The sequence below is a fragment of the Semicossyphus pulcher genome, unplaced genomic scaffold, assembly GCF_022749685.1.
Source record: "Semicossyphus pulcher isolate SPU_LCO1_2020_fin unplaced genomic scaffold, fSemPul1.0.p SCAF_13, whole genome shotgun sequence".
Taxonomy (NCBI): domain Eukaryota; kingdom Metazoa; phylum Chordata; class Actinopteri; order Labriformes; family Labridae; genus Semicossyphus; species Semicossyphus pulcher.
The window spans coordinates 25,269,551-25,553,858 of NW_027211637.1; the positions used below are offsets into that span (position 1 = coordinate 25,269,551).

Sequence of the window (284,308 nt, forward strand, 5' to 3'; positions counted from 1 at the left end):
TTTTGCTGTTTTGGTGATCTTGCTGTGTACGTGGGTACAAACCAAGTTAGAGTTTTAAATATGTCTCTCTCTCTGTCACTCAATTCAACTTAACTTTATTCATATAGCACCTTTCATACAAATATGAGATTAGTTTCTATCGAAGTATTTTTATCTTTTAAAGTGATATTCTCAAAGATCTCAGTTTCATTCACCTATGGTGATAAACAGTAATTGCGGGAGCACACTTCCACGTCCACGGTTGGCTCCGGTTGTAACTCTTGATTTTCCTCGCTGACGGTCGCTTTCCTTTTTAGACTGTTTGCCTTCATCTGAGCGTCCAATTTGTTTCTTTTTCTTTGGATTTCCACTTATTTTTGAAGTTGTATCTGTAGTCATCCATCTTTTCTTTGTTTGTTCAGCCATAGTAGATTACTGTTTACTCGCAACACTTGTAGAGACCAGAAAAGCAGCCGCTTAGCTCCGCCTACCCTCTCTGGCAGACCAACCACTGCTGGCTGATGGAAAACGCATCACTAACTGGGCGCCGCTTGTGATTTTTTTCCATGAAAGTCGCCGCAGACATCCAGTCTGTAATTTTGCAAATACAAAGGCTTTCATCAGTGGGCCATAGGCTCAATCCCCATTGTGTTACCTCATTCTGCGTAAATCTTCATGATTATATCTTTAAAGTAAATTTATCAAAAAAATTATTTTAGGCGTTTCTCAGTTTCTGTTTTTATTAGTTTTTATTGAATGCTGCGCTTATAAATAACAGAGTTTGTGTGAGGTTTTTGTGTGTGTGGGGGGACGTGAAGCACTTTGGGCGACATTAACTTGTATGATAAGTTCTAAAACTTACATAAAAGTGAGAGGTTGAAAATGTACAGTATTTCCAAAAAATAGTCAACCCTGATTGTTTTTAGTAAAACTCTTGTTATTTTGTAGGTTTTCAGCGTCTTTAATCCTCTGTGCCCCACAGACGTCTCACTTCTCCCTCCCTTAGGTCCTGGGCAGCGGCACTGCAGTTAAAGTGCCAGTGAAACCTTTTTTTTTTTTTTTTAATTGAAAATGATCCAGGAAGTGGTGTTCTGATTATGTCCAGAGTTTCACTGGGAGAACAGGAGAGATTCATTTTAATCACAAATATCTCCCGGGCTTATCACGCACTTAAAAATGAAACGTCTCCATATGCCTGGGCTGCACCCTCCTTCAGCAGGTCATTTTGATTACTGCAGAAAAACCGTTGTTCCACCCCATCTCCGCTCCTCCGCCGCTCTCCCACACACTCATTTGCATTTTCTCTCTTGGCTTTCATCCATATCTTTAAATTCATCCTGTCACACCTGTTATTCACTTGTTTTTCCTCTTTTTCCCCAGTGTTTCCCTTCCCTCCGTCTGTGTGGCAGCACAGAACCTCATCTGAATGCAGAAGCAGTCACCAGCTCTCTACCTGCTCTGGGCTTTTTTTTACTGGTATGAAAAGTGCAATCATCCTTTTTCTTTTACACCATCTCATAACAAGTCAAGGTGCCACCGAATTGCTCACATGCCACAAAATGAATGAACCAATTCCCTGCTTGTCTGCCAGGTGCACAGGCTCCTTGATATTTCATTCACTTTTATGTAGCTTTGCTTGTTATCTTGCGCTGTCCTGCTCAAACAGTATGCATAAGCTTTCCAGTGCTTGCTCTCTTGCCCGCAGACAAGCAGAGAGAGGCAAGGGAGAGGAGAAAGTGAGGAGGAGGGAGAGAGGGGAGCAAATGAGGTGTGGGTTAAAATTATGGGGGACTGAGAGAAGAGAGCAGCAGCCCAGCCCTGGAAAGGAGAGGAAGACGGTGGGGGAGAGAGAGAAGGAGAGAGAAATTATACAGTGTGAAATCCAGCTTTAGTAGTAGTGCAGCGTGCAGATCAGCAGGCTCCTCCACCGCTGGGGAACAACCGCCTTTTGTGTTCCCCCCGCTGCAGTGGGGGAGCGCATTTACCGGCGCGCCCAAGGGGGGAGAAGCCAAGAAGTATCCTCCAATCAGCCGTTAGTGATTCCTCTCGTCCTGTGCGGCTGCTGATGGTGATTTATCACTGACCTGAGCCGGGCGCCGCACTCTGCTCGCACTCACTAACCACCTGGAATACTCGGCATGCTTTTTATTTCTTTTCTCAAGCACAAATACTCTCCTGTGGATATTTCAGAAAACGTATGACCAGAGGACAAAAGGAGGATTAAAAAGGACTTACTGACTGCCGCTCTTGAGCTACCCTGCCTTCCCTGCTGCAGACTCAAGATGGACTAACTTTTACAGGTGCATCTGTACCACATGAGGACGTCTTTTTATACTTTCATAGAAGATTCTTCTGCCATTTTATAGCCTATTTAATTCTGAAAGCATGTTAAGAAGGGGATGATTGTAGGAGAATGTAGGAGTGATCCTCAGGTAGATAGAGGCGCATGGTGATGGGCAGGAGGTGGAGGTGGAAAGAGGGGGAAACAGTGGGAGCTCACCTGCCTGCTGAGCACGTCTGACACCTCGCTGCAGCTCGATTAGCACCAGCTCTCCACAGTTCCACTCTCAGGTGGTCTTTTCCTAAGTTGAGGTAGCTTCCCTGCATGCCTGTGTGTATATAACTCTGTGTGTGTGTGCGGTTTGTGCCGGGAGCCAGGGTTTGGGATTACACCGCCTCTGGAAGGGATACAGGTGTAGTGGAGCTTTGACTGAGGATTAGCAGCTGTAACACCTTGTCGCTGGCAGCACACGGGGCGATGGACCTTTTAGACAAGACTACAAGTGCGCTGGCAGGTCTCACCGGGGGGTTAAAGATAAAGGTTTAAGCAGGATGGTGGGGCGAGGAGAGGGACAGGAAGAGATGCAGACTGAGGCTAGTCTCAGAGTAGGCTGGAGTTTCATATCAATAGACTGAAGCCTTTTGTAGCAGCTGGACATGGTTGACACATGTCAGAATGTGGATGGGAGTCGGTAGAGAGTATAGCCACAGTTTGATTAAAAAACAGCCTGAATAAATGAAACTATTGGATATTTTGGAGGCAGATATCGATGGCACAATCTTGATTTCGCAAACAATCCAATAAGCACAAAATCCAGTTGATCCATGCGTTGGTTTGGTATTGATTCCTGCACAGAGTCCGGACAGAGCCCTGTCTGATCTCTGCTTAAGAGGTCACTAATTTAATTATAATCCGTCATCCGCTCTCAGCCTTGAGCTGTCAGGCTGAGTGCTGAGTCTGCCGAAGCTCAGAGAATCAATAGTCGGATACTTGTTATGATATCTGACAACAAGTCAGATGAATATAATGAACTTCTGCTGTAGTGTACTATCACAAACATACAGTTTACAGCATGTTGTTTGTATGTCATGACTGCTGACACTTGCAGGAAATTTCTCAGCTTGTGTGTGTAGTTAGGGGAAGGGTGTGTTGTCGCCTGTCTTGATGCGTCTGCAGGTGTGCATGTTTTTTTGGGGGGCTTATCTAAGCTGCACAGCGAGGGCTTAAAGTTCCAGGGCAATGGTTTTAATGGGCTCCACCTTGCACCAAATCAGGAAATATCTTTAACAATGCTTTGATTCTGAAGTGCACGACTACAGCGGGAGGGGGGGGGAGAGTGAGTCCCGACAGGGCTCTCAGGAGGACAAGTTATCTCCGCAGACACACTTAGCGGCAATCCTGGAGAGCAGAGTAAGTGGGAGGCTCGGTGTGGGAGTGAGGGAAGCAGGAGGAAAAACAGGACTGAGGCAAGTTCTTTGTAAGCGGCATCTACTTTGTTCAAAGAGCGCTGCTGAAAGAGAGGCGTTTAGAGCTGCGAGTGAAGCAACTCAGGAACAGCGTGGGGGGGAGTTGAGATTGAGTTCTGCTGGGGGAACCTGCTCCATGCTGCAGTTTCAACACTGACAAAAGCAGGGCTACAGCAAGACGGATAAGGATGAATTCATCTGACACAACTTAATAACAAAAGCACAAAGCAGGAAAATCATCATCATTCTCCAAAATCAAGATTACAGTAAATACTGGAGGATCATGAACTCAAACAAGCCACGTTTTTTTCCTGAGATGGAGCCAGAAACAGACACCAAGTCTTCCTGCTCTGAAACTCTCCCAGCATTCAAGTTTTCTCTGGATTTTAACACCTGAGTCGTGAACGAGGAGACGAAAACAGTGACACACCCAATAAACTGTGCGTCGCCCCTTGCAGGGATGCTGCTCTGAGGAGCAGTAGTGTACGATACTACAGCCCCGTGAATGAGGGTGGGGCTCTCCACTCACTGCCACAGACAAAGACCCTGATAGAGAGAGTCCTGGTGTGAGAAGTGGTCATCTCAGGCAGTTTTTTTTCCTGATCTGCACAGTCCAGAACAGTGTCAAAAGTCACGATGGGGTGCAACATGTGTGTGGTTCAAAAGCCTGAGGAACAATACAGAGTCATGTTCCAGGTGAGCACTCTACCTCCTCTCTCTCTCTCTCTCTCTCTCTCCGCCTCATTTTCATTCTTTTATGTCAGTCTTCAAACATACACATTCCCTTTGTGATTTCTCTTTAAAGCTACCTTTGCTATTCTCTCTTAACTTGGCTCTTTCTTACAGCGAGTCTGCCACAGTTGTGATAAACATGTCATGCTTCTCTCTGCAGCTACAGACGTAAACAGAAGCTCTTCATGTAAACACACTCCCATCACAAAGCATTCATATTTTTCACTCCTAGCGACCAGTTTTGATGCTTGCATTAAAGTTGCATATTATGCATTTCCAATTATTTGTGTTGATGGAAATATATCAGGGATAGCATCATTAGGTAACTCATAACTGAGTTCTAAAAAACATCAGCATCCTTATATCGAGAGCCTGACAGATATGGGACTTTTGAGACTGAACCGTATCCCGATTTTAGTGGGGAATAGAAACACTGATTACCAATATGGAAGCTTTTCTCGACTTTTTCTTTGTTTTTAAGATTTTTTTGGGTGCCATTTTGCCATTTTATAGTGCGCAGAGTCGGAAATGTGGCATGTGGCAAAGGGCCGAGCATTGAGGACTGAGCCTTTGTATGTGGGACACATGCTTCAACCTCTGAGCTGAACCAGCGCCCCAAATAGACAGTTAATCTGTTGATTATGCACCAAGAGTTTAGACTAAAGGTACTCATAAGTCTGCTTTCTTAAACAAACAACTTTATTAAAGCGTATTTTATATAATACTTACTTATGATATCGCAATAATGGAAATGAAAAGCTTTCCTGACGGTCTTCTTGAAGAGAGACTTGATGGGTTTTCATGTGCTCATGAGCTAAATAATATATTATGTGAGAAAATATCATTGCGTGCGTAAACTTTTGCTGACTGTGAAGTCAGAAAAGGTCTCATATGACGGAAATTTAAACATGTTGTCTAACATATCTAGTTTGGACCATCTCCTGCTCAGCTGTGATGCTCTGCTGCTGCTGCAGACAGTGCTGAGAGTGAGAAATCTTTGATGGACAAACTACACAATTAAACCGTTTCTAAATCCCCCCAAACATTGTTCACTTCATTATATTCTCTTCAAACGTTCTTTGTTAAAGGAGTATTGTTTTGGCTTTTTGCCTATTCGGACAGCTGACAGGAAATATGGGGAGGAGAGAGTTGGGGATGACATGCACCAAACGATCGGCAGACCGGGAGTTGAACCAGTGCGAAGAGGGCTGTAGCCTCTGTACATGGGACGCCTGCTCTGAACTGAGCTAAACCAGCAGCCCTAAAAAAGTTGTCTCGAAAATATACGTCAATATACTACAATACCAATATAAACTGATACAAATATATATGGGTGATTTGCCCATATCGGCCCTATATATCAGTCTAATTGTTTCAGGTGATTGGACCATGATAATGAGATTACATTGATTAATTAATTAGATGCATTAGATGAATTAAACGAGTGAATGAACACAACGTGACTGATTTAACGGGAGCTCCGGATCGTGAGTCACGTCTCACTTTTTTGCTCGATTTCTCTGCTTTTATGGAGATTTCGTTTAAACGAGTCAAGAAAAGGAAGTGTGATTCACTTTGTGCCTCTTGAGCAAGGGTATTAATTGCTGAATAAAAGAAGCCATTCAGTGAAGATAATACTGATAATTATGATAATGATACTTCTCTGTGATTACAATGATTACGATCAGAGCAGAATTGCGTAAGATAGAGAGATTACACCAGGGCTGAGAAAGTGAAGTGGTGCAGAGCCTCAGAGGCAGCAGGATGGATGGCTTGTTAAAGCTGGGCTAAAGTGTTATGGGAGAGAGAAGGGTTGCCACGGTTACAGCCTCAGCACCACCTGCCAACTGGGAGCACAGACTGAATGTGAGTAAGCTCATCTGGCTGCGCGGCGCCCGAGGACGCTCCTGCTCGCTCGGTGACTTGATGATGCATGCGGTGACCAAAATAAAGTCCCATGCTTGCTAAGCATGAAGAACGCTCTGCACCCATGGGTGTGCACAGCAACACTGTTGGTATCTGTGGCACCAGGAGCCTCGGCGGGGGCCTCTGAGGCATGTTTGAGTCCGATGTTTGAGCCAGTTAACTGGGCTGCGTGCGGTGCCTGAGGCGGTGCCAAAAGAGAGTCCAAACAGAGGAATGTTAACGACTCAAAGCAGGCGACAAATGCTAATGAACAGAGAGGGAGAGAGTCAGACAGTTTTTCTTCCTGTCTGTCTTTTTCTGCCTGTAGACATCAGAAGTAATTGATTCGAGCCCGTCACGGAGCAGAGGTGACTAGAACAGGCTTGAGTGACTCCCAAATCCCCCGGGGTGAAAAGCTTAAAAAAACGAGGAGCGCCGTGATGTGTGCAGTCGGCTGATCATAAAAACCAGAGCATGCCCGCTGCTTTCCACAATCAATGACCTTATCTAACAGGGGTCGGCAGTAATGACACTCAACGTATGCAGGTCAACGCTTATGAAACTCGAATCAAATAAATTCCACTGATCTGGCAACTGTGAGGTCAAAGGTCATGCCCCCAGAAGTCTGTCATCCCAGGAACACTTTCAGCACCTGCACGAGGTCTACAAACGGGTGTGGCGATAAGTAAAGGAGATATGTTGGAAGATTTGGAGCACGCAGAGGAGTCGTCATGTTGCGTGCAAAGCTGCTGTGTGAGCCGTGGTTATGTAGAGACGAGAGCAGATACTTCGGCGTAGCGGAGCAGCAAGTCTGCATATATTGTGGTCTGCTAAGCCGGAAAACGACGCAGCAGAGGAGCATGAGACGGAGAGAAGGAACGCAGATGGAGTCCTGAACCAGAGCCACAGGATTTGGCTTAGAGAGGCCGACTAGCACATTCCAGTGAGGATATTTATCCACTGAAACCTGGAAGTCTCACAGAACAAGCACGAGCTAGTGACTGTGAAACTGCAGAAGACGTAATAATAGTAACTTTATTTGTACAGAATAATTCATTCTTCAATGAAAGAGAAAAAAATTAACCCGAATTAAAACCCAAATTAAAAAGAGATATTAATTTCAAGGGATTTTGCAGTCCTACGATCAAGGTTGGTTTTGGCCCACAGTAGAAGTCAAAAGTAAAAAGCAATCACAGACTGCATGCTGTGTTTTACATGAAATCCACTCTCAGTTATTACATGTAATGATCACAAACACACGTCTCGTGCTGTGCAGATGGCTGATTAATCCAAAGATCATGCCAAGAGAAAGACAGAGCTTCACTGTGTCCAACCATTAAAAAACACATCATAAAAGAGGAAACATAATTACATTTCCGCGCACATGTCATGGCTTTGAGCTCTTTTCTTAAACTAACATGTATAATTAAACCTTCAGATGAGACGCAGTCGACTGAGTAACTGTTCTGAACAATAAATAAAACAGCTTTTATCAGGCTGGAAAAAAACAGGCTGTTAAATGTGACTATATCAAAACACTTGCTTCTCTCGCCAAAGGAATATGATTCATGCATTATACATCGGGGCTGCGCTGCACATACGCTGCACACTGGTGGATGGTACACACCCATTGGCATGTTTCTGATCGATTCTGCCTCCTAAAGCTCAGAGAAGAAGAAAACGTTGTCGTTTGGTTGAAGAAATACAGACTCAGTTGTCCACTTTTGTGCATATAAACGTTTTTAAGAACATTTCCACACATTTTAAAGAGTGCCTGACACACACACACGCACACACACAGTAAACCTCTGCCCCCCCAGAGCCCTTCAGCCACTCCCTTCTTCTCTTTCTCTCCCCGTCACTGTAAAGCAGGAGGCTGTTTCCATGGCAACCGCCGTCATTAAACAAAGTAATGTGCTCGTGCTCACAATGACACACGGAAAAAAAACAAAAAAAACATGCTGACAGTTGCAACAGGCAAACGGATGACAATCAATTCAATGACCAGCTGTTTTAAGTGTGTGAATGACACACACACACGTTCGTACAGACCGGGGGTGGACAAATAAAGGAACAGCAGACTTTAATGTGAGGTTACAGCAGATCCTAATACTAAAACTAGTGTCTGTACTGGCATTATATTCTCATCTATTCTTATCTATAATCCTCACACAAAGACATATTTTATACATCTATAACTGTGATTATTTACAATCACAATCAGCTTTATTGGCTCAGTATGTGTGCAGGTACGAGGAATTTGACCTCAATGTACAAACACTGAAATAGATGTACGATCAAAACGAGGACAAGCTTGACAAAGATAAAATAAAACTGAACACTGAACTAAAAATTAATATCTGTTAATAAACCTGCATGTTAGGTTATTGTGTTATGGCGGCTTAACGAGGAGTAAATTTAATACCTTAACAGGCCTCGTGTCTGTTTACAGCTACATTTAAGTGTGTAATAAACCATTTAAATGTTCAGCAATTTTAAGAAAACTACATTATTAAAAACACATATGATCTTTTTTGCTTTGCCTTTACTCGATGTGACAACAAAAACATGTTAGCTTCTATCTAAGCGTTTATATTTTTATCTTTTAAAGTTATAATCTTGAAGATCTCAGTTTCGTTCTCTCTGGTGACACCTATGGCGATAAACGGTAATAGCTGGAGCACACTTCCCAGATATCCAGACGGTGTCGCATGCGTGACGTCCACGGTTGGCTCCGGTTGTAGCTCTTGATTTTCCTTTTTAGACTGTTTGCCTTCATCCGAGCGTCCAAATTGTTACTTTTTCTTTGGATCTTCTTATTTTTGAAGTTGTATCTGTAGTCATCGATCTTTTCTTTGTTTGTTCAGCCATAGTAGATTACTCTTTACTCGCACTTGCAGAGAGCGGACAAGCAGCCGCTTAGCTCCGCCTACCCTCTCTAGCAGACCAACCACTGCTAGGTGATGGAGAACGTGTCACTAACTGGGCGCCGCTTGTGGTTTGTTCACACCCAGTCTGTAATACTGCAAATAAAAAGGCGTTCATCAGTGGGCCATCGGCTCAATCACCATTGTGTTACCTCATTCGGTGATAGATAGAGACTTAACAGACATTTATTTAAATGAAAATCTTCAAGATTATTACTTTAAAGTAAGAAATGACACATAACAGCTCTGTCTTCTAACTTAATTTAAAATGGTGCAAACAGAAGCAGTGATGCTGCTTAATTAGACGACCTGACAGGCTGCTCGTTTCTTTTTGGACAGTCTGCTGCTTTTTATGTCAAATGTGTCAGGTTTTTTCGGCTGAAGCAGAGGCTGCTGTGTGTTATATGTGTGTTTCTGTGTCTGTCGGGGTCCTGTTCTCTACCTTGCAGACTTCTCGGGCATTGAGACAAGATTTCTCATTTAATAGGACGGGGGTGACGGAAAAAAAGAGGGTGAATGGGGATTTATTGTAAGGTCATACAGTCTGTGACATGTTGTTATTTAGGGACCTACTCGCTGATCTTGGAGCCTATAATTCATCTTTTGTTCTAACTGATGAACGAGTAGAGGAATGATGTACATTCCTACACGCCCTCCGAGGCTTATTAGCTTCATCGTCATCATTTCAAATATGCTCGAGCTGTTTTTAAATCAATATCCTCTCACTGTTTATAACGGGCCTACCTCTCCCCTGCTCGTCTATTTAAATGAGCTCTGTGATATCAAACAACAGGGGTTACAGCCGGAGTAGGTCAACTCCGTCTGCAGATTAATTGATTTTCTGGAGGAGGTGACTGCTGCAGCCTTTCAAAGCACGGGAGATGAGGAAAATCAATTACCGAACAAGTGGAATTCAATATGTTGCGGGGGTCGTGCGGGAGAGTTTGCATAAAAACACACAGAAATACAGGGCGCAACTGGAGGGGATAAAAAAATCCCCACATCGGCTCAGTGCAGATTAAAAATATGATTGTTTGAAGTGTGTTTCTGTAAGTAAGTCATCACCTCCCCACCTTTTTTTCCATCTACAGTCGGCTACACGAGATCATTTGCTCTTTCCGATAAGAACTAATTATGCATGAACCACTTAGCATTTTCCCATGAGCCTCCATTGTGCGTGTTTTTACATACAAGAAGTGAACCCACAGCTACGTCAGTGTTCACTCACTATTTAAATTCACCCCTCAATTCCTTGAAAGCTTGTTTTCTACATCTCTCTCTCGCAACCTCTCCTCACCTCCCTTCCTCTCCTCCTCTGCTTTCTCTCTCTCTCTACACTTTGAACTCTTTGCATCTCTTTCATCTCTACCCACATCCACCCCGTCCCCACCCTCGGCTCCTCGGCTGCAGCTCAAACCACCACCACCGCCACAACCCCCTACTGTGACTATTTTTTTGAATTTCAATTCTGTTTTTTTAACACAAATACACAGAACAAGGGTAGAGTTTCTGCACCCGTTGCTTCATTATTTTTATTGTGTCGCCTATAAAAAGTAGCTGCATGTAATGACCTACTAACCCAGAGATAATAGAGAACAGCACACGGTAAGAGTGTAATAGATTCTCTGTCAAATCAGGCCTGAAAAGCTGTCCAACACACAACAAGCATTACCCTGCATTAAGTCATCTTCAAAGCAATCCCAGCACCTCTCATTGATAATGAATGAGGAAACCCCCACCTCAACCCTCTCTCAGTATTCATACCTGTCACTCATGACCACAGAGCTGCTCCCTAATAGCCTCTCTCTGTGATCCTTGAGAGCTGGGCCGAAAGCGCTGTAGTACTTCCTGTTGTTCACCGAGATATTTAGGTGCATTTTGCCGTCATCTAACATGCAAACACGGGGTTCATTTTCTTCATCACTAATAGGCCGTGTAAGGAGGAAGCATCTTATTTGTCTCCAAGAGAAGAACCTCATTAAGAGAGACATCAAGATTTATGAAGGAACATTAAAGTAAGAAGGGACAAACACACACAAGACTGAATAAGACGGAGTACAGCAGTGTGAGAAGTCATCTCCGGGGAAGGGACAGAGCCGACAGAACTGCTGAGGCAGCGCGGAGAAAGAAAAGCAGAGTAAAACAGGAGAGGGGAAGGAGCAGGAGTGGACATGGGCAGGGAGGGAGAGAGAGAGGAACGAGACCTAGAAACAAAATGGCAAAGGAGGCAAGAAGAGAGAGAACCAAATAAAAAATAAATAAAAAAAGGGAGCAGGGTCTGAATGTGGCGAGAAAGTTTTAGCGCTTGGCTGCACAGGGGAACATTGATTTGACATGCAATTACTGGAAGGGGACACGAGGAGAGAGAGGGTGGGAGTGGGAGAATGAAGCAGGAGGGTAAAGATGTGGAGAGCCGCAGACAGCCAAGGTCAGTGACTGTGTGTAACATGAATGAGACTCTACAAAGGCTGTCTGGTTCAGTAAATGCCTCAGACTCTCACACACACGTGAACAGCATCATGTTACTTACATAATATACATAAAAGTTACATAATATTTAGGTATTATATAATACTAGACCTATATTAGGCTATATATTTAGTAAAAGCAACTATGAGGAACTATTATTTTGCGTTAATTAAAAACATGATGCATCAAAGCGTTAGGAAGGAAGCCAGAAAATCAACGTTAGCTTACATTACTTTTCTTCTTTACTTTACTTTTCTAATGTCATTTATCTATGGTGTTTGCTAAACAACAACTACTACAACTCCCATGATCCAACACAACTTCATAACATCATCAAACTTCATCTTTTCTTACTGTTTTGATTAGGGACCCCTTGCGGCAGATTGAGATACTTGGTATTTAAGTACTACACACTAAGTGTTAGCATGCTAACATTGGCTGATTAGCTTTCAACACGAAGTAGAGGCTGACAGAATGTCATTAATCAACAATATAAGTGAACAAATTAAACTTTGAACAGCAGGTGGTGCTACACTAAAAGCCAAGGGTTAGCGTATCAAGAGCTTTAACCAACACACTTTATTTATGATTGTAAAAAAAATGGTGCCAATCATGACAAAAATCAAATGAAGCTCAATGTTGAGATACTTTGGGTTGTCACTCAGAGAGCCTGTGTTGCACGCTTCATCTGAGTGAAGACTCATTAGTAGCAAGTTGGTGTGGGTCATGTGTCCATGTCCTACTGCTCATGTATGATAAGCGAATGTAGCGCCGTGGAGACCTGGCAGTGTGTGGTCCAGAAACTATAGGAAAAAGTGCCGTGTGGAAATCCCCACTCGTCATCTGTCGACTCTCTGAGCTAACCAGCTAACCCGGGGCTTCTGCTAACTGCTACATGCCGCTAGCCCTCTCTACCTACACCAGCCACTCTACAACAAGTGTAAAATTTGACCTACAAAGACAGCCTAGAATTCACCCAAGGCATTAAGCTTCATCCTCTGGAGACCATGAATGTAGCACAAAATTCCATGGCAAACCACCCAGTGATTAAGATGGCGGTTGACCGAGCGTACATACAGCCCCACCACTCGCACAGCTCCAAACAATTACTTATTGACACAGAATCAGTCATGAATACTGAATGAACCCTTCAGGTCTGTGTGAGGTTCTGCTTGACTTGACCAGAATTATTTTGGTCCAGTCTCCCTGCTGTCAAATCCCTGTGCTGATTCCTTCTCCAGATTTATATTCAATAATCTTAAATTATTAATGGCGCCTTTCTTTCCTTCCAGCAGTGGTGGGAGAGATGCCAAATGATTTGGCTTCAAACTGCACCAGAGAATCAGTCAGGAAACATATTGTGATGCTGTTGTTTATATGAAGACCATTTATTAATACTGTGCATATGGTGATTATATAATTGAAAGGCCCCCCCCCCCCCCCCAAAAAAAAGAAATGTAATGTAATTTATCATCTTTTAGAAATGGAAAAGAAAAAGGGAAATTAAGCCTGATTATCCAGGATGTAAATATGTTTATGCAAAAAAAGGAAGCATTTCTAATTCATACAACAGGGCGCTCTGGAGGACAGGAGTGCATAAAACTAATTTCATCTCTGTGACTTGAATTGTATACTTTCCCTCATGAACTGCCTCTCTCCTTTGTGCACCTTATATAACTGAAGCCCTTTCCATTTTGCAACAGTTCACCGCTGTAATTACTCTCTAACGTTCCCTGCTTTCTTTCCCTCTCTCTCTCCACAGAAGGGTCACATAAGCAACATGTTGTGCTCTTTTGACGCTGACGGTCGATTAAAGGTCTCAGTATACAGCTTTCTGCTCTGCTGCTTGGTGTGATGTGCCGTCCAAACCTTTATAGATTTCAACCTGTTTTTTTTTGTGTCTCTGTGTCCCCCTGTAGAAGCACTATCAGCTGTGTGACAGTTTAAATACACTTTTATGTCTGCTGAAGTGTATTTTTCTTGTTTTCTGTTGACTAACATGACCTCAGTCCTTCTTTGTTTTAGGAATAAGTAGCTGTAGTTTCCCCTCCTGTTGTCGTGTGTTTTTGTGACGCAGAGTGAATTAACCTTGCTCGTTGAATAAGAAGTCCGATGTGGGTCTCCCTTTCCTCTCGTCTTTCTCCTTTAAAGTTAATTTTCCCACTCAGTTTGCAATTCTGCCTGTCTCCTCTACCTTTTGATCTTCATCATCTATTTTTTTCCCAGGTGAATGGAAAGGAGCTCTCCCGCCTATCCGGGGATCCCACCCTGGACATACGGGACCCCGTGCTGTCTAACATACTGCGGCGGGGGGCCCGCAGACGTGCAGGCCTAGCAGGAGCCCCCGGAGCATCAGTGCCAGTGACCATGGGCATGGCCGACTGTGTAGACAGCTGCACCCAAACAGACATCAGCTTCCAGCATATGTTGACTCTGGGAAAGAGCAGCCAGCATCCCTGCGGAGCTCCACCCCCACCCGACCCTCCTCCATCCCCTCCTCTACCGCCGCTGCTGGAGCCGTATTTATTCAATGAACTGTGAGTGGGAGTAGAATAATAGACCAACTGTCAGACCAGAACTAATCCGCCATCTTGTTCCTAGTGCACGCCATTCTGCTCACACATTAGAAGTTTGAAGCTGCCCAAATTACTGAAGTATTATCTCCTGCATGTTGTCATTCTCAGCTTCACGGAGCCTGTTTACTATGACCCCACTGACTACTTCGACATCACTCAGCATGAAGTGGACAGGCAGGATGAGCTGGAGTACGAGGTGAGAGCCTATTAGATGCTAAAGCTCTGCTTCAGACAGCTGCCCCTCTGGTCTTTCTGACATCCTTAAACCTTTCTCCACGTAGGAGGTGGAGCTGTACAAGTCTCGTCAGCAGGATAAACTCGGGCTGACAGTTTGTTACAGAACCGATGATGAGGAGGACCTGGGGATATATGTGGGAGAGGTGAAGATACAGCTATGAAATCAAATTTTAAAAAACTTTGTTGCTGCACTCCTGAACGAATCCGTCTTTTTTTCCAGGTGAATCCAAACAGTATTGCTGCTATGGATGGACGCATCCGCAAGGGAGACAGAATACTACAGGTGCATACTTCCTTTATAGCCGCCTATACTAGAGCTAGAATTCATTATTAAAGCAATGTTATCAATACGAGGTTTGTTAAACAATTCTACTGTTAGTTGCAACCAAGTAATCAGATTGGACAAGAGGCAATCCATGAGTGCTGATATAGAGTACTGGGACCTTTAACTATACGTATCATTCCGCTTCAGGTGTTCTGAATACCCTATATTAACGTTATTGCAAACAGTTTTTGTCTTGATCGTTCAAACTGGTGCTTCTGAATCTAAAAGGCCACCAAAGCAACCTTTACCAGACTCTTGTTTCACTGGTTCCATTATAAATGGAAACATACAAAGTAGCTGGTCTCTAGGAATGTGTACACATACAGTTCCAGTCAAGTTGCGAAGCTAGTTGCGTTGGTGTTAAAGTGATAATCTTGAAGATCTCAGTTTCTTTCTCTTTGGCGGCACCTATGGCGATGAAGTGTAACTGCGGGAGCACACTTCCCAGATATCCAGACAGTGTTGCATGTGTGACGTCCACGGTTGGCTCCGGTTGTAACTCTTGATTTTCCTCGCTGACGGTCGCTTTCCTTTTCAGACTGTTTGCCTTCATCTGAGCGTCAAATTTGTTTCCTTTTCTCTGGATTGTCACTTATTTTTGAAGTTGTATCTGTAGTCATCCATCTTTTCTTTGTTTGTTCAGCCATAGTAGATTACTGTTAACTCGCAAAACTTGCAGAGACCGGAAAAGCAGCCGCTTAGCTCCGCCTACCCTCTCTGGCAGACAAACCACTGCTGGGTGATGGAAAACGCGTCACTTTTCTGCAAATGCAAAGGCTTTCATCAGTGGGCCATAGGCTCAATCACCATTAGGTTACATTTCTCATTCGGCGATTTAAATGAAAATCTTCAAGATTATTACTAACAAATTAATGATTAAATAAACAAAAAATAATCATCTGTTTTTGACTATTACAGTTTATTATTACACATCCTTGTTGAACTGTATAATAAAAGCAATATCACACTTGAGGCTGTGCCTATGCACTGTATATCAGCATGGCTGTGATTATCCTATGACCGCATCATAGCTGTGCTGATATTCAGAATAACAGCACTGCCTCTGATATTGGTTAAAAAGCAACAGTTAAACAAACAAAAGTATTTTTTTATAAACTTTTCATTTCAATGATGTAATGCATGAAACTGAAATCTTAAAAGGCCCCTAGTCCACAATAGAGCTGCAGTCGAGTCACTTTTAATCTAGCCTTCTCCACGTATTAAGGGAAAATTGTTAATAGTGCAGCATTTAATCTGAATTCTTTCATTAGAGGTTGGATGTCATTACTCATGCTATTAAAGCGACCGCGAGACTTTTCCAGGGTTGTTATTCTTAAGAAAACTATTTCCTGGAACGAGTAATTTAATTGAATGGCGCCTCGGTGAAAAGGGTCTTTCGTTATCTGACATTAGCTCAATTTTATTCTCCTCTTTCTCTGTCAGATAAATGGAGTGGACATCCAGGACAGAGAGGAGGCGGTAGCGATTCTCACCCGAGAGGACAGCACTAATGTCTCCCTGCTCCTCGCACGACCCGAGATAGAGGTGAGGAAATTGGATATTCGGTCTTCGGGGAGCTTTGAGTCTGAATACTGACCTAAAAATGCCTTCTTCTCCATTTATCTCCCTCTTTATGTAGCAAGGAATTAGGTAGCGTGCTTGGGTATATGAAAGTGGTGCTCTATGTAATTAGTCGTGAAATTCGGAAGGGTTATGATACAGTCATTAAAAGAGAGGAAATTGGGGACATGACAAGAAAGAGTAAGGTGCTATCCTGCAAGCTGACTTGTTTAAGGAGGCAGAAAAGGAAAGAGGTGCAAAAACATGATGAGTACACAGATAGTGTGTGGAGAGAGGCAGAGACAAATAGTGCCTGTGTTCACTGTGCTAATGTGTCACCGCTTTGTTTCCCTCAAGGTCACTCTTCTCGAAGAAACGAGGGCATTTTTACGCAGACCGGATGCCCCTCAATAACACACCTCTGCCTATTTACGTGTACACATACAACTGGACACATGTCGTCCCATTCACATTGATTTTTACTGCATGCTATTGTTCAAATGAGCTACAGATGGAGACAATATATGTGAGACAACAATAATCTGTATGCTGGCTGCATTTGCATGGCGGGAGCTAAAGGGCAGATTTTAAAGGCGCTCATTAAAATGGTTCGAGTCAAACTCACGCACACACACAAATAACCTCTCCTCTGTTTAAATACGTCCTTGCATTTGGAAAGATGAGCACAAGCACTTCCTGTTAAAGACTGACGAGATTTATATTGCCATAGCACGGTCCAACATTAAGATTCAAGAGGGAGAGGTGAGGACGGAGAATCTTCTGAGGAAAATGCACAAGCAGAGATTAAAGCCTGATCTGTTGTCTTAGGGGAGACGGAGAGAGGGAGCTGGAGGGGATTGTAGAAGAATAAGAATAAGGATGAAGATAATCAATACTTGTACTCGCAGTCTGCACGCAGTTCACATTCAAATCAAACCAATTAGCCAAGATCAACTCAGCCCAGAGGAGTGAATTGTTTACTAATTCAAGCACAAGTATTTGCTTTATATTTGATCAGCTTTTGAGGGGATTCAAATTAAACAGACAAAGTTGGAATGAAATATAAGTATAATCATTCTTGGTGGACATTCACATCTTTTCATACCATCACTCTGCTATGAAAATTCACTATTTATATTTCATTAACATAAATTCCTCAATGAAAACCAAATGCAATTGAAGGCTATTGAAATTATGTTAAAATGTGACGCAGCACTGGCTCCATCTAGTGACAGAACGGAGCACTGCTTTTACATCACTTCAGAAATGTGCTGCACCCAACATTTAAGATGCTGTATTAATTATTTTACACAAACACTGCATCGGATGGCTAGGTTTAATGAGAAGGCGGTCACTCATAGAGATAAACCCACAAGAATGTATCACCAAACTCTGCTGTTCCCCTCAACTCTACACGATATTCCTTAAGTATGTAGTTTTTGTTTTCTGGCCCGCATCTTCATGTTTTGCTTCACTCGCACGGCTTTCATCAGCGTAGTCTTTGGCGAAGACAGTGAGACGCTGTGTTCAGCTATAAAGCCCTAAAAAGGCGCCAAAGGCACCAAGCTGGTACAGGCACAGTTATAGACTACCTGTTGAACATAATGGATCATTTCTCCTCTAAAGAACCAGATATTTCAATCAGGTCTTGGTGGATATCAAAACAGAGCAAAATATAGATTTTATAAAGGACTTGGATTGAGCAGATATTTAGATACACGACTTAAAATGACCTATTATATTGCTCCATATCTGTCCAATATGCAACAAGTTCACTGTATCAACTTAACATGTGATGATAGTATGTCTGTGTTTTGAGCTTGTCTCCACTGCACTTAAAGGTATAATAAGTCGGATTTTTCTTTGCATTTTGTCAACACATTCAAACTGGGCCCCTCCTCCTGGGCTCTTCGTCACCAGAAGCTCACTCTCACGTGCGAGAACACGCCCACCCCGCCAAGCTAACACCGACAGCATGACAGTTACCTTTGCACTAGCATGCTAACCGCTGGTTACCTTTACGCTAGCATGCTAACGGCCGGTTACCTCCACGCTAGCATGCTAACCGCCGGTTAGCTTGTCCTTCCCGCTTCGAGGCACCTACCTGTCCAACAGAAAGAAGGCGAACTCTGCATCGCTCTCTCGCCATGTTCGCCGGTCTGAACGGGGCCCAGTTGCTAATTTGAACCATCCTACACTCACCTGTACGCTGTGATTGGCTCAGGGAACCACAATAGCGCCCCTCCTGAAAACATCCCGTGCAAAGCAAAACAAGAGAATAGATGCAGAGGGAAGGGTCTCACAAGGGTCTGCACACACACACTCACCAACACACATGTATATAGGACCATAAGTGATGATTTATATTATATTTGTAAAAGTCTATATTTTATTTTTCTCGGAAAAACCTACTTATTATACCTTTAAGGCTTACACATCATTTTCCCACAACTGACTTCTAAACTAGCTAAAATATCTTGTCCATTAAAGCCTCAAACACAGTGTGTTGCAGATTTCTAATACTTTTTCTTTGTCTTTTGTCTCTTTAACTTCACTCTGCTGCAATGTCATATACTCAATTCAACAACCTGTGCCTGACACACCTTTACATGCAAGAATGACAACCAACTGGACCAAGATGAGCTGGACCTGGAGCCCCTGGACAATGCTGCTCATCTGCCCAGCAGCCACAGACTGAGAAACAGCCCCTCCATCCTGGGTGCTGGACCAGGCAGTGTTGTTGGTGGCAATCTACTGGGTAGCCATGGTTGCTCATTGAGCAGGGACTCACCTGATTTGCTTCAGACGGTGCTGAGCAACAGCCAGGAGCTGGACAGCGGGGTGGGCCGCACAGATGAAAGCACACGCTATGAGGAGTCTTCAGAACACGACCTCCTGGGAGACGATCACACTAGTGCCTCCAACACAAACGCCACCAATACTCCTGGCAGCATGCGCAAGTTTTTCTCTAGCCGAGGGGAAACTCCGCCGTTGCTGCATTCCCAGGACCTCCAGTTCAGCACTGACTCGCTCTTGGGGCTGGACTGTGTTAATGGAGGAGGACTAGAACAGGTGGAGCGATTGGAGAGGGCCTACATGGCAGATCCCATGAGGATGATCATGCCAGGGCTCACTGAGGAGGAGTGTGAGCGGTACAAAGAGCTCCTGGAAATCAAGTGTTACTACGAGAAGAACAGTAACGATCTGATGCTTCTTGGAGGTCAGGGGCAGGCACAAGACGAAGGAGGTGTCTCGCTGGATGTGAACAGGAATGAAAGTCTGACACAGCACGAGATGGCCCTTCTGGAAGAGGAGCTGCGCCACTTGGAGTTCAAGTGCCGTAACATCTTGAGGGCACAGAAGATGCAGCAGCTGAGGGAGCGCTGTCTAAAGGCTTGGCCTCTCGAGGACAAGAATGGAGCAAGTGCTGGGGTTGGGGTAGGATGTGGACGCTTGGACATCAATGGTCCTTTAGCCAGCGAGGAGTCCTGCCACCACGCTCTGTCCGATATCAACGAGCTTCCAGAGAGGGAGCGCTCAGACAAGGACAGTACGAGTGCCTACAACACTGGAGGGGAGAGCTGCAGGAGCACCCCTCTGGTCAATGAACTGTACCCATCACACTCTACACAGAGCCTGGAGGGAGGAGAGCAACTTCTCTCAGGATGTATGCAGCTTCCAACTTCTACCAGGCAGAGAGAGCGGGAAACCAGGACTGAAATGGCGGACGGGATGCAAGCGAACCTCAACCAATCCTACTCTCCCCACTCTCACAGGAAAGGAGCTGAAGCAAAGTCATCCAGCCCTGGAGTAAAGGTAAGGTCCCTATCCAGGGATGCAGGAACTAGGCGGGGCTCTGATGGAGGGGTGAGACGTAACCCCAAGGCAAATGGGACATCGGAGAGGACTGGCGGATGCAGTGCAGATAACAGCCCTTACCTGTCCCGCCGCAAGACTGAAACAAAGCCGCCTCAGCGCTACCTGAGCTGCATGCAACTGAGGTCTCCCTCCACCTCTGAGCGGCTTGGTGGACTTCGTGAAGGTAGCATGGAGACTGGAGGCGACGCCAGCCCAATGAGCTTGGGCAGCACATGTAAAGATGTTGCCAATGCTCCGGGTGCTGTAACTTTACCCTTGTCCCCTCCACTGCTGCCTGCCTCCCCCCGTATGGAGTGGAAAGTGAAGATCCGCAGCGATGGCTCACGCTACGTGGCCAAACGGCCTGTGAGGGATCGCCTCCTGAAGGCACGAGCCATGAAGATCAGAGAGGAGCGCAGCGGCATGACGACTGACGACGACGCCGTGAGTGAAATGAAGATGGGCCGTTACTGGAGCAAAGAGGAGCGCAAGCAGCAGCTGCAAAAGGCCCGAGAGCAGCGGCGGCGGAGGGAGTTCATGATGCAGAGCCGTCTCGACTGTTTGAGGGACCGCGAGAGGGAGCAGTGCAGCAGCGGTGCCGGACAGCCGGGGACGACCAACCAGCAGGAACCCAACTCAATCCTCGAGCTGTGCCACCGTAGGAGCATGAAGAAGCGCAGTCGCAGAATCCTGGACAACTGGATCACTATACAGGAGCTGCTTGCTCATGGAGCCAGGTCTGCTGATGGAAAGAAAGTCTACAACCCCCTGCTGTCTGTCACCACAGTCTGAGATGAGACGGGAGAGATTTAAAAAAGTGCCAAAATGTTAAGATAGGAACTATAGCATGAACACAAGCTGCTTTGGAACATTTTGGCACAAATATGTTGGCAGGGATGCTGCAGACTTGAAAAAATGTTCCTGATGGCAACATAAAGAAGCAAACATTAAACTCTCAAGCTACATGCTTTTAATTTGGAGAAAAGCTCCCAACTGAGACTACAAGGGTTTGTGTGAAGTATCTTTTATCTTGCACAAACACCTGTTCCAGCCTGTCAGATTTAAAACCTTGACATTGCAGTCAATGCACAAGACACAAAAACTAAGTGTCAGACAAGTAGACAGACTTACAGACGCTAAGTGGTACTAGAGCACACACTAGCATTTGAGAAACTGTTCCATATTCAGAGGAATCAATTTAGAAATACTTCACCACTTGAGAGATGGCGCCACCTACTGTTCAGCTATTAGGGAAGTGGTGCGAAAGTAATCTTTGCAGGCCTCAACGTTTGAACAAAATACAGAATTGAGGAACATTAAAAGTGGGGCTAAGAACCATTCAGCTGTGAAAACATTTTAAAAAAGCCACTTCTGTGCCATAACCGATCACAAAAGGACTTTTGCTAAAGGACATTTTCAAAAGAACATTGTGTGCCAGTTTATGTAGTTACCACATTTTCTCATTCTTGCTGTGTTATTGTACAAAGGCTCCTTTCTTTCGACACAGGAAAAGCAACTGCGTCATTGTCAGATCACGGATGCTTTTCGATAACGAGGAGCTGAGCGGTGCCTTCCTTTCAGGCAGACTTGACTGTATAGCACAATTTTCCAAGCGATACAAAAAAGGCTGAAATAATGTAGCAGAAAGGGTGAAAGCTGAAGCACACAGAGCAGCTGACGAGGCTAACCGTTTTTTTTAAAGAAAGGCACATTGTGTCATACAAAGCACAGGAAACATTTGATACCGATTTTCATTGAAAAAGGCACATTCACCCTGACAGAGGATAAAATATCCTCAAAACCTTTTTAAAAATGTCCTTCTTTTTCCAGACCACGTTAGCTTTAGTCGATATGCAATACCATTTATTTAAATGTGAATACAGCTTTCATTGCAAATTATTCTTTGCTATATGAACTGTTTCTATTCTACAGGTTTTATGTCGTTCCTGTCAAATGCAACACTACCGTACTTCAGAGGTTTTTATTTGTGCTCTCAGACGTCGTCTCTGGAAAGCTGTCCCGCAAAAACACCTGTAATGACAATAATCACCAAGACTGGTGTGACTACTTTGTAAAGAAAACCTGTGAACGAAACATTTGTCATTTGGCTTACGTGCATGTTTGATATTGAGGCAGTTATCATTTTTTCTATGTACTTAAGACTAAAAGCCTTTAACATTCTGTAACTGTGAAAGTGTCTTTCTATGAACTTGCCTACAACTCTAGATTAGACGAAACATGGTGTACTCGTTCAATATTGTGATGTCCTGTGTCTGCCATTTCACGGTGAAAGCTTTTCTAAATAAATGCTGTGATCATGAAAATTATTTTACTGCCATTTAATTGCTGCTTTGCGTCAGGTTTTTAATAATTCATTGTGGGAAAATCAATTATTGATTTAAGGTCGGTGGCGTTTCAAGGTGAGAAATAATGAGGCGACATTTCCTAAACAATTCTAAACCTTTATTTTCTAACAAGAGTGAAAAGAAACAAAGGCAACATTAAAATGAAAAGTTTATACACAAACTCACGACAACTGTGTGTCTGCAATATCAATAATAATAATAATAATAATAATATAATTTGAACCCAGGAAACAAAATAAATCGTGACAAAGTGAGTTACAGTGAAGTTACCTTAATTTTTAAAGAGAGAGAGAACGAGGGAAAAAGAGGTCAGGTTGAAAGGAATAAAATATAGGAGTCAAAAAGGATGGGCGTTTTAAAAAAGAAAAAGGCATCAAGGGGAGGGAGGGGGGGAGAAAGACAAAGCTAAGAGGTACAGATATCCATTTTGGGAAAGTAGCACCAAAAACATGAATGCCTGTTTTTAACACTTCCCAAAATTTTCTCAGTTTATTCAAAATGCATGTCCCCTCAAAACGGCATCAAACACAAGATTCAGTACAACTAAAAAAAATACAAGTGTAACAACGGTGCTGTTGTCTAAGATCAGCTGTCAAAACCTTCTGCTGTACCTCAGCTTCAGGGCTCATTCCCAAACAGAACTAAACCATAGCTTATCCAACTTCAATGAGGGGGGGGCTCACGTGAAAGAAAACTGCAACGGCCTGTTCTCAGGCAGGCTTCGGCTGAACTAGCATTTAATACAGTTGGGATAACATTAGCATACTGACCGACCTCAGAGACGACTCTAGACCAAAGACACTCCTATTGCGGTAAGTCCCACATCGGTCCAACACAGTCTTTATACGTTCACAAGAAAAACGTTCCAGGGAAGGTGGAGAGTAAAGTTTGGGTAAGACGAGGCAGGTGTGAAATCAAATATCAGGATGGGTGAGATATGGCTGAGTTTCGAATGAGACAGTGGAGTGTAGAGGAAGAGTCATCGCTCTGTTAGTGTCTGAATGTGTGAATGAGGAATGAGGAGGGGCGTGGGTCACAGGGAGGGGGATGTCCTGCATCTTTCTATAACTTGACACTGTTTTCTGGCACAGAACGATCTGTCCCTTCAAGTCCTCCGACTGATCCGTTTTCTCCGGCTCCAGCGTCGACTACATCACAAAGTCTGTCTGAAGGAAACAAAAGTTAATCTTAATCATGCTTAAATCAATTAAAACTTTGAAAGTCTGCCTTAAAAATACAGCCAGTAGCAGCCTGATACTTAAAGCATGATTACAGGATCGGTTACCTCTGGATGGGTCTGTACAGGTAAGTGAGGGAAGGGGCTGCGGCTGACAGGACAGGTTTTCTTTGACTCTGAGGCATCCAGTGACCTTCCGCCTGCCCCTTCCCCTCCGCCACCTCTGTGGCCCTTTCTCTTCCTTTTAGAGTCCTTGGGTCGTCCGCGGCCGGTTCGCCTCTGCTCATCAAGCTCAATCTGAGACAGAGAGAGGGAGGGAGAGAGAGAGGGGACAAGGATATTAAAAACAAGGTAGTCGGTAACTGTTAAAGATTCACTGATTTCAGCTTCTTCAATATAACGATTTGCTCATTTTCTGTCTCTGTTATGACAGCAAATGAAGAGTCTTTGAGTTTTACACTGTTGAAGGACAAAAGAAGCTTTTTGAAAACTTCATTTTGGGCTATTGGACATTGTTATTTGCATTTCCACATGTTTTAGACTGTCGATGGGCTAAACTATGAAATGTTTAAATGGCAGCCTTATGAGGCAGTTAAGGTGAAAAGATGCACCACAAAACACCATTTTCATGTTTGATTGTACAAAAAACTGCTTAAAGGTCACATAATTTAGATAAGCTTTACATGAATCATGGTTTGTTTCGTTTTAAAAATTGTATACATATTTTAATCATTATTTTTTAAGCCTCTCCTTCCTCCTGAAACGAACAAGCCGTTTTGCCATTCAAAGGTCAGACCTTAGCCTCGATTGGCTGACAGTATTTGGAGTGACTGCGTAGACCACGTGGGATCGTACATGTGGGGGAGTGGCCACACTGCTCTTTCAGTCCAAAGTTGTAGAAAACATTTCTGCTCTAGGATCGGTGATTCGGTCTTATATGTACGAGCCAGAATCACCAGGAGGTATCGGAAAGGTAAGTTGAAATTTTGACAACAACTTGACTACAAGCTAGAGCGAGAAGGCAGCCTGAGGTGAATGACGATTGGTCGATTTCACCGAAAGCAAGGTTCCACGTAGAAACCTGCAGCTGCTCTGAACGGCCCATTTCAGAGGCGACCTTTTTAAAAATGTCCTTCTGGAAAAACACAGAATTATGCAGTTTTCTCTTTTTCACTGTGAACAATAAACACCCAAAAATGTGAAACCCATGAGCAATGTGATAATATCCACTCACAAGATATGGCCCCTTTAAGGTTCAGTAAGTGAGACTTTTAGAAGTAGTAAAAAAAACATGGATATACAGAGAGCAGGTTTCAACTTTGCAAATGCTTTTTGGAGGAAGTAAATGCATTTGTTTCATTTTATTTGCCTTAAGAATATACAGTGTAATTAGGCTGAGTTTGTTTACTAGAAAACTCCACAGGGAACCTTCAGTATGCACGCTTGGCACTTTAAACTGATCTATAAAAGTAGCACATTTTCTCAACATACTAAAACAATAAAAGATCTGTGTTTGTTGTGCATAGCTATTTTAGTGCAGCTATTTATTTCTTGGGTGAGTTTGCACTCCTGTAGATTTGGGTTTTAAGATTGTCTTGTGTGATTTATTTTCCTGACCTGGATGAGCGTGTGCAATGTTTCTCTGGGGGGAACAGAGACGGCCTGCAGGACTCTGTGGATGAGGAGTGTCTGGTCCAGGGACACCTCCAGCAGATCTCCTTCCAGCTGCAGCTCCTCCAGTTTGACCCTGGTGTCTGGTAGAAGCTCCACTACCTGGCCTTTAAGTGACGGCAGCAGGGGCAGCAGAGACCCCACACCTGACAATTACAGAAAGAAAAGTGTGGTGAGAACTGGTGACAAACTGTGCAAGTTGACTATTGATTACTTGAAAATGCACACACAGTCTTACCTGTAACATTTGACTTCTTGCCGATGCCATTTTTACATCCAGCCTGTGTGCAAAAAAAACATTGTATGTTCATCTGACAGAAGATGGATCAGATAAAATGAAATAATTAGCATCAGAAAAAGGTGTTCACCTGAGTGCCGTTGGTTTCCTTGGTCTTCTTTTTAGGTGAATTGTCCTCTGTCAGATCAATGACTCCTTCCTCTCCTTCCCCTCCCTCGGAGTCCGATAAAACAATCACTGTACTTCCTTCTGTCCCCTTTTCCAAGTCTTCCTCTTTCTCTGTGTCACAATGGAGAGTTTCTTTGAGTTCTTGCAGCCTCTCTAGTGCCCGCTGCAGCTCCGGTGTCTCCAGGGCCTCCTTGGCTCGGCCTTGCCAAGTGATGGCCCTCTCTGTGAGACACTGCAGAGCTTCTCCTTCAGGAAGACGCACCGGCAGCCTCTGCAGGGCCACAAGTAACGCCAGGATAGTCTCCAGGCGTGGACGCCGCGACCGCTGGCACTGCGGGCACAAGAAGCGCGAGTCCCAGTCCCACCAGCAGAGGGGGTTGGCTGGCGGTCCGGAGGAGGGGAGCAGGGAGGGGAAAGGAACGCAGCCGCCATGGAACCAGTCCTTACACAGATGGCAACGCAGCTGAGGGGCACGCGGCTGACCTCCGCACACACACACTGACTGAGGAGGGGTGGTGCAGGTGTGGTTACTGTTACCGTTCTCTTTTACAGAGTTCTCTGAGTGGCTGGATGTGTCCGTCTCCATGGCGTCGTCCCACCTCCCGTTCTCCTTGTCCTCGTTGTAAGTCGCAGTTTTAAGTCCAGATTTACACATGTTGGTTTTCTGTAACCTCAGTAGTGCCTCCTTCTCCTGGTGCTCCCCTTCTTTGAACGCCATCACCTACAGACAAGACACACGAATCAAGTCATAATACAGAAATAGTATTTAGTCATAAAACAGACAAACAAAACGAAGTAAATGTGAGGAAGATTAAAAATAGAACTCACAATAGCTGCGGGGTCCCTCAGGTCCTGAGCTGAGAGGCCCAATGTGTTGGTGTCAGAATCATCTAACGGCTCGTCCAGTGGCTCCGACTCATCTCGCCTCTCTCTCCTTTTTGCACACGGACATAATACCTGCAGGACAACACTGGAGTTAATGCTCATGCTTTTAAAGTGTAATTCTGTACTGACATTAGTACACAGATAAATTATTGTACAGATCAACTGAAATCTTTGTCATTCCCTACCTCTAGCAGGCTGTGTGGACTGCTCTTCTTCAGGAAGGTCTTGGTGGCCTTGTCCCTCCAGGAGTGAGCGCTGGCTACCTGCAGTTCCAGCTGTCTCAGCTCTTGCATAAAGACTGGCAAGTCTCGTCCAATAGCCACCAGGCCCTCAAGGTCATCCAGACATGGGTAATGCTCCCCATTCTACAACAAACAAAAGAAATATAGTAAGAGAACTATATGATATACAGCTTTTTTTGTGCGCAATTTTAAGTATTTCCTTATTACAAATCACTCCATCACAAAGGAAGATGGGGTAAGTTTACCTGGATTTCCTCCAGGTCTGTTACCCAAGCCCGTGCTCGAACGAGACAGTCCTGTAGAGCCAAAATGTTCGGCAGCTTCACTGGAATAAGCTGCGCCTCATTTACTATCGCCTCCAGGGTAGAGAGAGGATGCTTTTGCCTACGAGAAAAAAATATTCTTTGAAACAGGAAGAGCTGCTTGTGAAATGAAGACAACCCCTGCCGCAGGTAGAGTATAAGCAGCGTTTTATGGTTTGACTTGTTTGTCTTACCTTTGTTCGAGGCAGATCTGTGCTTTCTCCTCCCAGCGCTCTGCGATCGTGAGCAGCTCCTGCAGCTCTGCCATGGCCGTCTCCACAGACACGCTTTGCGGCACGTTGCAGCCCGCTTCCATCAGGTTCCTCAGCACCTCCAACGTCACCTCCTGCCTCTCCCCTCCTTCTGTGCCCAGGGTGCGCCTCACCTCTGCCAGCCAATGACCCTGCTTCTTTAGGCCCTGGAGTAAATCGCAGTCCGGCACTATAACAGGCAGCTTGGCGCCCTGCTCCAAAAGAGTCTGCAGCTGCTCAGGAGGTGGAGAGTCCCTCCTCCAGTCCCTGTCATTGACCAGAGCTTGAGCCTGGCTCTGGAAGTCCTCCACAGTCTGCAGAACCGCCTTGAAAACCAGAGAACACAGATGTAAAATATGTGCACTTTTTATACAGCGCATTTGATAAGATTATGAAGATGACTCACCTGCACTTCCTCCAGCTGCTCAATCACACAGGGCAGGTTTTGCATCGTCTCTACCAAGGACTTCAGCTCTGCCAGTGTCATCCTACTATCACTAAAAGAGAGCAATATACAGTCCCTTTGTCAGGCGTATGTAACTAAACAGTTTGTGTAAAAATGTTGAGTTTTGAAGCATCATACCTGGTCTTTGCGTTACTGAGGAGTTCAGAACTCGTCTGCTGGCAGCGTTCTATGTCTTTAAGAACACCGTTGAGTTTACGCAGGAGCTCATTGTCTGGAAATTTCTTGTCTGCAGCTTCCTTCTTCAGCATCTCCAGGTCGTCAATTCCTGCAATACGATGAACATTTTTGGCTTTCAAGATAATTTTCAGTTGCCACCACGTGTAAGGGGTTAATGTTTGTCGATTCCTTACCTATTTTATTTCCTTCTTCCTGCTCAAGCGCCTCTTTTACCCTGTTGGCCCAGGAATCAAAGGACTCCGACCGAACCTTTAATCGGTGTAACATGGCTAACAACTCATCCAGGGTGTATCTGTACCTGCAGAGTGAAGGGAGCACAGAAAAGATTAACACACAGCCGAGGGGGGATCAAGCTAGAAGGAAAATAACATCGTCTTTTACAAGAGTTAAATACCTGAGGTAGAGTTTTTCAGTGGGGCAGTTGCAAAGATCCTGAGTGTGATAGAGACACACGAGACGCTCGGGACAGTTTAAGCAGGCCAGAGCCGAGAGGAAGCACGTGGTCTTACATTTGTCACACTGTCTCTCATCGTCGGGCAGCAGCTCAAACGCCTCACGCTCTGCTTCAGTAATGCCCTGCAGGTAGAACACACAGAATTGTCCACATTATAATAAAAACACTGAACATCAGAATGGTATCAAATTAAACCTTTATCTACATACACGTACATAAACAACAAACAAATATCTGTGTCTTACCCTCTCCATCAGACCCTTCCGCAGCTTCCTCTCCTCCTGAACAATGATGAACATTTCACGGTGTGTCGCTGCAGCCAGGTTGAGGTCCAGTTTCTCGGGGCTGGCAGCCATCTTACAGGTGAGCTCCTCGTGGGAGAATACACAATACCTCCTAAGACGGCGGTAGTGCTCAATACAGGAACGGCCGGCAGGCAGCTGAGCGGGACAGAGGAGAGGAGAGGGATGTTTATTATAAAGTATTGTTAATGATGTGGAAACTTGAGACGTGCAGGGTAAAGACAAACGTACCCAGTCTGCAGTGCAGAAGTTAACAGCTTCAGCAAAGTTATATCCCTGATTGAAGCCACTGTGGTAGGCTCTGGGGAAGGTGATGACAAACTCACCTGCGCACTGGTTGGTGCGCACAACCTGCCAATCAGAAACAAAGAAGGTCATTTAAAGAAATCCTGACAACAAACCATGTTCCAGCTGCGTGAATGTGTACTGACCGGGACACCATGAGACATGAGGATATTGGGGTTCATGATGGTGACCAGCTGGTGCAGGAGGTCAGGCTGACACTCAAACAGCTCTGGCGTCAGCTTCTTCATCACCTCCTCAAGTCGCTCCGCTGCGACGGAGGGAACCCCATACCAAGTCTTGGGTTCACCCCTGGAAGCGGAGAACAAAGGGGAAAGTTTTAGTCTTTGCCATGACATAATCACATTCTCCATGTTAAAAGCTGCCATTGTTTAAGCCTACGACTACAACATAACACCAAACCCACACAAACACACAGAATTAATTCTGTACCAGTGGAGGTAGTTGATGGAGTAGCTCCAGTGATCCTCAATGTGCCAGCAGAAAGCTGAGAACACCATGCCTACGTAAAGCCAGGGCACTTTCATCCCAGAGATGTCTCCATTTATGTGGCAGAGGAGGGACTGCTCGAGAACCGGCATCACGTTCAAGTTCCAGCCACTGCGGGCGTATTCCTGACCAACGGAGAAAACAACATGCAATGAAAAAAACAGCACTATGAAAAGGTTTGGAAACATATCTGATTACATGCACCATCTAAACTGAGTAGCTTTTTTAATACACTCGTGGTATAATTTGGGGTTTTAGTGCACATAAACACTAATTTGTTATAAAATGTCTCAATTTGTTTTATCCCATCTCAACCAACCACCAACTAATCCCCAGAACAACCAGACTATAATTGTGAACTGCTGTTCTCTGATATACTTGTAATGCTGTATTAAAAGCGGTCACGTTAAGTTTCTGACAACACAATCAAGTTAATTTTAACGGCATTAAGACGGGATTAGTTTGAAGTGTCAAAATAGTTACTATAGTGTTTAGTATTTCATGCATTTGATTGTTCTTTATGTGAGTAAATTATTTGTCTGTGTGCCCGTTTGCTTTGAACTTCCCCTTACTCCCACCAATCAAGTACTTAAAAATTAAAAGCTCATCATGTCACATTGGTAGGGCTGCTGCGAGTCGACGTCACGTTTTTAAAACGGCATGACATCGGTCGTTTTTAGCTCGTGTCATTGGTCGGCTGAGCAGCTCCACTCAACACAACGCGGCTTTAGAAAATGGAGGCAGCGGCTGCAGTAGAGTGCGACTCCGTTGCAGCGGGGTCGACTCAGTTCAGAGTGAAAGTTTCCAAAAGGCCCAAGGCTTCAAAAGTATGGGAGTACGTCAAATTATCACAGAACAAAAAGGTGGTTTGTACCCTGTGCAAAGTTTCGCCGGCATAGTGCTATGCACGAGCACCTGGAGAGAAAACACACAGGCGCTATTCTGGATGACGGACCGCCAGAAAAGGCTGTGTTGTCTATTCACTAGTGGGGAGAGCTTTTTGTCTTGATAGTGGTTCAATACACTCATAAAGTCGTCTGACTGCGTCCTTAGAAATTCCATTGAACAAGTGTTTGAGAAAATTACAGTTTGTGAAAATAAAATTAACTCAAATTAAATAATTTTTTGAGGAAAATTAAGCGTTTATGTAAATCGAATAATCGGAAAAACAGTAGATAAATAGATAGAAAAGCAGTCATTAGGGGCAGCCCTACACATTGGCCTTCTGCAGTCATGATACTGTTTTTAAAATGTCCTCATGTTGATCAACTTTCACCTTCTAATCTCAAACAGGATGCTCTGCTCCTTATTCAAACTCACATGACAATTGGAGCAAAGATTTCACAAACACCGCTGAGGTTACAAAAAGACAACCACAGTGTGCGTACCTCGTCTTCCGTTGTAAGCTTCCTCTTGCCATTGTTCATGGGGAAGCCGCTGCCAAACTCTTTGGAGTGTATGTCCGCTCCGTACTCCACAGTCACGTCTTCCTCGATACTACTCACTAACCTCCAGAACTCCCTCTCCACGAGCTCAGTGGGAACCATCTACACAGACACCAACACACAGGCTACAGATTAGTCTCACACATCGTCACCAGTCGGCGCGGAGTCATGCTTCATAATGAATAGGTGATGTCCTGCTGTGTGGCTGCGCTTACGTGGACAGGCATGTTGAAGTAATCCGCTTTGAAGGCATCCGCCATTTCCCCAAAACTCTGCAGGCTGTACTCCCGTGTGGCCTGTTCAAAGCCAAACGCTTCAGAGGGCTTCTTGCACTCCTAACAAAAAAAAAAGATGAATATGTTAGAACACAAAAACTTTATCTTGTGAGTTAGTCCCTGAACACATACCATGCATAATTATAGAGTGCTACAACTGTATTTTAGCTAATTAAGGGATCATTTCTAGGAGTATCTTCAAATGCTTCATAGCCCTAGAATCTGAACAACATGAGCTAAATGGTTATGCAAGACAATAAACCATAATAATAGATGAAAGCATTGAAAAATAAACCTTTTCTTAAAGGTACACAAGTCCTCTCAGCTCAGTGCATTTGTTATTTTTTAAGATATGCTCGTTTTCATGAACAGAGGCGTTTTGATAGTTGGCAGTAAAGAGAGGACAGAGAAGATTTCTGCAATCGAGTGCCTACATGTTGCATTTGCATTTCCATCCAAAGTTTCATATCTCCAACATGGTAGAAGAAGATGCACTATATTAATGCTACACACACAGGGTGGAAATACACACATGCACAAACAGGACTCTATGTACATGCATTAATGGAGAGATATCAGAGCGAGGGGGCTGCATGTGGACATGAGCCCAGAGCAGTTGGGGGATTTGTTGCCGTGCTCAAGTGCCCAGGAAATGACACTGCTTGATCCATACTGGGACTTGAACCGGCCACCCTCCAGACTGAGCTACCGTCTATTCAACTTTAAGTTTTTAGGTTATGCTGTAGCTCTTATGGTTTGTAATTTAAAGTAATATACTCGAAGATTTTCATTTAAATAAATGTCTGTTAAGTCACTACCTATTGCTGAGGTAACACAATGGTGACTGAGCCTATGGCCCACTGATGAAAGCCTTTGCATTAGCAGTATTACAGACTGGCTGTCTGGCGCGACATTCGCAGAAAAAAATCACAAGCAGCATCCAGTTAGTGACGCGTTTTCCATCACCCAGCAGTGGTCGGTCTGCCAGAGACGGTGGGCGGAGCTAAGCGGCTGCTTTTCTGGTCTCTGCAAGCGTTGCGAGTAAACAGTAATCTACTATGGCTGAAGAAAAAGAAAAGATCGATGACTACAGATACAACTTCAAAAATAAGTTAAAATCCAAAGAAAAAGAAAAAAACTCAATGCTCAGATGAAGGCAAACAGTCTAAAGAGGAAAATGAACAACAGCGAAGAAAATCAAGAGTTACAGCTGTTACAAAGGGAGCCAACCATCGACGCCAACACTGTCTGGATATCTGGGAATTGTGCTCCTAAAAATAACCGTTTATCGCCATAGGAGATTATTACTTTTAACATCGATTTAAACAGTACTATGTTAAAAATGATCAATGCCGCCACCAGCGGGAGGTCTGTTTCAAGGGTTAAATCCGTCTTTCTTACCTCTGCCACACACTTAGGGCATCGCCAGTTGCCTTTGGGAGGATCGGTGAGTGGGGGTAGTAGACAGTAGGTGTGGTAGTTATCATCGCAGCCATCACACAACAAGAGCTTCTCGTCGTCATCTCCCCGACCGCACATCCGACACACAAAAGAATCCATCTTTCGAAAAAAAAAAAGCAGAAAACATTTGATGTAAAGGCCTCGAGGCTGACGAAATTAACACACAGGTTAGATTGTATTGTATTTACCTTATCTGAAAAGTCTTTTGGACTTCTCACAGTAGTTTGAGATTTGTCTGTTGTTTTAGACTTTGCATCCCTTGGTCTACTTACACACTGCGGGTTGTTTAGGGTGCGTCGAAGCCTCATGGTCATTTTGGTACAAGGTCCCTCTTTGTCATCTTCTTCCTCATCCTTCTGTTTCCCGTTCTCCTCCTGTGGTTCTTCTTTCTTCACTTCTGTCTTCACTGTGATGCTGAGGGGAGGCGGCTGGAGGCCAGATGCACAACCATCGCTCTGCTTCTCTGGAACCTCTGACGGCTCCGCTTTCACTGAGGTATCAGCAGGAGCGGGAGACACGCTCTCCTTGATGGTCACCGTTTGAGGCAGCTCATCTAAAAAGAAGAGTCAGGAGTTTTTATAGCAATAAGATGTAAATGCTGCTGGGTTCCAAGTTGGCCAGATGGTTCTATCAAAAGCAAGCTCTCCCATGCCCACAATCTATTTGACTGAGCCAATACAAATTAAAAATTAAAGACAACTTGCTGCTTTATTCAGTTGTTGCTTTAGCTTCTCTGGTAACGGCACTAACCTTTCTTCCTGATGCCTTTATCCCTCGCCACCAGTCCGAGCCCCATCATCTTCGGCCCGGCGCCGTAGATCTGCAGCTTCTTCAGCTCTGGGTTCTTCTCTATGTCTTCCTCTGTAGGTTCAGGCTGTGGATGAAAGTAGATTTCCATCAGGAAGGCTGAGACAGAAAATGGCTACTCTCCAAAGCACACAGAGCAAAGCAAGGGTGTCGGCCAAATGCAGAACAAACGTGAGAGCGTAGCAGTGGATCACAAGAAGGATTATGCTTGGTTAGAAAGTAAGGAAGAAGTTACTTCTCAGTGAAAGCTTGAAGGTTAAGACCCACCACCAGAAAACACAAAATCACCAGCAGTTGCAACCATAGAGTTAGGACAGGGCACCATTTAGGTTTTGTTAATCGTTGTTCTGGTTTTTATTAAACCCTTGGTTGATGTTCTTAGTATATTATTTGGAAAGGAAAGACAAGAAAAAGCAAAGAGGGCTTATTGTGGAATTATGTTCAGTAAAACCATGACTAGGATGTACTAGCCAAATCTGGGGAATTATAACCAACGATAAGAGCCTGTACTCGACTCATTTTTCCTTTTATCGTGCCCACTGGCTTTAAGTATCACTTTTCTTTTGTCTCCGTCGCGTCCAGTAACCCTTCATTCTCTGTGCCTGTTGAGCTGCCAGCGTTCCTGGCGGAGTGAAGAGGCTGAACTGCTGCCAGTTCCACATAGAAACACAGTTTGCTTTATTCTGTTATATCATATAATTGCACCTGACATGATGAGGTCATACTTATTCTACAAGTAACAAGAAAGCATCCTAAATTTAGACATTTTGTTCATTTGTGTGTGGACATGTCATACTTCAAAAATAGCTTGTACAAGAATTTGTATCCGACTCTAACATGATTAGATCTTGGTCATGGTTGTGTTCTGTTCCAATCACATGTAAAACTTAATCAAATCCATGCTGAACTGTGTTATTGAAGTTACATCATAGTGAACAGCACAAACAGTCTATCTGCAGTGTTTGTTTGTTTTTTCTTAAACTTTGTCTTCCCTATTTGATCCTAATCTCAAGCAGCTGACTCTGACAACTCATGTTACACTACTGCATTATTATACCATTGTCAGGGATCATCATCTGGCTTAATGTAGGCGCTGTGTTCTCCTTCTGGAAGACATATCATGAGCTGCACGTACACCAAAAGAATACTGTTAACAGTTAACTGCAGTGAAACCTGTCTTCCTGCAGCAGGAAGCATCTTGATGTGTGAGACATGTGACTGAAAATAACAATGATGAAATTAATGCTTTGTCATCTCAGACTTTCAAGCCTGCGTTACATTGTTATTTTTGCAGTGCTTACATGTCACCCATTGTTTTTTTCTTTCCAAATTTGTTGCATTCTGTCGTATGATTGCAAACAGTTCACATAAGTCATGTGAAACAACTGAAGGTGGAAACACAGAAGGTCTTAATGTAACTTTCAAAAGCACATAAAAGCAGGTTTCACCTCATTCTCAGTTCTGACTAGGGTTGACCTCATGACCACAATACCACGGTGATGTGACGCACACCGTAGGGTGGACCAAGTGACCGCCATCACCGCTTTTTTATTTTAAATATGGACCCAGTGATGTTGCTAGGTACGCGTCCTGCGTATCTGCCGCATTAAATCTAAAGGGACGCAGTAAACTCACTTTCCATACGTCCCAGGGACGCACCTCATCTTTCCATACAGAACGATACATTGTGAACAACAAACTTGTTTAAAAAAGTCACAGTAATCAGCAAAAGAAACCTTGCTGTCAGGGCACCGCTGTTTCAACCTCTGCGCATCCAGTCAGCGCAGATGAGCCCGTGTGCAGTCTCGCGACATGCTAGTTTAGCAGCTAAAAACAACTAGCGGATAAGGATATGAACTAGTTGTTCATAAAGTCCCGTTTCCAACACTCATGCCGTGTTTACTCATGTCGATGATGTTTTACCGTCAGGGGGACGCGCTTCAGTGAAGCAGTGGGCTGAGGCGGTTAACTGCCAAACCGCGAGGGGGCGGAAGTGTTTCGTTTTGAAAAATGTAGTACCATCACAGCCCAGACTCTAACTCTGGAATTCTATTAACATCCATTTAAGATGCCTTCACACTGGTGATTTGGGCCTCGTCTGAAAGATTATATTGATTATACAAAAATATTTTCTACTCAGGTGTGCACCAAGAAATCAATGTCTATGTGCTGTCCGAACACAACGTGTATTCCCACAGCAGGAAAACTCATGTATGCATATCATGACGACATCGTTAGTGCCAGTCATAGCAGAGAAAAAATGACAGATTTCAATGTCAAAAATTACGCCATTCAAGATTTTCTAAAAGGAGAAGAAAAGGTGAAGCTCGTTTGTTTCTGACTTTGCTGCTGTATGCGATTGCACTCCCTGAACTCGCAGATGTAATTGCGCTTGCCTTTTGATCTATATCTTCAACACACAGACAAACAGGGACCTTTTCCTGGCACTCGAACTCAGTTGACCAAGATTCAAAGCATTAGATAAAAAACAAATCAACAGGGCTTGATAGAGGGGAAAGCCGTCTAACTAGGTTTTGGCTCAAACAAGCAAACCTAGAGACTTACATTCAAACAACAATTACTCCTTTAGACGCCAATATTTTACATTAAAAATACCAAATTCTCCTGTGTGAGTGCACTCAAACGAAAACGCATGCAGCCACGCTGTTAGCTGCTGAATTGTGCAGACAGCAAGGCAAGCCAGCAAAGGGCAAAAGCACACAGACAGCCAAGCGACAAAGCATTGTAAGCCAAGAACAACCAGAGACAAAGAGCATGGGTGAAAGGGAGAACCCTAGAGAACTTATCAGACCAACAACCTGGCTAAAAGTATGTTAGGTAGTTGGGGATAAAGTTTCTTAAGAGCCAACAGTGACATTTAGGACCCCTTAAAAACACACTAGGATCCAAAAACACCTTTATCCAACAAGACTAAGTGGTTTATTCTTAAAATACCGTACATAGCTAAAGCATGATTGTGAAGAACAGAACTATTATTGTAATGCCACCGTGTTTTTAAGGCAAAATGTCTACAACAGTCACGTGACTATTCCCCCCTACACTGATCAACCAGAGGAATAGGAATGCACGTTGATGAAAATGTCTTAGTGGTTAGTTAGAATAAAAAATGAGCTTCAGAAGGGCCGAGTTGGTCAAGGAGAAAGTAGCGGGAAAGAGAGAGCAGGGGGCAGAAGGTGAGCTAATATGCTCACGAGGCAGTACCGCAGAGATGAGTTGAGAGCCAGTGGTGAGAGGATGGGGGGCCAGATCCTCTGGACCCTGCAAGGGGAGACAATAACAGCAACAATAAACTAGGACGAGAGGAAATAAGGAGATGAGAGAGGAAGGGAGAGAGCGTGGAGAGAACAGAGCCAGCAGCTGAGGGAAGAATATCACAGGGACACATCATGAGACAACTGACGTAGGACCTGTATCAGTCCAAGAGGGAACTTTGTGAATCTAAATACTTCATTTTCTATTTTAATACATTAGTTATTTCTCATAGTTCATTTTTGGCATAATTTATATTTCTACCTCTGCTTGGGATAGGTCTGTCCCAAACTTAAAAACATGGCTTAAAGCAAACCAGTCATGTGATCACTGATTTTTTTCTATGGAACCATCCTCAAGATAGCTTTGCAATGTATGTTGTTTACGTGATGTCAAAACTGTTAATTTGTATTGTTTTTAATTGTCTGTATTGTAATGACTGTTTTTTAGATCTCCCTGCCCAGGGACCACAGATGGACATTAGCTAACTTTGGCCCAACAGTTGTGTTGTGCACGGCCCCTGTCAAATAAACTATACTGTTTGTTTGCAGCCTGATAGACCAGTATGCTAGACTATTGTGGATGAATTTCTGTTTTTTAATAGCTGAGCTATAATAAAAGATAATTTCGCCAAGTATTTAAGATAACTTTATTTCCTTTATCTCAGCCGTGACCTACAAAGATTCTGCCACCGTCTGTCTGACGTCATGTTCTTTATAGTGCATATTTGGCATACCAAAGTATAAAAGCTCCAGATATACGCAACATTTTGTCCTTACTTTTGTATTTAGGGACAGAAAAGATAGCTGGAGTGCTTTAAATGTGCTGAATTGCTGACAAAGAAACATTCACTTCATGATATCATCCTGTGTTGTTAAGAAATAATAAATAAAATCAAAGCAAACAAACTCGCATAGTGGAGTAGTAATCAGTAATTGCTTCAATTATTTTATGCATTTTTTTATCTGCATCATATTTAGTTTCAAACAAGTCAGTAGAAAACAAATGCAAAAAAATAGATGTTTCTCAGCAAAGTGAAAAAACTGAAAATCCACTGGCGAGCATTATGTAATTAAATAATGGGGTTACAATCCGAGCATCATAGCTTGCATGTAACAAGCATGAAAGACTGTAGGCTGGTCCAGAAGCTATGCTGCGTATTAGTAACATCCATGTAAAAAAAAAATTTTGTGACAATATGAGGCTTATGAAGCAAACAGCTGTGTGTCTACCTGCGAGATGGGAGGAAGTGAAAACAAACACAAAGCATAGAGCGAAATGAGGCGTGAAGCGGAAAGCAAAAACGGCAGCGTTAAGCACAGCAGCGCGGCAGGATGGAGAGTTAGCAAGCTGGGATGCGCTCTGAGTGCACTGCCACGTCTTCCAGATACTACACTGTAACCAAAGATCAAGGGCACATGGGTGAGCACAGTTAACATGACAGCATGGTACGAGCTAGAAGATCGCTATCCATCAGGCACTTGAGTGGAGTGTTAGCGTGACCATTTGTTAGCCTGCAGTGATGGAAGCTCGGCCATTATTCATTAAGCTAATTAGCAGGCACTAGACCGTGAACTATTAAATGATACTAAAACTACACAACTACACGGACAACCTTTAAGTGTGCTGTTCAATCCAGATAATCAAACAGCAATGACATATCTATTAATACTGAGATTTGAAGTCCTGAAAAAAAAAATCTGGAGAAGTTTTAATTAGTGGAACCTCTTTGTATGTTAAGATGAAAATTTAATAACAAGTCTGTAATTGCTAGTACGAGAAATACAGATAATATAACAGCACAGATTTGGATGTGTGGTTTAAGAACTGTGTGAATGCCTCACTGATAAAGGGAATATAGGCTAAGACAGCCTGAATACCTGGTATTTGTTTGTTTTTCAGACTCACTGCTTTCATACAGTGCCGCTGCCAAAATAAATTCCTCTTTGACAGATCAACTGTACCAAACCCACACAGTTTCGATGCTCTTTAAAAGCAACCATGGAAACAAAAATGTTATTTTTCTCTGATTTACATTTTTAAAAGCTTGATTTTTGAGGCGTCAAGGAACACACAGAAATGTGATCCAAGAATTTATAATCAAGTGACCAAGTGTTTTCAGTACGGTTACTGGTTATACAGAGTTATGCAAATGTATGCAATGACACTCACATCAGGCTGGCAGCGGTTCGCTCTGCGTCCATAGCTGCTCATTTTGGAAGGCTGCACAGACTGTCGCAGGGGGATGGAGTGGGGCTTGTACTCTTTATCCACATCTTCACCATCATAATGCTTTGGCTTGCAATGCTGGCAATGACACCAAAAGAGAGAGTTTCCATGAAAACAAGTCCAAACATGCTACAGAAGTTCTAACTAAAGCAAAGTGTACAATGCGTCATATATTGACTGAGGGCCTCTTTAGAGACTGACTCATTTGAATGCTATCTAAGGACAGATCATTCCAAAAACAGAGATAATGTGGAGAGTGATACCGGCATGCTGGCACCAGACTGGAACATTTCAAAGGGGTAAACGATCCTCTCGTAGTGCGAGCGCAGCAGAGACCCGATGTTCTTGCCTGGAGGGTAGCCAAGCCTCTGGGCCACTCGAGCCCAGCGCCGTTCCTTACAAACCATCTCGAAACCTCCTTCATCTGTCACAACCTGAAGCAGAAAAGCATTATTTTTTAACATTTTATCAAACTGAAAAAATATACTTTCTGAGTAGGACAAGTTCAACCAACATCTACCTTTGACAGGCTAAACAGATCAAGGATGCGCCGCTCAATGTGTGGGATTTTCAAGGAGGATGCCTGAATCTCCCAAAACCTGGCGATGCGGTCCAAATAATTAAGCTTCACCCTGGTCTCCGCCTTAAATGAAATGCACGAGGAAAACATCATGATTTATAATCAGTTGCATTAATAACTTCAATTTTCGTCAACAATTTGCAACTTCCAAGAAGAAAAAAAACATACCTCCAACTCATTGAGCCTCTGGATGCGGGGTGTGAAGCGGAAGGTATCCAACTCCACTGAGAATGGTGGTTGCCAGTCCTATTTTGGGACAAAAACATGCAATTACACTTGTAAGCCTACAGGCTAAAGCAACTGTTGTTATTGCTGCTTTGATGCCGACCTCCATCATTCACAGAGCTTACAAAAACAATACATGCATGCGTTCATGAGAAATGAATGAGAAAGTGAGCTCAGTTTGAGCTTAACCTTGGTTTGAATCTGGCTTATTAACTATGCTCAGCATTAACCAGGATAACCAAGGTTGCCAACTCAAGAGCAAGTGAAACTCTTTTACAATATAACATATGAGCGGAACACAAAATGTTAATCTTGTTATTGTTGTGTTTGTGTAAAGAAAATTTCTAGTTACAGCAGTTTTATATTCATTGCTAATTTTATTAATATTAATATAAATAAATAATAATTTTGTAAATATTCTACATATTTAATCTTGCTGAATCTTTATTTTCACCTTTCCCTAAACACAGACATCCTCGTGAATCAACCACTTGAGTCTCTCTGAAGTTAAACATGCTGCTCATTTCTTTTGTACTTTTTGTACACATAACCCAATTCATTCAAATGACACATTATTACTCAGAGCAGGACTAGTAAACCCACAGATGAAAAAGGTTCTCGTGAGGCGAACTTTGTCTGACTGGTTATACAGGATTCCCAGGGTTCTGTTTTTGCAGCATGCTACTGCAAAGAAACGCTGACAATGCAAAATAGGGGAAAAAAGATCTGTGTTATTTATGTCAGCAGAAACAATGCAGCCTCTTGGATGGTCGGTGAGATATTTCAGACTATACTTCTACATAAATACTTTAAACCGAGTGCATGCTGCACATGGTACACAAAACACATCACATGCCCTTTCTTCATAACATTTCATGCACAGGCAAACATTTACTTGTGGAGGTCGAATTTTGCAGATTCCAGACTTCTCTGCAATCGGACGTATCTTGGCGATGTAGCCAAGGGGATCCAGAAACTCCTCCCATGATGGCTCAAATACTGGACACTCCGGAGGAGGTACAAACTCTTCCCCTTCCATTGCCCTATCAACAGGAAGATCGACAATGCAAACAAGTTATTAAACTGTAGCAGACCCACTAAAGGGCATGACAGCATCGATACAGCACCCCAGAAAGCAAAATACTATCATTTTAATTTGCAGAGAGAATTTAAAAAAACCCTAAACCACTTACATGCTTTTAAATTTTGAGCCTCAATTTTTGTTTTGCTTCATTAATCTACATTTTCTTAATGACTCTTGGACAGTGAACGTTGGTGTAAGAACAAAAAGTCAGGAAAACCATAATTCCAAAAGTATGTTCACTTGCCAGTATTTTGCCTTCCGACATGACTTTTACACTAATATTCCACATGTCGGTAAACTTAAGCGTATAATTAGTTGATGAATTCAATTTCACAAAGGCAAAGTAGCATGCAAGCTTATTACACTAGTAAAATGGATCGATGGACGAGAGAATAAACAGCATATTATACAGTTGCGACAAAGGTTATTGCATTTGTTTACTCTTGCAAAATCTTTACTTCCTGGCCTAGCACAGCAGTGTAATATTTTCAGGTTCAAATATTTGACTAAGTTCATCTGCTTATTTCAGAGTTAACCATTTCCCCCAATACTTTACATCATAGTCAATAACAGGAGACATGGGGATTCACCGGATGAGGGTTTTTTTCCACTCAAAGTGGTCCTTGTTAACAACCCCTCCCCCAACTTCAGACACAACAAAACAAATGCCATGCTCTAGTGAATCAACAAGGTAAAGAGGGCAAAAGTTTTAAGTCACACTTTATCAGCTGCAGTGCAGAACAACAATAAAATGAAGTAAATACAGAAATGATTGCAAAATTGCTGTAAGCACTTGAGCAATAAGCACTTCTTTATGTAGTTTGTAAGAAAGAGGGTTTTCATTGATGAGTCTTCTGTAATTTTTAAAGAACACTTCTGTGGATTGGAATCAAAATACAACTTGATACAGGGACTTCAGTGACATATATCCCATTTATCTGATTCTTCATGGGCCTTCAGACAAACAATGGCGTGGAGGCCATGAACCCTGAGGTATAGAAGGCCATGAAGGCATCACTACTCACAAGTGGGCTTGGCTAGATTAATCAATACGTTTTAGCAACAAAATAACAACAAATACACATTAAAAATATTTAAGAAATGGAACAGTGACACTTAAATGTCGATGTTGTCTTACATCTTGTTTACACCACTCAATAATGTATACAACTGTTAGCTGGCAACTATTAGCTACTAGCTACTAAACTTGCCAGAACTGGCGTTAAAACTAACCTTACCTTCCAGCGAAAGCAGGACGTGTGAAATAAGGAAAGAAAATGACTCTAATTGAATTATTTTTTGTGGGTTAGCTAGCTAATTGTCATTCATTTCTCTTCTTCGGGTATAATGAAGTCTATTGGTGTCCATTGTTCAGCTATTAGAGGCGATAACGCCGCTTACAGCTAGCGTTAGCTGCGAGGCCTCCAAATCCATCGCCTTCCAGGGTTTTAGACAGCTAGCATTAGTTAGCTTCCTTTAACTGAGTGACGGATAAAAAGTCACCATTCTAACCGCAGACAAGCTAACCTACATAACGTGCTCAGACAGGCGCTAGCAACAAGCTAGTTCACGTATGTCATATAACACTACATGGAGCTATATGCAAAAATAAACAAGTTATTTTTTTATCCTTTACGCTACAATGCCCAGCTGCATTCCCATGACTGACCGAAGACACCTCGATGTCCCGGGGTATGATAGGGGTAGTGGCCGCTCTCCTTCCTCTGTTGTTGTGATGACTGGTGGTTAGCTAACGTTGGCCAGCTGTGTCCGTCCAGTCGGCTAGCTACCGTTGCTAGCAAAGTTGACCCGTTTTTAAGGCTTAAGTCTCCACACACTCCGTAGGTTCAAAACATGGATGGCAATAGTTGGTTTAACAGTAAACGAGAGTCTCAAACTTTATCAACTGTGTCGTTATCAATCATTTTCCGACCAACATCATCACTCTCTTCAGGCCATCCTATCTTTCTTGACGAGACGCCATCTTAGTTTTTTTTCTCACGACCGAAGCACAACCTCGGATCTTCACATCACGTACCTCACGTTTACTCCCTGAAAGTAGTACCCACGTACGCAAGCAGTCATGTAATTACAACGGAACCAGCTGTGGGGGAGGTACGGTATTTTGAGCCTTCAAGTTAGTAAAATGAGCAATACCACAACGTTAACGTATGAGTGGCCCTGCTCTTAATGCAATTATGTTATTGTATTACTGTATTATTTTTGTGTGAGCAGAATTGGTCGATAAGGAGTAAAATTTACCATCTTTAGGTAGGTCATAGTGTTCTGGTAACATTTGGATTAAACTTTAAATTACCATGACACGGAAGACGAGAACCTTCGCAGACTTTTGGTAACAGCATAATTTTTTAGGTAGCCTTGTTATTTGGTTTTATAACTTGCATTTAATGGAAATTAAGCTTGACAGTCTAAAAGGAAAGCAACTGTCAGAGAGGACAATCAAGAGTTACAACCGTAATAAAGTGAGCCAACCTTGGACGTCTGGTTAAATAAAGTGTACTCCCACAATTACCGTTTATCGCCAAAGAGAATGAAAGTGAAATCTTCGAGATTTGATCTTTAAGTCCCAGGGGCTACTGTTGTCTGCATTTCCACAAGGTTGCATTTCCTGCAAGGTTTAAATGATAAATGTTTATTGGTAAAAGTCCCACCCCAAAGTCCCTGTACTTTCAGGAAGTACTACTCCTCTAGCAGAGACCTTAGTGGGAGTAAAATAAAGTAACAGGGGCTTTATTTAGACCCTGGTGCCTGCAATGGAAACGCTTTGAATACATTGTTAAGTTTGTAGTCCCTGAGGAAAGTTCCTGTGGTGAAAATGCTGTTCAAGACTGTAGTGTGAAATATAGTTTTATTCTTTGATTAATATCATCATTTTTATCAAATAAAAAAGGACTGTACATACCCTGAAATGGCCCTAAATCCACGGGTACTTTGATGTTATCATTTTGCCATGAAGCCCCTATAAACCTGGGGTCATCCTCCCTCTCATTGCATCCAAACATTTGAAAAATTATAATCTTAAACTTTCTTTTTCTTTTATTGTGAAGAATTCATTTGCAAAGTAGCCCACTTCTCTTCTTTAGTGCATTATATTCCTAAGGTAAACTTGTGTTATATTTTTGATAGTTGATTGTTTAGAGCTTTTTTATGGTTAAGGTATGATAAGTAAAAACAGAACACAGGAGACACAGGCACTGCAAGGACACTTTAATTTATCAGAAGCAATAAATATTCACATCTCAATTCTCTATTCTTTCAGTACACATAATACATACACAAAGAAAAATTTTGAAATCATTTGTTTTAAATGATATCAATAAGTGCACTGACATAGAAACTTTTTTAGGCTTCAATTTATAGCACAATAACTCATTCTCTCACCTTCAATCTGAAATAATAAGAAAAGAAAAAGAAGTCAATATTCCTTTTGGCCAACACCTCCTATTCCTGTTCCTCTTTGATATGTACATACTTAGTGGCACTCACATGCACGCACCTGAATACAGAATGGGAGTACTTCATCCCATTGTTATGATTAGAAGCCTATGTATAGTTTAATATGTACATTCAGGTTTATACAGTACAATCTATTCAATAAGTGCAGATATATTCATGCAAGAAGAGTCAAAAGACACCATTAAAAAGAAAAGGCTAGCCAACACATACTTGTAAATTTTTCGTTTGACATTCTTGACTTTCTCCAAACCTAGTTACGGTACAATCCTTTTTTTGAGGATTCAGGTCTTTTTGAACTTTGCCATCTCTAAAGCTAGCTAGTCCCACAGACTTTTTACTGTCTTTCACCCCTAAATCAGAAAATATGTCGTTTTCCCTTTGAAATAATTTGCACTGAAGGCATCAGTACTCAACTACAACCTCAAAAAAGCTTTAGCAAAAGGGGCGACACAGAAAAAAAGGGGATAAACAGAATGTACCTGTAACGTTACTTTTTTTTTTTTACATTCTTGAATCTTGTTATGGCCCTCGGTAGGATGGCATGGCAATTGAAAATGTAGAATTTTCAAAAACTGGCTGAAGAGGGAGGATTAAGAAGAAGGCCATTTCTGACTTAAGACATCACGTGTGCAAAACCACAAAACCTCATGTAAAAGCGTGCTTCTTCAAAACATAGAAAAACACAAAATGACTAAATCTCATTTCTGCGAGGAAGTGAGCATAGGTGCTGTAAGATTACACAGGAATTGCATCCTCTAGCGATTTTTATCCCCCAATTTTCAAAACCATGATTAAGCCCTTTTTCCAAAAACCCGGAGCCTCATTAATATAAAAAATAAAAACATTAACTGAGATCCGTTCTCTGAGTTCAAGATTGTTATTTGAAAAAATGTGCCCCTGTTTGCTCACATCAAACAAAACAGAAAAGGAGGAATATTGTTGGTGTTGAAATCAATTGAAACGAAACAAAAACTCATTCATTATTTTTCAACAATCAATAATATTAATTACTCAAAGGATGAAGTCAATGGAAACCATGGTACTATGGAAATAAATCACACTTCACATATCAGAACACCCTCTAGTGGCTATGGCAAACTGAGGGAATTTATATGTGCATATACTCTCTATAACCATGTACAAACATCTGCTGATATAATTAATCACTGATCAAAACAAATATCGGACAATATTCATCATACTCATAGCAGGTATTATAATATCAATAAAACAGCAAGAAGCTTCAGAAACATTCAAAATATATTATTGATTGTATCAGTAATTTCCCATACCCCACAAGGAATGCATTATAAAGCCAGGCGGCTCCTGTTGACATGTAAAAGACCATTAAGCAAAAAGACTGTCAGGAAACCGTGCACTGGTTTTATAAGTTTAAGACAAAGCAACATATCTGAGGTCTTCTTTAGAAAAAAAGATGCCTGTCAGCAAAAGCGGAACCTGCAAGAAGGGACGGAGACATCATGAAGCCAGGGAAATTATTGCAAAGTCAAGGGACATTTTTTGCAACTCTCTGCTGTTTTTAATGCAAAACTCAGTTGGAATGCATTCGGGGATTTAGTCTTTATTTACATTCCCATGTAAGCAGCTGGACATATATGGTCTCCGTTTCTCCAGTGTCACATCATCACATCTTGGTATTGTACATGTAAATAGTCTCATACAGACTCAACTAGACTTCAAACAATTAAAACTGAGGCAATATACTATATAGATTTAGATTTATCTTAAATTATATGGCTATAGACTTTTTTGATATTATGTGCAGAAATGTGAGCAGAGTTTGTTCACATGTGTCTGTTTCTGTGTGCGCAGGTTTCAAAGATGTGTGCACATGCTATTCTAACTCTAGCTGTGCTTTGTATCTCCACCTACATGTGTGGGAAACGGAGGTGAAAGTAACAGAGACGAAGCAAACTGCGTTTCCTCTTGTCACTAGCGCTGCTGCTGTTACTTTCTGTCCTGGCAGACTTGGTCCTGGCCCTGGTTCTGCCAACCTCCTCCATTCTGTAATCTGACCTGTGACCCCTGGGGCCCGACACTCTGCTCACACCACGGTACTTATCCGGTTGATAGGCTTGGATTTGGAGCTGCTGCCCCCTGTACCTGTCGCTCCAGCCCCCGTCACCTGCGGCCCCTGCTGAGGCTGCCCTGGGTGCTGGGGGGGGTGAGGGGAGAGAGGTGTAAGAGGGGTAAGGGGGGACGAAGGGGGGGGTAAAGGGGAGTGTGGTGGGGGAGGGGGGATAGAAGAAAGAGGAGGGTACTGGGGCAGATACGGGGCGGCGGTGGCTGCGTGATGTGCATTGACGGTGGCGGACGGAAGGTTGTGGGGCAGCGTGCCGAATATAAAGTGTGCTTGGTGGGTGGTGTGGCTGGCTGGGTGTGGTGTGTGAACGTGTCCGGGGTGGGTTTGGGAGTGTGCGTGGGGGTGCGGGTGGGAGTGAGACAGGGTTAGTGGCAGTTTGGTACCAGGGACGCCGCCCCCTCTGATAGAGTGTGTGGGCTGCGCGTGGTACAGGGCGAACTGTGGGTTCTGGGAATGTTGGGAGAGAGGAGAAAGGGGGGGGGGACATCCCACCACCATGTTGGCGTAACGACCCGGAAGGCCATGCTGGGAGAGTTGGGAGAGATGGGCCAGCTGCGGGTGCGGAACATGTGGGGGGCCAATTGGTGGCCGACAGGGTAGTGGGCCTCGCTGTATAGTATGAGGAGCCATACCTGGCAAAGGTGGAGGGACAGTTTGGACGTGGTAGCGATGGTGATGGTAGTAAGGTGGTGGGGGCTGCACGGTGCCCACGTGACAGTATTGTGCGTGCAATGCCTGGATCTTGGAGGGTCCCCCGTCCATCTGACACAGAGATGAAGGGGAGTGAGGTGGGGGCCCTCCCGTAGTCGGTGGGGGGACAGGCGCGGGGAAGGGTGGCCCCGGTGGAATAAGAGGGCCTGGTGGTTTGGCGCGTTTGCTGCCGAATAGGGATCCCAGGAAGGAGCCGCTGTTGTTGTTGCTGCTCCCCCCAGGGCCGCTCCCCGCTCCTGGTCTCTCTACACTGCTGGAGACTCCCCCAACTCCTGTCCCAGCAGTGGTATGTTGCTGCCCCGGCCCACCCCCCACCCCCGTTCCGGGGCTCAGGATGGGGCGGTGAGGCCGGAAGTCTTCTGTTCCGTAGCAGCCAGGTATCACACCTGGCATTGGGTAGCGCTGATGAGGCTGTGGGCTGCTAATGATGGAGCCCTGGGAGGAAAGATCATCATCATGCTTTAGAAAAATTCCTGGAAGATGCACTATGGCCCCAGATCCCACTTACATCATCACACACGTGACATATTCGTATCTGGAGGTTACGTACATGCTCGGACAAATATGAACACGCAACCATGCAACGGGTGCAGGACATATGGACACATATGGACACACACACATGCATGTACACGCGCACACCATCTCTTTGTACACTGTACACACACTGAGTATGCTTCGAATGATGAAGAACCAGTGAGGGGAAAAGCAGGCAGGTCTATTAATTAACAAGTCCACATCTAGTCTTTGAGACTTACTTCCATGGTACTGTCCAGAGAACCAACACTGTTCCTGCGACCACGTTTCCCTGCACCCCACCAGGAAGAGTCAAGTTAGCAAAGAGTGGAAGATTTAAACGTTTGCTCACATGATAAAAGATAGAAACTTCATGAGCTGTGTTTAAATGGCGGCAAGAAAGAGGAATAGGATTTAGCAACAGATGAATCCCTGTAGAAGCTGCGCTACCCAATTCAACCCAGGTGACAGGAAGGAGATAGGATTGCCCCCCATCTCTGAGGTGCTGTTGTCTTACCTGTATCCGATAGGTCCCTGAGAGATGAGCTGAGCGCTGTGCGTTTGAGACCCTCGCAGTTGTCATCAAAACTTGTCCTTCCCATGGTGCCATTCACCACATCGCTCTTCACACCTACGCCTCCTCCAACCACACCTCCAGAGAGCAAACTGGGCCGCATCACACCTTTCTGTTTCTCCAACTCCGCTGGAAATAAACACAAAGGGCACAGGGGAATTGAAAATGAGAGAGAGACAGGGTGCAGAGAAAAACAAGCCAGAAATTGGTACCATCAGCACCCAGTGTCTTGATAAACAACAAAAAACAACGTATGATTGCCAAAACCTACACAGATATTATGCCCACTATAGTTCAAGTTCACAATAATGGCCAGTAGATGGAGTACTTACATTCAACTCTATATTTCTCCATCTCCTGCACTTCAGCAACACTCTCCCTGAGGTCGCTTACAAAGCGGGTGCGGTCTTGCTGACTGGGTGCCATAAAGACGATAAGAACCTTCCTCTCGCCACCCAGGACTGCTGTGGTCAGGCGGATACCATGAGGGTAGTCTAAGAGATGCAAACAAAGAGTAATAAAGTAGTCAGTCATTGCAGAGGCTTATAAAGAAATTGTTTAAATGTTCGAAAAGAAAAAAGGTCTCTTACAGGAGTTCTGGAACATGTGCACTTGCATCTCAACCAAAGGAAAAGATTGTCTGAAACTGTAAGTCACTGAGGTTTTCTTCTTCTGGAAAATTTTGGTCACCTGATAATCAACATAGATGGGATATTAATTTATTTACATGGCCTTTCAAATGTTTTAATTAATTTCCCTGCCTGTCGAAGTGATGAATGTAAGACGTACCACCAGAAGGTCATTGAAGAGGAAGACCTCTCGTTGGTGCACCCCTGTCCTCTGAGGTCTGTTGGGGTCAGGGACCTCGTAGAGCTGGCAGCAACACACCAGCCTACGGTGTGGGAGGGACAGCACCTGTATCGACAAATAAAGTACAAATTAATACGCTTTTAACTAGTGGCAAAGCCTTGTTTGTTGCCTTGTCCAGTTAGAAAACTCACAGGCTTCTTTCCCACGATGACTCTCTCCACTGCCTGCACTTGGGACACATGGTCATCATTGGTCCGTAGCTCCCATTTCTGTATCCGCTGGTAGATCCCAACCAGCAGGTCCCTGGGTATGTCCTGACCATTGTCAACGCCTTGGGTGGAGACAGGGAAAGAAAGGGTTTTAGGAAATTCTATTTATGAAACTACACTGTAAGAATCATAAATTATACAGTCCTTTGATGCAAGAGTTTTTTTCCAGTTTTCACTCACTAAAGGGAAAAGCGTATTAGAAAGCTAGCTGTGCAATCCTTCCAATGATTGTTTAAGTCTCTTGTTTAACAGGTACAGGTTATGCCAGATTACTACTAAGAGCAAGAATTTATTGGCTGCATTGTCATCGTAATCATAATACTATGCGGTTACGGTACTCAATATTCCAACCTATCAATTAAATGCAAAATTAGGGGCGTCACCAATATGTTTTCTCTTAAGGAGAACACATGACAGATGAGCAGATCCCTTATGTGGATGTAAGAAAAAAAATTGCATTGTAATTTCTGTTGAATTCTCCCCCTTACTTATCTAATGCATTCTAATAACATAGTTGTACTTACAGACAATATTAGGGATAGACCTATTATCGGCCGGGCTGATTATCGGCGCCGATATTCGGCATTTCGACGCATATCGGCATCCGTCTTTTTTTTTTTTTATCCGACAGCCGATAAGGGATCAAATTAATACTGGGTTATTTTGGCTCTGATGCATATGCTTAAAGGCATTTAAATAAAGTTAAGTGTTGGAGTTTGTGTTATTCAAAATTTTGACACCAATATTTTCACTTTTACTGCAAATGAATATCGGCTTCAAATATCGGTTATCGGCCTCCTTGACTACTAATAATCGGTATCGGTATCGGCCCTGAAAAAACCATATCGGTCTATCTCTAGACAATATACTAGATAGGTATCATAAATACTGCCCAAAATGTTTTTCAGTATATATTGCATCGAGCATCTCGTAGCACCTCTCAAATTCTTGATGAAATCCTCAAGTTTCATTTTCCTCTCAGCTTTGACGTTGGGACTGTACATGTCTGTGTTCAGAAGGATTATGGCAAAGGCCAAGATGAAGATGGTGTCTGGGTTCTGGAACTGTCGAACCAGGGTCGGATTGCACACACAGTACCTCTGACTGCGTAAGACACAAAAACAAAATATTGAAAGGTTAAAATGTCTGTTAAAATTGAGTGAATCTTAAAGTTTTATATCATACATACGAACCTAAAAGCCTCTATGAGCCTCTCCACTTTTTGGGCTTCTCCTTGAACTTTGATCTGAGCCTGGAACTTCCTGAGAGCATCGTCAAGGTCCATGCCTGAGAAGTCCATCTCATCCACCACACAGCTAAAATAAAAACAGCAGAGATCACAGACTAGTCTCATTACTGCACAACCTGGAAACTTAGTAACAATCACATGTCTACGCAGATCACAAGTGACGTCACATATGTTGGTTTGTGTTCGGCCTAACTGAAATTTTGTTTACCCTGAAGATACAGACAGATATTTTCATCTGGATCTTTTGGACAGGTACGTCTCATCATTTTCTGATCCAGCACAAGTCTCCCTCTTAAAAAATTCCTTCTCTTCTGTGCTGTCTATTCTCATACTCACTCTAAGACATCTTTGTTGAATTGTTTCTGTCGGTTTCCCAGGAACTCTCCAATCATCTGCCTGCTGAGGCCCTTTCTCTCCAGGATGAAGCGAGCAATCCCAACTGGAGTGTCGGATACAAAACCTCTCTCTATCAGGTACTGGATCCCTTTCTCTGGCTTCCTATAGTCAAGGAAAAAGAACTTTCTCACTACAACTAGACCAGATTAATGTATCATATCCATCAAATGGTCTATCAAAGGAACTTCAATTCGTAAGTAAAACAAGCATCCTACTTGTTGAAGAGGTTGAGACCTATGCGGTACTGGCGTCTCTGAACCACGTCGCTGTTGAAAGGCGGGGAGTCCCAGCTGTGGCGGCTTTCTCTCTGGTAGGTCTGCTTTCCCAGAGGCGGCAGAGGCTCCCGCAGGCTGTCCTGAGATGAGGAGCCAGAACTGCAGTTGACTGTCTCGTTGGAGTTGGTAGTAGAGTTTAGTGAGTCGTTGTCTCCGTCTGAGCAGCACGGCTGCTCCAGGCCACCAGGGGGCAGAGCTGTAGAGGAGGAGGAGGACAGAGGGGTGGTGGGGGGTTGCTGGGGGGAGGACGAGGACGAAGGCGTGTCAGGGTACTGATGGTGGTGAATAGGATGGTGGTGATGGTGGTGGTGTGCCGCCACCTGATGAGGGATGTGTGTGGGTATGGGTCTGCCAGGGGCCCTGGTCTGACCCTGAGCAGCTGCTGTTGATGTAGGGCGGGTGCCTGTGTTGGGGGAGTGTTTAAGGGTTCCCTGAGGGGAGCCAGCCCCTACCCCAGGCTCCTGCTCATAGACCAACTGTCTGCTCAGAGATCCACGATCTGATCGGTCACTCATGTCCACTGAGCTGTCACTTGGTGGCTCAATAGTAAGGAGAGGCAGATGTGCGCCCCTTAGACGATAATCCCTGCACTCGGTACAAGGAGTGCTGCGCCGACTGTTACTGCTGCCCCCTCCCTCAGTGTCCCTGCTGTCCTCACGCCCTCCGACACCACCGCCGGGGCCCCAGTACTCTGTGTCTGTGCTGCTGGGTGCCCGATCCAGGGAAAGCGGGGATGACGGCATGCCATCATCCATGTAAAGGGTAACATCACTGTACGAGGTGGCCGTGCTGTCGCCGTGCATACTGAGTCCTCCTCCAGCACCCCTGGCTCGCTCTCCCAAACCTCTTTGGGAGGAGGGGTTGCTGCTGCTGCTCCACACGCACTCCCCAAAGTCTTCACTAATTCCTCCACCCTCCCTGCTGCCCTCCTGGGAGTCATCGCGTCCTGCGCGGCAGGTAAGGGCATCGTCTATGGAGTCAGCTAAAGACTTGACCTAAGGGGAGCACAAATTCAGGTAGGATTCAGTCCTAATGTCCAGAAGTAAAGCTTGTTATTTGTACATTTGCTAGAATATCTGCAATAGAAATTAAAATGTAATGCTCATGAGAGTCTAGTGCTGCCATGTAAGCCTGACTAGCGGATTAGATACGTCTTTTGGTTTACTTTGTCAGCTTGTTTGATTAGTTCTGTTCTCCTTTTTTTTTCTTTGCTTCTTTCCGTCACTGTAAAGACCTTTGAGGAAGATTTAAATTACAATGTTACCTGTTTGGAGAAGGAGTCCTCTAGGTGGGTGTAGTCTCCTGGGCGGTCTGGGTCAGGGGAATGAGGAGGTCCTATGGCCACACTGTGGGTGAAGTTTGTTTGTGTTTGGGCCTGCTGTTGAGGCTGTCGCTCGTCAAAGGAATATTGTAGTCTCATGTTGGAAAGGATGATGCGACGGGTCATGCGACTCTCTGAAGCGGAACTTCTGAGGCGCTCAAAGTTCTTGTTCATGCGATACTGTCTGAAGGCTGTCTGAATGGTCCTCGCTGCTCTGCGGCTTACAAAGGAGCCTCCATATTTTCTTTCCAGCATCTCCACCTGGCAAAAGGTGTGTGGGGGGGAAGCAAAGAGGAACACAGATTACATAATGAGCATCTAGATGTCTTGCACCAAAGAACCTTGACTGAAAGGAATCCTTTATCTGCGTTAAGTCTGCTAGAGCCTCCAAAGAACACAAACATTTGCAACACAAATCCTTTAAGCAACAGCATCCTCGGCATTGATACCTTCTTATCCTGGAGATCTGTCGAGAGTTCGTAGCTGTCCGAAAGGGCCTTGCATCTCTTGTTCTCCTCTTCCTCCTGCTTGCGGAGGGCCAGACTCGCAGGTTGGTGTCGTGTTCGCAGTGCCCAAGCCAAGCTGGCTGAACTGGAGGCAGACACGCATGAAGGGTCCCTGGATCCGGACGGTACGCTGCTGGTGCCGCTGTCAGTGTAGCGCTCAGAGCCACGGAGGTAAGGTGACTGGCCGAATGAGCTGTCTTTGTGGGTGCCCGTCTCTGGACACTGGGAGTCCCCTTCCACACTACAAGAGAAAATCAGCAGAAGCTTTTGGAATGAGCCACTTCTGAGTAATAGGTGTCACGACAAAATATAACACCAAACACTTTGAAGTGTAAAAAGCTCAAACGAGACACTGAATAATGATTGAGTAAGTTCAGTGTCAGCAAATTCTGCAGAAAAGGACTTACATGTAAACTTTAGAGCGACGGGCAGTTAACCATCTCTTAGTGGAGCTCATGATGTCACTTCTAATCAGTGCCAAAGCCTGAGTTCTGACCACATTCCTTGACCTATATTATACGTTGATCCAACAGATATAAAGGTCTCTGAGTTAATAAACGACTACATTCAGCCAAGCTTACTACTTTTAATGCACTGCCCTTCCCTTTCCTCACGTTCTTCTTTGTCCCGGTGTATTCCTGTCTGACAAACGCAGCACTGATATCACATTCTGAGGAGTCATCAACACACTCCTCCACATACCAGCAGCACCATACTGACAGGAAAGACCAGGTTAGCCGCAGGTATTACACAGGCACATTACATCCCTGAGAAATATCGTGACACACAACACATGCAGTTCCTCCTCCACGATTAAGTCTCAGTCTACTGGACAGGCAGCAAGGTGCTAAGATTTTGCACCAAAATCAAATCACCAGTAGCCAAATGGAGTCGTGCAGGACGCATACCAAAAACCATAAAACAGCCCTAAAGTTAGTCCAGAAATCCTCCAGCGTCCTCTTACGTACTTCTACCCAGACAAGTCAATTAGTCAGTCTGTTTCTGAGAACAACTGCAGTCACATGCTCCTGCCAACATTTCCTCCTTGCGTTAGCCGCACCCCCTCCTGTCAGCTGTGTCCTGTCCCATAACAAGACAGAACGGCAGGCAGAGCTCTACATTAGCCACACGATACAGGCAAATGTTTGTGGTGTCGTTTTGTTTGTGTGGTTTCTACGTTTTGCATAGTTTCTGTTTCTCTGCATCACACATTCATTAAGTGGAAAAAGAATAGCGCCATGTTGACTTTGACCATCTTTGCTTTGTGTGAGTAAGCTAATGTGCTCTTTCCTCCCTCCTTGAGTTATCGCTGTTCCATTTGATGACAGACTTCCTGTGTTAGTGTGTAGTTGTAACAACAACACAGGGTGGAAAAGGCTTTTCGACAAAAAAGGAAATATTTTGTACGTGTTCTCATTTGTTGCACTTCTCATTATGAAAGTGATTCAGCTAGATAAACACCACATGCCAGTTCGTACATCAGGACTCGTACATCTTTGAAACAGAACAGAGGAAACTGTGTACATTAAAGGGTCTTTCAGGAGGACATCCTGTGCCTTCAGGCGGCACATGACCCGGCTAAATCATTGTTGAGTCTAACAACAACACTGAGGACAACTTTATTATGTTGCACAACACAGGGGCCCAGAGTTTCAAAGACACAATTCTGACATCTACAGGAGTGCACATTTAAGCACAGCTAATCCGAATCATATATTACATGAAATCCATAGATTCATATTTATACTAATTGCAGAGAATTACTCACATCATTAACAAGCTGTGCTTTGTTTACACCTAAAGCTAACTAATTAAGAGCAACAAGTTGTTACACAAAACTCCTTCTCCTCTTAGAAATCTTGTATTTTTCTTTGTGCAGCATCATTTACCATTCGTCCTCCTCCTCTTCAGCTCCTTAAATAGAGAAGCTGAGGAGAGGGAGGGGGTTGCTTGGTGACGGTTGCTGTGGGACCTTTGTGGGCGGTAAGGCAGTTGTTATGATGAGAAGCGTAGTTGCCATGACAATGTGTTGACTGTTATCACCACTGAGGTGGGTGTTCAAGATGCTCCACAGGTTGTGAATGACAAGTCTACATAATACTTAAGAAAACAAATTAAAATGCAGAATGGAGTTTGCAAAAAGAGCATCGTCTGAACTTGTTAGTTTGGGAAGAATCGTAGTCTAAATTTATCACCTTACTTTAGTTTCTATTTATACACCATCTTGGGTAATCTGTTTGAATAGAAAATGCTGCCTTCTTCAGAGTTGCTCCTTTTAAGGAATGGAAACTACTAAGAGTGACTCTGCTCGGTGCCAACAGGTCGACACAAGCAGCGAACCGGCCTCGCTGTCATGCACATCAGCAGGAGCAGATGGTATTTGCTCATTCAACTGAGTCACAGAAACCTAAAATACATGCGGCGCAAAAAATTCAGGAGCCACAAGCCTAGTTTCATTAATGTGTTTGAATATTCATGCGTGTTCCTCTGGATTGACTTGACCTCAAAATCCTGACAAACTTCGGCTGTCATGTCGCTTCTGGTGAAGATGGAGAAGGAAAATACTTCAGGTGAGAGGGATATTTTCTGTAGTGGCTTTTCTACCACTGAATCAATTATCAACTGTATGGATTATGTGACATTACCACATAGACTTTCATCTCCAGAGTGTGCATGCAGCAAGTTTTAAATGTCCTCCTTTTAGAGTTAGAAGAGATACCCATTAAAAGTCTCAAAGTTTGGTGGAATATTTGAAATAAATTAGACTCTGTTCCAACATTGATTTCTTCTCCCTATGCGAGGCCTTTCAATCCACCTCCAGGCATGCATGCATTAAACAAGACTTTCATTTGGTTTTGCCTGCAGCAACAGCCGGGCGGTAATATTTCGGCGAGGCACAAGGTGAGAATGATATACGAGTAAAAAGTTTGTTGTATAAAACATGAGTGCGGCCATATCGCAGCTGGCATCTGCACCACCTCATTACTTATGTAAGACACCCTGTATTCTTGTTACAGTGCCAGAGAAGAGGTGCTCTCTGGAGGCTCCCTCATAAAGACCGGCCCGGAGTTTCACTACCCACAACCGTTTAATTGGAGCTGAAGCAGATGGTTGGAATCTAATAAACAGAGGAGCGATCGCTGATAGTGTTGAAGGAATAAAAAAAAAAGGCATTGACAAGAGACTCAATGAGAGAAAACTGAATAAGCAGTAAAGTACAATGTCAACTCCACGCAGTCCCGTGCTCATATAATATTGATGTGCTGACAGTGTGTGTGTGTGTGTGTGTGTGTGTGTGAGGAGCAGCAGCAGCAGCAGGTCTGACTGTGCTATCGAACCCGCAGCAGGACATGCAGACTGGGGGATTAACCTCCCTGCTGTCTGCCATGGAGATGCCAATAATTGCATTGATCTGTCTGTTGACTCATTTTCACCTGAGCATTGACTCAGAGTAGTTAACTACTTGTGGGTCTCTTTTGTTGTTTGTTTCAGAGCTTATCAGATCGCCTCTGCGACCAAAATATGGACGATGAAGGATTAAAGGAACAGGAGGTCCTGCAGCAAGATCCCTGCTATTATTTTGCTGATGTGATATTTACCATCAACGTCAGGGCTTAAAGAGATTTAAAAAAACAGTGTCATTAATGTTTTCCAACATGAAACAATATGCACTTTCTTTGTCACATGTGATCCCATTCCTTCAAACTGAAAGGAAACAATCAAATCATTCATGGGTCAGATCCGAGAATTCCTCCACCGCCAACTCTCTTCTGCCACTTCTCGAGCTGTGAGCTTCCCATCACACACACACACACACACACACACACACACTGTTCACTTGTGACCCAGACCCTCCAGTTCAGAGCTCAAACTCGCTCTGTGGTTTTGTTAGCAGAGGATGACAGTTAATCCACTAAAATGAAGACATAAAAGGCCAGAGGCTACAGAATGACGGAGCTGGAAAGTGCCTGCGTTTTGTAAGCATAAACTTGTGAGATAATCTCTGAAGCACTGAAGCAAGAAAGAATGAAGCGATAAGTCTTGTTTATGTGGAGGGAAATTACCTCCTCCTTTCTTGTTAGCAAATGGTAGTTTATCTGTATTTGACATCCTCTATTTGTGAGACTGTTCCCAATGACACTGCATAATTTTCATGCCTTTTGACTGATTCACTTTCAGATTTGGCGTCTACAGATCTCGTGCTCACATATCACCAAAGCGCTGACTGCAGGCTTTCATTGTAGTTGACAAATCCGTCAAACTAACACAACAAACCTTTGGAGATGTGTGTGTGTGGCACTTCCTGTAGAGGTAATAGTCATTTTTTATGTCATACGTCCTGTATGCTGCGTATGCATTCCCTCGTGATTGACACCCCAGGACAGCCTGGCTCATAATTCAGGCTTTGAAAGGTATGTGATCAGTCATCTGAACGGCATGTATGCGCTGTCACACAGAGCACACCTCTCCGCAGCACATTCATCAACCTTTCCTCTTCCATTTATGTCACTTTCCTTCTAAATAAATGTCTTCCTTTTAAAAACATGACAAAAAAAAGCTTCATTAATTATAAGCACTTAACAGACGCTATTTATCTTTTGTTTTCTGCCCATATACGATGAGTCAGTTCATTTTAACGCTGCATGTTGGCCACCATATAAACACAAACATCTTCTCTCATTGGTGCCAAACTCAATGCACTTTTTTGTCCATTTTGAAAGTGAAGGAAAAGTTCTTACCATGCTGCTACTGTCAGAGAAGGTCCCACACTAACTGGAGCAGCCTAATAACAAACACACACCCTCTCTCTCTCTCTCTCTCTCTCTCTGACTCCTTCATACACACTTTCACATTCACTCTTGCTCGCCCTGAAAAGCTGTCCAGGCTACATTCTTCACAGTCATTTTGACAGTCTATAAACTTCCCTCACCCTGCCCGGCGTTTTTTTTCTTCCCCTCCCTCCCTCCCTCCCTCCCTCCCTCCTCCCTCCCTGCTCCAGATCCCCGACACACACACACGCACAGTCACTGTAATTACACAACACAAGACCAAACAAAACAGAGGAAGAAAAACGTCACCATAACAACAGGAATAGACGAGAGACACGTTGAAGAAGTGCATTCATTTATTGAAAAGAACGGGGAGGAGAGATATAAGAAGTGTTACTTGTTTTCTTTTTTGCTTTAGAGTCCCACTTTTGAGATCAAATGTTTGACCTTGATGTTTGTGCTGCCGACATGAATGCAGATGAAGGCAAGGGGAGGAAGTTAAACCAGTGAGATGATATTAAGCAGCTTTTAGTTGGAGACATAATCAACATGGATGAAAGGGGGAAAAAAGCGAGACATAAATCATGAGGAGATTGTCATAAAAGAAGTTACAGTATAATGAACCGTAGATGTAAGTAGATCATGCTCTCTGAGGTTCAGTGGTTCGTATTGCTGCAGTGTGCACAGATAATAGCTGTCCTGAGTTTCCATGATTCACCATCACATGGAGGATTACACACACACACTGCAATGTTTGGAAAAAGTGTACAATTTTTGGCTAAGAACAAGGCTGATTTTCATCCAAACTTGGTTGCCAACGGTAACAGGGCGCATACTGTGTGTTCTGCAGAGGAAAGCATTAACATTCAAGGATTATGCACACACACACACCACACAATCAATACGTAACTGAAAATAGAATTTCTATAATTAAGTTTTGCGCGTGGATGAGTACATTATGCTCGAGGAGGAGACGAGCGGGGATGGGTGTGTACGAGCGACAATCCAGCATGGCGGAAACAACACGGAGACATTACAGTAAAGACATATAGAGGAAGAACAGGATGAGGAACTAGAGATCTTTATTCAGTCCAGAAAGATAAATCTCTTCAAGGTCGAGCAGAATGTGAAGGAACAATCAAATAATCTTTACATCACATAGGAGGGTAACATCTGTGACATTGCATAACGGTTGGTGACTGCATAGTGATTTGCACAGATAACAAATGGTGACTACGGGGCACATCCAAACTGACATGACTCAACTAGTGGATCCGAGATAAGCATGAGCGCGACAGTAACGAGCGGACGATGGCGATGCGTTCTGACAGCTTGACATGGCTGCAAGAAATGAAATAAATAGCAAAGAGAGAAAACAACAACAGGAAATTAATGCACAAACCATATGATGCATGAGTAAGTCAATGAAAGCACATAAGCATCAGAAAGACTACAGGTTGCATGCGTTTCTTCTAAAATTCTTTGAATAGACGTTGTTGTTTTTTTTTTGGTTACACAGTGAGGTCTCCGTTTTCTGGCAGCATAAACTGTGAGAGTCTTTTTCACAGGTAAATGGGCGAGTGAGACGTTGTGCGGTCGGTCACACCTCGGCTCAGCGAGAGGAGGGGCTACTGCAGCCTGAGGCAGAACAACAGAACTGATGGGCACCCTCATCCTCACCCTCCTCTCTTGGAAAGCAACACGGGACGAGGCACAAAAAAAACAAAAAACAAAAACAGAGATAGAAACACAGGAAGGCAGACGGACAGGACAGAGGAGGGGGGAGAAAGAGAGAGCGAAAAACAGCATGAGACACATAAAAAGCAGAAAGCTAGAGAAGCACAGAGCGTAAGGCTGCAACTAACAATTATCTCTACCATAGACGGATATACCAATTTTATTCTGATTAATCGATTAATCTATAAAATGTTAAAAGTATGATCATCAAGGGACGTCTTCAGATTGCTTCTTTTGTCCAACAAACACTAATAAAGAGGGAAACACCTCCTGCATATACAGCTCAGGAAGAAATTAAGAGGTTTATAGGTTTGTGTTTGTGTAAAATGAGCTTTTGTTTTATTCTATACAACATTTCTCCTCCTTCCAAATAAAATATTCTCATTCAGGTCTTTAATTTGCAGGAAATGACGGCTGGTTAAAGAAATCTCGAAGATTTTCACTTAAATAAATGTCTGTAAGGTCACTATCAATCGTCGAATGAGGTAACACAATGGTGACTGAGCCTATGGCCCACTGATGAAAGCCTTTGCATTTGCAGTATTACAGACTGGGTGTCTGTGGCAACTCTCGCAGAAAAAGTCGCAAGTGGCGCCCAGTTAGCGACGCGTTTTCCATCAGCCAGCAGTGGTTGGTCTGCCAGAGAGGGTAGGTGGAGCTAAGCGGCTGTTTCTGCAAGTGTTGCGAGTAAACAGTAATCTCCTATGGCTGAACAAACAAAGAAAAGATGGATGACTACAGATACAACTTCAACAAGAAGTGAAAATCCAAAGAAAAAGAAACAAATTGGACGCTCAGATAAAGGAAAATCAAGAGTTACAACCGGAGCCAACCGTGGACGTCACACATGCAACACTGTCTGGATATCTGGGAAGTGTGCTCCCGCAATTACCCTTTATCACCACAGGTGCCGCCAAAGAGAACGAAACTGAAATCTTCGAGGTTAGCACTTAAAGATCCCAAAAAGATGTTTTTCAGACATTAAATAATGCAAAGAAAACAAGTTTATGTGTAAACAGAATACTAATACTCAGGACGAGTTCAGAAATCAACATGTGGTGGAATAACCTGGTTTTTAATTACAGCTTTCATGCATCTTGGCATGCTGTCATCAGCCTTTCACATTGCTGTTGGGTGACGTGAGGCCGCTCTTGGTGCTAAAATTCAGGCAGCTCGTCTTTTTTCGATGGCTCATGACCTTCCACATTCAGGAGGTTTTCAGTGGTTAGGATTGGATTGGGCTGGCTATGACATGAAGAGAGAGACGCTGGTTTATAGAACATGTGGAGCGAGAGAGTCTCTTAATTGTTTCCAGAGCTGTAGCTAATCTGCTTCAACTGTTACACTGCACAACCTGAGATGGCATGTTAGAAACAGGACTGCAACTAACTTTATTTTATTTTCACAATTAATCGATTAATCTTTTACTCTATAAAATGCTCATCACAATTATTTCATTTATCGATAAATATGCCAATTATTATTAACGATTCTTTTACTTCATAAAAGTCAAATAATTGGGCGTCTTTAAATTGCTTCTTTGGTGCGAAAAAAAAAAAAAAAAGAAGCATCAAATCCTCCCATTTAAGAAGCTGAAAGCAACACGTTTGACATTTCTGCTTGAAATGATTAATCCCTTCACAAAAGTGACGGGGAATCATTTCAACAGCAGATTAATCACTTAATTGCTGCAGCTCTAATTGACAGACTGAATTTTGCGTAAAAAGAGGGACATAAAAGGCATATTTATGAGAATAGTGTTTCCCATACAGTGAGAAAATGCACATATCACAGCTGTGTGATGCCATTAGGTGGCAGTGTTGGAGCATCATGCACTGATGTGTCTGAGAACAGCATCAGGTGGGGGAGACATGAGGAAAGGAGAGAGAAGAGGGAAAGAATTCAGCAGGTTCAATAGTGACTCAGTGCACCTCAGTCCCTCGACTTAGAGCAGATAAATGCTCCCTCTCAATCTCTCTGGTTTAAGGGCCTAACTCGAGCTATTAGTCACAACTGGGAGCAGCAGGGGACTGAAACAAGGGCTCTTAGTTGGGATTAGAAGAAAAAGGAAGGTTGCAGGAAGGTAAACCAGGCAGACGAGGATGAAATAAAAAGAATGTGACGGTGAAAGGCGACAGAGTGCGATCTGGAGGTGGGTGAGAGGATTTGGGGTTGTTGCAGGGCTCCTAATGGGTTCTCAGTGCCCTGCAGCGGCCCTTACCTGTCCTCCCGCTGCAAGCTTTGGTCAGCAGTGGGGCAGCAGTACTGATGGAGGCTGACGAAGCTGTGAACAGTCAGACTGGTGGGTAACAGAGTGGCATAACCGGCTGCCGTGGGAGTGCTGGGAGCCGAGGTGGGCTGCCCTGAGATAGACGACGGCCGGACACTGACGGGAGGGACCAGAGACGGACGGACGGAGGACACACAGAGACATGGAAGAAGCAGAGAGACAGACAAGACAATCAGCGACGAAACAGAGAGGCAGAAAGAAGAGCATTGTTTGAAGCTGCACATTGATAGTGACAAAGCAATGGCGGCACAAAGGAATGACACATTTAAAAAGGAAAAATAGGTGTGAATCTGACAATGGCACAGTGACCAACATCTTTGAAACACCACAGGCTGGAAATTCCTGGCAGAAATGTGAGTTAAAGCACAAGAGGAGAAGAGTTTAAGGTCAAGGGTTAAGACAGACATATAGAAACTCTCATATTCAAGGTCGTTAAATGAGAGCGAGAAACTCCAACGACCACTCTGCTGGATTATATAAAGCTCTATACTGGTCTACAGCCGAGTTCTTCTGTGGATCACCCTGAATCAAAATGTGAAACCACTTTCTGTAATGCATGCAAAAGTGCACATATAGCACAAAAGCCTCTCTGCCGCCCCTCTGCTCTGGCAGGAATTAGAGATGTTCCATCTGCAGATAGCGAGCGAGCGGCTGAAGAGTGAGCAGCGGTTGAGATTAGCATGTAAATGGCTGGTTTCTCACTGGGGCCAGCTGCCGTCAAGGACACGCAGTGCCTGTCGTTTTAGCGTGGAAGCACTCTCGGGGAGAGGAGCGGGAACGCAGACAAGACGCAGCGGAGAGAGTGAGAAAGGAAGTCGGATTCAGTGGAGTTTAGCAGCTTGTTTTAGGGCCAGATGTGGAAACGCAGCCAATCACACTGGCTCTCCGTTTGTGATATTCACTTGCTGCAATGAAGCTTGATTTTAATAGAAGCTAGCAAAACTCTTCTGCTGTTTAAAATGTTTGTTTAAAGTGATATGTTCCTTATACATGGGCACAGTGCTCTATTTTAGGACAAACTCAAACACACCGTCCTGCTGCCATGTGGAGTCGCTGAAAAAGTCCAACAAATACATTATTTAAACACGCTAAAAAAAGCTGTGCCAAACTGTATTAAGAAAAACTACTAGGTGTTTTCAAAATCTAAATATGTGGCCTTTTCTTTCTGGCGACTTGTAGCTTATTGTTTATCTGGCACACAACTTACTTCACCGTTTTACTCTCACACACATGTGAAGTGTGACCACTTTACTAAAACATAAGCTTTAAAAACCGACTGTTCACTGCCTACCACCACCACTAAGTTAAATTAGTGACTAGCTGCTTCAAAGAGGGCTACATGGTGGTTAGCGCTGTTGCCTCGCAGCGAGGAGGTTTCTACTTCGAGTCCCGGTTCGAACGAAGAGTGTGGAGTTTGCATGTTCTCCCCGTGCATGTGTGGGTTCCCTCCGGCTTCCTCCCACAGTCCAAAGACATGCTCGTTAGGTTAATTGGTGGCTCTAAATTGCCCATAGGTGTGAATGTGTGCATGAAAGGTTGTCTGTCTCTACGTGTCAGCCCTGTGATTGACTGGCGATCAGTCCAGGGTATACCCCGCCTCTCGCCCAATAAGAGCTGGGATTGGCTCCAGACCCCGCGCGACCCTGAACAGGAAAAGCGGCCTGAACACGATAAGCGCTGCAGATAATAGATGGTTAAAGAAGTTGAGCATTTAGCAGCTAAAGAGCTAAGGAGTGAGATGTTTCCCTCAAGGGTTGGTGGAGACCCAAAACAGAGCTAAAAGAGTCATTTAATGGACTGACATTGATCAGGCGGACAAAAACACGACTCAAATATAATGATGGCGTTGCCTGAAATATGCTAGATGTGTACATTTGCTCACAAGTTCATCATATCAACTAAAAAGTTGATGATATTGGGGTGGCGGTTTAGCTCAGCGGTTAAATCGCAAGGCCTCGAGCAGCGCCACCATGCTCAACCCCCATCCCCACTCTCTCTACACCTGTTTCCGACACTGTCTACTGTCGTCTCTCAATGAAGGCATAAGAAGCCCCCCAAAAAATGTATGTCATTGCTGTGTTCACAACTTCTCTCCACTGCCCCCAAGTGGCCAAAAAAGTCAGGTATTGCAGGCTTAAAGATTCATCTTCTGTAGGAAGGAATGGGCTTGGGGGAGAGACTCAGACAGAATGGGGTTGGGAATACTAAGAGGTACACTGTTGGTTTTGTGTCTTTTCATGGGACTTGTTAACAATAAAAAACATGTAAAATCTCCCTCCTTATCCTTTAATCCGACCGATGACATAAACCGAAACATGTCGGGCAGGATTTCCAGTTGCCTCTGGGGCGTTGGCAGAGTCCAAAAGAAGACACTAAATGCAGCACAGTGATCCCGGCTGTTTGCGAGAGTAAAAAGGTTTTTCTAACCGGAGGGGATGAAGAGTGGTTCGAAATGAGAGCGTTTAAGGATATAATCGTGTAGGCGGGGCGCTCGTTTGCTTGGTGCACATTATAAAAAGTTCAATTTGAATTGGGGATAACCTGTCAGGTGGCTATTAAAAGGAGTGTGGATTGTTCGTTCCTATTTATAAAGATCATACGCAGGTTACAAGGCGTGACAATTTACAAGCAAAGATTCTATATTGTTGGACATCCTTTGGAGACGTGACCTGTGTTTGTCAGAAAAGCATTATTCTGCACACGAACCCGCTGACCTGTTCAGATTTGGATGGAGATGTGAAGAGAGGCAGAGGTGCTGTTATGTAAGCCTGAGCAATGCTTGTACTCGCTGTGTGGTCTCTCACTGCCAAGATTTGTATTTTACCGGCGATAATGCCTCCTGATAGAGTTTCCCCCGTGTAGAAGTGTTGACAGGCTCATTTAGGATCTGATTTTTACCTCATGAGTAGTTATGCCTGAATCCCTGAGTGCCATAAAACAACACAAGGCCCCGATCGTCCTCCTCCTTCTTCTTCTACTCCTCCATAGAAGAACAAAACACACAAACTACCCACACACTCTTAGCATGTCTCTTTCTGTCATCAGCAGGCCCACAAAGACGAGCAAAATAACAAAGATGAGGGATCAAGATGCGAAGCAACACATCACAGTTGAAATAATAAGAGAGAGGACGCAGGAAGTCCAGGCCGGAGGGGAAAGTGGTACATTAGGAGAAAGTGTGAGGTATTTAAAGCGGTGAGTTGACGGAGGAGCTGGAGGCAGGAGGAAGAGTGGGAGGAGAGCGAGCTACATGAGAGTGGGAGAGGTTGAACACGGAGGAGGGCAAGGGTGAAAATAATCAAGGGAGGAGGAAAGGAGGGAAGAAGGGAAGGGAAGGACGGAGAGGGGAGGAGGGATGTGGAATGGAAACGGGATGTATAGCGATGTTTCGCAGCTGGGATTTTTCCTCGCACCTGTGCAGCGGCAGGGATGGGGGAGTCAGCGTGTAGGTGAGACTATGTATAGATGAGTGAGGAGAGTGGGAGCGAGGGTCACATGATCACAGTGAGGAAGACTTCGCCAGCTCTCTTCTGGATACATTACACGCTGTTTGGTAGATGGTCAGAGGGCCGTTCGATGGCGTTTCGGGGGTAAAATCCGTCCGTGCGTTTCAGCCATTCGACTTCAAACTGTGTTTTTTCCCCCCTCTGCCATTGTCTATGAAATAAGCGTGTGGGAGCGCACTGCGTCATCCCACCTCCAGCGTGTGACCCGCCTGACTCCTGCTGACAAGCAGAGACGTTTGATAACCACACACGCTGCGCTGTAGCCCAAAGTTAAGTGTGTTTTTATACACGCTCCCAGCCCTCCTCCTCTCCCCTTTCCTTCCTTTCTCTTCCACCAGCTATTCCACAACCGACACCCCACACCCCCCCTCCCCTCTCCTCCCTCCATCGCTTTCCACTGTGAGCTTGAGTCTCCTGCTGCTTGGCAACAGTGCGGACTGCCTGTGTGGGCGTTTGGCGTTGAGTGCCAGGCGAAAGCACTGACAAGGAGGGGCACAGTTACAGTTACGACTCGACTACGCACGCCAGGCACCTGCTGTACCCTGTGAGTTAGCCTGCACATGTGTGTGTGTGTGTGTGTGTGTGTGTGTGTGTGTGTGTGTGTGCGAGCGCTCGCATACAGGTGTGTGGGTATGAATCATCCAATGAAGGATGATTAGACTTCATTTAAAAGTGATGTGGGAGACGGAGAAGGAGTAATTCAAGAAAAGCGATACCCCTCCTGAGCACCAAAGGGATATTCTGTGAAGTCGTCTAATTTTCTTCCAAACTTTCTTCAATGAACCTGTAACCTGGGAGAAATAAAACGCTGTCGCACTCATCCGTCTTCAATGCGCTCCATCGAGCCGTCATTCAGTCCCGCTGCTGTCTTTCACCCTGCTCCTGCTCCCACTCCTACCCTCTCTTCTTCTCTCCACTTCTCTCCATCTCTCTATTCTGCGTCTCTCGCCCACAGAGTTCTTCACAGAAGAGCTCACAGCGTTCCCACAGTAACCAGGCTCCCTTTTCAGAAACGCGTGCACGAGTGTTTGACAAACATCCCGACAAAAAAAAAAAAAAAAAAGTGCCACTTATCTGTATTTGAACGGGAGAAGACAATGAATAAAGTTAGATAGTAGCAGCCGAGAGAAGAAGTGTTAATCAGATTCAGAGCTGCTGATTCGGATGTGAATGGCGGAGGCAGCGTTATGATGGACGACACACGCCGGGAGGGGGGTTAAGATTAGATCCACAGTGATGTTTAACCCACTGATGAATGGAGAGAAGCTTTTGCTCTCTGTCCTCAGACGCAAGGATGCTAATCTCTGCGCTAATTGTTCGGACACAACTGTCGTCGGCACACAGCTGCCGACTCTCTCTTTTACTGTATATCCTCTTCGTTTCTTTCTGTCAATAAGATAATCGACACAAGTTTAATTATTTCTTTACGTCACAGAAAACCAGACTTCCAGCACCTTCCTGTGTTACTCCAGGTATGTAGTGTTTGATATGATGGATGGGGGGATAGACTAGCTGTGTATCTTCCGTAAACTGTATCTTTTGTGTGTCCGTCTAAAAAAGGACGTCAAAGGGAGGAAGACGGATCAAAGTCTAGATATCTAGCTGCCCCTCCACCAGCCTCCCACCCCTGGAAAGCTGAGGGGAGATACAGGGAAAAGAAAATGCAGTCTTGAATCTGCCTTGAGGACAGATAGGCTTTACGGTTTCCACAGCAACTGCATCTCTCGCATCACTCCCGGTCCAAGGACATTTAAGTTCCTGTGAAAAACTTTACATCACAGCTATTCAGTTATTTCAAGAAAAAGTCACGTGGAGCGGGAGACGCAGAGAGGCGGGAATGAAATATGACGTTTAGACGGGTAGGTATGGGGTGTGGAAGCCAGAGGCAAGGTCATGCATCTATGGGTGTAACTACATGCTGCATGAGAGGTCTGAACAATTAGCTAGCAGTTTTTAGCCGGTCAATTAGCCCATTTGTGCGGCTGTATTGTAAGTATTTCCTGCGATCCTAATTGTGCTGATCATGCAGGGAAAGCTGAGGTGATTGGTCAGTCCCCTCCTGTGCTTCCTTCTCATTGGGCGACCGCTACTTGAAAATGCGTCACTTATAAATCGTGAGAACCATGTGACTAAATATAAATGAAAACGCGTGTCATTTTTCATTTACACTCGCACACACTGCAAGACGCCATGAACACTCACTGCACTTAGAAATCGCAAGGAGAAGGCAAAAAAACACCACCCACGTACCCTTACCTCCCACACAAACACACACACACATCCATCATTTAAATTTATGTCAAGCTAACCTGCATCATAGCACTCATTAAGCTGCAACATTTGAATTCAGGGCAATATTAAAGACTGTTTAATCCACAATGTATCGTGAAATATAAACTGAGAGAGTTCCTGAGGAGCTGCAGCATCTCTGTATTTCTTCTAGAAACTCAACAAGAGAGAGAGAGAGAGAGAATAGATTACCTCTCATCACATCACACAGACTGTTTGGAGCAGGTCAGCACAGCTCAGCTGAGCTAACCCACACATTCGCCTGAGGGCTAGTTCATTCCTCTAACTTGTATCTGCGCTGTCTTAGCAGCTATAGGGTGTAAAGCGCCGCTCGCCGTGCTCAAATCACTGCACATTATGAACTCTTTATTAGCGGAAAGAAAGAATATTCAATCACGCCGATCGGGAACAAAGAGCGTGCTTCAGTTAATAGCAGGAGAAAAAGAGCGAGTGAGCGATGAGGGGAAGAGAAAGAGAATAGCACAAAAGTAATTTCTGCAGCTTCTCTGAGTCATATCTGCAGCAGTGGGAAACAGAAACAGCGAGGGGGAGAGAGTGAGTGTGTGTACGTGGGTATGTGAGAGAGAGAATTAGAAAAGGAGAGAGAGAGAGAGAGAGAGAGAAGGGGTGTAGAAGGGGGAGGGGGTTGTGTGTAGTAGAGCTACACAAAATTAGCAAATTAAGCTCCTTTCTGAAACAAAAACCCATTAGCGTTTTTAAACAGAATTAATGTCAATTTCTGAGAGAGAGTGGAGAACATGCACGCAACGCTGCGTGTGGAGAGGGAGGTAGATGGAGTGGAGAGACAAGCGGACACACAAGCACCTTCACAGGGCTCTTTGGAGCTTCTCAACACTCCCGCTGTGACAGGGAAAGTGAAGTGAAGAAGGGAAAAGATCGCTCTGGCCCTCTTTTTGTGCATTATATAATGATACAGCTCAGAGCATCAGCACCGCTGCCATCGCCAGGACCTGGAGCCGCTCCTGCCACTCATCCCCCCGAGCTGCACGTAAAAAACGGGGCATGAATGCAGCACATGATGAAGGGATGCGATCTCTCACCCATGCAGCGAGAACTGTCACATCATCATAACATGGCAGCCTGCACGACAGACTGCAGGGTCACATTTGCTGTCTGATAATGGGCATCCCAGGTTATATCCTGCTGTGCATGCACACACACTCACAGAAAAGACACACTCAGATACACACACACAGCATTAATTATCACCCCGGGGCTAGTGGTAATTATACTCTGGTCACACTAATTAATCTCTCATGCACTGTGTGTGGACCTCCCTCCCCGTTTCACACTTTTTTGCGCGCTCACACCAGCACATACATTATATAAAGATGTACTCACACACACACACACACACATGCCAAAACCGTTCGTGCATGACCTCTCCCAAAATAACAACACAAAAACATCTGCCGCGCTCGCAGCGAGCCGCGCCAATGCCCTCAACCCCGCTGCTTCTTGAAGAGGGTACTTGACGTTGGAAATCATTTCACCCAAAGGCCTCCGACTCGCATTGTTCACACTGCCATTAACAGGGGAGGAAAAAGGGAGGAAAGAGGGGCAGGGTTTCGGGACAGCTGTTTACAGCGTGCCTCTGGGAGAAGGAAGAGGAGAGGGGCGACTTTGTTTTGATGCCGCACGAATGGCTGAAAATAAAAAACGGGGACAGTTTATTCAGTTTCCTTCAAAATAGTTACGTGCGGCACAAAGAGCGGCAGGCAGGGATGAGGACTCCGGCTGGAGGAACAAGAACTAATTGGACAAAAAAAACAAAACAAGCCATGCCTTCTCCGGCCCAGACTCTCCCCGCTTTCCCTTCCTCTCTGTTGACAGATGGCATATCAGTGTGTGTGTTCCACCTTTTCTCTTTTAGACTAAAGCCCGCTGAGTGAGGTCGCCCAGTCACTTTCCTCCCCCTTGTCATCTTTTTCCTGCTCCCACATCTTCCTTCTGTCTCTTGCTATGATTTGAGGCCATATTTAGAGCAACATGGCCTTTCGCGATGAAGAAAATCGTGTTCCAATCCAATCCGGTATCAAGAGGAGGACGGGGTTCTGTCGCTGACCTGAGCTAGTCGGCCAGTTTTGGGTTCGGCTGAGTCACAGCCAGACGGGGACAATATGGCTCTCCACTGCGCGGGTGACTCTTTATTAAATGTGACACTTCATATGATACGCTTGTCTGAGCCTGGATTCAAAGTCATGCAGCAAGCGCTACAGGCAATTAACAAGAGAGGACATGCAAGATCTACATATGCATTTAACACCTACATAAATAACTAATATGTGCTTCTGCGTAATGACTCAGCCCCCCTCCCCGCCCCCAAGAGATGATGAGCGGAGGGAGACAGCGGAGGGGAAAGACGACTGCAATCGATAAGGGATTTGGTGAAGTTGGAATCAATCACTGATAAGAGGATTGAGAGAAAATCCAGTAATTATTACTGAGACGATTCGGTGAGGAGAAATCTTATCATATGCTCAGAGACCAATGGTTTTCTGTCACAATATATTTCACCGTGTACTTTTTCTACATGAATTGCTGCCTACTCACAATGCCTAATGCTTCCGGGAACAAAAGCCGACTCTATCTGTGCGTGGTAAAGAAAAAGCGAGGACAGATGCACTTGCTGTTTGCCAAAGCTGTGTGGTTTTTTTTGCAGCACTCTAACTTCAGGTCAGCCTTGAGTTTGGGGAAGTGGGGGGGGGAGGGGAGGGGAAAGAAAAAACAACAAGCCTCCAGTTCAAAGTGAAGAGCAAAAGAAAAACACTGATTTAGCAAACAGTGGGTGGATTTTTTTTGTACTGAAGGGCTTCACTGGTCCGGAAAGTTCAGATAGCCATGTAATAGACCCTTCACCCTCCTGCCTGGACTGGAGTTTTCCTCAGCATACTACTATCCAGCTCCCCCGCACCGCATGTAATAGACTCTATTACACAAATCAAATAGAAATGTTCTGTTACAGATACCAGTATTGGTACAGATATCAGTTTCCGTATCTGTACCAGTACTGGCCCTGGAGGTCGATATTGCTTTAATTTGTGAGTATGCCGATCAATGCACTGTTCTGATACTATAACCAAAACAATCAACTAGTTTCAGGTAAATTATTGTGTGACAATAACAAACAGCAGTGTGTTGCTAGCAGAGTTTAATGCTAACAAAATGCTTTTCGACCAATATAACTAGGAGCACGATATTGGATATTTTACCGATATTTTCCAACCCTCTTTGCCGATTGCTGATTTTGTTTTTTTCCACCTAATTGCAGAGAACATCAAGTCTCCCCTGAGGTGGAAGTGATGATATGCCTACTCTTATTGTAGAGAGCAAAAACTGCCATACCGCAGACATCTTGCATATTTCTTCACGCTTGACGGAAGAAGGCGTTGTACAAAAGGTCACGTGTCTGATCACTCAGGTTTCTGAGTGCACCTGAATACAGCATCCCCCCCGAAACACGGCAGTGAGGGAAATCTATCTGCCGATGCCCATATGTCATTTTCAAGCCAATATCTCCAGGTACCGATAATTTGTAATATCGTGCATCCCTAAATATTATGTATATTGTTTTATTCTGGCTAGTTTTGGAGGGGTACTTAGTAGTGGCCAATACTCAAGTCTAGGAATAGGAATTGTTATAGGGAAGGAAAAATGAGTTATCATAACATCTCTACTAATCCAGTTGTCCCAATACTGATATCAGTATTGGTAAAGTCCTAATATTGCCTAAACTGCAGTATCTGCAAGCATGCCAGTCAAAAGTGCAATGTTAGCCAAAGCTAGCAAAATGTTAGTTATTGGTGTTTTTCCACTAATATTATGTATATATTTGATTGCACCAGACATTGGCCTACACTCAAGTCAACAGCTGTGTCTCAATTCAGGGGCTGCATCGTCCAAAGGACGTATTTGAAGGACAACTGCGGCACATTGAAGGCTGTCCAATTTTGAAGGCTACATTAGATGCCATCGACAAATGTGTCTCTTTTCCCAGGCCACGAAGGATCCATCAGGTGCGTCCAACGTATCCCAAGAATCATTGCGGCGAGGAATACACTTTTAAAGTTAAAAGTATTTGGATTCAACTCAATCAAATAGCTAGCGATACAAATATTAAAAAAACGAAAGGAGCCTTAAAACAAATTATCTTTAAAATAATAGGTTAAGTAACGTGACATTAGTTATGATAGCAAGTTAGCCTGCTAGCTACCTGTTGCTAGGCGACATGAGCAGAGTTTGGTGACGCAAGGGTAAGGGCGGGAACAGCTGGTGAGGCAAACAGGGAATCCTCCGTAGACCAGACGTCTCATTTCAGTTCGGCCTTCGTGGTCTACACGTGCAACGAATGACACGTCTGATACCATAACCAATTAGCCCCATAAAATCAACTGGTTTCAGGCAAATTATCATGTGACGATAACAAACAACACCAGTGTGGTGCGAGCAGAATGCAATATTTGTCAAAGCTAGCCAAATGTTAGCAATCCGTGTTTTTCCACCTCACTTATCACACTAGTATCTGAGGAGTACTCGGTGTTGGCCAGTGCTCAAGTGAAGGTATCAGGAAGGAAGAAATGGTATCAGAACATCTCTTAAATCAAACCCTCTGCAGGCACAATCATGCACAGAAATTAAATGGACACCTTGAGCACTTATCACTCTACCCATAATCCTCCTGCACTCTGCATATTTCCTCTCAGCAGTGAATTAAACATTCCCTTCTTAGGTTAAGTCCCATTACTGCAAGGATTATCTCTAAAGACTGGAGAGGCTGCAGCTCCATACAGCCTGTCATTATACCGGCTTAGCTTATACACGATGTGACATATTGGATGTTATGCATACTGTGGTCATCAGTGTAATTTAGAGCAACCTGGACAACATCACTGACATTCCTGTAATCCGACATGAAACCTCGTCATTCATTGGTGGATGAGCAGACGAATAGAGGAGGGTTATGTTTTCAATGAACTTACTTTCTGCGTATGGTGGAGCTGGTGTTGGTGTCCGTGCTGTCAGTGCGTTCAAGCCGGTCTCGCTCGGTGGTGTTAGAGCCGCAGGAAAGCCCTCGGGTCAGCCTGGTGTGGCTTCTCCTCTCTCTGCTGGGCCCTGGAGTCGTGGCCGGTACACTTGTCGCCTGAGCCACCGGGGTGCTGCTGTTCCCAGTGCTTCCACCGCCCCCATGATGGATGGGGAGCGACAGAGGCTGGCTGTGGTTGTGGTTTTGCTCCGGAGTGTCCGAGCCAGTCCCCCGTGGGCTGCGCTCCTGCCTCAGGTCCTGGTTCTCCTGGCTGACCCGGTCCAGCTGGCCCTCTAGCTCCTCGATGCGGCGCCGCTGGGTCTCGAGGAGCTTGGCCTGGCTCTCAATGATGTTGTTGAGCTCCAGGAGGTACTCCACTGCCCGGTTCGGGCTCTCCGGGCTGGTCTCCATGGTGGAAACCCTGCCTCAAAGGGGTACGACCACCACGGAAAGGACCCCGTGGGGTCGAGATCCACCCCCCCCACCAGCCCTGATGAGTGGGGGGGAGGGAGGGACCAACAACTAGTGAAGATTTGCTACTGGCGTTAGATGTTCAGAAACAGGAAGTCACAGAGATTAAGAGTTCTTGTAGTTCAGAAGGACTACATATCCCCAAATCTGAGGGCAAAAATTAGCATTATAGCATCTTAGTAGCCTTTTAAAGTGTTGCAACGCCAAGAAATGAGTTCAAAGTTCAAAAAGAAGCTAAAAAAACTGTTGATTGTCTGATTTCCTGAAGTCACAGTCATCTTGAAAGACCATGCCAGATCAGCATGGAGGGGGTCAAGAGTTTGGGGCATCATGATGAACATGAATCATGAAAAATAATAAAGCTGTTTCTTGCTGATAGGGAGGGAGTTACAAAGGAGAAAAATGTCTAAATGAGGCTAATACTTGATTTAACGGCTCTTTGATCAAATAATTATACAAAGCAATGATAAGAATATAATCTCAATCCACTGACCTGTGACATTTCTTCATAAAAATGTTAAATACAAGCACTCGTGAGTCTCCTATACGTACAGGGGAAGGGGGGGAAGGGGTGATGGGGGTGATGCTATTTAAGATAAACCACTAATTATCAGTTGCTGTCAATCATTACATAACACAGAAAATTCTGCTCCCTCCCACGTTGAGTATCCCCGCAGTCTATCATCGTCGCTTTCAACCCATGGCTCGCTGTGTCTTTAGAGCACAGAAAGTAAGCACAGGTGGCTTACCAAGTTCATTCCTGGGGTCCAAATTCTCCCCTCTTTTCCAAAAAAACTACATCCCCCAGTTTAAGATTAAGACGAGTTCCCAAAGTGTGTCTCTTTGATTTTTCATCCGAGATTACTGCAGTTTACTTCCTCGTCACGCATTCATAAACACTGCTCTAGGAGATGAAACCTGTTAAGGATCAAAAACTATCCGGAATATTTTATTGACCGCCCGAAAGTCTCAATATGCTGTGCCAAATCTTTAAACAGCACTTTCGTGTTTCCCGCTTCGAGGCTCTGATCTGAAATCTGTTTATACGAACAGGTTGATTTATTTCCTACTTATCTGAGTCGAGTTTCGGCTGTGTCCGGTCAGTAAATCCACGCAGGAGAGCGGAGGTGAATCTTCTTTGCGGTGCCGCAGAAACACGGAGAGGTTTCGCTCTGAACTGCAGCGATGCGTGCGGCTCTTCCACTGCGCGCATCATGCGTTAAGACGGCAACAAAGATGTCTGACTTCCGGGAAAAACTGTCAAAATAAAAGTACCTACCTGAACTTTACATACGTGAAAAAGAAAAAATTATATAAATTATATAAATTATATTATGTTACAGATGACATGAGGTAGATATAAACATATAAGTTATATAGCTGACAAGGCATGTATTGTACAAAACAAGACAAGGTGGAAGACATGCTGTAAAATGAGATTATTTTTGTGAAGTTATTTTGTAGATTACCTCAGGTGAATTGAGAAAATTTGCATTCTAATTGTTTTAACTGTTTTGAAGAAATTTGACACAATTTAGATAAAACTAAAACTACATATTTATACTCACTATAATGTGTTACTCCATGTACCCATCATTTTAAGTACTATACTAAAGAAAAAGAGTCAAATTAAACATTAAACACATACTACTTTTTACGCACCATACATTCATCTTTGGGGTAAAATGACAGCTTAAAAATACAGCAGATAATGTACAGTTTTAAACAAGGTTGGAGATAACTTGGAGGTACATCTCGCTACTATTTTATGAGGTTCATTCTATACAATTATTAGCAAACGGACTGCACTTAAATCGATTATATAGCTTAGAATAAAGACCAAGTGTACAATGACATTTTATTTTGAAAATACAATCAGCGTCTCATTTTACATCTTCATTTGTAACTTTACACACTTCAGGAATCCTGTTGAGCACCAGTGTAAAAGGAGTACACATGTAGAAAACAACACTGTAAAGCATCTCCTTCATGGCAGTGAAGGCATCACAATCTCCTCTGTTCAACATGTCTCTATTGTTTTAATCCACAAGCGTTGTTATGGCGTGCTTGTCTAGTTTAGGGACACTCATTTAAGGACACTTCCTTCTGGCTCGTGATCAGTGAAAGTGGCAGCCTCGCTGTTATTACTGCGGTGATATTTTTCTTCGTCTGAGCTGACATGAACAGAAGGATGCAGCTTAGGACAACATGAGCGCGAAGCAGCCTCAGAGCGGTGTTATTTTTAGTGACAGTACTTAAGTGCTCATATCTGAACTGAGACGCTGGCTATGGATTCACCCACTTCTCTCTCGCTATAATGGCTCACACAGGTGTACAGTATAGGAAACTAATATTAGACTGAGAGATGGGCGTGCATGGGAAATGTAAAATCCATGTTCTCGCAAAAAGCAGGTTTAATAATTGATCTTTGGGGAAATGATCAGATTTTTTTTTTTTACCATCATTGTGTGTCTCATGCAACTTTTATTCCCCAACCTAATTCTGAACCTTTTTTGTTGAATCTTTTAAATAATCTCTCACACACATCTTCATCACGCCGAATCCTATCTCTCCTAAATCTACTGTATCCTACGATTCTGCTGCCATCTGCTGTCCATTTCTGTGTCTCTTCTTCTTGTGTTAAAATAAAAGCAATAAAAAGAAAGACATGCATGACCACTGAGGAAATTGGTTCAGCAGTTTATTTGGAGTTTTATGAGAACGTGTTTACAGTTCAGCCATATAATCCCCCCTTAGGAAATGAAGGTCTAAAAAAAGAACATTAGCAAACATTATAAAATAAGTCTGACATATAGGCTACCAAGCTACTCATTGGACTGGGAATATAGCGTGTTGGTTTGGTCACTGCAATACCATTTCAGATAGCAGCACAGCAATGCAAACACATGGGGCGTACTGAAAAATCTATATCAGTCCTGCAGTTAGTTGAAAATGGACAAAAACTTCATTTTTAGCATCAACCTTTAGGTAATTATGGGCTGGTAACAAACAGATGTAACAGTCTGCGTCTCCTAGTGCTGCAAAAAACTAAACAGCAGCTTTAACATTTAAATAATGTGTTATGAAAATGGTCACTTTGTAGCTTCTCTTCCTAATAATGGCTTATCTATAGAGCAAAAACCTGAGTATTTCCAAAAAGATAATTTCATAGAAAAATAACATCTCACAGTTTCCATCCAGCCAGAATTTCTAAAACAAAATGAGAGCAGAAACTAAACGTTGTGCTATTTTGCCATCTTAGACGCAGCACTCAGCTTCTGCAGAGGCTTATCATTAGTTTGATCTATGTGGATTTACAGTAAGGGCCTTTTTTTGGCATGACTGAAACTACTAAACGGCTCGCCCACTTCTCTCCTCGCATTAGAGACCTCAGAGCAAAAAGGGTTTTCACAGTAAGAAAAAATCAGCGGTTCGGATAAAGTGATTACCAAGGCAAATGTACGTGGCACGATGGGCACAGCACTCTCTAGAATCTAGATTGTGTTTTTGTTCTGACCCCACATACACAATATTATTAACAGTACTGGAAATATGCACACTGCATCTGCATATTTTTGGCATCTTGTTCTGACTTCTGACGTAGGGTACGACACGGAGCTTCTTTATCCACACCCGAGCAGCTTAATACAAACATTCATGTATGAACAGGGCAGGTACAATATAGTCTGTTTACTTTATGAGCCTTCACAAAAGCTATATACCACTTTTCACATAATCTCTTATCACACTTTAATAAATAATATGTACGGGTATCTGTTGTATGTAATATATAGATATACTGCATATGTTTATATATATATATAATTAAGGATTATCATGATGTATTACAATAAAGTAATACACACAGGGCTTGCTCCAGTCAGTACAGTATTTACAATAGGTTCTGTCATTTATTTCTCTACAAATATGTACAGAATATAGATTTCACACCTGCTGTCAAAAAGGGATTTGCATTATCACAATCAAATATTCAGTTATATGGATCAACATTACAAGTGTCCATATAAGAGGAGTTTTGTACAAACGTGTCACACTGTTTCCTCTCAGACCAGGTCGACGTGGCGCTGTGGAAATGGCTGTCTGTCTTTGACAGTTGCATTATTATTGCTCAGTATCTTCATGAGGTATAAGTGAATGTCTTTGCAGTCTTTGTACAGTAGGGGGGGATTAAGAGAGGACAGGCTCTGTGAAAGTAGCTTGAGGAGAGATGCAGGGAGGTGAGGGAGATGTCGGGAGTAGATTAAACTATGGTGTCTGAAAAACTTTGTTATCCTTGAAACGGAGAGAGATGTTCTGATACCATTTTGATTTCTTTATATACCTTTATTTGAATATAGGCCCCCTTTTGATACTATAGGGATTAAATAAAATACATATCATAATTCTGACTGAGTACACAGAATGTTAACCCAAAAACCAAGCAGAGCAGCTAGAAACAAGCTAAGCTAACATTAACCTTAGCTCAACTCCCTGTGTCTGCTTAGGGTTGAATAAATCTTGGATTCTTACATGGAACTGCTATATTTTGTGATTAAACTGCTTATAATGATCTTAATTTTAAATTAAAAGAAATATTCAGCGTTAAAATGTGTGACACTGATTGCTAACGTTTTGCTAGCTAACTATGGTTACTAAGCTAACGCTCTCTGCTAGCACTGCACTATTGTTGTTTGCTATCGTCACATCATAATTTACCTGAAATTTGTTCTTCTTTTCCACTCTATAACATTAGTTCCTTTTGGTAGACATAATATATTTATTACTGCTGTGTAGGAGAGAAGAAACAAGTCCATTATTTGGGGGCTAATAAACAGTATTTATGTATTCACTAGCTTACTCGCCCATACTCAATACTGCACTTGAGGCTCTATCAGAGACCTTTTCAATACTGGGTTGGTATCAGAACAACTCTACTGGAAACTATCACAAATGCTTTAAACATTAAGAAAAGAGTGTGTCATAAAAAAAGACAATGCTATGTTGTTTCACCAGCAAAACATGTGATGTTACTATAGCATGTCGGTGTCATTTACACGTCAAAATGTGATATCAACTCTTAAAACCAGCCAGTGGTCAGCTGTAAAAAGGCACAAAGAATATGACTTCACGGCAGATATCAAAGTGACAAAGAGGAAATGTGGGTAAAAAACAAGTCGAGGTGTAACAGTGTGAGACTGACAGAATCTGATATCAGATACTCAGTAAAGCATGTGTCATGTATCATGCTCTACTTCCTGTGAAAAAGTAAAGAGAAAGGGTTTCTTCTTCCTCCTCTCTGCCCTGTCCGCCTCCCAGGGCTCCTCTTACCCTCCTCGACCTGAGCCCCCCTCTGCTGGCTGGGTTGGAGCCAAGGGCCTGGCAGCACCACGGCTCTGCGCCCGCCTGCTTCTGTAGCGGCCAGGGAGAGGCCTGAGATGCTGGCAGCAGACACGCTGCCGTCAGATTGGCTGCCTCCGGACTCTGACTCATCGTCGCCCAGCTGCTCCTCGGACGGCGCGGAGGTGAGGAAGGAGAAGGGCTCTCTCTGTGACACCGGATCGATCACATCAACGCCCGGTAAAGGCATCTGGACATGCTCGCCTTGTGCGTCCTCGTCCCTCTTATTCAGCTCTGTCTCTTTGTTTTCACCCCCATCAGCATCCCATGACCTCTCCTGCTCCTGCTCCACCTCCTTCTCTCTCCTCAGCTCCCTGTAATCTGCCGCCATGTCCCAGTTTTCATCCCCCTCCACCTCCCATGCTTGTTTGGGTCTGGGAAGTTTTTGGTTAGGACTTGGAATAGGTAGAAAAACATCCTCTTCACTCTTTTGACTCAAACTGACTCTCTCCTGCACCTCCTCTGTCTTTTCCTCCACCTTTTCCTCAACAGCACCTACCTCCTGCTCTGCCTCCTCCTCTTGCTCTTGCTCTGGCTCCTCGACCTCTACCTCTACCTCTACCTCCCTCACCCTTTCCTCACTTCTACTTTTCCTCTCTCTGCTTTTGCTCCTCCCTCTCTCCTTCTCCCTTTTCCGTCCCCTCTGTGTCCCTCTTTCCGTCTCACTGTCATCATTTCTCCTGAGGGCGTCTCTGGGTAAACTCTGAGTTCCTCTTTTTCTCCTCCTCCGGTCTTCCCGAGACCTCTCTCGCCGCTTGGAGATGGGGCTTCGTATTTCTGATCTCCCTCCTCCTCCTCCTCCTCCTCCCTCCTCTGAGCCCCGTCTTCTCCTTCTCCTTCCTGTCTCTTTCTCGCGTCCATCTAAAGACCTGCTTCTCCTCTTCTGCTTGGAGCTGTGCCCCTTCCGCCCCGTGGAGTCTACTGCAACCAAACCCTGCTCCCTGGGGTGACGCAGGAGGGAGGGGGAGGTGATTCTGCGCTCACGGCCTGAACACACATAATGGGGAGAGAAGGAGGTGGAGAGAGGAGGAGAAAACAATCTGAATATGCAGGTTAAAGAGAGGAAATCTGTGGCAGAGGGCATTATGTAATCTCTTATTAAAGAGCTCTGAAATCCAGAAACTGATTGTTATGATTTGGGGATTTTTTTGCATGAGGTCAGCTTGCGTAACAACAGCTGCTTTTCTGTTTCAGTGCAACCATTAGCGGTGCTTCATAACAAATATGACACACATGTGGTTATCTGTATTCCCCCATAAAGTGCCATTCTCTTCAGTAAATAATTCAGTGAGAAAAATGTAATTACTAATTGTTATGGGGTCGTGAAGTGTTTTTCCAGAGGTAGGTTTGATTGACACGAGAAATCCGTATAATTTTGCACCTTTTTAGACCATTACGTGAACTGAAAAAAAAGGACTAAGGACGTCTAGTACAAAGGTTTTTATGATAATTATTCGCGAGGACAGCAGTGGTGACTCAGTAGAGGCATGTAGAGAGACAGAAAATGGGAGAACTAACAGGAACCATTACCAACCGCGTATTCTCTGTCCGTCCAATCACATAGAAGCAGGGCTCGCCTAGCTTGGAGTTGGTCATACAAAGAGACAAGCTGGAGAGCTCCACTGAGAGAGGGAAAAAGAGAGAGAAAGGGAAAATGCAGGAAAGGAAGGAGTGAAACAAAAAGGAGAGAACCAGGACAAGCCAAATCAGGAGGGAAGAAGTGGTGCGGAAATGTTAAAAGAAAAAAAGATCAAATTAACAACAGATGCAGACGGGTTTAAAGGTGGAAAACACACAAAAAGAAAGAATAAGAAGTAGAAAAGTGTCTGTTAGAATTAGTCCCATAGAAAAAGAATAAAGGAGGTTTTTCACCCAAGATTAAAACATCACATCCTGAAGAAATGAGGTTCCCTGTCTCAGATTTCCATATCTGTTATTTCCCACCCATGTAAACACATGGTGGTGACATCCTGATATATTTATAACCCCGCCCACTGTTTCTCACCATAGTCGGGCACGTAACCGTTTCCTCTCTTCAGCACCAGGTGGATGCGGTGGCCTCCTCTGCGGATCTGCTCCACCGCCTGGCTGTGCGTCATCCCTGATGTACTGTCTCCGTTGATCTCCACCAGCTGATCGCTGACCTGCAACACATAAACGCAACACCCACAACATTACCTTACATATATTCCATCTATCATCACCTTAAATTACCTCAGAAATATGTGATATAAAAGCTGGAAAGTAATAAAGATAGGCCTTTTTTCACAGCAGACATTATGAGTGATCATGACAGGAAAAGTGTTAATTTAACATTAGTGGTCCTAGTGCCCCAGAAGACTAATCCATTACGTGTGTCAGTGAACCAGCATGCCACATGTCAAAATTTCTTCTACATAATTGTCATGACTTACTTTCTTACCTGATGTGGATAATTACGCAATAATCACATTAGAGGGGTTGATGTACTGAATATCATCACGGCTGTGATTCAGTCATAGAAGATAATCACAGCCTTGATATTCAGTTCAACATGACGACCCCAGGTGTGATATTGCGTTGATTGACAGTTGTACAAGCAGCAATTAGTAGTAAAGAGTAATGATCAACAACAGATTATTTTTTGCTCCACCAACTCAACTTGTTCCACAACTTAACTGAAATTGGAATTTTGTTGCCAAGCAACCCAGACACAGTATGATGTCATCAGCCAGCGTAATAAGAGTCTGCTGTGTGACTCAGAGGTACCAGCTTGATTAATGACGACACACACGGTCTGCTGTGATGTTAATTAACAGTATTCAGAACACCTGGCTGAGGCGGAGTGATACACAGAGTGAAAAGTCCCAGTGATGTTGCTTTCTACAGCACTCATGCAATGACTCTTGTCCAATCAGATTACTTGGTTGGAACTAGCTGTTATAAGAAGTGGAACCAAGACTAGTTTACAGCAGTGTTAGCAGCTCTGTGGTAAATGCTAACATGGTGCTAGCATGGCAACAAGCTTAAAATTACAATGCATACATATTAACATTTAGCAGATATGACATGTTATTTTTACTATCCTAACATTTGCTGATTAAAATGTACCTCATTATGTGACTGTATATATATATAGGCTATGTATTCTGACAGGAACATATATGCCAGTAGCAAACTCCAGGCCAATAGTTCAAGGCCCACTTCAATCAAACAAAGTAAACCTTATCGAAAAGGTTAATAAGATTCGTCCTTAGGCAATTGTACTTTTACAGAATCATTTTCAATGAAAATGTGATGTGATGTCAATCTAATCCCAGGATATAGGTACATCATTTTTTGTATTTAGAAGTACATATTATTTTATTATAACTGACTTCCTATAATTTCTGTTAGAAGTTCTGCTGAGTGCTACAGTCCTTGACGCAGCGATCGCAGGCTCGACTCCCAGTCTGTGATCATTCGGTGCGTGTCACTCCCCACTCTCTACTCCCCACATTTCCTGTCACTCTTCAGCTGTCCTTTCTAATTAAGGCAAAAGCCAAAAAAAAAAGTTGTGCTGTGAATTACAAAGACAGTTGGAGCAAGCGTACAACTGCACGTTAACATGCAGCACAGAGGAGATGAAACACACAGGATAACAGATATAACTACATCACAGAGGAAGCGTAAAAAGAGTACATAGACTGCACACAGCAAACAGACACACCTGCATTTTCTGACTCCGTGAAGCTGGCCCCCCCTCCATCAGTCCCAGGACGTAAAGGCCCATGTTGTACTCGCTGCCCCCTCGGAGGCTGAAGCCGAAGCCTGAGGGGCCACGATCCAAGTCTACGCTGTAATACCTGGAGTCACGCTGGGAGAAGAGAGGACAGAGTAAGAAGGACAGTAATGATCACTGCAGGAAACACATTGAGGAACACATTATTTATTATGTTGCTGCCCTCACCTTCGGACGCGACCTCTGACCCTTTCTGCCTCTGTGATTAGGGTCGTACTCGTTGGTTTCTGAAAGACTAGAAGCATCTGAAAAATAATGATGATTGAAGTCAGATTATAATTTAAAATATGCAGTACATTTGCGTGTTTCTCGTTGATGTCCGTGCTTACAGGTGCTGGGACGGGGGACGATGGTGAGGCGTAGAGTATTTCCCGCTCGACGAAGGATCTGAGCGAGCTCCCGATGAGGCAGAGTCACCACCGATCGTCCTTCCACCGCCTCTAATCGATCCCCAGCTCGGATCTGACCGCTCTTGGCCGCCGGGCTGCCTCGACGGACCGTCACAAACCGGTGAGGGAGGAGTGAAGCGGCTGAAGAGAGGACAGACAAACATCAAAGGGTCAGCGCTACCTTAAATGACCTCTTGCTTATTTATGAGTTTAGTAAAGTTGCATTTGGAACACAATAGCCCCCAAAACTTTCCTTTTAACCTAATAAGCGGGATCAAATGTGGATAAATGCAAAAGCAAGATGATTTATTTCACTGGTTCCTTTGCCAAAACTCCAAAAAATACTAGCTGTAATTAAGCTCCAGATCGCTTTTGGCAGAGGATACTTTTTAAATTACTTCCCACATAAGCCATTTTTTTACACCTCCCCCACTGTCTCCTTGAAACTCTCCTCTTCTCCTTCATCTCTCCATCCATCAACCTCTCTCTCCATCCGCTGACACACCGGGAAATGTTATTCACCGTTGGATGATTTGTCTTTCTCCTCCAGAACAAACTGTCATGGAAGACGAGCTTTCCGGCATTTTTTTTTTTCCTGACAGGGACCTGTCAAACTTCACAGAACAACAGACTTAAGACATCTACACTTCAGTATATGCAGAGTAAGAGATTCTTAATGCTCAGCTCCTCTGAGATCCACAAACTAGTAGTGTGTCTGCATTGCTATGCCACCAGCATACAAAGAAGAGACGGCAAATATTCAGTTATTTCTGCTGGTACCAAAAAAATGTCTCACTGAAAAAGAAACAATGGCCGTCTTCTCTCAGCTTCTACACCATTCTAACACATGTATCATGTATCCTCGGAGGGTAACAGATGATCTCTTTTCAATTCTTCTTCCATACTATGATGCTTATTTTACAAGTTATGGTCCCATTAAGGGCTGCATGGTGGTGCAGTGGTGTCGCCTCACAGCTAGAAGGTTCCAATAGTTTGGACATAGTGCACCTGTGTTCCTCCCACAGTCCAAAGACATGCTCGTTAGGTTCATTGGTGACTCTTAAATTGCCCGTAGGTGTGAATGTGAGCGTGAAAGGTTGTCTGTCTCTATGTGTCAGCCCTGTGATTGACTGGCGATCAGTCCAGGGTGTAACCCCGCCTCTCTCCCAATCGCAGCTGGGATTGGCTCCAGCCCTCCGTGATCCTGAACCCGATAAGCGGTATAGATATTAGATGGATGGATGGTTCCATTTAATTTATTTATTTTTTGCCTTTATTGATAGGACAGCTGAAGAGAGAGAGGAAATACTGCGAGAAGAGAGCGGGGGATGACTTGCAGCAAAGGGCCGAGGGCGGGAGTCCAACCTGCAGCCACTGCGTGGAGGACTGTAGCCTCTGTATGAGGGGTGCCTGCTCTACCCACTGAGCTAAACCAGGGCAGTTGCTACTATAGCCACCTGTCCACCAGGATAGAGATGTTCAATGTGGTCACTTCTGGTTCCAGAAAAACAAGGTGGCGATCGCCAAGATGCCAAACTTGAGTCTTTAAATCAAGTGTCCACAAACTAAATGGTTGCATCACAGTGGCTACCTCCACAAATACAGTCAATCGTGGGGTGGACAGTTAGCAATTAGCATCATGTTTAATAGCTCACTTTGCACTTTCTTATGTACATAAAAATATCACTCACAACTTAGCGTAACTCTCGTCACTGTCTGAGGTTGATGAGAAAACTATCAAGCAGCCTAAAAATAAATTTGCTCCATTAATCTCCCGCACCAACTAAAAAAGCTTCTTACAGTTTTCAGCCGGACAGTCTGTCTGTCTGCTTAGACTTCTAATTCGATCTTCTGTTTCTCTTTCTGCATCCTCGTAAACTCCCAATTGCTCCCTGTCTGACCCCTCTTTCAGGGTACGCTCCGCTCGGGTGACAGCTGGCTCCTCTAGAGTCTCGCCGGTGGCCTTATGTAACCCATCAGGCAGCAGAAACACGCTGAGACTCACTCAGCTGAGGTACAGACTCATTCTACGTCCCTGGGAGATAAAAATAGCACTTTTAAATTGTCTTATGGAGCGCTATGACATGATTGTTAACAGATTAAAAACTGTAATAGTGGAGGCGAGGAGTGTGTGATGAAGTGTATGTCACAATCCCGTTAAAAGGTACAGCGTATATCCAGAGACACATCTCCAATCTGGGCCTAATCTGGGTGACCCAGGCAGAAGCGGCAATCAGGTCAAATCAAAGCCAAGGCAGCTTTGCAAATAGTCTTCTTAACATGCATAATACATCGCTCCGACATCAACGGTGGCCAAACACATGAATACGCATGCAACAGCCATTCCCACACACACACGGACACACACAGCATTACTTTGCACACGCATACACGTGTACAAAAACCACACACAGTGACTCACACGCAGAGGGATTGGGACAGATGTACTCGGCCACACACACACACACACACACACACACACACATAGCTTAAACCACACACAGATGCATCCAAATGGACTGCTTTATATTAGTGTCTTTTCCTCTGGCTCTCCATGTTCTCCTGTCCAGAGTAATCCCACTGCGGTATGCCCAGCAGCCAGCCAGCCAGCCGAGCAGCCTCTAACACACTGCAATGATCACTGCTCAGGAGTGGAAGCAGCCCCCCCTCCCCGCCATCGTAAAAAAAAAAAAAATCCCCCCCTCTGCAGCCCAGATGCATGAGCCGGTGCGGACGTCCCCTCAGCAGCCTGCAGATGCCTCGTTCATGTCGGAGAGCAGAGAAAGAGAGGGAGACAGCACTGTTGATCTATGGCAGGCATGCAGGAGTGTGTGTGTGAGCAGGTTGGTTAATGCTGAACTCAGCACTGTTAAAGGTATCTGTCAGTCATTCATGGTGCTGCCTGTGTAGCACAGACTATTAGCACATGATCACATCATGTCGTATGCAGCTCTAAGCTTGCACAGGTTACAAATATTAGAGTTAATTTAATCCGTTGCTGTCCCTACAATCTTTATCTAATATAACCTTTAAATTAACCATTATTTATATTCATCACAGCATCAAATTGCTCTGACGTCTACAACATGTCAGCCTGTGGATCTAACTTTCATGCTGCAAAAGTCAGCACAAGCAAACTTCAGTCTAACACACAATAACAACCTCGCATGAAGCCAAACAAGTGCCACTGCACCAAACCATCACTCTTAGTAAACAAGACACGAGAAGTGAAGCAAATAATTACGTTTAGACTCCTTCACAGTTCGCAAAGCAGACTGTAGTCTCTCCAGCATGGCTGTTTGGTTAGCATGCACGGAAAAAAACAAAACAAAAAAAAACTCTTAAATTCCTCGTCAGGCAGCGCAGAGGTGCTGAGGTTCACATGTGGCGGTCAACAGGAGCTGAAACACAGGTTTGCCGTCCCCTCTGTTGCTCCTCGATGAAGGGAAACGTTCAGTGTAGCATTTCTCTTAAGCATTCAGAGAGCAATGGAGAGAGCGGGAGGTAGGTGGAAGGCGGAGGTATGGAGGGAGGGAGGGAGGGAGAGATAGAGAGAGAGAGAGAGGGAGGGAGAGTTTTAATCTTTTGAAAAACCAGACTGGACGCTTTTACTGCAGAGTAAAGGGGTGAGAAAGAGAGAGGGAGAGGGAGAGGGGGGCGGGAGCTTGTGAGGGAGAGAAAAAGACAGATGAGAGGAGGAGAGATGGAAAGAGGAAGTGATAGAGGATAAAGGCAGATATGGAGAGACAGAGGCGACTACTTTCAGTGACACGGCAGGAGTGAAATGAAGGGGAGAATGAGGACGCAGAGGTAGATGGAGGGTCTCCGTACCGCAGAGACAGGTGCACCTACAACCTTAATCCCCCCGTGAAAACATAACTGTGTGTTCGCTCTGCTCATAAAGCAAATTGAACTGCATCAAACTGGAACAGAGGGCAGCCAATACAAGACAAAGGCAGGGGAGCGAGAGTAATACATCACGGGGATGCTGCAGTTAAATCTGCTATTCATAAGCACTACACTAAAAGCTAATAAGGGCAGGATGCGTCCGCTTCCCCGACAACATAAACAAGCCTCAACCTCCTGTCAGGTCAGAGCGGGGAAAGAAGCTTAGAGTGAGATACAAGCAATACTTTGAACAAAAGGTCGTTTTGCCAAAGACACCCGAGCTTAAAATTTAATTAAAAAGCACCGATCCGGATTACACCTGTAAATAGGTAGTAGATTTATATGGGCAACAACAAATAATCACTTTATACTAAGACTGTGATGAGAAGATTAATACCACTCTACTGTCTGCAAAGTAACTATGAAGACCACAAGATGGTTAGCTTAGCTTAGCATGAACCGGGTGAAACATTTCGCCTTGTTCAAAGGTAACTAATTTAACACATTATATCTTGTTTGTTTATTCTATACAAAAACTTAGGTCTAAAAACAGCAAGTTTGATTTTGCTGTTTAGCTTAGCTTAGCATAAATACATGGGAAAGACTGTTCACAGGGGAAACAGCTAGCCTCTTATGGTCTGGCAAACCTACCACTAAAAGCTTATTGATATGAGATGTCATATCTTCTTTGTTTGATATGTTCAAAAACTAAAGTCTAAAATCAAGAGGTTTGCATCAGCTGTTTAGCTTAGCTTAGCATTAAGACTGGAATCAGTGGGAAACAGCTAGCATGGTTCAATCTGAAGGTAAAGCTAACCTCTAAAAGTTTACTTATTTGATATTGATTTTGCTGTTTAGCTTAACTTAGCATAGCATAAATACATGAGAAAGACTGTTAACAAGGGAAAACAGCTAGCCTCTCTTGGTCTGGTAAAACCTTCCCCCAAAAGCTTTTTGATATGAGACATTGTATCTTGTTTATTTGATATGTACAACAACTAGAGTCTAAAATCAAGAGATTTGGTTAGCTGTTTAGTTTAGCTTAGCATTAAGAATGTAAACAGGGAGAAACAGCTAGCCTGGTTCTGCCTGTAGGTAAAGCTAACCTCTAAAAGTTTATTTATTAAAAACTTAATTTCTCATTTGTTAAATCCGTACAACAACTCAAGTCTAAAATCAAGAGGTTTGATTTTGCTGTTTAGCTTAGCTTAGCATTAGGACTGGAATCAGGGGGAAACAGCTAGCCTGGTTCTGTCTGAAGGCAAAGCTCACTTAGTAAAAGTTTACTTATTTAAAACGTTATTTCTCATTTGTTTAATCAGCACACAAATTAAAGTCTTACAGCAACAAGTTTGGTTTTGCTGTTTAGTTAAGCAAAAGGAAAAACAGGGCAAAAACAGGGGAAACTGCTAGCTTGGCTAACTCCAAAGGTTACAAAGTCTACCTACCAGTATCTAAAACCTCACTGCTAAACATATTATTGTTTTGTGCTGTGGTTTTTGCTGGGAGCAGTGACTTCCTGGAGTCATTCTGATGATGCATCGTGACTCATCCGGTGGCATGCGGCCATGTTGACCACTTTTTAATCTGTAATTACTTAATGGTACGTTTGTCCACAAGGGCATCCAAATAAAACCTGTTTCACTGGGCAGGTAACCAAATGGTTCCACTGGGCCAGAAAAGTCCAACTAATAAAGCGTAATGGCCATCCAGTCCCACTTTGGATCATTAGATTAAGAAAGTTTCACAGCTTTTCAAAGCAAACTAAATTTAAAGCACTTAACTTGATTCACATGTTGCAGAATAAGATTTGTGACAACGCGCCTCTCACCTTTGCCATTCTCCACATCCTGAGAGGCGATGACAAACCCAAAGCCCTCTCCTGGCTTCCTCTTCAGCTCCACATCGAACCCCCTGAGCGGCCGAGTTCGCTCACCACCCTGCCTCTCCACATCAGGCACTGTGACACCACCCGCCTCGTCCTCCAGGCCCGTGTTGATCCAGTCTTTGGGCTCCATGGTCAGGGTCACTGGAATCGACTCCAAGAAACTGGTGCTCTGGATCAGAGAGGATCGCATCTTGGCTGGTGAGGTAGGGGTGCTGATGGAAGTGCGGGGCAAAGGCAGTGTGTCTGGGAGCATAGAGGAGTTGTCTGAGCCAACAGGTGGAGGAGGGGGGCGGAGGAGAGGCGGTGGAAGTCTCCGAATGGAGCCGGGGGAGACGTTGCAATGATAGATGCCTGACAATGAGAGAGAAAATAACAGATGAATTTCGCCACAATTTGTTGATCAGTAAATAAAATGACAGATATGAGGCACTTACCTCCTCTGTAAACCAACAGGACGACTTCTGCCTGTTTGGTGTGTTCATGGAGAACTGTTTGTACCTGTCAACAATCACATCATTATTTTGTGACACCTTTAAAGGAGGTTTTCATCCCACAAGCTGAATTAAAACACAACCCAGGTGATGAAGCATGTTTTAACTCAGAGGCTCTAAACCGGTGTTACATACTTGTGAATTTATGCTTGTGAATAAACAGCGATAATTAATACTGATGACTAACGAAATGTCGGGGGATGCTCTTAACACGGTCATGATGAAAAAAAGGGATTCAATTACAGGAGAAGTGCTAAAATCAAAATAAAAAACATGATGGTTTTGAAAGTTTACAACTAAAAAAATAAAGTAATAAAATAAACCTACAAATTTTTAGTTCAAATAAAGAGTCTCAATAGGTAAAATCATGTTTCAGTTGTGCTGATTAGAAGCACTCTGTTACAAGTGGTAGCAAGCAGACATCTTTTTTTAAAGCAGAAAAAAATCACTGTTTTAACACATACGCTACAAACTGTTTGACTTTACATCACTTTTTCTCCCCTTTTCTCTTCCTCTACCTGTGAAAAGCTGAGACTCTGCACATCTGCTCCGTTGATTTTGATAATAGCGTCCCCTGGCTGCAGGGAGTTGCACTGCGTCCTGTCCCACACTCTCTTCACTATCGTCATCCTGCCTCCTGGACCGCCTGCCGTCACGCTGAAGCCGAGCCCTCGGTCTCCGTCACTCTGAGCCAAGGCCACTGGCACCAGCTCCCCTCCGCTGAAACTGCCCATACTCCCCCCCCCGGGGGAGGACACACTGCTGGGACTCGCTGTGGGGCTCGTGTTGCTGTAGAAGCCGTTATAGCCTCGGTAGTGAGGGCTTTCCGGGGTAGGAGGAGGCCTGAGAAGTGAGCCGGTCTGCGGTCGGAAGAGGCGGGAACGGGCACTCTGGGAGCCGCCAGGGGAGGTTGAGGGTCTCCTCGGGGACTGAGGGAGGGGCAGCCGGGACCCCGACAGGGTGCAGGTGGACAGGTCGCTTTCAGAGGACTTGGACGGCCCGTGACGCGAATGATGAGGGGGCGTTGAGAGGGAGTTATTGTTGTGGTTGCGGATCATTGATGCCCTGATGAAAAACAACAGGAGGAGTTAAAATAGAGAGTAAAGCAGCTACAAGTCTTTGCATACATACAGTTAGAGTTACAAGTAAAGCACACAAGGCAAGACTAAAACTAAAATGCCACCAAGCAGACTCCCTAAATTATCACTGGAGCTAACAAAGTCAACTGAATGCATCTCAAAAGAACAGTTGCTGCAGTAACCGCCTCTATGATGTACGTGTAGGCGTTACCTGTGTGAACCGATGGCTGAAACGACTTCACTGTCGCTCTGACTGGCGAGCGTCGGGTCGAGCGACTGCAGCCGGGCCATGTGTCTCATAGAACGAGGAGGACGCATGGGGACAGAGGAGGTGACGTTGCTTATACTGGAGCGCCTGTACGAAGTCGGATGTCTGATAGCGAAAGACATGGCATTTCCGTTAGCATCCAGGGTCACCCCTGGCTCCATGTAGTTCACGTCACTGTGGACCCCGTTGTAATTAAAGTGCTGGCTCTGGGGAGTGGGCGTAGGGAGGCGAGGTAGTTGGTGAAGAGGCTGAGGCTGGGTGGTGGTGGGTGCTAGGATTGGGTCCCCGCTGTCTAGAAACCGTGGCGGGGGCTGCTTGGGACAGCCGTCGTGGTTGTAGAGCATGGGATACCCTCTTCTGACCTCCACGTCCACACTGTGGCCCACAGGCACCGACTTGAGCATCTCTACCACCTCTTTGTGAGACACCCCCAGCACGCAGACGTCATTGATGTACACGAGGATGTCCGCTGATAAAACACAACAGAAGAAGACATCATTACAACACATCGAATACAATACTTCTGATTTTGAATAATACAAAGCACAATAACTAGTGGCCAACTGATAACCGTAACTTTTAACGAATCAGATATTAAAGGATTAAAGGGAATCTGGAGGCTGCTTTCTAAATCAAACAACTTTTTCAAAGAATATGTAGCAACCAATTCTAGCGAAGCCGATCTGCTCAGCTGTGATGCTGTGCTGCAGACAGTGCTGGGAGTGTTGTTAGCGATGGAGTCGGCGCATGCTCTGCTAGACAAACTAAGCGATGACATCATTTCTTAATCACCCCAAGCATTGCTTTCAACATTATATCCATCCATCCATTATATATACAGCTTCTCCTGTTCAGGGTCGCTGGAGGGCTGGAGCCTATCCCAGCTGTCAATTGGCGAGAGGCGGGGTACACCCTGGACTGATCGCCAGTCAATCACAGGGCTGACACATAGAGACAGACAACCTATCACACTCACACTCCCACCTACGGGCAATTTTAAGCCCTTTTCCCACCGGTCAAAAAACTCACTAACGCCCGGCTTTTTTGCTTAATGGGAAAGGTTACAATCGATATTCAGACCCGGGTCAAATGACTCTGCAGTAGACTGAATGAGTGATAGATACAATAAAGACCTAACCACCGTAACATCTTCTCTGTTTACTAACCCTGTCTCCGGCGCGTTTGTGATGTCAGACAGTGACGCAGCAGAAGAGAGACCAAAGGGAGTATACTCCACTGGCAATGGGAACAGAGACAATCGGCATCTATAAGCAGGTCTTAAAAACCTGCGTCAACACACAAAATTTAGTTGGAAAGGGGTATTAGAGTCACCAATAACCACCTAACCAGCCACCTAACATGTCTTTGGACTGTGTACCCGGGAGAACATGCAAACTCCACACAGAAAGCTCCCCTTCATCCGAGCTGGGACTCGAACAAGGAACCTTCTAGCTATGTGGTGACAGCGCTACCCACTGCACCACCGTGCAGCCCTCAACATTATATGTTCTTTAAAAAGGTTTTCATATAAGGGCATATTAGGAAACATACTCTGATACAGGTATATCCATCATAGGGCCGTATCAGCTGGAAAATATCGGCCAACAGATTTATCAGTCAAGCCTTCAGAATTAAATGTCTGCAACTTTTTGGTTCCTTTCACGTCTGTTTTTATCGATTGCGGTTTGAACTCTTTCAAACATTTTCATATGCTTGAGATAACCGTGTGCAGATAAGTGTATTTTGCAAATGAAACAGTGTCTGTGTGTTTTGTGTGGGCGTTGACTAATCCAACCAACAAATCCCTCTAAACCAGCCTATTAACAGATATGAACTGGATCAGTCCCTGCAGAGACCGCCCGTGCACGGGCTTGATAGAGCAGTAATATCTGGGTATTTGTGTGCGAGCGTGGATGCGTACCGTTGCATATGCACGTGTTATGATAGCTTGATTATGGCGTGCTGGCCCTGAGGATTAAGGACTGATTGTGATATACACTTGCTGTCGGAGATCAGGAAAGGCATAATAAGTATAATCCCAGAGAGCGGAGACGGAGAGGTAGAGATAAGATGTAAAATCACACGGCTGATTGAAAGGCTTTGCAAGATTTCCATAGTTACAGCGCTCAGTCTGCAGCTAGAAAGTCTTGTACTATGTCTAATAATAAACCAGTACGTTTTGTCTTTGTGTCCTAGAATATCCCACCTCCTCTCTTCAGTTGATATCATCTCACTTATCTTTTTTTAGCAACACATCTCAGCTAGCATTCTCGTGCAGAAATCACTCCCGGTTCACTGTCAGTGTACCTGTCTTAAGAGCTGAGGGTCCACTTGATGTCACACTGTAAACCTGGAGGAACTCTCTCGGCCTGCTGCCCCCGACAATATTGAAACCGAACCCTCTGGAGCCCTTGGTCAGGTGTGTGTGCACAGGGAAACCCCTGAGATCCCCAGGCAGGTCTGTGAACCCTAGTTTATGGAGAGACAGAGAGAGAATGAGAGAATGATGATACTTAGCTCTGGGGACTAGTCATGCAAGTCTTCAAGGCAACACGGATTTCTAAATAAAAGCAGACTAGTGTAAAAAGGATAGATGTCAGTTTCAGTCTTGTGTGTTTGGACGACTAAAGGGTATTTAAGGAGTTTAGAAGAAGAACAGAGAGTGTCAGGACTCTGCAATACAACCTCCAGATGGCTTGTAACTAAAAATATGTATAAATAAAAAGACATGCACACAAACCCCAAAGCTTTTGGTGGAAAATTGCATTAAATGCAGCAACAATTAACAGACTATACATCCTTCAAATATGCGCATAATCTCTTAGATCTACCCGACTCAGGGCTGTAATCTTGGCCTTTGCATCACAAAATCAGTGGACAATATTTTCCTCCCATTTTACTTCTTATTTGAGCTCTATGTTTGTAAAGTTGGGAGTCATTTAAAGTTACATAAATGTAAAATTTTGTCCATGCTAGCATTTTGAAAGTGTCAGTTTGGATTCCACTTGTGCTCATCCTTTCTTGTGCAGGTAATTCTGGCCATAATGGACAGAACATCCCCTTCTGCTGGTGAGACGAGTGTACTGCACTTGAGCCTAAGCTGGAGTCATGGCACAATAACAGATGGGTTCCATGCAGTCATGTCATACAGACCTTAAAAACTAGATTATGTCCTTGTTCTTTTAACAGCGAATCATGCGACCAAATTATGAAATTAAGTTGCCGGTCACGTGCCGTCCACGTGTCAACCCCGCCTGCCTCAGCAGCGAGTCTGGCTCCCTGCCAGCAGCTCCGAGCTTTAGGCCTTAATCACTTACATGTCTCTGTTCCGCTAGAAGCTCATTCCATCTCATTTGACTCTAACAAGCTGCCTCTGTCTCTTACTTCCGCTCTTGACAAATATGTAGCTTCATTTAGGCCCTTCAACAGTTAAATGTGTCACCAGTGTTGAAATAATTACACCCAGAAAGAGAAAGAGAGAGGGAGAGACACGAGGAAGAAAGAAACAAACAAAGAGGCTCACATTCGTTTTTGTAGACCGTCTCTCGGCTTGACGCTCGAGCACTCTGCCAGCTGGTCCTCTTTGGGTTGCGTCTTGGAAACACAAAGGGGGGAAAGCAAATGAAAAGCCTGCCTCTTCAGAGACATAATAGTATTGGATATGACAGCATTTGAATTCAATATGCTCAGAACAGAGATGACTTCCAGAGAAAGTCAAGAGAACTTTGCAAAGAAGCTCTACTGTATTCAAATCCTTTTAGAGGAATAGTTATTAATATTTCAGGAAGCAGACATATTCACCTTCTTGCTAATACTTGAATAAAAAGGTAGATACTGCTATTGTGTCTGTTCAATATGAAGCTGGAGCCAGAATACAGTCAGCTTAGCTTAGCTGCTCAAAGGTAACTAAACATGCCGACCTGCATCTCTTAAGCTCAGTAAAAAAACAGTTAATAATGTTTCATGGGGTTACAGCGTATGTTAGGCAATGATTTTCGTTTGAGCTCAGGCTTAAAGGAGAAATTTGCACCTGGAAAAAGCCACCATCAGTCAAAGCTGGTGTTCTCTGTAATCGATAGAAGCAATAATATTTTAAATTGGCGCCAAAGCTGTGGCAAAAGTTGTACAAACACCTTGTGGTTTCGCCACGTGGTTACATTCCTACAACACCCAGCATGCATTGCACCCCTCCATCTGAAAGGAACGGCCCAGCGAGAGACGCTGGAGTGAAATACTACCGGTTTCACTGCAGACGATGGCTCAGAGCGGCAGAATCTGAAATTTGATGAGAATATATACCGGTGGATTGTCTAAAAAATCTTCAGGTCTGCAGTCTACATTTCAAACCTGACGATTTTGAAAGAGACATGACATCGGAGGCGGGCGCCCTAGATTGGGGAAGTGTAGTTTAGCAAGCTCCCTGGCTCCCTCCTCCAATGTGCCCTGGAAAACCTCCGCCAGACTACGTAAAACGCGTCATCTGGTGGAGGTTTTCCAGGGCCCATTGGAGAAGCGGATAGCTTGCATTTTTTTTCCTACTATAATGGCATTAGCTCCTCATAATAGCATGATAGGACTGAGGTTGAGAATCGGCGTACTGGCCCTTTAAATTAGGGGCAATCACAATCTGTCGGTGAAACTCACTTTGACACAAAACTGGATGTTTCCAGAAGCAGTCACAGCAAATCCTATTTATGGATTTCGCACTTGATATTTTGTGAGGATTAAACAAACAAGATAGAAAATGTTGAACCAGAGAAGCTTAAAAGGTAGATTTCACCTTCAGACAGAAGATGGCTAGCGGTTTCCCCCAGTTTACAGCTTTTGTGCTAAGCTAACTTAACGGCAAAATCACGTTTTTGTTCGGATTAAAAAACAATCAAGATCATATTGAGCAAACTGATAAGAGAGGATTTTTATCGTTCATCTAACCCTCTGCAAGATAAGCTTAATAAACGTGTCACAAAATGTTGAACTATTCCTTTAACACGTGTGTGAAGAACATGTCGATACTCACTCGACGTAGTGAGGCTCTCCGGGGTCACTGAAGGCCAGCTCCCAGTGATCCGGCATCACACCTCTCACCCTGGCGATGCTTCTGCCACCGATGATCCCGTTCTCTACGACACGACCATCCCCGCCGCTGGACGTCCGGGGCCGCCTGGGGGACCGGTGGCTGGGCCGGGCGCTGCTGCTGATGCCTGCAGAGCCTGCTGTAATTAAAGTGACAAGAAAGAGTGTTAAAAATCTAAATTGGACAGGGATTTATTATTTACCCGAGGCAGAAGGTAGAAAAGTTTCTCCTGCAATCTTTAACGACCTGATGGCGGCAATTCCACCGGGGGGTTGTCAGGCAGAAAGGCCTGAGGTCAGCATCTCGGCCGGCTTTGTCCTCCCTCTAAGGAGGCAGAGCGTGTCACCATGCATGCCACTCTAAGAAAAATAAGCACTTTTTTTTTGCCTAGCTGTCCTTGTAGCTGTCCTTCAGCTGTGAGCTCCAGCATGGATCAGAGAGATGTCGGACACCACAAGGGGCGTCCTGAGTCCTGCTGCACACGACAAGCGCTTGCCGAAGCCCTCCACCCACACAGTATCACTTCAGAAGATGACTCAGCAAAGGTCAGGGTGTTGGATGGCTCTCTCAAAACTCCATCCTGCATCCTGCATTCAAATCCCCCCTCTGGTTCGGGCTGCCTGCTGCCCTACCTGCTTGTTTGGAGCACGTCTCTAACTATCTGGATCTCTGCCTGCCTGCGTTTATAATCTCCCACACATTTCCGCCTCGCTCTTATCTTGTGCACCATTTTGGCTCCCTGCCTCCACCTTCCCTAACTCTCAGGCTCCCCCCTCCTACCTGCCTCCACCACCGCCCTGTGTCGCTGCCTTACTACCTCACCCCTATTATCTAATCTCATGCTCTCCTTCTGCTCAGCCCTGGTGTTCTGGTTTCTTGTTCCCATCACTTCTCCAACTCTGAAACACACTGCCTTCAAAATATATTTATAAAACAATATGATACATGAAAACAACATATAAAAGAACCTTATAAAATACCAGTGGTGATCTCTTACAAAAAACAGTGTCTATTTGTGGCCCTTGTCACGTTTCAGATAAGAGCTGCAATGATTAAAGGAGACAACCAATTGTCAACTCTAAATTCATCACCAACTACTCTGGTAATCAATCAGTCAGTTTGAAATTTGTGTTGTATAAAAAAGGCACAACTCTCTGATGCCAGCTTCTGGATGTTGCTACTTCACTCCTCATTCTGTCATTTTATAGACCAAACAACAAATTTATTGAAAGACGAAATAACTGCCGGTTCAGCTCAGCAGTTAAAGATATAATCTCGAAGATTTTCATTTAAATAAATGTCTGTTAAGTCAATATCTATCGCCGAATGAGGTAACACAATGGTGATTGAGCCTATGGCCCACTGATGAAAGCCTTTGTGCCACAAGAGACGCCCAGTTAGTGACGCGTTTTCCATCAGCCAGCAGTGGTTGGTCTGCCAGAGAGGGTAGGCGGAGATAAGCGGCTGCTTTTCCTTTCTCTGCAAGTGTTGCGAGTAAACAGTAATCTACTATGGCTGAACAAACAAAGAAAAGATGGATGACTACAGATACAACTTCAGAAATAAGTGAAAATCCAAAGAAAAAGAAACAAACTCGACGCTCAGATGAAGCAAACAGTCTAAAAATGAAAGCGACAGTCAGCGAGGAAAATCAAGAGTTACAACCGGAGCCAACCGTGGATGTCTGGTAATCTGGGAAGTGTTCACCCGCAATTACGTGTTATCGCCATTAGGTGCCGCCAAATAGAACGAGACTGAGATCTTTGAGATTATCACTTTAAATCGAGTGTCCCATATACAGAGGCCCCAGTCCTCAATTCGGTGGCCCTAGGTTCGACTCCCAGCCTCGGCCCATTGCTGCGTGTCATCCCCACTCTCTCTTCCCTTGTTTCGGATAACATCCACAGTCCCCAGGCTATGAATAAAGGCATAAAAAGGCCCCCCAAAAATAGATTTGAGAGTTTTTTTGAGCTTCGATCAAGGAGACATTTCCCCTCTAAACTTCTCAGAACATTTCATTTAAATAGCAGTTTGAGGCCAAAAAAGGTAAAAGGAATTAATATTTCAAAAAAGGTAAAGATTAGAGAAAAGTCCACAGAATTAATAAAACATTTCTGAAGCAGAACTCGACTCTTAAACTACCGGTCTTTATGTCACAGCGAGCGTTTCTCTGCAAAAAGTAGTTCTTTCACTTTGATCGTTAAAACATTTTCTAATCATAACTCTTTACTTTTATTTTGAATGCAGGATCTTTTACTTGTAATGGAATATTAAATATGTTGTATTGTTGCTTTTATAGACTTGGATAAAGCTTCTGTTTACTTCTTCCACCACTGGTGATAAATGAGTCTTTTAAGCCTTCTGTTTCGCATGATAAACCCCGTCTGGCACGCTGAGTCATCCATCACGTCTAATACAGAAAACGTTATCTTACTGATGATAGAAAAACATCTATAACCACCATGTGTTGGCTCTTCTGTCCTGTAACAGTCTCTCTTAATAAAAGAAGTAAGTTCACTTTGATGTAACTCATCCCAGTGAATTAGCAGTAACTCTAAAATGATTGTTGTGGTATTCATTCATTTTGAGTGATACTAATTTTCAGAACACTTTAAGTTGCAGTAATTGATTACGGTTAGTTAACTCATTTTTATAGCATTTTTAATAGCTGTAAATGCCACCTGAGGGCTGCTCTGACGCAAGAGAGTGCCCACAAGGTGAAAGGAGACGATACGACGATACGCCATGTCTGTACTGGAATGGGAGTATTTTTGGAGGGAAACCTGCGTTTTATGATTGTTGCTGAAATCATTCACCTCTACCAAGGACACAGCAACGGGCACAGTGACATTTCTGTTTTATGCGGTAGTTGTTTTTAACTAGTTTAAAATGTTAAAGTCAGGGTAAAATGTGAATTAAGCTAGCTGTGTGGTAGCTAGCTGTAGCTGGCAGCCTACAGTAACGTTGATTGTTGTAAGGGTGGCGGCTGCAAGGGCGATCATGACGATGAATGTCCGTTGAAAGAAAGAAAACATAAAACTGTATACAAAAATATGAATACAAAATATTAGCTGCAGTCGTGAGGTGTGTCTTATTTATCCAAATGAGTATTAACACCTGACATTGATTTGAGGACACTGGGTCACATGACATGGAAGCTACTGAATAAAAACTATAAATGTTTCCAGAATAGATTCTTTTTTTTTTTAATAAAAATGCATCTTATACATCAAATTTTTGTGTTAATGCAACTTAAAAGGTTTTAGGTAATCGGTTTCCTCAATTGAAATGAGTCGACACAGAGTTTTAAGTGGAGATAAACTACTTAACTAAGTTCATCTTACTTAATTGATCAGTTCAGAATGCGGGGTACTGTTTACATTTATTTAAGTTACCTTAACAATAAATAAAAGAGTTAGGTTTCCTCAAATGGTTTGACTTATCAGGTTTTACAGAGTACTTGGATACATTAAGATCACATCTTTAAAAAAGTACAGCTCACTCAAATATGTTCATTTGAAACACACACACACGACTCGACCCAGTTAAGTTCTTTAACGTACTTTTCCCAAGGTAATCGGTTTCCTAATTTATTTGAAGTAAACTTCACTTGTTAGAGTTTACAGTGTAGAGTGATTTACTGATTTAACTCAAACACTCCCTGCTTCCTTTTTACATGACCTCCCCGTGAGCATCCTCCCCTATCTGCTTACCTCCTCCCCTGCCCCACCTAAGGCAGTGTGACCTTCCTTTGGAGGTGAGCCAGCAATCGATGAGGCCACAGCCCCCTCTGAGAGTTTAGAGCATACTAATCGTGCTGATGATTGATTAATTTGGGTATCAGAGACTGAAGCTATAGATACAGGGACAATGCAGCATTTAGCTGCTGGCTGCTGTGCAGGACTTAACAGACAACAGAAAAACAACAATACTCTTCTTATGATACCGCTAGCACCCGATTAGCTCTTGATTTTTTCCTCCAGATTTACATTTATGACCTCGCTCGCACATGCCAGGTGTAGCGATACTCGCCTGACAGGCCCGAGTCCTCCTCGCTGTTCTCGCCCTCCTCTGCAGCCTTCTCCAGGTTGCTGAGCGATTTGCTGCGTGTGCGGAAGTTTCTGAGCAGGTTGCGGTGTTCCTGGTAGGTGATGGGGGGGGTCTCTGCACTGATGTGAACGGGCCGAGGTGTGCCGTAGTAATTCCCTGAGAGGCAGAAGGACAGGAGAACGGCATCATGAAACTGGATTGCAGTATGATAGATTTTAAAACATCTTTATGGGCCAGATCACCTTCTCGTTGAGGCTCCAGAAAAACAAATATGAAGAAATTTAGGGAGCGTTGTCTCCTTCTTTTTTGAATGAAAACCACCCGGTGTTCTATTTCTTAATGTGCTATAGTGTAATAAGCTTATTGTAAAAGGTAAACACACTGAGTGAACTGTGTATTTGCTCAAAACAAATCTTATAACTGAGACTGAAATAAAGCGAAATGTCTTGGGATAAAAATAAAATCTATTGACATTAATCTAAAGGTTGTGAGTCGCAGCACACATTCTGCTTTAACATGTAAATAAAAAACTCTATATTCAGATATTCAGTCGCAGAATGGTTTCCTGTCATAACGCACACGTCCGTATACGTGCATCATGTGTCCCCAGAGATCATCTTCTGTATGTGTTCTATATTCTCAGTCCGAACCATCTGCTCCAGCTGCTAAAGAACAAATTAAATTACCTCCTCTCCTCCATTTGGCTCATGGAGATCCAAAATGGGTTGAGGGGAAACATTAGATTACTGAACCCAACAACAAGGTCACCAGCCGTCACCATTTACTGCAGTTTCTGCAGGCGACCGCGCGCACAATGCCGCAGAAGCTCCTGATTGCTTTGCTGTAGCGATGAGTCCGTCAATGTCACACATAAGGCGAGTGAGGAGGACATTCATTGCTCCCATTAAACTCTTATAAATTATGAATGCTAATGTATGGAGGCATTTTAATCAGAGGCAGCCCTCTGACCCTTACTGGGGGAGGAGTCTGCGGGGTGGATACGAGCTGAGCAACACCTGATGGCATTAATATGCATAAGAAGGTGGCTGTCCGATTATGATCTATGTTAACCTCATTTATCACAACAAAAAATGTCAGTGTTCGTTATTAATAGGAAATACAATGAATATATTTAAAGAAGGGAAATAGTCCCTCAGGGGACAGCTGTGGTAAATACGCTTATTTGCTTTGTTTCCGGTTACATTGAAATCGTTTGCAGTGTGTCGCGTTTGCACCAAAGCTTCCATCAGCCTGTTGTCTGCATTTCAATTGGTTGCTTCATCCATTTGAAGATTAAGCAAGTTATGAAGCTAACTGCTTCACAGCAAGAGAATATAATATAGAAAATGTTTAGAGGTGCAAGCCCCACCCCCAAAGTTCCTGTACTTTTCTTTGTACTTTTTGGAGATTCAAATAATGTCCAAAGAATGTGATTCAGACCTCAGTCCCGGCGTTGGGAAAGCACTGAGGTCCTCCAAAGAGAAATAATGGCTCACATAAAATACTGCAAATACTTGACCAATCACAAATGTTCAAAGCTGCAAGCCCCGCCCCCAGAGTTCCTGTACTTCTCTCTGTACTTTTTGGAGGTTCAAATAATGTCCCTAAAATGTAATTCAGATCCCGGCCCCTGCCCTGGGAAAATACTGAGTTCCTCCATAGAAAAAAAAGCTGACATAAAGTGCTGCAATATTTGACCAATCAGACATTTTTGAAACTTCGAGAACCATTTCAGAAGTTCCTGTGCTTTTTCCTGTGCTTTTTGGAGGTAAAATAATTACCCCAGAATGTAATTTAGACCTCGGCCCCTGCACTGGGAAAGCACTGAGTTCCTCTAAAAGACAAAATAAAATGCAGAAAAATTTGACCAATCAGAAATGCTCGAAGCTGCGAGCTTCTACTTTTTTCTCTGGACTTTTTCAAATAATTTCAAATAATAAAAAATTCAAATAATGTCCACACAATGTAATTCAGACCTCAGTCCCTGCCCTGAAGAAAGGTAAGCAATGAGATCCTCCAAAGGAAAAAAATGGCTGACATGAAATACTGCAAATACTTGACCAATAAGAAATGTCCAGAGCTGCAAGCCCCACCCCCAAAGTTCCTGTACCTTTTTCTTTACTTTTGAGGAATTAAATAAATGTCCCCAGAATGTATTTTAGACCCCGCTCGCTGCAATGGGGATGCACCGATTTCCTCCAAAGGTTCCTCGTCCCTGGAGAAAGTTTTTGTGGCTTTAGTTGGGACGGTTTAACGAGTTATATCCTCACCTTTAAACTTCCCGCTCTCCAGCAGCGCTCCCGACTCCTCCAAGGAGAAGAACTCCTCAATGGAGACAAAGTTGTAGTCTACGCCTGTGATTTCTCCATCTCTGGCCTGTCTGGTCGTACCTGGGAGAGAGAAATACACCGTCATACATCTGAGCCGTGAAGGCCACAAACACTGCTAGCTCCAACTTGGATGATACATCAATTAATCAAGGCCCTTTGTGCTCATTAGTCATGTACCTGAGTTAAACAAAACAACATCTCAGCATTCTATAAGTGGTCTTCCATCACGTTAGTTTGACAAATTAACGACGACAAACAAAAGGTAACAACTAATGGATCTATTCTTGTTGTAATTAAAGCGAAAAACAATCTTAGAAAGGAGTACATTTACTGATAATAAAAACAAGTGACCTTTTAATTCAGAGCATGTCACTGTTGATGTAAATTCATTCCCAGAGCAACGGAGCATTCACCCACAAGCCATAATTTGCCCTTTGGTTCGAAGAGCCCGATGATGACGGCAGCCATTTACCAGGCCCTCTTTATTATGAGCAGATCAATGAGAACAGAATTAATCATTAATGAGGCACCGTGAAAGTCTTCAAGTATTTCTATCAACATTGCACAAGACGGAGCACTCGGATGATCAATGGTGTGTCATCATAATTGATTCCCATTGACCTTGGCCTGGATGAGAGCAGGGAGTCCAAACCCACAGCAGAAAAAAAGTGTCCCGTCATTACAGAATCACAGATGAAACCGTTAAACGCATGTGCGGGCATGTAGCGTGAAATATATCACATTCTCACAGGACTGATTAAGCCCGCTCTGACCTTGAGACGAGCAATTCCTCTCCCAAGACAGAATCACACCAAGCCCAAACTAAGGACGAATCTGCGTCCTTCTCCTCGAGGACCACATGTGATGTCAGCGTGGCGCCGGCAGGAGGGAGTCACACCCACATACCCTATAAAACCCGTGATTAATGCACTGCTGTCCCGGGAGCGGCTCTCGCGGCCACAATGACACACGCGGGACGGCACAGAGCATGCATGCAAACACACACTGCAGCTAACTAACACATGAATAAACACAGACACAAAGGGCTGGAAACACAAACATTAGAGAGCATGAGGCATCTCGGTCTGACCTCGTCGCTCTGCAGCACAAAGTGTGTTTAATGTACAGTATGGGTTCCTTTCAGCTGCAGAGGAGGAGTTTGTTCGCCTCACTCTGACCCTGCTTTACTACTTTTAATCACAAAGATCATGTTTCAAGGCTTTAGATGAAATCACTAAACATGTATATATGTAGCATCCTCCTCCTGCATCCTTTTTTACATTATCAATTAATCTGACCATTATTTCCTTGATAAACCGATTCATGACAAAATTTTGCTTCAAATATGACAAAAAGAACATTTCCATCCACCGATTATCTGTACTGCTTATCCTTAGGGTCACAGAGGTCCTCCCTGTACAGGCCCCATTGATGATCATAATTGTTCCTTGCTAATCGACAAATGGATTGATTGATGAACCCTTTCAGCTCAGGTTGAGTTTTCTTATGTTGGACTCTCTGCTTCCCAGAGAAGAGACGGTTTGACCCTCACTTCCTGGTTGATTAGAAAACTGTGCGCTGCTTTTAAAGCAGGTGTAAATGACTGATGTACTCCACCTCCTGAAACTGTACATATTATATATCTAATAAGTCCATTCTTTGTTTCAACTTTGTGCCACGCTGCACCTCATCTCTCTGAAGCACTAAGTGTGTTTAATATACAGTTTGTGTCCTGATCAGCTGATGATGAGGTATTAGCCTTTGATTTGGTGCTGGCAGTTGTAGCCAATAGATGCATGTAGCCTTTTTGTGAGGCTACTTCTTCTTGACTACTTTTTTTATCACAAAAGAAAATGCAAAAAGGTATTTTCCTGGCTTTATATGAAAATTGACTATATTGAATTATGGGCTAATCAATTAGATTAAAAACCCGATATAAGTTGACTTAAAGCTGCTGTGAGAAACTTTCGGTTTGTGTTGATTTTGGCGCCCCCTGTGGACAAAGGCGTCTTATCTCATTGCTGACTTTGTCCTGTACATGCTTAAGTGGTGGGATTAAACAAAAAAAATCACAATTTAAATTTCTGTCCTGAAAAATGTAAACAAAAGCAGCGTGCGGTTAATCGCTTCGTCGGACACCTACCCCCCGCCAGCTGTTTCAGGCATTAAAAATAACCATATAGAAATAATGAATCTTGTCGCTGATGGTCTGGTTTGCTTTTGTAGCTCATATAGAGTAATCAGAATTAATTTCGGTCTGTTTCATAAGCAGCAAGAAAACCTCACAGACGGCTGCGAGGACCCTGTTGAAATGCAAAGAATTATTTGTCTCTTTCTTTCTTTGCCGATAAAATCACAGATCTAGCAGCTTTAATGTGCCCCAAAACTCACCTAACTTTGCACTCACATGAGAAATGGGGAAAGTGTCTCGTGCATGACAGTGTCAGTATAGCTCTACGGCACCACCTACATTACATACTCCCAGTTAAGCTGGATATTCTCTTCTCGATGAATTTATTCATTCATAATTTGTCTAAAGGATGTGAAAAAATTCCTGACACTTATTTGCTGGAAGCTGGAAAAGCAGCTCAAGTTTTCCTTAAACGCCTTGCGCTTCTTAGAGAAGAGATCCTCACTTCCCGGCTCATTAAGAAACTGTCTGGTGTTTTTAAAGGGGATGTGAACACCTGATGTGATTGGCCATCATTATAGCTCGCAACAAATACCATCTGCTCATACTGTATATATTCAAAAAGACCATTTTTCACTCCATTGTTGGGCACACTGCACCAGCGTTTGGCACACTTTGTCACCAAAAACTACAAAAACTGAACCAGTCCACTTAAAGGAAATCATACGTCTCTTAGTCTAATTAAAGATCTGATCGCAAATCTCCTGATGACACCTGACATGTGTAACTCTTCTCCTGCCCTCAGGATACACATTATCTCTGCAGCTGATACGGTGCGAGGCAGGGATTCATTATCTATGCACCCTCCCTGGAAATATATATGACATGTCAGCGGGGGGGACAGGATGGATTATTGACATCTTCTTCTTCCCCGCCTATCCCTGTAGGCGCCGCGCGCTGATCCCCGGGGAGAGGGGTGAGATAGATATTGAAGAGGTAATTACACAGAATCCAGTATCAACACCCAAAGAGAGATCTGTCTGTCAAGATGATCGCACACAAATAGCTAACAATGAAGCGTGCGGTTGAAAAGGCCACAGACGATCTGCGTGACAACGCCGGAGCGAGCGAATTAGAATAACTAAATGATGATGTTTCTTATCTCTGACTCACGCTGAAGACAATTAGAAAAGTCTTTTGTGGAGGAGACGGAGACGCAGCCAGCCTCAAAGCTACGACATTGGAACTGAATCATTCAAGGGCACATGGTACAAATGGTCCGTGCGATTATACGAGTATGGATGGGAAAGTTCTGGAGGGTTACGTGAGGGATAAAAACCTGCACACAGAACAAACGGTATGAATTAGAAAGTTGTGTTATATAAAAGCGTTTGTTTTACTGAACTGATCATACAAAATACATTTACCTGCTCCCCAAAGGCTACACACTGAGCATCCTGTCTGCTTCAATAAGAGCACACAGAGCCATTAGTCTACAGGCAGCCCATCCTCCACGCTGGCACTGATAGACATTTGCTTTTAATTTAACTCCCCCTTCTAGATTATTGATACAGTAGTATATCCATTTTTATGCGCTGCCCTCCTGACTGAGCCTTTGTAATGATATTTCTTGCACCAGTGCCAGCTCAAACATCACAGCACATTGTCTCATCAAAAGGACTCAGGGACTGTGATACTCTTTAAATAGCACAGTCGCACAAAGCCAGACAGTTTCAGAGGAGGAAAAAGCATCAAAAATACATCAAACTGAAGCCTCATCTTCGCTTAAGAGACAGATTTTAAAACTTAAACTAGCTTCCATGTGCCTCAGAGGCGAATAATCTTCCTCTTACATAAGTCAAAGTGTTAATCACAGAGAACATGGTACAACAAAGAGTCTCCTGAAACAGGAGGAACATACATGTGGTCCTGAAGGGGGCCACAAAGAGCCACTGATGAAAACTCCTCAGCTTTTAGTTCCTGTTACATCGAGCACAGATGCCTCCTCGATGCAAAACAAAAACTAAAGAGAAAAAAAAAAATCTGCTTCTTTATATCTACGACTGGACTGACACGAGGCGTGATGGTGTCCAAGCCGTCTCGGGATCAGGACAGCGTGCGTGTGTTTGTGTCGGCATGAGAACAACAGCATCTTATTGGGCCGTCTCCAGCAGATCAGAGGATTACACACCCGGGGGCTGAGCCTGACTTGTTGTCACTCTTACTAAAAGAAAGCACTGAGAGATTGGAAGTTGCGTCCAAAGTTTAACACCACATGCTCGGGAAGGCTAGACTGCTTTGTGTAGTGTATTACAAAAGCCTGCCAATAAATAATAATATGCTGCGTCTTTAAAACATCAAATTACTTATTAATCTCATTTTTTACATAACAAGCCTCTTTTATGCATCCCATTCTCTAAATCCATTTACTGAAACAGCTAAAAGCATAACTGTTTATTTAGGCAATTGTTCTCCCAGCAGCTGCTTGTAGATGAAACAGGATGCACGCATGCATGGCTAAGTAATGAGGGAGCTTGATTTGAATAAAGCGGTAATTATACTATAATATGAATATGCATATCGTGTGCAAAGAGAGGCAGAATTATCGCGCTCGCACCATCCTGGGAGTTTTGACCTGTGCCTTGTCCTGTCAGCGAGTGGGCTGGTGAGGCAGACTGTCCCTCATGACCTACTTCCTGGACTAAAGGAGAGATTAGCAGCAAGCCCACAGTGCTACGGCAAGGTTAAGACTTCAGACACACGAGGTGGTCTATAGTGTCCTCCATATAAGCACCTGAAAAAATAAGCGCACCCGACCGACGTCAGTCATAGAATTACATAAAAAAACACAGATCTTTCTCAGAAAAGCCTACACGGCTGCTCTATCCTCCAGCTTTTTTCCAGTGACGTCATATTATACAGGATTAAGATGGCAACAGATGTACTACAACTAGCTGCGTTTGGCTGCCATTGTGCCTGATTTTATACATAAGCACGGAAATAAATCAGGCCTCTCTTTTAGGGGGGGCCATACAAAAACTGTGCTAAGAAAAATGAAACCTGTCAAACACGACTACCATCACATTCAAGAAAGTAACAGTCTGGAACAAAGGGGTGAGGATTGATGTGAGGCTGCCACTACGGATGAACCCAGTATTTTAGAAGTGGAAATGTCGAAACTGATCGCACCTGTCGCCTTTGCTGCCTCAGTTAAACTCTATTTAAATTATTATAGTCCCATAACAAGGCCCTGATAAAGTGTTCTTTCCTTGCTTCATTAATTTATCCCAGTTCTTCTTGCATATATTGACACAAGGAAGTGTGGGAAACAGTTCTGCAGGCTTAAACGCCAATTAACACCAAGATATGTTAAGAACTATGAGGTGTGTTTTCTTAGAATTAATGAGGTCACTTGAGAGAGGTACGCCTGGAAAGATTAATATGAGCAAGGAGATTTTCTGATAGTATTTTTTCTCCTGGTACCGATTCTGATACCTAGACTAGCGCATTAGCCAATATCAAGGAGCCTATCCCTCCGATACCAGTATGATATAAAAAGAAAAAAAACATATTACTGTTATTTTTTTTTACATTTATGCACTACTTCCCCTCTATGGATGAGATATTACTATAATTATTGTATGGGCAAGCACACTACACTGAGGTAATCCTAACTACAAACAAGCTGAGCGCTAAGAAACAAGTTAAGCTAAGCTCGGCTAACAGCCCCTTCTGAGCTCCCTTTGTGTGCTGAAAAGGGTTGTACAAACCCCGTATTTTTATATAAAACTGTTTTGTTTTATGTTTTTACCAGTTTAAATAATGTTAACTTAACTAAAAATATACACTCTTAAAATCTGTGATGGAAGACACTTATTGCTGACATTTTGCTAGCTGTGGCTAACATATCCCTCTTTGCTAGCCATGCACTCTGATTGTCGTTTTCTATCAGTGACGCGATAATTAACCTGAAATCAGCTTCTGTTTTCAGCTCTTAAACATTATTAGCTTGTGACAGCTACAGATTATATTATTGCTCTGTAGGCTAAGTATTTTTTGGGGGGCTATTCATTTTTGGCTGACTGTCGGGGTCAGGCCTGCACATGGGTCTGCATTTGACTGACTGACTGAGTAAGTGAGTGATGGCACTTTCAGAGCTGTAGAGACAGAGAGTTGCGACATCACACTGGTGGATCATGGAGCATATTGGACCTCTACTGACACGACTCTCTGTCTATACGGCTCTGGATGCTTTGTTCAGGGAGTAGGCGGGGCTGCTCCTCCGCTGCTCCTCCGCTGTCCTCACCTACGTTCGCAGCGCGCACCTGCTTTCAAACACATTATCATCGGCCTCATAAGGACAGTCCTTGTAACACATTGCCCACAAAAGCGCACATTGACCTGATGCTGTCATCCACATACTAGGTTTTTACCTAGTCTTGTTGATCTGTGCACTGGCTGGCGTATTCACTGATACCTAATAGTGCGTTTTAGGCTGTATCACAGGCATTCTGTTATTGGTATTATTATCTGACCAACTCTAAAGATAGAAAATTAAACAAAGGCCTGCACAGTAGGCTTGAAATAAGTAGAAATATAAGTTACAAACGGGGTATACTGACTGCACAAAGAGAAGCACAAATTGGACTTACAGGGTACAGCTCGGAGGTAGAGGTTCTCTCTGATGACCTGCTGAAGTTGGCTGTCCACTGAGCCGGGTGTGAAGCACTTACTCAGATACAACCTGAGATCCTTGCACAATGTGGAGCCTGAGGGAAGGGCAAAAGGTACGAGCATGGCAGGGTGAGGAGGAAGCAGAAAGAGAGAGAGACATAAAGAATCAGCCCAGTAAGCACAAACACTCTGATGATGCATATTTACCCGAAGATTTGTTTGTTGCCCGTCGAATAGAGACTGAAATTTATTTAGAGTACTGATCTTTACTGCCAGGCTTGATTTAACACTTTCATTTTACAACCTAGCCATCCACATTCACACACACGGATCTCTCTATATCACTTCTTATAGATCGTGAGTATTAACATTTTCCTGAGTACCTCATGCATACATAACAACCCGCTGAGGTTAATTGCTGCAGACACAACAGTTGCGGCTGTCACCAGGGGAGGCAGAGTTGATCATCTGAGCTCGGTTTCCTCTCTCTCATCTCTTAATATCATCTCAAGTGCTTTACGGCCTCTGATGACAGGTCACTTGCTGTTATGGATTGGCTGAGAGCATCTCCGGCATGTCACTCTGACAGACGACCGCTCTGTCGGTGCTTCCCCTACAGACTGTACACCCCATCACCTCCTACCCCCACCGTCTGTTACAGTGGTTCTGCCCAGTAGCAGACTGAATTTGTGATGTGCGCCATTAAAAAACGTCACAGTGGTATAACTTTATTAGTGGAGCCAGTCAACTGCGTACATATTACTGGCTGCATATGTCTGCTGCCCGTAAAGGGAAATGAATCCAGCCAGCTGCCTTTTGGGAGATATGAGGGGCTTTTGTTCATCTCGTTATGAAACAGCTGCTATTTTCTAGTCTATTAGACCTCGACATCAGCTCTCTGAAATTGAATGAGCTCATATCTCGAACATTGTGCAATACAGGCAAGCATTGAGGAAGTCAGATGTCAAGGTTAATAGCAATGGGAAGAGGAGGTTCTACAGTGCCTCGCATTAGCATTCATCCCCCTTGGATGTTTCCACCTTCAACAACCTGGATTTCAAATGGACTTCTCTGGGCTATATATCGTTTGATAAACAAACAAAAGCAGTCAAAAAGCAGACGTCTCTTGGATGCACAAGTGTTCACCTGAAGGCAATTGGTTGCACCTGATCTTAGCGAGGTGTTTTCTAACTTGTTTTTTGTAGGTTTTCACAGAAGCACACAAAGAGTATTGGTTTCTTCTTCTCCCATTTGTCTGTACTTCCTGCCTTTGTGTGTTTTCTTGCCTGTGTGATTGTGTGCCCCGCCCTTATTGTTTTCACCTGGTCCTTGATTGTCTCAGCTTCCAAGTGTATTTAATCTCTCCCATTCTATTCGTCAATTTGGTTTTGCCTTCTAACCTTGTTTCCAGTTTGGATTATTTCTCGTGGTATTCCTTGGCTGTGCTTGAAATCGCATGTTATACTGGCAGCACGTACGTATTTGGCCAACATGTAGTATGTCGTATGCAGCATGCAAACAAAAGCCAAATACCCGGATGTCATACTGATTCGGAAAAAATCTCCAGTATGCTTCGGACCAGTCTACCTCACCTACTGTGTCCCACAATGCAAAGTGCTGGAACGTCACAACAGCAGTTGAAATGGCGGACGGCCGCTGCATTCAAGCCAAAGGGGGCGCTATAGCTTAAGAAGCAGGGGTTTGCTTTTGGCGGGCTATTGTTTACTTCTGCCTTCCAAACCGGAAACTGGCGCCTGGTGTAGCATACTGCAGCTCCATACTACATACTTCCACCGAATGCAGTATGCAGTACTGTATGTAGTATTTCGAACACAGCCCGAGTGCTCTTTCTAGTGTTCATTTTTGTTTCCTTGTCTTTTGCATTTTTGGTTGTATATTTTATTTCCTGGGGTTTCACAAAGATCGACTTTGACTTTGGCTTAGATGTAACAAATAGTTAGACTTCAGATAGACGTCTAAATTCATCCGTCACAAAGCAGTTTAGTTCTTGACTATCTTAAGCAGGACTATGGTGCATTGAATTCTGGGTAAATTAAGACTTTTCTTTAAAACAAAAAAAATGGCAGAGCGAGAAACACATCTCACCGCTCAAGTCCGTTTACCCCAGCATAAAAAATACTTGGAAAATAAAACCTGCAGCAACAGTAAACAGTGTTAACCTGACTGTTAAAAGGACCATCAAAGACATTCAAAATTTGGTGCTACTGGTCAGCAGGTGTCACTGTTTGTTACCATGGTAACACGGGGGTTACGTGTCAAATTCTTTCTGATGTTTTTGCCTTAAAATTAGTCACTTTATTTTTGTGAAACGGTCTAATTTACATTAGATTAATCTATGAGCAATATTGAGACTGGCCTAACACTATAGACCAGTCTAAAACATCTTTGTGAAACCAGCCCCGCGGACTCACTTCAGTAAGCCTTTTTGTTTAGCCGTTTGTTGCTGTTTATTAAATCTATATGTCTTATGTCATATCTTTAGGGTCTTCCTGTTTGTTACATGATAAATTTGAATCCTGCCCCCATCACTTCAAAACTATGGACTATTTTTGGTTCCAACCCCAGTAAAATCCATTGTAATTTGCAGTTGTAACACGACAACATATGGTTAAGTTCAAGGGGGGTGAATGTTTATGCATCACTCTGTATTCTGGGGCTTTGCTGGCTGAATCCACGGAGCGAAATTAGATAGACTCATCATACTGTATCACTACTCTCTGCTTTTTCCCCTCAGAGCAACAGTATTACTGCTTAAACCTTTAAAACGCTGCCTGCCTCTGGAGACTGCAGCCCTGTGTCCTGTATTTGAGCCTGGAGCAGAGAGAGTTGTTGTAGTAGTAGCAGGAGCAGGAGGAGGTGTGGTACAGCAACCGGTCGCATCAGCTCATCCATCACTGTCCACACTACACGCAGTGGAGCAGCCCAGGGAGGGGCCAGGCGGACTTCAGAAATGATAATGGATCTAGCAGCAGCAGTGGGATCGGGAGCAAAGGTCCCCATTTACACCCCTGCGGCCAAATCAGCTATCAATCTCGCCGGCAAGGCCATCGGGAGCCGCGGTCAGGTGACATCCCGGTGACATACTGCTCTGTTCGGAGGCAACAAAGACATCCGTTACCCCAGCCCCCTGATCTAAACATCAAGGCCCCTTCGCCGGTGACAGACAACTATATCGCCTCGCTCCTGTCATGTGTCACCCGCAATGTTGACCCCCTATCCGCATATTGACTGGTCGCCTTGACATATCCGGACTAATTGACGAGTGCAAATCAGGCATCAGAATGCTCCAGGCTGCAGATTTGGCTTGTGGGAGTCAGCTGAGCATGATTATTATGAGTGACAGCTTGGATGACAGGGTAACAGATTGTTTGGGTGTAGACTGATGAAGTGAGTGCAATCCAAAACAGCAACAAGTTAAACTGTCTGCAGTGTTAGGCAGAGAAATGAAGATTGAGTGCATTATTATGGGCAATTAAGCAATGTCAAACAAGAGGGAGGGCTGTTATACTGAATATTAGCATGGCTGGGCTTAGCTTATTGCCAAATAATCACAGGAGTGCTGTGAACAGTTCTACAAACAACATATATGAACATTTATCAGTATGTTTATCTGTTGACAGTTGCTTTTGTTGACAATAATCAGATGATGATTAAGGGGGTACCAGCTTGATCAATTTAGATCCTTTGCTGTACCGTTAATTAACTGTATTGTCTCAGTCCCAGTGCTGTTATACTCTATATCAGCACTGTATTTCTTCTTGTCCAATCAGAGTTGCTGTCCCGTGTAATATATATATATGTCATTAGCAGAAGGAAATGCTTGCAATGTTCGCACCTTTCTCGACAGCGTGATGATTATTTACACCCGCCGGAAGAATGAACTGCGGACTAATTTACAGAGGCGTGATTTGTGAGAGTGCCGAGTCATACCTGGGGACACAGTTTTGATGCGGATGGGATGGGGACAGGAGTTGAGGACACCCCGGACATCTCCTAGTGTCATCCCTAATACCGGCGTTCCCCCAACCTCTAGGATGATGTCACCAACCGTGAGGCCGCCCCCGGGAACCGACGTGAGGAAAGGAAACTCTCCATAATCTGCTCCACCGCCGACGGCGACGCCCAGCTCCCCCGACAAGCCCAGCAAGGGGACGAAGCTGTCCTGCACCTTGGAGCGCCAGTGCAGCTTCTTCACCGCTGTCTTAGACATGGCGAATGAGCTGGAGAGAAAAGAAAAGGAAACACAATTGGAGGGTGAACAGGAGGTGTGAGACTGTAATAAGGTGGAGGGGAAGTGCCAATTACATAACAAGCTAGAGGAAGATCCTGTGACTGCAGGCTGAAGGTTGTTGTTAACCTTTGTCAGTTCTCCACGCCTGAGGTCTGCGTGGTTGTTGTTTCACATGGCATAAAAGTCAGGAATGTTTTCAGCTTCATCGGCTCGATATATGAAATAACACAACATGGGAACTATGTCTTTGTTCTATGCAAACATACCTTAAAGCACGACTGTTCAACCGAAAGAAAAAGAGACATTCCCTCATGTTCGTTGTGCTTGCTGCAGGCTGACGTACTGTTTTCATGTAAACACACCACACAGGAGTTAGTGCACATTCCAGCACATCTTGTGTCACATGGGAAAATCTACTTTGCGCTCAATAAAGGTGCGGGTCATTGAATGCACACAGGCTCACACAGGCAGGACAAGAACCTGTAGCTGCAGTCGAACATGGCCAGCACTGACAGTGATTTCTGTTTCTGCAGTGATGCATGAGGCTTGTACACAGATATAGATTTTTATAGATTTTTCTGAACAATGAACAATTACCCTGTTTGCTTACATCGTGTATTCCCCAGGATATGTTCTTCTCTTAGTTATAGTGGCATGTGTTGCATACTGATGGCAGCTGTAGTTGCAGCTAAGGTGATGGGCCTTGTGCTTTAGCTGTGCTGAAAATAATGTGCTTTGCTGCTACATGTTTCCTAGGGAGCATCTGCGTTTGTGTTTGTGTGTGTGTGTGGTCTGAGGATGTAGCTGACATGGTGAAGATTGGTTTGAGTCGACAGTGACTTGACAGCTGCGATGTCCGGAGAGGGCGGACAGCGTTCCTCTGACATTATCAGAGCAGCGCTGTCACCTTGACACACAGAGACACACAAGGTAGGAGAACGGAGTGTAAAAGACAAACGTGCCACGCGGGTTATAAAACAGAGAAGGCTGGATAATATGAAAATAAGTTGATTCTTTTTCTTGTCAGAGTTAAGATAGAAGATCGATAACCACTCTCAGGTCTGTTCAGTTAATACGATGCTGGAGGCTGGAGGCCTAGCTTAGCATAAAGACTGAAAACAGAAAGCAACGGCTAACCTGGCTGCATCTTCCTACCACCAACGTTTAGACCACTAATTAAGACATTATTTATCGTTACGGTATGAGTTCTTTCCAGGCAGCTAGACTGATCAACATGCTAGGCAGGTGTTAGCTTACACATACACTGCTGCCTTTCAATCAGCTCGAACCATTCTGGCCGTTCTCCGCTGACCTCTGCCATCAACAAGGCATGTTCGCCCAGAGAACTGCCGTTCACTGGATATTTTCTCTTTTTCGGCCCATTCTCTTTAAACCCTGGAGATGGTTGTGCGTGAAAATCCCAGTAGATCAGCTGATATACTCAGGAACTCATACTTGACTATGTCTACATGCCTAAATGCATTTAGTTGCTGCCATGTGATTGGCTGATTAGATATTTACGTTAATGAGCAGCTGAACAGGTGTACCTAATAAAGTGGCTGCATGTTCTCCTCGTGCATGCGTGGGTTCCCTCCCTCCGGGGTCTCCGGCTTCCTCCCACAGTCCAAAGACATGCTTGTAAGGTTGATTGGTGACTCTAAATTGCCCATAGGTGTGGGCGTGAGTGAGAGTGTCTGTCTCTATGTGTCAGCCTTGTGATTGTCTGGCGATCAGTCCTGGGTGTACCCCGCCCTCCGCGACCCTGAACAGGATAAGCGGTATAGATAATGGATGGATGGATGGATGTTGGCAGAAAGGTAACAAGGTAACAAACTAGTTTGGAGTTAATTAAGAGACACTATTGTAACCATTACTGAGTGTGTGTACCAGAGAGAACTGACAAGTGGATCGTTTAAATGTAAAATGTTCGGCTTATTAAATATCTTGATCCCAAACAAATAAACAAAATCTGTTTATAATGTATTGTTTATGTACAAAACATTTGTGCTCTTAATTCATTGTTGAATTTGTGTTTTGTCTTGTCTCTTGAGTATTTTTGTTGAGTTTTACACAGCCTCTTTTCAAAGGCCTAGCCTAATTAGCTTTGCTATCAATGCTGTGGTTTGTGTATCGTTTTTTAAGCGTCATACTTGTTCCTTTACAAAAACCATTAAATCAATTAATGAATAAAAACACTACCAGCCAATCTATAATTATCTGAAAGTCCTTAAGTTGGTCCGAAAGTCCAATTTTACACTTTGGTTTTACATATTACACAAACAAGATATATCATGCTAATTGGTTAGCTTAGAGAGGCTGTTAAGTGTATCTTTTGACACCCTTTGACAGAGCCAGGGTAACTGTTACACCGCTGGCACCACTCTTTATGCTAAGTTAAGCTAACCGTAGCCTGGCTAAGTCTTCTATAGGAGTGGTATTAATCTTCTTATCTCTATCTGGCCGACATGAGATCAAACATATGTCCTTTAAACTTACATAAAATTAAACGCCATCATATAAACCATATTCCAAATGGACAACTGATCTCTAGCTCCATTGTGGAGAAGATTAGCATCATCACTTCACCAGGATCCAATCCTCTTAAGCAACTGTGTCACTATGATGACCCTCTGCTGGGTGGAGATAACACGCCCAGGCCTTTTTTGAGTGCAACACCACCTCCAGCACTATCAGGGGCACCCTGGGTCCTCTGGTCCAGCAGGTCTAATGAGACCGCTTTTAAAGAGCCAGAGAAGGCCAGGATACAGCTAATCCTTTCCACTTGAGTGGTCATTGGACAGGAGGATCTGACAGGGATCCTCTTCTTCATGCTCTCTCCTACTGCTTGGCTACAAGAGGCGGTCTCTGGTGGGTCTTTCAGAGGAAGGCAGAGACAGAATAGAAGATAAAAAGCAGAAATAGGGTGTGAATTAAATGTGTTTCTGTGAAATAAAGATGTATGGTTTGGGTTTTTGCCCAACACTGGTTTTTAGTTTGAGTCTTTTTTGACTCCAGTTCTCATGAAGAAGACTTAATTACAGTGTGATTATAACGCATGCATGCAGGTGCAGATTTTTCCCTGAGCCTTCAGCGATCAGTTTGGATCTCTGGGTTAATCAAATTAGCACAGTCACTATTCGTTATTTGTGTTGTAGAAAAACTATAAAATTCATCGTTAAATCAAATAATTGCCACCGGGCCTGGAGGGGGGGGACCCTGCTGAGAGTAAAAGGGAAAAAAGTGGACATACAGAGGTCAGATAGAGATGGAGAGGCGCCTCACAGTCCAGGGCTGGCAGAGGTTCACTTGTTTGCCCTTACAGGACTTAAGCTCAGGACATGAGTCAGAGGTTGAGAGACGGTCAAGCTTGTTTCCATAACATGACAAACTCCTAAAGCCCACAACTTGCATTTTAAATTGCTTCAAAGCCAACGGCGGTCAGCATTGTTCTAAGCACTGTTGAATAAAACACAATCAAAAAGAAGGGCTGTTTACGCCTGCATGTTCGAACCTGAAATTATCCTCATCACTTCATCCCTTGCCAAACACTGCCCCCAGCCCCTCCCTCTCTACCCCACTGTGAAACCGTCTGCAGCAACACTGTCGACCTGCTTCCAGAAAGCCAGCCTGCCTGCCATCCATCCACCCACACAGGAAACACACTGATACAACTTGTATAAAGTCTGCCGTGAGAAAAGAATAAAAACAAAAACATCAACTTCTCCCAATAAGTCGTACACGACATATTCCCACAGGCATCAATCGAGAATAATAATTCTATAAGCCGTTAGTCTCTTCGTGCTTGATTTAAAGATTTCTCAGAATTTCTCAGCAGTTGGCTGTAATGATTAAAATGCTAAAAATAAAGGACTCATAGGTCTGGGGTATTATCCTGTCCTGTTGGGCCGACACAGTGGCATTGTGTGCGTCTACATTATACACATGGAGGAGGAGCGTGTCGCCCGCGCTGTAACTGTTGTCTTGACCTCGTGCGTCTGATGGGGGTTTAATGAGCCACAGCCTGTCAGGTCCGCTGAAGCCCGGACACGTCCCGCCGCAGACACACCCTGACACCGCTCTGCTCGCGCGCTGCTGTTGGTGGTGACGCTACGAACCGGCCCCGCACACTCATCTCACTGTGTCCACATGAAACACAGGGCTCGGTTGCCAGGGAGGCTGGAGAGGAAGGTAGTGTCATCAAATCAGGAAGTAAATATGTGAAATTCAGTGGAAAACTTTAAGTAACCAGGAAGTTGTAATGACTGCATTTTTAAGTAATGAACTTTAAGCTCTCAAACTGAAGCTCTCTTTCGACTGATGAGAAGGTTAAATTACAAACTGATCCTCACCCACAAACGTATTCAAAACAAGACTCTCCAACCATGCTAGCAGCTAAGAGAAGTTTAGCACTTGTTAGCAGTTAGCTAACATTTGCTAATTGTCTATAAGAATAAGATGATAGGAGTGTCATTAGCAGCATTTTTTCTTAAATCAAATTACTGAACACATACAAATTATGACCTGATGATGCTCTGGATAAAAAAACACATTGTGCAAAAGTATGCACTTTGCACATGGGAAACATTCGGAAAATTGTCATGTGTGAAGCCAGTGTAAATTCCAATTTTCCATGTGTTCCATATTTTGAAACATGTGATAACATGTGGAGACGTAAAATTTAAATGCACTATCCAATAGATGTTGAGATAACTCTGCATCCTCATACAGGGACATTACATTTTGGCTCCACAGCACCATAATAATTAATTCTGCGGAACTTAGACCCGTTGGTCTCATTCATGGACACTTTGTCCACCAACCTGTGGTCACAAAAACAAATTACACTGATCGGTGTACATTCAAGATGGCCGTGATCCCGACCAAAATGTGTTACAGTCGGTCTCTACAGAAAACTCAACCAGGTACAAAACCTCTTCAGATTTTATGATTGAAACTTGTTTATTTAATGCGTATGAACAGTTGTAGCTTGATATGGCAGACAAATTTGACTAATTTTATCAATAGCAACAAGCTACAACACAGTTACACACAAGGTACTCACATGAGGACATTGGGACTTTTTCAATGTAACACAAAGACAATTCTTAGGTTTTATACTTATTAGGTCCGATTAATCCCCAAAAGGTAGGAGAAATTAAAAATGCATACCAAACAAAAGCTCGGGTCTCAGGAGGCTACAGCCCGTCAAACTCATGGTGGAAAGAGAGGAATAGTCTGATTCATGAAAAAATGGTAGGGTCCATCATCTGGCGACCATGAATGTCTGTGCATAATTTCATTACAATGAAAAAGTCATTGAAACGTTTAAATCAGGGGTCTCCGACCCTGCCCTAACACACCTGATTTGAATGTTTTGTTATCAACCCCCTGAGACGCTTCAGTTGGTTGATAACGAGCAGATCATTCACATCAGGTGTGTTAGAGTGCGGAGAATCCTACAACACGCAGGAAGGCAGCTCTCCAGGAGCCGGGTTGGCCACCCCCGGTTTAAATCCTTCTTACATCACAAACTTGTTGGGTTAGGGTTTCGGAACCTGCATGACTCGTTCTATTGATTGGCTTGTTCTTAAAGTCCCTCGAGCTCGCCATGAACTTCGCAAATCTGCATTTTCCGTCGATGCCCCTGAAGCTCATGGAAAGCCCTTCAACACACTCTAAAGATCAAAGTTCTTCCCTCTCTTGCAGAGTTTAGATTTCAAGCCACTGTGTGTCAAATTATAACTGTTTTAACTGATATTTATTGATCTATTGTTTCAGTGATTGATTATATGTATTTGTTCTTTATGCTATTTTAATGTGTCTGTAATCTTTCGAGAATAAATAAAGGTTTGAAATGAAAGATGAAAATTCTGGACCAAAACGATGGATCGACCAGCAGTCATATCCACTGAGCCATGTCTCTACCTTTGCCAAAAACAGGCATATTTATTCCCCCGGATGAATTATAGAGCCCACAATAAAACCAATAGATCCACAGCAGAGGACAAACTCTACGGACTCAAGGATATCGAAGCCTATAAAAAGAATGCTCAGTTGAGATCTCTGACCTTTGGGTCAGGAACGAGCTGACCAACACATATCCTGTTTCACTGACTTCCTCTCCACCGGCGACACGCTCGGAATCTCAAAAGCCTCCAACCACTGCCTTTCAGTGTAATTTCAAACCACAGCAATCTGTCAATGGCAAAACACACATCCTCCTGACTTGGAAGCTATTCTTAGAGATTGTTTTTTTTTTATATTTGTTTAAAGCACAAAGCAAAAGGCTCAGGGCTGTTGTGACTGTGTGTGTGGTACAAACAGCTGCGCCACGTCGTGTTTTCTGGTTGACATGTGCCTTTTAGCTCTGAATTGCATAAATACTCACGCTCCTTTTATCCGGAGAACATTCTTTGTTCTTAGCTAATTAACCATAATGGTATTTTTTCCACTAACAGAGATTCAAACTGTAATTTAAGCTTCATCTTAACAAACTTAACATCCCAGTAGCTGCACTGTTATAATAGCTTCGGGTGCAGCAGTGCTAACGCTAATAATTCAGGTCCTGCACTTTTAATTCTTCCCAGTGATTAGTCGGGAAAAAGCTGGAGACATTTTATCCCAGCCGGCTCAGTCGTGAGCCAAATATCTTTATTACAGGACAAATTAACTAAGCAGTTATTCCAGGTTGGATCTCGGGGGTGATGATTTATTAAAGTAACACAGATGAGCTTTGCCACGGAGCTCAATAATTCAAAGTCAACTTGAAGCAACGACTCAAGGACATGAGGGAATAGCACTTGACATTGGGGAGGAGAACATCTTGAAAGACCTTCAGGAAAAAAAGGGCATAAGCAAAACACATTAATTAAGCCAACTGAGTGGTAAGAGTCGCTCTTGTAAAGGTAAGAAAACAAGATTGTTCTCGGGAGGTGAAGTCCAGGATGCAAACATTAAAAAGTGGCTGTATTTCCTCTGCCACAAAATGACTTGTACCTTTATTTTAGCAGCTACAACACCTATTCTAATGTCCCCCCTGTATCAGTATCAATATTGAGGCTTTGTGGTGAAAGCAGAGACTGTCAGCTCTTGTGATCCTCCCCCTGCTCCTGATGTCTATCTAGATGCCGGCCCTCATCCCCATCAAAGCTGTCTCTCAGCTGGTGGATCTCTCTCTCTCTCTTTGACATAATCGGCTTTGACCACCGACCAGAAGTTTGAGAAACTTCTCCCAAGATAAGAAACTTTTAACACAATCAGCTTTTGCAGTAAAATGTTGCTCCAATTCGACTCAGTCTGATATTCTAATACGTCACCGAGCAGCTTCTGTGCACTGCAGCAGAGTCGAGTTTTACGCCTGTAAAAGCTTCTGTTGGTTTGACTCGGTGCTCGCTCTGTCGTCCACGTTCTGTTTCCGCTCTAAATGAGATCTGTGGTAATAAAATTAGCCTGTTCAATTAGCTAGGCTAGAATGCTCGATGAATTTATGTAAGCGTATTTGGTATTTAATGCATGCACGCTGAAAGTTGAAGGCAGTTGTCTTTCCTAAAAGTGAATACTGATGGACTGTCTGTGTGTTCTGTCAGCTACAATGTGACCAGCACACCAAATGGCTCCGTTTGTTTGTCTCTCTGCAAACACGCGCAGTGAATGAGCAACAAATAAGACTTGAGGTTTCTTATAAGTCTGCAAAAGCCAGACCAAAGCCAGCAGGACGGAGGCTTTCATAATAAAGCATGCGAACGGCTGCTGCACATTCAAAGGTAAACTAGAAGCAGCAATCATCATTGAACACCTGCTGCTACTTCTGCTTTTGATATTATTGTGAAACTGAATCAGGGCTGCAACTGGTCGTTACTCAATCTGCTGGGTACACACTACAAGATCATCAAGCCGGTTTTGAGCCTGATTCCCTCCTTTCGGCAATCGTGGCAAAGTCGCGATTTTTCGATGGTTCTAAAAATTGTCTTGTCAGATGTTCCTGTGGTGTGAGGTATGTTAAAGACCCCCGCCAGTGAAAATCAAGTGTTTAACCGTGTGGTGTTTCTCATGTGCTACAAAGACATATCAGGGACAACATGAGCAGTCATCTCGATGGCTGGGCCTGTCTGCTTTTAAACTGCAGTGTACCAAGGACAGGCTGAACAACACGTTTTCAGATTGGCAGGGTTTGTGATGTCACAAACCTAAGGAGCCAATCCCATTCATGGACGGGGTGACGCTCTGCATATCATAACGTACCTATGGCAACCACTTCTGTGATCTGCGAGCCAGCTGTAACTATCATTGTAATTTTTGCAAACTCACTACTGACCACTAATGTTAACGTTACTACTACTAATGACTAAATTTCAAGTTTCAACAAGTTGCCACTAAATGATGGCAGAGCCGGTTTTGTTTACCGCTATAATTTTAAGAAAGGAGAAGCTGAATATTCCAGAACCGGTTTGAATTTGCATAGTGGGCGGGGCCTATGCAGATTCAAGAATTTTTGCCTTGAGGATTTTTACAAGGTAATTAAACGTATTTTGCAGAAAAAACTTATCAGACAGAATTTATCATTTTAAGCAGAGCATTTTTATATGTTTTAAAACATGACTGAAGCTGCTCTTAGTGATTTTACTTCACCCAATCTGCTCAGAAGGCCGTCATGGCCGCACCGATTTAAAATTGTAAATATTAAAAATGTTCAATATTTACGATCCGTTATCCTGTTGTGTGGGGGGAACCCCGATGACAGCCGAGCACGCAGTCTGTGGATTGTCACGTGGAACAAAAACCCTAGCCAATGGGGAAGCATGCTGACTGAAGAAGGAAGCACAACGACCGCAGCCATGGCGACAGAAGCAAACGGGGAGCATAAAGTAACATGTACAGCCCGTGGTCACGCCGTCTCCACCACTTCATCCACAGTTTGTTCTTTTTTCTTCCTGAATTTTCAGTAAAAAGTCCAAAAACTATCATCGCCGATTCTTCCTGCCTGTCGTCCGCAATGTTTGTTAAGTCTCGTTTGACTGTGGAGAATTTTGCGAGATTTCCAGTTGCGAGAGTTGGACTCTGGTTGTTTGTGAATGGAATCTGTTAGTGTGTGGTGTGCCGTTTTGTCGTAATCTTAAAGTATCACATCGTGTGATGTCAATCAGGAGTTGCTCGAATTAATGTCTTTCATTATACAACAGCTTTTTCGACCAAGTAATCTGATTGGACAAGAAGCATTCCATGAGTGCTGATATAGAGAACAACATTAACTGGGACTTTTCACTGTGTGTATCACTCCGCCTCAGCCAGGTGTTCTGAATACCGTTAATTAACTTTACAGCAGACTATGAATGTCTACATTAATCAAGCTGGAGCCTCTGAATCACACAGCCGACTCTTATTTCACTAGTTGATGATAAATTAAAACAAACAGATAAATGTACATGAAAGAAAACAGCTGATCTTTGGTAACCTGTAGACACAGAGAGCAGGAGAATGTTTGGGTTGCTCGGCAACAAAAGTCCAGTTTCAGTTAAGTTGTGGAACTAGTTGAGTTGATGGAGCAGAAAATAATCTGTCGTTGATTGTTACTTTTTACTACAATTTGCCGCTTGTATAACTGTTGTATAAAAGCAATATCACACTCGAGGTCGTGATGTTGTACTGAATATCATCATGGCTGTGATTATCTGCGGCCTTGTGCCTACGATCGAATCATGCCGTGATGATATTCAGTACATCACTCCCTCTCATGTGATATTGCTTAAATCTCCTGCTTCGTCTCAGATCTTGCAAAAGTACGCAACTGAGAATCCGTGACCAGTGAATCTTTTATATTTGTGCTTTAAAAAATGACACATACCATTAATGAACTATTTCAAAAGTTGCTGATTTATCATCGGTCAATCAACGGATCAAATTATCTTTATTTTGTATGAAATTCATTATGAATATAGTGAAAGCTCAAACAGGCTTTGCGTTATCAAAATTCCATCTTTTCACTAACTATAAAAACTGAATGATGAAAAACTGTCTGTGTTCACCCACAGGAAGTATTTTGTTTGAAGTGCAGGACAGACGAGGAACAACCCATCCCACTTATGCACACACTTATTGTCTCTTCACTCTCACCTGTAGTGAAGCACACTGCTCCTAATCTTACAGCATCCTCCCATGGGTGGTGTTGGAGGTCAGACTAGTAAGGCATATTAAATAACCGCTGACCTTTAATTCAACTGAACTAATAGACCGCTGGAGTGGCTGACAGACGGAGCAAAAAAAAAAAAACGCACACAAGACCTCTATCCGAGTCTGACACTTCCGTCTTATCCGAAATCTGTGCCCTGACCTCTCCCAACGAATATTTACACCAAACTGTGCGAGCAACGTGGGGTGCACTAAAGCTCCCTGATGCTCACTCGCTTTCAAATCTAGGGCACGAGAGTGCTCAACACAAAACAGACAGCAGAGGCAGATTTAAAAATAAAAGATTAAATGCTTGTGGGTTGAAAAAAAAAAACACAAAATGTCTCCCTCGATCGCACACGCACGGAAACATTTCACTCAATATAAACTATACATGAAAAAGCTGATAAGAATCCACGGAATGAAAAGTTACTATTCCCCACACGCCATCAATAAATCCACAATATATTCCAGTGTGTGATTTTATTAAAGCTGCTCGTGTGTCGACTGGGATTTAGTGTAAGATTAAAACATTGTTGAGCACTGGAATGACACCTAAACACACACACACACACACCTGATAGGATAACCGAGGCTCACTGATGTTCTCTTTGGGGGGAAACTGTATCTTTAACGTCACAGGATCAAGGTCAAGGCAGGGGGTTGCATTAGTGGGCCATGTTGTGTGTACACACGGCTGGAACAACAACAGGTCCTCTTACTCAATCTGCCAGGACGCATTACACTCCTCGCTGCGATCAGAGATGAACTCTCATAAGGAGGAGGGAGCAGTTTAATTAAACAGAGCAGATCAGCTCCTCAACGGTGATGAAGGATAAGGGAGATAGAAATGGGAAAAGCAGGGGGAAATTAGATACAATTATAAAGAGGGTGATGCAGAAAATAGAGCCAGTGGAAAAGGGAATAAAACAGGAGACGGGTGTGGTAACCTTATGAAAAAAATGGTGGAAATCGTAATAACAAAATGAATAATTCACAAGGAAATGGAGGGAGGTTCAGTTCACTATAATGAGCATTTTTGTGAGGTCGCAGCTTGGTAACCTAAGCAGGCCTTCATGTGTGTGTGTGCGTGTATGTGTGTGTGTGCGAGAGAGATACTGCTGATTCAGTAGGGATGGGTGAAGGTGACCCTCGCCTGCTCCTGCCTGCCTGTCTCACCACCTGATATTGATCCCAGTTGTCCAACTCCAGATCTGACTCAAGGATACATGGATTCATTGCCTTCTTGACATTTCAAATATGGCACAGTGTAAATTGTAACTCCTCACACAATCATTGATTAGTTATTGATTCGCTACCTCAGTCAGAGTCTAACCACTTAACAGAGGCTTATCCGATCCAAATTGAATCTCAATGCAAACAGGCTGTGGGGCTGTGCATGAATGTGACGATAAGGATTTGTATTGCAATACAGGAGTTACAATTCAATATATTGTGATATTGTATTGCAAACAATGAGATATATTGTGTTCTTCATGCCTGTATAGCCTGAGCGCTCTGTTACTTCCTCCTGTCTCATTTTCCTTCTGAGAAGTGGAAGAGGAAAATAGCTGAAGATAGATCACATCTATCGAGTTGTCGGGTTTCTAATCAACTCAAAATGAACCACTAAATCTTAGCATTTAAAAGTAAGAGTTGAGGGTTGTTCCAATACCAATTTTGTCTTTCCTGATACCTAGACTTAAGTACCTTGCACCCGTCCCATAGATACCAATGTTTTAAGACAATAACTAACCTAAAACTGAGCACCTAAGCATCTCTAGCATCTAAGCTAACGTTAGCAGCAGCTAAGCCTGTTTCCCCTCTTGATGCCTTGTGTCTGCCGAAAAGAAAACCCTGATTTTAACTTGAAAGCGCTTTACTTTGTGTTTTTATCCTTCTATTAATTATCTTTTTCCTGTTATGTCAAAATGTAGTAAAAATACAGCCTTAAAATGTGTGAAGGGAAAATTCTGATAGCTGACGTTTTGCTAGCTAGCTTGACTTATGTTACACAAGCTAGCACCGCACTGTTGTTGTTTGCTAATGCGACATGAAATTTGACCTTAAATCAGTTCTTCTTTTACCCCTTAAACAGAAGTTTATAGTGGCAACCTAAACATATATTATTGCTGTGTGTGCTACTGTTTGGGGAATAAGAAATAAGTTGATTTCAAGGGGGCTAATAAATAAAACAGCATAGGATTGGCAAAATGATTGACACACTTGTAGACACCCGTTCCTGGCTTAATTAAGCTAATTAAGGCTTCAGGCTGTGTTGAAGGCATTTCATATAGGCCTATTGGTTTTAGTAACAAGTTTAGTATGGTTCCAGCATGTGAACGTTGTTATTGTTGTTGTTGAAAATTCACATCAGACTCCACATGAACTGTTGAGAACTAAGAATAGGGCAGACTACAACTGCTGAATCCAAATGCAGTGGCTGGGAGCAAAGGTTTGGACCACAGATGGGAGAATATGCCTGCGTAGCCCTGCCCTGTCAAGGGTAAACTACCACACACACACACACACACACACACACACAACATTAAACACAGACCACACACACAGACACACATGCACACTTTGTTTTCACCACACCTTAAAACGGCAGCATGAATATGCATGATGCCGAAGGACACAGGAGGTACATAATTAGACAATCAACTACTCCCAGCTGACGTGCATTACTATGACAGAGGAGACATGCACCTCACTTCATCCTCCACTCTTGTTAGCAGTGAGAGCGGAGTCGTGTTCGTATGCAGACATGTATTTCCACTTACTGTCAGTTCAAACTTGGGCTGAGAAATGAAATGAAAGGAGCACAAACCCAGAATAAAAGCCTTCTCTTAGTTATAGTGCAAGTCAGGTGCTGCTGGCCTCATACATGATGAGACTGAGAGGTAAAAAACAAACAGCGTGAGGACCAGAGCAGCATGAGAGCATGTGTGGACAGTCACACACACCACATGTCTCTCCTTCTCTTCCTTCCAACAAATTAATGATTCATAATAATAACAGCATAACCTTGGCTGCTCTCAAAACCCAGAGAGATGCACACTATTAAGTCAGGGTCGCACATCCATCACTTCAAAACAGGGGACACGCCCTAAACAAACACATACAAACACACGCAGACAGCTGTGAGATACTCGTGCACACGCACCTGGCTGCAAACTGCACAGCACATTTTGCAAGTCAGTGTGTTTCATATAGCAACATGGACACACAGGTGCAATGAACATGGACTTCCTGTTTGCAGGTTGGTTATATGATTTCTGTTGAGCTGGGGATTAAAAAAGTATATGCACAAACAAACTTTTTAAACCTTATCATGACTTCATATGTGCACACACGCTCACGCAGACGCATGTTCACCTGCTGTTAACAAAGGTAAACTTCATCTGTCAAAATGACACTGCTATCCCTAAAATCTGCCACCATCATCACTCTCTCACACACATACACACACTGGCTGAGTAGTTTTCATGCACACACACTCACAGTCTTGGGTTACACACAACAGATACTCAAATTTCTCATATTTAGGCAAAATACTGACCTGCCCTGGCGCTGACACACACACATTCTCTTCAAGCAGTTCAGCCTTTCAAAGAGGATCCGTTTGAACGCGTCTATATACATTGACCCGGCTGAGGTTAAACTATAAGCATGCACTTAAACAAATATGTTGTAGCTTGGTTTTTTTTAATATAAAAAGCAGCAGCCTGGTGTGTGATGAAAAAAGCAGCGTGGGAATGCAGTGATGAGTATCGTATCCCAGAGAAAGTCAGAGAGAGGCGATGCGCACGGCTGACGGGATATTTGGACAGTGATGCTCTGAGAGCTGTGGGATCTTGTAGAGAGAGAGAGAGAGGAGAGGAGAGAGAGGGAATAATACACACTCACACATACGCACAGACATACACAGAGACACACTATCGGGCAAATCTGGCAGCGGACGCTTACAAATTTAGCAGCTGCTGCACTGCTACAGGCAAAAACAACGATGGACAAATGTCATAGTCATAGCATGCTGTTTAACTTGTGAGGAGTGACAAGTCTTTTCAAATTGAACAATAAGTGCAGGACTTCTTTCCTACCTTCATGTTCGCTTTCCCAGCGTTGTATCCCTCCGTCTAGTCCTCGTTTTGCAGAGTCAGTATGATACTTAATTGCGGATTCAATTGTTGAGTTATTCTGGTGCAACAATCAATTAAACCCACAATCGTCCGTAATATCTGTGCGACCGAGGCAGAGGTGTCATTGAACTGCAGTCGCGGTGCAATCGGGGCGCGGAGCGTCAATTGCCGAAGATTAGATTAGATCAGATGAGATAAATGTTGTTATATCCAGTAGAAATTGTGCGCTGGGTGGTATTCTGTCTTCCAAAAGGCACTTTTACAGGAAAGAAACAACGATAGAAGGCACATGGGAAGGTTATCTTGGGAAGTTAAGGAGCACAAAGGGGAGGGAATAAAAAGAGTTAAAAGTACCGCCCCTTATTATTCTCAGTCTCTGTACCTGCATCAGCAGCATCACTTTTCGCTTACGACTTACAACCTCGGATTAAAGGCGTGAGAACCAGTTTAACAAGTAATTTTTTTTTCTAGTAAAATTTGCAATATTGTGTCCAGCTGTGATGAGTTTCATTTTATTAGAGCAACAAATGTTATTTTAAGCTGCCAGTTTATTTTAGATTATTGTAGTGGACGTCATAGAGAAAATGTGTCAGACATGTAGCAAGAAATATGGATATTTACATTATTATCCTGAAAACACCAATTCCTACTTTCAAAGACAGAATTAGAAAAGAAATAATAATAGCAATAAAATTCTGCAACATTTTCAGAAGAAAATCATTAATTATAATTAGATTACATTCCACAAAAACTTGGAAATTATTACTTCATGTAGGCTGTGTATTAGATGTTATAGTACTCCCCCATTGTAGTTACTGCACGAATATTATTACATCGAATACTATCAGGTACAAACATACTGTACTCTGAAAAAACATCCAACTTGTATTTCTGTATTTTATATATTGCACTTTCTTCCGTGTTGATTATAATCATATTTTGTTTGCCTACACCACAAAACCATACTGTATAAAAACCTAAATCTAAGTTATTCACTGTAACGGTCGCTGTCCCTTTAATTCTGATGCATGATGGGGATTGTAGTAATTGAAAATAGCTAAAACTAAACAACCGTTGCAGAAAAAACTACATGTACCAGAATTCCTTTCTCTTACTTCTGTTAAGTTACAAACAATAATGGCGTCGCTCGCGGACGATACAGGTGCCTCCAATTCTGTTGCTTCTGGGGACCAGGGGGAGAGAAAAAACCCGGCTGTGTCATTTGGTTTTACCAAAACAGTTAGCAAATTTAAACCTTCGACTGGTGACGCCGCGATAAAGAAGGAGGAAAGGGATTATTTGACTGGAATTGACCGAAATGAATTGCTAAGGTAGGCTTCGTATGCTAATGCTAACTATCATAGCATTGGCGTAACGGTTACGTTTCCATTCTATCAAAGCTTGCTAGCCAGTAATTAATCTATTACTATAAGTAAGCACATTTAAAGAAAATGTGTACTTAATTTAGGTAATGAGGGTGTGTGCCATAATTAAGAAACAATATTGTTTTAAACCGCCCCGTCTGCTAGCTCGCTAACGTTACTCTGTCTTGCAGTACAAAACCATCTGAGAAGCCCAAAGAGCTCATCATCCCTTTGATCCAGAAGAACCGCTGGCACAAACCGGAAAGAGTGGGTCAGCATGAGGGTAGTGGAGGCAAAACACAGGAAACAACCCAGGACAATGACTCTGTGGATTCTCAGGCTGTCAAAGAGCTCATTGAAGGTGTGTACATTTAGAAGAGATGGTGTTGCTTATATTTATGGTATACTTGGCGGGAAGACTGTAATTAACTCTCATTCAAACATCCTAACATATCTCCAATTGGTGTTCAAAGACTCCCGAAGGCAGCTGGAGCTGTGGCAGAATGGCCCTCAGTCAGAAAGAAACCTGAACCTCAGCATCCCCCTGTTGATGCAAAACAAAGTACCAGACGGCTTTGAGGATGGAGACCATGTAAAAGTTGAACTAAGGCCTGAATCTGTAAGTATAAATGCTAGTTGCATGTGTTGGGCATTTTGTTACTTGTGTTTTAATTATACCTGTGACAAATAGGGCTGATAAAGTCAGTGATCCAAGTCCTTGTGTTGTGTCAGTTGAGTTGTCTCACTTCTGTTTTTCAGAGCAGAGCACACTCTCTATAGATAGAAAATGCTAGCTGAAACTGCCTTTTCCAACTATGCCATTATGAGTATTTATTTAAAGACTTAATCTTGGATGTTCCTTTTATGCTTTTATTTTTGTAAGCTCCCTACTGTTACTGCGTGGGTTTGCCTTGCTGGAGGGTATTTGTATAATGATTGATTGAGGATGGCATGGCTCTCAGTTCTTTGATAAATCGAAATGTCTTTTGGATTAAATCAGATGTGAAAATCACAATTTAATCTGCTATAAAGGAATTTCAGTGGGCATATGAAAATGCCTGACTGTACAAAATGTCTGGTGGCTGGCTACTTTGACTCAGATTGAAATTTGAGTGTGTGAAACTGCTGATGGTCAACTGAGAAGAATAACACCCCTGTGTGCACACACAGCTGTGCGCATGCGTGTCGGCATGGTACAGTAAGGCTACGGTGGCAGACAGGCGTCAACATTCTCCCCGGAGACATGCGGGCAACCAATCAGACCACTTTTCTGTTTCTTTTCATCGCTGTCTCACGCCTCGTCACTGTCATCACATATCTGCTCTCAGTCACTGTAGATGTGACTGTCAGAACCCGAGAGTCAGGGGAAACATACTCACTCAGCCCCAGAGCTCATTTTAATGCAGTCTCCTTTGCTCCCAGCTTCCCTCAGAGGAAAGCCTTCAGTGGAGACAGAGATGAGCAGGGCCACTGCTCAGATGAAGGCCACTGTGGCTGCTGCTCTGGTGACTTTAGTCAGCCTGGGATGAGTCTGTCAGCCTGGAGCCAAAAGGCTGAGTAAGACCAACACAGACTGCTTCTCTCTGTCAGTCGTTACTAACCGTTTCTTGTGTTTAAGAATTCAAAGATTACATAAGCATCTTATTTAACCCTGATTCACATTTTTAATACACACTGTGGTGTCCGTATTTCTTTGGTTATTTAATGTACATCTCTTGATTTTTAATAAGCATATTCAACTTTTTGTGTTTTTCAGTCAACAGAGGCAGATTATGAGAGCGTTCCTGTTGAGGCTTACGGACTCGCTATGCTTAAAGGAATGGGCTGGAACAAGGCAGAAGGCATTGGACGCACCTTCAAACAGTAAGTAGCAAACACATTATGCTTAGCTTGTACCGCTGTGGTTCTTAAATGTGAGCTGAAATAACAGATTTCTTGACCAACAAAATAACTGTTAATGTTCTGATAAAGAAAATGAACTTTGAACTATGCTGCAATAATATGATAGCAGTTGAATAAATGCAAACTGTCCTTCTGTTCTCTGAGAGAAGAAGCAGTAGACAGGGTCACTCATTGCCTCGTTCTTAAATAAAAGATGTTTGCCTCCAGCTGTATCCATCCCCTTAACATCCTGCACATCTCTCCCATCTCTTTGTTTATTGATTTAAAGCTGTTGTTTCCTGTCTGCTGCAGAGACGTGAAGCCGATCGAACACGAGCTCCGTCCTAAAGGTTTGGGTCTTGGAGCTGATCGTTCAGCGATAAAGGACCTGGAGCCAAGCAAACATAAACGTCCCCCCAAGCCAGGCGAAGAGCGAGAGAAGGAGGAGGAACTGGTGATGGGTCCCGGCGGCTGTGTGCTGGTGACATCAGGGGCACATAAAGACCTGTACGGCAAGGTAGAGTTGACGTGCACTTATCTCCTGAAACAGAAGTAATATCACACAACAACCTGTTTGATGTCTTTGTTTTGTATTCTCTGGATAACTTGTAATAACTTTAATTCATGTGCTGCAGATTGAAGGCGTTGACCCAGACAACGCTCGAGTTATGGTGAAGCTGGCTATTGGCAGCAAGACTGTGACGGTCAGCCAGTATGCAGTTAAACTCGTTGGGCGCAAAGAATTCGAAAAAAACAGCAAAGACCTCAGTGAGTAACTCTGGATTAATAAATGGAAACATTTATTGAAACTGATCTGGATATTAATAAAGGTTGAGTTTCTGTTCCCACTTCACAAATGAAGTGATATTTCTGTTTTAACATTTAGTATTAGTCTGTTTTACTATGGGTGACGTTTCCTGTTAAAGGAAAACATCTGATTAATGTTATTTTCTTTATTTTTTGATTGTATAATTTATTGTCTAAGCAAAAATGCCCCCAAAACATTAATGATTCCTTCTTCTCACGTATTTTTCTAAGTCCTCAAAGTTAGTAAGTTGAACATGTTTTGGTTTGGACAAAACAAGCACTTGACTGTGATGGGCCTTGCTAATATCTTTTGTTTTCTGTTCACAAGGTCGCCTCAGTAAAGCCCACAAAGAGAAGGAGAAGGAGAAAGAGAAGGAGAGAGAGCGAGAGAAGGAGCAGCAGAGACGGGAGGAGAAGGAGAGGAGCAGTAATGGTGTAGAGATGAAACACAAATCTTCAGAAAGAGATGGCGGAAAAGACGACAGGAAGAGAAAACACAGAGAATCGAGTAAAGACAGGTACATTAGGAATTGTATGTGTTTTAGATGTTATTTTATACATGTGACCAGAGCAGTATTTCTCACCTCGGTTTATTGGTAACTAATTTGTCTTTATTTTTTGACTAAACAAACTTGATACTTATTTGTCTTCTGTTGTAGAGAAAAGCCTCCAGTGAAAGAGGCGCGGCGACCACCTGCTCCCCCCTCCTGGCTCCAAAGAGACTTGAAAGTTCGCTTCATAGACAAAGCTTTCAAAGGGGGCAGGTACTACAACTCAAAGGTATTTAAATGTATTTATGTATGAATTCATTTGACTTAACCCATCTACTCTTATACATACGGTTCATTGAGTGGATGATTTGTGTTTAATTATTTTTAGCTTAATTACATTCCTCTTAAATAAGAGCACTCAAAAACACAGTTAGCTGTGGAATATTGCACCATATATTTAGCAGCAGTATCAGATATGTCATGTTTCTATCACAGCTGTTAAGATCAGTGTTGTTTGCTTCTAGATGCGCGTGGAGGATGTCCTGACACCGACAACATGTGTGTGTCGAACTGAAGAGGGAAGACTGCTAGACGGTGAGTCATAAGTGCCATCTCGGTTTCTCCTGGTGTTAGTTTTCACTCTTTGGTGTTTCTTCCTTCCTAATTCGAGTTGTAAAAGAAATGTGCACAATATGTTCTGTAATCTTGCTCGTTAATTTTCATAACAGATCTGACTCACTTGGGGGTTATTACGTAAAACCATGAAGCTTGGTAGCCATGGTTACGTGCACTCACATCTTGTGTTGTTTATTTATGTAAATATATGTATAACACCTTATTGGGTGTCATTGTAAGGAATAGACAGGTGGATTCCTTGTAACACACAGCAGTTATTAGGAGGTTTTAAGGAATAGTTGGATCATTTTAGGAAATGTTTTTTTTCGAGAGTTACACGACAAACTCATCCAATCTTTAAATATGGAGCTACTGCCAGAGGTTAGTGAGCTTATCTCAGCTAAGCTTTGACGTCATTTTAGGTTAATTAACTGGTGATCCATGTTTACCTTCATTGGGGAACATTTACTGGGACTATTGCTCAGGGACTATGGGCAGAAAATAGTGGTTTGTATAAGGCTAATGTTTTTGTGCATTATCCCTGCTGAAATAAAGAAACATACCATATGGATAAATTATGGGAATAACGTATATCTGCTTAGTTATTAGTTAACACTATACCTTTCAGTGTTGTCATAGTAACTTTTATAAAAACGGTTTAATAACTCAGTGTTTCTTCTTTCTGTCAGATGTGAACCAGGACATGTTGGAAACTATCGTTCCAAAAAGTGAATATGATCATATTATGGTTGTCCTGGGCGAGCACAGAGGACAGGTAAGAAAACCATCATCTTTTCTGCCGGTTCAGTGTAATCGATTGTATTGTTACTAATCACAGTATTCACTTGTGCTCAGGTTGGCCGTATTCTCCAACGGGACAAGAACAAGTGCAGAGCCATGGTGCAGCTCGAGCGATACGAGGAGAAAGTGTTCACCCTGGACTATGACTGTATTTGTCACTATGTGGGAGCATCAGACCACTGAGCCACAGATCTTAAGTCAAATATTCCCGCTCCTTTTCATCCCATCTGAAACATTTTGTAATATTCAGACATAATGGATTTCGTAAGATTTTAAAACATTGCAATTTTGTAATAAAACATTGAAAACCGTTTTAATTGTACAGATGTTATTATAAACCTAACCCAACACCATGACACAAGTTGCATTTGGTCATTTTCACAGTAGTCTTTGAGTTTATTAGCAAATGACAAACACTAATGGCCCTACAAACAACAAAGAGGTCAATTTTAAGGTCATATAAAAACATATTTACACCTGTTCTACATGTTTGATAAGAGAATGAATGCACTGGTGGTATAAATGCTTAGCACTCAGTTTCTGACGCTTGCACTTATTTCAGAATGAAAACAAAACTTGAGAGATGTCACTCATTCTGTAACTGACAATTTAACATGTAGGCAAAGGGAAGACACTGTACAGCTGTATCTGTTAGTTGTTTCCGCAGAGCTTGGTTTACTCCTTGGGTATTTGGTTTGCTGCGTTAGCCCGAAGCACGGCACCTGGACTGGGATACGGCCGCTGCTGGAACAGAGGCCCCGCGGCTGTGGTGTCTGCACCCGTCTTTGCTTCATTACGCTTGGGCAAGCCGCTCGACCACGTGCCCCTGTAAAGGTAGATGAGGTTTTAATAAATAGTTTGATTTTATGCTTCAATTTTAGCCTGCTGAAACGGTTATATAATGACGCCTGTGGCTGTGGAGGAGCTTTGACAAGACTTAAAAATAACCCTGCTGATGTCATAGTGATGTCATCAAGGTTATCTTAGCTTGGTTTTCATTACAACTTAGAAAAAAATCCTTTGTAGCAAACAGGGTACTAAGAGTTAAACAATGTGGCTGAACATCAGCCAGGGAGGGTCTAATTAAAAGATGCATTAAGTTGCATCATGGGAATTGTAGGAGCGAGGGTTTTTTAGCCTGAACAATACTGGCATTACAAACTAATGCTTTTATATTTTCTCCCAACATTTAGGAAGTTCAATACAATAAAATCAGGGCCTTGTTTGATTTCCCTGACTGTAAATACTGTACCTTGGGGCATCAGAATAAGCACTTGGATCCATGGGGTCCATCTCATCATCTTTTCTCCCTAAGAGGAATATAAATTTGTGTCATCCATTCATGTAAAAAGCATCATTAATCTGAAAAGCAATGTGTTGTATGCTACATTACCTCTTTTGCCCTTATTGTATGGTGCCATGTCATCTCTCCTCTGCTTTCTTCTGTCTCTGTCTCTCCCTTCATCCCTCTCTCGGTCTCTTTCTCGATCTCTTTCCCGATCCCGGTCCCTTTCCCGTTCCCTGTCTCGTTCCCGCTCACGCTCTCGCTCTCTGTCTGGCTTCTCAAACTGCCTCTCAATTCTTTCATCTCCCCCCTCAGCTGAAAAATAAAATGAAAACAAAAGTCACAAAATGAAAAAAGAGCAGCATTCTGAGATTATTTGCCAAACGACAATGAAAAATTTGTCTTTTAAATGCAATACCTCTAACTTTCTTGGCAGGTTTTGTTACCACTGCGGTTGGGTCATTTGGGGAAAGCCACGCCACCAAATCAGTCTCCACATTCCAGTAATAAGGGAGGCCACTGTGTAGAGATAGAAGAAAAAAATACAAATGTGTGAATTTGTAGTAATAACTTATTGATCTCATTTTCGGATAAACTTAATAATCCAAAAATAATAATAAACGATCCATCCGTTAGCTATACCCATTATTCAGCACAGGCTGGAGCCAATCCTAGAATAAATGACAATCTTATTTTACATCACTCGGCCGTTGTCAAGGGTACGAACAGTGCTGAGCCAGCTCCTGACACAATAAAAATCAGGCTAAAAATAACTGAGAAATCATTCCTATGGCCTGCACTGATCTTGCATCAATATCAATCTAGATTAATTTATTTATCTTAAATACAGAACAATTATGTCCTTTCAAAGAAGCTATATCAGTAACGGATGAAGTTTACATTTCCTGTGTAATTTCTTATAAAAACCTGCTGTGTTTTCAACCCCATAATAACCACACTTGAGCAGAAACACAGATTTTAAACCATCCAGAAACTGGATAAAAGAAATCCATAGGAAATAAGTCAGTCAACAGTTTCAATTACTTCAAATAAATACGTACCAAGCAGTATCGAACACTTTATACCAGTTTGGCGGCAGATTCTCCACTCTGGTGGCTTCATAATCTACGTTGTTGTCGTCGTAATCTTCTGCGATAATCTCCTCATCTATCTCTGGATAAATTAGAGGAGAAACATTCCATGAAAAATAAATGAAACACACAGAAATATGTCTGAATGCTCTGAAGGCCCAGGATTTTCTTGTTAAATGTTTCGTTGTACCTTGCTCTGACGGTTTAACAATCCCTCTCTTGGCCAAACGGGCCAGCAGTGCTGCCGGGAGAGGCATCCTGTAACAGAGAGAGAAAAGGGTTTACTCATAATGTAACCAGGACTTCAAACCTTCATCCAGTGACTTCAGTGACTGGAAGCACAAGTACATGTCCAAATAAATCATACTTCATCAAATCATCATATTTAATAAATTCACTCCACTTTATTAGCTACTAAATATTTGAATGTGTGCATTGAATATTTTAGGTTTTGGAATAATGGATAAAGAAAGGTAGCAATTTGGTGACAAAATATTGGACTCTGGGAAATTGGGATTGGTGTTTTCAAAGATAGGTCAAATTTAATAGACCAAACAATGATGGATTTTTGTTGTATTTGGAATATTTACATTTTAAATGTTGCCTCACTTCGATACTTTCTCTATGGTTATTGTATACACTAAGAAAAGCTTGTGGGAATATGAAAATAACCTTGCAAATACAGTTTTTGAAAATACAATACAATACAATGTTTTAAAAGAAACCCCAAACTACAGGGTTCGATGGTGTGGACAGCTTCATAAATATGCAACTCAAATGTTGCCACATTAAGATACATTTTAATTTCCTAATAACCTGAGATGCTTTATCAGGTTTTGAGCCTAGGCGCCTAAGGTAACTTGATGATGATGGCAATATGGCAATAACATGTTTCAGCAGTCAATTCGAAGACTAACATCAGGTCGATCTCCCCTACATGCCCATTGTACCTCTGCGGCTCCAGCTGAAACGTTAGCTGGGGTCGCTAGGCAAATTTACGTTGCTCAGATCTGGATATAACTTTTAAACTGGAGTTAAAGTTTTTTTAAAAAGTAGACATTGTAATTTTGAAAATATTTGATTCATGAGCGATAAAACACGTATTTCTAGTAAATAGTTGCACCTCCCGCTCGGTTACTTCGCAATAGCAACTGGATGATAAAAGCAACAAAGAGACACCTGTGTGTTTCAAAAATCCCCCTAAACTACACCCACACTTAAAACCTACACTTTACATTTCATCTAGGGAATAAAAATGAATGAAACATTACCTGTTTTTAAGAAAACCGACCCTCTGATCGTCGAGCAGAGTGGACGATGCGACTTCCCAAATACAGCACACTACGCGCACATTGATGACGTCACGCTGTTCTCTTGACGACAACAAATATGGAGGAATATGCTCGTGAGCCCTGGTAAGATTAGTTTTAAACATTTGCGATTCGTTGTATATTAAAAATGGTTAACCTCGCGCATAGTTTTGTCCTAAATGGCATGTTCACGTTGTTTTTGAGAGTGAAAGGAGAAGCTCTGAGGGTTAACCGGCTAGCTAAGTAAAAGCTCAGGGATATAAAAAGATAAAGCTGTGGTCAGTAAGCAGCAAGAACAGCAACTAATCTAGGCTTCACTAACTGCTGTTACATAAATATATCAGTGTTTTTTAATGACAGCTGGCGCTATGGTAAAAAGATGAACACACCCTAAAATATATTTCACATTTTTTTTCTAATATAAAAGTGTATAGCTAAGATGAAATTCGTGAATTAAAACCTGCAGAAAAGTTCTACATAAGGTTACTGATGTAAACAAAACAGAAAACCTGAAACAGCTCTCAGGACAAAGACATGCAGGGGTCTCAAAAAATCCCTGGTGCTGATTCCTCAAATAATTGTACATTTACAAATAGAAAATTATAAATTATTTTATCAATTTCATGTTTTAGTTTTATTTAAAAAAAGAAAATAATTCTCTCTGTCAGACTGCAACAAACAACTGTTTTCATAGTTTAATGTCCATTACTTTTTTGTATAACATACAGTATCAGCTATGATTATGATTTGAGCAATTAATCAATTATTCTACTGTATTTTCAGATTAGTTTGAATAACTGCTAAACCTTGCACACCACACATTGCATTTACAAAGTAAGTTGAATTTATTTGGCATTACTTTATTTATCCCAGCTTTACATTTTCTTCCCCTCTGTTCTTAATTTATCCCTGCAGCCCCTGGAGGATAGTGGACGACTGTGGAGGGGCTTTCACCATGGGTGCAATTGGAGGAGGGGTGTTCCAGGCCATAAAGGGCTTCCGCAATGCTCCTGCAGTGAGTTCAACACTTTATATTAGAAATGATAATTTGCACCGTCTACTTTAGTCTGTTTTTAAAGGCAGAATTCAACACTCCTCTTTTGTTTCAGGGTGTGGGGCACAGACTGAGAGGTAGTGCAAACGCAGTGAGAATAAGAGCTCCACAGATTGGAGGTGAGGAGGACTGTTTCCTTTGCTACAGTTATTTCATATTTTCTTTGCATAAAATTCACATTAAACCAGACTACAAACACTCACTTGTCTTTTTGCAGGTAGCTTTGCAGTGTGGGGAGGCCTCTTCTCCACCATCGACTGTGGTTTAGTTCGCCTGAGAGGGAAAGAGGATCCTTGGAACTCCATAACCAGCGGTGCACTGACAGGGGCTATCCTAGCAGCACGCAGTAAGATGAAGCCTTTATAGCACCACCTTCCTGCATCACTGACCACATCAAATTAATTAGTGTTGTTCAATGAACTTTGTGTTTTCTGCCAGGTGGGCCGTTAACTATGATGGGCTCTGCCATGATGGGGGGAATTCTGCTCGCTCTCATTGAGGGATTTGGCATCCTCCTGACCAGATATACAGCGCAGCAGTTCCAGAACCGTAAGTGAAGCTGGACACTAGAACATATAGTCTTGATTATCTTGATGATATTCGTACCATGGATGATCGGGATACTGTCACACCTGACAAATTCATCTGTGTTTTTCCTCCTGTTTTCCTCAGCTGTTCCCTTTGCAGAGGACCCCAGTCAGTTACCTCCAAAGGACGGGGGTCAGCAGCAGCTGCATGGGGAAAAGGGGCAGTTACAGTAGAGAGAAGCATGGACGGAGGTCAGCTGTGGACACAGAGAGTAGGGGAGACATGAGACACTACAACAGGTATCAGGGGGAACAGGAGGTGGAGACACTGTTCCTGCAGTGGTGTCGAATAGTTGCACTATGTGATTATTCCTCAGGGGCAAATTATTGTGAGTTTTATTTATTTATGAGTGAATGTTTGTATGTTGGGTTTGTATGTTGATAAGGATCCTTCTGACAAACCTCATGTTTGCACCTCAGCATCTCATGCCACATTTTTACTCACGGTTACTCAAAGCCAGGGCACCAGACAAATATGCAGGCTTATGTTTTATTCTCTCTGGCAGATGTTTTTTTTTCGTCCCACTCCAGTTCAGACAGATTTCCATCCACCCTGATTCAGGTCAGGCCAATCACAAACTTTTATCTAATACAGGGCGGGATTAAGCCCTGTTGAGGCGTTCTTCGTAAACAACCAAGATGGCTGTCACTGATCTGGAATGAATCCACTTTTATGTCAGTTTTTAAAGAACTGCACAGTATTCCAGGTTACATAAAAAAGGTAAGTTTTGGCTTTTTAATAGTAATAAACTAAACTTCAGAATGGTCAGTATCAATATATGTTGAACTAGAAGTGATATGAATTTAATGAAGGTGCTACCTACATAGCCTAGCAGCCTACGGCTACGTCACACACATTGCTCTGATTGGTTGAACCTTCCAGGGGCTTTTCGGTTTGCACCCCTTTACAACTAGATACTAAAACAAAGTGAATATTGTACATGGGTTTGCCCAACCGTCAAACTAGCCCTTTAAGCTTCCAAAGTTTTATACCAGGAAGTACAGATTTTTAACATAAAACAACTGTTTTAAAGTAGTAATCTGAATGATTTTTAATTTAACTAACTGTTAAGTTATTATCTATCCCAGACTGAAGTAGCACAGTGATGAGAGATTGAGCAAAGAGATCTGCAAGATGCTACTTCAATCAACCTCAAGGCAGAAAGGGAGCAGGATAAAGGGAAAGTTAAAAAAACATTGCAATCTTGTTTGTTCAGTGATATTTTGCTTGGCAATGCGGTGGTCTCTTAAAGTATGTTCGTCTTTAATTATGTGTCATCCTTATCAATCAGTGCAAAGAAGTGTGCAGGTTTTAAATACTCTGTTTGCTGAAGATGGTCTTAGGCTCACAAATCCTCATTCCATTCTTTGTTTGCTGTATCTCTTAAAGGTTTTGCCTCAGCCAGCAGCCTTTGTAATTTAAAATCACTGTTGAGCACAAATTATGTCTTTTCTGCACTATTGAATGTGTTTTGGCTTGAATCACTTTGACAGTTTAGTTAGCCATATATTATTTATCCTTTGTCACTTCATCAAGCAAGAAAGCACTTTTTAAACCTCTCTCTTTTTTTAAATGGTAGCATCTGCACTTAGAGAGAGATAATGCAATATTACAATGTATTTTTGCTGTCAAACTATGTATGTAAAGAATGTTTAATTTATTTATAGTCTTAATATATTTATTGCAGAAGTTGAAAAAAATAAAGACTTTAAATGTTCTTTAAAACTTGACATGTTTTAATTTTTCCACACGGTCCCGAGCTTTTAGAAAACCTAGAATAATGCAAGATAATAAATTACAAACATCTGAGCCTGAGCACGAGCACAGTATCTTTTATTTACTGTGAAAGCGCGCCCCCTGCCGCTGCACTTCTGGTACTGCACCCATCAGCTGCTTCTGTCCAGGGTCCTGAAATTGGCTTCTCTAACTTACAGCAGTTAACCCTAATTTTACATCCTGACAAAACTTCTCAATATTCCCCTGTTTTGTATTAAAACAGATTTAAAACAGGCTCCCTCAGAGCCGCAGAGTTTCTCTGAGTCTACCTCCACCTTCCCCCTGAAAGATTTCCTGTCATCCTTTTAAACGGCTCAACGAGTTTAATCCTGACGGCTGACCACCGCGGATATGCATGCGGACGCGTTTGTTTTCACATTATGTGCCTGTAAAGATAAAAGTAATCACCGCTTTCATTTACACGCGTAAGAAATCACCAGAAATCGGCTTTAATTGGATTTCTCAGGCAGGCGGTGAGCAGGATGGCCCGCAGCCTCTCAGCGGCACCGGCGGGCTGCTTGTGGATATGAAATGACAGGCTGCAGATGGTCCTGTTTCTTTCTACCCTCAGAAAGTGCTCTCTAGGTTTTTTGGGGCCAAATTAAAATCTGTGATTCGCTGCGCATCGCAGATCCCCTGAGGAGTTGATGGTTGGTTTTCTGAAGTGACATCGTGGTGTTAAACTGCGGACATGGATGCGGCAAAGAAAGGTACGGACTCCTTAAATTGTCTCTGAGGTTTAGTTTGTACGCAGTAGAGTAATTAGATAGTTAGAATATACCTTTAAAGTTCTGCATTACAAAATGGAAAGACTTCCTGTATTGTAAAGCACTATACTGGATAGTAATAGACGAGAATTTCAGGTGGTGTAGATGGAAGATTAATCATTTTCTTCTCCAGATATTAAGGGGAGGTTAAGTCAAGCATAGGTCATTGTGATAGTCAGGTATGTTTATTATTATACAGAAATGAGATGCACAACCAGCCTCAGAGTCATTTAAACTTTTATGAGGTCTGTTTTAGTTCTTTCCTGCTCGTAGTTTTGGCTTCTCCTTGTTGCCTTTTACATGGCTGTGGTAGCTAATGTACCTGCAGGCTTACTCTCAGTGCAGGGCCTTGTCAACAGGTGTCCATGGGCCTACAAGGTAGATAGTGCTGGGCTAAGTGCCACGCTGCTCCCAATAAAGAAGTAGGTCACATCTGGTCTTATAATGTGAAGCCTTCAGGACAGAATACCTGTCTGCTACCTCAGCCGTGGGTCTAATCCTTCCTGATTGTGTTGAATGATACGATGTGGGCTGTTAATAGCAATGAAATAATATGATATAAAAGTGTGGTACAGCTTTGACTGACTGACAGTAAAGGTGTCTACCAATACAACAAACCCAGTTCTCCACATCTCCATATATCAGTCAGGTTTAGGATGCTCATAATGACAGATTATTGTAATAACTGCATGTTTGTTCAACAGATGCCCCTCCTGGGGGCGATGTGGGGAAATCGGACACCCTGGGGTCGACCGGCTCGGCCAGAAAAAGGGGAGGGGGCGCCAAGAAGGCGATGCAGGCCAACAAGTCTGCCCTCAGAGCCCCCAGAGCCCTCTGCTGCCTCACCCTCAGCAACCCCATCCGCATGGCAGCGCTGGCCCTGGTGGAGTGGAAGTATCCTTCACTATAATAACACACACATTCCTGCATGTGATGCTAATGTACAAAGTGCTCATAAGGATATATTGTAGTGCAGGTGAGGTTTTATTATGAATGTGTATTTTCCTGGAAGGATGCATTCATGAGGCCTGTTACATCCTTAACTGCATCTTTAGGCCCTTTGATATTTTCATCCTTCTCGCCATTTTTGCCAACTGTGTGGCCATGGGCGTCACCAAGCCGTACCCTGATGACGACTCCAACGCAACCAATCACAAACTGGTGAGTTAAGAGTCAGGAACGTGCTTCTCTCAGCTTGATGTTACAAAAGGTACATTAAGGTGATGTAATATCTCATTGTAGATACGAATGACCTGATTTAACTGCCACAGTATTACAGAGAAAGGAATTATTGTTTGGCACAGCGGCTTGATTGAGTGTTTTAAAAGACGAGACACTTTTATGGGCAGCCTCTTAAGGATGCTGCACCTCTAACAAAGAAACTCCAAAATAAAAGCTGACAACAAATGTAAAAAAAAAAACATCATTCGGACACAGAATATATTTAAAAACAAGAATAACATGTGAAATGTTCCTTCCATTAATCTCTTATTTGTTTGAATGGTGCGATTATAAATACGCCTATAGTGAACCATATCCATAAAGACAGCTAGACCAATCAGTGAGGGGGAAAAGTGTTTGAAGAGAGATATTAAAGAGACCAACATGGAGGATATCGCATCAAGTATGAACTTCAAACAGATGTTGCAGCTTTGATCACACAGAGTTCCCTTCATCAGACCGCTGAAATAGAGCTCAATGTTAAAATAAAGTAATAAAAAGTTAAGCTGAAAGGCGAAACAGTTTTTTATGTATGTTTTGTTTATGTAGCTTTATGCTCTTAGTTTCCTGTTTCCGAGGCTTGATTCTCATTAAGGAGATCCCGTGCGGCTCACCTGAGCTCGCCTCTCCTGACCTCCGAGTCCTCTGAGGACACCGACAGAAGCATACGTGATTCGTGGGGCAAAAGTGTACAAAGTAGAAAACAGTATCAGTGTTTCATGAAGTCAGTTGGTGTTTTGCTTAAGTTAGCGACAGTCAGTGAGAAGTTAACAGCATTTTGTTGGAGGGTAATTGTATTAGAGGGGGAATAGTTGTGGTGCGACCTCACTTAGGTGACCCTGTCAGGGATCATGACTGACTTAAACACCAACCATCTGCCTCTCTCTCTCTATCCCCCTCCTTCTCTTCCTCTTTCTCTTCCTGTTTCCCCTTCTCTCTCTCTTCCTGACATTTTTTACTCTAAATAACTGAATTTCACTGAACATATGAGTCAAACTGAAAACACATTTCTTTTTCTTTGGAGAGCTGAGCAAATCCGACCCTACAACAGCTTCATGTGTTTCCAAACACACCTAATTCTGCTAGCTTTCTAGCATCAACCCGTACCTCGTTCCTTTAGAGTAAACTGATCAAACATTTGGATTTGAGTTGAAGTAATTTTATTTTAAAAAGTGTAGCAGGGACACACACACCTAAACTTGCAGCAGGATGTTAGTAGATCCCTTTATTGGATTGCACCGAGAAGCTAATCTGACAGTTTAACAAACACCTCCCTGCAGCGATTTGAAGTGCTTAAATTTAATATTTCTGAATACGTTTTCGGTGAGCGTCTCAGCTTTTTGTGAGTCCTTTAACGTCTTCTTTCATTAAACCACATTATGGCTGGATTAAGGTGTCAGCCTGAGGTAAAAGCCCAGTGACAGTGGTTGCAGTGATTAGAAGCATTAAGCTGAAGGGCACAGAGGAAGGATTCGGCGACAGGCTTATGCATGTGTTAGGCAGTGGGTTAAGAGGTTACAAAGCCAATGCAATCAGCCTTTAATGACAACACACGTGATTTAAAGAGAGAAGCATGACAAGTCTTAAATGCCACTTTATTTTACTTTGACTGAACATGAAGTTTTCAGCGTTCTTTCCTTTCACTGACGCACGAGAAAGGTCATTCCAATTTTGCCAAACATCCTCACAAACCTTTTCTTTTGTTCTCAGGAACAAGTCGAGTACGTCTTCCTCGTCATCTTCACCATCGAGACCTTCACTAAAATCCTCGCCTACGGCTTAGTCATGCACCCCAGCGCCTACATACGCAGCGGATGGAACTTGCTCGATTTCATCATCGTCATCGTCGGGTACTTTGGCGCTTCATGTGTGCATCATCTGCCTCTTAAAATGTTTCATTATTTTCTAACAGCTATTATGTGTGTGTGTGCAGGTTGTTCAGTGTGATAGCAGAGGCCATGACGGATCATAAACCAGGAGAGGCCCATCATGCTGCAGGGAAACCTGGAGGCCTGGATGTGAAAGCCCTCAGAGCGTTCAGGGTGTTACGACCGCTTCGGCTCGTATCTGGAGTGCCAAGTTAGTTTGTCATTATCATTTCATGCTCTTGGGTGGTGTTGGTAATCACTGTCGCCCCACAGCTAGAAGGTTTCCCTGTTGGAACACAGCGGCCCTTTCTGTGTGGAGTTTGCATGTTCTCCCCGTGCATGTGTGGGTTCCCTTCGTGTACTCCGGCTTCCTCCAACAGTCCAAAGACATGCTCGTTAGGTTCATTGGTGACTCTAAGTCGCCCGTAGGTGTCAGCATGAAAGGTTGTCTGTCTCTATGTGTCAGCCCTGTGATTGGCTGGCGATCAGTCCAAACTGTGCCCGGCCTCTCGCCCAATGACAGCTGGGGTTGGCTCCAGGATAAGCGTTATAGATAATGGATGGATGGAAGTTCTTGTGTGCTTCATTCAAACAGTCACCAGTGAAATGTGTGTTTCAGGTTTACAAATTGTGTTGAACTCCATCATGAAAGCCATGGTCCCCCTCCTGCACATCGGTATGCTGGTCATGTTCGTCATCATCATCTACGCCATCATCGGTTTGGAGCTTTTCATCGGCAGGATGCACAAGACGTGCTACTCCATGAGCACAGGTCTCCTCTCCCTGATATTAAAAGTGTTCACGCAGGCTCCATGTTCACGCACATGTAGGCTCAACGCCAGTCCGTCTCTCTGCTCCAGGTCTCATGGTGGAAGACGACCCGTCGCCGTGCGCGTTTGCCGGGAGCGGCCGCTTCTGTGTCTGGAATGGGACCGAGTGCAGGGGCAAGTGGGAGGGGCCTAACGGTGGCATCACAAACTTTGACAACATCTTCTTCGCCATGCTGACGGTCTTCCAGTGCATCACGATGGAGGGCTGGACAGATGTTCTCTACTGGGTACACACACGTGTTCCTGGATCCTCTAGAACCTTCCACACTTACTTTTTATGATGCTGGGAAAACATTTACCTGTACTTCTCTTTGTCTCTCTGCACAGATGAATGATGCCATCGGCTTTGAGATCCCCTGGGTTTACTTTGTGTCTCTGGTCATCTTTGGATCCTTTTTCATCATCAATCTCGTATTGGGAGTGTTGAGCGGGTCGGTAGCTGCTACGTTGCACTTACTAGCTCTCTTGCATTTAGATCGTCAACGTGTTTCTGACCTCTGGAGTGTGTCTATGTGCGCAGAGAGTTCTCCAAGGAAAGAGAAAAGGCCGTGGCTCGTGGTGAGCTGCAGAAGGCGCAGGAGAGCAAACAGATGGAGGAGGACATGATCGGCTACATGGACTGGCTCATAGAGGCCGAGGATGTGGACGAGGAAGGAAACAAACGTCAGTTTTTATGTCGACGTGCACACACTGAAGCTGAAACATCTTAATTAAGCTCTATATTTATACAGAACCTGTTTCTGTTTGACTTCACAGGTGCTGCTATAGCAAAGAAAAAGATGATGAAGAAGTTTGGCTGGTACAAACACAGTGAGGATGGAGGAGGTATGTCAGCACTCATGGTCTGTAAGTGTAAGTTTGTTTAATGTGATTCTCTGTAACAGAAGGTACTTATATGTGTGTTTAGCGGAGTCAGACTCAGACGATGACATAGCTTACCTTGATGACGACAACGGCTGCTGTGCTTCTCTCATGTGAGCCAACAGAATAATATTGTTTTAATTCTAGCGAGCAGGTGTTACTTGTTATTTACGCTCATGCTTTCTTGTTTTTCTCAGGGCGAAGATGATGGCCAACAGCTTCTGGTAAGATTTTCAATGTTACACAGTATTAATGTGATGAAGAGGCGAAGCTAAGCCGAAGCTACATCTGACTATTTGCATAATTTACTACTTTTCTTGCTTTTCTGCTGATCTCTCTTTATATTATAATGTCAAACATATATTTTTGTTTATCACTGATTGTCTTCACAGTTTTATCTTATTTAAAAATCATTAATTCCACGAGAAAGTCCAAACAAGGGGCGCTGATTTAGCTCAGCTGGTGGAGCAGACGCCACATATACAGAGGACGCAGTGGCAGCAGGCTAGACTCCCGCCCTCGGCCCTCTGCTGCATGTCATCCCCCACGCTCTTCTCCCAATATGTCCTGTCTCTCGTCAGCTGTCCTTTAAATAAAGGCAGAATAATCCAGAAAAAGGACAAAACCTAAAGCATAATTGCTTCACAATGGCTCCAACTTTATTTTTATGCTCCGATCCAACTTTTCAGGCCAACTGTGTGCCTCTGTGTGCAAAAAATAAAAAAAATTTTGAGTCTTTAATTTTGTTTTTTTAAACAATATACAAACCACAATAACTTTACAAAAGCACTTAAAACTTAATGAATTAGTAGACAATAACATTAAGACGTTACAATTACTATAATACAAATAAACAATCCTAAATAAAGACAAATAAACACCAGTATTAATTGAGAGATGTCTAATGTGGTCCCGCAGACGTTCATTCAATCACGTGAGGTGGGAGATTCTCCATGTAGCTAATTAAAGGCTGCCATATTTTATAGAACAAATGTATCTTATTCCTCAGTGAGTAAATGATCTTTTCCAGAGGTGTGCAACTGCTCACCTCCGAGAGGCCGCAGTCCATCTGCGATAGCCAGCAAGATTTCTGTAAGCTTGATGGAGTCACTATGTATACGATTAGAGTTTGAGAGGTTGCCCAAAAGGAATATCTCGGGATCCATTGGGAAAGTAACTCCATCCAACTTTCTAAAACAAAATGAAAGGGGCACCGGTTTAGCTCAGCAGTTATACAGACGCTACAGTCCTGTATGCAGCGACCCCTGGTTCCACTCCCACCCTCGGCCCCCTGCCGCATTTCATCCCCTCTCTCGCTTCCCTTGTTTCCGACGCTATCCTCTGTCCTCTCTCGCTCTCTCTCTCAATGAGGGTATGTTAATTAAAACAAAATTAAACTGCAAACCAAAAGAAGGAAAAGTAAAACACCTCTTAAGTGCTGACACTTTTGTCCCCGCCATGCAGGCAGGGTCTCTCCTAATTCAAAATCCTGTTTTCCTTTTTAGTGACCAGCTGTGCCAGCTGAATCATACATTCAGGAAGAACTGCCGCGTGGCCGTCAAGACCACCAACTTCTACTGGTTGGTGCTTCTGCTGGTGTTTCTCAACACGGTGGCCAGCGCCTCTGAGCATTACGGACAGCCCAAGTGGCTCACAGAGATGCAAGGTAAGAATCCAGTCGCTCTTTAATGTTTTCTTTTCATTCCTGATCCCACGCAGCCTTACACTCAAGTCTTCCTTTCTGTTTGCCCCTCAGAGCGAGCCAACAAGATCCTGCTGCTGCTCTTCACCCTGGAGATGTTGATGAAGATGTACGCCTTCGGCCTGCAGATCTACTTCATGGCTCTGTTCAACCGCTTCGATTGCTTCGTGGTGTGCGGCGGCATCCTCGAGACGCTGCTCGTGGAAATGGACGTCATCCCGCCCATCGGCATCTCTGTGCTGCGCTGCATCCGACTGCTCAGGATATTCAAGATGACTCGGTAACTGTGCCAGAGTTTAGTCGAGAAGTATCTGGAGCTTTAAGTCGGCAGTCACATCGATTTATCTGCTGGTTTTTTTTCATACACCTGACATTTGATTTTGTTATTCCCAGGCACTGGGCTGCTCTGTCCGACCTCGTCAACTCGCTGCTCAACTCCATGAAAGCTATCTGCTCCCTGCTGCTCCTGCTCTTCCTCTTCCTCATCATCTTCGCGCTGCTCGGCATGCAGCTGTTTGGAGGCAAATTCAACTTTGACGAGACTCAGATGAAGAGAAGCACTTTTGACTCCTTCCCTCAGGCTCTGCTCACATGTTTCCAGGTGACTCAGATCGCCTCGATACCTCACAATGTTACTACCCTCTGTAGTATTTTATTTATAGTGGTGTAAATAACTGTCTCCCCCTCTGTTTCTGTACAGATCCTCACTGGAGAGGACTGGAACGCTGTGATGTATGACGGTATCATGGCGTACGGCGGGCCGATCTTCCCCAACATGGTGGTGTGCATTTACTTTGTCATCCTCTTCGTCTGTGGTAACTGTATCCTTTCCTGTGTTTGTGCACTAACGGTCTGAGTCCTGTCGGAGCTTTAAAGGTTCAGTGTGTGATGTAGGAGGATCGATGGGGAGAGTTAAACGCTCTTTGATTTAATCCTGAATTCTGTGATCAGACATCCTGCTCAATGTCTTCTTGGCTATCGCTGTCGACAACTTGGCAGGAGGCGGCGGGAAGACAAAAGTCGAGTAAGCGTGATGATGATTTTTTTAATGTCAATAATGATGCTGAGCAGTGCGCACATTAATCACTGAGACATCTTTTTAATCCGCTCTGCACTTACACTGATCAGTTTATTAAACACAACAAACAGCACGAGCTCAGCTTCACTGCAGTTTGTGTTTTCAGAGAGAAAAAGGAAGAAGAAGAAGAGTGGGATGAGGATGAAGAGAAAGAGGATGAAGATGCTGGGGTAGAGGATCTTTTCACTGCAACATATTTGACTTTTTTAAAAAGAGAGCAAAACGACAGCAGCTGATCTTTTGTGTTGTTTGCAGAACGAGGAGGACGACTGGCAGGAGAACGAGGAGCTGAGGGCCATCGAGGGACTGGAGGGTGAGTCTGACGGACGATCACACAGCAGACATGTAAGGTTTAGATGTGAACTGTCTCTTATACTTGCTCTTTATTCCATTGCAGGAGTTGCTCCGTTAAAGCCTGAGTTCTCAGGGCCCAAAGAGAAGATCGTCCCAATCCCAGATGGAAGCTCCTTCTTCATCCTTGGAAAGAAAAACTGGTAATCTGAAAGAATACGTGCATTATCCAACGATTAAAGAGCAGCTCCAGTCAAGTTTTAGGACATATAAAATGCTCTGACTGAAATAATAAATGTTGTCTGATATGTTTAATTACCTTGTAAAAATCCTCCCAAGGCATCTCCTCCTTCTACCTCATTAAAAAATCCTGATTCTGCATAGGCACCGCCAACTATGCAAATTTCTAACGCCCCCCTCTGTCACGAAAACAAAACACGTCTCTGCCATCGTTTGGCGGCAACTTATTGAAACTTAGATAGCTTGTAGCAGTAGTAGTAACGCTGCAAAAATTACGATGATGATTAAAGCTGGATTACGCATCGCCGAAGTGGTTGCCATAGGTTACACATAATGATATGCATAGCGTCACCCCAGCCATTAACGGGATTGGCTCCTTAGGTTTGTGACGTCTCAAACCTGCCAGTCTTAAAACGTGTTGTTCAGCCTGTCCTTGGTACACTGCAGTTTAAAAGCAGACAGGCCCAGCCATGGAGACGACTGCTCATGTTGTCCCTGATATGTCTTGTAGCACGTGAAGAACACCACATGGAGATGTTTACAAGGTTAAACAAGGTTAAGGTCTTTAAACAGTAGGGTGTGTTATATGCTTTAAAACACAGAATAAAGACTCTACTTTTCTTTGTAATTCTGTTCCCATTCTCAGTTTGCGAGTTGCCTGCCACAACCTCATCCATCACCCGTACTTCACCAACTTCATCCTCATCTTCATCATCCTCAGTAGTATTTCTCTGGCTGCTGAAGATCCAATCAAATCCCACTCATTCAGAAACATTGTAAGACCGAACACGTCAGACAAACTCCATATCCATTACCTCCAAATACACAAGTTTGAATACTGATTCTAATTTCTTTTATCCCCAGGTGCTCGGTTACGCCGATTATGTTTTCACCTCAGTCTTCACCGTGGAGATCGTACTAAAGGTAACTGCTCTGCTCTAGTGTATTTAACATCAGCCGTTATAGTTTCTAACTTTATTTTGTCACCTCTAGATGACGGTCTACGGAGCGTTTCTGCACACCGGCTCCTTCTGCAGAAACGCCTTCAACCTTCTCGACCTGCTGGTCGTCAGCGTGTCGCTCACGTCTTTCTTCCTGCAGTGAGTAAAAGAAACCTGTCAGACACAAAGTGCACACGGCTGTCTTCTGACAGAGAAAATCAATAGAAGTCCATGTTGTGTAGCAGTGATGTGTAGAAGCCTCATTAAAGCAGTGGTTCTCAGGTGTTTTTCTCCCATGTCCCCCCTTCAGAGGCCTGAAACAAATAGATCAATATTTAAAAATTTTGCATGTTTTCCATATCTGTCAATTGGTGTTTTATATTCGCCCTTTTCCCACTCTTTACTGTAACTGCTAGACAACACATCTTATTTCATCTTATCTAATAATAAGTCGGAAGATACTTTATCATTTTTACCAGTGTAGCTGCTTTGTTTTCTTGACTTTAATTGTCTTTGTTGCTCTCAGTTCGAGTGCGATCTCTGTGGTCAAGATTCTCCGAGTGCTGCGAGTGCTCAGGCCTCTCCGAGCCATCAACAGAGCCAAGGGACTCAAGGTAAACCGTTCAAATGACATATTAAGTAGGATAGCATTGATCACACACTTATTGTGTTCATAGAAGCAGCGCTCAGTTTTCATGCTCCACACATCTGGAACAAACTCCCAGAAAGATATATTTATATATATATTTTCTATTACTGCACTGTAACTTTTATTCTTATATTTTATAACAGTCTTTTTATATTTTAGCGTCTGTTTAAGCTGTTAATATATTTGATCTTCACTTTGCTTTTTAAGGTCGGGCTCATTTATAATGTGTCTTGTGTAAAGAACTTTGAATTGTCTTGTTGCTGAAATGTGCTGTATAAATAAACTTGCCTTACCTTGCCTGGCCCATCTTTTATCTTATATTTAAAGTATGTTGTTCTTTTTGCTATTTAAAGCTAACACACGTCCTCTCTTGTCCGTGTGTCCACAGAACGTGGTGCAGTGCGTGTTCGTGGCGATCCGCACCATCGGCAACATCCTAATTGTCACAACGCTCCTTCAGTTCATGTTTGCCTGCATTGGAGTTCAGCTCTTTAAGGTTCGCGTTCACGCTGTCAGCCATTTTTTATTTCTACTCTCAGCGTTCACTCTGTTAGAAGCAAACTTAATACAGCTGCTCTGCTACAAGGTCTGTGTTTCTGATGCCTGTAATGTTCAGTTTTTGTTGACACTGTTGCACAGAGATAAATAAAATTGCATGCTTTATTATGAAGGTTTTAGTTGTAGTGATTATACTCAGAGGTCTTTCTGATTGTCTGCCTCCATCATGTAGAGAATTGTGTAGGGGACTAAAAATAGAAACACCTCTCATTAGAATGAACTCGAGCTCAACCCTACTTTTAAGTAGCTAATCAATAATAAATTACTGAATTTAAATATTTCTAACACTGTCAACTAAACAGTGTAATCTTTGCAAAGATAGATTTTTCTCTACCTCACAGGATTTAAAAGGCAAATAGCCTGTGAGTATTTAAATGTTGTAACCCTCCTGTGTTTCATGCCGCAGGGCCGATTCTACAGCTGCACAGATGAAGCCAAACACACTCCTGATGAGTGCAAGTCAGTTTTCTTCATTCCTCTACACAATGTAATAACACACGAGATGCCGTCACTGTAACACGATGTTCGCATGTGTCTTTAACTCCAGGGGAACGTTTGTGGTGTATAAAGACGGCGACATGAACCACCCCATGGTGAGAGAGAGGATCTGGGAGAACAGCGACTTCAACTTCGACAACGTGCTGATGGGCATGCTGGCTCTGTTCACCGTGTCCACATTTGAAGGCTGGCCACAGTGAGTTGTTACTTTACAGACATTTTAATTAGAGATAGACCGATATGGTTTTTTCAGGGCCGATACCGATACCTATTATTAGTAGTCAAGGAGGCCAATAACCGATATTTGGAGCTGATATTTATTTGCAGTAAAAGTGAAAATATTGGCGTCAAAATTTTGAATAATACAAACTCCAACACTTAATTTTGTTTAAATGCCTTTAAGCATATGTTTATTAAACAAACAAACAAAAAGCGCAGGGAGTTCCCAGGGTCAGCAGCATCTCTTATAAAGTTAACTGAAAATGTGAAAATAAATAAATAAATAAATAATAACTTCCTGAAGTTTTATAAGGTAAATAAAACAAAGTTAAATAAAATTTGCAAAGAAATGAACTTTTTCTCCCCCCTCGCCGTGTGTGTGAGCACTCTGCACTTATATCGGCCGTCGGATAAAAATAAATAAATAAATAAAAATAAAATAAAATAAAAAATGGCCGATGCCAATATGCGTCAAAATGCCGAATATCGGCGCCGATAATCGGTCGATCCCTAATTTTAATGCAGAGAATAAGGCTGATTATTATTCCATATTTTATATTGTCGATAAATCCCAGAACAAGGGACTAGTCGTCACTTTCCTTCAGCCTGTCTTACATTCTTCTGAAATTCTGAATCTTAAAAAGAATTATAACAAATATAGAGTTACATTATTTCATTAAATGTCTGTTATTACCTAAAAGAGCAGGTTATTGTAGGTTTAAGAACACATTAATGTAGAAGTTCAGAGTGCATTTGCTGGGACTACTTTCAGCAGCGTATTAATACATATGTGATGCTCTAGTGATGCTGTAGGTGTTAAATAGTTTCTGGAAAGCAGAACAGAGGAATAAACTGACAGGTGATACTTGTTGATAGATTTGTGTTATTGATTGATTTGGTCTTCTTATGAGTTTTTAGTTTTATATTCTTAAATCAATGTTTGACCAAATAATGTTTTCGTTAAAGCTCCTGTGAGGAACTTTGAGTTTGTGTTGATTTTGGCGCCCCCTGTGGACAAAGCCACACCTCTTATCTCATTGCTGATTTTGTCCTGTTCATGCTTAAGTGGTGGTTTTTAAAAATCTCATCCTGCTTTCTTTAACAGTCATATGTGTCACTCTCCTTAAATATTTGACCTAGAAAATGTAAACAAAGGCAGCGTGCAGTTAATCGCTTCGTCCGACACCTACCCCCCACCAGCAGTTTCAGCCATTAAAAATAACTACATAGAAATAATCTTGTCACTGATGGTCTGGTTTGTTTTTGTTGCTCATATAGAGTCATCAGAATTAATTTCAGTCTGTTTCATGAGCAGCGAAAAACTCCTCACAGGAGCTTTAATATAGGAGTTTATAGTGCATTTGCTGGGGACTATTTTAAGCAGCGAATTAATACATATGTGCTGCTCTAGTGATGTTTTTGGACAGAGGAGTAAAGTATATTAGGCTTTAGATAAACAGGTGATACTTGTTGATTAATTTTATTGTTTGTTTTGATCTTAAGTTTTATATTCTTAAAATCAATGTTTGATTAAATAATGTTTCCTCACTGTTATTTTTTTGTATAAAGGCTCCTTTACCGGGCCGTTGACGCTAACGCCATCAACCGAGGGCCCATTTACAATTACCGCGTGGAAATCTCCATCTTCTTCATCATCTACATCATCATCATCGCCTTCTTCATGATGAACATCTTCGTGGGTTTCGTCATCATCACGTTTCGAGAGCAAGGAGAGGCGGAATTCAAAAACTGTGAACTCAACAAAAACCAGGTAAAACTTTAATATATAATTATAATAAAACAATCATTTATGTGTTTTATGTTTGTGTAATTGTTCTCCTTTTCTGCCTCTCCAGCGTCAGTGTGTGTACTACGCCCTGAAAGCTCAACCTATAAAGATTTACATCCCTAAAAACCCGTCTCAGCTCAAATTCTGGAAAATCATCAACTCCAGCCAGTTTGAATACGTCATGTTCGTGCTGATTCTGGGAAACACCCTCACACTGGCTATTCAGGTAACATTTCACACAACACTGTCATTAGGTACACAAACATAAACCTGTTTCAGTGCTGTGACTTTGTGCTGATTTCCTCTCCCAGCATTACGAGCAGTCCAAACTCTTCACCTCCGTCATGGACATCCTCAACATGATCTTCACTGTGGTGTTCACTATAGAGATGATCATCAAGCTGCTGGCTCTGCGGGCTCATGTGAGTGTTTAAATGTTAAAGATAACATTCACAATGATCGTCCGTGCTGTTGTTTGTGACGCCACGTTGCTTCTTCTGCACTTTGCAGCATTATTTCATCGATCCCTGGAACTCATTTGATGCTTTGATCGTGGTGGGGAGCGTGTTGGATATCGCGGTCTCTGAGTTTAGCGTAAGTGTTTTTTCCACACGTTAAGCTCCATTAGCTGATGAATGAAAATGAGGATGCTATTATTGTACAAACAAAGTTTAAAAGTTCATAATGCCACCGTTTTTATAACATTGCTCTGTTTTCTACAGCTGTAACAAAAAAGTAAAAATATCCATCTGAGAATTCAAATAATGATGTTTTTCGGCAAAATACTTTAATTACCTTAAAAACATCTCCTTCGTCTCCCTCATTAAAAATTCCTGAATCTGCATAGGCCCCGCCCACTATGTGCTACGTTTCTCCTTTTGTAAAAAAAAAACAAAACCACATCTCTGCCATCGTTTAGTGGCGACTTGTTGAAACTTAGCTAGCTTGAAATGTAGTAATTAGCAGTAACGTTAACGTTAGTAGTCAGTAGTGAGTTTGATGACGGTTACAGCTGGCTCGCGCATCGCCGAAGTGGTTGCCATAGGTTGCACATAATGATATTCATAGCGTCACCCCGTCTATTAACGGGATTGGCTCCTTAGGTTTGTGACATCACAAACCCTGCCAATCAGAAAACGTGTTGTTCAGCCTGTCCTTGGTACACTGCAGTTTAAAAGCAGACAGGCCCAGCCATGGAGGTGACTGCTGATGTTGTCCCTGATATGTCTTGTAGCACATGAAGAACACCACATGGAGATGTTTACAAGGTTAAACACTTGATTTTGACTGCGGGGGGTCTTTAATCAAACAAACGTTACAATAGTTCAGTATCTTCAGTGTATACTGTAATTAAAGCTCTTGCAGCACTCATGTTGACGATGATTTACCCTAAAAATGTCACTAACTTTATCTTTTAAATCTCTTCCTCTCGCATGTCGTTGATAACCTGATGTATGGATCCAGGGAGGAGGCGGCCACGGAGAGGTAAGAGCCGAGCATAACAACTGCAACTCCACGTGTGTCTTATGATTATACTGTCATATACTACGCATGCAACCAACGTTACACATATATTTATCTATCACACCTGTTGTTGTAGGGCGGTGGTAAAGGAGAGAGCGGAAAGGTGTCCATCACGTTCTTCCGTTTGTTCCGAGTCTTGAGGTTGGTTAAACTGCTGAGCAAAGGAGAAGGCATTCGAACCCTCCTGTGGACTTTTGTCAAGTCCCTCCAGGTCAGTGCGACAAAGAGAGAATTATTTTACCTGACACATAAGGTTCACTACAGTGTGCACTTATGTTTCCTGTACACCCCTGTTTTTGTAATCATGATCTTTATTGTGCTCAGGCCCTGCCGTATGTTGGCCTGCTCATCGCCATGATCTTCTTCATCTACGCTGTGATCGGCATGCAGGTGAGGTGCTCCGCTCTAAATTAAGACTTTAAAAGGTTTCATTTTCACCCTTTAATGAACAACAAAGCTGTGTCGCACACACAACACATTCTGACCAGCGAGTTTCTCTTCCTCATATTGACCCTGTCGTTGTTTCTCACTGTTCTCCTTTCAGACGTTTGGGAGGGTTGCCATTGATGACAACACACATATCAACAGAAACTGCAACTTCCAGACTTTCTTCATGGCTGTTCTGGTGCTCTTCAGGTGAGCCATGTCAGCCTGAAAGAGACAAATGCTCAGGGTGTTTTCAGACTATACATTTCCTAACTATAACTTCATATCTGCTATAAAGTAAAGCACCAATTCAAAGGGCCTCATGCAGCAGCATTCTCTTAGATTTCTCTTAGAATTGGAGGCCGGTGACCAAATGTTGCAGGTTAGGTCGCAGGTTAAGGAGAGCTAGCTCCCCCTAAACACTATACAAGCAGGTGTTCTTCCATACTGTGGCACGTGCCTCAAGAATTGGAGTCCAAAAAATAAATATATTCTGTTGAGTGTCAGTGCTTGTGTTACCAAGCTAAGGGTAACACATTTGTGATGTTGTCAGCAGAGACACAGTGTATCTGAAATTAAAAGAAAATTATTCAACATAAAAATGTAAGCAAGACAATGCATCGACACGCAACACTCCATAATGGCGAAATTATATGATATTTAGGAATAATGTTTTTTTTCCCCCCAGTTATAAGAGGCAGGTCGTGTGCAGGTTCTGCATGTGTATGTGTGACTGGGGTTCAAGTGTGTGTGGTTCAGGGGTTAGGGATTTGTTGGTAGAGGTGTTGGGTGGGTTTAAGTGAGGGGGAAGGGAGTGCAGTAACTTTTGGCCTCCTGAACCACACACTTGACCGCACAGGGAGGTCCCCAAGAGGAGAGATATATCGATAAATAGAAAATAAGAAATTTAACAGATGCATTGTAGTGGCCATAGGCAGTTAGAAAAATGAACATATGTAATACATAGAAGCATTAGTAGAAGTGATAGGAGTGGGCACTGGCTCACAGGCAGAGGGGTTTGTAATATTAATGCTCAATGTATTCTGTCACTATGAAAGGATTTAGCATTTAATGTTTTTAAATCGTAACTTATTTTTCCTTGTGTCTGTGAAACAGCTTCTTAAATGTGAAACGAGATGGTTTTTTTTAATATAACCACTCGTAAAATATTCTTTAGAGCAAAAATAACAGAACATGATGAACCCCAGGAATAACTTTCCTTATTTCAGACACAGGTCCATATCAAAACACAATACATACAATAAAAGACAAAGACAACAAACAGATTTATGTGATTTAAAACACATTAAAACAATTTTTCCAAAGGAAGAAAAACACCTTGTGTCTACATTTTTAGAGTCAGATAATGAACAGGTACTAGCATGATAACTGATCGTGGATGTAAACAAAAATTAGAGGAAATTTGTTTGTATATCGCTTCCTGCATGAGGCCAAATATGATTTTTTTCCCCATTAAAGCAAAACATTTTAAAGATGCAGGAGACGGAGGAGCGCTTGACCGACTCTCACACGCTCTGTCCTTATAGGTGTGCCACAGGAGAGCAGTGGCAGGAGATTATGTTGGCAGCTCTCCCCGGCAGACGCTGTGACCCAGAAGCCGACACCGAGCCCGGGGAGGAGTTCTCCTGCGGGAGCAACCTGTCCTACATCTACTTCATCAGCTTCTTCATGCTCTGCGCCTACCTGGTGAGCAAGCCGGGGAGGATCGCAGATTCTTTCCATCTGATTTTTAATCACTCGGCCCTCAGATCGTTCTAAGGAGAACACTTTCCCTCCTTTGATAAAAAGGCCTCCTGACTACAAATTAATTTTCGGTTTAATTAATTCTGACTTGTGTTTTACAGGCTGTCAGGTCAAGTGGGATCAGAGTTAGATGAAAGAAGAGAGGGTGGTATTACAGCAAACGAGCAGTAGTAGTTTTAAAAAGCTAACCCCGTCTTCTCCAACTCCCAGCTCCGAGAAATCCTACACCCGGGGATTTTGTTAATCCAGACAGCAGAACCAAATCCAAACACACTCAAATCCTGATTTAAAGGCCGCTATATATTTTTGGTAACATTTATACGACCTAAGAGCTATTTTTAGACATTAAAGAGGTTAAATGAAGGTGACTTCAATCCTGGAGGACGAGTGAGAGCAGAGTCTAATCTGAAGTAAAGAAACTCAAGCGTGGAAGCTCATTTATTTAGCTGTTGCAGATTTGTAGGTAAAGAGGTAAAGACTGGGATAAAATAGAGTATTGCTTGAGAAGATTAAATGCCTAAATCACCATCATGCTATTTAATAATAGGGCCAAGTCTGTACAATTTTATGATTACTTTATTTTGAAAAACAATTCTAACCCTTTTCTTCTCTTTAACTACACATTTTTCATTTATTGCACTCTGTGTCTTTAAATGTTTGGGACCATCAACATCCTTAAAGGGGCGGTAGTATGCTAATTTCAAGCTTCATATTTCACTCTGTGATACCTGTGGAGTCGCTTAGCATAATTTACAGTTAAAAAAACTTCCCCTCATACAGCCTCTGCCTGAAACGACTCAGTCAGCTCTGTCCATTTAAGAAACCCTGCCCCTACAAGCCCGCTTTCTTCTGATTGGCCAGCTCTCCGAAGCCTGCTGAGGCGGCACTTTGTGACATCACAAAGTGCAGCAGACTGAGCTGAGAAGCCTGGGGATTACTCCAACATACTTTTACCTACAGATTTGAAACTTCACCCACGTTTAGTTTTGACATTCAACATTGTAAAACTATAAATATATTAAAATGTGAACCAGCATAATACCCCCTCTTTAATCTTTTCATTGGTTAGGCAGTTTTATCAGTTTAATCTCTGTCCAGAGGGAGCTCAGTGTAGAGCCACTACTCCTTTGCATCAAAGGTGGTTCAGGCATCTGATTAGGATGGCTCCTGGGCGCCCCCCTGTGGAGGTTTGTCCAACTGGGAGGAGACCCAGTGGAAGACCCGGAGCTTGCTGGAGGGATTATATATCCCATCTGGCCTGGGGAGTGCCTCGGAATCCCACAGGAGATGGAGAACGTTGCTGGCGTGTGGGGGGATGTCCGGGTCACCTTGCTTAGCCTGCTGCCAATGTGACCCGGCCCCAGATAAGCGGAAGCTAATGGATAAAATCTCTGTGCATGCGATCACATTATTGTTCTCTTCATGGTTGTCTTTCAGTCCTTCTCTGGTTTCATCTGACTATCAGTCAGTGTGATTTCTGAGCTTCATCAGAGACACACTGGGAGCCGCAAACATTTGTTCTGCTCGTTTTTTGGAAACAATTTACACTATAAATCAAATGTATTTTCATGCCACCTTTCAAGCAGATCAAATGCGAGTCAGGGTGCTTTACGAACATTTAAGAAAAATGTAAGATGTTAAAAATGGATTTAGAGACTAATGCACAAAACAACAACAACAATATTACAAAATTCTACATAAAATGTATTACAGTGTGAGTGTGAAAAGTTGTCTGTCTCTATGTGTCAGCCCTGTGATTGGCTAGCGATCAGTCCAGGTGTTACGTTCCCCTGATTGGGCTAGGGGATGAGGGGAGTAACAATAAATTAAAACCCAGAAAAAAGAAGGGATGAACAAAGTATAGGCAAAGTTAAAGGTATTTATTTACAAATTAAGCAAAAATGGAACACAAAGCGAGCTTCTTCCAAAACAAACAAAAGAGAAGCTGTTCTATAAATCAAGACTATCAAACCCAAAATTCCGACTAACAAACACGAAGGCCTCGAAGACAGAACGCTCTCCTTCCACAAAAGGAGTATAGAAAAGCTATTTGACATCCAACACACATGAATGGCCCACTGGCCCTGGCTGTCTCCTCTAGGCTGCTCTTTATACTCTCTCCTGATTGCTGAATGAGTAACAGGTGAGCTTAATCACCTGCAGCAGCACCCAAGGAACACAAAGGGAGAGAGACACACAGAAAACAGGACACAAACTACACAACACTTTGGCACGTAACACCAGGGTGTACCCTGCCTCTCGCCCAGTGACAGCTGGGATAGGCTCCAGCCACACAGATAATGGATGGATGGATTTTAGGATTACATTATTACCATCAAACATTACTTTATTATTTTAGTTTGAAAGGTTGAACTTCCCCAATCAAAAGTCACACTTTTTAATGCTTACACTGTCTCTGTCCTTCCCTTTATCAAGATCATCAACTTGTTCATCGCTGTCATCATGGACAACTTTGAGTACCTGACGAGAGACTGGACCGTGCTCGGTACTCACCACCTGGACGAGTTCAAGAGAGTTTGGTCTGACTACGACCCAGAGGCCACGTAAGACTCATCTCTCTCTAAGCCCCAGCTTCTTTACAGGATGTTCTCATCCCTCACTCGTCTCTTTTCCTCTTGCAGCGGCCGAATAAAGCACATAGATGTCGTCACCATGCTGCGAAGGATTCAGCCTCCTCTCGGTTTTGGGAAACTGTGTCCTCATCGTGTTGCTTGCAGGGTAAGACAACATGAACCAAGTGCTTTACATTAGACGCTACGAGCATGAACAGAAACATGAATCTCACTGCTTCTGCCTCATCATCTTCTCCTCTCAGAGACTGGTTGCTATGAACGTCCCCCTGCACTCTGATGGGACGGTCACCTTCAATGCGACTCTGTTTGCTCTCGTACGAACCTCCCTCAAGATAAAGACTGAAGGTTAGACCTCACGCACAGACAGAAATATTTGCATGCTCTTTTTTGTATGGATTTAGTTTGCTATATGTTGTTAGGTGTCTTTTTCCCTTGATTGATTCGTTCCCTTTGCCTCCCTTCAGGCCCCATCGACCAGCAGAATGAAGAGCTGAAGCTGATCATCAAGAAGCTCTGGAAGCGCACAAAGCCCAAGCTCATAGATGAAGTCATTCCTCCCCCTAGAGGTGAGCCTTTGCATTGCAGCCAGGCCAGATGAAAAAATGTGACAGCAGACATCATCACAGTAAAATTCAAAATTAGCCATCAGTAACAAAACTGCATGGAAAGTATTCTATATTCCTAATAGTAGGAAACATTTATGTAATTCAGTTGTATATGGCACGTTTGTATTCTTCTCATCACTGCCTTTTTTTCCTTTCTCAGGTGATGAGGTGACCTGTGGAAAGTTTTACGCCAGCTTCCTGATTCAGGACTATTTCAAAAAGTACCGCAAGCGAAAGGAGAGGGAGAGGAAATCCAAAAGGAAGGACAAGGCTGCTTCTCTGCAGGTGATTTGTTTTGTCATTTTCACCCTGTTGCTTGCCTACAAAACAGCAACAAAAACGGCTCCTGCCCACCTGAGCTCCCTCATCCAGGTCTGCGCTCTGCCAATGAAAGACGCCTGGTACTCCCATCACAACAGGACACTAAGTCGCTAGCTAGACTCTTTCTTCTCCTCTGTCGCCCCCCGGTGGTGGAATGAGGTTACCAAACTCCTTTCGGTCCACAGAGTCCCTTTCACCTCTAAGAAGAAGCTAAAGACCCAGCTCTGAACACGTCTGCACTTAATGATATTGAAGCTATTGATGATGATGACATTGACCTTGTTGATGTTGTTGATGATATACTGTGTATATATATTTTAAAAAAAGACTTCGTAACGCCCTGCGAACTGTCTGTCGACACCATAGACTGTATAAAAAAATGGGCGACATGACAGCTCACTAAAAGTGAAGCCAAAACATTTGGAGCGCCCCCTGCTGACTGGCTGCAGTATAGGTCATAAAGCCCACCTCCTCCATGTTAACAGGTGGGACATGGGTCATTATAGTTAGTTCTTATCATGCTGATTTACGTCCAAGTGTTCATTTTTCTGACAAGTTTATTTTTAATTAGTTATTTGATGCTAAAAGGATGATTGACAGCTCTGTTGACAAATACAGCTCCTGCAGCCGATCAGTTCCGAATGGAAACATAACTAAAACAATCACTACAGTCATTGAAGTTTCCATATCTGTGAACGTTAACCTCAGACCAACACAGAGAAGCTGTTAAACACGCTGGCGTGCGAAACCTTGCTGCTTTTTCGGTAAGTTAAGTGTGTTTGGGTTAGCGGAAGTGGCTACGGCTGCTTCACAGCGGACTCTGGCTCCGTATGACGTCACCATCACAAGATGGCAGCGCCTATCGCAGGGGCTATATTGGCATCAATTTCGTACAATGGGAGCAGATGGAGACGCGTTGTCCATCTATATATACAGTCATTGGTCGACACCTGTGTCCAATCACAGTGGAAGCTGTTGCCACTTACTGACTTCGTTCCCTCCCGTCTTGATTGTTGCTTGTGCTGTATTAACTCTCAAAAGCATCTGCTAATTTAAATTGTAACATTGCAACTCTTAAAATTGCCTCCAAACATGTTTTACACCTTTATAAAGGTACTCAGCTTTGGGTCTAATATTCTCTTTACAAAAGAATATTATATGACCTTGTTTAAAATCCCCCAGTGAAAAACATCCAATAACGTAAATATGCAAATATCTGTTTTACTAGACACAAGATGTCTTGTAGTTCCCTTTAAAGTTTATTTTGAGCGTATGTGCAGCAGGGGGTTTAAAGCTAAGTAGTGGATGATGTGATGTCATAAATCCTGCCCATATGAACACGTGTTAAACTCAGATTTAACTCGAGGAGAGAGAGATCTTCTCCCTTCAGCAGATGAGTGTGGAGCTATCTTCTGCACATCTATAATTCTGCATGGAGAAGATCAAACACCCAAATGGAGTAACAAGAGGATATTTCCTAGAAACACTTGGAGTATATGAATGCTTCTAAGTACGTTTGTGTTTTCTCAGCAAGGGCTGCGGACGCTGCAGGACCTGGCTCCGGAGATGCGTCTGGCGATGGTCTGCGACCTTGAAGAAGAGGAGGGACTGGAGGGAGAGATGACAGGGGATGAGATATTTGACAGTGAGCACGGTACATCAGCGGCCACCACGCCGGCCACCACGCCGCTGCCACCTTTGGACATGCTTATTGAGCAGACTGTGTTCATGGAGCCCGCACCAGCCGACGACGGCGTGATCACAGAGCAGGTGACGGGCCTGCAGGAGCACCAGAGACCTGGATCAGAGCTGGCAGGCATCAGCGTTGTAATAGAGCAGCCTGTGCGGTCTGATCCCCTGCCCATCAGGTGTGTCTCTCTAATTTAATGTAAAGCTTTCTTTAGTGAATAACAACTTCACACATTGGCTGTGCGATAAGTTATATCTTAAACCTTGCGTTCTGTCTCGTTCAGGATGGACTCAATCACCGAGTCACCCCTTCCTCCTCCTCCTCCTCCTCCTCCTCCTCCCCCTGTAGTGGAAGAAGCAGCTCCTGTAGTTGAAGAAGCAGCTGTTGCAGTTACAACCGTAGAAGCTGAGCCGGTTTATTACAGTGAAGTTGAGGCTGCAACTCCGGCACCAGTAGACAGGTAAGAAACGAGCAAGAGTGAGTAATGTGGTGCATTGCATGTGTAATAAATGAATTTATAAATAAAGGAATAGCTTGAATAAACTTATTCACTATCTTGCCAAAACTTAGATTAGAGGTTAGTCGGTGATCTTTAAAGGCGCTGGAAGGCGGATGTTTTTACACAACAACAGGGCCAGCTTTCTGTCTCACCCTTTTTCCACTTTATGCTAAGCTAAGCTAACTGTTTCCTGGCTATAGCTTCACATTTTCCTGACAAATGACCAGACAGACAGACTGTAAGTAAGAACAGGACAGAGCGACAGTGACTCTTGGGTTTTTGACAACTCTTTCAAAAGCCTCAAGTTCTGCATTCTGGCCGTCGCCATCTTGGGGTTTTTTTTGGGGAGCCAGAAATGACCATATTTGGACGACCAAAATGAGCGTCATGCTGTTTTGAGAAGACCTGAAACCAAATCATGTTGAAAATGTTTACTGAGGTTATAAGTAAGCTAAGAAGTAGCATCTTTTTCTTATAGAATTCTAAACAATATAACCAATTAATTCCAGTGTAGTCGCCCCCTGCTGGCCATTAAAAGAATTCCGCTTTGAGACACTTGCATATTGGCTTTTCTTTTGAAACGAGGTTACATTCACTTCTTATGTACAGTCTATGAGAGATTGGTATCTTCTCATCCAAGCCTTAGAAGCAGGTTAGCAAATAGTGTATTAAAAAGTGGCTACCTTTGTGTACATTAAATCCTGCTCAAACTCTTTCTTTGTTTGTATCTTCTAGTTATGTGTATCCAGAAGCTCCCTCTCCTTTACCGCCTGACGCAGGCTGCATTGAGCAGAGCCAGGAGAGGGCGATCAGCATCGGGGAGATCCCCTACGAGAATCACAATGCCAATGGGTTTGAAAGCAACGGTTATAACGGCACCGACATGAACGGAGGCAGTGTTGCTGCAAGCCCCACTCCCTATAGCACGAATGGATATGATGGGAATGGATACACAGGTTACAATGACAATGGCAGCACCTTCAACGGTAACGGAACTACATACAATGAAAACGGCAGCAGTGTCAGTGGTTACACTGGGAATGGCATCAATGGGAAGGAGAATGGCAGCACAGGGTTTGTCAGGCGACGACTACTTCCTGCCATACCGAGAGGTGAGGAACATACATTTTTATCCTTTTTCACGAGTGGCTAATCCCGCCATGCTAATGCTAAATCTCTCCTCATGCATCCGGGCCAGTTTCCTAACACTCCCTCTTATTGTTACAGGCCGTGCACCTGCTTTTAACTTCCAGTGTCTGAGGCCACAGAGCAGTATGGACAACTTGCCCGTCCCAGGGAACTACCGCGGAAACACATCCCCAACCAGATCCCGTTTACAGGTAGACAGCTCACACACACACACACACACACATTCATTATGTCTGACACCGAGCCTGCCTCATCCTGATTCTCCTGTCTTTCCCTTCTCTCTCGTGTCAGACTCAGCAAAGCCTCCCAGACTCTCGGCCCAGCAGCGTGTCCTCAATGTCAACTGCCTCCTGGGTGAACACAGCGGGAGCCGGCGCCACTCCCATCCCCGGAATACTCGCCCCCTCAGGACGCAGGGGCAAGCTCATCTACACCCCCATGATGCTGGTGGACGAAACCACCGGCACCAGCCAGCCGCTGTGGAGCGACGGCACAGCCAGCCTCCCTGCAGGAGCCCGTCCTGGCTTGTACCCAGGTCAGACCAGGACCTTCACCAGCGTGAGGATGCCACCGGCCAATCAGAGCTTCATCGACAAAGGCAGTGCAGACAGTCTGGTCGAGTCGGTGAGTAAGAGAACCTGAAGCAAACACCTGCATGTTAAAACTTAAACACATATTTCCCACCTATACCTGTTTTTAGCAGTATTAAAGGATACGTTTATAGTTTCTGAAGTCTATTTTAAAGCAATAGTAAATACTGAAAAATGTCTGAAAAATGTTTGGAAGATACTCACTTGATTTTCTTACTAAGACGGCTGAAGCATCATAGTAGATGTATATAGATATATTAGATGGATTCCTGCTAGAAAAAAACACAGAATTGGATCTTGTAAGTATAGTTAGCAAGTTGTTATTGCAGATTGGAACCCGGACATGCCCTCTATACATTATCCCGCTTATTACACAGCTTTTTACGTAGGAAATCAAATCGATTTGGAAGTGATTTTATTAATCTAAAATGATTATTTTTCCGTTTTCTAGTCCGAGAAAATAGTCTGAGCTGTGTCCATAGCAACGGTTAACTCTTAAGCCTTCTTTAAATAGGCTAACCACGCTAATATTGCTCACATACAACTGAGCTAAGCTAACTGTACTCACATGAACTGGAAACATTTAATCTGATGGTGAAGTCAGACAAGTTGAATCACCTGATTGAGGTTTTCTCGTCACTGTCGGCGTCTGTTGACATTTTCTTCTCCATCCACTGTCTTTAAACACCGCTGTATCCCAAATGTGTCACATTTACCGGACTTCTTTGGCGGATTTATATGATTACAGTTGTGGTGGCGATTTTCTGATGACGAGACCAATAAAGTTCTTAGGGAAACAAAGTTGTCTTTTGATGTCATTTAATTGAAGAATATTAAAAGATGAGTAAAAGCAAATAACAACTCGAGCTGGGCCAGATCAGTACTACACAGAACGCAGCTGTCTGACTGACTGACACAGACTCAAGGTTCACAGTGTATTTTATACATTTCAGATAGAATTCCTTCTCACTGAGACAAAGCTACATGTCATTGTTATGACTTTAGCTGAGGCGCCTGACTATCTAGAGTTTACCCTTGGCCTTGGAGGTCTCAGCCCAGACAAGGCTACCAACTATCTCTCGAGGACAGAAGGAGCAACAGTAATTCATGCACAAGACCCTGGAGAGGAGCAGACAATACATATCCTTAAAATCAACCTTAGCTGATTATACCATGATTATTGATTCTAGAGTAATAAAGAAATCAAACACCTGATCAAACAGGTTAACATAAAAATTTCCTTCACAACAGTTAGTCCTCCGGATTGTGTGATTAGACCTGCATCCCTAGCAACGGTCTGTTTGAGAAAGAACAGACCTCGGAATGCTGAAATTAACCAATCAGGATCAAGTATTTAACACAGCCATGTAATAACGGTCAATATGAACTTGAGGAATGATTACAGCAACCTGTTTAAGGGCCCGATCAGACAGGACGCGCTTTGCAGGCTGTAAAACGTGAGGCGCACCGCACTGCCTTTTTTGTGGAAGTAAACACCCGATCAGACAGAGCACGTTTTAGCAGCTGGGGGCGGCTTTTTTTCCTACTGTTGTTAAGGCAACCACCGAATCATTAGCTGTCATTAACCTAACCGTTACATTGTAAACGGACAGAAGGCTCGCCTTTCCTTTAATCCGATTGGACAAGGAGAAAAAACGCCCATGACGTCGGGCGCTTTTCTGCTTTGAGTTGAAGTTTTTTCAACTCGAGGCGCTCGGAGCGTTTCTTCAAAAACGCGAGGCGCACAGCGCGCAAAAAGCGTCCCTCTCATTGAAAACAATGACAAAAAAGCCGCCCCCAGCTGCTATTACGCGTCCTGTCTGATCGTGCCCTTAGGCTTCAAAAACTGTGAAACTACCCTTTAAAATACCAGGTTATGCATGCTTTGCTATACACTGTAAATACTACATATCATACACATTAAGAAAAAGGCTAAATAACCCTAAATATCAACAGTAAAAAGACGATACTGGCTGTTAATGCTGACATTAGCTGATACATTTTGATGCTTATATATTGTGACTCTACTGTGAGAAAGTCCTAATCTTTTCATTCTCCCAAGTGTAAATACAAATACATTTGCTGCTATCTTACTGTTTACATTATGATAACAAAAAAGACCAGAGGGCACTTCAGTTTGGCAAAGTGACTTTTCAGCGCTTACAACTTGTTGGAGATAATCAGATTGACATGCATGTTATGTTTGAGTGGCAGAGACAAAACTGGCTAAAAACATAATCCCTGCGTTACATCATCATCATTGTTCTACTTTTTTTTTGTCTTGCTCATTTCAGATCTTGATCTCCGAGGGTCTCGGTATTTACGCCAGGGACCCAAAGTTTGTGAGCTTTGCCAAGCGGGAGATCGCAGAAGCCTGCCACATGAGCCTGGACGAGATGGAGAACGCCGCCGCCGACCTCATAGTGCGCGGGGCCAGTCAGTCCATGTCTCGCTTTGAGGAAGAGCTGGCTGATGAAATGAACTGTGTTATTTCCTACTGAAATAAGTGTGTGAAAAAGTGAGGTAAATCGGGTGTGTTTATGTCTGTTGTGGAGATGAAGGCTTGGGAAAGGACAGCGTGTGTGTGTAGGAATGGTGTGAAACAAATGGGACATGAATTTTCCTTCAAGGTAAAATGTCTTTGGTAAGAAATGCTTTTATTTATGAATGCCAAAACACACATACACAGAACTCCACACACACACACACACACACACACACACACACACTGATAAGAACACATGTGCACAGCATGTGGCAGAACTCAACACCACGACTGTTCGCAGAAGAATCCACTGCGACAGAAACTGGTTCCTATTATAACTAAGGAGCATTTTTTTTGTACTGTACTTAAAATTTTGTCACTTTATACCCCTGTACATACTGTAAAAATAGAATATATTAAAAGTCTAAGATAAAAACACATTCATACTTTGTTACACATGTAATGAGAACCAGCTGAAACCACTGGTTTGAGACTGCTCCACGGCGTCATTTAAATATCGTCTCATTTTAAACATGCAAACATAGCACAGATTTGTTTGCTGATTTTTGCAACTATAAATAAAAAAGTTATGTTTTCTCAAATGTTATGCTTGTTTTTTTCTAATAGCCATAGTATTTATTCTGCAGTGATAACACACCAGTCGACACATTGCACTTTAGCTGAAAGGTCCTTTAGGTTCACGTTTTGGCCTCACAGCGCAGCAGCGCAATAATGGATGTTAAAACCGCAGCAAAAGATACAAGAGTGAATTATGTAATCAGCCATTAATGGAGCGGCAGATGGACAACATCTGGGTTTCATTTCCCCTTTAAGACAAAAAGAATCATGCAAAGCGGTAACCCACGTGTATCTGTTGTTTGATGCTAAATTAAACATTGTATTCTTTCTTTGTAGTCATTGGTGGGCGTAGGGTGTCTGAGGGGAAGGGGCACCAGCTTAAAGAAAGTCATAATGCATTTATACTGTTGGAGACCTGTCCCTGAACACCTCACAGCTGTAATAAAAACAAGCTAGAAACATTTGAACCTTTCAGAGGCCATTTTCCAGCATGAAGGTAAGTATCATGTATCTCCACTGGAAGGGCACCACAGAGGGCACTTCATCATGTTTTATGTACCAAGGGCATCCAAAAGGGCTCTTTGCAAAAAAGAAAAAGTGTACGTCAATACATTTTCTGAACTAAAAGGGCACTGTCAAGTTTTCTCCATTGGTCGGGCTCCATACAGGGCATTCAAATACGTTTTCTCCTCTGCAAGGGCACCAGAGGGCACTTTATGACAGTTTCTCCACTCAAGGGGCGATCATCCTCACACATCCACTGTGGAGTCTTTCCGCTCTCTGGGGACCATCATCAGCAAGGACCTCAAGTGGGAGCTGAACATCGGCCCCTTCATCCAAAAGGGACAGCAGAGGGTGTACTTCCTGCGGCAGCTGAAGAAGTTCAACCTGCCAAAGACAATGATGGTGCACTTCTACACCCCCCATCAGTGACTCCATCCTCTACCTGCTCCATCACCGTCTGGTACATTGTTGCCACTGCCAAGGACAAGTGCAGGCTGCAGCGGATCATCCGCTCTGCAGAGAGGGTGATTGGCTGCAATCTGCCATCTCTCCACGACCTGCACATCTCCAGGACCCTGAGGCGTGCAGGTGAGAGTGGAGCCGACCCCTCTCACCCTGGACACAGACTCTTGGAGACCCTTACATTAATGTGAAGTCTTTAATTCAGATTTATGCACTACAATAACGCACACTGGACTATATACTGTATGTTTACATTGCACTGTTTTTAATTTTACACTGTTAAACATTTGCACTGCCATCATCTTGCTCAAACCTGCACATCTGTACAGCTCTTTAATTACACCTGGTGTATGTATTTTGTATTATATTGCTTTTTCATACCTTATTGTCTATTTTTTTTTTTAATCTTATTCTTTTGAAGTTCACTGACATTAGGAGTACTACAGTACTGTTAAATAGCTTCTATTTTTAATGTGGTGGAAAAGGTAAGGAAAGGTAAAGTAAAGGTATGTGTGGAATTGGACACCTCCCTGCCAACATTATGAGACCCAAGATGATGACTGCCAACAGGCACAAGAGGCTTCGGCGGCAGCTGAGACAGCAGGGACAGCTGGTATGAATCCAGGAAGCTGATTCATTGGTTTGCATGCTAACAATCGCCAAATGTCCCTGTTGGTAAAACAAGACAATGGTTCTTATTCTTCTCTAACAATTAAATTATGTTGTGTTTTCACAATGGAAGAATTACACTATATAATGGGTCATTCCACCGATGTTTGTAGTTTATGCATGGATGTCTCTTTCCCCTGTTTCTGTGCAGAAGGTTTGCCTAAAAGGTGTAGCTACAATATATTCTTCTGATGCCTGTTAATGACCAGCATCAGCTCACGAACCCTCCTCGACCTTTTCCTCCCCCCCTCTTCATCGCTCCTTCTGTCTACTAAAGCGTGAACAGTCTCCATGCGCTCCACTCTGCATCATTACAACCCACCGGGCAATCTCTGCTGCGATTGGAAAGGCGGCACGACCCGTCTTTCTTTTTGTCGTCTGACGTCACGACGCTTCACGTCCTCGCCTAGCTCGTGACGCAGTCTGGCTCTTCCCTCATGGTCGTCCTCCTCCCTCCTCTTCTGCTCCGTTCCAGATGAGACGCCTCCCTCCCTCCCTCCGCCCCTCTGATCCTCTTATCAGCGAGTAAGCGCCCAAGATGGACGTTGTAAACCAGGTAAGGCTTTTGAGGGAAAATCATCTATTTCATTAATGTTTTGCTCGGTTGCTGATGATGATGCAATTTGCCTGATTTTCCTTTGTCGCGCGCTCAAAGAAAGATGTTTTTTCTCATATATGCACCGACCTCACGGTTTTTAACGCAGACCATTCTATCCCCTGGAGTCGAAATTGTAATTTATGCCTCTATCTGAAAAAACACACACGATGTAAAGGCACGACAAAGCGCGATGTAATTGTACATTTTTTCCAACACTGATGCTGCAGTGGAGGTGATGGAGCGGCCCGCTGACAGAACAGAAATGTGTAGGATGTCCAGAGATCTCTGCAGCAATGACATTTAGCAAAATGAAGGAGAGGATGTAGCCTATTATCTCCGGGGATTCTCCTAATTGATTTAGACCGCTCACATCTCAATTAGCCTGCTGTTGCTAAGATAACAAACAGGGATGTGATTCATTTTTCCAAGGCCCTCGGTGTTTTCGGATAGCCGCAGTAGGCCCGAGACGCGGAGCGAGGACGGGCTCGTGCATCTCTATGGCCGCGGACAGCTCGTCTCTCTGATTGCTGTGTGGATTTTGTGACAGAGCCAACAATCACGAGAAATTAGCAGAAAATTCACTTCAGTCAGACTGCTCGGAACTCGACAATTATGAGCGCCTGCGTCATATGAATATTGATGTTTGGCTTCTGTAGCGCTGGAGAAACAATGAGCCTCCGAGAAAAGGCATCACTGCTGCTGATTCCAGTGCGGCCATTTATTGATGCACACAGGGACACACCGCCTTCTTTGCGGTGTCGCATTCACCTGCGCACAAATCCTCCCTCCTTCATTTTGTCTCGTCAATTAGACGGATTTCGCGAGATTTTCCTCGGAATGAATAAAAAAATAAATAAATGACTGCCTTGAAGTGAGCACCGGGAGAGCAGAGAAAACAGGCAGTTAATCAGCTTTGTCTAATTGTAATGCTGGCAGGAGCTCCCCCTCTCGCTCTCTCTGCCTCTCTCTCTCTCACACGCACGCACGCATAGGCCTACACACGCGCGCACATCGTAGCCTTTGAAGTCAACATCAGAATGACTCTCCTGTAGTTGTACGGCATCTTAAAGGTTCACAAAGAAACCAGCTGTGAGTCACTCTCTACGCCGGCAGATATTTGCTTAATAACAAACACCTGCAGGTGCCAGTAAAGCAGGCCTGTGGGCTGTGAGGCAGTGAGGTAATTAGGCCCGTTTTTAACCATCATAAAATCATTGTTAAGCCTGGTTTGTTTAGAGATGCTGGTTTCTACACAACCAGAGCAAGAGTCAGAGTGAACATGTAAGAAAAACCTCCATTAATTTTCTCTTTTTTTTTGCAGTTGGTGGCCCAAGGGCAGTTCACAATAATCAAACAACCTCTGGGATTTATAAAAATACTACAATGGGTAAGTCCTCTGTTTTACATTTATATTTCTGTAACAAATAGAACTAATGCATCATATTTTTATCATTTTAATAAAGAAAATCTTTATTATTATTAGCGATAAACCACTTGGCACTTGTATAGTTTGCAGTAAATTATATTTCCATGTCTCTCACTGACAGATTCGTGACCTTCTGTCATACAGAGGTCATAAAGCTGCATGGGGCTTAATAATGGATGTGACTCTACAGTCTTTAGGGGGAAAACGCTCCCAGTTGAACCCTCTCTCATGAGAATATACTGTCAGACATTTTAGTCTTTTCCGCATAATATAACAGTGAATCCATATTACACCTCATAATTCCTCTTTTAAATGTGCTCAGATAATGACTGAGATTAATACTGAGGAGTCTCGTGCATCGTGGTGGTGATGCTGCCCCAGCAGGCCCGAGCAGGAGACACCAACAGGATGTGTTACGTCACTGTTGGAGTAACATTGTACGCCAGCCCATCGAGGAATATAATGACACTTTGTCAAATCCTTCTCAGAGGGTGTGACCTCTGCATACTTGTGCAGTTTATTACATGTCTGTTATATGTGCTCAATCTGCCCCGCCACATGATGGAGCCAGAAAACTACTCTTTCATTTGCTTGTCTTTAAAGAGAGCAGTGATGAAAGATTTGATTTTCAACTTGATTTTATTTTTGATTCAAAGGCTTTATTGGCATTTACAGAATGACTTAATTTAAGAAAATACATATATAAAAACCCTGAATATTAGCATTCCAACAACGTTAAACTAGCATATAGATAAAGACAATAACATTCCTGCGCCTTTGGGAGCAGAGATTTTTTTGCTTTTTCTTTTATTTTGGCGGGGAATATCATCTAACAGAGCCTACTAAATACAATCAACCCTGTTTATAATAAAACATAATCAGGAAATTGGTGATTTTTTTACCAAAAATAATTCACCCAGTTCCATGTAGGGTTGAAACAATTATGTTAATTACTAATGAATTAATCATTGTTGTATCAGGGAATGAAATCCTCATTTCCTTGGTCCTTTTCTTTCTCTGAATTGGTTTTATTTATTTCCTTTAATACACAAAACAATCAACATGATGACCCATGCAAGGCAATAGTAGAAGTTTATACAGGATAATATATTAAGAATATAGTCCTACAGTCAGTGATATCCTCATATGAAGTGTTAGCATGCTGTCCTCCATCATCAGCAGCAGCGTGCTCACAGTGAAGCGGCTGCAGGCTGAACAGTGGTGCCTCTCTACAGCTGGGGCACCACAGTGGTGGGAATAGTGTTACTAATTACACATGCAGACCCTGCAGCTAACCGAGGCCTCTTACATATGTGTCTATGTTATGTTTAACCCTGATGAACTGGTTCTGGCTGGTTCTGGTTTGTGGTTACGGCTACAGCAGCCGGTTACTGAAGCTTTGTCAACATTGTCACAAAGAAATTTCAAGAGCTGTAATGATCAGTTGTTTAATTGGGCAAATATTTACATAATTGGTGCATAATTTCATTTTTTAAGATTGTTTTGTCCTCGGTTATCAAAACGGATTATTTGATGCGTTTCTTTCTGCCATATATGATTGTAAACTGAATATATTTTGCTTTTTGAGTGATGCTTTAATAAAACTAGCTATCTGAGGAGGTCACCTTGACATTTTGGAAATGATAAGCAGAATTTGTCACTATTTTCTGACATTTTATAGACAATTCATAGATTAAACATGAAAAAATTGGCAGATTAGATTAAGTGTAATAAGATAATAATTTTAATGATCCTCTAATTGATGTGATATAATTGCTTGCATGCATTTTGGAGGTGCACATAAGGAGGAAATCAAGGAGCAGGATGCTGTTGTAGTGCACTAGTAGCCATAATTCTTAGCTACACCTCTGCCCCTCAGTGTGAGCACACATTTAACACAACCCAGATGCAAACGTGCGTGCCAAAGCTTCTCTGACAGAGTCCCTCACTGTAATGGGCTCTGCAGATATGCCAGTGAGCAGTCAGAGGCATGAGTGTGCTGCATGACTCCGTAGTCCTTCCCTGGAGCTGTGAGTGTGCCAGCACCTCATCGCTGCCTCCCTGGGTCACAGCGAGCTCAACCACCAATCACGAGCCCCACTCAGGAGGCCAGGGCCCATGAATCATCTGTCAGTGCGTGCCTGCGTGCCTCCGCGTCACACTGGAGGAGGAGCTGCAGCTTTTTCTGGATTAATATGGGCATGCACGAGCAGCAGCACAGAGGTTTTAGGAGGGTAGAGAGGAGCCACCCCTTTCATTGGAAACAGGCAGCAATGAACAGGATGCTTCAGTATCGTAGAATCGAACCTTTTTTTTGGCTTTTTACTGCAATCAGTGCTGATACGCTTTTAAGGAAATTCAAAGCAACAAGATGTCTGCTGTGTTCATATTCATATATTTGAATAAGCGATTTAATGGATTAGATCAGTTGGAAGCATTCGAGCGTGTGGGATGAGGAGGTGTGATGTTGTGATTTTTAAAAATCTGGCCTTCACTGATGAAAATTACTTGTGAAAGCTTCTGAGAACCATTTTTTTTAAGACCAATCTCAGCCTTCTGTATGTGTGAGTCATGTAGCTTTGCCCCCCTCCCAAACCCACCCTCTCTCTCTCTCTCTCTCTCTCTCTCTCTCTCTCTCCCTCTCTCTGTCTCTGGGGAAGAGTGCTGACAAAGCCTAGATTTGATGGATGTTGGAAGACATTGAGTTCCCAAATAAAGCTGATGTGGAGCTCAACCCCAGAGTACGCCTCTACAACTGCCTCCCGCCTCTACGACTGTACAGAATGTCACTGTTGTGCTGAATTTCATTTGCATTCAAATTTCACTTTCTGACTCATTCCCTGCAAACATGAAAAGGCTGTTTGTGAGAACATGAAGTCAGAAGCCCTATTCGCTTCGGTGTAGTCCCTGATGTGTGATAAAAGCTGCTGATTTCGTTGGAGCTGAGGGGATTTTGCCGTTCAGACACTGGTGACTCTGAGGTTATTACTCCAGGGCCTCTGGAGAAGCTATACCGTTTATTTTTGTGCTTTGTGCAGCTAATCCTTAAAAGGAAATTGCATTGCAAAGTACCAAATAATATTGATTTAAAATTTAATTGCAGTTAAAAGCACTGATGCATTTAAAATCAGAAATATTAATGGTGTATATTAATGTAAAAAATAATAATAAAGCAAATTGCCTGTTGATGGACTTGGTACTTTTATTCTGTTTGTCAGAGGAAGACAGTGTGAGAAAATCAGTATCAGACAGATCGTTTGTGTCTCTGTGTGTACGATTGTGTATCTTCTCAGCACAGAAGAGCTGACAAACGTCCAGCATGCCAGGAGGGCTAGAAACCAGCCTCTGCCTCCTCACTGTGTGGCGCTGCCAACAGTGTAACCATGGCACCTAACACTCAGTGTGACACCATTTCTTTTCACAGTCTGACTGGTCCTCGTTCTTATCCCCCTCCATCAATCCTCCTTCAACTCATCCATCACCATAAAAGTACCACTCTCGACTGTAGTATGGCGCCACCAATTTAGATTAGTTTCCCTCACGACTGCTTTTTAGCCACGCTAGCAGGATGGCAATATTGGTTTGTCTTCCCCTTATCTATCCATCTATCTATCTATCGTGCTAGTTAGCAAATGCTAGCATGCTAACACACTGAACTAACATAGTAAACATGGTTAAGATTAAAGTTGACGTTAATTAACTTTTAATTATTGGCTAATTAACATTAGCACTTAAGAGTTGTCATTGTGAGTATTGTAGTATGAAATTGCTAAGAGGCTAATGACACTCTTAACTGTACAAAAACATACTGTAATCAACATCCAAACAGCCGTTTTACACTTTACTTTTCAAACGAAATACTTCTGACTGCACAAGATAAAGGAAGACTTGAAGTTTTAACATGCTTGTTAGCATTAAGCTAGTTCCACCTCTGTGGCTCAACACAGTCTTGGAGATACTAGCATGGCTTTAGACTCTAAACTAAGATGGTTAACATGATATATAATATGATATAATATTTTACCTGCTTAACATTAGCATGTAAGAGTTGTTATTGTGAGTTTTGTAGCAACTTAGAACTTAGAAATTCTGCTAAGAGGCTAAGTGGGCTCTTAATTGTGAAACGTGAATACAAAAACATACTGAAATCCGGCTCCGTTTTGAAGTGTTTATTAAACTAAAGACTGACAAATACTTTCTGTGATTAAACAAAGATGTGACATTTTAGCGTGCTGATATTAGCATTTAGCTAGCTGCACCTCTGGGGCTCAATACAGTCTCATAAAACTACTAGCAAGGCTGTAGGCTCTTAACTAAGATGGGTTACTTGGTTAACATTAGCATGTTAGAGTTACCAATGTGAGTTTTAAAGCAACGACTACATGAAAATTGCTGATTAGAGGTTACATGTTCTCTAAACTGTATTTGTACAAAAACATTGTTTTTACGCTCTTTATTAAACTTCAGACTTTGATTTCTTAGCATGCTAATGTTAGCCTTTAGCTTGTGCACCTCTGTGGCTCAATACAGTGTGATAGAGGTACTAGCATGGCTGTAGCTAGCTTATTACTTCACATGCTTTACGGAGACTTAACAGCAAATATGATTCTCCTCCAATTTATTTCTCATGCCAGTGTGATTGACTCCCTTGTATTACATTTGGATTATTTTGTGGAAGCAGCGGTGTGGCTTTTTGCTTTGAGATTATCTTTTAACTGGAAAGTCAAGCCCTCATTAGCATTTTTATTTATCTTAAGAAGAAGACGTAAAGGCCCAGTGCACTGCTGAATCACTCCATTCACTCCAGACTCCATATTGATCCCTCTCATAAAATCTTAACCTCTAATTGTCACAGAGGGATAACGGAAGCGTGATATGAACAATGGGAGCTCTCAAATAACAGTATTCAAACCACAAGCAGGTAGTGCAATAAGGCAGTAAACACAATGAGCAGTGTGGGAAGGATTGTGCCGACACTGCAGTTGTTATATATTGCACATGCTGGAGGTATTGATTAATTGCACAGCTGCTGCAGCATTACACCCCGCTATACTGTTTTGGGTTTAAAGGGAAAGTACTACATAAAACACAACTCGCATAATTATATCTTATAGACAAAACTAAACGTGACAACTATAAAAAAATACGTCAATAGACACCAAACTTAGTCAGTGTCCAAGGTGCATGCACAAAATTGAAAGATTTGCTAGATTAGTGTCGCTCCAAGTACAATGGTAATGATAATGTGGAAAATGAATGTTTTTAAGGCAACAGCTCCACTGCAGATGGCAACAGATTTTTTTCTTTGCCATAAATATATAATAAATAGTTGTTTATCAGCGGTCCTCTCAGACACTTATTCTGCCTCTTTCCTCACATCTATAGTCATTTGTATTGTGTTATTAAAACCTGTTAATTAGCCAACAAAAGGCAGAGGAGGTGTTGAGATGATGGGAGAGGACACTACAGGAACAGATATGGATGAGTAAAGCGAACACAATGAGGCCCATTACCGGCAGCAGGTGTGTGTAAATCCAACGAACAAGCCTCCCACTGCTACAAGATTACAGTAAATAGTTTAGTGTGTTGATGCCTGCGGCAGATAGACAGTACTACATGCTCACGTGTGTGGGTGTGGCTCTGTGTGTGTGGGTGTTGTGACTGGCTTTGCAGTAGCTTGTCGCTGAGTATTTGGCGACAGATGGTAGAGCACCTCAGTCAGATTAATAGTTGGACTGTCCGTCCAATCGGATCTGTCCCCGCAGCGTAGGGAGGGTGTGGTAAAAATAGTCTGACTCGTCTAATCTGTTGTGTGTGAGAGAGAGCGAGCGTGAGATTATCTCCACGTCTGTTTGTGCCGTTGACGTGACTAATAGTGTGAGCCACAAAAGAAGACTGAGCTGCGTGCACCTGAAGTAATAGACTTAAAGCCATTACACAATCACTGTTAAATACATAAAACATGCTATCAAACATCCACAGAAAAACAGCATCCACTAACTGTTAATGCATCCATCGCAACAGGTGCTGTCCCTGCTGTATAACCTGTGATGACACTGAATTGATTTGCAATCTGTGTGCACATTTCAGCAACTCGTTATGATTATTGAAAGCGCAGCCTGCAGTGTACAAGGAGATGTCATTAGACCTGAGCTCTATGTTTGCAGGGTAACATTATCTGAATTAAAATGGTGAATGTGTTCATGGAGGAAAGTGTGATTTATTAAATACTTTCTGTTTTTGCTTTTGTTTGTTTTTCACAGCTTATACATGAGATGTCCAAAGGTCTCCGGATAAATTCTCTCCCTGTCTTTCCTTCCTCTTTCTCCCGCAGATCTTTGCAATCTTCGCCTTCTCCACATGTGGCAGTTACTCCGGCATGTTCAAGATGAAAGTGGAGTGTAAAAACCGGTCGGAGAGTGACCTAGGCATAGAAGTACAATTTGAATATCCTTTCAGGTGCGTATGTTACTGTCATCGCTGTTGTAGAAATAAGAAAAAGATGTGCAACTGTTGGCTCTTGGAAATCGTAAATGCATTTAAGTACCAGTATCAAAATAAATCTCTCAGGAGCCGTTACTCTTATTGATAGTAATGCAGTACAGTATACTGTACAATGTGATTCATTTCCACACCCTACAATTTTAGAACATAAGAATGAAAGGGATCCTGCTAGGTTGCATTTGTTATGAATCATATGAAAAGGTGTGTTATAACCTATTCAGAAAAAAAAAAGTTTGATTAAGCAATATCACATACGTGATAATCTGCATGTGCTGATATTCAGTATAACGTCACAACCTCGATTAAGTTATTATTTTTTGCACCACCAGCTCAACTAGTTCCACAATTTATCTGAAACTGGACTTTTGTTGCCAAGCAACACAAACATTCTCCTGCACTCTGTCTCCAGGTTACCACCGATCAGCTGTTTTTAATCATGTACATTTATCTGTTTGTTTTAATTTATCATCAACCAGTTAAATAAGAGTCTGCTGTGTGATTCAGAGGCACCAGCTTGATCAGTGTAGACATACCCGGTCTGCTGTAATGTTATTTAACGCCTGGCTGAGGCAGAGTGATACACTGAGTGGAAAGTCCCAGTGATGTTGTTCTCTGTATCAGCACTAATGGAATGCCTCTTGTCCAATCAGATTGCTTGGTCAGAACTAACTGTTGTATAAATATAAAATATATACATTTGATATCAGCAAATATATTATATAATTAGCAATGATAATCATTTGCAAATTTAGGTCTTTATTGCTTATTTACGCATTCATTAGCTTAGTATGAAGTTCATGAGCCTACATCACAGTGGTTATAATATGACATTTTCCACAACAAGTGCCCTTGGTTAAAAGAAATACACTCTGCATGCACTTGAGTTAAATGAGAAGATAAACACCACTCTCATGTCTGCACACTTAATATGAATCTACAGCCGGCTGATGATTAGCTTAGCATAGAGGAGAATGAAAAGTGATAGAAGCCTATTAAAGTTTAGAAATGACTGTTACTTTAACAGCACATCCTGGTATTAACTTAATCTAACGTTTTATAAGGAGCCTTAGAGAGGCTGTTTTGTAGATGTGATTACATTTGATCAGAGCAAGGCTCGTTCTTTCCAGTCTTAATGCTGAGCTACGCTATGGTCCCCTGGATGTAGCTTCATAAATAATTGACCGGCATGAGATATAAGGATTTACTTTATTGTACCCAAGGGCAATCTTGGCTTTGGCAACGGTGCTACACATAGCTGCAATTACAATCTTCTCATTTAACTCTTGGCAAGAAAGCAAATAAATGTGTTGCGCAGAATTTAAAACCACTACTTCAAAATACTATCCTCAGCATATTTTGTTCTGGACTGCATTAATCATTTTAGCATGAACTTAAATCATTAATATAAACTGTAAAAATCTAAAATATATATGAAAAATGGCAGCTGATCAGTATTATCAGACATGGGAGCTGTATTTTCACTGCTCTCTCCTCTTTCTCTCTTTGTGTTGCTGTTGTCAGGCTCCATCAGGTTTACTTTGATGCCCCCACCTGTAAGGGAGGGAACCCTGAACGTCTCTTCCTGGTCGGGGACTACTCCTCCTCAGCCGAGTTCTTTGTCACCATCGGTGTCTTCTCCTTCCTCTACTCTATGGCAGCCCTCTCTGTATACTGTTTCATTCTGGAGAAGTACCGTGAAAACTGCAAGGGACCTCAGATCGTGAGTTCAGTTTGTACAGCTGGTGTGAGAAAATATAGCTAGTAGCTGTTGTTGATCGTAAAAGTGACCGTGTTGTCTTACTGATCCGCAGGACTTCGTGGTGACGGCGGTATTTTCCTTCATGTGGCTGGTGTCCTCTTGTGCTTGGGCTAAAGGCTTGTCAGATGTGAAAACGGACACCGATCCAGAGAGGGTCATCACTTTCATCTCAGCCTGTGATGACCAAGAGAATCGCTGCGCTGAGGTCTACGAACCCAAGGTCTCCGGACTGAACACCTCTGTGGTAAGTCGCAGGTGCTTCATAACGAAGAAACTACACAAAAAGTTGATATGAGAACAGACAGGGTTAACTAATTCTGTTTGCTCCTCCACAGGCTTTTGGCTTTATCAACCTGATCCTGTGGATAGGAAACCTGTGGTTTGTCTTCAAGGAGACCGGCTGGCTGGCTGCCTTCTCTGGAACATACGTCCCATCACAGGAAAAGCAGCCTGCCCCTGATTCCTTTGGCCAGGCAGGCTACGGTCAGCAGGACCCCTACGCCGGCTCCCAGGGAGGGTACCAGCCAGAGTACGGCCAGCAGGGAGGCTATAATGAGGAAGGAGGTTACAGCCAGGGCTATGAGCAGCAGCCCACCTCCTACTCTAATCAGATGTGAGCCTGTCCAGCCAAACCACAGCTGCAGGATGGTGAGTGTAAACAGGTTCAAATAGATCACATTAGTGTATGTCCTTGAGTTAATTACCCAAACTCATCTTAAGTTATAAGCATAAGTTGAAGGTTGATTGTGTTATGGTGGTATCTGTGAGGCTAACGATGTTATCTGCTAGATATCAACACAACATTTACGTCAATGTTCTAATCCAGTAGAGGCCTTTTCCTGTTATATATGGGCAAGTAAACAGAAGGTATTGGCAGAGTTCTCCCTGTATGCAGACGACACCCAAATGTCTGTTTCTACAAAATGTTATATGGCTATTTCTTTGGCTATCAACTTCACTCTCTTTAAAAGTTCAAAGGGGGGTATTATGCTAATGTCAAACTTCATATTTCACTCTATGATACCTGTGGGGAGCTTAGCATAATTTACTGTTATAAAAACTGTGCAGGCCCTCATACAGCCTCTGCCTAAAAGGACTCGTCAGCCCTGTCCCTTTAAGAAACCCCGCCCCTAGAAGCCCATTTTCTCCTGATTGGCCAGCCTGCTGAGGTTGCACCTTGTGACATTACAAAGTGCAGCGTGTAGGAAAAACTGTGTGAAACCTCGCGTTCACAGAAGCCTGCAGAGCTGAGCTTAGAAGCCTGGGGATTACTCCAACATTCTTTTACCTACAGATTTGAAACTTCACCCACGTTTAGTATGAACATCCAACATTTTAAAATGACATATATGTCTTAAAATGTGAAACAGCATAAAACCCCCTCTTTAAGTTTCTTGATTGACAATGGCGTATAACTAAACAGAAAACAGCCTGAACCTTCTAACTGATGCTATAAATGTACTAGCATGCCTACAATCTAAGATGCACATTTTCATGTTGTAATTCGAACGTTTATAACAAAGGAGACTCTCTGCAACAGAAAAACATTCTTTGCATGCCAAAAAGGCGTCGGTTTTTTGTTAAGATGTCTTAAGTCTGCCCAAAAAACTACCCACATGCCCATATGAGCATTAAAAGAGATGCTGCTCACTGTTATTTTCCAGCCTGTCGAAACGAGCCAAGAACAGATCCAGAAATGTGTCTCCGAAGCAGTCTGAATGAAGCCAAATCAAGTTAACAAAGTTCCATCGTGAATGAGTTAAAGAACAAACATAGCAACTTATTGACTCACGTATTTTTAAAGATCCTTACTTACTTTTCTCCGAACAAGTGATACCTGAGTCTGTCGTGCAAAATATGATTGTCATCTGCAGAAATGGTCTTTCATTGACACAACATATATGTATGTTTAGCAGTAAACATAAGAGCGGCATGGCACTGTTTGCAACATAAGGAGGTCAAGGTGGAACTCTGTGATGTCTCCCAGCTACGTGCACTCTGCTCTGCTCTACTTTGAGTGTCTCTGCTTCCCCCAGCAACCCTGTTACAGTCTAAAAGCTGTGGGTGAAAGAGCTTTCTGGTGTAGTGCTCAGAGGCTGTATATTACTCTGCTTCACCAGCTACAACTGCACTCTGTCCCCAGAGATTTAGAAATGTATTGTCAGAGCCTTAAGCATCACTAGTCGGGATTTACTACAGAAGCTGCTGCTTTTTACAAATTAGTTTCATTTGCTCTCTAAACTGAATGCCTGCAGTTTTCACCAAGTCTCGTCTTCTGTTTTGACTTCCCTGCTGTTGCTTCAATTAGCCTATGTTTTAAGATCCCTAAAAACCTATTTTCTCGTTCAGCTTGAACCATTTTTCATTCAATTCCGAGACTTCTGTATTAGTGTATTTGGGTTCTAACCAATGACTGTATATGAAGATGGTGACGTCATTTAGAGCCAGAGCTGCCCAGTAGAGATCGGTGGGTGGAGCCGACGTAGCCAACTGCTAACCGAAACAAACTTAACTTACTGAGAAGAAAAACGGCAAAGATCCCGCACGCCAACAGCAGAACAGCTTCCTGTGTTGGTCTGAAGCAAACGTTCACAGATATGGGAACTTCAATGACTGCAGTGATTGTTTTAGTTACGTCTCCTCTCGACGTTCCTTCTCGGCTCCGCTAATCCGGAACAGAACGGTTGCAGGAGCCATATTTGTCAACAGAGCTGTCAATCATCCTTTTTACAGCTTTATATAACTAATTAAAACTAAACTTGTCAGAAAAATGAACACTTGGATGTAAATCAGCATGATAAGAACTAACTATAATGACAGAAACCATGTTTGAGAAAAATGTATGTGACGTGTATTTTGATTTTATGGTTTGACTCATGTCCCATCTGTTAACATGGAGGAGGCGGCCTTTATGACTTAAGACCAATTCTGATCAAGGATTTACAACACAACAAAATGGTTATTGAATGTTGCGGAGAAAATTGCAGCGGTGTGAACTAGTTAGTTGCACAGCATCTCAAGCCTTTGCGTGGAGTGAAGCTTTGACTTGTCAAATCTCCAAATGCAGTTTTAGAGTGGAAAGATGTAGCTCTTTCACTTCAGCCAATCAGGAAACAGCAGAAATTGGCGTAGGCAGCCTATCTCTGGCGCTGCAGTAGCCAAAGACGGCTCCAGGTCCTCTCTTTCCAATCTCACTGTCTTCAGTGTTTATTAATTAATGTTACAGCTACGATTGGGAGCATGTCACTGTCATCCACTTCTTTTTATAACGATAACAGAAATCCAGCTAGTTAATTCATATAACCTAGGCCTAATACTAACGTTATAGTATTAACGTAGTAGTAGTGGGGTATGTCAGTGCGTCGTTGCTATGGAGACGGTCAGCTGCATTTGCGCTGCATTGCTTTGATGTGAACAGCCCAGTTTTAGAACGTCAGCAGGGGGCGATAGAGAGGTTTTGGCTTCACTTTTAGGGAGCTGTCATGTCGTCCATCTTTTTATACAGTCTATGGTTCAAACATACAATTCATGCCGTCTCTAGTTCAACATAATACACAGTCACAAGAAGCCACCACTTACCCTTTAAAGATTATCACAGAGGAGGGGCAGGCTGCAAACTCAAAGGTCTCAATATCAGCATTTAATGTCCCTTATTTGTCAAGCATTAGTTTTGTTTGTACATCCAACAAGTAATCCATGTGATCATAAGTTTGCTGTTTGTTCAATAATTACCTTCCCTCTGTCTCTCTTCTTCTCTCCCGTTCTCCTCCACCCAGGGTGACCTTGTGATTTCGGAGGGTGGCTCTCGACGACCACCTGCATTTCCACACTCCTCTGTGTGTCTGTTTGTGTATCTGTGAGTTGACAGGCGAAGGGAGGGGAGGGAGGCATGGAGGGCAAGAAACTGGTGGGGCCTGGGGAGGGGAGCACACCTGGGAAGCAGGATGTGTGTGCGTGTGGGGGGGAAATAAGGGGGAAATGGGTCTTTGCTGTAACATGATGTTTATTCTCGTGCTGTATTTAACTGTAGAAGACAACAGAGGATTGTCTGTTTGGTTATACGAGAAAAACTTGAATACAAATACCAAAACATTCGTTGACGAACATTTAAGAGAAATCTTGTAACGGAAAAGACTTACATTTATGGGAAAAAAAATTGTAGTAATCTTTAACTTGGGAGAATGTATTTGTCTGTGCTGTGTAAATATTAACATGCTGATATATATGATTACATGTACACAGTTGAATAATTGTGCACTCCATAGAAGTTGTTATACAACAAATGTTGAGCACAGAGTTATTCAATTGCATTTCCTTTGGTTCTGTTTAGGAGCTCACACAGTTTGGCCCTTGCCCTTCATTTCCCTTAAATCATTCATACGGCAAAGATGTTTTTATTTGTTCACCTCAGAGTCTATGAACATCTATTTTTTAATTTCTCATCATGTTTTTTTCTTCTGATCAGCATTACGGACAGGATTAAAGGGACGTGGGTAAAGGCTGTTAAAGAATATCACGGAAAATATTAAAAGAAGAGAATTATTGTTATAAAAGTGAGCAGAGAAGAGTAGTATATATATATATGGTAGTAAAAGTGATTAGATGATAGCAGAGGGTTGTAAGTAGTTATTTCAACTTTTAGTTTATGTTTTTATATATATTTTTCCATCAAATATCGCTGTCAAGCAAGGACGATCTCTTGTACTACACAGAATATTTTAAATCCTGACGTAGAAAATCTAAAACTGCATAGGGTTAAGAAATTAGTGAGCATGGTAGCATCTCATATTTGCTGTGCTGTTTCAGAAACTGCTATAGTGTGCTATCAGTATGAAAATCGTGAATCAGGGCAGTGGTTAATAAGTTTTAGCGACGTGTGTTTGTTTAATTGTTTGGTTTTTATGTAACGGCATCGAAAACAAATGTTGTCAATGAACCTCGTCCTGTTTTGATCGCCTTTTATGTGGTCCAGAAAGTTGTAAGACAGAGTCATATAGTTTTTTAACTGGTGTTTCTATCACACTGTAATCAGTGACATGCATACTCACGCTAACAAGAACTATATTAAGTATGTGACACTTTGAAGACTTGGTTATGCCATAGTAAACACATGTTATGAGGCTGTCTGAACAATGTGTCTCCATATATTCTCCTCCTGCATCCTCAATCCTTCTTTATCTCTCTCTGAAGGCAATTTACTGCATGCATCCTTATATCCTAAAGCATCCCGAAACATAATTAAGAGGCTGGGGCTCCAAACTGCAGAGAAGTTAGACGACACAGTAATAAACCCACGGTAAGTTTGCTCCATCGTAGTGGTTACTGCACAGCACATACGTACAGCAGCTCTGCTATTCTACTCAAAGCACAAAGTAAGTGCTGCAATAATTACATCTTTGCAGATATAGATACACCTGTCCTACTGCCAGTCCTCTGTTTGGATACTAAGATTGTGTTTGCCAAATGGTATGAGACACGTAGGGTGGGAAATTAGCTTTCAAATCGTGAACCAGCCGCTGACGGATAAATGTTTAACAGTAAAACATTGTTTTGTGTCTGAAATCTACCAGCCACGTTCATATTTTACCAGCTGGTGGCTGCAGCTAGTTTCCCACCCGAAGTCCTCTTGAGGAAGAATTGCTATCCATCTCCAGTATATCGATCCAGCCTTGGATTCACTCTTTTTCATTAAAAAAAATCAGGGTTCTTTGATTCGGGCGGTGTAGAAACACCTGGCTTTCTCTCCTCCTCTAAGCCCCTCCCCCCTCCCCCTGTTATTTTCTCTCTCTCCTTCATTGTAGCTCTTATAAATATGCTGAAATGAAATATACTCTGTTGTTAGTGGTGAATGATGTCTTGTGATACTCTCTCTCTACGCCTTTGGATAGTGCTGTGTTTATTGTGTATGATGTATTCATATTAGCATTTATGATAATGATAAGTCAGAGAAAAAAAATAATCCAAGACTCTCCAGAATTCTTCTGTATTCTTATTATATGGGATCCATGTGAAACAAAATGAAATAAACATGACATTATTCTGTTGAAGGTTAAAATGTGTACTTCTGTTCATAGTTGTTGACTTGAGTCGGGTTTGGGTTCTTTTAAATCTTAATAATCAGTTTACCTTTAAGTTTAAACACCACTCTACTACAATAATGAATATAACGCTTTATATTAAAGGAACAACATGTAATATATTTACTGGACTTTAACATAAAATGGCCATATGTCATCGGAGATAAAGGAAACATGCTAAGTTGAAATACTGGCTTCTCCGACAACAATGCTGCAGCCAGTATGTTCTCCTCCTGAAATTTCCATCCCGGTGCGAAACATCTGTGTGTGTTTTGGCCTGCGCGATCCCGCCCACTTCCCATTTTGTAACCCCGGGCTGCCAGATATGAAACAAACTGGCACGCAGGACTCGTCGTTTGTCGTTGTCAAAGCACACGTCTTGCGCTCGAGTAGGTTCAGTGTCCTCAACCTGGCAACCCGCGTGAGCTTCGTGTTGTACTCGAAGCGTAGCTCTGTTTGGGAATAGCTGAGTGCGTGAGTGTGGGTGGTGGAGCAAGTGAGTGAGAGAGACAGGAAGTGAGTGTGTGCGCATGAGTTACGAGAGTGAACGGGGAGTGTTATCAGTAACTGAAAATAACAGAACGACTGTACAGTAAGGCTGTGTGTGTTATAAAGCCACGTACTCCTCAAGACTGAAGCCGCGTTCCCGTGTCTTGCTTCCTGCTCGCTGCTGTGTGTGTAAAGTGACGGGAGTTAGCCTCAAAGCTAGTGGCAGCTTCTGCCCCGGAGCTGACCGATAAGTCTCCCCCGAATCTGGGGAGGAGGGGGCGGGGAGAGGCTACGCTTTTCAATATTTTGAATTTGGACTGCAGTACCCTTTTTAGACACTAGCTGTCAATGTTACATATTGTTCCTTTAAGGTCCTTTTAATAAGCGTTAGTTAATTGGTAATAAGACCCTTATAAGTCCCTATAAGATGCTTTATAACATTAAATATATCTGAATAAGACGATAAGCTCAAACATTTTATAGACAGTTTAAGAGTGTTAATAAAAGCTCTAAGCTCTAAGGGATTTATTAACCTTAATATAGCACCGGCGCATAATTAATTTCTAATTTCTGCATAGTAAAGTATGTATTAATGTATGTATTATAAAGCAACTGCAAAGCTTAGTAAAGGCTCAACAATGGCATAATATGTAAGTGAGTAAGACTCAATGAATGAGTTTGTAATGCTATTATAAACAATTATTATATTAATTATATATTAAACAATTATAACGATAATTTTAAAATGTGCTTATAAATGTCTAATAATCCAACAATAACCAGGATTGTGATACTATTATTAACACTTATATTTAATATTTAATTTACATAAGCATCTGATAACGACTCATAAGGGCCTGAATACCTATATAACCATAGCTTATTAAAAGGACCTTCATATAAAGCATTTCCTTATAAACTATGCTCAATACCCAGCAAAGCAACACCTTATAATGAAAGTTATTTCTGAGTTAAGCAGACGTTTAAACACGATTTCAGGTGGGATGTGGGTCTGTTTGTAGGTCTGATTGATCACCTACCAGTGGTGTAGGTGAGGAGGACTCTGCAAGGGGCCCCCTAGTGACCGGGGAGGGTATCAACCTTTACCTCTTTTCTTTATTCTCAAATGTAAGAATTTATGGAACCTTATTTAAAGACATGTCCATGAATAATGTGAGGACGATGAAGATTTAAACGACAGAGAGAGGATATTATTGCAGAATGAATTGTAGACACAGTAGTGCAAATAATGGACAATTAAATTAAACAGTTAAATATAGTGAAATGATGATCACCAAGTGGGCACTGTTTCTACAAATACCTTGTAATACCTCCTTAACTTGGCTTTTGCACACACAGGAAGCGCCCTCTGTTATTAGTGCACAGCTCTTATCTGCATGACAGTTGTTGCCAAAGCAAATATGACGTGCTGTTGTAGATACGTTTCCTGTTAAAACTTCTCACTGTCTGTTTAAAATAATGATCCGTATGTAAGCTATTTGTCACCAGCTGTTTCTCATACTAAATACTGAACCAAAACCACACTGGGGCCTGTAAATCTATATCCCCGAAAAAAGATTCCTCGATTAAGGATATGATGCTTTAAAGAGCATGGGAAATGCCATGATTCTTAGTTGTACACGTAACCAAATGGAGGTATAGTCTCATGAACAATGTTGAACGAATGTTAAGAGCATTTAATTCAGTGAAAACATTAATACCATTACAAACAAATGACCTGCAAAGGCATTTTGAACCTTTACTTTATAAATGTACTTATTTTATTGTGTTTATCTTAACATAAACATTGATGCATAAACAAGCAAGCAGTACTTTATTGACTTTGACACATAACAACCATGTTAGATTGAAGTCAACAAGACCAGGATTCATGCTAATTAACATTTCATACAAAAAATAATACTAATTAATAAGTCATACAAAATTTAAGGACAGTCGGGCAAAAAAAATGTCCTGGACATATTTATTTCATGCCTCCAAACTAATTAAGCTTAAACAAATGCAGCAGCAAATTTTAAATTTAGAAAAATTAATTGGCAAATAAATAATAGCAACAGGTCTTTCGAGGAGTTAACGAGGTGCAATTGAATGCACCACGGGGGCAGCTAGGCTCGTCGGTGCCAACAGCAGCAGCTCCCCTGGAGAAAAGTGAAAGCCAACGCCCCACTGTCAGCTCCTCAGCCCGGGATCCTCCCTCCTCCTCACAGAGGCAGACAGAGAGCAGAGTTTCTTTAGAGCTTGCTGTGGTTGAGAGTGAGTTCTAACACACAGTTTAACCTTACTTCACTGGGACCTTTCAACGGAGACGTTGATTCATTCGACCGTTGAGTCAGCAGAGCGGCAGCAACGGGGACTTTTTTCTTCTGCGCTCGAGACAAGTTTGTTTATTCAAACGCAGTTCGTCGGTTGCTAACTCCAAAGCTCTGATAGCGATTTACTGTCGGTATAATAAGTTAGTTATAACAGAATGGCTGATACAACTGCGTCCGGTCCTAACTGCCTGGAGAAGCTGAAAAGTTACGTGAAGACGCCTAAAGGGTTTATCCTCGCGGCTGAAATCGTAAGTTAACTCATTACATGTACATTTTAGCTCTGTTTTGAGCAACTGCGTACAACAGTTGTATACCTTGTGTTTGTAAAGTGTGCTTAAGTAGCCTGCAACTTATCAATATTTAATGGATATGAACGTGGTTATATGCAGCCCTACGTGGCTGTTATTGATTTTTCTCACTATTCGGCTCAAAATAGGAGATTAAAGTTGTGTTTTAGCATGTGTTATTTTAATTTCCTTCTTTTTCTAAAGCAGTGTGGCCGTGGAATGAGAGGCATGTGGTCTGCAGGGTGAGGGATCATGCAGAGCGGGGTTAAGGGTTTCCACCTGTCACTTGTGCTCCTCTGTTTTCTCATTTGGCACCAAAGAGCCAAATGCTGAGCGTTAATGGCACGTAAAAGGGTCATATGGGTTAACTCGACCCTCAGTAGCTGTTGTCAGGCATCGCCACTTCCTTTTCTACTTGTTACAGCAGGCTGCATACTATTTGTAGGCAGGGAAGTAGTGGCCCAAATATGGTGAGGAAAAAATGCAATGTATATCACATTCCTAGCAGTATAAAAACTCATAAAGAGGCCTTTTCCCCAAATTTTTGCCCATCTGGATCTATTTAAAAGGCACATATGCACCTACAAAGGCAGAATTAGAAACATCAGAGCAACACTAAAGTCCAATAATGAGTTAGTAATAGGTGTGTGGGTTTAACTGTCCCACATCCTGGCAAGAAAGAACCACTTCCTGGCTTGGAAGACATTTCTATTTTAACTGTCCTTGACCACCGTTTTCACATGATTGCCTTTGTTTGCATTTCACAGCGGTGTGCGCTCTTTAACACATGAGTTGCTTTGACCGGAGTTTTTCACCTAAGTTCTGCATTTTGTAAGTTTTTATATTAGATTTGCAGCAGTCGGGCATGTCTAATTTGAATATTATGACATACCTGACAGTGCTCTACTTTAAATGTTTGCACTTTCCCAGCTTTAAGTGGACATTTTATCACTGACAACACGACACTCCTGCTCTCATAACTCAGCAAGCTCATTATAAAGGAGGATGTTGGTGGAAAGTGGTACACCCACTGTAAAGTTTTTTTTCTTTCCCTTCGAGGTAATGGAAAGTCCAGGCTGTGTGTGAAGTTTAGGAACACAGAATGTGAGAATTGCTTAGCATACTTCTGTGGTGTGCTTTTCACGGATAGCTGCATGCTTCAATGGATACACTCGGTATTAAGTTGTTTTCCTCTCCCCCATATGTGTTTGTTGACTCTAAAGAAGGTCTTTCCCGGTGCTGGATGTCTGAGATAGTTCACAGTGCAGGGGGAGGGGCTGTGGGAGTGAAACAGGAAGACAAATGTCATTACTGCCTATTATGTCCAATCTAATGGGACATAAGGCATTTAACCCCAGCAGTCAGGATTACAGAGGTTCAAATCTCCAAGCTGATAATAAACCAGAAGTCTATTGGAATAAATGTATAATTTAAGGTGGTTTTCAGTGTTGTTTTGACAGCAGGCCCTGCCAAACTGCATCAGAGCTTTTACTTTTATCCTTTCAGTCGAAGGCATGACTAAACTTGAAGCTGCAGAATGACACCCAGATAACAGCCACACACCCATGTAAGTGCAAATGTCTGCTTGTCATGTGGCACAGTTTAGCCATTGGCATGAAATCCGGATGAGTCATGCATGCCCTGAGCTGATCCTCTACCCTGCTGTTAATATCATAAATATGACGCGGCCACATTGTCTTATGACTGGAAACCATCTTCTTTTTCAAGAATAAAAGAGAATAAGAGTGGAAGAGAAGTTGAGTAAATGTGTGGAAATGACTGTGATGAATTGAAACTGAACTTTCCGTTTCTCAACACATGGTTTACACTTTAGAGAGCCATAGCGGGCACTAGAAACCGCCCCAAAATGTAAGGGACTTCCCTTAACAACCGTTGCTGTTTGGTGTGCCTCTGTACCACGGACTCGCTCTTGGCTCTCATGTTGCTGCTGACTATAATTAGCCGAGCATTCACGACAATTTCCCTCCTGTCGGTTTAAAAAGGCAGCTCATTATGTTGATGTGAATAGCTGGGATCTTTTAACGCTGAAACAGATCGGCCGCTGTGTGTGAAAAATAAAGGTGTCAACATCTCACAGCCTTTCTTGTCTCTTGTGTAGTGGGAGTTGCTCTGTGACGGCCTCCTCTGTAGCCTCTGCCCTCAAAACAGCCCGCTCTGGTCTGAATAGAGCCTCTTTTGTGCGGGACCCCGGGCCTCGACCACCCCCGCTACTCTACAGAGGCAGCCTGTGCCAGTCTCGAGAACACATGAACTACTCATGCATCTGGCTGGCTGTGCGTTTGTGTAATAGTTGCGGCTGAGGGGAGGGCAAGCAGCAGTGACAGATGTAGGGCTGGTGTCGGAGTCAGTTACATCATGTGGGGATCGTATAGACTGAGCTGTGATTTGACTCTCACCACTGAGGATGTCTGAGAATAAAACATTGCAAGGTGCAAGACGTGTGCTTTTAAAATACACATTTGATTCATCTTCCTATTTATTTAGTGCCCTTATCAATGCAGGAATAAATGAATGACACGTCATAAGAAGGCAGGGAAGATAGACATCAGGTTTCAGTTCAGTGGATCACATACAGTGTAACTACTTTTTAATGCAGGGTAAGATGATTAGAAATAGGAAGATAAAAATTACACCTATTATAAATATTAATATGCATAACTGCATTAAACTTAATTGATTTGTCGGTTAATTAGCCACTCTTGGTAGGTCATTTAATGACAAACATTTAATGTTTCCAGCTTCTCAAATGTGAAAATATGTTCTTGAAATGGTTTTCAGCATAGACTGTGTAAAAAGACCTCTATAGCGCCCCCTGCTGACTGGCTGCTGTATAGGTCATAAAGCCCGCCTCCTTTATGTTAGCAGATGGGACACGAGTCAAACTATAAAATCAAAATACACGTCAAATACATTTATCTTGAATATTTTTTCTGTCATTATAGTTAGTTCTTATCATGCTGATTTATGTCCAAGTGTTCATTTTTCTGACAAGTTTAGTTTTAAGGAGTTATTTGATGCTATTGAAAGGATGATTGACAGCTCTGTTGACAAGGATCTTTAAGTGCATGTTTTGGTTAGCGGAAGTAGCTACGCCGGCTCCGTCCTGCCGATCTCTACTGTACAACTCTGGCTCCAAATTACGACATCTGTCATCTTTAGCTTTTTAGATGTTGTACAGGGGTGAAAGAAAAATTTCAGTAAACTTAATTATTGCAATATTATGATTTATGACACTGTATCGATTCTTAAAAGCACTGTATCAATTTTTAATTAATATTTCACATGCAACGTTTCATCTTACCGATAAAGGAGAAGTTAATTCCTTTGCTCAAATCTTTAAAAAGTAGTGCTTTGATGTTGATGTCACAGGGACGCTGTTCTGGTGGCGTATACATTTTCTTAATCCCCTAATGTATGGTTTTGTGTTCTTTATACTGTTACAGGTTTTATTAAATAGATTTGAAAAATAATAACATATTGCTTTTCTTACAATATTGAAAGACATCACAATATTGTATCCCCACCTTCATCTGTATATAATAGTATTGCCAGGTTCTCTCCAATATACAAACCAGATGTATAGCCCAAATGATGAATTAAATAGATAATCAGCAGGTTTATTCAGAGTAGTTTCAGTTCAGTTTTTCAGTAGTTTGTAGTTCAAAATAGTTTCAGCCATGTTTATAAATGTACACTTTCCACTTTGCATACAGTACATCACATGTGTAAAGTAAACTCTCAGTGACATTCTGTAAACGCTTAAGTGCAAATATGCAAATCAGGGCAATGCAAAGAAAATATAAAACAATGCTGTTCACTTGTCAACCTTCAAAAAGGCCTCGGGAGAAAAAATGAAATTTCCACTCCTTCTCAGTTTTCACATGTTGTAGTGTGAATTCATCCTCCCACGCTGTTCGACAGCAGCAACAATAACGGGATTGAACAGAAAAGGCTGATACTGGTTCTGGGCCGTGGGCTGCCTGCGTTTATGATTTCTCCATGTTGGCTCCATTTCAGTGGAATGGACTGAGAAGAATGCACGCTGACTTTTTTACCCTCATATGGAAGAAGATGATGTGCTGTAAATCTCAGAGGAGAGCAGCATGTGATAGACGGACTGACAGCACGCATTGTAGTGCGTCCAGTTGTCTCACCCTGACAGTATTTTGGTGTAGTATTTTTTTGTTGTGAGCTGCCTGCAGTAAATGAAACAATGATGCAGTGTCTGACCGGCCCCGGCTGTTGAGTTGATGCTGAGTCCTTTATCACCAGAGGCCTGACAATACGATATCAGAATACTTAAAGCTCCTGTGATGAATTTTCGGTTTGTGTTTATTTTGGCGCCCCCTGTGGACAAAGCTGTACCTCTTATCTCTTTGCTGATTTTGTCCTGTACATCCTTAAGTGGTGTTTTTTAAGGACCAATCTCACCCTGCTTTCTTTAACAGTCATATGTATCACGCACTTGAAATGTTTGCTCCTAATCCCCCCCAGCCAGCTTCAGGCATTGAAAATAACTATATAGAAATAATCAATCAATCAATTTTGCTTTTGTAGCTCATATAGAGTGATCAGAATAAATTTCAGTCTGTTTCATAACCAGTGAAAAACTCCTCACAGGAGCTTTAAGTCAGGATATGATACTATTAATATATTATTGTGATATATTGTGATGTATTATGAAATTTATTCAACTGTCAATCATGTCCTAAAAGGAAAACTTTGTCAACATCTGTTTTATTAAACGAGATGAATTTCATGTTGTTAGTCTGGTCATCTCATCTCAATCTTTGTGTTGCAGCACAATGGGATTGTCAGGTAAACAGAGGGATGAAAAGTGTTAAACTAACCTCCTATAAATGTTGCAGGCACCTGACAAACTGAATTTAAAGGCTACAGAATCCAACTAAACGGAATGCAAATGTAGCTCAATGCACCTTGTAAGAAAAAGTTGTGCACTGACTTTGGCAATTATAGGATTTAAAAGTAGTTAAATTGAAATTAATGGTGTTTCTTCCTTTGCTTAAACCAACATCCTTCCAATCCTGCTGACACAATAACTCAAACCCAGCACTGCCCTGTGGACTGAGAATGCAATTATTTATTTAATGTATTTGCAATATAACCTTTATAGATTATATAATAAAGGATCAATACATGTTTAATACCTGAAATGCAGAGTCTAACAGGATAAGGAATCAAGGCAGCATCTATTTTCTTGCAAAGTATCCTGGGATATCTTAACTGCTTTGATGTCATAATAATGGCCTCTCTGTTTATCGTCTTTTAAACCGTCTCTTTTTACTTCCACTTCTTCAGCTAATCAGTTTAATCATCATCATCTGCTACGCTTCGTCTCGTCATGGAGGCTACTCCGCCGTGGCCATCTGCGAGATGGTCTTCGCCATGGTCTTCTTCGGCATCTTCATGATGGAGCTGGACAAGCAGTTCCAAGTGGTCAACTGGCTCTGGAGCGTGAGTCTTCTACGTGTCTTACCACACGATTTTACAGCGCACATACTGCAGATGCACGGTTGCTTCATAGTCTGCTTCCCTCTTTTGTGCAGGATCTTTTCCGTGCTGGAATCGGCGCTGTGCTGTACCTCATCACGTCTCTGATCTGTGTGATCGGAGGAGCCGGGGACGGCGCTCGTATCGCAGGCGGGGTCAGTAAATGAATGAAACTCTTTATATGCAAGTTTTATTGTTTGTTTTGGCAACCATCTACCATGGAAACCGATTATAGATGTAGAAGCTGCAACAAATGTGGCATGTAAACTCGTTTGTTTTTGTTTGATATGATGAAAAAACGTTACAGGAAAGGCGTTTAGTCAGCGATGAGTGCTAACCAAATTCTGCGTCATGCTTCCTTCCTGTTTTAAGTTCATTCAAGAGCACACAACGCCACAATTTGCCTGTCTCCTACACATTTCTTTGCTGTTTCACAGAGGTTTGGTTTTGTGGTAGCCACTGACATTTTGCACTTGTGGTCAGAGCAGTTTGAAGATGAGTCTGAGACAAGAGAAAAGTGGCACACAGAGGGAAACAGAGCCAGGGAGGAGGGTAGAATACACACAAACACACACACACAGAGTCAATACTTAAAGTAGCTCAGGATGCAGCCATTAATTATATTGTTAGGAGTCATTTAATCAGGAAATGAAATGGATATAGAGAGTCATGAGACACATGAAAACACACTAAACATACACGAGCCACTGCAACAAGTAGAGAGAGAGAATGAGGATGTAGCATGATGAGAGATCATGTTGATAAAACTGATAAAGCTTATGTGTAAGTGCAGTAACGATATATCATAAAAGTCTGTAATTGGTTATATAAAAGTGTAAAGTTCAAATTCAAGTTTATCACAACAAACCACAACACTGCTTTCTGTTAGATTGAGGACATTTAATATGATTATTTTCTCACATTAACAAGTTTCATTTTAATCTGTTAAAGTTTATTTATTTCACTATTTAACTGTAACGTCAGTTAGACTTCTGCACAGGTGGATTTCACATCTCTTTTCCCCACTACAAACCTCATTGTTGCTCTCATGAACCAAATCTGACCTATTTTTACGTCTGCTCTTTTGTTTCATACATTGTGTTTGGGTGTGACTGGCTGCTACACATTTACATCTCACCAATTGGCACAAATGCAACCCACAGTGACATTTACATGTTTCGGTTGAATGTGAAGTTGTTACCACTTCACATTCACCACATGTCCACTTAGGTGTTATAATCTTGTAAATCAGTACACCTGATTTGAGATCACTTCTGTAGTTTCTGCACCCTCAAGTCGTCATGAAAACGGCCTGGATTCTGGTGTGAGAAGCAAAACAATCTTGTATTTCTATTAGTTTTTTTTTTAACATACACTACCGGTCAAAAGTTTTAGAACACCTCAATTTCTTTCCCAGTTTTTTATTGCAATTCAAGTTGTTCAAGTCCAATGAATAGCTTGAAATGGTACAAAGGCAAGTGGTGAACTGCCAGAGGTTAAAAAAAAAGGTAAGGTTACCCAAAACTGAAAAATAATGTACATTTCAGAATTATACAAAAAGGCCTTTTTCAGGGAATACGAAATGGGTTCACAATTTAAGGCTGTTCTGCAGCAATGGAGGTTGATCAAGCCTTGAAAGCTGGTGCTACTAATTCCTACAGGTGTTCCAACTTTTCTTGATTACTTACAACTGCCTCTGTCTGCATAATAGCAGTGTTGGAACACACTGTGGCACCATACCCTCGTGAGCATCAGTTGAACAGTATTGTACTGCAGAAAGTAGTGTGGGAGTACAGTTTCCTTCCCCACCAAAAGGCACTCAGAAACTGGGGGAAACTCTGACAGGAAGAGGTGTGGCAGACCCAAAGCCACAACTGAATCAGAGGACAAGTTTCTGAGAGTTTGCTTGATAGGCAGCTCACAGGACAACAGCTTCAAGCACAGCTTAATCGTGGTCGTAGTAAGCAAGTCTCAGTTTCAACTGTGAAGAGAAGACTTCGAGCTGCAGGTTGGACAGGACGAGTTGCAGCAAGAAAGCCATTGCTTAGACGTCAGAATAAGACAAAGAGGCTTGCCTGGGCCGTGAAACACCGCCATTGGACTACTGGAGACTGGAAAGAGGTATTATGGACTGATGAATCATTTGAAATCTTTCATCACGCAGGATCTTTGTACACCGTCGAGTAGGCGAAAGGATGGTTCTACAGTGTGTGACATCAACTGTCAAACATGGAGGAGGAAGTGTGATGGTCTGGGGCTGTTTTGCTGGATCCAGGGTTGGTGACTTGTACAGAGTGAGAGGCACCCTGAACCAAAATGGCTACCACAGCATTCTGCAGCGCCTTGCAATACCCTCTGGTTTGCGCCTAGTTGGTCAGAGGTTCATCCTACAGCGAGATAATGACCCAAAACAGTCCAAGCTATGCCAGAACTACCTCGGGGAAAAAAGAACAAGATCTTGAAAACATGGAGTGGCCGGCACAGTCTCCAGACTTACACCCCATCAAGGAGGTTTGGGATGAACTGGACAGAAGAGTGAAAGCAAAGCAACCTACAAGTGCTACACATTTATGGGAACTTCTGCAACAGATGTGGGAAGAACTTTGTAGAAAGAATGCCACGAGTGTGTTCAGGTGTTATATCTGCCAAAGGTGGCTACTTTGATGAGTCAAAAGTTTAGAATACATTTTGGTCTATAAATTGATTCTATGATTTATTTTTTAACTCCAATTGCTTATTTTTTACTATGCTTTCATTTCAGAGTGCAATGAGACATTCAATTGAATAATTTTCAATAAAAAACTGGAAAAATTGGGGTGTTCTAAAACTTTTGACCGGTAGTGTATATGTATTTTTGTATAAACTAACTTTTTAGGCATGGTGTGTGAATGCAAGGCAGCTTTATTTGTATAGCACATTTCATACACTGAGGCAATTCAAGGTGCATTACAGAGTAATAATACACAGCGACAGATTAAAATGATTGAACATTTAAAAGAGCAAACTCAAAAACCCTTAAAATACATTAATAAAATTCATTAAAATAGCAAAAGTGCAGATAAGTGCAGTGTTGACTTTAAAAGGGCCACATCTTTTGAATGGATATTCTCATATTGCTCATGGGTTTCACATTTTTTGGTGTTTATTGTTCCCAGTGAAAAAGGAAAACTGCATAATTCCGTGTTTTTCGAGAATTACATTTTCAAAAAGGTCGCCTCTGAAATGGGCCGTTCAGAACAGCTGCAGGTTTCTAAGTAGAACCTTGCTTTCGCTGAAATCCACAAATCGTCATTCACCTCAGGCTGCCTTCTTGCACTGGCTTGTAGTCGAGTCGTTGTCAAGATTTCAACTTACCATTCTGATACCTCCTGACGATTCTGACTCGTACATGTGCATGTAAGGCCGAATAACCGATCCTAGAGCAGCCATGTTTTCTACAACTTTGGAGTGACAGTGCAGTGCGGCTACGCGGCCACTTCAAATACTGTCAGCCAGTCGTGGCTAATGCCTAACCTTTGATTGGCAAAGCGGCTTTTTCAAAATAAAAATATGTATAACATTTTTAAAACGAAACAAACTTTACCAACATGATTCAAAAACACATTAGAATAACAGAAAATTGATTGCATAGCTAAAATGTGTCCCCTTTAAAGTGGTCAGAGTCAGGGCTTGTCTAACATCATCTGGGAGATTATTCCAGGTCTTTGCTGCATGATAACAAAATGCTGCTTCACAGGGCTTTGTCTAATTCTTGGGACTGCTAGTAGACCAGCCCCACATGTCCTCAGGGTCTCAGAAGGTTTATATGTCCAAAGCATGTCAAAAGATGTATTTGGGTGCTGAGCCACAGAGATACATACACAACCAGAGACATGAGTAACTGTGTAAGGATTTTAGAACTGGAGTGATGTGTTCATATATGTTAGTTTACTCAGCATTTTGAATACATTGAAGTTGCAAAACAGCGTGTTTCGAAAGCTCTGTGAACAGACCATTGCACAATTTCTTACCCTGAGTTCTTTCCTTTTTTAGGTCTTTGGTTTGATCGCTGGTCTGCTGTTTGCTTATGACACCTACACCATCTTCCTACAAGTCAAGAGCACCAGGCAGCACACGGCAGCTTCCACCGGTCAGAGCAACATAAATTACTTAAACCTGCTCTGTATGACAAGAAGCAGCCTATTTTCATATGTACAACCTGTTCTTTTTCCTCCAATGTTTTTTTTTTTTTATTTACAGATGACAGAGTTTAAACACTCCAAGACTCATGTACCTCTGTCAAGATCGCAGCAGAAGTGGAATTTGTGCAGAAGTTAACGGAAGAGCGGACGAGAGAGGACGATGGACAGTAAAATGAACAGGTCACAGTTTAATCAAAGCAACTGTATGGTTTGAAAAGACAAGAAATTTACTTTAGCGCAGGCTGACGTGGTCGGGTCGAACATCTGCCCCTGCTACATGAGGAATTCCCCACACAAGCTTTCACTTCAACCTCACGTAACACTGATTTAAAAAGGGAAAACTGTATATACTAAAGGCAATGGTTGATGTCATCTTGCAGCTTGTCTAATACACACATCTACTGTTAATGGACTGCTGTAGCAAATAGTAACTGTGTCATCTGGACTTAAGGAGTAACTGACACATGAATGGGTGCTTTAGGAATATTTTAACATGATAAGTTTGCTCATCTTGAGTTCTTGAGTTTTGTTTATTTCAGCTGGTCAAACATTTCCTCCTCTGTTATTAATCATCTCTCTTTAGAGTGTGCTTCCTGTATGTTACGGTGCCTTCAAGTGTCATTCAAGTTAACCTGTTCTTATGAATCTTTTATTCTTGAGTCCTAAACATTTGAAATGGCCTGCTGTCATTGATTAGCAATCTTTTGGCTGTTGTTGTACTAGTCAGAGTTCCGTTTGCATCCTAGACGTACATTAACCATCAAACACATGTTCATTATTTAAATTGCAGTCCTCCAGTTTTACCTGTCTACTTTGAATTTTGCTCAGGTTGATTTATTTTTTCCTTTTACATGTGTAACACGTTTTTAAGGTGCAGAGTTGACATTTTATACAGTGGTACATTTTTTTTAAGTACATGTTGATGAAGAAAAAATACGGTTCTAAAAATTAAAATCACATAGTTGTAATTACATTATGTGAATATCACAATTTTAATACATTCTGTAACTCTGTTACCCATTGTGGGTTCTGTGTCCAACGAGAACATTGCCTTATTATTATTACTTTTCTAACTTGCTTTACAAGAGTCTGCAGTTTGTAATTTCAGAATTCAAAGCAGCCTTGCTTTGGGAAATAAAAGCCATTGTTATGACAAAGAAATGCCTGCTTATATTGTACACTTATCTTACTACATAATTTAAAAAAGCTTTATTCATAAAGAACTTCATCTTCCTGGTGCTTTTCTTCTCTTTGATTGCCACTAGATGGAGGCAGACTGCTACTCATAGTATGAAATGAACTGCTAAATTAAGTGGCTCCTGTCCCATCAACAAGGAGTTGGAGTTAGTAAGAGTAATCATCAGAAAAACATACAGTATATACATAGCAATTTCTCATCAGGTCGTTTTCAGGAACTCCTGTTTTTGCATAGTCTCTGCCAGGATTTTTACTGACCTTGTGCAGCATTTATCTGTGATCTCTAATCTCATCTGAAATGGTTTTAAATCTTTTCATTTTGAGATTACTTTGCGTTTATGAAAATCCTTTCCTACTTTGCTTCGGTGCTGATGCCTTTCAGTTGCATTAATCATAACAGTATGTTGTTTCTCATGTCTTTGAAAGGCCTTCTGTGGAATGCTAATCTGATTCCCCATGTTGCTGCTAGTGCAGCAGCCCAAACATAATATTAACGTTCTCTCCCAAACACAGCTGCGTTCATATCTGCTTTTAAAAATATTTATATAGCAATATTTATTCAGAAGTTTAAGTGAATCTTTCCATCCTCTGCATGTGTCCCGATATGAACCAGACTCTGCAGATGTATAAATAAAGACTAAACTTGGTCAGAATATCAACGAATAGGAGGGATTTCTAAAGTGGTAAACTTCCTTGTCTCCTGGGTGAAGTGCAGCCCAAACTTTGGGACAGTCGGCTGCCTGTGTTCACGTTTTCTGAACAGGAGAGATAAAGTGTGCGTTTCGTACAGTTACCTAGGTATTATACCGATGGCGGATAGACAGACTGAGCTTCAAGATAAAAGCTGGGACGTTACCAGTTTTAATTTAAACGTTTTTCAGTAGATATTTTTGCCGTTAAAATAGTCTAACGTGTTTTCGATGAATGCTTATTGATTAATTTGTCTTTAACGTCATCCCTGTTTTAAAAATGTTAAATATAGGTGATAATAAGTGCTTTACTTTGAAAGTTCAGCCGGAAGTCATAATGGTCAGTAAGGCTAGCTTGTCAGTTGAGTTGCCCAAGTAGTTAGCCGAGTAGGAAGGCGGAGTCTGTGGCAGTCTGAGGGAAACATCATGTAGTTTTTACACAGACTGTGACTTAAAATATTTATACCTCGGTGTTTCTCCCCTCCTTTTTCACTTTGAAACTCATTTGTGTGTTTTAAAAGTCCAACCGACATCATGTTCCTGCGCGGATCTAAAAAGCGACGGTCTAACCGCTCGGTAAGTGCCTGTTTTTTCCTCATACATTTCTTAATGACTTTCAAAACTCAGTAAACACTTTTAGTAATCTGTTATACCATTGACTTTGGATGTAAAGGGTACTTTTGTGTTATTTTAAGGCGTTGAAGTCTTCACTTTAATAGGAGGCTTGAGATGAACTTGTAAGTCGTACACAGAAAGCAGCTCGAGCGAAACTTTGTCCCACCGTCACCTGGCTTTTGTGTCCGTGAATTGTCTTGTGAATTCTAGTTTCCGTCACTTGTTATAACTAATGCTGTGTTATTTTATTTGTCTGTGTACCAGAAAGCCCCAAAGTTACATTCTTTTTGTCTCAAGTCATTTCTGGCGCCCCAGGTAGAGTCAGGAGGGGTCCGACTAACTCACTGACGTCATAAATTTGAACCTGGGCAGGTTGTGGTGCCTGTAACCTGAACGTGTTTATTACCTTTGTCAGGTTTTCATTACAACAACAATTGATGCTCTGTTAAATTGTGCTTGTGTTGGAGTTCTGCCCTAAATACAGCCTATCTGGGCAGATTACTGAACAAATGAAGCTTGTTTTCGGACCAGACGAGCAGCTGTGCGGCCATGAAACATCTGGCTCTGCAGCACACTTGGAATTTATCCAGACAGTGACTGTGAATCCAACCAAAATGATACCACAAGACTTTTTATACAACTCATATTCAAAGTAGATTTGATGCACAAAACTAGTTGCAAACCAGACTATAGTATCTGAACATAGCTTTACTCTGTGTTGGTAAGTCTGAAAGTACAATTCTAATATAGATCCTACAATTAACATGTAACGTGTCCTTAGTGTAAGTGCTTCACCAATATTTAAACACCCGGGACACCTGTTCCCACCTGACACAAACAATAAATACACTCAAGTATTAATGACCATCAATATTTTATGCAACACTCAATTAGATCAGCACTTGGTAAGTGAGTTTAGCATCATGTTACAATACAAATGTTTACAAGTTCAAAGTGTATCCTCAGTATGAGATGCAGGTATATCAAAAGTATTCATATGTTATAACAGTGGGAAATATATGGATTTACAGTCAATGTTGTGATTTTAGGATTATATATAATCTTGGATTTGATTTATTAGGATACAGATTACATGTATTCCTTTTCCTAGAAGCTGCCCTACTGTTGAGTTATATAATTTTGTACTATAATCTGATTGTTGTGGCTGAAATGAACAATGAATGTCTATAAAGTACCTGCTTAGCCATTGTTGCAGTGATTTTTATGTCAGGGATTTTTATCTCCATTTTAGAGCTCCAATTATTATACAGAATAGAATTTAATTCTGTCAGTATCACCAGTTTGTAACCTGCTATTAAATGTAGTTGAACTTATCATAATTTTTTAGACTAAACATAAAAAAGTGAGATCAATAATATGATGTCGTCAGCATTGAATAAGCGTCTGCTAAACTTCAAGACAGCTACCACAAATATTTCCAGACCAGCATTTTGAGTTAGTCTGAATAAGTTTCCAGAATAAGTTTTAGAATTACATTAAAATACTGAACTTGAGAAAAGAAGAGTATATGTGTAGTATGTGGAAGCCTGGTTCAGAGCAACATAAAGCTCGTTATGAAGCCTATAAACTTCCCTTCACGGTTTCTCATGACCATATACATGCAACACTCTTCAAGTCCATGATTGTTCCACCAGCTGTTCATTAAATGACTGTAAAATAGATGCACAGGTGTAGAGACTGCAAAAATACTTTGTGAAAATACTGAAATACCTGTTTTTCCAATCATTGAAAAGATAGACTAACGGTCAGATTAGCTAACAGAAATCTGACGTAACAGGCTGATCAAAGAAATTTAACTCTGGTTTTTCTTATGTCTTAGGCTGTTACAGTACAACAATGTGCAATTTGAACCTGTGTTATGTTTGTTAGCCAATAGCTGGTGATCTGGCCATTCAACTGTACTGCATCGTACCTGACTGAATATCAAGTGTGAGCTATTTTTTCTGGCAAAAAAAACCTTTTAGTTTAGTTTAGTGTCCTGCTGTAATGATACATTGATATGCTTGATATAGGCTATATCGATTCAGTGTTAATTGATTGAATAACATTATGATTTACGCCCCTAGTCCTGCTAATGTAAGACATTTTAATTTTAGGAGGAATAGCACAGGTGTGAATTGAAGTAGCTGGATCTTGGAACAGAGTGCTCGTTAGCAATATTATTAACACCTGTGCTTTCACTTCTATTGCAAGTCAACAAAAGCTGTGAGACAGCCCTATTAACATCTACCTTCTTCCGTCCACACTCACAACAGCTCTGCTACAGATGCAGTTTTAGTTTGACCCTCTTTTTTATCAATAAACTCCTCCAGTTGTTAAACATTGTTGTTTGAGTCGACCTCGGCAGCAGGAAGCAGCGATGTGTAAACCTTAAGAGCAACAAGAAGTGTTGTGTCACAGAGCGACAGGCCTGCAGGCTGTCTGTTTGATCTTGTCCAGTGAGGAGAGATGCAGCAAAGGCCCCTGACCTCTGACCTCTTCCGTTAATGTTTAACCCCTCCCACGCCACAACATTGAAGCAGGAGAGGTAAAAAAGATAAAAGTGTTTAAAGCGTTCCTCCTAGCTAAAGAGAACCACTCACTTAGCAGGCCTTACACACATTTTGCTGTATTAGGTATCCGTTCTCTAATATTATGGTAAGTGATCGCTGGCTGAAATAACAGACTCACCTTCTGATGTCTGACAACAAAGCTGGCAGACTTTCAGTTAGTCCATTACCTGGTAACACGGTCACTTGGTAGCAAGAAAGAGCTCAAGCAAACCAACTCCACGTGATTAAACCTTATACCCACTTAGTGAAAACAAAGGAGCTGATATGGAAAGTCTTAACGCTGGTCTGAGTGCGGTTAAGCGAACAGTTAAGCTGACTTGAGCTTGTGAGAGGTGCGTTATTTACTTTACCCACACTTAGTTTAGAAGAAACTTCCTACCAACCACTCCCATCACATCCTTCACAGTTTGCAGCACAATAGGCACAACTTTATTGTCATTATCTTTTGTGGAAGACAGAAAGGAAACACATACACGAAACCCTCAAGTCTCTGCGTGGCCTTGACATATAGGACACTGTCATCATGATAAGGAAACGTGTAAGGAAATGTAAGCTAGCAGTGGCTAATGTTCAAGGTTGTCCTTTCTGTTGTCATCAAAACACAACCATGAGGAGTTGATTAAAGGTTCCTGCCTATTTACATGAAACTCTATTTTGAACACTAAGAAAACAACAGCTACGTTCACAGGTTTTTGTGTTTCTTTGGATATTTAGCTACTTTGAAGGAGAGTCTCTACATCCAACTTATACTGAATGTTGTGAAACTCTCGAGGATGTTCTCTTGTTCTCTGTTAGCTCAGCAAATTTCAAGTTAAGACTTTTCCCAGGATTCCTAATCCTTCATTATTCATCACGTCATGATTGCACCCATGCTTAACTCTTAATTACTATCCGTCCTTAACTGAGTGGGCGTCCGCGCTGTGATGTTGAAACCCGTATCACTTATATATGAGACAGGTTTAAGATAAATCCGAGCCATCATGCTGAGTTTAATCTGATGCAAACAGACCTCCATCTCATCAAACTCCCAGAGTTCATTTGGGGAGGAATTCAAGCACAGAAGCTGGGTGAAAAAAGGGAAGGGACACGGTGGGCTGTCAGGCAAATTACTCTCAGAGGAACTTCTTTATTCTCAATCTAAAAATTAACCTCAAGACAGGGAGAGGTCTTTCAAACTCACAGATGATGTAATGGCTGTCTCCAGAGGTAGATTTTCTTCACACTCTTTGTGATGTTGTTTCTTCAACATACCTTACACAGTATATTATAGGACTGGATTAATCAATTAGTTGTTTGGTCTATAAAATGTAAGAATATGTGGAGATATGTCAATCAGTGATTCCCAAAGCCCAGGATGACTTCCTCAAATGTCTTCTGTTTGTCCACACCCAAAATATATTCAGTGTACAGTCATAAAGGAGGAAGGAAACCAGAAAATATTCATATTTAAGAATCTGGAAAATCCCATGTGTAACATAACCATCTCTAACTAACAATACCTGTAAATCATTTTAGATTCAAGAGGCTATGAGCAGCCCCAGACAAGTTCAGAGGTATCAAGCCTTCAGCATCAGCCAGCGTGGTGTCTTATACCGAAGTAGAGAATTAAATCATCATTTCTGCATCACTTTTCTGTTCAGTCGGTGTTGATTACTCTCCCCAAAGTTCTCCAAACAAGAGTAAGTGTTTGTAATCATGTGATTAACTGCACTCAGAGTTAGGCTTTATTAAAAACAGATGAAAGAGCGCTGAGAGTAGAAAAATAGATACTGGAAACATCAACATATGAAGTCTAACTTTAGGTCGTTACTCTGAAATGGAAAGTTCGTAACACCCTGTCATGTCCCAAAGTGTAATCACAACAGGTCGGCTACATTTACCAAATTGTGCTGTATTTTCATCCAGCTGCTTTTTACTGTTATTTCCTGTCACCTTAATTCATGTTTAATATATTCAGGATTGTAGCTGCTCCCCAGTGTTAAATGTACAGGCATTTCAAAGTGTGTGCCTCCCTGGCTCATGTCAGTGTGACAGCCCTAAATCTCCTTTGTGACGGAAATAACAAGTGAAAGGTCCGCTCACCCAGAAATCATCTGTTCGCTTCATTTAACCGTCTTGTCACCTTTCATACCTGGCCCTGGAAACAATAATTAAAGTGGCGACGGATAAGTCTGCACGGAGGGCGACGGAGCCGGATGACACGACACACAGCGAGACATTTAATAACAGCATGTAAATTATAGTCTACTGGGACTATTCTGGACGAACTAGTTCAGCTTCCTTAGAAAGTGGATACAGCCATCAATGCACACTTCTCTTATCTATTAAAATGCACGAAAAATTAGATTTAATGTTCAAAAGTACAAGAAAAAAGCTGCTTATTGCTCCACGTTCATGTATCTGTGGCTTCTCAATGCATTAGTGAAATATTTAAAAGTCATGTAAAAACCATTACAGCCCTGAGATATCTGTGAGACAAGCTAAACAAACTCTGTCGCTTTAATCAGAGTCATGCATCCCAGATATCGGATTTGTTTTTAAAGAGCTGTGCATGGGAAAACAGGCTCGACGTGAATACTGATGTTTTTGTGGTTAGAGCCGTTATCCCGATGAGGTGTGTGTGTGTGGTTGGAAAAAGAAAAGTCAAATCACAGCTGAGCAGGTATGCACAGGTAGCTCGCCGAATCGCATATCTGCATTTTATTGCTTCGCTCGTTAAACTCTGTGAGCCTCTTTGTCTACGCACGGCGTTATGCATCTTTATGTGCAGGTTGTTAATGTGCTGGAGAAGGGCGTACAGTGAGCCCAGTTTCATCCATGTCGCTTTTTTGAAATCTCGCCAAACCGCAGCGACTGAGGGGGTCTCTCTGTTTTTTTGTTTTTGACAGACTGAAAGCATATGAGGCACGTTCTTTGTTCTTCTAACAATGGATTGGGAAACAGCAGAATCACAGAATACATTTAGAGAGGTGATAAATAGCTAACTAAAGAAGAGCCAGTATTATAGACAAACTGTTTTGGTCAACATGAAGTTCTTAACACAGATAATAGCCGAGCTGCAATGATAAGTTCATCGAAAGAAATGTTTCTTTTATCAACATTTTTCAGTTATTTTTCAAACAAGATGTTTTACATTTGCTGGTTCCAGTATTTTCAAAGGATGAAAACATCCATTACTGTTGAAGGGAATGCAATCAACTGGGACAATTATTTCTCTGTGTGAGCTACTCAGACCAAGAAGGCTCAGCAGTGATGACAGGGCCTACGTGTACCAGGATGCATTGCAAACGGGCAGCCATGGAATCGCTCTGCTGCCTTTCATTTGCCATATAACCAGCTAGAATATCAGAGTCAACCAAAACAATGCTTAAAATATCCTCATACAAAACATCCTATGGAGTTATATTTTAGGATCACATTGTCACTATTGGAAACATAGTTTTTCAACACAAGTGAAGGCAGAGACTAGAAATCCAAGCTGAAAGAGCCTGGGGTTCTTCAGGGCCTCCAAATTACGTAAAATAACACCTCTGGTGGCTTCATTAACTTTGCCCCATGGACACAAAATATTAGCAAAAGCTATTGACAACTACATACCTTACTCAAATAGATAGGGTTACGTTTGAAAATAGGTGAATTATCCCTTTAAATGTAAGGATTTGCTGCTTTTAGGTGCTTTTCAACAGCAGGAACTTTAGACAGGAACCTTTTGAGGAACTATCTGTGTGCTTCGAAAGCAGGAACCAAGGTCTAAATTTAGCTCCAGGGTAATTGACTTCAGTCCCTGCTCATGGGGTAGTACTTTCCAAAGGTCTAGGAACTTTCAGGGCGGGGCCTGCAGCACTGATTGTTTGTGATTGGTCGAGTATTCGCAGCGGTTTATTTCACCTGCTTGGGCTGCACGATATTGGAAAAAAACATACATAGCGATATCTTTTTGTTTGTTCTGCAATATTTATTGTGATATTAAAAGATGCAGGAAATGATACCAGATTAATGCAGTGTGTTTTCATGCCCATATAAACAATGAACAATCATATTTTAATAATATTAATTGATAATAAAAATAATCGAGTTGCAGTCTGAGATAATAGAAGAGGTGGCTCCAGAGGAAAAGAAAGTGGAGACATAGTGACTACATGGAGAGGGAAAGGGTGCAGCTCTCATCCTGTGTCTGCTTCCTTCCTCTCATCTCTAAAAAGAGGCCTGCGTCTGCAGTCTGTCTGCACACACACACACACACACACACACACATAAATGCGAGGCTAAATGAATTGAAGTGAAAAGGAAAGTGAGATATGAGGTAGTTGGTTCAGTTGCTGTTGGCCAGAGGTGATGCACTGCTCAGCACTTTTGGCCAAAGATGTTTTTGAGATTCGACTCTCCTTACTGCAGTAAACTCACAGTTAAACATAACTGTGGCTAGTTTTAAGACTGTAGACACATTAAAAAATGTCAAATTCTGCATGTTTTTGTGCATTTTTAGGCAACTGGCAGGTTAATATCCCACTGCAAACTAAAGCCTTTATTCCTGATTGCTCCTTATTGCTGCAGTGTCTGGCAACCAACCAGAATCCAGGAGGGATTACTTGCCTGTTACTGTGCAACCCTTCTTATGGTTTATATCCCAGTCATAATACATATGTAATCTAAAGACAGCCCCAAACACTCCTGATTTAAAGGCTGAAGCGAACGACTCTAAGTGCACTCTGCTTGTGGCTTTAATGGACGCACCGACTCGCTCACTCGCTCAGTATGATGTTGATGTTTCTGCGGCCATGTGTGGCGAACATTGTACGTGTTAACTATGTTGTTTTAACCCAACAGTGTTGTGCCAAAGGTGTGTGCAGTGCTCCATGGGAAATAATACGAGCTGAAGAGAGTTTGTGTTGTGTTTTCAGCAGGAGGAAGAGGACCCAGACAGAGGGCAGCCCTGCATGCGCTGCGGGGACCAGTGCCCCGGCTTCCGTGTCCATGGCTGGAGGTATGAACTTAAACATTGTCTTTAAACATTGTCTGTTACCTTGACAGGAAATGTTTGTCTCAGGCTTGATATTACACCTCCTACTGCTGTTTTGATCTCTGGCAACTTTGGGTAATAATCAACGACTTTAGAGCTCATCTTTGTGGGTGTTAAACGTAAAAAACTTTTGTCTTATTGTACACAGAACCTGATCAATTTAAAACTTCTTTCTTTTACAAACCAGCTAATGCTTATGATAAAGGAGTGTGTGTGCGTGTGCATGTGTCTTATATCTTAGCAAAGACAGCACTACGAAAATCAGCTTAGCCGTGATCTGTGTACACTGAGTGCAGATATACATTAAAGGACAACAAACATGACCCAGTCAGGATCAGCCCTCACTGACCCTGCTGACGCACAGAACCAGAGCTATAGACTCATGCATGCCATTAAGCCCTGACATCTGCAACAGAAGCAGCTGCATTTAGTTTACATTATCTTCATGGGAAAACAGAAGCACTACAGAGCAGCAGGATTACGGACGGTCCACGTGCAACGCGGGCCGCGTGTTTCAACTTAGAACCTTTTACTCTGTCATTGTAGTTTAGTGAAAATAGTGTTGGTGTATTCGCTCCCTAGGAGGATTTTAAGGTGAAAAGCTAAGCACTAAGGGCTTTAACGATACATCAAAATAGATCGATATATTAAGCCTCTGTGCACTTTTCATTATTATTATTTTTATTATTTATTTTTTGATTTTTTTATACCTTTATTCAGAGAGATAGGACAGTAGTGTTGGAAACAGGTGAAGAGAGAGCGGGCATGACATGCGGCAGAGGGCTGAGGGTGGGAGTCAAACCCCAGGCCACCGCATCGAGGTCCGTAGCCTCTGTATATGGGATGCGCTATTCAACCACTGAGTTAAACCGGCACCCCAATATACTTTATTATTGATACAAAGTGAAAAAACATCAGTCCATACAATCATCTTTTCAATATCTTAATTTTGAGATACCTTGGTATATTAGTCACAAGCCAAGTGTTCAATAGATAATAGCAAGCAGCCAGGAAAAGCATAATATTTGCTGACCAAAATATTGGTTAGGCTCAATTATTAACTCCCCTCTCAAGAACAAATTAGCACTAAACATGAGAAAATTGGTTCTTTATCAGAAAAAAATAAGAAGTTTTTATTCTTGTTTTTATTTAAAAAAATAAAATAAGTAGTTACTATTTAATTGCTATTTTTTCTATTAAAAATGAGATTTTTTTTCATTTAAATATCTGAAACAGTACATTCATACCTGTCAAATCATATGTTAGTAGTTTTTCGTGAGTTAATATTAGAGGAATGATTGTATTAAAAGGGCTTTGATATCGTCTCATATTGATTTTTTGGAAGATAACCTTTTTGGCTTCTTGCCTTTATTAGATCGGACAGATGAAGAGAGACAGGAAGTGTCGGGAGTAAAGACATGCACTAAATGATCATCAGGCCAGTAGTCGAACCTGCAATCAGTGCGTTGAGGACTGTAGCTACTATATATATTTTGGGCGCCTGCTCTACCAGCTGAGCTAAAGCAGCGTCCCTTAACTGGTTGTTATAAATAGGCTGATGATACCGTCCTGTATTGTTTGCAGGCCTCTAAATTGATATTTTGTCCTCCTCCAGAGACTAAATATAATATTGTATCATGATGAACAACTTTCTTTATTAAAGTGACTTAAAACTCGGCAGAAGGATGAGTGTTGCGTAGGACGTCCGTATTGTGTTTTTGAGTGTTTGGAGAGTTTTGTAATTGTAGTACGTACGTGTGTTGAGTCTCTGCAGCAGAGTGACTTTCAATTCTTTACATTCCTGCTTTGTAAACGTACACACCATTCACTTAAAACGCCCGCCTACACACCTCTTCAACCTGTTTGTTCTGGTGTTGTCAACAGCTGTCAGAGAAACAACAATTTATTTAGTTCTGTTAAGCGGCTTCTTGCGTGCTTTCATGCAAGGCCCCTTATTCTTCTCTCTCTCCCTCCTTCAGTCCTTTAGTGAATATCCAGCTGGTTGGGTCTCTCGGTGAGTCTAATCCTGTCAATCACGCTAATAAGATTAGGCCTCACTGCTGTGATAGTAACCCTCTGTACCACTTTATACCTCCGTCTGACTCCCCTTTCTCCACCTCACTGATGCTTTCCCTTTTCACAGTGATAAAGATATAAACATTTGTAAAATAAGTGCTAGAAGATTTAAAGTTAAGATGGCATGACCAGGAGCAGTTTAATTTCTTCGTGTACGTTGTGTTCAGTGTTTCCAGACTCTAACACTGACTGCCTAGATCAAGGAATAAAAAAAGAACAAAGATTTATTTAAAATGCTGCGTTCACAATCCCAGACGGGCTGTGCGTTCATGTCTGCGGCACACTGTGGCTCGGAGAGAATAAAACAAAAGGCAGAGGAATGCGTACTTCATGTAACCAAAAGACTGTAATTGTATCTTTGAGCTTTTTTCACTTCTCTTCCCTCTATTCAGGTCAAGACAAAAGCTTTAGAAGTTTGGATGTAATCTAAAACACGTGCGCTGCTCTTTACCTCCAGCCACGCTCTGCTGTAAGTCTGGTCCCTGAACGCATCGATCTGTTTACAGTACGTTTAATCTGTGTGGTATTAAAACAATGGCTGCGGTTTATGGGAGATTTACGACAATGCGTTTGGCTGGAGGACAGATTTTAAATGACTGTTGGGTGACGTTAAAAAGGGAGATGTCTTGTTTGGACGCTTCAAGTCTCTTAGCTGATCCAGGAGAATGATGAACATGAAAGTGATTGAATGATTGAGATTTATGGGGGTCCCCAGAGTCCGCTGCTAATTGCATCTCCCTTAATAACCAATTTGGAGTCACACCTTCCCCGATGGAGAAGATGATCTGAGTGACCACAGGCTGAGCTGCTGCTGCTCGCTGAGAGGGAAGTGATCCATCTTCATCCTGAGGTCTCTCACTCAGAGCTCAAACTGAGGCGGGGGGCAGATGGTGCTTCCGCTGCCCAGCAGCGAGCGAATTGAGTTACTTTTGACCCGCAGGTCCCCGCCACGCTTCAAAGATTGTTCAAAGTCGCCGTCGCTATTAGTCTGGGTGGCCATGCGGCAATTACTCAGTCTCTAATCAGTGGCAGAGAGTTTTAGGATGAGGCCCATCTGTTTCTGAGATCAGATCTGAGGAGGGTTTCACTTCTCCCCTCTGCAGTCAGCCTCACTTATAGATTATCACACCAGCAGCACACAGTGAAGGCAGAGGATTACTTATGGATGCTACAATGGATTCACTAACTCAGTGGTGATTGAGCCTATGGCCTTTGTATTTGCAGTATTACAGACCGGGTGTCTGTGGCGACATTTGCAGAAAGAATCACAAGCGGCGCCCAGTTAGTGACGTGTTTTCCATCGGCCAGCAGTGGTTGGTCTGCCAGAGAGGGTAGGCGGAGCTAAGCGGCTGCTTTTCCGCTCTCTGCAAGTGTTGCGAGTAAACAGTAATCTACTATGGCTGAACAAACAAAGAAAAGATGGATGACTACAGATACAACTTCAACAAGAAGTGAAAATCCAAAGAAAAAGAAGCAAATTGGACGCTCAGATGAAGCAAACAGTCTGAAAAGGAAAGCAACCGTCAGCGAGGAAAATCAAGAGTTACGACCGGAGCCACACATTCAACGCTGTCTAGACATCTGGGAAGTGTATTCCCGCAATTACCGTTTATTCGCCATCGGTGCCGCCAAAGAGAACGAAACTGAAACCTTCAAGATTATAATTTTAAAAACAGCGACTTAAACTTGATTAAACATTTTTGAACTACATATTCAGTTTGCTATCACACAAGACCATGAAAACAAATGAAAGTCTTCACACATGAGAAGCTGGAAAATCAGAAACTTTTAAAAAATGTCTAGTCAGTTAACTAGAAGAAGCTCCACAATTTTTGAAACATATTTTGGGCATCAACAGAAAGTGAACGATAAATAATGAAATCATTCTTTCAGAACCAATCACATCATCTCCTCCAGCAGTCACGTCCTCACTGATGGTTTGATTAAAGTCAGATGAGCTGGTATAAATTCAGAGAAGTGTCGTGACTTCAGTGAGTCTTCAAAGTCACGCTGCCAGCTTTATATTCCACCAGAGACACTTTGTCGTCATGCATGCCATCTTGATCGCAGAATGTGACAAATCAGTGCACGGCACCGCGTTGCTCATCGGCTCCAAATCTGCTCCTCTTCTTTCTGTGATTAATAACCGCATGAGAGCAACAATCGTCCATCTGTTGTGAATCAGTTACAGCAGTCTGGTCGGGGGAGACAAGATACAGTTTACTCTTATAGTCTTATCATGTCATACTTTGAGAACTGTGTTTGTGTGTTGCGTTCAGGGGGCAGCGTAGTCTTTTGTCTGAGCCCGCTGTCAGAGCGGAGGAGGGTGGGAGTCGGGGGTGGCGGGCACATTAAAAAGAGCCGAGCAGGCAGAGAAATCAGCACATGGAGGAGGAGCTGCCGTACAGCATCCTGCTCTCGCTGACAGACAGGCTGATGGGCAGCCAGTGATAGGAGACTATCGGGTGCAAAAGCTTCACAGCGTCAGAGGAACACAAGTCCGGATGGGACCGCTTCAGCAGGCCGGGCCGGACTAATTTGTCATGATTGCAGCAGGTACAGAAGAAACTATGTTTAATGTGCGACAGGATTAGAGGGACGGGAAACTCAAACAGTCATTAAGTTGGGAGACGTGGGGAGCCTGAGGGTTTGTGTGTGTGTGTGTGTTTGACTTTTAGCCATAGACTTTTAGTTGTTTTGTACACATGACTGTGTGGACTGCCGAACATGATGTCATGTGCAGCTGTGTTGTTACTCAGCTCTTCTGCACAAACGTGTAATTTATCTCCACAAGAAGACTTTGTTGTATCTTCAGGGAGATGTCATTTTCCTTACAGAACATGCAGGTCAATAACTACATTTAAATCATTTAAACTGAAGCTGATGGTTTCCAATAAGTTCAAATGTGGTTATTTCAGCTCCATACAGAGTCAATATTTTGTTTCTATTTGCATGACAGAGCTGAAGACAGACATTTGCCTCGCCTCTTTGTCCATCACTACCCTGCGTAATAGTTTTTTGTTATAGTTGTTTGGTTTATTATCTATAACCAGTAAACATAAACACAAGATTCATCATTATTAACGACAGTAACAGCCCCAGCCGTGCCAGTCATCTCTGCAACATGTTTTGGTTCAACAAAGCAAATGTCCATGCAGATTGTTGATGTTCCAAAGTAGCGTCGGCTGTTTGTCTCCTGGTTGAAAACAAACGGCCGGTTGTGGCTTCTGTTCCCTTGTGTTGCTTTGTTTTTATATTTTCCAGGTAGCACATATTTACAGAAGTTAATAATAATATAAAGATAATTGTCTGTACTCTTTAATGTAATGGTAGAGTTTCTCAGTGAGAAGGTTGAGGTTTGATCCCTGACTGCTACAGTCACATGTCAAAGTGTCCTTTGGCAAAACACTGAACCCTAAATTGCTCCTGAAGGCACCACCATCAGGTACGAATGTGCATGAATACTGATTGGAAGTTGACTCTTAGGCCTTTGCCATCAGTGTATGAATGAGTGTGTGTGAAAGGGTGAATGTGACAGGGTCAGGAGACGAGAAAAGCGCAATATATGTACAGTCCATTCACCATTTACGGCATCCCTGTGTTAGCATTCTTTCACAAGGACATTTTCTGCACTATAAGTTTCTTTGCTCACAATCAGTTTCTGCAGGTGATTATATGAAAACATCATTTTAGTCAAATGTATTTGTATATCACATTTAAAACAACAAGTGCTTCACAGACAGTGGCAGATAAAACAGTGTAGACAGACATAACAAGTTCACACACAAACATACAGAGTAATGAGTGATATAGACACAAATAAAAACAAACAAACATTTATTTTATTATCACCCTGAACAAAATGATTGTGATGCCCAATATTACACAGATAAACATCAAAATGAGTTAAAACCCTTCAAATGGCACTAAACATGTCAGAGGCAAGTTAGATTTTAATATACTTTTATTTCATCCAAGTTTAAAGCTTAATTGTTTTTATCTATTTTTAATGATTTCTGCTAAAATAAATAAATAAATAAAAAGCAGTATCTATGAAAGACTGTTTGTTACCAAGATAGACAGCTAAACATGTCACTCGTCTGAGGATATGTAACGATTATACCAATCATCGAAAATCATTAATCAAGTAATGAACACGTGTAGAAAGTTTTTTTTATTACAATCCAGGATGAAATAATCAATACTTCAATATTTCCTACTTCTGGTCTGATTTATTTTTGACTCGGGCTGCAACTAACAATTATTCTCATTCAGTTTATCTCTAAATTTCTTCCCTCAGCTACTTGAAATTGATCTCATGGTGGTCTTTTCTTACAGCTTGTCAATCAACAAATGGATTTATTGAAACAGCACTTTCTTTCCTAAATGATACATTTTACCTGAAAGCCCAAGAGACGACTACAAAGTCCTCGTTATTCTAGCTTCATATATTTCCCACCAGGACAATCAAAGCACTTCTGGCTGGATTTTCTCATTTGGAACTTTCTTTTAATTTCTTTGACTTATCAGCACTCAGTTCGTGCTCAGCCAGAGGGGATAAAGCCTGCTTGCATTACATCAGAGGGCTTGTGACTCAAATAATTGAACGGGACAGGGCTCAGCACAGCAGGGCTCGCTAAATTACAATGTTGAAATGCCCGACAGAGATGTGCTGCTTTCAAGTTTCACTGGAGTCAGGATTTTTAACAACCACCTGCCAGGCACGAGAGAAGTAAAATGGTTACGTTTTCCATGCGTCAGACAAAACTTTAGACTTTCTTTGCTCCTTTGTGGGTTCAGCATGTTGTCATTATATATGCAGTAAGTCTCCGTGGTTCAGATTTAAATGTCTAGGTGTGTGCTCAAACCAGGCTTTGGTCAAACCCTGCACTCATGGCACGATATCTGAGAACGGCCCGCACAAAAAGACTTAATTTAAGACTCTTTTGCATCGTTTCATACCCTAAAATTGTGCATTAATTTGAAGATGACAAACACTCATCATGAGGAGGCTGATGGTGGCAGTGGGTTGATGGTGGCGGGGTGAGACAGGGTGAAATCTGGTTCATCTACCATCTGTCTCATCATGCTAAATCACAGGCTGTGTCCTCCTACCCACTTACACAGGCATCCCACTCAAACACACAAAGGCTCACTCACACATTCAGCTGGGGTCAAATCCATGCCAACACGGCTTATCCTAAGCTGACTCGCTGTGTTTACTATTATTTATATTGCTTCTACCCGCTCAGCAATCATTACCGTACAAGGTGCCAACATGACTCTGGACAGCTGCATATCACAGGCAGACGGCCCTGCGCCTGAGAGACGCTGCTGGGATCCCATTGTCCTCTTTCTTTTCGCTGTTTTGTCGCCTTCTTCATAACTTACTTCTGTTAACACACTAAATGTGTCATGCAGCGATTACCGGCCTTTGCTAACATTTTAAGTAAGGTATCCCGATTGATTGCAGTGCACAAGCAGTTGTGTGTGTGTGTGTGTGTGTGTGTGTGTGTGTGTGTGTGTGTGTGTGTGTGTGTGTGTGTGTGTGTGTGTGTGTGTGTGTGTGTGTGTACCCTGCATGTGTGGGGGTGGGGTGCTGGAATAAAGCAGCTTTGTGCCTTGTGAACTTGAGCCACAAGTGCCAGCTGGCAGCCTGTTATGCAGTCCCAGCAGAGATGTACACTTTCAATGCATGCTGCATATGTCTGCATTGTCACGCATCCACACACATACATGACACCCACACCTCACTGTCACCCCCGGGGCGCTTTCCTCTGACTCCACTCACGGTCACACCCACCAGCGGCAGATTGAATGTGCTGAGGAGTCCCGGGATGAGATGGGGTGTAACACGAAGCTGAGGGAGATTATTGCGCCCATCTTCACCTCCCTCTCTTAACTGCCACCAGATTGACAGCCCGCTTATGTCAGTGACCTCATTTCCTGCTTGTTTGCTAGTGGCTTGTTTGGGATGTGCTGATCCGGATGCAGATGTAGTGAGATGTTGACATGAATGTGGGCATTAACCGGATTGTCTGATCTCCAACATCTGTGAGGAGATTGGGTTTACTTCACTTGTGTAAATATATTAACACTACACACATTACATTGTCTGTACACTATAAATTAGAGCTGTTCGGATAGGGTTACCATCATAAGAAGTGCCTCTGATACAGTCGATACAATACGACACGATACGTCAGGGCTATTCAACTATATTATTTGCACCACATCCGTTCAGTATTCTCCAGTTTCTTGTAACTCTCACAAATCAGAAAACACAGAGAGGCCTAGCCTCGACTACTAATGAGAGAGATTACACGTCTTTGATTGGGCAATCCGCAAACAGTGATGCAAACGCTGGTTTGTCAAGGAGGCACGAGCATTCATTTTTATAGCGTTCGTGTGAGAGAAGCTGGATCCTCAGGTGTATGCTGATCCGAATACTGTTAGCACAAAAGGATGGTTGTTACTGACAGCGCAGGTGTGCTGGTTTGAAGGATTTATTGCGGCAAAAATAGATTTTTTTTCTTTCAGGTTTTACATTTTTGTTATTCTTAAACAGAACTTCGGGCAGGAGTCGGCCCGGGGCTGCAGGTTGAATCGGCCCGCAATAACGATGATATCACAATATATAATTCTGCGATAATTGATGTATTTCAAGACAGTCATATAATGACACAGCACGATATCTTATTAACTGAAGAACACAAAATGCCCCTAAAGAGGTGACGTGCAGAATCAATGTGTTTATTCACTGCAGCTGGGTGTCAGTTTCACAGATTACGAAACAAATTAGATAAAATATTTGGCGCCAGCGATGCGATAATTGTATTACACCAGTTGCGACGATGATATACTGCGATATCGATATTTTGTCCCACCCCTAATGGCTAAGACCAACAAGTCAGTTGTTCCCAGGTAAATGATCATGTGACGATATCAAACAACAACAGAGGAAAGTCTATGTCTTTACGGTCTACGATCCAAGTTAAATAATGTCAGCTGTCAGTGTTTTCCCGTTACACATCTACAGCAATTTTTTATACTTAAAGTTGAAATAATCAAACAAGAAAGCAGTTTCATGTAAAAATAAACAAACTTGTTTTAGGTGCTCAGCTTGTTTATTGGCTGCGATTCCTTCAGTGTACTAAGCCAGGCCATAAAACAATGATAGCAATCATTTCTCATCTAACAGCCTTTGTAGTATGCAGCTGTTAAAAATCCCACTGTTATCGGCCAATACTCAAGTCTTGGTGTCAGAATTGGAATCGGGAAGGAAAATCTGGAATCTGAACACCTGTTATTTAAACTAATTTTAAGTTATGAATTGTTTAGTTTTAAGTACATTTGAAATTATCAGGAGATTTAGTTTTGTTTTCTTGTGTGACAACTGTCGTATTAGTAATTATTGGCTGCAGGGAGCCTGGTGGTGCCAACCTGAAGAATGTGTGTGGGCTGGTTTGTGACATAATGTCTCCACCGCAACGTGTGTTCACACATGGTTACAAACTGTGGGAGTGCCTGTGTGCATGTGAGTTATCTCTTTCAGAGCCCGACTGTTCGGGTTGGTTTCAGGGCCTGGCTTGTTGGCAATTATAATTGTAACGATGCTTTTACAAATGGTAACACTCTTATGTCAGATTAAGACCTGTTGTTTGCACCTCAGCACCTGAAGCTCCAGGAGAACCCACCGGGGATATTTCCTGAAGTACTTGACATTTGATCAGCTTGGCTTGTGTTGTAAATCAGCTTAGACCCCAGGTATGAAGCCCAAAGCTGTCCTCCTTGTCTCCACAGGAAGATCTGTGTTCACTGCAAGTGTGTGCGAGAGGAGCATGCCGTGCGCTCGGTGCCGGGCCAGCTGGAGAAGATGATGACGAAGCTGGTGTCAGACTTCCAGAGACACTCCATCTCCGACGACGACTCGGGCTGCGCCTCCGAGGAGTACTCATGGGTCCCACCTGGGCTCAAGCCCGAACAGGTAACGACCAGACGCAGTCGAGACTAAAAAAATGCTACGCAGGCACATATCATGAGCGCTTCCTTTTGGGCATGTTCATGCACTCAAACAGTTTTATCACCATGGGAAACAAAATATATTCAGCTTTTGATTTATGACCGCAATTGAATAAATTGCTCTCTAAATGCATAAAGAGTTCTCTGCGCTCTGTCATCAAGGCCTTAATTTGAACACGCTTGTCTCCTCGTTCAGGTTTACCAGTACTTCAGCTGCCTGCCGGAGGACAGGGTGCCTTATGTGAACAGTCCAGGAGAGAGATACCGAATCAAACAGCTGCTGCACCAGCTTCCAGCCCACGACAGCGAGGTGACATCACTGTGACTCAGTATTCCGCGTTACTCCTGCTGTGTTGTTACAGTGCTGCATCAAGCCAAACATAAAAACAACCCTTCAGTGTTCTCACCTTCCTGCTAACGTCCAGGTGGATGCTATTTTTAAGAAAGTCTGGGCGATTTTTGGATTTCCACTTTTTTTGTAATGTCCAGTTGTGGCTTACAATTTTACTACAACTATTATTGCTATGACATTTGCTATTGCTCATGTTGTATTTTGTAAGTGCCTGTATCATACCCATCAATGTTCTTTTGATACCAGAAGAACATTTAATATGGTTTTTTCAGGGCCGATACCGATACCGATTATTAGTAGTCAAGGAGGCCGATAACCGATATTTGGAGCCGATATTCATTTGCAGTAAAAGTGAAAATATTGGCGTCAAAATTTTGAATAATACAAACTCCAACACTTAACTTTGTTTAAATGCCTTTAAGCAGATGTTTATTAAACAAACAAACAAAAAGCGCAGGGAGTTCCCAGGGTCAGCAGCATCTCTTATAAAGTTCACTGAAAATTTAAATAAATAAATAAATAACTTCCTGAAGTTTTATTAAGTAAATAAAACAAAGTTAAATAAAATTTGCAAAGAAATGAACTCTTATCGGCCGTCAGATTAAAAAAAAAAAAAAAAAAAAAAAAAAAAAAAAAAGGCAGATGCCGAAATGCGTCAAAATGCCGAATATCGGCGCCGATAATCGGCCCGGCCGATAATTGGTCTATCCCTAGTTAAAAGGCTCCATTTAGTTGGACTGATTTACAGCCTCTGACTCTGCCAGTGCTCCTCCTGCTGTCCTGTTGTTTATACCTTGTGCAGGTCGCCTGCAGGTAACAAGTCAGAGAGCCAATCTAGGTGCTTACACCTCTGAACAGAGAAAAGTCCCTGGCAACATATCTATAATATTTTATTTGACTCTAAAATCAAAGCAACATAATACATAAATCTGTTGCCTGTAAATCAGTGGTGTTTTCAATGTTGAATGTGTTTGTGGTTTTGTGAAGGTGAAACACAAACGAAAACGATCAATGATGATAAAAGAGAAAGACAGAAGATGACTCCATTTCTACCTGCAGACAATTTATATAAATCATGTCATGAAAGTATAACATTATCTCTACAGGCAGATGTAAGTCACCTTTCTGAACGTTATAGATTACTGAGGCTTAGATGTTGTTTTTGTATGCGCCTGTCAACTGGAATATCTGTGTGTCTCTTGCAGCCGCAGTACTGTAACTCTCTGGACGACGAGGAGAAGAAGGAGCTGCGTTTGTTCAGTCAGCAGCGGAAAAGAGAAAACTTGGGCAGAGGCGTCGTCCGACTCTTTCCAGTGACGATGACGGGAGCCATCTGCCAGCAGGTAGAGCAGCATTTTTATTTTATGTTTAGAAAACACAGCAGAGACCGGCTCCAAAACAACCGTATCCTTATATAACATTAATGCATGCAGCTGGAAGGTTTTTAAAACACGTGCAGAAGGCTTCCTTTTTGTAACACTGAAGCGAGTTCAGGTGCAAGTAGGTGCAGGCATAGCTCAGGGGCCACAGCGTACAGGAGTTTAATGATTACAGGGCTGTGGACGTAAATTGCTGTGCAACCTGCAGAGTTTAACATTTGTCAAAGGATATACCACCTAACTTCCTTCCCTCTGCACCTCCACCCACCCGAACCGCATCGATTTTTCCAGTGTGGCAGGCAGATCTGCGGTGGAGACATAGCGGTGTTTGCCAGTCGGGCAGGACACAGCAGCTGCTGGCACCCCCAGTGTTTCCAGTGCGCCTCCTGCAGCGAGCTGCTCGTGGATCTGATCTACTTCTACCAGGACGGACAGATCTACTGCGGCCGGCACCACGCAGAGAGGCTCAAACCCCGCTGCCAGGCCTGCGACGAGGTGACTGTCTCACTAAGATCCCAGACCTGTCTAATCGAGTCTCATTAGCAGCTGTGTTTTGCAGGAGTTCCTTTAAACTGAAGGGGAGTGTAAGTCAGAAAGCTCACAATGAAGCTAAGTATCCTGCAGCTTCATTGTTAGCTTTGTGCCCTTTTCGAATCTCTTAACCTCCATGCTTCCTTTCCCTCTCGCTCTCTGTACTGTGAGGATTTTAGGACAGGAGGCTTTTTGTTTAAAGAGAAACACCCTTTAATGAATCATCAGGCCCTGTCAGGTGTTCTGCTCTTGCTGCCTTTTAACATTTCCCTTCTCAGTGCAGAGTGCATGGAGGGATACTGTCTCTTTTTTTTTGTATGGCCTCTCACTGTGACTTAAGAGATTAGTTGATGTACTTTACTAATGGATCCGGCTCCACTGGCCTAAAGAGTTCTCTAGACACGGCTAATCCTGCAACATGGCACTGATAGCATCTTTCTTTCCCCATCTTGTTAACCCAAATCCTCAGTTCTCATTTTCACAACTGTGATTTCTTTACTTCTATACCCATGAAATCATGGCTGCTGTGCTGAGCGTCCTCTCTTGTTCTGTTTGTGTCTCAATCCCAGATTATTCTAGCAGATGAATGTACGGAGGCAGAAGGAAGATACTGGCACATGAAGCACTTCTGCTGTTTCGAGTGTGAGGCTGCGCTGGGAGGTCAGCGTTACATCATGAGAGAGAGTCGACCGTACTGCTGCTCCTGCTACGAGTCGATGTACGCGGAGTACTGCGACACCTGCGGAGAACACATAGGTACACAATGAAGTCACAGTACAGACACAATAATAATTGATTCGCTGCCTCCCTCTTTGTTTTATACAATTTAATTAATGGCAGCAGCAGCACGGGTGAAAAGTATGAATGTCCACCCACACTCCTGCAAGCAAGTAAGAGTCTGGACGTAAGGCTTCGTCTTACAGGCAGAGAGATTCTCTAAAACATGGTGACATTAATGACAAATAATTTTTTGATTCACACAAAGTTTTTTTTTTAAATGGATAAAAAGAGTTGTTTCAGGGGAAACAAAAAGTATAATCTTTTATATTTAATTAACTAACATGAAGTCTCTGTTTCAGTAGACATAGGATTCAGTACAAACTTTACAGATAAATGTATGGATTTTTAATTTAGTAAGTGTAATCATGGAATAATTTCCTCTCAGGTATCGACCAGGGCCAGATGACCTACGAGGGCCAGCACTGGCACGCTGTGGAGTCGTGTTTCTGCTGCGCCCGCTGCCAGCTTCCCCTGCTGGGCCGCCCCTTCCTCCCTCGATCGGGGCTCATCTTCTGCTCCAGGCCCTGCTCGCTGGGCGAAGACCCCAATAACTCCGACTCGTGTGACTCGGCGCTGCAGAGCAGACCCGCTCAGCACAGACGCTGCGGGACAGCAGACAAACACCAGCAGCCACAGTGCGGTTCTCCACTGCAGCCACTAGAGGGCATCAAACCCCCTGTAACCACTGCAAAAGACTTCATTCACACTGCAGTGGAAAACAGAGGTGATCATGCTACATTGGTGTTAAACTCAGATGTAAGTTTAAACACATTGTAGAGACTATTCTCACACTTTGATTTACTGTACTTCTTCCAGGTGTCCGCTGCACTGCTCCGGTGCAAAATGGAGCTCCGTCACCCGCTGGACATCCCCACCCTAGAGGCTCCTACTCCCCTCTTCCACACATTCATCTAGGAAATGGTTTGGGTCCATCTTGGCCCAGCGACCTTCCCCATGACAGTTTACTGCCCGCAGACTGTGCCATCAAACCTCCTGTTTCTGGTCTTCAGTTCAAGGCAGAGCTCAACGGAAGTACTGGACTGACTGGTCTCAATTCAAGAGGAACTTCGACGGCTAAAGACTGCAGGAACTGGGTGGAAAAGACAAATCAAGTTATGCAAGGTAACACTTCTTCTCTAAGTGCTTAAAAGAAGGTTGCTTCTCTCCGTCTTAACTTAAATCTGCCTCTCTTTTTCTCTCTGCAGTGTTGCCTCCTCAGATAAACTCACATGGGAACCACCTCATTTCACCCGACTCGCCGCCCCTCCCACTCAACAACACGTCCATCCTCCCTCCTCCCCTGCCCGTTAAATCTAAAGACTTGATGCCCCTGGAGTTACCCTCACCTATCCTCCCTCCACCAGAGGTCCTGTCCTCTGATACTCCGCCACCGCTGACTCGCAGCAGCACAGCCAGGGTCAGCTTCAGAGAACCGATCAGCAGCAGCTACTCTGTCGACGAGGACGAAGATGAGAATGAGGACGAGCTGCAAGAGGGCGAGGAAAACCAGCAGGAGGAGGAGGAGGAGGAGGGAGGTTTTGGAAGCAGGTTAAATCTACAGAAGGGCATCCCGCCGCAGATGGATCTATTGGGTAAGGAAACGCATAGAGAGAGTTGAACATTCAGTCACGTGACATCTGGGGAATATAATTAATTTTGTATTTGTCATCATTTCAAACCAGATGGATCCTCTTACCACCAGCGGAGTCTGAGGCGAGGATGGAGCCGGTGTCGCGTCCCCTCCGACCCATCTCTCCACCCAGGAGCGGAAAGGCGCACCAGATGCTCGCGGCCCGACCGGCCTCGTTTGGAGACCCTCGACTACAGAGGCGAGAAAGAGAGGGACCACCGGGGCTCCGCCTCTCTGACCCTCCAATCGGGCCAATATAAACACGGAGACTCCTGCTCCACGTGCTCCTCGTCCTCAGACTCAGAGGAAGAGGGCTTCTTCCTGGGACAGCCCATACCTCTGCCCCCGCAGCTCCGAAAGCAGCAGCAGGAGGAGGTCAAAGACAGAGAGGGAGGACAGGAGAGGGAGGTGCAGAGAGACTCGGGCCTGAGAGGCAGCTTCAGGCGGAGACGAGCTCACAGCCTGGGGTCAAAGGACAAAGATAAAAACTGTGCTATCTCCTAACCCCTAACAACAACACACTATTGTCTAAATTATGGTGCACAAGAGGACCTAATGGCCCCCTTATTATTCTCATGTTCAAGCTGTTTATCAGTTTTATGATGTTGTGAATGAAACACACACGTACAGACTCACAAAGGTGAACCACAGACAGACTGCTCAACAAAGGGAAGCACAATGAACCTCAGAGGAGTCACAACCTGAGCTGTACTGTGCTGACTCATTGTGTCATATTGAGGTGTAACAGAGTAGAAAGTGATGCATGAATCATGTGATGAATGTGGAGTGATTATTAGTAACATTTATGTTTGGTTTATAAGTGTGAACACAAACTGCACTGAAACGTTATTTGATCATAAAACAACATTTACATATGCAAACTTACAGTAGCACGTATGACCAGGAAGTGCAAGCAAGTTTCTCCGTCACGGTTTGTAAAAGCAATGTTATATAAAGTTTAACTCTACTGTTACCACTTTTCTGTGCTCTTATGTGCAATTTTTATATATGACTGTAATATGGCCAAATGTTATGAGATGGAGTTTGATGATTTTAGCAAACTGTGGTAGTTTTATACTCTGAAAATCAAAAAGAGAATCCAACAAAAGTTTGCAAAATTAATGTCTTTATTCAAAACAAAAAACACTTATTTTATTTTTATATATTTGGTGTAGGGCGCTGTTCTTTCCTCTTCTATTTTGGGTTAAAATAAAACATTTCCGTTTCTGTTTCTCTGGATTGTGAGACAATTTAATTGTGATATTAAATGCGTCAAATGTTTGCCTTTCTTGTGTACTTTATTCCACACTTTAAAAACACTTAACAAGGACCTTTGATCGGCTTACAGTGTGTCAGCACGAAGTGTAGTTGATTTACGATACCACTTATCATCTTCCAACTGGCAGCGTTAAACAATGGACGGATCACGTGACCACAAAAAAAGCTCCTTTACATCCTTGTAGGAGCGCGACTGGACCAATCAGGAGGAAGGGGGGCGGAGTCAGGAGGAGCACACATGAGTTGTCAAACAGGTTTGTCTCCACATTCACCTACATGCTCCTCAGCAGGGACAGCACGGTGTGTTTGTGGATTAAAAGAAGAAACCAAGGAGAGGCTCAGGAGATGAACAGACTGTGAAGGTGAGTTTTCTGTAGAAATAGCAGGAAAAAAACATGATGAGACTTAACTGAGCTACACCTTCATACAAGCAGGCCTGAGCTTGTCAGGGCAAGACTAGTGAGTAGGCCTTGAGTGCATGTGGGACTTTTTTTTGTTGTTTACCTGCGTCTTTTGTTTCAGTTTCTTTAGCTTCCTGCTTCCATGTTTGTCATTATCACTATCAAAGGCAGAACATGTTCGCACCTGACTCAGAAACACCAAATTAGAGGCTCTATTTTAGTTTGCCTGACCCACCTCTTGACATTCCTCTTTGGTTTGTAACACACCAGCCTGCTGCTTCCATAATGACATACATCAGGGTGCTGGCTGCCTTTAAGATGATGTTATTGGGAGGATTTTAAGGCAGGTAAAAATGGAGGTACAGAAAGATTCACAGCTCTATCAGCAGCTAGCTTGGCCTGGCTCAGACTGGTATGGCAAATATGTAGAGAATGTGACCGGCAGATGCAGACTGTTCAAGCACACACAGTATCTTAAGTGTGTACAGACGTGCAGAAATGGTGTCTGTAGTTATCAAGTTCCTTAATATGACCTTCAACACAGTGATAGGCCTATAAGAGAGAAGGGTTAACAGATGCTAGCCTCTTTGTTAGGACTTTTACTTTGAAAATCCCCACAACAAACCCTGATAACTTCTCGCTTATTTAAAGTTGAGGAGTCATTGTTCCCATAGCCACAGCAGCTGTTGGTGTGTGTGCGATCTGCTCTGTATCGCCTCCAGACAATAGCTCGTTGACAGCTGTCCTGATCCACTTCCCCATCACCCCCCTCACACGCACACAAGTTTCTGCCACTCTTTTCAACAGGCCGTCTACTGAGTGTCAGTTTTATTGTGCGTTTGTCTGCAGAGAGATGGATGACTGCGAGTAATTGTTTGAATGCGTCGTTGCAGGCAGCCAATGAACTTGTAAGACGGAGAGGGGTTCAAGAGGCTGATTGGCTGCGGTTTGAAAGAAAGGGAGGGTTTATGGGTGTAGGTTTTTGAGTGCTAGAAGTTTCTGGAGAAGAGATGTTTGCGTGTCCTTGACGGTAAATGTTCTCCTGACTGATCTGATGTCTCTTTTCCTCAGGGCGTCCTAATGTCAAGGAGCTGAGGACTTCAAAAATGGAATGGTGCCCATCATGAGACCGCTTTCCAGAGCTACAAACACAGGATAACAATTCCTGCAGAATCAAGGACATACATTTTTAGGTTGACCAAAGAACATTAACGGGTTTCAAAATGCCTTCTGAGACTGTCCAACGCCCTGTGAGGCAACAAGCAAGGACTGCTGTCGCTGCTACACCCCCACGCCTGCGCCCAAAGGGGCCGGTGGGTCCAGACTTCTACCGGCAGTTCCCGACAGCAGCGGGCAGGCCGAAGCAAAGTGCGGTGGAGAGGCTGGAAGCAGACAAGGCCAAATATGTGAAAAGTCAGGTGGCGCTTTCCAAACAGCTTCCTGTCAAGCCTCCTGAAGTGCGGAAACCTCTGCTGAACCCCAGCTCGGCTCTGCGGCCCACCAGGAAAGCCCCGACACCGACTAAAGCAAAGCAGGAGGGAGTCCAGCTCGACTTGGAGCATCTGAGTAACCTCATCAGTGGAGTGAATGAGGGACCCCAATCCGGTGTGAACGCAGAGGACGGTGATTGTGCAGGCGGCTCTACTCGTCCTGCACCTGCAGGGGCGCCACAGAAAAAGGAAAGGCCGTGCCCCCCTCCTCGTCCTGATTGGTCCAGTCCAGCTAAAGTGAGATTAAAAGCTTCTGGACCTGCGCGGGTAGAGAGTCCTGGTTCTTCCGGGGCTCCAGCTGCAGGGACAGTTCGCAGAGTGGACGTCATGCCTCAGGCGGGCCCTGTGAGAACGCCCTGCAGACCCCCTCGGTTCATCCGGCAGCCCCTCCAGCCTCTACACTCCCAGTTTCCACTCCGCCCGGCTGCCTCACACCTGCGTCTCTTCCACCCTAGAATAACAACAACAAGTCCGTCTCCGCTGAAACCTGTCGTTGCTCCATCTAAACCTGACAACCCCACCTCCTCTCCAGCTGATACCCCTGCTTCACCTCTCCTAAGCATACCTGTTTTCCCTCCGTCCTCTCCTGCGATCACCCGTTTGTCCTCCTCCAGCTCCAGGAAACGCCCCTCCTTGACCCGGTCTAAGTCGGACATGAGCGACCGCTTCTCCAGAGCCGGCACCGAGCTGGAGCGCTTCTTCAACCTGTGCGGTCTGGACCCGGCAGACCTGCAGGAGTGGACTGGATCTAGCTCTGACATTGTGTCAATGGCCCGTTTCCGCAGCGTGAGCGCTCCGGGGTCGGAGGTTGCAGGCTCGGGCAGGGAGGAGGAAGACGATGAGGAGGAGGAGGATGCTGGGAATGCTGCAGTGCGCGCTCCTTATGGTGTTTCTGTTATTGAGAGGAATGCGAGAGTGATTAAATGGCTGTATGGACTCAGACATGCTAAGGACATTGTGAATAAGAGCACAGATTTATAGGATGATGTTTAAATGGACTCGAATAAGTTTGAAAACAAAGTAGAAATATAATTCCACACAGTGACAGGACGCCACGATTAAACTGAAGTATGTGATATGATGATAAAGTGATGGATGCAATTTGTCTGAACGTAATTCACTTTCCTTTAATTCTCTTGTTGTTTTGATTGGATGTTTTTGTTCTTTTTTTTATTTTCATTTTAAAACATTTGTTTTGGAAAAGCAGAACGAGCTTTATTTTACTTTTAAGTTTCAATTTTCTTTTGTCATTTTGACTTTTCCCTTCGACGTCGTCTCCGGTCACGATCACACTCTGAGGCTGTGAACGGAAAGCATTAAAGACGAATGATGCAAGAATCGTGTTTAGTACTCTTTATTTTGTAGAAACAGTCATACATTTCCTCAGAGGGATCAGAGCTGAAGTTCAAACTCAAGTCTAAGTCTAAGTTCAAGTCTAAGTGCACATTAGACATACCTATACGTGTATGTTATGAGTGAAAGTGCCTTGAAGCTACTCTTCATATTTGCTGATCATGCACTTGTCATTAAGTGGAAGAACTGGATGGACAGGCTTCTTTTAACGGAGGAAAGTTTCACTGCTGGTCCACAAGAGGTCAGAGCAGCCCGTACTCAGAATTAAGAACAAGGTCGTCTGTGATTTCTGAGTTTCCCGCCTGTCCGTCTTATTTTCTCTTCTCAGAGGAAGTACTCGCCATAATTAGAAAAGCAGGAATGCTATAAAGATAAAATTCAGATTCAAAGTGCATCTTCTAAAATCCTGCACAAGCTCGAAGAAAGATATTCAAATGTTGCATTCATCATAATCTGCGAGAGAAGAGCGTGTTTGTTAGTTGCATCTCATCAAGTTCATATCAGGCCTTTAAAACAAACCTTCAGCCACAGTCAATTATTTCTAACAAATACATACAATTATGATTAATATGCATCATTATTTTCTCCACATAAATAATGTGTTTGGCAGTTCATTCATTCTTTCTGTAAGTGTGAGCAGGTGGGCTGGATTAGAGCTCCTCACTTTCACGGATTAAGGAGTCGTTCGACCAGATTCCAGCGTCGCCTCGTCACAAGCTGTGTGTGCATGAAGAGAGGAGCGCTGTCGTGGAACAGTTCAGGCAGTTAAAGGTTGTAGCCGTTCATCTGCATGTGGCATTTATCTGTGTAACTTTGAATGATGAGTTGTCTTAAGAGTTTTACAGATCAAGTACAGACATTAAAGAGTCGGTTGCTAAAACAGACTGCTGACAGACACTCATCACAGACGGTAAGTTGAATTGTTTTTCTTATGCGTTTGCATTAAAAACAGAAAGATTTTTAATGTACAATTTGTGGGAGCTTAAACATCATTTTATACATTTCTCTGATGTTAATTTTTTTAATTAATTCTTTACATAAATAGATCTAAAAATGGGGCAAGTTTGAATCTTTTTTCTTTCAGTGATGATCAACAAAACTAGAATTAGAATGAAGTTAATATTCAAAGCAGTCACATTACTGCAGATCTTTCCGGTCATTCACACCTGATCATAGACTTCCATGCACATCAGCTGTTTGTAATAATCTTATAAAACACCAGGGAAAAGTCACTTTCTTTTTCACTCTTTTGTCAAGTTTGAGGGCTGCACGGTGGTGGGTTAGCGCTGTCACTTCACAGCTAGAAGGTTCCTGGTTCGAATCCCGGTTTGGACGTAGTGGGCCTTTCTGTGTGGAGAGTGCATGTTCTCCCCGTGCATGCGTGGGTTCCCTCCGGGTACTCTGGCTTCCTCCCACAGTCCAAAGACATGCTAGGTTAGGTTCATTGGTGACTCTAAATTGCCCGTGGGTGTGAACGTGAAAGGTTGTCTGTCTCTGTGATTGACTGGCGATCAGTCCAGGGTGTACCCCGCCTCTCGCCCAATGACAGCTGGGATTGGGGCTGGGTCGAGCACTAAAGTTATAGATGTTCAGTTCAGTAAAACTACTGCACTATGAAATCTCTCTGTTCTTCCTCCATGGATTGGCCCACTTTCCTCTAACACACCCCAAAAGTACTTGATCTTTTTTTGTCTTGGCAACCCTGTTTGTGTTTTTTGGAAGCAGCGAGTCTTCTGATATCTCCATATCACAAGTTAATTATTGTGTTATCTCGACAAAACAAGCTTTATCTCAGGATAATGAGATAATTGACTTGTTATCACGTGAAAACAAAAGGTCATAAATGGCGTCTGCACTGTCTGCTCCTCACAGGGGTCGGGGGGGATTCCTGTGACCAGGAAGCTGTGTTATGCTGTGGGTGGGGTCCCATATCAGATTACCACAGTGGCTATCAGTGTTTCCCTGCAGATATTTCTCCTGGATGTTGTGCAGGTAAGATTGATCACACACAAAAATATAACCTATGTTGTTATCTGAATTTCAAAATAAAGCGCCTCAGTGTCTGATAGATGGAGGCCTTCTATGTTTCCATGATTTTGTTCGTGAGCCGGGCCTGGGATGCCGTGACTGACCCGCTGGTTGGATATCTGGTGAGCCGCAGCAAGTGGACGCCCATCGGCAAACTCACTCCCTGGTTGGTTGTTGGAGCCACATGTTTAAAGGCTTCATCTTGAATTTCGCCAGGCGCTGAATTCGACCATGTTTGTCTCCCAGGCTTGTTCTTTCCACTCCGTTTGCTGTCCTGTCCTATCTGCTGCTGTGGTTTGTTCCTCGTGGCTCTGTGTCTCAGGCCCTCAGCGTGCTGTGGTTCCTCACCGCAGCCTGCCTGTTCGAGACCCTCATGAGTGTAAGTCAGAGGAAGTGGCGCTTAAAGGTACTTCTCGGTCTGGTGGAAAAGGACATTACTGTGTACTGTGCTTCAGTATGATCTGAGGCTTTACACTTCTACATCACTACATTTCAGAGGGAAAGATTGCACTCTTAACTCCAATAAATTTACCTGCAGGTTTAAGTTGCGTTTGAAATAAAGATTGTGATCAACTTATAAAATACTGTACAATTTCAAAAAAGCAGTGTCATCTTCGGGGCCCTTGTCACACATTTCATAATATAGCTTTTGTTGTCAGCAGTTCAACCAAAGAAAGATTTCCATTCTAAAAACATCTCAGATGATTTTTATTTTAAGAACTATTTGTGGCCCAGAAATACTGCGGCGGCCCTGAGGGTCAAAACGCAGCACAGCAACATTTCATAACACGACACTTCCCAAATTCTGAAATGTTATTGTGTATTGTGAAGTGTTGTTTTGACCCTCAGGGCCACCGTAGGATGAGATAATATCCTACAATTCACAAAACCACAAAGATGAGAGGAAAATCTGAAACTGAAAACACATCTGTGTGTCAGATTGTTTTTGTATTCTTCCTCCATCTCCTATTAATCGTCTCATGTCCCCTCAGATTTATGTTATGACCCTTTAGAGGGACCGGACCCCTAGGTTGGGGACTGCTAGACTAAACTGTGTATAAAGTAGTTAAAAGTATCTCCACCTTAGTCAGTTACGTCAGCATTAACAATCAAATAATGTCAAATAGAATATATCTCTTGATGATTTAAGCACTTATTAGTGGTAATACATTAGTGCACTTTTTAACACAGGGCTACAAAAATAAAACTTACACAAAATAAAAGTTCAAATATAAGTGAAATATAAAGAATAGCAGTATTTTTAAAGGCCTTTAATTCGTCCTCTTCCTCATGTCACTGTGTCTGCCACCATCTTGCTCCAAGCTGTGTCACCATGGCTACTGAGTCTCACAGCGCTCATGTTTTCCTCTGTCGTCCATTAACAGTGTTACAACGTCCCCTTCCTCTCACTCAACATGTTCCTGGGGGGAGATCACAGAGACAGAGACTCTGCCACAGCCTACAGTAAGACTACAGATCCCTTATCCCTGGTCAGGCCTAAAATAATGTAAACCAGGGTTTGCCTCACAGTCCTTGTCCCCTTCTTCTTCTTCTTCTTCTGTGGCAGGAATGAGTGTGGAGATGCTGGCAATGCTGTTGGCTTCAGTAATTCAGGGTCAAGTTGTAGCTGTTTACAACACAGAGAAACAAGAGGCCTGCCAGCATCTGGACCAGGCTCATGAAACACCTCAAAGCACAAATTCCCCACAAACTGCGTCTCTTAAGGAAACGGTATGCTGCATTTAAACTCTTAGATAAAACTGGTCATGCTAGCTGAGATAACACTCATACTTCTTTAGCAGCCTAGCAGCGCTGCTTTGGCTTTGTGCTGACACGGTCCCAGGGAGATCCTGTTACCCTGTAATTTACTGGTCTTAGCTCAACAAAAGGCATTGTTATGTGTTCACGTGTGTGTCCTCTGGATTTAGTTGTTTTTTTCACAACTTCAGGTTGGATTTTAATGAAACTAGCAAACATAAGTGTATATGCAAAATCAACCCATGACAGTAAAACTCCATTCAACATAAAGGGTGTTTATGTAAGACAAATAAGTAAGAATTACTTGAGAATTTATAGGAGGTATCTCGGTATCTAAGAGTAAGATTGGATTATGCCAATATAGTTTTAACAATGAAAACAAAGCTAGCAGAGTTAGCTTCGCCTAGCATAAAAACAACAGCAACAGCGAGCCTAGCTAACAAAAGGCTGTAGTTATCTATAACTATCTTATTTGTATAATCTTGGCTAAAACTGAATTTCTGTATGCTAGTTTTATTGAGTCATGCTAGCTGCTTTTTACGCTAATAAGCCAACTGCCCAATAGCTCCAACTTCATATTGAATGGACAGATAATGGACAGAGTGGTATCAATCTCTAATTCTCCTCTAACTCTTAGCAAGAAAGCGGATGTTATGTACTGTTATTTAGCCAACAGAAACTGTAACAGTTAATTTAAACCCTGTAGCTTATGTCATAAAGGAGGGTTATGAATAATTAAGGTGTATCATTTAACAAAATATTCACTTTTTATGCCAAGAGTGAGATGAGAGCTAGCAGATAATTAGATTAGCCTAGCATAAACACTAGATTAAAAGCTAGCTTGGCTCTGTCTGTGGGTAGCAGGTAAATCCACCTACCAGCACTTAAGCTCATTAATTAGCTTGTAACTAAAACCTAGCTTGTTTGTATTATCCGAGCTAAAACCGAGAGATTGTATGCTGATTGAGTCAGGCTTATAGCTTTTTATGCTAATATGCTAACTGCCCATTAGCTCCAACTTCATCATGGACAGATATTAGAGTGATATCAATCGCTAAATGTCTTTTAAGTCTTAGTTAAAAAACGTGTATTGTGTATTTATCAAACTATTTCTTTGGGCACAAGTTAAAATCACCATTAATGAACATCTACGCGCAGATAAAAATGCCTTAATACTATAAAGTGGAAGTAGGGTTGTTGGCAGAACAATTATGTATTATTTATCTTTAAATGCTTAATGTGTGAATTGTAACTCCCAGGAGAAGGCTTTCCTGACTTCAGCGTTGGTCATGGGCGCCTTGTTTTTCCTGAGCAGCCTGGTTCTCTTTCTGGGGGTGAAGGAACAGCGGGGTAGGTTTCTCAAAAATGGCAGACAGTCAGTGTTAAAACAATATTCAAAAATATTATTTATTTAACTACTTGAAGTTAATAGGTGTAATTTTTTTCACTGCCCCTCCTGAACATAGTTTTGGTTGTATTTTCAGCTCCTCTCTGCTCTGACGACAAAGAACGACCCTCCTATCTGACCTCGCTGAGGATGCTGATTTGTCACATTCCCTACCAGAGACTGGTGCTCGGCTTCGTGTTCAGTGCACTTGCATTTCAGGTACAGTTAAGCTCAAAGCGGCTGTTTTACATTCTCCCTAAACTCGGCTCAGATGAAAAACAGAGAGGTTCAAGCAGGCCTCATGAATATGGCCTTGGACCCCCACTGATACAGACTCTCATCCCAGCTATAGGACAGCACACGCTAATGTTAAACTCTCCACATCTGACTAAATGTGTTTGACTTGTTTTGTTGTATATTGTAATTATTATTTTTACTAACTCTTTTCATTTTGATAAAGATATATTTTACATATTTTTTTATTTTTATTACAATTGGGTTTTTTTCTATTTATAAGGCACCCAAAGTTGTGCATGTACTAAATGTTATATATGCTGTTATTGAAACAAAACATAATTTTATTTTTGGTCCCATATTTCAGATGTCCTTGGGTAATTTTGCACTTTTTTGCAGTCACGCAGCTGGGCTTGGAGCCCAGTTCCAGCACCTCCTACTGGTTCTACTGGTAAGATAAGACTAACTAAAAACACACACTCTTCTAGAGAAGATGTTGATAAAGACATTATTTTGAGATCCTGATTTGTTAACTTGAGAAAAAGGACATTTGTTGTCTCAAGATGACAAGTAAATCAGTTATCAATTTTGTTTTCTCATGATAAATTGTCCCGTTATCTTGAGAAATCTGTCTTTTGTTTCTCAAGAAAGCACAATAAAGTTTATCACTTCAATGACAAAACAAGCTCAAATTTAGGAAGTAATTCACTCATGCTTCTGACATAATGGCATTAGTGCAAGCAGGGCCGTTCTGTGTGCAACAGCCTTCTGATAAATTTTTCAGGACAGATTCTGAATTTCAAATGAAACTCAATATTTCCACAGGCTTCTGGCTCCATAGCAGTTCCTCTGTGGCAAATGGTTCTCCTGAGAGTAGGAAAAAAGGCCACAGCTTTCATCGGACTATCAGTAAGAAACCTCAGATTCATCCATGTACAATAATCTCGATGGTTGGAGTGATTTTCCCACCTTCAGTCTCCTTCTCACCCCTGGTTTTGTCCCTCTCAGCTTTTCATCCCAGCTGTGATTATAGTCGCCTGTGTCCCCAGTAACCTGCCAGTTTTCATGACTATGTGCGTTTTGATGGGATTCAGCGTGGCGACCATATTCTTGCTACCCTGGTGAGTCAGTTCCCTGCTGAGACACAAAGTTCTCCGTCCTCTCGAAGGCCCCTGTCAGATCGAATCAGTGTCAGGGCTGAATGCGGCGCACATGAATCATTCACATCACCTCCACCTGACCCTGGCCAGAATATTCTAGCAGTTGACTGGTCAGTTTTACATAGAAATCGACATGCGGTTTTGATACCTGATATGTCAGCTAGTTCTGCATCTGTTACAGGTCGATGCTGCCAGATGTGGTGGACGACTTTGCAGTGAAACATCCGTCCTGCAGAGACCTGGAGCCTCTGTTTTTCTCCTGTTATGCCTTCTGCAGCAAGCTGGCAGGAGGCCTGGCTGTTGGGATCTCAACCATGACATTACAGTAAGTCAATCTACCGTCTGCACGCTTGGATGGTTGTGTGTGCCCATTTGTGGGTCTGTCAGATTTTGTTTTCTCCCTGTCTGCAGGTTCGTAGGCTACAGAGCAGGTGCGTGCAACCATGGTGATGGAGTGGTGACGGCTCTGATAGTGCTGTTCTCACCAGTTCCCATTGCACTACTGCTGATTGGGATGGTCTTTTTTCACTACTATCCAATCAAGGAGAGGCACCGTGTGCAGCCCCAGGAAGAGCTGACCACAGATCAGTAAGTTGCAATAAATATCCTCTCAAGAGATGAATAAAAAATGTATATAAGTTTTATTTTTTTAGAACAATAATGCGTCAAATTAAAATGTAAAAACGTAATTTGTTGTGATGAACCTACAGACAATTAATGTGTCAATTTGCCTTCAACTTTACACTCTTGTAAAGTGAGTTTTAGCTCATTGTTTAGTATGCCACTCACGACTTTAAAGTATTGGTAAACTCTCAGTGCTCTCTTACAAAAAAACTAAGAAAAAACCCCACTAAACACTACATGCTAAGCACAAAACAACAGAAAGATACAGGTAGAGAATACCTGGTGAACACAATTGAGCATTTAGCAGCTAAAGAGCTAGTAGGTACCAAAAATTAGCTAAAAGACAGTAAGTGGTGGACTAACATTCATTGCATGGTCAGAAACATTTCTCAGAATTAATGATAATGATGCTCTGTAGCCGCTGGATTTGTAAATAAGCCACTGCCAGCTATCAAGTTTGACATATTAAACCTAAAACGTGATTATGTGAATGTTATGTTCACAACATGCCGTTGAGCTATAAGTAAATAAGATACCAAAGAAACAGCTTGGTAATTTATGACCTATTCCTTTTCACTTCCTTGCCAAAGGTTGCATGACAAAATTGAATCTGCTCTCATGTCTGTATGTTAACTGCAGCGACAGCAAGGGACCACTTAGCTTAGCTTAGCATAAAGACCAGAGGTTGAAAGAGCTAGCCTGGCTCTGTCCAAAGTTTGGCAAGAAAATGAAAAAGCCGTTTTCCCAAAATATATTTGCCGCAGACCCTTAATTGATAAACTAAGTGATCTGAGTACGCAAAGCAACTTTTAACAGTAAAATATAAACTAAATATGAAGAGCTGCTATGCGACAGAAAGTCTAAGTACCGAACTTAATTTGGAAGATATGCATACATTGTCTTTGGGACATTAAAATGTATATTTTTCCGACATCTTCTTTACAAACATAATATGATGAAAATAATAATAATTTTATTTTTTGTTTTCATTTTTCATCCAGGCCAGACGCTACAACACCCTCATCAGTCTCAAGAGAAAACACAGAGCAGCCAGCGATCCTGCAGCAGCAGACAAATACCTCGCAGTGTTGTTACAGTCACTATAAGAGATGCTCAGTAAAGTCATCTGTCCTTTCAAATGTGTCAAAGATCCCGTCTGGAGAGTACGGCAGGCCTGAAGCAGTTGTCCAGTCAAATGAAAATCCTCAATGTCATAAGCAGAGACTCAGCACGATCCAGCACTCAGGAGAAGAAAAACTGGGGCGAAATTCCAGCAGGAACAATTCTAGTTCTTTCCCTGGCAGGGCAAATGTGAAATCCAAAGTGTCGTGGGTGTAGTCAGACACCTTAAAGCAATAGTTTTACATTTTTGGAGGTACCTTTTATTTTACATTCTTGCTGAGAGCTCTCATGCCTGCACACTAAGTACAAATTTGCAGCCAGCAGTGTGTTAGCCTAGCATAAAGACTGACAACAGAGAAACAGCTGGCCCTGCTTTGCCCAAATGTGACACACTCTGCTACAAGCACCTCTAAAGTTTGTTAATTAACATTTTGTATCTCATTTGTTTAATTCACAAAGTGTATGACAAGATGTCTGTTTTAACAAGAAGTAAGGTGCTTGTCTATGGAAGCCCTTAGCGGACATGCATCCATACTTACTCCATTTTCCTGTGACAACAAGTTATTTTTGGTCGTTTCTTGAGATCTCGACTTATTTATTACCTTATCACGAGCAGCACCACCGTAACGCCCCACAGTTGTAAAAGAAACATAGAAAACAAACATAGAAACAGGCTTAACTTACCTCATTAGTGTGGGCAATAGCAGTGACCAGCCTGTTGTTTTGTTTTCTAGATCGCCAGAAAATTATCCCGTTATCATGAGAAACGAGCTCTGTTATCCTGAGATTACAAGATAAAGCAATCCGTTATAACGGGAAAGCCAGCTTTGTTTTCCAAGACAACAAGAAAAATAAGTCGAGATCTTGACAAAAGGACCAGAAATAACTCATTATCACGGGAAAATGTAGTAAATAAAATGTATGGATGCACGTCCGCTTAGGGCTTCTGTAGGCAACAGAAGAAAAAAGGAAGGAAGGAAAGGAAAAAGGACTGAAAAAATCAGCCAAAAGCAAAGAGGTACGCCTTTGTCTACAGGGGGCACCAATATCAATACAAACCGAAAGTTCCTCACAGGAGCTTTAAGTGTAGACAAGATGTGTTTTAACAAAAAGTTAGGTGCTTAGCTAGGTTACAGAACATTGTGCCCCATAAAACTAATGTGTGTGGGCTAATTTATAGTTTCTGTGTATGGATGGATTTGTAAATAGGTGACTATTTGCTAAACACTTCACAATATTAAAAGGTGATTCTAAGTTAATGTTGTGTATTTCTTTATTTTATTATTTTATTAGTTGCTGTTGTCCCTGAGTGACCAAAAAAACAATCATGTTACTCAACAAACACTTGTTGTTTGTTGGTAAAAAATAAAAGATTAAAAAAGAAAATCTGATATTTGTTCAATAAATCTGGTTTAGGTTTTTTGACACGTTATATAATATGCGTGATTATATACGTTCACACAAAGTTTCCAAATAAGATAGCAATAATATATTTCTAATAATAATAATGCCTTAATTTCCCCCATGTATACCCACCCGCTCGTCAGCAGGCCGCCCCTGCCTCCAGCTTCCGCTCGCATTGTAGGGTGGTCGAGAGGAAGGATACCGAAGAGCGAAAAAATGGGAGTAGAAATTGAGACCATAACTGCAGGCGATGGTGGGAATTATCGACTATTTTAACAGCGTTATACTCTATTTAATCCACAGTGTGTGTGGTTCATTAATTTCCACACGTTCTCTATTTTCTCCCCGTTTTTCAGGACGGACATTCCCAAAGAAGGGGCAGTGTGTCGTGGTGCACTATGTCGGTGAGTGCGGAGGCTGAACTGGTGTTGAGGCTACTGAGAAGCTCAAAGATTTGGACACAAAATGTTGTGTTTATGAGCTAACTTAGCGTTGTCTTAACGTGCATCTCGTTAGCGGCGTGAAAGCCTGTTGTTTGCTTGTTATGGTGGACCAGACAGGTATCGGAAGCAGATTGTTTAAACGGGTGTTTGCTAATTGCTAGCATTGAAGCTAGCTAGCCTCCAATGCCCTGTTTAACAAATTGCTTGTTGTGACTGTTAGGCTAGCGTGTGCTAATATCATGTGATGATGAAGCCTTGCACTTTCTCGCCGACTTGTGATGTTTGCTCGTTAATTTTAAAAAGACTTAAGGACTGAAGTTAAATTATTTTACTTTTTTTCCCGAGCTAACTGTTTATAGCTGCTGTCTGTCAGTTTGCTAATCGACCCATGATGCTAATGTTGGCTAGCTAGCTACCTAGCTCCAGGCTGTTAGTGACAGTTAGAGAATCAGAATCAGTTGTAAACTCCAAGTATGTAGGCACATACAAGGAGTTTGACTCTTCTTAACCCTCAATGTACAGACACACAAATTGACATACTAAGCTTATAGACAAGGACAGGTTAGATAAGGAAACACAGACACTTAGTCACTAAAAACTACTATATACAGGCCTATGGATACAAATATATATTACAGTATTAATATAAATATATTGATACATTATTTAATAAACACACTAACACTTATAGAAGGGAGACACTAGTGCAATGAACAGTGCAAAGGTGCAGAGATAAATGTGGTTATGAATCAGGTTGTCATAACTGCTTGTTATCGAAAATTGGGCTCATCCTTAACAAAAGCTCATTGCTCATCAGCTTTACGTCCTTTTGGGGTTTTTAACCAGGCACACTGGCAGACGGGAAAGTGTTTGACTCTTCGAGGTCCCGAGGGAAGCCTTTCAAATTCAAGATTGGAAAACAGGAGGTTATTCGTGGATGGGAAGAAGGAGTAGCCCAGGTGAGGAGCTTGTTTTATCTCTGTAAATGTAAACTATGGACATTGAATGGTAAATGGACTGTCGGCTGGCCTGTATAGCGCTGTTCTAGTCTTCCGACCATTCGAAGCTGCTTTTACACATCATGTCACATTCACACACTGATGGCAGAGGCTGCTACCTAAACTGTCAGTCAGTCATCACATTCACACACTGATGGCAGAGGCTGCTACCTATAGTGCCTAACTGTCAATCAGTCATCACATTCACACACCGATGGCTATGCCACTGGGAGTAATTTGAGGTTCAGTGTCATGCCCAAGGACACAAGGACACTTTAACATGTAGACTGAGGGAGCTGCGGATTGAACCACCAACTTTCCAATTGAAAGACGGCCGACTCTACCACTGAGCCGTAGCCGCCCAACATTACGAAGGCCGTATCAGTCCGCTTTATTAGGATGCGGTGTGTACTACTTACTTTAATAGTTTCAGCACTTGTATACGTGTGTTTTCCTGTCCTCCACAGATGAGTGTAGGTCAGCGGGCAAAGCTGATTTGCTCACCAGACTATGCCTATGGTTCCAAGGGGCATCCAGGAATCATCCCACCAAATGCCACCCTCACCTTTGATGTGGAGCTGATAAGCCTGGAAGTCTGAAACTTGTGCACTCGACTTTGTTTAAATTCCACTCAGATTTCAGGGTGAGAAGTCTCTTAAATATTCATTACCATCACCACGATTATGTGCAGCATGTGCTGTGAAGATGGCGTAGCTTTAGAGTATCTCGTAGTGACAGCACTGTGAATACATTTTATTGCTACACATGTACAGTACACTTTATAGTGAGCTGTTGTAATTTACCCAGTGGTGTTTTGAGATTAAGTAGTATGTGCATAACAAGCTTCAGTCTCTAATCCCCTTTTGCGTCTCCTCCTTAATCACCGCGCCCTTTCTCTTGTCGCTGCAGGTTGACTCCTATCTCGGGAACATGGAGGAAATATGTTAACAGAAGATTCCTGCTCTTGATCCCTGCATAGGACCTATGTCTATAGCTTCACTAGTTCACTCTCCTTTCCATTTAGAATCAAACTGTGTTACGTCACTTGCTTTAAAACTTTATCCTTCATCCTATTCTTTAGGTTCCATACAGTAATAAGTCATAGGCCATCCCATGTATTTTGTCATATTCTGCTTTGTATTTTTATGGTGTTTTCTTTTTGTTATTTGACTTAAATTTGACAAAATGTGTCAGCCATCAGGACCAGGTTTTAGATAAGTGTCATGAATATTTAATCAACTCATTCCTGTGGCTCTGTGGCCTTTACACTTAAAATTGTATTGATTTGCGGGTAATGACTTGTCTTGAGTAAAAGTAAGAATAAATTGTTGTTTGACACAATGATATTTCTATGAATCACCCTTTGTGATACTCGTCATCGGGCTAAATTCAAAGTATGGAATAGTTTATAAACAGGGATTCATGAATCAAGCACATTATTGCCATGAACAGCCTACAGATCTCTGCAGATCAAGGATTTTCTTTGTCTTTTCTGCAGCGTCAATTCTTTAATTTATAAGAGTAAACGACTATTGCTGAAATGTTCACAACTTGACGTTTTGTTTCTTTCGCCAAAAGAAGTGATGTTAGAAAAATGTTTGGTGTCTTATAAGAGGTTTCTGAACTCGCATGGTTTGTTCCCCAAAAAAAAAAGGTTTGTAGGCACATCATGGGCTTTGTGGTTATCTTAATTTGAAGGAGTTGTGTGTAACAAGCTGTGGATGTTGTAAAAGGTCTGTTCCTTACTCGAAACACATTAAAAGAGTAATTTTAACACAAACTGCTACTTTTCTTCCTTTTGGATGATTGCATCTCACTGTTTAATGATAGCATTCCCATTTGTCTATGATTAATGCGTAATTAAATTTCAGCACACTAAAAAATGACAGAACAGATGCTTGTTTTATTTTCCAAGAACAGAGGAAACATCCTTCAAACTTGTGCTTTTATCGTACAGTAAATCACCTTTTCATTCCTTTTGCATGTACGTTACAGGCAGACGGAAGGTGTTTCACAAAGAAGTCCATTTTATTCAGTAAGAACTACAAAGATGGGGTAAGCAAAAGTTTTGAACACTAAGTGAATGTCGTTTCTCTGGAAATAAAGTCAGACAAACTGAAACCTAAAATATGAAACATGCGCTGCTCCACCACAGATAGATCACACTCTTTATTTTCCATTTAAGTTTAAATTCTAACAGCTGTTCTTCTGTTTAATTATTGGTTTAACAACTAGTCAGACCTTACTGGAAAGATCCCTGAAAGCTCGGAGCTATCTTGCGTAATAAATCTGTAATTTGTAACCATGATACTCCACGCCATAGTTAGTGGTTACAGCTGAGTCATTTCAGTCAACACACAAAAGGTCCTTTGTAAGACGAGTATTCACACGGATAATACAATCTGTACATCATTATTGTACGATGCAGTGCAGTGTTATGAGAGCAACCGACACAGACGCAAGTGTTAGTCTTCACTTGCTTCTGTCCAAACAAGTTAGAAAAGATATGCATCATAAATTCAGTAAAACAAAAGTCAATTCATTCAGCTGTTGTTTATCCTTTACAGAAATATAGAACTCTCTCTCTCTGCACATTTCAGGACTGGATCGGTGGAAGTCTGGTGCATGTTAATGTCCTGCTAACACGCCCACTTCAAGGCTGTATTTTTAGATCAGAACTGCGATAAAGGCTGTCCTGCTGGAAATATACATACGCACCGGGCCTCGTTTTTCCTTCAACATAATCAACAGTTATAGGCGTTATCTCTGATGTATAAATTGAGGATGTAAACCACACATTTTGCCTTTTTTTTCAGGTAATTGATACATTTTGAACAGGTCAAAGGGCGTTAATGTTTTGAGTAAATTCAAGGAAAATGTTTTCTTTTTTTGTAGAGAGACAGGAAATGTGGGAAGGAGAGAGTTGGGGAAGACATGCACCAAATGGTCACAGACCGGGTGTTGAAGCTGCGATCAGTGTGTCGAGGACTGTGTCCTCTGTACACGGGGTGCCTGCTCTACCAACTGAGCTAAACCAAATTCAAGGAAATGTCTGGAAGCCAAGAAAAGCTGGGTTTGCAATTCTTTTTTTAATCTCAAGATAACAAGTATGTTGTTATATTGAGATAATTACGTTTTTTCAAGATATTTAGTTAATTTATCTTCTTATCAAGGAAAAACAAACGGTATATTTTGCAAGATAACCACCTGTTCTCCTTCTAGGTCGTCAAATTACAGGCTTTGTCAAGGTGTCTCATATGGACTCATAAGGGGCATCTCACACATGGTCACCCCTAATCTTCCTTTATAACACATGGTTATTGTGAAACGGTTTTCTTACTACTGTAACTGCTTGGTTAAGTTGAGGAAAAACATGGTTTGGGCTACAATAATAACTCAGTGGTGATAAGTACTTGGTCACTTGGAATGGGCTGGAGAATTCATATCTGATCAGTGATTTAAAGTCGAGCTGAAACAGCATTTCGAGAGTATCTAGCTTCCGTATCGTGACGTATTTCCGAGTGAAACAGGCCGTGCAGGCGGGACATATCATTAGAGGGATTTGATTTGATCGTTGAGAAGTGGGCGTAGACAGACGTTCTCCACAGCGCAGTAGCTAGCTAACTGACCGAGCGTTCTTGGTGCTCTGCGGCTAAATGTTGCAGATTGATTGGTTGAAATTGTTTGGTGCTAACTTACGTAAGCACGCGTGAAATTTAGTTTTACCAGAAGAAAAAATTATCGGATTTTGATATAAGAAGAAATTGATTTTCTGTATTTTTTTGGCCTATATTGTCAAATAGATGCACAATATTACAGAGGATGTGATCTAAAAGGATTAAAATGACATTTTTCATTTCACCTCGACCTTTCACCTTTAACTACAGACTGACGTGTTGATTGATAATGGATACTCCTCAATCTGACTTCTCATCTCTGGTTACATAAGCAATAAGAGGAAATACCTTTTGTTTTCTTCTAACGAAGGGGTTGATTATCTCATTGGCTCGAGATAAGCTTATTTACTTGAGACAAAAATATAATGGATTTGTGATCTTAAAATAACAGCATTAAAAAAATAAATAATTGAAAGCACAGCCGCTCCTGGCTCCCGTATAAATGTCCCCAAATCAAAGGAATAGAGTCTGCACAGTTTTAAACTCCCATGTTTTGTTTATTGGCAAAAAGATCAATGTCCGTCTGTTCTGTACCTGAGTACTAGATTCGATGCACATGCTCTGCATTTCTTCATATTCATAATGTCCATGGAGGAAAATAAAGTAGAAAAATGAATACTTTCCACTTCTTGCTGCCTACATTCACTCTGCTCTGTATAAACTGACTCAAGTCAGACAAGCTGTCTGTAATTTATTTTTCTGAAAACTGTGTTGCCACAAATATTTCATGACTCTCATGACTAATCCACTTCTTATTAACATTTTAAAAACATATGATGATAAAAAAGAGGATCAGACAGTTTCCCTTTTATTTCTTTTCATGAAATAAACGGAGTGTCTTCGCCCGGAGGACGGCGCGTCTAAATCAAAAAGGGGCTTTTTAGTTCAAGCAAGAGAATCCAACCAAACTGCAGGCTACATGCAAATTCCAATACAGAGAAAACCACTTAAACTGCAGGCAGAAGCAGTAAGTATACTTGAGTAATGAAAGTGTTTAATAATGTACAACTAATCCTTTGTTCTCTGAGGCAAGGCATGACCACAAAATCACAAGGGAATAATGTAAAGTCTAAAAAATATTAAACACATGGAAATGGCTAAAAAGTAATAACGGAAAGTTAGCATTTCTGTGCCTGCAGAGGTTGGGAGTTGTATTGTTTGAGGGAGCAGAAAGTCTCATATTGATGTTGTTCCATTCATGCTGGCGGGCCTGCGTCCCCTGCCGGCACCCCGGCGGCGCAGCGAGTGAAGAGCCACGGCACAGCAGCCTCTGAGCAGGGAGCCGATATGATACACTGGCACGACTTCCCGCGGGGCTCCCCGACACAGCCACGCCACAGTCGGCACCACTGGCATCGCCAACGCCAAAAGATCTACGAGGAAGTAGCGGCTCCAGTGGCAGAGCTGAGGGGGGTGACTGTCCCCGTTTGTTCCTTCAGTTTCATCTGCATTGTCCTCTTCTATCTCCAGAACTGTAGCTTCCTGCCTGACAGGAAGTGGAGCCGCAGGGTGGGGCTGGCAGGTGTGGGGCTCCGCTGGCTTCTGTGTTACCTCCTCTGGTGGGTCGGGTGGAAGAGGCTCCAAACTGTATGGATGCTCAAGAGGGGAGGCAGCAGGTAAAGACGATGGAGGAGGCTGTGGTTCTGAGGGGGTGACGTCCACTGTGGGTAAAGAAATGACGCTCAGCTCTTCTGCAGCGCTCTCCTCACACAGCCAGGTCATGGTGGGGCTGCAGGCCTGAGATCGCACCTCCGGTTTCCTCTCTGCTGCGGGACTAGGCGTGGGGATCGGATCAGAAGCAGGGACAGGGGCGGTTGTGGTCGTTTGCGGGGGCTCCTCCTGAGGTAAGTGCAGGAACAGGTGATGATGGGGGAGGTAGGAGTGGCCGCTGCACTTGCAGCTGCTACTGAGAGAGTGGCAGGAGTGTGAGATCGGCAACATCGCCCCCCCGCTGCAGAGTCTTTCAAAGGTGGCAGAGCGCGGCACAGTCGGGGGTGGCCGGATGTGGCCCTGCTGTGGCACCTGCTCTGATAATAGGGCGGCCTCCAGGAGTAGGTGGGTCTGTCCTGCAGGGCGAGACATTCTGCCTGACTCCGGAGCATTCGGGCTGCGCTCCAGCTGCAGAGCCTCGCTGCTCAGGCGGGTGTTGGTGGCGCTGCGGCTCAACGTGCTGGCTGGGGAACAGCCGCAAGAGCGAGACCTCCCCCCTGGCCGAGCTGCGTGCAAACCTGAGTATGGCTTGGGTTCATGGGGGTCTTGTTCACGGACGCTCACGTTGGACCTCACAGACTCCATGACCTCATGTAGGTGCTGGATCTCCTTGCGGGCCTCTTTTAGAGCTAACTGGGCCTCCACACGGTGACATTCCTCCTCGATCCAGTCCTCCTGCATCCTGTACAGCTGAGTCCTCAACTCGTCTATTTCACAGTCTCTGAGAAAGAACAAAAGTGAGTTATTTCTCTTTCACAGAAACAAAGCACCACAGCACAACAAAGGTTTGAATAACAACCAGAAAAACATTCGAGCTGAAGTAGAAAAAGACTCACCTGTGCTGCAGTCTCTCCACATTGTCCCTCAGCCTGGCTCGTAGATGTCGTATGCACACCTCCTTCTGCTGCAGGGGAGTGAGGTACTGCTCCGGGGTGGGAGGCCTGATGCCATGGTTGTCGCTGCAGGCTGTGTGCTTTGCCTGACGCCTGAACCGACACACACAGGCATCAAAAAGTCATTCACCCTATAGACATTCAATCAAGAGCTTGTGGATTTGGATGGTGTCGGAAGCCAGATATCACAAATACAGACATTGTTGTTTAAATTGTTAGGGGACCATAATAGATTAATGCCTGAGCAATCTGAAGCTCTTCAAGAAACCTTCAATGAAGCTTATAATGATTGTTTTTGTTGACTTTTCTAAAGAGGAATTTGTTATTTTGGAGGCTGTAGCTTGTGGCACTGTTTAACTGTATTGCATTATACTGAAATAAGCTCCTAATGCTGTCCATCCTAATTTAAATACAGTGAAGAGGAGTGGATTAGAGAAGCAGACGGCTGCTGGAGTCTGTCCCAGCTGTTTAACGCTCTGGGAGAGGTCACAGCCCATCACATGGCCAACACAGCTCAGTCACATTCACACTTAACGTATGAGCCCCTCCTCCTCCTCCTCTGTGCAATGTTTTTAGCTTGATTAAAGGAGGAACAGAGAGGAGAGTTTCATGATGAATTTGTTACCTGGGTGTACTCGGATACGTCCGGGCTGTGGGGCTGCTCTCCGCTGTCCTGACCCGGCCCGGGTAGGTGTGTATGCTGGATGTGTCGCTGTGGGAATATCGCCCGCTGCCACCACTGGTCTCCACTGAGCGTCTAGAAGGGAGACATTAAAGGGTAAGAGGACTCGATGTTGAATATGTTTTGTATAGTTGTTAAAGTGAAGGTGTAAGAGAGGTGCAACAGTACCTGCGCTGACCTGAGGAGGGCCTTCGACTCGGAGTGAGAGACATTGATGAGCGAGGGACCTCCAACCTCTCCACTGCTGTCTTTAGAGAGGGGCGCTAGGAGCCCTCACAGCTGGACAGTAAAAAAGCGTTACATAAACACATTAAAGGGAAAATCTGCTAATTACAATCGAAATATCCCGGATGGAGAAAGTAATCCCAAAAAGCTCAATCAGAGTAATGTTTTTCCTTCTATCTTGTGGCACACACTGTGCGTTGTCACTTCACTGTAAGTCAGCGACAATAGTCTGACCCTAACTCTAATTAAAAAAAATAGTCTCGGGCAGCAGCAGATAAAGCCTCCTTTCTGCGCTGACACAAAGGGGACACAGTGAGTTCACAGTCAGTGCAGCTGCCTCTCTCGGCGCTGGGTCCTGTCTGTCTGCAGAGCTGCACAGGAACATGATAAACTGGCACATGAACTGGGGTCAAAGGGCAAAGACAAAGGAAATCTGACAAACTGTAGCTGCTATTAAAATGATTAGTGCGGTATTATCCTGCCTGTAATCAATCAAACATTTCCTCGTTACTAATAATAGGACTGTGTTAGATATATTGACTCTGTGTCACTCCCTTGGAGCACTATCGCGGCCAAGCTTGTACAAATACTGAAATCAAGAGTTTATGTCCACCCTAATGATCCCCTTACCTTTAATTATTTGGATGTTTCTTATTTCATTTATTCAGCTAACTGCTCATTTCTACGTCTGTTTTTTTTCTGACAGGAAATGCTGTTGCAAAGCCACTAGGAGGAAGGTATTCAGGGGTATGGAGTTAAATGCACACAAATGATGGAATACTTGCAAAGATTTTTATACTTATTTGTATATTCTTTGATCAGATATTTCCGTATCTCATGTTATTAAAGACAGCTCCAGTCATGTCTTAAGACATTTAAAATGCTCTGCTTGAAATAATAAATTGTGTCGATGTTTTTTTCGGCAAAATACGTTTAATTACCTTGTAAAAATCCTCCCAAGGCTTCTCCTCCTTCTCCTTCATTAAAGATTCCTGAATCTGCATAGTCCCCACCTATGTGCTACGTTCCTCCTTACCGAAAACAAAACACGTCTCTGACGTCGTTTAGTTGCGACTTGTTGAAACTTAGCTAGCTTGAAATGTAGTTAGCAGTAACGTTAACGTTAGTAGTCAGTAGTGAGTAAAATTACAATGACGGTTACAGCTAGCTCGTGCATCACCGAAGTGGTTGCCATAGGTTACACATAATGATACGCATAGCGTCACCCCGTCCATTAACGTGATTGGCTCAGACAGGCCCAGCCATGGTGATGACTGCTTATGTTGTCCCTGATCTGTCTTGTAGCACAGCATTAAAACACCACATGGAGATGTTCACAAGGTTAAACACTTGATTTCCATGGAGGGGGTCTTTAGCCTGTATTTTAGTTAGGTACATTGTTTTAGCCTATGAAATTCTAAAAATGGGTGCCCAGAAGTTTGTTATTCTGTTGGAACTGAAGTACTTCATTTGTTTATATTTGCTGCTGTAAAAGCTGTGTCTGAATATTAGAATTATCCATCAGCTATTTGTAAATTCGAAATTGTAGATAGACACAGAAAAACACACATGAACTCAGTGACCTCGATGGTAGCTCTGCCCCTTCTATTTTTTTCCTCCAAAATCAAGTGTTTTTTGGTACCACAGCAGCTGAGGAAAGCTTACATCTATGTCACGGCAAAAATAAGCAAAGCTGAGGACAAAATGTTCTCACCTTTCTTCAAAAACTCTCAGGCTCCCTGCAGGTCTGTGGGGAACCTGCTGATCTGGGCCTAAAATATACCTGCAGCTTGCTGAATTTCTCCTTGTGGAGGCTGCAGACTCATCACACCCCTACTACTCTGCTGATAATGAAAGCAGCCTTTAAACTAAACAGACGTTAATTTAGTCCTAAATTTAAATTCTAGGACAATGAGACAGAGACAGGAAATCTCACCTCCCTCTCTTCTGTCTGCGCAACAAGTGGCAAGTACGTTATTGGTGAGAAATACGCAATCATCTTACGTAAGTGAGAGGATCGGTGTTTACTGTGGAGGCGAGCGGCACACAGGAGGTGGAGGAAACTGTGTTAAAGCAGCATTTAGACACGAAAATGGGACATTTAGTGTGATATTTCAGACGGAGTATGTTATCAGAAGGTGCGTGCATGTTGCGCTTTGTCCTTGAGTAATCATTGTGGCATTAAATCGCAGGATTTCTCGCATCTGTCGCCCACAGGAAAGCAGTGTTAGATAATCAGGCTGTAAGCTGGTGTGATGATGATAACAGGAAAACTACAAAGCTAAAAAAAAAGTCTCATGTTTGTTTTTCCAGCTGATTTCAGAGGCGTCCCCAAACAGGACATCCAGCAGGTACTTTCCATACAAGAAGACGCAGCCCGGGTCGCTCCTGGTACGAACAGCTGACTAACAAATGAGTCCCAGCTGTGTCCTACATACGGTTACCGGGATAACACCGGCTCTGAGTCTCTAAACAAACAGTGGAAGCTACAGGCGCACAAAAACACCGCTACAGCCCACAATAACAGTGATATATGAAACTCTACCATTTCTGCAGGTGGAAGTTGTGCATCGTAGAAAAGCCTCGGTTCCCGCCACACTTGCTGGATGCTGAAGAGTCCCCGGTGGCAGCAGGAAGAAGAGATGCTGCTGATAATGATGCTGATGAGAGTCCATCCTGCAGCCATGAAGCCCGGAGACGAAATGAGGCAACTGCGTCTGCTGCATCGCTGCTTCTTAAAGAGACAGTAGGGGATAATACTGATTACGATAATGCTTCATGTGGCAGGACTTTAACTGCACATTAGTGTTTATTTACAGTGTTTACATGGCTGTGGTGATAATGCATGTTCTTAAGAGACAAGAGTTTATTCACGCACTGACAGTAAGCTGGGTGATGAGGTTAAGATGGACTGGTACATTGTGTTCAACACCTCATGATGATGGATGAGTGTGCAGAGGGCCATTCACAGACTAAGAAAAAGCCACACTTCGAGCAGAGTTTGCTCATTTGAAATAAAAATGCATTCATACTATATTCATATGTTTTTTTAATACAATCCACAATGACAAAAGCCATAACAGATATTTACATTTTCAGAAAAACACATTTAAAATGGCTCAAAAAGACTTTTTACATAATGAACTCCAAGAACGAGCGGGAAATGCCACACAGGTCCTGTTCCTTCTAAGCAAGTGGTCTGTATTAGTAGCAATCAACTACTATCATAAAGAGCATAAGGCCTGCACTGCTCTGAATTAAAGGGATGGCATATACAAGTTATAGGCTGATAAATAAATGTAACTTTCAGCCATTTGACTATATTATTTGACAAGAGTGCAGCTCAGTGCTGTAGAGAAGTAAGCACTCAGTTTACTCAAGTTAAGATGCTGGAATAAATAACAAATATACTGAATATAATATACAGACAATAAGAATTCCCAAACACATGAACTGAGTGTCATATCCCAAACTCAACATATTATCTTATAGTTTTCTATAAAAAGGTATACGAAGCCATTTCATCAGTTGAATCCATGTCAAACAGATGATAATACCTGTACTTTAAAGTCGATATTGCTTTTGTCTCTTATATAAAACACAACAGGGATGCAGGTGGTGAGTAACAGGTCAGTGGGTTCTTGTTAAAATGTTTAGAATAAATAGAAGAGGAGCTGGAGTTAAACACGAACTGAACACTCTTGAAAGAACACAAGAATAACATCATGAAACAGCAATAAAAAAAATTTAAAAAAATTGCACAGACAATGTAAAATATTTAGGGTTGAGTAACCCAACTCTGGAGTCAGAGTCAGACAAACAGGTTTAGACAAAATATTCTTTCATTGATACTCACTCTATTTCTCTCAGAAGTGCCAAGAACAAACAAAAGTATGTACACGATTTGAGACACACAAATATATATAAATTAGATTTTTTACTATTCAACCCAGAAACCTATTTGAGTCAATTTAATTTGACCCTTAACCTGACGCAGTTACGAAACCACGTGATACTTGTGAATGAGGCGGATCACTAAACCCAGTGATGCATCTCGAAAGAAGCAGGATCTTTCTGAAACTCTTATTCTACTAATCATAGAACTTGGGTCCAGGTGTTGCAATGATGTCCTCATACGGTGCGCTCTGCTGCAGGTGAAGGGCTTGCTGTTTCTTCAGGACCAGGAAGCAGAAGAAAGTAGTCCCAGCCGTCCAGCGAGCGACTCCCTCACAGAGTGCCTGCAGACTGAATCTGGTGTCGCTGTTGCTCTGCCACACAAAAACGCACACAAATTTAATTTCCCAACATAATCCCTAATCCTGCTCCAGCCCCCTCTTCTTTAAATCCCTGTTCACTGCGAGTATAGATTGGGAATAGATTTGGGACACTGCCTGACATGCAAACAACAGACCTCTGTGATAAACATGCAGGCTTTAGAAATATAAGGTAGATATATGTGAGGTCGGGTAGCTGGTGTTACTGTGACATTTATTTTTAGCTCCTTACTTTGAGAGTGTTGAGAAGCTTCTGTGCTCTCTTGGTTATCCTCCTCTCCTCAGAGTCCTGGCTGTCCAGCATAGACTGCAGGTTAAAAAGGGAGCATATTTCAGTCAGCGATGCTGGGCACATCTCCAAAGCAGCATGGGAAATTAACACCGGCCATCTGGCAAACACTGATAGATTGTTGCTCGACTTCTGTACCAACCACTCTTCAGATAAACAGCCACTATTTATTCACTTTCAATTCAAAGATGGCAGGGGAAATTTCCAACTGAGAATAATTCCCTGCTCTGCTATTTATAATTGTGTGTGTGAGTTGGTTCACAGGCACCTGAGTGTGGAGGGAAGTTGACTGAGTCTCCTGCTCCATGAAAGATGGATGGACAAACATGGAGTCTTCTGATGGAAGTTCTGGCTGAGTGATCTCTAACCTGTTTCCATCCTGACAGCGCAGATTATACACCAATGATAAAAAATATGAAAATTAATAATGCATATAATCTATTTTTAATGTACTGTACACACAGTCTCCTCACCCAACATGCTAATGCTTACTTGTGCATGCTCTGAGTAACTCTCATGGTGACTGTCACTCATGTGAGCGAGGCCGGTCAGCTCAGTGTCGTGTGCTCGTTCTGAAACCATCGATGAATCTACGACACTGACGTTGTCTGTCGTGAGGACACTTATGTCCCTCTGAGCTGTACAAGACATATTAATGCAGATCTTATGTGACAGCGGACATGACCAGGCAGAGCAGAGGAAAACACCAGTGATTAAGGCTGCATAATAAACATCCTCATAGCGATATCAACATGGGTAATAAAGCAGAAGATTGCCTTTAATGCAGTGAATAACAATAAACATCCAATGTGCATGTGCCATCATCGTTCATCATGTGAACATTTGACCTATCAAATGGAACGCGAGGTACATGGGCCATGCATTCACAGCATTTGGCTGATCAAATGAAGCCCCAGCTCAGATAAATTTGTGTCAACTTGGCAAGGACTGAAAGGTTAAAGGTATAATAAGTAGGATTTTTCCTTGCATTTTGTCAACAACACATTCAAACTGGGCCCCTCCTCCTGGGCTCTTCTTCACCAGAAGCTCACTCTCACTCTCTCGTGCGAGAACACGCCCACCCCGCCGAGCTAACAACGACAGCATCACGGTTACCTTTGCGCTAGCATGCAAAGGGCTGGTTAGCGTGTCCTACTCGGTTTGAGGCACCTATCTGTCCAACAGTAAGAAGGCCAGTTGCTAATTTGAACCACTCCCACACTCACCTACACGCTGGGATTGGCTCAGGGAACCACAACAGCGCTCCTCCTGAAAACGTCCCGTGCAAAGCAAAACAACAAAATAGATGCAGAGGGAAGGGTCTCACAAGGGTCTGCACACACATGTATAGAGGCTGATAAGTGAGGATTTATATTATATTTGTAAAAGTCTATATTTTAGTTTTCTAGGAAAATCCTACTTATTATACCTTTAACTAGAACAATGGCTGCTGTAGAAGAGAAGGGTGAGGGAAATATGGTCGACAAAGACCCTGTGGTGATGGAACAACACTATTTGGACGTAGTTTGGATTCAGGAGAGGCAACGTTACAAATACAGGTACTGTGTAAAACGAGCATCAGAAACACATAGGAACTGTAAGTTTTAGCTGATATTCACACTTCAATATTTCCTTATTTACATATAGTCATCTCATATGGAAATGTACTCATATCATGCAGGCCTAACAGTGATACAATAAGAAGAGACAGGGCCTTTCTCAAACCGCTCCCTACACCCTCTCCTTCCACTCTGTTTGCGCACTCGCGTGGACAGTCCACCACATTGACTGCTGTCAAACCTCAGTGTGGAGTGAGAGTGGGTTGTTAAACCCTCCACCAGCTAGTTTGCACCCACGCTGACTTACTGACCAGGTGCAACGCTGTGTTATGTTCGTCATGAGATGAGACACGTAAATTAAAGTTCCATGTTATTACCCGTGCAAACGAGAACTGCTTTAATTTAGATTAACATGAAATAACATACTGACGTCAGCGTCTTAAAGTTAACGTTAGAAATAATACAAGTTAAAAGTTTAAAATGTTTCATATTACCAGGGATGGTTGTAAAAACTCAGCAGGTCATTCAGGAGTTTGGCTTTTCTTATTTGTAAATATATTTTTCACTAAGGAAGCTTGAGATTAAATTAATTTTCCTCATAATGTTGAGTGATTTTAATCACTCTGCCTCACTGGTATTTATGTCGCTGTTGTTATTTATATGATATGAAACCTTTCCTGTTTCCTGTCTCTGCTAGAGAGAGGGGAGTTCGCCTCAAAGCTAGGTGCTGTATTTAATCCCTTCACCTAAACGAAGGGTGCTCTGTTCAGCTGTGAGTGTGACATCAAACGGAGTTCACTCTGCGACGGAGTGTGAGTGTGAGGGTTTGAGAAAGGACCTTAAATCCTCTCACTGCTTTAAGTTCCTACCTTCTCGTCCATCCTGGCGCATCATCTCAACCTCCTCACACACACCATTAATTTTCACCTGGAAAATACTCTTTGAAAAAAGCTGCAAAGCAAAATGAGATTTAAAGACGCGTACTATCACTTATATTTACTGTTCGTGTAATAAAAACCAACATCATTCATCTTTTTACCTCCTTTATCTGAGGAGTTGCTACGCTGGAACACGGCTGCGATAAGAGCTTATCTGCTCCTCCGCTCTCCTTCCACTGCATGAGCTGCAGTGTCGGTGGAGCCATGTCCATCGGGACGACCAGATCCGAATAGTCAGAGAGCTGCTCTCTGATGAATTCAGTGGTCAGCTCTTTCATCTGGTCCACAACCAACTTACGTTTCCTCTTCCCCTTCTTCTTCTCTGAGTTTGCTGAAATAGATAATGGAAGGTCATAAGAAAGCTTTTTTTGATGTAATAGAGCCAACGGTTTGTACTGTTTTGGCTCTTTGCGTAGAATCATAACAGCTGTGTTTGCAGATGGGTGATGCTAGCTCTTGCAGCAGAATCTCTATATTTCTTTTCATAACATCAACATATTTATGAGTGGAAGGAACAGAGTTTGATTTGTTTGTTTGTGCCTACGAGTGATGGCCACAGGCTCGAGGGCAAAGGCCATTTCCTCATTGGCAAGCAGGGTGGTCTCATTCATTGACGGAGTCTCCACCAGCGTTCTATCAGCATCTGAAAAACATATTCATTATTCTAAGTTTGAAAATAAGTCTGAATGCAAATGTTCTCGGGATGTTGATGGCTGTAATGTACCTTGGTGGTCATTAACTGTAGAGCTCAGTGGATTTTCATGTTGAGGCTCCTCAGTGATTAAGTTGGTGGATTCAGCAGGATCACTGGAGTTTGTCAGAAAGTCTACAGGGTCATGAAAGTGGAAAATAGATTATCAATTTTACATTTGATTAAAAAAAAGGCAGAGTTCACTATTAACATGTGAGCAAAGATTTACAGTAGCAGAAGTGACATTTCCTTGCTACAAAAATACAGTTGTTATGACATAACATAGGCAGACTTTGGATTTCTATTACCTTATTGAGGGACAGGATCCTTCGGTGTTTAAATCAAGGTTTGAGTCACTTTTTTTAACTTAAACTATGTGAGTCAAAATGATAGTCATAGCACTGTTTGCTATTGTAAACATAACATGCTATGAGCCTCATTTGGCAAAAGGCTGAAGCCCACTTTCTTACCATTGAAGCATTTTAAAAACACAAGGATTGTTTATTTTCACTGCATGATGTTCTCGAGGATAAATGTGTTCTTAAGGCTTAAATCATGATAAATTGATACACTCAGAATGACTACCTAGCAGGTCGAAAGCCTTATCCTCATCCCCAAAAGTGTCCTCCTGCTGAGCCAGGCTCTGAAAGCTCATATCCAGCAGCCCACTTTTGTGGCTCTGGGACACATCTCCTGTCACACAAAAGGTGGGGAAAAAAATGCTATGTCAGGAAGAGATGTCAGCTCTATACAGAAAAATATGCTTTTAAAAGGAAATGTTGATGATGTTGTGAATTTTTGCTACTTGAAACAAATTCCTTGACCATCAAAACCAACAATGCACTATTCTGTGTCTCAATATATTCAGACTTCCTACCTGTCTGTGGGTCTGAGCCAAAAATACATGAATTCCTGCTGCTTATGAAAATCTTTAATAACAGGTCACAAATATATTTGTTTCTAAACTGTTTTAGAAGACTGTAGATTTCTTAATATGCTGGGTTCTTTGTAACATGAAGATGAGACATGAAGAGACATGTCACCTGGTGCAACAATGTGGCTAACTTTTAACAGTTTTGGAACACAATTGAGCTCTTAAGCAGTGGTTCTCAACTGGTGGGTCAGGACCCAAAAGTGGGTTGCAGAGCTGTTTTCAGTGGGTCGAAGATTTGTGCTTGAAAAAAATAAAGTTGTGCCAAAAAGTCTATGCTGTGCTTTTATTTTGAAGGACATGGGTTTTCTATGATGTGCGTGCAGTAGTAGCGTAGTTTATTCACACACATGTATCCACTGATTGGGTAATCCCAGCTACAGTTACATTTACATTCAATACTCTAATTAAATCAGGAAGTTTCATAACATGAGGACAACGTGCTTCTTACCAAAATCCACTAAGTGCCGAAAATCACTTCCAAAATCCTCTTTCAGAGTGATTTCCTCCGTTCGACTCTGGTTCAGTGAAAAGTGGTCCACGACATCTATGTTGCTGGTGTCCCAGCAGGAAGAGAACAATGTGTTGACAAAGACAATATGTATTCATATTAAAGAAACAGTAGCCCTGCTTTCACATAAATTCCAACATTATAACTTGTAACATCATTTAAACTTCACTGAACATGTGTAAGAGCTCTGTACCTCGGGGTTGGCAGCTGGGCATCAAAGGCAGAAAAATCTTCGTTCAAGGTAATTGCTTTTATTGTAGCCTCGAGCCCCTCCACAGGCATATCTGTCTGACCTGGGGGTTTGAGAAAGAGAAACAAATCATACAATATGTGATGCATTTTGAAGTAGAAGAGTAGGAGCGACACTTAGTGGTTTCACATGAGCTAATATGGTAATATTTAAATTGACATGCTTACAACTTAACCTTGTTTGTTAAAATAATTTAAGATGCAGAAATGTTGCACTCTGTCTCTGTTCTGTGGGACTGTTTATTTCTAAGACCATAGGAGGAATCAGAAACACATATGACATTCTTGCTATGAGCACCGTCATTCCCAAAACAAGTTAGGTAATTATGCTTATGTCCCCCTCTGGTGGTGCTCCGTTATTGAGTCTACTCTCATTAAAGCCAGTACAATTAAATACAATTCAACAGCACTGCAAACTGAATCCTCGAAAGTAGCTTCAATGTAACTAAACATTAAACCCTTCATGAAAGTGGGATTTAATGCAGGACTGTTGTATTACACTGTACCTAAGAAACAGGCAACTGAATGTGTAAATTAATTTGAGTAAAATATATTCATTATTCCATTTAATCCTGTGCTTGCAATTAGATTGCTGAGTAAGCCAAGTTTCTGCAGTGTTAAACTGCAGTCAGCTTTTTCAGTGTGCAGGTTTTGGCCTAATATATTCAAGGGGTGCTGTCAAATAAACAAACTAAAATTGGAACATTATGTATTTTATAATGTTTACTTTTCCCCTCACTGAATGTTTTCATTTGGCCATGGCTGTCATTCCCTACCTTTGCACATCAATAATTATCATTTCAGCCAGTCCAAGGTGACAACAAACCCCTGTGGTGCCTGTGTTTGTCACTATAATTTAAACATTTTTTGACAACATTGACAAAACAAACAGGATGCGTTACCTGGCCTGAATGCAATTTTAATTTTAACCAGGGCCTCATTGCAGTCTGCGAGGAGATACTTTGCTTTTCTCGAGTAGATCCTGACCACACCAATGAGCAGATGACCGGATATCCGCAAACCAATTTTCATCTGCAGAGATCACACATCACATTACATCTCAGACAGAATTCATACCTTTAGTGTATTGCATGGTGTTTCAAGGATGTGTTTTGACTTACCTTTGGGGAAATTATGTCTCTGATGGTGGTCTCCAAATTGCATTCAAATACATGGGCCTTTGTAAGCTTTCTTTCCCAGTGAGCTGCTAACCAAATCTTGGTTAGAGGCCCCCGCTTTGATGTTAAGTGTTGAGTGTAGAACACCATGTTGACCTTTAAAGCTAGCCACCAGTCTCCTGTGACAAACACAATTATTACATTGGCGTCTGCCATGTTAGGTCAAATGCAGGAATATTGCTTTAGCTGACAGAGTAGCAGAATGAGGAGTAAGTGAGTAAGTGTAATTTTACTGCTAACAGAGTTTGAACTTTTATGGTCAAAGTCAACTAGCTAGTCGGGTTTGCTAGCAGGTAGCTAGGGGTTAGCTAATTAGTTGTTACTGCAAAAAAATAGTCTTTCCGACGGAGCATAACATATTGACGGCATGTTTTTAAATAACGTTCACAATTTAAGTGGAAACACAGGACTATAATTCATTATAACCACTTATCGGGTAGCCCCAAATCAGCAAACTGCCTACCTTAACTTTGAAAATGCCGCGTTTTGACAGTCTGCGTCAGCGCGTGCACACAAGCGCGAGCACAAATCGAGCAGCGATTTCCGCCAAAAAATAATTGCAAAACAAAACAGTGTATAAGTACCAGTGGATATCGGTAGGTGTGGTAGATCCGTTGTTATCAAACAGTTATGTGAAAAAAGCTATAAACATTAATTAATACATCAACAGCTAACCGGTGACGTCCTCCCCTGATTTGCATCTGATAATTGGCCCAGCATAGCTAGATTGCTACTTGGCTAACCAAGACATGCTAGGTGGTCGAACCAATGATGTTAGCATCTTGCTTAAAGATGGTCGGTTAATGTTTATTCAGTCCTGTATGACGTGATACAACAACATAACCCCTATTATAGGCTATTTACACATGCCAAAGAACGAGAAGAACAACAACTCCTTCCACGGGATTTAAAAAGATAGGTAAGTGCGACACCATCTTTTTAAGCTAACAGGTGTTACGGTTCAAGGAGCGAAGCTATGAACTGGCAACTTTCAGACAAATTCGTCCGTGGTTTAACAGCTGTTAAAACACGCACATGCCACGTTTTGTCAAACAGTACTCCAAAGACAAGAACGAAAGGTACGTCTGGCATTGTGTTGAATAACTTTTATAAATGGTAAAGACCATTGTTTTCAACAGTGGTAACTACGACAACCATCAATGCTGTCGGCTTAGAGTCGCCAGTTAACAGGGTCACCAGTTAAACCGTAACATCGGCACAGTCCATATTCCTGGTAGTATTACAATAGCATTTTCAGTCTTTTGATGCATCAAATAGGGTCTGAATTAGCTTTATCTCACCAGACTCTTACTTTATTTGAGCCCTGCTGATAAGAGTAGATTCTAATACTAACAAACTGACAACTAACAAAAGTTTTGAAATTGTAAACTGAAAAATAATCAGAAGTCACAGATGTCCGACATAATTGAAAAGTACCATATTTGTCCCTGAAATATATTGGAGTAAAAGTATAAACTTGCATACAATCTAAATATTATAGTAAAGTATATGTACAGTAGTTAGTTGCAGCCCTAATTCCTTGTTTTAACTGTGTCTTACCATATATGCATCAAAACTAACAGGAGCTATAAATAATGAAAATGGATTCTGAGGCTAGACTTGTAGATTTATTCAAAGTCTTTTTAAAATCAGCCTAACCTCAGGGGTAAACAAGCTGTCTAGTAATATGGCTGATAGTGGTTCCTGATGTTTTCTATTTGTGAGCACTAGAGGGCGTCATGCCATAGGAAGATAGTCACTGAGACACTGACTTTAAGGATACAGCAAGGCTTCCTTGTTGGAAGAAAATAACGTGCATTTAACTGTTAACACGAGTTTTTCCTCTAATTACCACATAGTTATAGATAAAATATACAGGGAGCTCAGTAGTGGTGCTACTGTGAACACTTGTACAATTACATGACACAATATAAAAGGCTTGCAAAGAGCTCCTTAAGGGAAAGCAATTACATTTAATCCAGTTGAGACAATGTCAAAGTCTTGTTGGTACTTTGTATAATGCAATGGATTACAGTGCTGCAATTATACAATGTTTTCATCATGGATTCCTCAGTTATGTCTCTGTCCTCAGTCTTTTTATTTCTACATGTCAGCAATAATGTAACTTGCTATCTCAAATTCTTCTAAAGCCTGAGGGGATATCTTAAAACTGCTTCTCTTGTTTGACCCCCCCAATTTTTTTTTAAGAAACTGAGAAATGTTGGGCATGAAAGAAATCCAAACAATGGCTGATTATTGGTCTGTCTCATGGTTTCAGCTCTAAATTATGTGAACTCCAAATTCCTGCAGCATACAAAACCACTGGTACTGTGAGACAGCTTCATTAGTCCAGCCCATTGAACATAGTTCCTCAGGCCTATTATCTGTTTCATTGCTTATTTCAGTGCACAAAAATAATGTGCTCCATTTTGATTACTACAGGAGGGTGTCGGCCTATAGTGTCAAGATGAACCTGTTAGCAGAGTGAGGACGTCCAAGCTTCCTCGGCCAAGAGGTAGGACAAACAACCCCTGGCAGAGCGAAAAAGAAAATACAAAATGCATGATGTGTAATTTAACAGAGAAGATCCCATAATATCATCTGTCACTCACACACACTTAAGTAAGAACAAAAATTGTCCCAAAGTCACCGCTGAGGCAGCAATCTCAGTGCCAGAATTAAACATGCCAAGATAAATTTGTGTTGTGCATTAGCTCAGTGCTTTGGGTCGCATGGCTGCACAATAAACAGCTGGTAATACAAGGCAAAGCCGTGGTGTGGGTTTGAATGAGAGAGACTTTTAAGAGGCAGAGATTTGGGGAAACTGAGGAGATGGTTCTAAAGATGTTTCTGATCTATCACTGCATAGATCCAAAACCATTATATTTTGAAGCTGTCGTATATTTGCTCTCACTCCTTCTGTGATGGGGAAACAGTTTATTGGGTAGTATTTATAATCACGTGAACCATGAAATTTCCATCTTCTTTTGAAAAGAATCAAACACATAATAGCCACAGTAATCAAAAACTAGGGAAGGTTAATAATTGTTTTATGGGTTTAAATAGATACTATACTACTGTATATGTGTGCCAGTGTAGCGTTAATCTGCCTTCCTCTTAATGTAGTATGCCATGTTAGTTATTTTTCCTCCTCTGGCTATATCTCCATGCTAGCGTATAGTAGCTGCTTATCCTCCAGTAGTTTTTTTCTACTCTAGAGGAAAACAAATTACATTGCATCTATGTCAATACTACATATTTGCATGGCCTCCCTGCTGTCATGGAGGTTTTTACTCTCATTTTATTCCCGTTCAGTTCTGCTCTGACAGAAGTAGACCACTTCAGCATATATAGATAAACACATTTGTGTTTGTTATTTTCTAAACATTTAAACTGTGCTTTCTTATGTGTGCTTTTAGATGCACAAGTATTGTGTTCAAAGGGTTGGAAAGCCCCCAGCTGTGGCTTTGCTGTCACCATGATTTTGGTCAGCGTGCTCACAAACACCCCTGCGAAAAAACTGCCTCAGTGGGAAAACAAACATAGCAAAATAAGCTGCATGAAAATGGACGTATAGCAGTGCATTAAATGAGAAGTATTTTAACTCTCTAAGACAGTCCCTCTCTAGACTAAAGCTTATCCAACATATTTGAACATTGCATTAACTTAATTTGCTTAGATGTTTATCTTTAGCTATTTGAGCTTTTTACTGTTAAATACATTTTTGAGACACTCACACTTGTACTTTCACGTAAAGTGTGGAGTGTATTTTAGTGACTGGAAGATTTGTTTTGAGTGCTGCACAGCGACCAAGGAATTCTAAGCAGAGACCACACCAGGGTGCTGCCAATACTGCCAATATTCTCCTTTGAAGAAAATTGGATCAGCGGTGGATTGGTGCTCTAAAGTTAATGATTTATGTTTCTAAAGGAACATTTCCTCCCAGATAATTAAAGTGAAGGTGAAATTCAAGTCACATAGATGAAGTTTCTTCAATTTTGCAGATCAGAAAAATGTTAGAAATGAAAGACGCCATGGGCTTACTGACCAATAATCTATGTTGGAAATGTCAGACGGAAACAGGAACATTTTTACACGCAGTTTGGTAGTGTAAACTTGTTTACCCATTTTGGGAAATAGTATTAGAATATGTAGGGAAATGCATAGGTTTAAAAATACCTATGTCACCAAGACTGCATACTTGGAGACCAAACAGAAATGTCCAGTTTATCAAAATATGGCTCTGCAATGATAATGGTAGGGGTCACGGCAGCACTAGTGATCCTCAGGTTATGGAAAAGTACATCTTCTACGGATCTTAAAAAATGGATGGAATTTATGTTATATATAATTCCATCCATATACAAATATATAATCTATATATATATTCTTAAAGGGGAAGGCTCTGCCGTTAAACACCTAACTCAATAACAATAACTACAATAATGTTGTTTATTTATTTTTTATGCAAGTTTACACATCTTTGGTCTCTCTCAAGTGCACCAAAACTTTATTTTTCTTTCACATATATTAATTTTTTTTATTTATTTTTTTACAAAGTTTAGTTTTTTGATTACCAGTGGACATTTATTAAGTAGATATATTTTTTTTGATTTAAAATAAGTGTACTGCAGACAGAATGCAGATCTACACAATTTTAATCCTTTTAGACTTAAGTGCAGCTTTTGACACCATGGATCATGCCATTTTAATTGATCGTCTTAAAAATTGGGTTGGTATCAGGGACACTGCACTTAGTTGGTTTTATTCTTACGTTTTAGAACGAACCTTTGCGGTCACTATAGGTAAATACTCGTCTTCTACCACGACAATTACCTGTGGTGTACCGCAAGGTTCAGTTTTAGATCCGATATAATTTTAATTTTCAATTTACATGCTGCCACTTGGCCAAATAATGCAGCGCCGCAATGTCTCCTTTCATTGCTATGCAGACGACACACAGATATACCTTCCACTGAGACCTGGGACCTGGAACTAGTAGCCTAGCTGCTGTCAAAGATTGTCTCAGTGACCTAAGCTGTTGGATGGCTGAGAACTTTCTCCAATTAAATAACTCCAAAACAGATATAGTACTAATCAATCCACATAACTCCACCCTCCATATCGATAGCGGCCTTGGTGCCCTATCTGATAATGTAAAGCTCACTGCCAGAAACCTTGGCGTGATATTCGACTGCGACCTTACATTTGACCCACATATAAAGAGAGTTGTACAGTTCTGCTTCCATCAGTTACGCACCATTTCCAAAACTAAAGCAATAATTACCCAACCAGACTTCGAAAAAATAATCCACGCTTTCATCTTCTCCAGACTGGATTACTGTAACTCCCTCCTCTCCGGAATCAGCCAGAAATCCCTCTCTCGCCATAGTCCAGAATGCAGCAGCTAGGCTTCTTACTGGTTTTAAAAGACGACATTCATCACATCATCCTGGCTTCGTCCTGGCTTGTCTACATTGGCTTCCAGTGACTATTAGAATTGATTTTTAGAATCTACTGATCACTTTTAAAGCACGTATGGGTCTGGCTCCAACTATATCACAGGGTTGTTGACACCATGAGCTAGCCCGAAGCCTTAGATTCTCAGGTGGGGGCCTTCTGGTTGTTCCAAAGTCGAGGCTTAAAACCAAAGGGGATTGTGTCTTTGCCATCAGGGCCCCTCGGCTTTGGAACACCCTGCCTGAGGAGATAAGGCTCGCAACAACAGTGACATCTTTCAAATCTCTTCTTAAAACTCACTTCTGTAGACTTGCTTTTATGTGATGTCGTCTTCTTATCGTCTTCTTATTGGCTCTTATTTATGTTTTTAAAATGTTATTTCACCTTATTCTTACTTTTCCGTCTTTCATTGCCTTTATTGATCCTTTATTTCCTTTATTGCTTTTATTGATTTAATCTTTCGTTGCTTCACTGATTTGATTCCTTTTTATTGCTTGTATTGCTTTAGCTCTTTTATTGTTTTATTGTCTCTCATTGCTTTTACTTTTTTTTGTTTTGCCCCTATTGCTTTTAGCTTTTCTATTGTTTTTATTACCTTTACTGGTTTCTATTTGTCCTATTGCTTTTACAGCTTTTATTTCTTTTTACATTATTTCCTTTCTTTTATCTCTTTTAGGTATTTTATTTTATTTCATTTTATTTACTCTTTCTACTTCTTCCTGCTTCGTCCCCTTGGTCTTGGCTGTGTGGGTTCTCCTGCTGCCTATTGGGTATTGGGTTTTGTGCTTTGCTTGATCTGCTTGTTCTCTGCTTTACTTTGTTTGCTTGACTGTCAAAGCACTTTGTAAACTTGTTTTTAAAGGTGCTATATAACTTTATTTATAAAGTTATTTTTATAATTATAATGCAGACAACAGTGTTAAATGTTCATTCGAGTGTAGCAATTTTGTTGTCATTTGTTATTATTATTAAATTGTTGTATTTTATCAAATGCAAAAGAAGCAACAACATGGTATCGGCCATCGGCCGCCCTGCTCTCTAAATATCGGCATCGGCCATTGAAAAACCCATATCGGTCAACCACTAATATATATATTATATTGCGTAGTGTAATTTGCATTTAAAATTTTATATTTATATTTCACAGTATATATTTTTATTCTGATATGTCCATCCATGATAGTTTATGACACTTGGTCTAAATCAGAATATTTCTTCTAATCTGAACAGGTTTAATGGAAGGGTTTTGAATATTCTGAATTTATCGGGCAAAAAGTCGTCTCTAGAAAAATCAGGCTACAACATTTAATCCATGTTTTTATTTCTTTAGTAAATAAGGCTGTACAAGAATGTGCGCACAGTATCCTTTCCTTTATAATGCATACATGAAGCAACACAGCACAGTACTACATATAAAAGGAAAAGCAAAATGAATGAAGTGCTGTTTGTGTCTTTAGGGAAAATGAATTGTCGGATTTCTGATACACGTGTGCAGGATCAGATGTGGTTGATATTAGAACTGAATGATATTAAAGGGATAGTTCGGTTTGTTTGAAGTGGGGTTGTATGACATACTTATCAATAGTAAGTGTGCTCCATACAGTGCATGCCGGTCAGCATGGCCCCAGTGTTTAGAGGTATGGAAGCTAGGCTATATGCCGCTGCAGATAGGGTCAGTTTCACACCTAATTTATCCACTCATAAGTACATCACACCTAACAAGACTAGGTCAAAACCTAGTATGTGGCTGACCTCTTCAGGTCAATGTGCAAAATCAAACTGAACTAACCCTTTAAGAGTAACAGTAAATGCAAATGACTTTCAGCTTAGTATTTTGAACATCATTATCTGTAACCAAGGAGCTTCAAACCTTTCACTGCTGTGGGCTGCTTGTAGTCTTGACAATTGTTTTAAAAGGTCCTGCAAAATAGTCTTAAATTACAGGTTTCCCTCCATTAGAGAGATTTTAGCCACTGTGTTGCAAAAGGGAGCAACTTAGGAGGCTTAAAGTGAATAAAAGTCCAGATTTCTGCATGAACATGTGAAATTGATCTCTAGTTCAATTTTATGTCCAAATTAGCTCCTTTTTTTTGGTGCTTTTGTCCGTCAGTCTACAGGAGGAGAATGGCTGCAGGCTACATGACCCAGTAGAGCCTCGCTCAAGTGATACTCCACCAAGATGTTGCTTTTAGTATCACACACCCGGCCCCCTGCAGGCCTGAAGAGGCTGCTAAAAGTTGGTTGTTTGATCCCTTACCCAATAGAGCAGCTGTCTGTTTGATTTTATGTCTCTATTTAAATGGAGTCCAGCGGTGACAAGGACAAAACGTCCATGAAAACCTCCAAGCCTACAGGGGATGAATACTTAATCGTACCACTTTAATGTCAGCCTTGTTATCAGGTTGTCAGCATACAAGCATCAGGTACACTAAACAGAACATGGCTTTAATTGGTTACACTTGGTTAAACTGCTAGTGTTGCTGTCACAGGAGGGAAAATGAACCATCTCTGTTTGCCCTGGCTGGATATTAACATGTTTTATTCTCTCATTAAAAAAGTATGTTCCTGCTGTGCGCAAAAGACGATGAGCTACTTTAAAATGTCACAAATTTTCCCAATGAACCTCAAAGCCAGCAGGGGTTCTCCCGTCTTATTTTCTGCTCCTTCTGAATCCAAAAACTGTACATTAATAATGAAACCCCCTGACTCAGGAGTGGATATCAAGACTTTACAAGTTTACATTTCCGTGACAAGTCCTCTCTGTCTTTTTGAGCACCTGTCCCGTCTTGTTTGCTTCACGAAACAAGGAGGTTGGACCACTAGAGCAAATCAGCCTGTGGTGTGGCTGAGAGCCGGCTAACTGTCACCTCTCTGTAGGTGGATCCTGTAAGGATGCATGCAGTCCTTTGAGGTGTGGTCACGTGACACGGCGCTGCATTCTCATTGCAGTGCAGACACGCCCCATAGCTCTCCTGCTGTCCGTTTGAGAAGCGTGTGGAGATGCTCACGTCCTTGTTGCGCTGCGAGTTGGATCCGAATCGCTCCTTGGGATCCGACTGCGGACTTCCCCTGTAGATCCGCTGTCGCAACATTGTCGTGTCTTTGTAGAGACACTCGCGGAAGTTGGGTTTACACAGCAGGTAGACAACAGGGTTGTAGATAGTAGAAGATTTGGCGAGCACGGCAGCCAGGGCGAAGGCTTCAGGAGGGACCCGCGTGGCGTCTCCGAAAGCAGCCCACATGGCTACAGCAGCATATGGGCTCCAGGCACCCAGGAAGCCGATACACACAGCTACTGACAGCTGTGGAGAAGAAACATTTACACATTACTATGACATGCAGACAACTATATTGTTTAGTAAATTTACTCCTAGTTATGCATGGAAACATACTACAAAGTTCCCTTCTAAAAAGTCTCTCAGTATTGGTCTCAAACCCACACATTCGTCGAGCTGCAGGACAAAAATAAACCAACTTATCAGCAAACATTTTTCTAACCTCTGGATAATTTACTGACTCATATCCTCCTCATATCCTGTCAACTGCAAAACCTGAAGTCAGTGATGCTAAAGCGACACACTCAAATCCTCTGACCTTGACAATAAGAGCGTGAGCGTTGTTGGTCTTGGTCTGCGGTGACACATGCTGCTGGACGGCCTGACGAGACCCCCGCACTGTCAGCAGAATGAATGTGTAGGAGAGGAAGATGACGGTGCAGGGCAGCGCGTAGCAGAAGACGAAAAGGCAGACGATGTAAGACAAAGCCGTGAGCTCCTGGTTGGGAGCCTGCCAGTCGATGCAGCAGGCCGTGCCGTAAGGTTCAGGACTGTAATGTCCCCACTGTGCCAAGGGCCCCACAGCAAACACAGAGGCATACAACCACACTCCGACCACCAGGAGGCGGGCGTGCGTCGAGGAGAACTTGTTACCTGATCAGACGGGAGATAGAAAAAGAGGCTTTGGAGTTATTGTGTATCATGCTCATCAGTTTAGTTTAATTTCCACTCACCATAGTTTGGGAAGCAGACTTTAAGGCAGCACACTAAGGAGAGGGCTGTGAGGTTGGTCAGGCTGCAGAGACCGAACAGTACTCCACACATAGCATAGACCTGACAGGTGAGGTTTCCAAACAGCCACCTGTGCACACAAAAGGAGAAAAGGGAAATGTGTCAAAGACAGAGGCTGCACCTAACATTCATTTTCAATCAGTGCTGCTTGATCAAAAGATTTATTTTGGTGGTACAGCACGAACGATATTTGCGCTGGTTAGTTTTATCAGGCCAATATGAGCTTATCACAGATATATCGCTATCGACTATATATCATTTCTGATAAATGGCAATATATTGTGATATGTGTGGAATATGTGCAGAAAACAATGTCTGCTGTGATTCAGAAACAGTGTATCATAGTTTTATTCTTCCAGCAGATGTATCGGTCCTGTCTTTTAGAGCTACTCTTAGTGCTGTCTGCAGCACGTGCAGCAGAGTACTCGAGTGGATGATTGTCCTCACTGGAAATGGGCTTCAATAAATAATACGGTTTTCGTTTAAGAAGCCTTCTGAACACCTTTGCATAGCAATATACCAGAAAAAATGATGCATGATATACAGCAGTGGTTTTAGAAGTGTAGTTTAGTCACACTCCATGTATCCACTGATTGGCTAATCCCAGCTACAGTTACATATACATTCTTGATGAGCCCTAATGTAGTTGTTTATGTAGCATTTATGTTACACTTTGAGTTTAGTCAATTGAAAAAAAGGCTGTTAAATAGATTAATTGTAGAGGGAATATTTGCACTGCTCCCTGCTGGTCATTTTGCTTGACTATTATACTATCAAGTTTTGTGATGTCGACGCACTGTGATGGTTTTGTTCCGTCTCAAAATGCACCAACCGAGTGGTTTAAAAATTTCTGAAAACCTGTGTCATCGATTTGTCATTAAGGAGGTGGTGGTGGGTCCTGAGGTGAGACCAGTTGAGAACCACTGATATACAGTACAGGGATGCACGATATTGGATTTTTTACCGATATCCAATATGCCAATATTTTCCAACTCACCTGTGCCGATTGCCGATCTCAATACTGATTATATATATTATTATTTTTTCCACCTAATTGCAGAGGAGAAGTCTCCCCTGCAGTGGAATTAATATCATGCCTACTCTTACTGTAGTAGCCGCACTGGCAGATGCAGAATTAACATAATACAGTGCTTTTTAAAATGTACACATTCACTGGGCAAAATAAGAAAAGCTTGAACTTGAGTTATGTACAAAATGCCATATTTATTTGTAACATTTTCTTTTCTCTGCTGAAAATCATCCATCAGCAGAAAAATGTCCTATCTGCTGATGTCAATATGTCATTTTCAAGCCATAATCTGCAGATACCGATGACATGAAGATAATATCGTGCAACCCTTATACAGTATGTAGTAAAATGTATTCTCACTCCAGCTCAAAAATGCACTGTTAATTCTTTACCCTCTAAAATCAGTATCTGGCCTTTTTTCGTTTACATCGGGCAAGTTTTAATGTTTCACAGCTTCTTTTTTGTTGTTGTTGTTGTTGTGGTGGCTTTTGGGGCAGTGCTGCCCCCCTCTGGATTAGAGTGTAGATCAGAGTGTTTTAGCAGAAACAGCTGATGTCATGGGAGTTTAGTTTGTTGTCAGAACTTGTTCGGCAGGTGTTTTGAAATCCAATTTAGCGCGTCGGATCTCTTTTTTTTGACAAAGGCGAAAGCTGCCTCAACACGATATAAAACCTTAAATATGGAATTTTTGTTTTGAAGAATTTTGCCTCTTCTGTACAGCTTTTTGTAATGCCATCCATCCATCCATTATCCTCTGCTTATCCGGGGCCAGGTCGCGGTGGCAGCAGGCTAAGCAAGATGACCCAAAGCTTTGCATTCAGGCTCAGCTCCCTCTTTAGAGAGTGAAGTGAAGAGGCAGCTTTTGTAACGCAATATGTACATACAATCAGTTTTAGAGATAGAAAATTGAATTTAGTGTTTCCAGGGATTGGAGAAATAAACTGGACAGATAAGAGGTGAATATGGGATACCTGTGTGAAAAAGCTGATGGTATTGCCAAAGGGAATAAAGAGAGCGTCATCCCAAGGTCACTGATGGAGAGATTGATGATGAAGAACTCCGCTGGCTTCAAGGTTGACCGCTTGTGATATGCAACAAGTAGCAGAATGCAGTTTCCCACGAGGGACAGAATACCTGCAACGAAAACAGAGGAGAGATCGAGCTGTGCTACAAATAGTCAGCGAGGCACCAACACGACAGAGATGTTGTAGTTGTGTGGACTTACAAAAGACGCTGTAGAGTGAACCCATGAAGACGTCGTGCTCCTTGGAGATGGTGGAGTCAAACGCAGCAGATGTGTCTGAAGCATTTCCCATCTGAAATATTGTCGACACATGCATGAGTTAGTTCTGCAGAGTGCAGTGATTGCTACTCAAACTCGATACTCTATTGACGTGGATGTAGGCTGAAAACACTCAAAAGGAAGCGAATGGATTGTTGATAGAGTGCTCGATAACCGCAGCAGACGCCTGATCTCTATTTGTTACTAATGCATCTTAAATGCCATCTATTGTCTGCAGTACGGGCCGTGTTTTCTGGCTCTCCCTGTTGCACAATACCTTCAGCCTACAGCAGCAGATGTAGAAATAAATGAAAAGCTTTTTTTTCCTTAAATAAAAAAAAAATAATCCTGTGCAAAGGATGAATACAATTCGTATTAAATAGAAACACACAAAGCAGGACTGACAGATGGTAAGAATTAGAAGGACTGTGCCTTTCAGGATTTACAACAGGACGAAGAGATGGGAGATTGAGATTGAGAGAGCGGGACGAAATACCTCTGATTAAGGTAACATGTGGACAAATTTGCTGGGGAAAAGATTAAAGATTGTATTACTGTCCCCAGCCAGTGCATGTTTACACAGGACGCAATCGTGCACACATGCAAGGGCAATACAGACACGTGAATGTGGTCACAGATAATGAGCAGAGGTGACGGATGATAAGAGTTTCAGGGAGGGAATACATTAACCTAATAGATTGGAGGAAGTGTCTTTTCATCATCAGTTAAAGCATGTCTCGTGCTCTGTGTTATGAGCCTGACTCGTATTCCAGGCAATCAGGGTCTTCATGCCGCCATATCTGCAACCAAGATGATGATTGCTATTCAGCACACCACTTTGCAGTGAACAGTGAAATGGAAATCGCCGGAGAGGGCGGCGTGCACGAGCGAGCGTGGAGCAATACTTGGAGCGCTATCAGAGATGATGTAGAGGCAACATTGACTCTCAAGGGCCGAGGCAATCACACCGAATAAAGACTGAGGCCTCATTACTATGCAAGCCGGCACGCCAGGCGATGACGACATGTCCAGTCAGTCTGGGACGGAGGAGACTCAGTGCAGCGAGTCATTACGACCAGTTTTAGTGCCACTCAGATCCAAAAAGTCTACTGTCATGTCAGCACGACAAAGTGCTTCATTATCAGTACACACATTTACAAACCAGAGAGATTGACTGGAGCCCAACAGAATCTGCTTTTCTGGGTTCATCACTTTTGTTGTGATATGCATGTGAATGTAAATGTAACAGAAATACAATGTTAGGTAGGTCATGTTTATATATGAGCTATGTTTTATGCTTAATCTGTGTTGCTTTTTCTAATATTTACTATATATTTATGAACCCTTACATGCCTGAGTTATTACATCACAAAGTTATCGTATCTGTCAGTGGACTCCATGCATCAACAGAATGCATCACTGCGTAGCTCTGGCTCAGTGGTAGAGTCGGTCGTCTCTCATCCTGAAGGTTGGGTTATTTTGGCTCCAATGCATATGCTTAAAGGCATTTAAACAAAGTTAAGTGTTGGAGTTTGTATTATTCAAAATTTTGACGCCAATATTTTCACTTTTACTGCAAAGGAATATCGGCTTCAAATATCGGTTATCGACCTCCTTGACTACTAATAATCGGTATCGGCCCTGAAAAAACCATATCGGTCTATCTCTAGTATCTGGTATGAATGTACATAGATGCTGTTTGGAGATTGGCGCTTAGGCCTTTGCCATCAGTGTATGAATGTGTTAGTGAGAGGGTGAATGTGACTTGTAGTGTAAGGCCCCGCGTCCACGTAGTGCCTTTTTCTGGTAGAAGAGTGTTGGCAGGACGCTGAGGATGAAGCGCTTGTGCGGTGAGAGAAAAAACGCTGCACGTTTTGTTTCTATGACAACAATGAACTTACTACACAGCTAACAACAAGCCTTACAACGAGTAGGGCGACGGAAGCACAACACTGTGATACTGTTTATTTGTCATATCTTACAGCTCCGGGTAGACAGAAACGGCCAAGACAAGTTGCTCCTTCATTTTTGGTGGTAACCAGGGTGACAATCGGCGCCCCATCTGGGTGGTTGCCTAAAAAAAAGTGGCGGTGACGACTCCAGCGCCTTTCTGAAAAGTTTTTCAACTCGAAGCGCTCGGAAGCAGCGGCACAAAAAATGCAGAGCACTCTGAAAAAGAGTTTTTTCTCTAAGTGGCCACACGCTCTGTCCTCACTGAGAACAACTGAAAGAAGACGCTGGCGCTCAGAAAAGGGTACTATGTGGACACAGGGCCTAAAAGTGCTTTGAGTGGTCAGAAGACTAGAAAAGCACTATAGGTCCATTTACCATCACTGTAGTTGGACTTGAATCAAGGCATAAAAGGGTTAATTAATACAAAAAGCAAATATTCACTCATTTGCCAGATCAGTAGCTACAACTCGCTAAAACTAATGTGAGAATCCTGCAATAACATCTGCCTCTTTGGAGGAAGTTGTTGTTTTATACTGAACTTAAGAGGTTTGATTCAACTTTATTTTGGAAGCTTTTGAACTATAGTTGATTGTACACAGAGCTTTTTCTGTATTTAGTCAAAGAATACTTTCTATTCTTATATATTGACTTAGATTGGACTCGAGCGAGTGCCTCCTTCTCAAGATTTTATGCAGTCATATAGCATCGGCTTAAATACAACATGAAACAATTTGTGGCTGCATGTTTCAGCAGCGATAAGCGTCCTGTACGAGGAGGCTCGAGAAGGAAACGCTGCACGCTCAGATCTGTGCAAAACATCTTTTATCTCATGCACGCTCCTCCATCTACGCCTGGAGGATTGAGCTTGCATTAATCAGAACAACTTTTGCACAGATCTCAGTGTGCGCGTGCTTCTCTCTATCCAGAGTGCGCCGCGTTTAAGCTCCAGCGACTCCACCAAGCCTGAGTGAGCAGAGTTTCCCCTGATTTTTCTAACAATCCCCCGTACTGTATGATTCACAGAGCAGCGCTGCTTTGTTTGATAAGAACCGAGATCAATCGGTATTGTTTAATTTAACAAATGAATGCCTCAGTAACACGGTTTATACTGTGAAATATATCCCCAGAGCTGGACTCATCCTCTGTATCTGTTTATGTAATCAGAGGAACAAAACCAAGATGACCTGACGGACCATGTGAGTGTGAACGCATGAGGGAGGAGGCAGACGGAAAGAGCCCACAGAGCTTAACCAGCTGAACTGTGCCTTCGGTCCGCTGTGACAGATTGAGTATTTTGAGACTGGCTGAGCCGTGACACTACACTTCTCATGTCTCTGAGCCTGGCTGAATAACTCTTGTGCTCAGCTGTGATTAATTAGACGCCTTTGAGAAGTGGACAGGGACATCGCCCTCTGGATGATGATGTCGGGGCTAAAACATTTATCGCCAGCTGACCTGGCTAAGCATCCCATCTTTCCTCTTTTTGATGCGCATTAGCACCTCGTCCTCTCCTTCCCTGACCCATCCCCTGACCCCCAGCTTGCTGCCTCTGTGGCGATATATCTTGCTGCTAAAAAGAGATTTGCATTCATGCGTCTGTGGGAAGTCTGCGAGCACGACAAGAAATGAGTTTGTGACAAGTTTCCCCGCTGCATTGTGCATGTCATCAAATATTTTTGGATTAATGCTATCACTCCATCTGTCAGTCATCACATTTAAAAGGCTGCGGTCAAAGGAGATAAACAGCCATTTAAAGGCTGACAGGCGTGGCAGGGTGTCTCAAGTGAAACAGCAAAGAGAGCACATGAATGAGCTCATGAGAAGTGACAATGTCACAGATTGGCAGCCGATGGCTTTGATAAGTTTTTGTCCAGTTGTTTAAAGGGGACATATTTTAGCTATGCAATCAACGTCCTGTTATTCTAATATGTTCTTGAATCATGGTAAAGTTTGTGTCGTTTTAAAAATCGTAAAAAATATTTTAATTAAATTATTTTTCGGAGCCTCTCCTTCCTCCTTCCACCGTTTTGCCATTCAAAGGTCAGACCTTAGCCACGATTGGCTGACAGTATTTGGAGTGACCGCGTAGCCCCTCCCCCACGTGTGCGATTCCCACGTGGGGGAGCGTCCGCACTACACTCAAAAGTTGTAGAAAACATGGCTGCTCTAGGATCGGTTATTCGGCCTTATATGTACGAGTCAGAATCGCCAGTGCGTATCGGACTGGTAAGCTGAAATCTTGACTTGACTACAAGCTAGAGCAAGAAGGCAGCCTGAGGTGAATGACGATTGGTCGATTTCAGTGACAGCAAGGTTCTACATAGAAACCCGCAGCTGTTCTGAACGGCCCATTTCAGAGGCGACCTTTTTAAGAATTTCATTGTGAAAAAAATTATGCAGTTTTCACTTTTTCACTGTGAACAATAAACACCCAAAATGCGAAACTCATGCAGCATTGAGAATATCCATTTACAAGATACGGCCCCTTTAAATCCGACCCAAATGTCTGAGCTTCTTACTGATGTTTGTTGCAAATGCTGCTAATTTCTCTTAATGGCTTTTATAATTATTACCTGACCTTACCTGCTCATCACGCAGATACGACAAAGATGGCAGTGGTGATTTTCATCATGTTGTCCCGCTCACATCCTGCCCTCAGTGTCTGAGCCTTTGACAGTATGAATCATATAGCTGTGTGTCTCTGAATATTGAGTGTCACGTTGTATCATGCATGCTTGGGTTGATCGACCCGCTCTGTCCCTCGTGCATTCACAGTTTTCTTCTGTGCATTTCAAGGCGACACTGGACGTCTTTTTCTTATTGCATGCCCGGCACACCCAACAAGTAACTGCATTCACCACTCCGCTTGCGAAAAGACTTATTCTACTAAAATGGACACATTCCTCCCCACCCACTCATAATAGATGGATTCTGCAGTGCATGGGGCCTCGAGATGAGACCTTCCATAAAACCTGGTAACCCGATTTAGATTATATTTTCATTTACTTTTATTTTATTGTCATTTCTTTTCATTACGTATACATTTTATCTGCTCCTTGTGTGTCCTGTATGTCCTGTCTTGGTAGAGACTCCTGGGTGAGTGAGGAAGGGGTCCGTCCTCCAAGTGGGACGGAAACCAACTTGTGTGGGTGGGAGAGGAGTTTAGGAGGGTGGGAATGGGCTGGAGGGGAGGCAATTCCTAACCACAGAACACTGTCAAGACGACTGTATATTGTATTATTATTCCTGTGTAGAACCAATAAAGAGATTTGGAAAAAAACTAACCTGCAGTGATTTGTTATTTTATGGGATTTCTTATTATTGGGTTATTTAGTTATTTATAGCTGTAAGGGCTGAGAGTGAGACAGGGCGCACGTCTTTCAGTGCTTTTGAATGTACACTACCAGTCAAAGACACATTTTCTCATACAAGTGAATGGGAAAGTGTGTCCAAACTTTTGACTGGTAGTGTACATGGTATTTTAACGGTGCATATGACAAACTTGTATCTCATCAAGCAAAAGACTCCTTTGTAATAAGAAAAGGTGTCGAGCTGCTTATTCTATTGTACGAAGCAGTTACCTTTGATTATTGTTTGCTCTCACATCACTGTTCGTTTGCAATAAGCAATTTTTTTGGCCTAGTATTACAAGATTTCAAATCTCGAATCCTGTCAGCTATAGTCTGACGGCGATGTAGCCTCTGGAGACAACGGTGAACATGTTGGGTGTGTCCGGTTTAGCCAGCCGTTAGCAATAAACGACTTCCAGTCAAGACTTCCTTTTCCGCCTGCTACATTATTTACAGAAAAAGAAACGTTTTTATTGTGACTTTAATTAACGGGCCTTACCTTTGCCGAAATGTCAACATCATGATGCAGATTAGTAAAAAGTCAAAATGAAGCTTCGTCAGGTCTGTCCTCAAGAGGAGAAGAAAACTTTTAAAATGCTCGTTTGTTGTACGGAGGTCGCATTGATCTGATGCATTCGAGGATGTTGGGAAATCTGATTGCTGAACGGCTTTCGTGACACGGCATCAGGGAATTTACCTGAAGTTGAATTTTTTGATCTAGAACGCCGTATTAGCTGTTAGCATGCAGATGTCTGTTCATAGAGATTAATAAGAAGCTAAATCGGTGCATTACGTTCCGCCTGCCTTTGCTCTCCACGCTGACTGTTTTTCCTGCATACGTCGCAGCCTGCTGATACGTGATTGGTCAATATTACTCTGACTACAAACGTAGTACAAACGGAAACCTGAACACTTGCCGTCCATAAAATTCACGTAGAATCTGTAATTAATTTCCCATCGTAGAGCTTCTTCTAAAACACAGTCAGATAACAAACGTTCACATTCAGGCGGCAACTAATGTTTATATTATTACTGATTGATATGCTTTTTATTTTTTTACCATCATGCAACTTTAATTTCGTCTCTAAAATGGCAGTGATGTTTTTAGATTGCTTGTTTTGTCTGGCCATTGTGTTGTGTTCTCCCTTCATAGAATAGTTTTGGATAGTTTCATTTCAATCGACTAATAATTGAAGCTTTTGTCCACATTTCTGATTCTATCATCACAACTCAGGTTTTATTTATGTCTTCAGATAAAAAATTTGCTTCGTCTAAGCGTGTGATTCACCGTGTTTTGCTCTACTTAAACTCAAACCTTCACTCTGCCATATATGACACTGTGTGCGCTGCGAGGCACATCCCCCGAGGGCCGTGTGAGACCTTTGCGAGATTGAAGATTCGCCCTCGCTGTGTTTAACTGCCTCCTCATGTGAGAGTGACTGACAGTGACAAGTGGATGCCATCACAGAGGAATATTTACACCGTGTTAAGCAGCGTGACAAAGAGTGGCTCCGGGCGACTCTTTCAGACATTTGCGGGGCTGCGCTGTGACATAACTTATGTAATGAATGTGGAGAACATGATGTGTTTAGGATGGCTGGCGTTTTAGCATACTAACCTGATTATTGCACCTGATGGGGTTATATTCTGAATTTGTGTTATTGTTTTTGCTTCACTTGGACAATATTTGCTTTAAGAAGTATTTGTGATCGTAGATTTTGACTTATTTTCTTCAACCAGCAGGATAATAGCAAATAAGGGGTCCATTGTTGGGCCTGAAATGGTGTTACCTTCGCAAGATCGTCCTCAAAGAAGAGTATTTATCTTAATGGACTTCCTCTTTAAACAATAATTAAATTAAAAATAATAAGAGGATGGATTGCAAAGATTAGGTTTCATAGATGGAAGGCTCCAGTTGGTACAGAGGCAGTTTATCATAAAAGATCTGATGCAAAATCTTACAAACGTTAGTCGCTTTGCATCTCTTTAAACCTAATTCGATTACTTTGCATACTTGGATTCTTAATCAGAATATATTACACTGAATCTATCTCTAATGTCCATCAGGCTTTAAAAACAGTCTCCCTCTCCATGCCTATGGGAAGGACAGCAGCGCAAAGAATGCAAAATAAATAAATAAATACAATTCTGCCACCCTAGTAAGTCATCATCACTCAACCACGACTGCTTCCCCCTCATGACACAAACGTATTACATAACCGCAGTCTGATTAAAGATGCCAAAGCAAACACTTTTCTGTCAATGATGGCTGGACGTCTTGTCTCAGCAGTTTTTAATTGTTTCCTCTGACTGTGATTCTCAGTTGAAGGTCATTCACTTTGTTGAATCATGTTGCATCCAGCAGAGAGACATCATCGCAATCCGTCATTGTCAACACCTATTGATTCCCCGCTGAGAGGCTGGAGCGAGCGCTTGCAAACAAATAAATCATCATTCATGCGTGTCTGTGCAGGAAAACGACAAAACAGGCAGCTCGTGCACGCGGGCTGCCACACATGTGCCGGGGAAATAACGTGTGGAAAGCAGCCAGAGAGCCGAGTCGACAGGCTGTGTTGTGCACAGACAGCAGCAGCAACTTTGACAAAATGATATTGAAAAGCAGGCGTGTTGTTTTTTTTGAGATGATCAGTGACCTCATCTCCAATCCTGCCAGTGATCCAACAAATTAGCTGCGATCTCTGTGCCTTCGGTCCTTCAGCGTTACATTCAGCGTCATTTGTTTTCACTTCCTTAAGATGCTTTTTGAACCTTGACTAAATATCCTCAGGAAACACAACCTAATGTTTGTACGCTTACAACCACTTACAGTCAGGTTAAACTTCATTAAACAGCCACACCTCTGCACAGACAATTAAAGTGAATAAAGAAATGCACGTCATGTCAGCTTCCATATGTCATCAGCCACAGTTGGCCACCACTTAAAACAGCAACCTTTTAAAGACCAAACAATCGCCTCCTGATCTATGATTTCGCTTTGTGTTACTGTTTAATCTCTCAAAGACGCCCCCACCACCCGCTTTGCTTCTTACCTTCCAGGGAGGAATGGCTTGTCCTCAGTTAAACTCATGGAGGCCAGGTGGAGAGCAGGACACAGAGGAGAGGAGCTTGGCCACTCACCGATCAGGGAGAGGACAGACAGAGAGGACTGGACCTGTTTGAGCCTCCTGCTGAAGAGCCTGGTTAAGGTATTCTCCTCCTCCTCGATGGCACACACTCACCACACATCTGGGCCAGGTGTCCACGCACTCACACTCTCACTCTCACACAGCGTATGCGCACATCATCATTGTGGAGAAGCAGTGAGCCCTAGTGATGTAGAACGAAAAGCCCATAGTGATGGCAGGCCAGCGAGAGAGAGAGAGAGAGAGAGAGCGAGCGAGTGAGCGAGGGAATGAGAGAGAGAGGGATCAGCATTATACCAGCTTGCTCTGAGTGTCACTGATGACTCAAAGCACCTCTCCCCCAACCCCGTCTCCTCTGTCCTCACTTGTTACTTTCCCGTCATACTTCTCCCCAAACACTTGCATGTGTTTCTACACTCGAGGTTATTCACCTTCCTTATGCACATGACTCATGAATATAAATAAAACATATTTGACTGTCCATAACCACTCCTCAGTTTACACACACACATTTCTGCACCTACAGCATAAGCAACAGTGTGTGTATTTATGGCCATAATGTATATATATACAAATCACATGATCAGTGATGTTTACGGTGGAAACTGGAGCGTGCAGCACAGATTCATAAACGTGTGAATGCAACAGTGTCGAGGTTGATCCTATTGAACATTTGAAGGTTCTTCTCTCTGAATGCAGCACAAGAAAGATTTGCTAGACTGTTAATATAACAGGATGCACCGCTGTGTAAAGTTGTAATGTAGGCTGAAAGACACAGTGAGAAAAATAGATTGTAATTTCCTGTGGTGTGATTATGACATTAGACTGCTTTCATCATGGCCCTAATAGCTGCGCCTCTTTGTGATTGTTATTGAAAGCCTGTTAATACTTGTAGCTACTTATGCTAATATGCGTTGAGAATGTGATCTTTGATGAATGCTTTGCAATGAGATTTTCAAAGGTGACTGCACTTAATTTACAGCTGGAGAATAAAAGCACAAGCCTCGTAGAGAAAATAAAGTGTCGTCCTCGGTCACACAGTAAATCCAGTCCTGTTAGGGAGCATCTGAACTGCACCTGAAGCGATGTGTCATCCTACTTTATCATACCCACCCATGCGGTTTGCTCCGAGCGCCGCTGCTCCCAGCCTGACACTCATGGAAAGCTGCTTAAGGGAGCGTGGGCTTGCTCTCTGAGCTGTGGCGAGGCTGCGGGGCTGTCAGAAAGCTGCAAAGAGCAGCGCTGTCACATTAAAACCTCGGCGCGGGGTCCTGCTCCTCCTCAGACCGCTCGCTCCGACGCGTTAAGATGAACACAGCCGGTGGTCCGCTGTGAAGTCCCTCCATGACTCATTGGAGAGGACTGCAGGCAGGAAATGATCAGATTGAGAGGAACATGAGAGCCGTCACTTTTCAGCATGGATGATGTCAATAAGTCTACATGTCAGTTTTTGACATTTTGCTGATCCGTTAGTTTTTGGGGTGTCAGAAAATATTGATTCGCTTGTGACATAATGTTTTTATACTTCATCAATTCTCAAAAACCCTTCATCAGTTATAATTGATAGTTTGCATTAATTGATTTCTTAGACGTTAATCCTTTTATTGCACTAAAAGTAGTGCTATAATATTTAATGTTACAGGGACTGAGATTAAATCAGAATGCCGTCCCACTGTTCTGACTGCACATAAAAATGAACTTTTTGTACTCAGCTTTTTTGCATATGTTGTTGAGTTATCTATTCATGGCAGTTAATTTGGACGACTCACGTTGTGATACTTTGAAACGTTTATCCTCCCGTCTGGACTACTGTAATGGAGTCCTGTCTGGGGTTCCCAACAAAACCCTGGCCAGGCTCCAGTACGTACTTAATTCAGCTGCCAGGGTTCTTACCCGTAACCAAACCCTGGCAGCACATCACCCCCACCCTCATCCACCTTCACTGGCTCCCTGTCAAGTCCCGCATCACCTACAAAACACTCCTCCTCACATACAAATCCCTCTATGATTTGGCACCCCAGTACCTCACTGACCTCCTCCATCCCTACACCCAGTCAAGGACCCACCGTTCACCTACCTCCGGCCAGCTTTCCATTCCTCACACCAGGTTGCGGACCTTCGGGGATAGAGCGTTCAGTGTAGCAGCCCCCACCCTCTGGAACGCTCTCCCTCCCGACCTCCGCATGGCTCCCACACTGGACTCCTCAAAACCCATCTATTCAACACAGCCTACAGCCTTTAACTCCAGTCATTTAATGTACTGTGTCTAGTCTGTTTGTGAGTGTTTCTGTGTTCCTTGGGTCCCACGAAGAGCGCTTTAAAAATGTAAGTTATTATTATTATTATTATCGCAACAGCAGAACACAACTTGTGTTTGGCATCTAAGCTCCAACATCATCACTCCTTGCAGATTTATTTTACATGCAGAAATCTGAGGATGATGATGAGAGAATGGCTTAAGCCCTCTAGCCGGAGCCTGCAGGTGGATGCTGGGGTGGTGGTGGGGCACAAAGTATGAGTGCAGTAACAGAACCAGAAATCTTGCAGCTTAAATAGACCGCCACATTTGGAGGAAGCGTTTGTCAGGTGATTGTGGAGAGTGACGCATGTCAAGTGTGAAAAAGCGTTGCTCCATTTATCCTAACATCTTATAAAAAGTCGCAATATGTCGCCTAGCTGGCGGTATCTCAAGAAAATGAACGCTGTATAGTGAAACATAGAGCAGATTCTTGCTGACAGACCGCCCTAGTCAGTACGGTCCCCTCTGAAATATCTCTACAGGAACTTCCATCTCTCCATCTGACACTTGACATTGCACATGGTGATATCAGACTACTAAGATAAGATAAGATAGCACTCTATTGATCCCCAGAGTGGAAATTCGTTTTTTTGCAACAGCAAAAAGACGAGCAAGTAGCAAGAAGGCAAGTACAAATAGAAAAAGGAATAGATCAACATTTAATTAAATTAAAGATATACAACGACATGGTATGGGATAAAGTGACATGTATGGGTAATGGCAGCAACATTTAGCAGTATGGTACAGTATAGAGTATGAAATAGTGCAGTATACAATAAATAAGGTGCAATATTAAAAGTGTCAAATAAATACAGTAGAGATAGACCGATATGGTTTTTTCAGGGCCGATACCGATTATTAGTAGTCAAGGAGGCCGATAACCGATATTTGGAGCCGATATTCATTTGCAGTAAAAGTGAAAATATCGCCGTCAAAATTTTGAATAATACAAACTCCAACACATAACTTTGTGTAAATGCCTTTAAGCATATGTTTATTAAACAAACAAACAAAAAGCGCAGGGAGTTCCCAGGGTCAGCAGCATCTCTTATAAAGTTAACTGAAAATTTAAATAGATAATTAAATAACTTCCTGAAGTTTTATTAAGTAAATAAAACAAAGTTAAATAAAATTTGCAAAGAAATTAACTTTTTCTCCTCTCCGCCGTGTGTGTGAGCACTCTGCACTCTTATTGGCCGTCGGATTAAAAAAAAAAAAAAAAAAAAGGCCGATGCCGATAAGCGTCAAAATACCGAATATCGGCGCCGATAATCGGTCGATCCCTAAAATACAGTATGTTAATTACAGTATATATATGTTATAATGCAGTATGATATGGAATATTAAGTCAATAACAGTGTATATTACAGCAGCAGAAACAACATATCAGATGTAATGATAACCTTATATAGTGCAGTAGTATGGAGGTAAGTAGTAGTATGAAGACATAACAGTATATGGCAAGTGTGTAATTAACGTCAGACCAGTCGAGGGTCACTGAGGAGTGAAGGTGATGAGAGTCACTGTCTGTTGGGGGGCTGTTCATCAGGATGACAGTCAGCTTCCACTGTTGTACAGTCTGATGGCAGTGGGCACAAAGGAGCACCTGAAGCGCTCAGTTCTGCACCTGGGTGGGATGAGGCGCTGGCTGAATGAGCTGCCCGTCTGCCACAGCTTATCATGGAGAGGGTGAGAGGCGTTGTCCAAGATGGCTTTAATTTTGTCCCTCGTCCTGCATGGATTACAATCATGTCCCCCTCAGGATGAATTCATGTAACATTGGTTCCCCGAACTTTTCATCCAGAAACAGTTCAAATTTATACAACAAACTTTCCGCTTGGTGACCAAATACCTGCAGAACTAATGGATTTCCAATCCGAAGTAGCTAATGTTAAGATGCCAACATTCAAGACTGTGAACATTGCAAGATTATAAATCTTAAATATCAGCACGTTAGCATAGTCAAGCATTCTGTAGTTATCAATGAATTATCCATCTATAATATCTTTTGTCCACAGCTGCTTCAGTGAATGAAACCCTCCTTTAGTTTAATTAATCTCTGCAGCAGCTGAATGAAGCGCAACAGGTTCGTTAGTAAGTCTGTAACCTCTGAGCGAAGGTGTGCTGCAGCAGAGAGCGCTGCCATTATGCACGGCCGTCCACTGTGTTCACTCTGATTAAATTACATGCAGATGACATCAGGCTGCTAAAGAGTCGCATCACACACCGCTCGACACACATGACACTGTTCTGTTATAACTCAGTATTCTTCACATTGATGCAGGAAGCATCCGATTAAAGCAGCTCATTAATCACATGACTCACAGCTTCCTTTCCAAAACACACAATGAAGCAGACGCTGATGTGTCATGTTTTTAGATGTGATTTAAATAAATTTCTGGTTTAAAAAACAGCAGAATTCAAATTTTCTGCAGCGACAGATTTGTTATTCTGTGTCCACATCCTGCTGCTCTGCACAGTCCAGACAACAATACGACTTCCTGGGAAAGCAGATTCTTCTCTCCTGAACTATCGTTGTCATGCCTCGCTGGGATTGGCTCAGATGATCAGTGAGTTAGTCACATATTTCTTAGGGTTATGCGTCATTTTTGTGAACTTCTGTTTGATGCCAAGTCAGTTAAAAACCTGACTAATTAAAAATATCCTTCAAACATTTATTTATTCAACAATCATCACATCAAACATTCCAGAGTTTATGAATAATACATTTAGAGCTGTTGTAGACATGAAACCTGCGCACGGTGGGGCCTCACATCACAGCTAGAAGGTTCCCAGTTCGGCTGTAGGGGGCCTGTCTGTGTGGAGTTTGCATGTTCTCCCTGTGTGTGATCTGTGGGATCCCTATGGCTTCCTCCCACAGTCAAAGACATGCTCGTTAGGTTCATTGGTGACTCTACAAGTGCCAGTAAGTTTGAATGTGAGCGTCTCTCTCTATGTGTCAGCCCTGTGATTGACTGGCAAGGGTGTACCCCACCTCTCACCCAATGACAGCTGGGATAGGCTCCAGCCCCCCCCCCCACCCTGAACAGGATAACCAGTGTAGATAATGGATGGACATGAATGGATAAACCATTTGTACCATGTTAAAGAGGTCGCTGTTGGTGATAATTTAAGGGAGAATTATCATCTTATTCTGCAGCACTCATTGGCTCTACAGCCATGGTTCTCAAGTGGTGGGTTGGGACCCAAAAGTGGGTCGCAGAGCTGTTTATAGTGGGTCGCAGATGCGTGCTTGAAAATAAAAAAAGCTGTTGCAAAAAGAATGTTACGCTTTTATTTTGAAGGACGTGACGTAAGTGCAGTAGAAGTGTAGGTTATTCCATGTATCCACTGATTGGGTAATCACAGCTACAGTTACATTAAGTTGATGAACTCGCTGAGCCCTATAGTTGTTGCATTTCTGCTGCATTTTTATAGTTTATTTCTGTGGAGAAAACACTGCTAATTAACTGAATTGTAGAGGGAGTATTTTCCTTGCACCACTGCCTCCTGGTGAGGTAGCCATCCGAGCTCCAAACTGCCAAATTTGGGTCGCAATTTGTCATTAAGGAGGTGGTTTTAGGTCCTAAGGCCAGACCAGTTGAGTACCACTGATCTACAGAGCGAGTTGGAGCTCATCATTTAACTGTCTCCCCTCTCATGACATAGTGTCGGCAGCAAGTAGCAGTTTGCAGAGATAAAGCTCTAATAACGCACTGAAAAATACCTCCTCAGCAGCAAACGGCAGACATACACGATTAACGTCTAACTGGTGAAGAGAGTGGAGCAATCAGTCGCTAAAGAGCACAACATTTCTCTCAGGCGTTTGTTGAAGCGAGTAACAGAACAAAGAACATTGGACTTGACCGTATTTACAACAGGGCGCTGAACCTGATAAAAGCTTTAAGTATCTGTAAATTACTCGCACACTATTACCCAGTTTTACCCAATTTGTCGTCAGTGGCAGTGGACAGAGAGCGGAGGCCGTCCCTCGACCTTTTGAGCAGCTTTACAAATCTTTACGCCCGACTATTAGTATGATGAGCTGCTGCTGACTAATTAGCGCTGCTGGAAATTTTGGTCCGCTGTTACCAGTGAATAAATTGAATGAGAATGTCAAATAATGAGCGTCTTCGACAGATGAACAGTTTTTTTTTCGGTTTTTCAAGTAGCAACTGTCACTAATTAGTACATACTACATTTTGCCCACGGATGAGGAGGAAAGGGGAAAATGAGTACTTTTGTAGTGTTGGTTAAAACAAGTCAAGCCCATTA

General features: G+C 42.6%; 17 protein-coding genes across 26 annotated transcripts; 10 read left to right on the forward strand and 7 right to left on the reverse strand.

Annotated features, from left to right (window-relative positions):
• Positions 1–3,231: 3,231 nt before the first annotated feature.
• LOC138590239 (PDZ domain-containing protein 4-like) lies at positions 3,232–22,636 on the forward strand. 2 transcript variants are annotated; one of them, XM_069660843.1, is made up of 8 exons: positions 3,232–4,422; positions 13,522–13,575; positions 13,986–14,296; positions 14,444–14,531; positions 14,617–14,715; positions 14,793–14,855; positions 16,341–16,442; positions 19,074–22,636. In XM_069660843.1, the coding sequence occupies exons 1-8, from the start codon at positions 4,363–4,365 to the stop codon at positions 21,105–21,107; spliced, it is 2,811 nt and encodes a 936-aa protein (XP_069516944.1). In that variant the 5' UTR covers positions 3,232–4,362; the 3' UTR covers positions 21,108–22,636. The 2 variants fall into 2 exon arrangements, with proteins under 2 accessions (XP_069516944.1, XP_069516945.1); XM_069660844.1 differs by lacking the exon at positions 13,522–13,575.
• A 120-nt stretch (positions 22,637–22,756) lies between these two features.
• Positions 22,757–43,155, reverse strand: kdm5c (lysine demethylase 5C). Of its 5 annotated transcripts, none has more exons than XM_069660841.1 (29): positions 42,852–43,155; positions 40,994–41,141; positions 40,042–40,119; positions 39,814–39,936; positions 39,557–39,727; positions 39,237–39,371; positions 37,017–37,073; positions 33,738–33,861; positions 33,260–33,540; positions 32,928–33,086; positions 31,467–31,586; positions 31,195–31,353; positions 29,750–29,931; positions 29,446–29,608; positions 29,246–29,365; positions 28,958–29,152; positions 28,653–28,834; positions 28,432–28,556; positions 28,199–28,346; positions 28,022–28,112; positions 27,559–27,941; positions 27,308–27,446; positions 27,006–27,185; positions 26,764–26,892; positions 25,898–26,656; positions 25,768–25,810; positions 25,476–25,675; positions 23,967–24,155; positions 22,757–23,847 (listed from the first exon to the last, which is right to left on the reverse strand). In XM_069660841.1, the coding sequence occupies exons 2-29, from the start codon at positions 41,135–41,137 to the stop codon at positions 23,830–23,832; spliced, it is 4,797 nt and encodes a 1,598-aa protein (XP_069516942.1). In that variant the 5' UTR covers positions 41,138–41,141; positions 42,852–43,155; the 3' UTR covers positions 22,757–23,829. The 5 variants fall into 5 exon arrangements, with proteins under 5 accessions (XP_069516942.1, XP_069516940.1, XP_069516939.1 ...); XM_069660839.1 differs by having other exon boundaries at positions 22,757–23,843; positions 33,176–33,540; XM_069660838.1 differs by having other exon boundaries at positions 33,176–33,540.
• Positions 43,156–44,395: 1,240 nt separating this feature from the next.
• Positions 44,396–74,679, reverse strand: iqsec2b (IQ motif and Sec7 domain ArfGEF 2b). Of its 3 annotated transcripts, none has more exons than XM_069659394.1 (14): positions 72,982–74,679; positions 53,334–53,631; positions 52,828–53,145; positions 51,504–52,558; positions 51,229–51,390; positions 50,837–50,959; positions 50,581–50,747; positions 49,566–49,705; positions 49,354–49,479; positions 49,155–49,254; positions 48,897–49,058; positions 48,508–48,693; positions 48,233–48,282; positions 44,396–47,895 (listed from the first exon to the last, which is right to left on the reverse strand). In XM_069659394.1, exons 1-14 carry the CDS (start codon positions 73,434–73,436, stop codon positions 46,549–46,551), a joined length of 4,689 nt encoding a protein of 1,562 aa, XP_069515495.1. In that variant the 5' UTR covers positions 73,437–74,679; the 3' UTR covers positions 44,396–46,548. The 3 variants fall into 3 exon arrangements, with proteins under 3 accessions (XP_069515495.1, XP_069515492.1, XP_069515494.1); XM_069659391.1 differs by having other exon boundaries at positions 46,628–47,909; XM_069659393.1 differs by lacking the exon at positions 51,229–51,390 and having other exon boundaries at positions 46,628–47,909.
• A 1,514-nt stretch (positions 74,680–76,193) lies between these two features.
• Positions 76,194–126,979, reverse strand: LOC138590419 (membrane-associated guanylate kinase, WW and PDZ domain-containing protein 3). The gene is made up of 17 exons (XM_069661057.1): positions 126,897–126,979; positions 112,867–113,156; positions 108,894–109,010; positions 102,051–102,170; positions 99,763–99,936; positions 95,674–95,869; positions 94,180–94,250; positions 92,964–93,125; positions 90,600–91,125; positions 89,828–90,374; positions 89,253–89,316; positions 88,762–89,169; positions 82,983–83,183; positions 82,822–82,898; positions 82,582–82,728; positions 80,899–81,037; positions 76,194–79,880 (listed from the first exon to the last, which is right to left on the reverse strand). The coding sequence occupies exons 1-17, from the start codon at positions 126,977–126,979 to the stop codon at positions 78,745–78,747; spliced, it is 4,458 nt and encodes a 1,485-aa protein (XP_069517158.1). The 3' UTR covers positions 76,194–78,744.
• Positions 126,980–128,613: 1,634 nt separating this feature from the next.
• On the forward strand, positions 128,614–133,741 carry gpkow (G patch domain and KOW motifs). The gene is made up of 11 exons (XM_069660461.1): positions 128,614–128,807; positions 129,032–129,201; positions 129,314–129,459; positions 130,597–130,703; positions 131,034–131,238; positions 131,357–131,489; positions 131,857–132,046; positions 132,188–132,308; positions 132,544–132,613; positions 133,324–133,409; positions 133,490–133,741. The coding sequence occupies exons 1-11, from the start codon at positions 128,614–128,616 to the stop codon at positions 133,616–133,618; spliced, it is 1,551 nt and encodes a 516-aa protein (XP_069516562.1). The 3' UTR covers positions 133,619–133,741.
• Positions 133,708–137,148, reverse strand: pqbp1 (polyglutamine binding protein 1). Its single transcript, XM_069660462.1, has 7 exons — positions 137,083–137,148; positions 136,002–136,069; positions 135,782–135,893; positions 135,139–135,239; positions 134,829–135,035; positions 134,688–134,745; positions 133,708–134,261 (listed from the first exon to the last, which is right to left on the reverse strand). The coding sequence occupies exons 2-7, from the start codon at positions 136,066–136,068 to the stop codon at positions 134,111–134,113; spliced, it is 696 nt and encodes a 231-aa protein (XP_069516563.1). The 5' UTR covers position 136,069; positions 137,083–137,148; the 3' UTR covers positions 133,708–134,110.
• Positions 137,149–137,199: 51 nt separating this feature from the next.
• On the forward strand, positions 137,200–140,411 carry timm17b (translocase of inner mitochondrial membrane 17 homolog B (yeast)). Of its 2 annotated transcripts, none has more exons than XM_069660463.1 (6): positions 137,200–137,226; positions 138,037–138,165; positions 138,197–138,294; positions 138,393–138,521; positions 138,614–138,724; positions 138,848–140,411. In XM_069660463.1, exons 1-6 carry the CDS (start codon positions 137,201–137,203, stop codon positions 138,934–138,936), a joined length of 582 nt encoding a protein of 193 aa, XP_069516564.1. In that variant the 5' UTR covers position 137,200; the 3' UTR covers positions 138,937–140,411. The 2 variants fall into 2 exon arrangements, with proteins under 2 accessions (XP_069516564.1, XP_069516565.1); XM_069660464.1 differs by having other exon boundaries at positions 138,037–138,136; positions 138,231–138,294.
• Positions 140,412–142,084: 1,673 nt separating this feature from the next.
• Positions 142,085–167,714, forward strand: cacna1fa (calcium channel, voltage-dependent, L type, alpha 1F subunit a). The gene is made up of 46 exons (XM_069659708.1): positions 142,085–142,200; positions 142,362–142,467; positions 144,238–144,377; positions 144,461–144,606; positions 145,015–145,167; positions 145,256–145,452; positions 145,553–145,656; positions 145,746–145,888; positions 145,982–146,050; positions 146,133–146,199; positions 146,284–146,310; positions 147,592–147,752; positions 147,843–148,068; positions 148,182–148,389; positions 148,489–148,609; positions 148,740–148,812; positions 148,973–149,036; positions 149,122–149,179; positions 149,264–149,360; positions 150,044–150,173; positions 150,262–150,321; positions 150,391–150,497; positions 150,865–150,952; positions 151,376–151,483; positions 151,952–152,004; positions 152,093–152,239; positions 153,832–154,033; positions 154,119–154,277; positions 154,363–154,473; positions 154,562–154,645; positions 155,516–155,536; positions 155,652–155,786; positions 155,900–155,965; positions 156,120–156,211; positions 157,549–157,708; positions 160,202–160,329; positions 160,408–160,504; positions 160,602–160,704; positions 160,824–160,925; positions 161,125–161,249; positions 162,816–163,153; positions 163,259–163,435; positions 164,210–164,586; positions 164,702–164,814; positions 164,915–165,247; positions 167,508–167,714. The coding sequence occupies exons 1-46, from the start codon at positions 142,100–142,102 to the stop codon at positions 167,712–167,714; spliced, it is 6,084 nt and encodes a 2,027-aa protein (XP_069515809.1). The 5' UTR covers positions 142,085–142,099.
• A 2,677-nt stretch (positions 167,715–170,391) lies between these two features.
• Positions 170,392–186,246, forward strand: sypb (synaptophysin b). 2 transcript variants are annotated; one of them, XM_069660063.1, is made up of 7 exons: positions 170,392–170,468; positions 171,832–171,897; positions 178,271–178,395; positions 179,962–180,160; positions 180,252–180,443; positions 180,535–180,847; positions 183,976–186,246. In XM_069660063.1, exons 1-6 carry the CDS (start codon positions 170,451–170,453, stop codon positions 180,814–180,816), a joined length of 882 nt encoding a protein of 293 aa, XP_069516164.1. In that variant the 5' UTR covers positions 170,392–170,450; the 3' UTR covers positions 180,817–180,847; positions 183,976–186,246. The 2 variants fall into 2 exon arrangements, with proteins under 2 accessions (XP_069516164.1, XP_069516165.1); XM_069660064.1 differs by lacking the exon at positions 170,392–170,468 and adding an exon at positions 171,603–171,690.
• Positions 186,247–188,940: 2,694 nt separating this feature from the next.
• On the forward strand, positions 188,941–200,259 carry plp2b (proteolipid protein 2b). Its single transcript, XM_069660442.1, has 5 exons — positions 188,941–189,346; positions 194,726–194,881; positions 194,974–195,072; positions 198,950–199,046; positions 199,157–200,259. The coding sequence occupies exons 1-5, from the start codon at positions 189,254–189,256 to the stop codon at positions 199,168–199,170; spliced, it is 459 nt and encodes a 152-aa protein (XP_069516543.1). The 5' UTR covers positions 188,941–189,253; the 3' UTR covers positions 199,171–200,259.
• A 1,114-nt stretch (positions 200,260–201,373) lies between these two features.
• On the forward strand, positions 201,374–225,224 carry prickle3 (prickle homolog 3). Its single transcript, XM_069660450.1, has 11 exons — positions 201,374–201,560; positions 209,074–209,156; positions 219,072–219,255; positions 219,487–219,600; positions 220,848–220,985; positions 221,313–221,516; positions 222,122–222,308; positions 222,718–223,056; positions 223,149–223,454; positions 223,538–223,924; positions 224,015–225,224. The coding sequence occupies exons 1-11, from the start codon at positions 201,519–201,521 to the stop codon at positions 224,464–224,466; spliced, it is 2,436 nt and encodes an 811-aa protein (XP_069516551.1). The 5' UTR covers positions 201,374–201,518; the 3' UTR covers positions 224,467–225,224.
• A 300-nt stretch (positions 225,225–225,524) lies between these two features.
• Positions 225,525–228,426, forward strand: fam110a (family with sequence similarity 110 member A). Its single transcript, XM_069660451.1, has 2 exons — positions 225,525–225,602; positions 226,713–228,426. Exon 2 carries the CDS (start codon positions 226,865–226,867, stop codon positions 228,110–228,112), a length of 1,248 nt encoding a protein of 415 aa, XP_069516552.1. The 5' UTR covers positions 225,525–225,602; positions 226,713–226,864; the 3' UTR covers positions 228,113–228,426.
• Positions 228,427–229,304: 878 nt separating this feature from the next.
• On the forward strand, positions 229,305–237,013 carry mfsd2al2 (major facilitator superfamily domain containing 2a-like 2). Its single transcript, XM_069659649.1, has 14 exons — positions 229,305–229,394; positions 230,357–230,476; positions 230,554–230,678; positions 230,759–230,891; positions 231,898–231,976; positions 232,080–232,243; positions 233,530–233,620; positions 233,755–233,876; positions 234,259–234,342; positions 234,717–234,800; positions 234,900–235,012; positions 235,233–235,376; positions 235,463–235,639; positions 236,677–237,013. The coding sequence occupies exons 1-14, from the start codon at positions 229,305–229,307 to the stop codon at positions 237,011–237,013; spliced, it is 1,863 nt and encodes a 620-aa protein (XP_069515750.1).
• A 1,346-nt stretch (positions 237,014–238,359) lies between these two features.
• Positions 238,360–241,422, forward strand: LOC138590178 (peptidyl-prolyl cis-trans isomerase FKBP1A-like). Its single transcript, XM_069660759.1, has 5 exons — positions 238,360–238,454; positions 238,558–238,605; positions 239,491–239,603; positions 240,110–240,285; positions 240,552–241,422. The coding sequence occupies exons 1-4, from the start codon at positions 238,418–238,420 to the stop codon at positions 240,239–240,241; spliced, it is 330 nt and encodes a 109-aa protein (XP_069516860.1). The 5' UTR covers positions 238,360–238,417; the 3' UTR covers positions 240,242–240,285; positions 240,552–241,422.
• A 2,692-nt stretch (positions 241,423–244,114) lies between these two features.
• On the reverse strand, positions 244,115–249,503 carry LOC138589922 (syntaphilin). The gene is made up of 5 exons (XM_069660409.1): positions 249,375–249,503; positions 246,773–246,883; positions 246,548–246,679; positions 245,866–246,015; positions 244,115–245,750 (listed from the first exon to the last, which is right to left on the reverse strand). The coding sequence occupies exons 2-5, from the start codon at positions 246,814–246,816 to the stop codon at positions 244,496–244,498; spliced, it is 1,581 nt and encodes a 526-aa protein (XP_069516510.1). The 5' UTR covers positions 246,817–246,883; positions 249,375–249,503; the 3' UTR covers positions 244,115–244,495.
• A 1,417-nt stretch (positions 249,504–250,920) lies between these two features.
• rad21l1 (RAD21 cohesin complex component like 1) lies at positions 250,921–257,539 on the reverse strand. The gene is made up of 13 exons (XM_069659650.1): positions 257,393–257,539; positions 257,174–257,303; positions 256,216–256,315; positions 255,963–256,066; positions 255,166–255,273; positions 254,614–254,715; positions 254,434–254,532; positions 253,991–254,220; positions 253,821–253,902; positions 251,885–252,030; positions 251,661–251,771; positions 251,336–251,410; positions 250,921–251,097 (listed from the first exon to the last, which is right to left on the reverse strand). Exons 1-13 carry the CDS (start codon positions 257,537–257,539, stop codon positions 250,921–250,923), a joined length of 1,611 nt encoding a protein of 536 aa, XP_069515751.1.
• Positions 257,540–265,728: 8,189 nt separating this feature from the next.
• On the reverse strand, positions 265,729–269,322 carry opn7d (opsin 7, group member d). Its single transcript, XM_069660859.1, has 5 exons — positions 269,232–269,322; positions 268,978–269,140; positions 266,919–267,046; positions 266,504–266,838; positions 265,729–266,211 (listed from the first exon to the last, which is right to left on the reverse strand). Exons 1-5 carry the CDS (start codon positions 269,320–269,322, stop codon positions 265,729–265,731), a joined length of 1,200 nt encoding a protein of 399 aa, XP_069516960.1.
• Between the last annotated feature and the right edge of the window lie 14,986 nt (positions 269,323–284,308).

Coding starts and splice junctions, on each gene's coding strand:
- LOC138590239 (XM_069660843.1), top strand. CDS start 4,363: ATGGGGTGCAACATGTGTGTGGTTCAAAAGCCTGAGGAACAATACAGA. Junction 14,297..14,443: donor CCGTATTTATTCAATGAACT/GTGAGTGGGAGT, acceptor TGTCATTCTCAG/CTTCACGGAGCCTGTTTACT. Junction 16,443..19,073: donor TCGCACGACCCGAGATAGAG/GTGAGGAAATTG, acceptor TTTACATGCAAG/AATGACAACCAACTGGACCA.
- kdm5c (XM_069660838.1), bottom strand. CDS start 41,137: ATGGAAGGGGAAGAGTTTGTACCTCCTCCGGAGTGTCCAGTATTTGAG. Junction 39,937..40,041: donor AGAGGCTCAATGAGTTGGAG/GTATGTTTTTTT, acceptor ATTTCATTTAAG/GCGGAGACCAGGGTGAAGCT. Junction 29,153..29,245: donor ACTTCTGCACTGCAGACTGG/GTACGTTTGTCT, acceptor TGTCCCGCTCAG/CTGCCTGCCGGCCGTTCCTG.
- iqsec2b (XM_069659394.1), bottom strand. CDS start 73,436: ATGGAGACCAGCCCGGAGAGCCCGAACCGGGCAGTGGAGTACCTCCTG. Junction 49,480..49,565: donor TCATCGTGGGAAAGAAGCCT/GTGAGTTTTCTA, acceptor TTGTCGATACAG/GTGCTGTCCCTCCCACACCG. Junction 48,283..48,507: donor CAGGGACCTATCGGATACAG/GTAAGACAACAG, acceptor GGTGGGGTGCAG/GGAAACGTGGTCGCAGGAAC.
- LOC138590419 (XM_069661057.1), bottom strand. CDS start 126,979: ATGTATATAGACGCGTTCAAACGGATCCTCTTTGAAAGGCTGAACTGC. Junction 89,317..89,827: donor AGAGTCTCAGCTTTTCACAG/GTAGAGGAAGAG, acceptor GATTGTTGACAG/GTACAAACAGTTCTCCATGA. Junction 79,881..80,898: donor CGGTTACGTGCCCGACTATG/GTGAGAAACAGT, acceptor ATGTGTGTTCAG/GCCGTGAGCGCAGAATCACC.
- gpkow (XM_069660461.1), top strand. CDS start 128,614: ATGGCGTCGCTCGCGGACGATACAGGTGCCTCCAATTCTGTTGCTTCT. Junction 130,704..131,033: donor ATTGGACGCACCTTCAAACA/GTAAGTAGCAAA, acceptor TGTCTGCTGCAG/AGACGTGAAGCCGATCGAAC. Junction 131,490..131,856: donor AAAAAACAGCAAAGACCTCA/GTGAGTAACTCT, acceptor TCTGTTCACAAG/GTCGCCTCAGTAAAGCCCAC.
- pqbp1 (XM_069660462.1), bottom strand. CDS start 136,068: ATGCCTCTCCCGGCAGCACTGCTGGCCCGTTTGGCCAAGAGAGGGATT. Junction 135,240..135,781: donor AAAGTGTTCGATACTGCTTG/GTACGTATTTAT, acceptor ATCTCTACACAG/TGGCCTCCCTTATTACTGGA. Junction 135,036..135,138: donor ACCTGCCAAGAAAGTTAGAG/GTATTGCATTTA, acceptor TTTATTTTTCAG/CTGAGGGGGGAGATGAAAGA.
- timm17b (XM_069660463.1), top strand. CDS start 137,201: ATGGAGGAATATGCTCGTGAGCCCTG. Junction 137,227..138,036: donor GAATATGCTCGTGAGCCCTG/GTAAGATTAGTT, acceptor TTATCCCTGCAG/CCCCTGGAGGATAGTGGACG. Junction 138,725..138,847: donor AGCGCAGCAGTTCCAGAACC/GTAAGTGAAGCT, acceptor TGTTTTCCTCAG/CTGTTCCCTTTGCAGAGGAC.
- cacna1fa (XM_069659708.1), top strand. CDS start 142,100: ATGCAGGCCAACAAGTCTGCCCTCAGAGCCCCCAGAGCCCTCTGCTGC. Junction 148,610..148,739: donor CCTCTTCGTCTGTGGTAACT/GTATCCTTTCCT, acceptor TTCTGTGATCAG/ACATCCTGCTCAATGTCTTC. Junction 160,330..160,407: donor GACTACGACCCAGAGGCCAC/GTAAGACTCATC, acceptor TTCCTCTTGCAG/CGGCCGAATAAAGCACATAG.
- sypb (XM_069660063.1), top strand. Junction 180,161..180,251: donor ACTGCAAGGGACCTCAGATC/GTGAGTTCAGTT, acceptor ACTGATCCGCAG/GACTTCGTGGTGACGGCGGT. Junction 180,444..180,534: donor CCGGACTGAACACCTCTGTG/GTAAGTCGCAGG, acceptor GCTCCTCCACAG/GCTTTTGGCTTTATCAACCT.
- plp2b (XM_069660442.1), top strand. CDS start 189,254: ATGGCTGATACAACTGCGTCCGGTCCTAACTGCCTGGAGAAGCTGAAA. Junction 189,347..194,725: donor TTATCCTCGCGGCTGAAATC/GTAAGTTAACTC, acceptor CCACTTCTTCAG/CTAATCAGTTTAATCATCAT. Junction 195,073..198,949: donor GCGCTCGTATCGCAGGCGGG/GTCAGTAAATGA, acceptor TTCCTTTTTTAG/GTCTTTGGTTTGATCGCTGG.
- prickle3 (XM_069660450.1), top strand. CDS start 201,519: ATGTTCCTGCGCGGATCTAAAAAGCGACGGTCTAACCGCTCG. Junction 209,157..219,071: donor TTCCGTGTCCATGGCTGGAG/GTATGAACTTAA, acceptor TTGTCTCCACAG/GAAGATCTGTGTTCACTGCA. Junction 223,455..223,537: donor GACAAATCAAGTTATGCAAG/GTAACACTTCTT, acceptor TTCTCTCTGCAG/TGTTGCCTCCTCAGATAAAC.
- fam110a (XM_069660451.1), top strand. CDS start 226,865: ATGCCTTCTGAGACTGTCCAACGCCCTGTGAGGCAACAAGCAAGGACT.
- mfsd2al2 (XM_069659649.1), top strand. CDS start 229,305: ATGAGTTGTCTTAAGAGTTTTACAGATCAAGTACAGACATTAAAGAGT. Junction 229,395..230,356: donor ACAGACACTCATCACAGACG/GTAAGTTGAATT, acceptor TGCTCCTCACAG/GGGTCGGGGGGGATTCCTGT. Junction 234,343..234,716: donor ACCTCCTACTGGTTCTACTG/GTAAGATAAGAC, acceptor ATATTTCCACAG/GCTTCTGGCTCCATAGCAGT.
- LOC138590178 (XM_069660759.1), top strand. CDS start 238,418: ATGGGAGTAGAAATTGAGACCATAACTGCAGGCGATG. Junction 238,606..239,490: donor TGTCGTGGTGCACTATGTCG/GTGAGTGCGGAG, acceptor GTTTTTAACCAG/GCACACTGGCAGACGGGAAA. Junction 239,604..240,109: donor GGGAAGAAGGAGTAGCCCAG/GTGAGGAGCTTG, acceptor TGTCCTCCACAG/ATGAGTGTAGGTCAGCGGGC.
- LOC138589922 (XM_069660409.1), bottom strand. CDS start 246,816: ATGTCTCTCACTCCGAGTCGAAGGCCCTCCTCAGGTCAGCGCAG. Junction 246,680..246,772: donor CCCTCCTCAGGTCAGCGCAG/GTACTGTTGCAC, acceptor TCTCCCTTCTAG/ACGCTCAGTGGAGACCAGTG. Junction 246,016..246,547: donor ACGTATCCGAGTACACCCAG/GTAACAAATTCA, acceptor GTGTCGGTTCAG/GCGTCAGGCAAAGCACACAG.
- rad21l1 (XM_069659650.1), bottom strand. CDS start 257,539: ATGGTGTTCTACACTCAACACTTAACATCAAAGCGGGGGCCTCTAACC. Junction 255,274..255,962: donor TCGGCACTTAGTGGATTTTG/GTAAGAAGCACG, acceptor TTTGTGTGACAG/GAGATGTGTCCCAGAGCCAC. Junction 254,533..254,613: donor TACAGTTAATGACCACCAAG/GTACATTACAGC, acceptor TATGTTTTTCAG/ATGCTGATAGAACGCTGGTG.
- opn7d (XM_069660859.1), bottom strand. CDS start 269,322: ATGGGAAATGCTTCAGACACATCTGCTGCGTTTGACTCCACCATCTCC. Junction 269,141..269,231: donor TTCACTCTACAGCGTCTTTT/GTAAGTCCACAC, acceptor TTTTCGTTGCAG/GTATTCTGTCCCTCGTGGGA. Junction 266,212..266,503: donor CTCACGCTCTTATTGTCAAG/GTCAGAGGATTT, acceptor TCTTCTCCACAG/CTGTCAGTAGCTGTGTGTAT.